We start from the raw sequence: 288358 nt of genomic DNA, 5'->3' as shown, positions 1-288358 counted from the left end.
TTCTAAAATTGACTTGCTTTAACTTCACTCTTTCAATGGAAAGAACTTGGTCATAAAATAACTAGGAAGATCCCTCAAAAATAATTCTTTTGCGCCTTTAAAGTGCGTATGACACCTAAAAGCATGTTTACTTCGTATTTGGTGTTTAATGCTCCTGAATGAAATGGACCGCATGGATGTGTGTGGAAGCGATCGTTTTAGACATTCAATTTTTTAATCTCGCGCCATGAAAATGAGTGACTTCCAGCTTTAGTCTCGGGTTTAGGAGACGAATGTGAATGTGACGTTACCCGGGTCAGCATCTCACAATACAGCATTGCTTTATAGCATGTAGATGGACTGCGGAAATTTGCGTTTATTTTTCGCATCACGCCAGCCAAACGGCTGCAGAAAACTGTTGCTTCACCAGGGAGAGGCGTGTGAGCCTTTCTGGGTTGCAAAAGGTTCCCGTTCACTGCGCATATTGGTCAAAACAAGCCCTACTACTGTGGGACCATTGCACTTACGAGAAAATACTGGGATCATGGCACACGTTTTAATACGGAGGTGGCTTGCATTTTGTGGCTCATTGTTCAGAATCCCACTCGGCCGACAACTGGCGGCTTGTTTGCACATAGCCCTCGATACTCGGCTTATTGCCCTCTTCGTGTGCATAGTGTTCTGTCAAATATTCAACCCCATCAGAAATTTCAACATTGTGTTAAAAATGGCCGCGAATACAGCGATTACAAAGTTAACACTACAAACTTTTTTTTAAATAAAGGACTATTTATGATATAGAAAATTGAGAGTGAGATGAATTAATGGATGTTCTGACTCCATGGTCACCAACACGGTAATAACAGAAGATTCCTAATTCCACTCTATGCTGCCAGAGAGGTAGATAAACAACCAAATTCTTGCCAAGTAGGCCATTGTGTCCCGCCAAAAAATATTTCTCCCAATGCAACAAAAAGGGGAAAATGGCATTTTACCAGCTCACCTTATGCACCCTTCCTATGAATGGATTCTGTCACCTGACAAAGGCAGATAAGACAGGAACTGCCATACAAAGCCATTCACTACAGACGACAGACAGAAAGAGAAGAAAATAACACACAATGTAAAGGGGAGGAGGGGAAAGAGGAAGGTAAGGGGGTGTATCAATTCTCTGAAGAAAAATTGTCAAACGGAGAATGATGGCATGAATAAGACTGTCCCAGATAACACAGGAAGAATAAAGGCAAGACAAAAGACGTGAGAGAAAAAGGAGATGACATTTCAAGCTGCATGGGGACGAAGGGAGGAAGACGAGAAATGTGCACAACGTACAGAAGGCGACATAAAGCACCAAAAGCCAAAGAGGCAGGAAGAACCAAAGGGCATATGCATGTCTGTTGCTACAAAGTAGGGGGCACAGAGTGAGACAGACAGTGTGATGGTTAATCCCGTTTGTATTACTGTTGATAGCAGCCAGAGGTGGGTAGATTAGCGAAAAATTGTACTCAAGTAGAGCAGCGTTACTTCAAAATAATATTACTCAAGTAAGTGTAAAAGTAGCCATCCAGGAAATATAACATTATAACAACAGTTCAGATAAATAAATTTGTGCTGAGAGAAAAAAAACACTATAGTTTAGGAAAAAAAACAAATCAAACAAAAATAAGCAGTTACTCAAAATGTTACTCATTACTTGAGTATTTTTTGGATGACTGCTTTTACTCTTACTTGAGCAATATTATTTTGAAGTAACGCGACTCTTGCTTGAGTAAAACTTTCGGCTACTCTACCCACTTGTGAGTAAATGCAACGGAGTACATGTAATACGTTACTACCCACCTCTGATAGCAGCAAATGTGCAGACAACATGCAATACAGACAACCGAACTGTTCAAAACCAACTGCCAAGTTACCACCAATTAATAATTATCTCTCTTGAGTGGACCTACACAACATCCTGGAGGTGTGCCAAGTTCCCCCACGCATCACGCAGGCACTGTAATTAAACCCTACTTCGTGGTTTTTCACAGTTCGTAGGGGGTTCTGGTCCCCATTATCCACGAAAAGGGAGGGATCACTCTATTACTAAAAAGACAAGAAAAACCAAGATAACTCAACTAAGAGAACTCACTTTATCACATTGGAAGGCAAACTTCAATTTAATTTATTTATTTGTTACAGTACAGCTATTTATGTAAAACAGCCTTGTTTTGTCCTGCATAACTGACTTGAAAAAAAATGATGATTTTTTTTTTTTTTTTTCTCTCTCGCTTCATTTCAACCACTGTACTAATAACTAGAGGTGGGAATCTTGGGGCACCTAACGATTCGATTACGATTCAGAGGCTTCAATTCGATTATAAATCGATTGTCGCCCCCCCCTTTTTTTTTTTTTATGTTTCGTACATTACTTCCAAAATTGTTCAAAAATCCTCTCAGGCTAAACCAAATTACTATTTCAGTGTCAAGTTAACATTTCAAAACAGTAAATAAAATACTCCCCGTTCTGTATCAGCATGCAATCATCAGCAATTATTCCATAATTTCCGTTCTGTCTACTTTCGACAAGTGAAAGTTTTAAAACTGTTTCATTTAAAGATAGATTCAAGTCAAATTTTGCCGATTGAGGACTATTTTAGATAAAAAGTTAATTAGGTTCGCTACAACAGAGCCTTCCAGAGAAGTCTAGTGCTTTAAGATGGCAGCTGTTTACTCACGCCGGCAAGTCTGTCATTTCGCATCTAGTTCTATATATATGTGATATCTACCGTAGCATTATGTGGCCGTATGTTTGTAGCAATTAACAACTGGGCGTTGTTTGTAGCGGTTGTTGGCCGCAGTCAGGTATTATTGTTTTTTTATCTAGCGGCATGAGTTAAACATGATATTTACTCTCGGTCCTTTCATCATTGCGTCCCGAAGACCGCACTGTGTTTTATTTCCGCTTTACCTGGTATAATTAAATAATCGGAATTTGGATGTTTGTGAATCGTTCTTAAATCTTCCACGGCCGAATCGCGAATAATCTAAGCTTCTGCTAATAACACTTTCATATAGCCGTAAAGTTGGGATACCTTTGTTTAAATTGACGCGGGGGACATTTGGGTGTGCTTTTTTTCCCTCCTGAATGCATTTCCACAGTATCAGCAGATCCTTAAAATAAGGTGACTTGGACTCATGCAAAAATATGTGATCATGACATCCCTAATACAGTTGTAACTCGACAGACGAATGCAACAACATACGATTTATTAGACATACAATGTAAAATTTTACTCATCATCTGTCTCGATATAGGACAAAATGCCCGAGAAACGGAGATTTACGACAGCGTTGCAATTTCTTTGGTTTCCCGCATGACGGCAGCACATCTGATTTTTTGTGAGAAAAATCATCATGGGTCTTTATTAAGAAGGTTATTGCAGGTGGTAGGAGTGGTGAAAAAAGGAAGAAGGTGACGCTTACCATTTAAATGAAGAAAAAAAATCATAGAAAAATATTAGCGTGATGCTCATGAGTGGCTGGACAATATGGCTCACAACATGGTCCGCTGTCTCCTCCGACCTCCCTTTGCCATTTTCTATAAATGAAGATGACAATAAAAACAAAAATCATTTTTGTTTCCTATTTATCTTTCATGGATATGTTTTGTTACTACAGTATGTAATTGTATATTTTAATGAATGGTTTTTAAGCACTGCAAATTTAATTATTCTTATATGAGATTTATATAAAAGAAAACGTTGATTTTTACATGTATAAATATTAACATTTTTTAATAAAATACTGTATTTATCTTTCTTTTTTTAAATCGAAAAAAATCCGGGATGGACTGAAAGCGCAAAATTTGAACTGTGAAGTAGTGAGGGATCACTGAATGACCATTTTGACATACAAACCAGCTCCTGGAACGAATTAAATTCGTATCTCGAGGTACCACTGTAATTAGGTTCACAAATGCATGCGAAAATGCTGCTTTTACTGTTATTGAATGAGGGTTAACTTGTTACTGTCATGTTGGCAGGGAATTTTAATCACTGTGCGACATTTAGCGCAGGAGAAGTCGGTCAATTAACGAGTACGTGAAAAGAGATGTAACTAAGTTCTTACTCTCTTTACAGTATAAGCACACATAATCACACTCCGCTATTTGATTCCCACGTGTATTCATTAGCATTTTCCCTATATGAAATCCAAAGTGTCTTTGATTCCTTCCTTCTGGTTCTCAATGGAATTCTCTCTTGCCTCTGAGCATACAGTGAAGTATGCAGACAAGTATACTGACAAAACACACACATATAGATGAAAGCTGGAGGTTCTGCAGTGGCAGTCAAGTTGCAGTAAATTGTTGTGCTACTTTCAATGCATGTACATACGCATAATAAAAAGATGTTATAAAGATGTTATAAAATAGGGGTTTCAACCAATCAATCAAAACAGGCCAATCAGGGTCCAATTTTGTAGGGAGGTTACATATCATTTTTACATGCAGACTCTTATTTTTTAAATTCATGCATGTATTATGGCAAAAACATTTGAAAGCTTGTGACAAATGTGTATAGCTGAAAGTGGAACAAAATATTTTACAAGTTCTTATTGGATTTTGTTTGCAACTCCTGTAAAAGCAACACAATTAAGCATTGTTTGGGAATTAATTACAGGTGAAAATTTGGGGGGGAATGCATCCAAATAACAATTATAATCTAAATATTTCCTTACTGCAAAGATTATCACGCTTACACTGTGCTATCTTAGCATTAGCTTACTGCCACTGCTCCTGAAAATGTTTCCCTTCCGGTGTTCACTTCTGCTACCATTTTTAACATGTGTTACAATGTTTTGAGGTATAAAACATATACATGTTTGTTTCTTTTGGCAATATCCTCGTACATCTGGAATACTTTTGCTGCTTTGTAAATCTTTAAAAAACAATCTTTTTCACCTGATTCTGATCCTCAGAGAATGTTGTGATCGGGCCTCATTTCCGATCTCGTGATTGGACTGGGAACATACCTACTTTAGACAGTTTGAAATTTTAATGTCATGGTTGCTCAAATGCTGTAGCTAATTAAGTCATCTAAAAAAGGGTGTATGTTTGCATAGGGACGGTACTAGGGACAAAACACTACCAACTTTTTAGGAGGCCCAAATTGTCCCCACCAACTTTTAAGCAATCTTATTTGCATTATATAATGACTTCATTTATATACTGTAGGTCATTTACATTGTCTTTCCAAATGTTCTATGGATTGAATTTATCCTATTAGGCAAGGCAAGGCAAGGCAAGGCAAATTTATTTATATAGCACAATTCAACACAAGGCAATTCAAAGTGCTTTACATCACATGAAGATCATAAAAATCACATTTAAATCAATACAACGTAAAAACCAAGACAATCACAATTGGAAATAAAATTATACATAAAAATCGCATTTAATAACAAATAGAATAAAAATAAATAAATAAATAAAAATAAAACAAAAACTACTACTAATAATAATAATTGAAATCAGCAATGGAGATATGCACAAGAGGAATAGAAAGCAAGTAGATTGAAATATGTAGACAGTTATGGATATGCAGTGCTAAACAAAAGCGTTTTTAGCCCTGATTTAAAAGAGCTAACAGTTTGAGCATACCTCAGACGTTCAGGTAACTTGTTCCAGAGGTGAGGAGCATAATAACTAAATGCTGCCTCACCCTGCTTGGTTGTTGTTCTTGGAACATGCAGAAGACCGGTTCCAGACGACCTTAGGGGTCTAGATGTCTCATAGGAATCTAACAAATCAAGCATGTATTTTGGTCCAAGGCCACTAAGTGTTTTGTAGACGAGCAGTAGTATTTTATCGTTTATCCTTTGTCTCACTGGAAGCCAGTGTAGCGATTTCAAAACCGGTGCAATGTGGTCCAGCTTCCTTGTATTTGTGAGGACTCCGGCTGCAGCATTCTGTACTAGCTGCAGCTTCCTGACTGATTTATTATCAAGACCCGTAAATATATTGTTGCAATAGTCCAATCTGCTGAAAATGAATGCATGCATAAGTTTTTCCATGTCTTGTTGAGTCAGAAGCCCCTTAATTCTAGTTATATTTTTTAGGTGGTAATAAGCAGATTCAGTGACGGACTTTAGATGGCTATCAAATTTTAGGTCTGAGTCTATAATTACGCCAAGGTTTTTGACTTGATTTGTAGCTGTAAGTGACATTGAGCTAAGTTGCCTGCTTATTTTTGACCTTTCCTTTTTTGGCCCAAAAATGATCACCTCTGTCTTCTCCACATTTAACTGGAGAAAATTCTGGCACATCCATTCATTGATTTGATGAATGCATTTACTCAGGGACACTAAGGGACTATAATCATGTGGGGACACAGAAATGTACAGTTGTGTGTCATCTGCATAGGCGTGATAGGAGATGTCATACTGTTCCATTATCTGAGCTAAGGGAAGCATATAGATGTTAAATAAGAGTGGTCCAAGAATTAACCCTTGAGGGACTCCACACGTGAATTTGGTTCGTTCTGACTGATGGTTTCCGATTGACACAAAGAAATCCCTATCATGTAAATACTGTAGGATGTGAACCACTGAAGTATAGTGTCAGTAAGCCCTACCCATTGTTCCCGTCTGCTGAGTAGTATGTTGTGATCAACTGTGTCGAATGCGGCGCTGAGATCCAATAGTAACAGAACAGATGATTTGCCTGCATCGGTATTCCAATTATTAAGTGAATTATTCTCATTATGTTCTGCAGACTTACGTTTACCCCTTTTTCTTGCTGAATGTGCTTGGCCACCCCTCCACCCCCCACCCCGAACGCACGTTTGATTGGCTGATGACTAGACCCCCCCCATTACTCCCCCTTCCAACACAAACACACACACACACAACCTCGACATAAATACATGCCGCCTCCTCCGCCCCCTTCGAAGAGGAGGGATATTAGAAGTCATTTTTGGCCATGAGCAGCAGCACCCACTGTAAGTAAGGTAAGAAGATGACAGTATTGTGGAGGGTGACAAACACGCCACTGATTTTGCTACTGACAGTCCGACCTGCATCAGAGTTAGCATAGCATTAAACTGTGTGAACTTGTTAACCTGTGAAACTCGAGTACACTGCAAAAATACACCTCCTTAAAAGCAGTTAAATCCCCTTGTTTTCAGTGTAAATCTACTAGAAATAAGTGAAATTATCTGCCAGTGCTTCAAGTAAATTTTACTCACATGTCTTGAAGTAAGAAAAATTTTCAGTGTGTTTTCTACTGTTATAGTTAATTGAACTGACTGCAGAAATGGAGTGAACTCTGCTGGAAACAATAGAACCAGCAAAATGTGAGCAAGATGCTGCTTAGTGAGATAGGTCCCAGGACAGTCTGTGTTTCGCAGGAAAGTGTTGACAGTGACAGAAACACATGCTGCTTCTTGAACTTGCAAACAGTCTGGTTTAGGAGGAAAGAAGGCTAGAGAATGTTGTGACTTTACACTTTTGAAACCAAATACCTAGTAGGGCAGCAAAAAGTGTACATGCAGCTTATGCTGTTATAGCGTCTTTACTAATGTTGAGACCAAACCTACAGTTGTGGTCAAAAGTTTACATACACTTGTGAAGAACATAATGTCATGGCTCTCTTGAGTTTCCAGTTATTTCTACAACTCTGATTTTTCTCCGATAGAGTGATTGGAACAGATACTTCTTTGTCACAAAAAACATTCATGAAGTTTGGTTCTTTTATGACTTTATTATGGGTTAACAGAAAAAGTGATCAAATCTGCTGGGTCAAAAATATAGATACATGGATCTGAAAAAGCGAATCATTGACTTGAACAAGTCAGGAAAGTCACTTGGAGCCATTTCAAAGCAGCTGCAGGTCCCAAGAGCAACAGTGCAAACAATTGTTTGTAAGTATAAAGTGCATGGCACTGTTTTGTCACTGCCACGATCAGGAAGAAAACGCAAGCTATCACCTGCTGCTGAGAGAAAATTGGTCAGGAGGGTGAAGATTCAACCGAGAATCACCAAAAAGCAGATCTGCAAAGAATTAGAAGCTGCTGGAACACAGGTGTCAGTGTCCACAGTCAAGCGTGTTTTGCATCTCCATGGACTGAGAGGCTGCCGTGCAAGAAGGAATCCCTTGCTCCAAAAGCGGCACCTTAAGGCTCGACTGAAGTTTGCTGCTGATCACATGGACAAAGATAAGACCTTCTGGAGGAAAGTTCTGTGGTCAGACGAAACAAAAATCGAGCTGTTTGGCCACAATGCCCAGCAATATGTTTGGAGGAGAAAAGGTGAGGCCTTTAACCCCAAGTACACCATGCCTACCGTCAAGCACGGTGGTGGTAGTATTATGCTGTGGGGCTGTTTGCTGCCAATGGAACTGGTACTTTACAGAGAGTAAATGGGATCATGAAGAAGGAGGATTACCTTCAAATTCTTCAAGATAACCTAACGTCATCAGCCCGAAGATTGGGTCTTGGGTGCAGTTGGGTGTTCCAACAGGACAATGACCCCAAACACACATCAAAAGTGGTAATGGAATGGCTAAATCAGGCTAGAATTAATGTTTTCGAATGGCCTTCCCAAAGTACTGACTTGAACTTGTGGACAATGCTGAAGAAACAAGTCCATGTCAGAAAGCCATCAAATTTAACTGAACTGCACCAATTCTGTCCAGAGGAGTGGTCAAAGATTCAACCAGAAGCTTGCCAGAAGCTTGTGGATGGCTACCAAAAGCGCCTAATTGAAGTGAAAATGGCCAAAGAACATGTTACCAAATATTAGCGCTGCTGTATGTATATTTTTGACCCAGCAGATTTGATCACTTTTTTTCTGTTCACCCATTATAAAGTCATAAAAGAACCAAACTTCATGAATGTTTTTTGTGACAAACAAGTATCTGTTCCAATCACTCTATCAGAGAAAAATCAGAGTTGTAGAAATAACTGGAAACTCAAGAGAGCCATGACATTATGTCCTTCACAAGTGTATGTAAACTTTTGACCACAACTTTATGCCCTTGCATCATAAACTGTTTCTGGCATAGCAAGCATGGGCGGACGTACTATTAGCTACACATTGCCAAATACGTGGAGCCCCCAAACGTCTCGTAACAACTGATGAATTATGTTTTCTGTTCTGTTTAATGATATAACAGTAGTCTTAATTCAAATCTTTTGAAACATCGAATGCATTCTCTTTGTATCCCATTGACAGCTATGGACATCCAATCCATTTGAAGTGGGAGGGTTAGCATTCTCCCAGTTTAAAAGGATTGTACATATACTAGTGATAAACTCAGTTTAAAGAGTTCAGTTCAGTTCACTCAGTGGGTGGCAGTAGCACTCTCATTTTCAGAGTGTGCGCAGTATTATTGCATTAAACAAGAGCACACAGCAAAGAGCAGAATATATGAATTCTCCCAAAAGCTAAGTCGAGGAAATATGACAAAGCGTACGTAGCGTTTAGCTTCACTTTTAATACAGTAGGAGATGAGGAAAGACCAGTATGTTTACTATGTCCAAAAATGTTGGCAGCGGACAGCATGAAGCGAAATGAATGAAGACGTCACTTACATTAAACCCAAATCGCATTGATAAGCCGCTTGAATTTTTTTCTGCAAAAACGTGCCGCATATTGCCAACAATCATCCCGTTTTGCTAGTGCTATATCAGTAAACTAGCAAGCACTGTTAGCATCTTACAAGGTGGCATACCAAGTTGCTCAGTGCAAAGAAAAACACTTACCATAGCAGAGGAGCGGATACTGCCTGCAGCATTAGACATGGTCACGGTCATGCTGAACGATATACAAGTGCTGCAAAAATATAAACTGTCCCTCTGTCCAATGATACTCGTTTTTGTTTTGTCAATTTTTGTTTAGCACATTGTGCTCTGAGTTAAAGCTGGTAATCAACTTGAATTTATTATCATTTATTGATTTTAATAAATTTTATTTTTCAGCATCAAAGAGTCAAAAAATGTGGCTTGAGTGTTTTATTTATTTATTTTTTATTCAGGCAAATTGAAGTGTTTTAAGTCTTCTAGGTTACAAACAAAAACAATGTTAATAAAGTTATACTTTACTGTAGGTTGATCTATATATTTTATTTACTGTTAACATAGACAAACAAATGTATTAGGTGGAAATTACAAATCTTGCTTCAGAGTATTGAAGATGATATAAAGCTAGAGAGAGAGAGAGAGAGAGAGAGAGAGAGAGAGAGAGAGAGAGAGAGAGAGAGAGAGAAAACATCTTCGTAAAAGGAAGACAACACCTGATCAATAGGGCTACTTGAAATGGAACTGATCAGCAGTAGAGAGCTGGACAGCAGACAGGACATAAAGCTGATAGATGGGTACAGCCAAGACACACCGCCCAAAATTAATTAAACCTACGGAAATCCATGATTATTTGACAAGTCTATAATTAGTGTGTATATGTGTGTGCACTTTTAAATGAACTCTTTGGAAGCAAAGCCAGTAAGTTATCTCGTAAATCAGTCAGTCTGCAGGTATCAGGCTGCTCTTTCTGTACTGTTGGGCGGTCACCCGAAATGACCTCCAAATCCAGCACCATCAATCAGCTGAAAGGGTTTTCACATTACACACCACTTTGTTCGCTTTTAGCTGACGATGCATGCCTACATCATTTTTTCACATTCTTATTTGTTGACTACTCATAGTTTATTTTCGAGTCCAGAGACGGGATTATTGGATTAAATAATTGGTTCCTGTAATGAAAAAGTTCAGCAATTAACTTTGAATTTCTACTCATTTTAGGGCTATCACTATCAAATGTTATCAGAACCGATTATTTTATCAGTTTTTCAGTAGATTATTTTTGTAATTCATTCTGCATCTGCACTATACCTTTCGGTGATTTGTTTTAGAAAACAGGTTGGAACGGGAACGTTATGGTGAAGATAAATATATTTTTTTAAACAGCATACTTTATTGATGTTGATAAATAAAAATAAAAATCATAGTATATAAATATATATATATTTATTTATTTATTTATTTATTTATTTTAGGGCTGTCAAAATTATCGCGTTAACGGGCGTTAATTCTTTTTTTAAATTAATCACGTTAAAATATTTGACGCAATTAACGCACTAGGCCCGCTCAGACAGATTTAAATGTCAGTACAGTGAAAGGCCAACTTGTTAATTGTGTTTTATGGAGTTTTTCCGCCCTCTGTTGGCGCTTGGGTGTGACTTGCATATGTTATATGGCGTAATGTCGCCCTCTGCTGGCGATTCAGTGCAGCAGATTATTTGGGTTTTGGCGCGCTTTTCTGACGTGATTATATGTCGCCGCGAAGTTACACTAATAGACAGTGCTCTTCAGACCAGCTAACGTCCGCATCCAGTATTCAGTGGCAGTTCTCATAGCCCCATCACACTGTTTGTGTCTAATACATGCATCGCTTGTGAGTTATATTCCTCCTTTGTTTATATTCATGAGCATTAGATAGTTATTGATGATGTGTATTTGAATTTGTTCACATATATGGTGAAATGCAGTTACATTGTTAGATGCTTGTGAGCTAATTGGCTAGTACTACTGCTCAAATGGACACGTGTGTGTACATTTTATGTTATTTTGTGATTTATGCAAGTTATTGACACATTGCCTTGTTATTTTCAGTTTTACAAAAATACAACAAACGTGCTCCTGTCAAAAAGAGATGACTTCAGTAAAGCCCATGCAACTTTGCCACACAGTCTGATTTCTTTTTGGAACTTATGTTCGCTATCTGTCAATTTGTGTACTCACACACATTGAGGACAGAATAGGGCTACTAGTTTATTTTTTGATTGAAAATTTTACAAATTTTATTAAAACGAAAACATTAAGAGGCGTTTTAATATAACATTTCTATCACTTGTACTAATATTCATCTTTTAAGAACTACAAGTCTTTCTATCCATGGATCACTTTAACAGAATGTTCATAATGTTAATGCCATCTTGTTGATTTATTGTTATAATAAAAAAAATACGGTCCTTATGTACCGTATGTTGAATGTATATATATCCATCTTGTCTTATCTTTCCATTCCAACAATAATTTACAGAAAAATATGGCATATTTTATAGATGGTTTGAATTGCGATTAATTGCGATTAATTAATTTTTAAGCTGTAATTAACTCGATTAAAAATTTTAATCGTTTGACAGCCCTAATTTATATATATATATATATATATATATATATATATATATATATATATATATATATATATATATATATATATATATATATATATGTAACCGGGTGAACTGCGTAATGTTAACTAGTGGGAGTTGCCTGCGCCCAAAATGTTGCGCTGCCGCTTTAAGAATTGCGCGGTCACGTAGGAGTTGGCAGCGCGGGGTTTGGAGTTAATGCGGAAGTGGAACAAGGAAAGAAAGCGCGAATACACGCAGTTGAGAGGAGCGGTGCTGGAAGACAGTTGTCAATCAGTACACTGAGAAGCCTCGCGTTGAAACAAAATACAGTGTAATACAGGTAAACCAGTGAACTGTTAAGTGTTAGAAACGATCTGTTGTTATGGATGTTTTATTTTGATGATGTTTGCGCAGTGATGGTGTTCGACATGCGCCCAAGGATGACCGCGCTACGCAATAATTGAAACGGCGGTGCAGCGTAAGTGGTGTTCAATGCATAACCATGAAAAACTGTATTTCTACCCATAAAGGGAAATTAAACAATATTATTTTGTTCCACGCTGTTTAGAGGGGAGAGTTTGTTGCTTGTCGTGTGCGTACGGGCGAGCGCGGCACATTAGAAGTGTGGTAGGTGAATCGTTCAAGTGATGTGCACTATTTTTGTTAGCTTTGGGGATCTCTAGTGGAGTGGTGAGTGACTAAAGAAGTATTTGTTTTTTGTTCAGCCAGCCACTGTTGTTGTCTATTTATTTTGTGTTGAATCAATCTCACAATTTGTCCTATTAATGCTGTACAAATTTATTTTAACTTGATGTGCAGTCGGGAATAAAGCCCACATAAAAAATAAAATTACTTGTGTTGGTCCAATCAATTCACCCGGCCACATATATATGTATATTAGTGCTGTCAAATGATTAAAAAAAATAATCTAGTTAATCATATGTCAACTGTGTGATTAATCATGATTAATCACATTTCCCTCGGGATGAATAAAGTTGCTCTTCAGGAAAAAAAAATCTAGGAAAATACTATAATTGACTTTTTAAAATTTTTTAAGATGAAGTGTATGATGTGTGAATGAATTAATACTTAACCAAATAGAGCTATAAAATTTTATTTGACTCAGCTTGTATAAAATAAAATAAATTGTCTGTATTATACAGCCATGTAGCGATAGCAGTAGTCAACCTACTTGTTGTCTTTTTGTTGACAAGTCCGAGTCCGCACTCTTCCAGCGTAGCTTGATGACTGCGGCTTGTACCCGCGGTGTTAGCGTCATTGTTAACACAAGTGAAGATATGCTTTGCCCGAAGGTGGTACTTTAGGCTTGGTTGTGCTTCGATGGAAGGACAGTTCATCACAGCAGTATGTGCACACAACTGGTTTTATCCAGATTTCCATTAGGCAGCTTTTTAAAACGGAATTTGCCATGAACAAGTCCTGGGTCATCATCCTCACTCATCGTGGCTGGCTGCATTTTTTTCCTGCATTGCCGCATGGAAAATGTAAACATCAGCGTGTGGGACTACGGGAGGCAGTTGTGGCCAAACTTAGTGTGAGTTGTAAATTGCATTATTTTTTTTTAATGCGTTAATATTTCCAGATTAATCATGGTCGTTAACGCGTTATTGTTGACAGGCCTAATATATATATACACATATATATATATATATATATATATACACATATATATATTGTGACACCACACGAGGTAGGCCTGGCCAGAAATTAGCTCGGGATGCCAAGGTTTCCAACAAACAGCTTCTTTATTCAACAAAAGGCGGGTTTTTTTCCCCCAAAAGAATATGGCCGGAATGCGGCACAATAAAACAACAAACACTTGAACTTCTACAAAAAAGTCAACTTAGGTCTGTTCTCATCAAAATACTTTCTTCCAAGTTTGTCTGTCAATCTCCTTCCGCCTCTTCTGCTCGTCTCACATATGGTCCTCCAGGCCAGCTGCAATTAAGTGGCTTAAGCAGCCACACCTGGAGGCGTTGTGCGGCATGCTAAATTAATGAATTGTGTAAATTAATAAATTGTCAAGTGTCATCAATGGCACTCAAACATGAGTTTTGAAGCTAGTCTGTCAGGGTCCGCAAATGCTGCAACAAGCTGGATTTCGAAGCAGACAACACAATGCAAGGGATGCGTTCAAGGGTTTATTAAATACAAACAAAAATCACACCTGTCAAGTTGTACGGTTTCGGCGTAATTTGTACTAGTGAGCAATGATTTTTTAAATGTGTACACCGTACATTCAAAATCTTTACGTTTTTCGTGCATCATGGTTTTTTTTCTCAGTTCGGATTCTGTCACCGTTTTGGCAACGAGACAATATGCTTTATGATGCGTTACTACGTTGGTTGAATGAAGCGAGAAAAGTCAGACACAGAGAGAAGAATGTTTGTTGTGACGCTGTAGCAAACGCGATGCTAGGCTAGGTGGCTCCAACATTTCCTGACTGTAGCCGACAGCCTACAATCTATGCCTAGATATCACATGCTTATAGAAATACATGCAAAATGACAGACAGCGGCGTTAATAAACAGCCGCCATTTTGAAGCAGTAGATTTCTCAGAAAGGCTCTGGTGTAGTGAAACTTCCTAGCGAACTCCCAGAGGAAAAGAAAATCTGAAGAGATCTCCAAAATATCTCATTTATTTCTCCTAGACAACTGTGAGATCTGTGTGACGCCAAACTGAGACTAAGGTTTATTTCTCCTGTGTCTCAGTTTTTTCTCCGGAGCAATAAAATGCACTAAATCTCAATTTAGTCTCCTTTTAAGTTTCAGAAGAGATCTCAACGAGCTCTCATATAATTCTCAGAGTTTCTCAACTTTTGTGTCTATTTGTGATCTCAGGCAGAGAAATCAGAGAGATCTCTCGATGAACTCAGTCTACTCTTATCACAGCTTCCGTTCATGCATCACATACTGTACTCAGACAGAGCAAATGAAGAGCTCTCCACAAGCACTCGTTGAATTCTCAGGCAATGCAAATTTATTTGTATAGCATAATTCAACACAAAGCAATTCAAAGTGCTTTACATCACATGAATAACCACGATCGGAGATAAAATGATTTTAAAAAATTAAAAACATTAGTTCAAAAGAAAGTTATAACAAAGACAATGAAAAGTCACTGATAAGAAAAACTGTTGAATATTCTATTAGCAGCCTCTAAGAAATCTATTTCTAGGAAATGGCTTAAAAAAAATCAACTGTTGAGGAATGGATAGATATTGTACATGAAATTTACACCATGGAGAAGCTGTCATTTTAACTTAAATTAGAGATTGATACATTTTATTTGATATGGTCCAAATGGACAAACGTGAAACCAATTAGAATGGATTTCAATTGATGCTCAACAGAGAAAGTACCTCCTTACTTTTTGGGGTGGTAAGAAAACAATATCAGATGGGCTCCCAAATGTTTTAAGTTGCTGTATGTTGTTTATATATCTTTTTTGTTGTTGTTTCCCTTAAAAAAGTAATGTATCGAGAAATGGACTATTGTCATTCACTGTTGTAAGTACAATGTACAGTATATTATTGGTGAGAATCTAAATGAAATTAAAAAAGAAAAAAAAGAATTTAAACAGGCAATAAAATTATACTTAAAATGAATAAAAAGCAAATTGCTTGAAGGTTAAAATATATAGACCGTTATGGATATGCTGTGATAAACAAAAGCGTTTTTAGTCCTGATTTAAAAGGAGCTAACAGTTTGAGCACACTTCAGACCTTCAGGTAACTTGTTTCAGAGGTGAGGAGCATAATACTAAATGCTACTTCACCCTGCTTGGTTCTTGTTCTTGGAACATACAACAGATCGGTTCCAGATGACCTTAGGGGTCTCTATTCTTTTGGTCCAAGGCCATGAAAGTGTTTTATAGACGAGCAGTATCAATTTCTAGCCTATCCTTTGACTCAATTTCTAGCCTATCCTTTGACTCACTGGAAGCCAGTGTAATGATTTCCAAAACTGGTGTAATGTTGTCCAGTTTCCTTGTACTGTATTTGTAAGGACACTGGCAGCAGCATTCTGTACTAGCTGCAGCGTCCTGACTGATTAAAAAAAAATAAAAAAATCAAGACCTGTAAATATACTGCTGCAATAGTCAAATCTTCTGAAAATGAACCGCACAATCAAACTTATCTGTATCCTCTATAGAGGAGCAATATTCATGCTGCACTGGTGTCAGAAATTGAGCTGCAGGGTCAATGAAGTTGGGGATGACGGGATAAAAAGGCATAGATAGTTCATAAATATGATTTTACGTATAGAAGTGCACAAAATATGGTATGCAATTTATTCAGAATGAAAAGGGTTATAGTAATTGAATAATTATAAAGTATATTATATATGAAGAGATAGTTATTATATATAAAGAGAAATTGATTAACATATAGTTAGAAAAAAATGAATAATCATAATGAAAACGATCACGGTGGTACATTTACAAACCGGTAGGTACAAAATGCACAAAGGAAAACTCTTACTGACGTGTAATAATGTTACCCTTCTAAAATTGTTATTATGATGGTATTATAAAGTCATTCAATTTCATAAAAACGAAATAATATGATATTGAATTAATGAAGATGTAAACATTTCAGTTAGCTTAAATTAAAATGAAAACAAGGCTTTAAAAACTCCAAGAACTGAAAATGTACATTAATAAAGCCAAATAAACTCAACTTATAAAGATTATTTTTATTTTTTATCCTTATTAGCCTAATGTAGTCATGCGTATATAAAGAACATTTTTGTAAATTCATTCTTACTTAAAATGCAGCTGAAACCACTCAGCGTTGACCGGTCTACACCGGCGCTGCAGCGCTGTTTTCTTCGTGCACTGTCAAACTGTATGTGGCGCGAAACACTGTGAACTTTCAACCCTGAAGATAATGCAGACCTAACGTCTACATTGGAAGAAAGCGCCATCAGTCACAAATGCTGCTTCGTCATTGGTTAACTCATAGGGGGGAGGCTGACCTAGCGACGTCAAGTCGTACTTAACTTATGAAGTTGGTGTCAGGAGGAATGGAGGAAGAAACAGTTTCAGGACAAAAAAGAGGGTAAGTAACATCTTTGTCGAATGGAATTTGGGTATAATTTATATGGCTTGTGTTTATGCTAGTTCTGATAGTTTTTTTTTTGGGGGGGGGGGGGGGGGGGACTGGTCGGCAATAAGTGGCAAAAATAGTGAAGCTAGCTAGCTAGCTTGGGAGGCCATGAATTTACTGAAGTAAACATATTCATGTAAAAATATTAACTTTGGAATTATTTCTACAAAAAGTGGCCCTAGACAGTCTTGGAGTTACATAATTTGTGTACAATTGGAACATATTCTCATTGCAGTGAGACTCATTTTCTCTAGCTTCATGCAACGAGTTTACATTGGGGTGACCAAAGGTGGGTGGAGTAGGCAAAAATGTCACTCATGTAAGAGTAGCATTACTTCAAAATGATATCTTTTTTTTTTTTTTTAACAATGGTATTTTTTTCCTGAGCGCTACATTATCTGTATGAACTGTTGTTTTAATGATACTGTAAAATAACCCATTGCATAACCACATTAAACCAAAGGGAAAAAAAAAAAAAGAATTCCAATGAGAAAAAAAATCTATAAATGAGGCATTATTCGTCCAAAGAGCATGAGTGCCCTCTGGTGGAGAAAATAGTTCCTAGTTTTAATAGTGAAGAGTTCCTTCATAATTACTCATTTGAAATTAAAAGGATCATATCTCCGGTTTTTCATGGTCAATTATCTGCTCAATGCCCCCCTCCCGCTCTCCCTCAATCCCTCAACCCCTGTGCTTGCTGGTTTGTTTTCTCTGAGCTCTATGTTTGACACACACGTTACAGTTGTGCCATGAAGCCAGACAGCTAGCGGAAGTACACCGATCGGCTGAATTGGACGGGAGAAGGATGACTTCTTTGGAAACAGCCAAGGGAGATTATTTTTGTCAAAATAAATGTTGCATGTTAAAAAACTGGGAAGCCTATCTGAATTTGTGTCTCTGGATATGGAAATTATTTTGTTGTATAACGGAATATTCTATCCATACAGAGAAGGCATACTTTAAAACTGTAGTTATAAGGCATCTTTGAGTATATTCTGCATATCATTTAAGTACCCCGAGGCAGAGCAGCATGTCCTATTTTTTGGGAAATCAAAATATGGTCACCCTATTAACATTATAAACTTGAGACATAGGGAATTGAGAAGGTGCATCTTTTCACGATATATTAGCAATAAAAAGTTTTTTTTTTTTTTTAGGAGCAGTGTACAGGAAAGAAGAGCCCAACAACTTGTCCAAGAAAAGTGCAATTCTTACAGAAATCTTAACATCATGGATTTTTACTTTAATGTCTCTTTGTTTTACGATGATTGGTATGGGGGATTTTAAATAATATTTTTCAGTCCTTCGGTGGTCTAATATGGTTAAATGAACACAATCTGTATATCTAAAGATATTAAGAAGTTGCTGTACTAAATTATGAGATGTGATGACAGTGTAAAACCAAATAAGACATTGAACCACTTTTTAAAATTATTACAATGTATTATATTTCACAGATTGAATGGCCCAGCAGGAAATTATAAAAAGAGATGCCCACAAGAATGCGATACCCACCGAAGAAGAGGAGCTTTTATGACCCAGACCCTGAGTCACCCAGAGATGACCAAGGTGGTAATTGAGTAATTATCTTACTACACGGCTTATCTAATTTTTAAAGTGATTGTTATTTTTAACTTGCATTGGACACTATAATAACCATTTTGTTTATTAGTGTCTGATCACCGGGATTATCAATATTGGCAGTTTAGGGCACAAATATTGATTTACAGGATTTTTTTTAAAGAAATGTCTAGAAAAGGGAGTGTAACATCACTTGAAACTATATTTTGGTGACAGAATTTTGCAACTCCATTCGTACAATTATATCTACATTGGGGAGGTGCTGATTGATTGATTTAAAGATGTTCTTTTAAAATCAAAATTAACTCATTGAGGATAAGCGACTCAGAGAAAAAAAAAAAAAAATCCATTATAGGCATCAATTTGCAAAAAGCTTTTTAATTGTTGCGACCTGCAGAAACTATTACTACTTGATTGCAATTTTAGACTTTATTCTTTAAAATGTTTTGACAATTTTCTGAACTGTTTTAGCTGCCCATTATTTGAAATGAGAAAAAGTAAAAAATACAATGAAATGCATTTGATATATATATTTGATTTGCAAATGAATTTTTCAACCGGCCTCGAAAATTTTTCCGTTCGCATGTGAACGCTGATTTTTCGCCCAAAAAAAAAAAAAAAAAAAAAAAAGTCATCATTGGGGCATCAAAAATTCTGGGATGATGAGTGGCATAAAAGTTGTATAAAGAATTTTGGGGGGGAAAATTACGGTTCCTCGGAAATTTGCCAAAAACTTTCCATTCATTTTTAATGGGATGCCACGTCCTAATTTCTAATTCACTTGTAATGTAATTTACATCGCATTGATGCCGTTGACGGCCATGTATGTCGAATCTATTGATTCCAATGTACCTGGATTCCACTGACGGCCATGGGCGTTCAAATTTCCCATTCATTTCCATTGTCATTCACATTGCATTGACACACAAGTACACAATTGCCGATGAGGGCTTTGTACGTCCATGCCATTGACAGCCATGTATGTAGATTCTATTGACGTCAATGTACTTGGACTTCATTGACGCATATGTGAGTCGAAGCCATTGATGGTCATGGACGTCCAAATTTCCCATTCATTTCCAACCCCGAAATGTCCCCAAACCAATCTGGGCAGGGCTGAGATCTGTATTTCCACACAGCAAAGCCCCATAGTAATTTCTCCAGAAATTACAGTTTCTAGTTCAATTTGTAATTTGTGCTTTCTTTTATACTGGCAGCTTACACCATGCGCTGCAGTACGCTGGATGATTGGACACCGATCGAAAAAAGCCTTGATCAACAAATGTCGCATGAGGGGTACAACATAAATTCTAGATGTACTTAAAGACATTTGTTGCAGTGTTCAAAGCCCTAATACTGCTGGGCTTAGAGACTTAATTTTTGTTTGCTGTCTAAAAACTGTGTTGAACTTTGTTGTTAATATTATGGCTGTTGATGTTATTATAGCTATTGGAAATGTAAATTGTTTGCACTTTGTTTTTTGTTGGTGTTAATTAAAAAATGTTTGCCCGCCTGTCTGCCTTGCCTCCATTTGCCTGCGTTTGGGTCCGCACCACTTGCCCGCCCACATTCTATGACAAAAATTCTCAGCAGTACTCAATTTTCAAGTACAATGACTGTTGGATTTCACTAAAGCCATTTGTTCTAGAATGATAAAGCCTGATGCCTTTGGGTGTATCTTCTGTATCCCTCTGTCCTGCAGTGACGAGAGAGTAGTGTCCACCATTGTTTCTTTGGTCCATCAAGATGTTATGAAGTGGATGATCTGTGTTTAGAATGGTGAATCCAGTCAGGTGGGAGGAGAGGGTCACATGATTTAAGTGTCTCGTGTGTGCGTGCGCGCAGACGGGCGCGCATGAGAGGGAGAGTGAGCGAGAGACTCGTATATTTCTCCGTAGTAGCTCCAATAATGCTCATTTTCTTTTTCAAAGGAGAAAAAGGAGCCATTAAAAACACTGAATTGAGATTAGCAAGGTATCTCCCTTAAGTCTCAAGTATGATTCCCTCTAATTTATTGTCTCACCTATTTCTCCTAGTGAATTTTAGGAGAAACATCTGAGAAACATTTTAGACAAAATAGAAACTGCAATGAGGCTAAGATGAGAATCTCAAATTTATCTCCCGAGCTATAGAAGAGCAAGCTTTGAGCAGTAAAATTTTCCTCTGGGCTTAAGTAACTTTTTATCTTAAATACTCCTAAATCGGCAAAATCTTGACTTTAATCTATCTTCAAATGATAAAACAGTTTTCAAACTAAATGTCGAAAGCAGACAGAAGGGAACTAATGCAAAAACGGTAGCAATTTCAACAACTAACAGTTGATTCACAACATTAAACGATTTCCAAACATAGCAAAGGATACTACGTTTTGTTTTTTTTTTTTATGAAAAAAAAACATGACACAAACAACAAACATGACATAACACCAGTTACTTTGCAGAGTAACTAATTACTGTTGCATTCAGGTAACTGAGTTACTAACTCAATTACTTTTGGGGAGAAGTAATTTGTAACTGTAATTTTTAAAAGTAAGATTAACAACACTGGTCATAAAGATGAAGTCTGCAGAATGAACAGTGATGAAAGCGGAGATTTTATTCTGCCAATTTGTTGCCGAACACAATTTGCCAGCAACTATTGCTGATCACTTCTCAGAATTTGCAAAAGAAATGTTCCCTGACTCAAAGATTGCATCGGTAAGTTAATTTTATTAATTGACCTTTTTAATTTATATTTGGACACACTAATGAACTACCTTCAAGTCAAACCGAATTGCGAGCTGAAGTGCCATGAAGTGCAGCCATCAAGACATGATAGAAATTGCCAAAAGTGTTACATACAATTATAACAAAAGTTACTGTTAAATTTTAGTAATCATGATGTAGCTGAAGATATTGTTCTTTAATTGCACCAGGTTATATGTTACAATATTACTAATAAATTCATATTGTTTGAAAAATTGAGTTTTATTTTTGTTTCATATTGCACTATATACGACGTTGTAAGAATAGTCATTAATTTCTAAGGGCATATGTCACTATTAGTTAGATTGCCAATGGCCTCTGGTTGACAGCTATGCAAAAATACACACAATTGCGGAAAAGAGGGAATAACCAGTGGTGGAATGTAACGAAGTAAAAGTACTTCTTTACTGTAAATAAGTACATTTTTGTGTATCTGTACTTTATTTGAGTGTAAATGTGAAGTGGTACTTTTTACTTTTAATTCACTATATTTTACAGCACGTATCTGTACTTTTACTCCACTACTTTTCAAATTGTCGCCTGCATTAGATGTTACTTTTGTTTTTTGTTATTTTTTTCGTTGTGAATTGATAGTTTCGTTCTCATGCATCCAGTGCAATCGATGAGCCCCATGCAACTATACCGTAATTGAGCCCTAAAGGCAGCAAAATGAGTACAAGCAAGATTAGGTAGGTAAACAAGATATTGACCCAGCGCGAGCAGCGCGCCTTCAGATGGGTGGGTGCTGCACACTCTTGTACAGTAGGTCGGGGTATGCACTAGAGAAGACCATGAATTATTTCAGGAAATCCTGCGGGTCATCGTACCAGGATAATAATCAACGGGATCCAGCAGGAGTGGCCACACCTAAATAAATGATGATTTTTCACCTTTGTTAATAAACCTAGAGACCCAAAAATGTCCATTTTTGTAGTTTTATTTTCGTGGTCCAACACTGTCTCGACATGTGTTGGCACATAAAAAAGAACTACCAGTAGGTGGATGGCAAGATAGTGTAAAGTGCTTTGAGCACCTTGAAAGGTGGAAAAGCGCTATATAAGTGTAACACCATTTACCATTTACCATTCCAATATCCCAAGTTTCCAATGCTTCGATTCCAGCTACTATATTTGTACGGACTCAACATGGCGAACGGTGGAGGTGAAAACACGAAGAGAGAACTACACATGAAACGTGGAACACTGCAGGAGGAAGGTTCAAATTATAAGAAAACTTCCAAGTGAAAGGCGACGGTGAGTTGGGAACGAGTGATCTCAATTTAATTTTAAACTGCATTAAATGAAGTATTCAAATAAACAAAAACAATCCACTGACTTTCCGAATGACCAACTTAAAGGGGGTTTTAAAAGAAAAAAAACGGGAGTGGGAGTAATTTTGACTGGGAGCGGGACGGGATCGGGAGTCATTCTATAGGAGTGGGACGGGATGGGATTTACTTTTTGACTTAACCCCGGGATCGGGATGGAATAGGAGTTTTTCTCTGGGAAGGGGAAGGAACGGGAGTGAAAATCCATTCCCGTTTCACGCTCTAGTGTGCACCTGATAGTTGCTTGTAATCTGCCATTAAACTAAATTTTGAGTGTGTTAAGCTTTTGTTTACAATGAAATCAGTTTAATTGCTTGTTTTTTTTTCCATTCTGCACAGGTTAAATTAAAATTGAGCAGTCAATGAATTTTCTGGTTCTTTCTTTTCATATTGGCTCAGGTTTCATATATCATATTTTTTCATCGGGAGAAAGTAATTATAGTAACTGAATTCTAAAGCAAGTACTTTGTACTTTTACTTAAGTTTTTTTTTCTTTGATACTTGTACTTTCCTTAAGTACTTTTTTTGCCCCTGTATCCAAACTTCTACTTAATTCTTTTTTTAAATTGAGTACTTCATCCAACGCTGGGAATAATAAAATGGGTCCGCGACAGTAGATCGAAGAGGATCAATAATACTAACCTAAGCGGTAAGCAGAGAGCCAATAAGACAACAAAATAAACACACTCAAATACCTGCACAAGGTAGAGGATTTCAAAACAAGGGGGGAAAACGAACAAGCTAGCAAATGCACGAGAGTACAGAGTGCAAAATGGCGACCAGTAAGTCAATATCTCGGCACCCTTCTCTTGGATCGCCTGTGTTTAAATACTAATGTTGATGAGATGGAATTGGATGCAGATGTGACGTGAGGAATGCTCGCACATCCGGCTCTGTAACAAAATACACTCTGACCAGCAGCAGACTGTGACATAGTCCTCCCAATTTAAATGAACTGGACATCCATCAATGTCAATGGCAGGCAATTCGTTAAAAAGACTCATTTTATTTCAAGAATGTTGCATTAATATAGTCCCCACCCCTTCAATACAGATTATATTTCTATAAATGACCATATCTGAAGTTCTATCATATCACTTCCTCACTATAGGATCTCACAGCTGCAGGATCTGCAAATGTTCCAGTCAATTAGCTCCATTTATCTGCTTTCATAGTGCTGATTGCAACCGCTTGGCTTGACTAATTATTCTTACTTATGGTAAATGCAATCATTCTAATGAAGCTACACTGAAGATGATCTTAAATAAACTTTAGGAGCCAATAAATATACAATATAATAATATTGCTAGTGTGGTTGCTGGTAGTTTTTACATCGTTTGCACTCTGTCACTCCGATGAGCAAATATTTCTTTTACTATTTTTGCACCATGCTGTCTGACAGCATACTACTATAGGCCTATACAAATATGTTCATGGAATAACTACATCACACTTTAAAGTGAAAGGCCATGAGGGATCTTCTTCATGTTCTCCCTATCAATTTTCCTACTTGGCTGAATCACATATTTCATCTTAGTTAAAAATCCAACCCAAATTTCCCATAAGGAAATCTAAAAAGTTACTTATGACTCCCTAACTTCACTTAAGAAAAAATTTCAATAATGATATCTTTTACACACAGTTTTAAATGTATTCCATTTATGCTCTTGTATTTGCGAGATTATTAAAAGAGTTTTGAACTGTTCACTCATCGTGCATTCATGCTTTTCAATCCGGCGCATTTCACATCGTCTACATCTGGCACCTGCAGAAAGTAATTATTGCACTCATCTTTTCGTCAGTTGGCTGGCCTCTCCCTATGTCAGAGGCTTACAGTATGTGCCTTTCTAATTCATATGATACAAATACAAGCCAGATTTCTTTGTGAATGCTGAATGAGATGCGATAATTCACTCACAATTTATATACATAATTGTGCTCTATGAACAAAAGACTGACTATGTCGTGACAAAATTAGGTAAACCTTCACAATCTAATGAGACAGAATCTGTCAATTAAATCATAGCAGCATGAAAAAGAAAATACTTATCACATAGAAAAACGATAAGTGGTGCTAATTAAACGTTTCTTGGAGATATCAGCAAGAATTACACATGGCACATACAGAATAATTTGGATAAATTGCTGCAAGTGACAAACATTTTAATCTTCCTGCTGATTAAGATTATCCTTTGCATTTTTAGGCGTCATCACGTCACATCCCATCCAAGCAATAGTGATGTGGACGGCAGCCGAAAGCTACTTCAAGGACAATCCAGTTTGTTGAAGCATCAACAAGGTCTCACTTTTACCCAGGGGTGAAAGTGGGCCAGAACGGTCAGGAACGCAGTTCCGGTATAACATTAAGGGCCAGAACGCAGTTCCGGTATAAGACACAGGGCCGGAACGCTGTTCTGGTACATGGTGCTTTGATTCTGAAAATATGACGGCAACTGTCGAAACGCTATGTAAAGGGAAAAAAATTGCTAAGCTGCCACACATGCATTTCATCTCCAAGAAGAAAACAATCTACCAACATCAGATTTACATACACAAGTATTAACAGCAAGCATAATAAAGTGCTTGTGTAGCGTAATCCGTTCCCACCGATATTTATTTTTTATTTTATTCCACGGACGGCATGGAGGAACTAGATGCTGCAGCTATCCGAGTCTGACGATGATGAGTCACGTCAATGTAGGAATGCACGCAGCAGTTCTCCCCCGGCCGCTCAAAATGTGCCGTTTTTTCGGGCCGTTTGGCATTTGGCTTTGACTTTTATTACAGTGGCAGACGAGGAAATACCACTCTGTTTACTGTGTCTAAAAATGTGTGTAGCCGACAGCTGAATTTACTGGTGGCCTGTGAGCCGCATTTGTCTAGCCAGTTCACTCACACGGACACTAAACTCATATTTGTTGATCATTTCCTTCTTAATTTCAATGGGAACATCACATTTTTCCTTTTTTCACCACCTGCACTAACCTTCTTGGACCCATGTTGATATCTATCACAAGAAAATCTGCCGTGCGTCAGTCTTGCAGGAAAACAATGAACTTGCGACGCTGTCATAAATTGTGGTATTTCAAGCATCTCGTCATAAGTCAAGACAAATGATGAGTGAAATTTTACGTCGGATAGTACGCAAACATCTTCCAAAATGCTCTACGACCCGCGAACCTCGAGAAGTTGTTTGAACGGTGGAGATTCTGAAACCCCTTGGGAGAGTGTATTTCCAGAGGCAGAGAGCATTTTGTGGCAAACTCTGAACCCGTCCTATAGCAGAGGTGCCGGCGTCGTCCTAGCATTCTGTTCGATGATCATCACGGTCGATGAAAACTTGATAACTGCACTTTTGCCGAGCAAAGTCGCTCCTAGCCGGATTAAATGGCGACTGGCAGAGGAGGTGTGAAAGTTGCGGAAAATGTGAAAAAAAGAGGAATTGGTCGTGCCATAAAATTATTGTTGTAAAAACAGCACACGCACATGTACGCATTTAAATACTACTTTATTTGTATACTGCTTGCTTATTTAAACTCTAAATTACTCACACACAGGCTCAAATGCACTGCACTTGATGTCACACAGGTAATCAATGGAAAGCACCTTCAGAACGAGCATGTTGCAGCGATGAAGCTAATGTATTTTCCTTTATTTAATAATTGATATGTTTCTTTGATACCTCAAAATACTTCTAAACCGCGGATATGTTGGCTATGAGCCAGTAGTGTTGCTTCTCGCCGTGTTTTGATTGCGTCATCACAAGAGGACTACGGTTCTTCACACGGTAGTAAACTTTCGTTCTTTTAACCAAAAACTGACAATCCAATTTTGTGTTTTTCGGTGCAAAATTTTCAGTCATATCTCAAGTTTAAACCCTCCACATCTTTCAGACAAGATTTCCTAATCTTCATCTGCAGTTGTATCACGCTAAATTTTGTTTGGCAAAATATATACAACTTGCAGTGTTAAAGGAACATTAGCATGATGTTACACATGTGCACTGTTGCACATAACACATTGTCACGTGTTGCATCGCTTAGAGAAATAAATATTGTCAGGCTTTTGTGGCAAATTTTGAGGATTTTATGCTACCAGAGCCATTATTTTTTTTCAGCCTGATAGCTTCACGTGCAGTATCAGGAAGCAAAAGATACCGGGGGTCCCGGTGCCAGGAGTGGTGATGGGGCGGCGTAGGGTCGGTCGCCAGCGGTCTTACACTCACAAGGGATTCACACGATTACGGGGTTCTAGATCACAGAGCTGATTTGTGTACACTCTACCCCTTTCAATCACTTAGCTCATGGGTGTCCAAACCTGTCCGCAAGGGCCGCTGTGGGTCCTGATTTTTGTGCCTACCAATCGAGCACAGACAGTCTAACCAATGAAGTTTGTGCTAAAACTAGCAGCACCTGAGTGTAATCAACTGATTACACTTGTGAGACACCAGATTGGTGAAAAGATGTCATCTTGTTTTGTAGGAACGAAATCCAGCACCCACTGCGGCCCTATGTGGAATAGGTAGGACACCACTGACTTAGCTTATAGACTCCCCCACCCCCTTCTTTCCATGGTAAACAGGCCCCCCACATGGTGTCAACCGGAAATATATTGAGCTGACGATAGCACCAACATATTAATAGGTAGTGTAGGCGTTCAATGTATTTCTTGTTGTTGTGTTTCTTTTCTTTCTTCTCTTGTGTTTCTTCTGTTCCACCCATAACCCCTTCCTATTCGCTGCTTTGTCATAATAAATGAGGTATGTTGTATGATCACAATGGGAGTATGTCATACTCTCAATGTGAAAGATTAAAACTGTTCAGACCAACCGGACACTTAGACTTAGACCATTCTCCATGTCAAACAGCTGAACAGGACAGGTTTAAAAAAGACAATTAAAAAAAGGAAGCAAAAGGTATCAGATACATATATCGGATTTTTACCTGCATTTGAAAGAGGTCCAGGTTAGATGCAAAATGATAAAAAATGGCTTGTTCATACAGCATAAAAATATTACATATTTCACATGTGGGCATAGAAATCGGAATCGACCTGCAGTATGAATGTAGCCTGATACTAGCTTCTAATTCCTAAATATTTTAACCTCCAGCAAATAATTTTCCAGGAGGCCCATGTTATTGTATTTGTTTTAATACACCAACCGAGACATGAAATTAAAAATGCTATTATTTACATACTCACCTTAATTTATAAAAAGATAAATAATAAAAAACAAAAAACAAATTTTAGTCGTTGTACATACAGATTTATGCCATACAAATTACATTCGTTGTAGCAGTACTGATTAGTATTTCTCTTACATATTAACTGGGAAAATGATTATTTTTAAAAGTGCCTATTTTTCAATAATTATTAGAATATGTAAATCAACCATTCGTATTAGTGGTTGGCGCAACACTTGAATTGCATTTTGATTTCTTTGAAGGTATGAAGGCGTTACATCAAAGCATTTTACAAGTAAACGCTGACTTCACCTTTTTAACATACAGTGGCAACAGACTGCAGTACACGGCTAATTCACGCCTGGACTGTTATCCCATTGTTGAATTAGACTTCTCTATGTAAATTGCATAGCGTGCAAAACAAGATGTTAATTTATTCACTACCATTGACAGGGATAGACATAATTTCCATTTAAATTGGAATAGCTGGCATGGAGTGATCATTTTTCACTGCCATTGACGGAGATAGACGTCCAAATTTAGTTTGACGGGGGGCTGGCAGCGATCGGTGGCAGCCTATGAGTTTGTGCTGTTGCATGAATAGTTTACTGTTCGACTGGTTACTCTAAAATCTGTAAGAAGATTGTTTTTTTGTACTCCATTTCCAGGGATGTATTTAAAGGTTTGTGCATTTCTGTGATGTATTTCCAGAAGAATTCATATTCAAAGCAATCCATAATATTCCATGCATGCTGGGTAACTTTAAACCCAAAGATAGCGCCATCCAGTGGGGAAAGTGAGATAAAACGAAACTGAATGGTTCTGCTGCTGTGGAGGAATTTAAAGCTCCCAGGCTTGTTCTAATTTTAGTGTATCAGAGTCTGAATCAAAACAGCCTCAGTACCGGCAGGGCTGAAGCTCCCTCTAAGCAGTGCCTAGGAGCATCGTTAAAACCATGACATGCAACCCTCTTTTGTCACAGTAGGCCATTTGTGCACAGTAATCAGCACTCATGTAATTGTGATGTTGTTTTATCCAGTTAAGATACTACATGATGCGACAGTTTCTTACGCAATTTGCTGCAACCTCACCTCAATGTTTCCTTTTCACTTCTATGGACCTCAACCTGCTTTACTCGGTGCTTACAGGCCAGTAGGTAGTACAACAATGCAATAATGACAGTACACACTAAGGAGGGTTAACATTGCAGACGGAATTCACAAGGTATCTATAGGAGGATTTTTTTGTTGTTGTCACATCATGGGAGCATGTGGCAAAAACCGTTGTATTTTACATTGAGTTTGATTGCTTTTCACATTTAGAGGAGGGTTTACCGAAATGGATGGTTGACTCTTACCTTGTGATCAATTGTTCCTGGCCTGATTGAAAAGTTGTGAAATCCTACTGAAAAAGACAGTAACAGACAAAAGAAATAGAAGATCTTCCACGTTCAAATAAATTCAAAATGCAGATCATTGTTCAAAATACCCATGCAGCCAAAATAACGTCACACCAAAGTGCCGTAATTCATTTCATTCTGCAGAACTATTTTTTTAGATGCATGATGGGATCACAATAGAGGTGAGTGCTTCGGCCACTCAATCCATCAACTCCACTGACTAATTAAACCCCCGCTAACTCTAACATTAGGCATTATGTCAAAATTCTTGACATCCCCTTTAAATTCATTCATAAGAATGTCAATGTTTTTTTTTTTATTTCTATGTCTAAATGTGGTTCAGTTGTAAGTTATAGTCTTCTTCTTCTTCAAAGTATAGTAATAACAACAGTTCAAATCGATAACTTTGTACTGAGAAAAAAATGGCATTGTTTATAATCAAAAAGTCAAATATTGTAAGCACTAACTCACAATGTTACTCATTGAGTATTCTTTTCACCAAATACTTTTTTTACTTGTACTTGAGTACATTTTTTTGGATGACTACTTCTACTTGAGTAATATTTTGAGGTAACACAACTCTTACTTTAGTAAAATTTTTGGCTACTCTTCCCACCTCTGGTGATCGGTGGTCTGAAACTACATCTTGAAAAGTACCGTATTGGCCCTGATTATAAGACGACCCCCTCTTTTTCGAGACTCAAGTTTTAAAAAATACTTTTTGAACACCAAATACATTTTTATACAGAAAATAATTACAGAACATCTGAAACAAATGATTATAACAATATATTTGAGAGAAAAAGCATGTTTTTGCCTCATTCAAATCTTAATATCTGAACATTTAAATATGTAAACTAAAGTGCAATCACATTCGTAAATGAATGGCTTCTGGTTTTTGAAATGTAAATAAAACAATCTATTGTGATAAAACAACTAAATTGCAATAACTGCATTAACCATCAAAGGGAAGTCTAATTGTAACTGTAGTCATGAAAAAAATCTGAATAAGGAAAAACATTGCAATTAAATAATGCAAACTGGTTAAACTTGATAGTAGCTGAGATCTGTCATGACAGAACATCGCTTCAATGATATCTGGCGCCATCTAGTGTCGTGAATGGGTATAATGTCTAGACCCCGAATATAAGACGACCGCCACTTTTTCAGTCTTATTTCAATGCAAAAAACACCATCTTATATTCGGGCCAATACGGTACATCTTTCGCAGCATCGACACATATTTTCGTAGAATCCGCTATACCAATGACATCGTTTTAGAGCCATATCAAGACTGATGCAACACTAATTAAATAAGTAGCATGGGTTTCCACGGCTACAACACATAGATCCTCTCTTGCAAACACACACACAAACACACGCAAATACGTACAGGCAGGCAGATGCACACATGCACCCTCACCAGCAGCGTCCAGATGGGCCGAGCCAAGGGCGTTCTAGCAAATAAGAGTGAATGCCGAGTGATGCGGCAGAAGGTCTCGAGGACAGTTCACATTTCTCTCTGTATTTATGCATCTATGTATTTAATATGCAAGGTCATGGCTTTGGCTTGACAGAGATAAGGAGCTCACAGCAGATGTTGGCATAAGTGATTCCAAATGGGTGACCCGGCCAGGTGGTTGGCTGTCCCCAGCAGATTATCGGACATACTTAGACAGGAGCTAGATTCAATGAAGAATTAGTAGGCAAAATAAAATCAAACACGACTTTGACTTTGTCTCTTCAAATTTGGAATGGTACAGTCTCACATTGCAGCTCATCGAATACTCTGTAACGATCATTTAAGCACTAATCTAGCTCTGTGTTAGGGCAAACATCTCACAATTGACTTGCATTTGAAAACAACAAAGTGTGACCGGGAAAAGAAAACAACTATTACATGAATTCGTCCCAAATGCTCTCATCAAAAGAAACATTGCAGAAGGATTTTTGCCTTTGTGACTTGGAAGCACAACGAATGATGACAAATGGTAGAGGTGGGAAAGTCTGGGTTGAGAAGGCAAAAGAGAGAAATGATGTGAAGAAGCCTGGGAAGCGCGGCAACAGTGCAGTCAAGCAAAAGGTCTCTGGGTAATTTGGAGCAAATCAAGCAGGAGTGAAGAGAGGGATCCAAATATGAGAGAGACAAAAAGACAAGGACATAGTGAAGGTAAGCATGCTCGAGGAAATGAACACATAACCTAGTGAAGCCAGGTAAGAGACCATTTGGGAAGAATATGGGACGAGAAAGAACAGAAAAAGTGGGATAAGGTCAAACGGTGAAAGGGCAGAGGCAGAGTTAAAGGGTGCAGAGATGAATATCTCGTTTTGCTAAAAGAGGCTGCTGCAACCATTTGACTCATTTCAAGTGACACTCACACTGGATATGTCTGAGCAAGCATGACTGGACAAGAATAATCATCAGTCTAAATGACCACATTTCAACACGACAACGAGTTTCATGATATGAACTGACAACAAAACAATACGTGGATTTATGTTTTCAGCAATTCTTTTTTGCATTTGGATGGCAAAACTTTGTAGTGAGTAAGACGCATTTTGTTTCCGCGAGCTGCATAGTGCATATTAATGAATATTCAAAGTGCCGGGGTAACCTTAACGGTACATGAAACCCTTAATTATGCATATCAAACACTAATTGAAGCATTAGGTTCCAATGATACAGTTCAGTGCAAAGATACTGTTGTAGGAGCTAATGAAAAAGGAATAATCCAGAGCATTGCGTGTTGATAACAGAAGTTGGATAAGATTTTTGAAGGCTTTAACCTTCGAGCTGCATATTAAATTGACGATAACTTTGTGGTAAAGCCGAACCGTCAAAGTAAAATACCCCAAAAAGTTTCAGAATATGCCTCAGAAATCAACTATTTTCTGATATGAAGTCACACAAGATAATATTGTAATGATGAAATAATGATTACGGTATTAATCAAAATAGCATCACTACTACTAGCAAATTTGTGCTCTATTTCACATATTAAAAAAATCTTATAGAATGAAGATTTTATTATTTTTGGTCACCCAGTTGTGGATGTTTTAAGCCTCGAGTGAAATTACACTATCCAATGGAATCGTGTGACATTTATGTCTGAAGGGCTGTAGAGGCTCAATTCATAAGGACTTGGCATTGGAACCAGAAGGTCAGAGACGCTGTTCGCTATAGCAAACCCTCTATTGTATAATGCATTATTGTATAGTTTGGTAGTCTGTTTGGTTGCTTGAGGGATGACAGATGACTTAAGAACCGTTAAGACTCTAAGCAAGTGACTGAACATGCTTGGTTGGTTTTAGTGTACAAGAAAATCAGATTTTGCTACCAAGTGTTTTATTCTTTTCCTTAAAGGACAACAGTGGTACCTCTACTTACGAATGTTTCCACATAGGGAATTTTCAGGTTATGACATGCTTCAATGGGGAAAATATTGCCTTTTGTTAGAAAAGAAATTTCAGGATACAAAAGGCAAAAATACAGAATGGGCTAATACTCGCAGTTCCAGAGTTTACTGAACATACAGTGCCTTGCAAAAGTATTCGGCCCCCTTGAACCTTGCAACCTTTCGCCACATTTCAGGCTTCAAACATAAAGATATAAAGTTTTAATTTTTTGTCAAGAATCAACAACAAGTGGGACACAATCGTGAAGTGGAACAAAATTTATTGGATAATTTAAACTTTTTTAACAAATAAAAAACTGAAAAGTGAGGCGTGCAATATTATTCGGCCCCCTTGCGTTAATACTTTGTAGCGCCACCTTTTGCTCCAATTACAGCTGCAAGTCGCTTGGGGTATGTTTCTATCAGTTTTGCACATCGAGAGACTGACATTCTTGCCCATTCTTCCTTGCAAAACAGCTCGAGCTCAGTGAGGTTGGATGGAGAGTGTTTGTGAACAGCAGTCTTCAGCTCTTTCCATAGATTCTCGATTGGATTCAGGTCTGGACTTTGACTTGGCCATTCTAACACCTGGATACGTTTATTTTTGAACCATTCCATTGTAGATTTGGCTTTATGTTTTGGATCATTGTCCTGTTGGAAGATAAATCTCCATCCCAGTCTCAGGTCTTGTGCAGATACCAACAGGTTTTCTTCCAGAATGTTCCTGTATTTGGCTGCATCCATCTTCCCGTCAATTTTAACCATCTTCCCTGTCCCTGCTGAAGAAAAGCAGGCCCAACCATGATGCTGCCACCACCATGTTTGACAGTAGGGATGGTGTGTTCAGGGTGATGAGCTGTGTTGCTTTTACGCCAAACATATCGTTTTGCATTGTGGCCAAAAAGTTCAATTTTGGTTTCATCTGACCAGAGCACCTTCTTCCACATGTTTGGTGTGTCTCCCAGGTGGCTTGTGGCAAACTTTAAACGAGACTTTTTATGGATATCTTTGAGAAATGGCTTTCTTCTTGCCACTCTTCCATAAAGGCCAGATTTGTGCAGTGTACTGATTGTTGTCCTTTGGACAGACTCTCCCACCTCAGCTGTAGATCTCTGCAGTTCATCCAGAGTGATCATGGGCCTCTTGGCTGCATCTCTGATCAGTTTTCTCCTTGTTTGAGAAGAAAGTTTGGAAGGACGGCCGGGTCTTGGTAGATTTGCAGTGGTCTGACGCTCCTTCCATTTCATTATGATGGCTTGCACAGTGCTCCTTGAGATGTTTAAAGCTTGGGAAATCTTTTTGTATCCAAATCCAGCTTTAAACTTCTCCACAACAGTATCTCGGACCTGTCTGGTGTGTTCCTTGGTTTTCATAATGCTCTCTGCACTTTAAACAGAACCCTGAAACTATCACAGAGCAGGTGCATTTATACGGAGACTTGATTACACACAGGTGGATTCTATTTATCATCATCGGTCATTTAGGACAACATTGGATCATTCAGAGATCCTCACTGAACTTCTGGAGTGAGTTTGCTGCACTGAAAGTAAAGGGGCCGAATAATATTGCACGCCCCACTTTTCAGTTTTTTATTTGTTAAAAAAGTTTAAATTATCCAATAAATGTTGTTCCACTTCACGATTGTGTCCCACTTGTTGTTGATTCTTGACAAAAAAATTAAATTTCATATCTTTATGTTTGAAGCCTGAAATGTGGTGAAAGGTTGCAAGATTCAAGGGGGCCGAATACTTTTGCAAGGCACTGTAACATACTTATAGCTTCTCTGCCATTGGCTTTTGCTTAGCATCTTCCTGGCATCCAATTAGCTGAGAGGGACCTCTACTGGATGTGTGTATTCCAGTGTCCTCTTCGTTCGGTCCTCGGGTCATGAGGTGTTCCGACAGCTTTAGATCAGTGTTATTAACTCTTAGATGCACAAGTGGTTCAAAAAATAACCTGGTGAGGCTGTTTTCTTCGTCATGAAAAGTTTTTGTCATTTTATATTACAGGTATTCCTCAAAAAAAAAAAAATTATGTAATGCTATTCACATTTTAACTTACCTTTGTGGACCACACGGACTCGGTAGATTAGAAGTGTCACCCCTCAGGAAGATTATTTTATATGGCAAGAGCTGATATGTCGAAATATTTCATATTTCATAATTAGCTAACACTACATTACTACCAAAGCATTTGTTATTGCAATCATTTTCTGGGAGAAATTGAGCGGTATCTGTCAGATTTGCAGGGGTGCAAATACTTTTGGCCAGCACTGTATGTAGTGCATTTGTGTGTATTAATGTATACAGCTGCATACTGATCTACTGAAAACATTACTCTTATATTTCCTGCTGAAATGGTCCTACAGACGCTGGACGATGGAGAGGCAGTAACAGGGTTTGTGAGTTTGAAATTTCTGATGATGAGGACCCAGACTATTGTCTAAGTGGCAGTGGTCTATCTGGAAATCCAATTGAACTGGATCAATCTGACTCACAAGATTCCACTTATGCGTCCTATTAAGAAGTGTAAATCATAGCCAACAGAATGAGTTCGTAGGGCTCTTACTGGAGCAAGTTACCTCCCACCCAGGGCACAACACAGACCCACAATATCCTCAGAAGTCAGTCAGGGCCTGCACGAGGGCTTAGACAACGGCATAGGTTTGCATAGAGATGGTAGGGACATAACAATACCAACTTTTCAAGATGTTCAAATTTTCCCCACCAACTTTTAAGCAAACTTATTTGCATTATTTAATGACTTCAGATAAAGTGGGGCAAATAAGTATTTAGTCAACCACTAATTGTGCAAGTTCTCCCACTTGAAAATATTAGAGAGACCTGTAATTGTCAACATGGGTAAACCTCAACCATGACAGACAGAATGTGAAAAAAAAAAAAAAAAATCACATTGTTTGATTTTTAAAGAATTTATTTGCAAATCAAGATGTGGAAAATAAGTATTTGGTCAATACCAAAAGTTCATCTCAATACTTTGTTATGTACCCTTTGTTGGCAATAATGGAGGCCAAACGTTTTCTGTAGCTTCACAAGCTTTTCACACACTGTTGCTGGTATTTTGGCCCATTCCTCCATGCAGATCTTCTCTAGAGCAGTGATGTTTTGGGGCTGTCATTGGGCAACACGGACTTTCAACTCCCTCCACAGATTTTCTATGGGGTTGAGATCTGAAGACTGGCTAGGCCACTCCAGGACCTTGAAATGCTTTTTACGAAGCCACTCTTTGTTACCCTGGTTGTGTGTTTGGGATCATTGTCATGCTGAAAGACCCAGCCACGTCTCATCTTCAATGCCCTTGCTGATGGAAGGAGATTTTCACTCAAAATCTCTCGATACATGGCCCCATTCATTCTTTTCTTTACACAGATCAATCGTCCCGGTCCCTTTGCAGATAAACAGCCCCAAAGCATGATGTTTCCACCTACATGCTTTACAGTGGGTATGTTGTTCTTTGGATGCAATTCAGTATTCTTTCTCCTCCAAACACGAGAACCTGTGTTTCTACCAAAAAGTTCTGTTTTGGTTTCATCTGACCATAACACATTCTCCCAGTCCTCTTCTGGATCATCCAAATGCTCTCTGGCAAACCGCAGACGGGCCTGGACGTGTACTGGCTTCAGCAGGGGGACACGTCTGGCAGTGCAGGATTTGAGTCCCTGGCGGCGCATTGTGTTACTGATAGTAGCCTTTGTTACTGTGGTCCCAGCTCTCTGTAGGTCATTCTCTAGGTCCCCCCATGTGGTTCTGGGATTTTTGCTCACTGTGCTTGTTATCATTTTAACGCCACGGGGTGAGATCTTGCATGGAGCCCCAGATCGAGGGAGATTATCAGTGGTCTTGTATGTCTTCCATTTTCTGATAATTGCTCCCAAAGTTGATTTCTTTACACCAAGTGTTTTACCTATTGCAGATTCAGTCTTCCCAGCCTGGTGTAGGTCTACAAGTTTGTCTCTGGTGTCCTTCAACAGCTCTTTGGTCTTGGCCATAGAGGAGTTTGGAGTGTGACTGACTGAGGTTCTGGACAGGTGTCTTTTATACTGATAATGAGTTAAAACAGGTGCCATTAATACAGGTAACGAGTGGCGCCTCGTTAGACCTCGTTAAAAGAAGTTAGACCTCTTTGACAGCCAGAAATTTTGCTTGTTTGTAGGTGACCAAATACTTATTTTTCACTCTAATTTGGAAATAAATTCTTTAAAAATCAAACAATGTGATTTTCTGTTGTTGTTTTTTTGACATTCTGTCACTCATGGTTGAGGTTTACCCATGTTGACAAATACAGGCCTCTCTAATCTTTTCAAGTAGGAGAACTTGCACAATTGGTGGTTGACTAAATACTTATTTGCCCCACTGTATATAGGTCATTTAGAGTGTCTTCCCATGTGTTTTAAGGATAGAATTGACCCTACCATTATTAAGTGAATTACTTTCATTATGTTCAGACTTACATTGACCCCTGGCCTTTTCATCTGCTGAATGTGCCAGTCATTTTATTTATTTATTTATTTATTTTAATACAACGGACGTTTGATTGGCTGATGACTTGACCCCCTTCCCTCCCACACACACGCAACCTCAGCCCCGACACAAATATAACATGCCACCTCCTCAGCCCCCTTCAATTGTATTGATAAGCATATGCTCCTCCCGTTTGCCTTTGTCTGTCTTCGTTTTTTTTCTTTCTTCGAGCAAATCATATCACATTTTGTCTCTGTCAATGATACCGATGATGATGAAAAATAAACATTTCTTTCATTGAAAGACGAGGAATATTAGTTTTTTTCCCGTCAGCAGCAGCCACTGTAAGTAATGTAAAAAGACACCAATGTTGTGGACGTCGGGAACACATCACTAATTTTGCTCTTAAAAATCTTAAGATAAATGTTTATTTTTGTTATACCTGGATAAATAAGAGATTATTAACAGGTTTGCATGTATTGTGTCTGTTAATATAAATTGTGTTCGAATATTGCAATTTAAAATTGCCAATAAAATCCAGACATTTATTCTGGAAGTTTTCAAAATGTTTCTTTAGTACGTTTTGAAAACAAAGGTTTGTATCAAACGGTGTATCACCTGAACCAATACATATGTACTGCAAACACACCTTCTTAAAAGTAATTAAATTCCCTTGTTTTCAGTGTAGATCTACTAGAAATAAGTGAAAATATCTGCCAGTGCTTCAAGAAAATTTTACTCAGATTTCTTGAAACTAGTCTTTAACACTCAAAACAAGATGGAGAAAATTATTTGACTAGACTTAAGAAAAATGATGAGACTAAGACGTTAAAAATTTGCAGTGTGAAATTTAGAATAATACCGATTTATTTTGCATTGATTATTTAACCTATCAATTAAAAATTCATATTCGTCAGAAATGTAGCTCTGACCCCCGTTCACCCAATCTGTTTGGTTTTATTAATGTCCTGTGCCCAGCAAAAAGTGTACATGCAGGCTATGCTATTATATTGTCCCTACCAATATTGAGACCAAACCTACGCCTGTGGCTTAGCACCACTGGTTTACCAAAAAGATTCATGGGATCTCTTCATCACTGATGATATACAAAAGGGGATGAAGTCTCTAAATTTCAAAAATGTTAAAAAGTGAAAAATAAGGATATTTTAAACATGAAATCATTCTTGTGTGGTTCAAATTTTAATACTTAATATTATACAAGTGTTTATTTTATTTTTATTATTATTTTTTTATTTATTTATTTATAAAGCAAAATGGCATAAAAACACATTGATTCTAGTATGGGTCATTTTTGACCCACTTATTGAACAGTGTAGGTGCAGTCACTTGTGCATCTAATGGTTAACTTTTATTCTTTGATTTCTATATTATGCACAACTCTCATTTTATGCTTATTGTGCAATAGTCTAATTGTAACGTGTATTTGGTACATGCTTTGATGCATCTGTATAGTTAATAAAAGATTTCTGTCTGAATTTTGGGGGACTTGGAACAGATTAGGGCAATTACATGGAAAACACGTCTCTACTTATGGAATTTTCAGTTTACGAAAATATATTAATTTATTTATTAAGTAAAGGTACCACAGTATTATTTTTTAATTTCATACTGAAGAACATTTCATAGACTTTTTTTTTTTTTTCCTAGCGAAGGAGTCGGATCAGTAATTGCACCATTACTTTTACCAGAGTCATATATCCTGTAACACTGAAATGAGAGTGTTTTATAATACATCATGTTGACCCATTCAACTGCACTGAGCTGATTCAGCAGCTCACCAACAGACATACAAGTTCCTATTGGTTTGTGTGAATGTATTTTTTAAACGTACGCATTCGCCATCAGGAGTGGAACAGATCTTAAACCAGTTAACAACGCGTACTGTCCATCCGTTTGCATAACATGGGGAAGCCTTTGCCTACAATAAAATAAGATTTATAGAGCCATTACAGTGCCTTCAGTAAACTCCCAAACCAGAGAGAAACACCCTCTCTCTGTGGTTGCTTTAAGAACTGCAGGAATATTTTCACATTTTATTGGAACGTCTCTATTGCACAGCATGTTTAAGCAACATTTACAGAAGCTAGTAAACTCTTAATTTCATTCATAAACTTTATATTTGTTAGCACTATAAACTGCAATTTACTACAGTATTTTAATTTATTTTGTATGGTAATCTTTTGGTTAGTGGTAGGTTTGTATCCATGCTCTTGTAGCTGTTAAGTATATAAATCTACATACAATGTTCCTAATTCCTACCCAATTAAATGTTACAGTGGTTCTCAGAAAATTACTTTATCTTGTCAGATAAGCAGTCTTCCCCATGTTTGAACCTTTCTTAAAGGCCCAGGACCCTTTTGCACAGGTTTTGAATTACACAAATGTAAACTATGTACAGAACAAGATTTTCACAGTATGCTTAATCTTAATTCTGAGTTTGTGGGTTTAATAAACAGTAAATCTTAATCAGAAAAGTTTTGTCAGGCAACTGCTTGAGATATTAAGCCATAACACACAAATGGACATAACGTTTGTTGATTTCATCTTTTATGTTATATCAATGATATTTATATCTGAATTCTTCATAGATATGGACGTGAAACAGTCTCGATTCTTGTTAGAAGCAAAAACAACAACAATAACAACAAAAAACGGCAGTTATCATTTATTTTATGTAAATATGTCAAATGTGCAACTAGTCTTTAAGCCACTGTCTGTATGTGGTACAGCTTTCGTACTTTTTCAACCTAAATACGGCGTTGGACGGCTGCATGTGTTTGAGAATAACTGCGACCGACTACGACCGACTGAAGCAGAGTGTGGGATGGCCCCCTACTTGAAGGCGTGGCGCCGTGTCTGGGGAATTGTCCCATCAATATTATTATGAAGTCTATGGCTCTGCTATACAATTTGAAGAGCCGCACACAATTGACACGTTGCATTGAAAGTTTATACTTGCAGACGTAGTACAAAATGGCAGCAATTAAATTAAGACCCTCAATTTCTGCCATTATTGAAGTAGTCCTACATAATCAGTGATAAGGGGATTTGCTAAGGGTTCAGTTTGAATCATTAGAAGTCATTTTTTTATTCCATTATAGTGGTATATGGATTGCTCATTCACGAAGTTAACGGTTTGGTTGCTTTAAGATTTTAACATTTTAAAGGATTAATGAAAGGATTAATTAAAAAAAAAAAAAAACACACACACACCAGTGTTTTAATGTCCAATCTGTAAATTACGTAATAACCTTAACTCATTCACTGCCATTGACAGTGACAGCTGATATGACTTCAATAGGAGGTGATCTCGAAAAGCTCCAAAATCTACAGGAAGAGACCCAGAAATACCCTAAAGTCATCAGCAAATGACCCAAAATGAACAGGAAGTGAACCCGGATTTGTTAGAACCCACTGCAGGCCTGTATGCCTTTTCCTTTTTTTTTTCCCTCCCAGTCATCAACACTAATTCCACACACCTGTCCTGCACACCTGGTCATTACCTCAGCCTCCCTACATAAACACCCACAGCCCTCTAAGCCATTGCGAGTTTGTTAGCCCTCACTGCAACTTACGAGCGTTTCTAGTTACCTTGTCTTGCCGGATTTTTGATACACTTTTTGACCTTGTGGATTTTTTGCCTATAGCCTGCTCCTCGTCTGTGCCTCTGCCTTTGATACACATTGGCTATGTTCATACTACAGGTCTTAATGCACGAATCCGAATTTTTTCGTGTTTTTCCGACTCAAGTGAGGCATTAACTTGACGGTCTGAACGTGACAAGTCGCATAGAACGGGACCATTTCAAATCCGATCTGGGTCACTTTCGTATGTGGTCTAAATCCGATCTGGGCCACATTTTTCCAGACTGTCGCGGCGGTCTGTACTGTCCAGTCCCGCAAATCGGATTTAATGCAGCAATTACGTCATCAAATAGCGAGAGAGTCGTTACCGTAGCGATGCACCTGTGCGTTATTAGCGCCTAGCTTGCAGTGAACACGGCTTTTGAGGAAGGGCTGAGCTTGACGTGAGTCATAAAAAATAAAAATGGGTTGAGGATAAGCCTGAGAATGCTCAGTTTTCTCTCTGTTCCAAGTGAGCAATATTTCAACATTGCCTCCACGGCCGAGAGTCGGGACAAACTGCCCGTATGTGTGTGTGACGTGCACGGACAGTGCGTGCATGCTATCGATCCATATAAACTTTGAATATTTGCCTAAACGGGGATTATTTATGTCTGTTATTTGTGTCCACCTTTTGAAAAGCAAAATATGATATCCCTGGAATGACGGATGACATCTGTCATTTGTTTTGATGCTTCTGCGCATGCGGGTCTTCTTGCTTAGCGGGTGTCGGACTGCGAATTAGTGCGCATGCGTAATACTTGAACGGTCTCAATGGATAAAGGCAGTCTGAACGGGCACGCCAAAAAAACGGATATGAGAAAAAATCGGATTCGTGCATTAAGACCTGTAGTATGAATGTAGCCTTTTTGACCTTGTGGATTTTTGCCTCTAGCCTGCTCCTCGTCTGTGCCTCTGCCTTTTCTCTGTGACCTGAACCCTGCTACAGGACCGGATCTAGACGCATCCTGCCTGGGCCTTCGCCTTGCTCGTTCCCCCCTGCTCGAACAGCCTTCCGTGCCTCTCCAAGGGCCAAGACTTCTTCCTCTCAGAACCATTGTCAATAAATCTGCTCTGAGCTCTGCATTATTGGGTCCGTTTGTTCTCTGAGCCTTGTCAGAACAAACTCGCCATAGCATGGACCCAGCAGGCTCTTCCCTGTATGAGCAGGCCGTCAACAACCAGGGCCAGCGTTTAGACGAGTATGAGCAGCTCCTGTCGCTTCTGACCCAGAGCGTGTCACAGCTTTCCCACATGGCTACTTCAATTCACAACCGACCCGCTGCTGAAGGGGAAACGCCAGTGTGGCCTCAGCCAAATATCCCACCACCCACGAAATACTCAGGTGACCCGACAACATGCAGAATGTTTTTTAACCAGCTAAGGCTTATTTTTGTGGCACAGCCCGTCGTTTTTCCCAGGAAACAGCCAAGATTGCCTTTCTGGCCAATCTCCTGGAGGGGGCACCGTTGGGCTACTTCAACGCCCTAATGGAACAGAATTCCCCCCTTCTGGCCTCGTATGATCATGTTGCAGCCGAGCTGAAAAAAATCTACGACCACCCACTACGCGAGCAGGAAGCCGGCGCTCTCCTCCTTCAGATGAGGCAAGGTGGCGAATCCATCAGAGAGTACGTCAGCCGGTTTCGCTCCTTGGCAGTGGAATCCGGCTGGGAAAGCAAGGCCCTCATTTCATCATTTAAGACTGGGCTTAACCCAGAGATCGGCAGGGAGATAGCGCTCAGGTGCCGTTTTTCGACGCTGGACGAGGTCATTGGCACAGCCATAGAAGTGTCGGACCAATACAACCAGTGGAGGCCCCATTCCATCGGCCGATCCGTTGGGCTCTCGGCCCCCCGAGGTATCACCGAAGCTGCCTCTCCCACCCAGGGAGAACCGATGCAAATCGGCAGAGCTAAGTTGTCTGCAGAGGAGCGCAGTCGCCGTGTTTCGGGAGGACGCTGTCTTTACTGTGGGGAGCCCGGGCATTTTCCTGTCAAATGCCCCAACAAGAGGCAAGATTACGCACAAAAACATAAAGTGTCTGTCAGTCGAACCATCTCTCTCGGCATAACCTCTCGGGTCCAACCCACTGTGGTCTTAAGTTCACCTGTCTTCTCTCTCCAGCAGAAAGCACTGATCGACTCAGGGTCAGACACTAATCTGTTGAACATGGACCTGGCTAATCGACATGGATTGCAGCTCATCAAAATGCCCTCTCCTTTGGAAGCTGTAGCCCTGGATGGAAGTCCACTATGGCGGGTAACACACCGCACACCCATTATCCAGATGGAATTCCCTGGTCGTCATACTGAGAGTATCGGTTTTCATGTTTACCCCTCACCCCACGAACCACTCGTTCTCGGATTGCCATGGCTAAAAAGGCACAACCCCCACATCGACTGGGACACCGGGAGGGTGGTCTCCTGGAGTCCGTCATGTGACTCAAATTGTATAACGCACGACTTTGCGAAGACTCAAAGGACCCAGATTGCATGCACCACGTTAGTCTCACCGAAAGACGAACAAGTGGAGTTTCCAGCCCTTGATAAGGTTCCAGTCTGCTACCATGACCTCAAACAGGTGATCAACAAATCCAAAGCCACTAGCCTGCCTCTTCATCGCCCACACGATTGCGCCATAAACCTACACCCGGGCTCAATACCCCCAAGGGGTCGTCTGTACTCTATCAGGCCCGGAAACCCAAGCCATGACAAACTACGTAAATGAATCATTGGCATCAGGACTCATAAGGAGGTCCTCCTCTCCAGCAGGCGCAGGATTTTTCTTTGTCGAGAAGAAGGACAAGTCTCTCCGCCCATGCATTGATTATAGGGGGCTTAACGAAATAACCGTCCGGGATCGGTACCCGCTTCCGTTAATGTCCTCTGCCTTTGAGATGCTCCAGGGTGCACGGGTCTTCACGAAACTTGACTTGCGCAATGCATACCACCTTATCCGCATAAGGGAGGGGGATGAGTGGAAAACCGCATTTAATACTCCCATAGGCCATTTCGAATATCTGGTCATGCCTTTCGGCTTGACGAATGCCCTGGCTGTCTTCCAAGCATTGGTCAACGACGTTTTGAGGGAATTCCTGAACGTGTTTGTTTTTGTCTATTTGGATGACATTCTAATTTATTCGCCCGACCTGGAGACCCACCACATAAGTCATGTCCGCTCAGTCCTAGAAAAGTTACTTCAAAACAGCCTGGTCGTCAAAGCTGAGAAATGTGTTTTTTACCAACCATCTGTTCAGTTCCTAGGTTTTGTCATCGCTGAAGGAGAGATACGCATGGACCCAGAAAAGGTTCGAGCCGTCAAAGAATGGCCCAGGCCCAGTTCGCGAAAAGAGGTACAGCGCTTTTTGGGGTTCGCGAACTTCTACAGAAAATTCATAAGGGGATACAGTTCGGTGGCGTCATCGCTGCACTCCTTGACCTCTCTCAAGTGTCGTTTTCAGTGGGATCCTAAGGCCGAGGCGGCCTTCTGCAGGCTCAAGCACCTTTTCACCTCCGCTCTGATCCTCCGCTTCCCTGATCCGACACTTCAGTTCATAGTCGAGGTTGACGCTTCTGACTCGGGAGTAGGTGCAGTCTTATCCCAACGATCTCCCCTCACCGGTAAGGTGCACCCATGTGCCTTCCTGTCAAAGAAACTCACATCCGCAGAAAGAAACTATGACGTTGGAAACCGTGAAATCTTGGCCATTAAAGTAGCCCTAGAGGAATGGAGACATTGGCTGGAGGGAGCGGAACAGCAGTTTGTGGTGTGGACCGACCACCGGAATTTGGAGCATCTCAGAACCGCTAAGAGGCTCAACGCCCGACAAGCCAGGTGGTCCTTGTTTTTCACCCGCTTTGATTTTGCCTTGTCATACAGACCCGGCACCAAGAACGCCAAACCGGACGCCCTGTCCCGGGTGTTTCCCTCAGAGGGATGTGCGGAGAACTCAGAACCCATCCTTCCGAAATCATGCCTGGCGGGGGGCTTCCAGTGGGAGATCATCAAGAAGGTCCAGGATGCCACCCAGGGATTGACCAGCCCACCTGGTACCCCTGCGGGGTTGCTGTTTGTGCCGCAAGGCCTCCGAGGGGAGGTCATTCACTGGATCCACACTTCCCGCTTTTCAGGCCATCCGGGGAGTAGACGCACCCTTGCACTCCTGGCCCAGAAATGTTGGTGGCCGCGCATGAGGAGTGATGTCAGAGATTAAGTGGCAGCTTGTGTGGTTTGCTCCACCAACAAGACGCCTAGGAGGCCACCTGCAGGCGAGCTGCTTCCCTTGACGGTTCCAACGCGACCCTGGTCGCACATCTCTTTAGACTTCGTCACCGGACTTCCATCCTCACAGGCAAAGACCACTGTATTGACGGTGGTGGACAGGTTCTCGAAGATGGTCCGGTTCATCACCTTCCCAAAACTGCCCACCGCTAAAGAAACGGCCAGCGCTCTGCTCACCGAGGTGTTTAAAGTCCACGGCTTTCCGTCAGATATAGTGTCCGATAGAGGGCCACAATTCGTGGCTCGTTTTTGGAAGGCGTTCTGTGGACTCATCGGTGCGACTGTCAGCCTATCGTCAGGGTACCATCCTCAGAGCAATGGGCAAGCGGAGAGGATGAACCAAGAGCTGGAAACAACTCTGCGCTGCTTGTGTTCCAAACAACCCACCACATGGGCGCAAAACATCATGTGGGTCAAGGTCGCCCACAACTGTCTGCCATGCTCTTCCTCTATTTTCCCCGTTTCATGTTGTGTTTGGGTATCCAGCCCCTCTATTCCCACAGACGGACACGCCCACCCAAGTACCCTCTGCTTTGTTGTGGATCCGCCGCAAGAAGAGGGTGTGGAACCAAGCCAGAGCCAGTCTCGTCAGAAGCGCTGCCCGTATGAAGAAGTTGGCAGATCGCCATCGGTCAAGCAACCCGACATACAAGGTGGGTCAAAAGGTGTGGCTGTCTACAAAACATCTCCCTCTCAGGGTCGGGAGCCGCAAACTGGCTCCCCGGTTCGTTGGCCCCTTCCCGGTCTCCAAGGTCGTCAACCCAGTGGCCGTACGGTTGCGACTTCCCAGGACCATGAGGGTCCATCCGACCTTCCATGTTGGACAACTCAAGCCGGTCAGTGTGAGCCCACTGGTTCCCCCCACGCCGCCTCCTCCACCTCCTCGATTGATTGACGGCGGTCCGGCCTATACGGTGAGGAGACTCCTGAAATCCAGACCACGGGGTCGCGGGTTCCAGTACCTCGTGGACTGGGAGGGCTATGGCCCAGAGGAACGTTCGTGGGTCCCGTCCTCTCACATCCTGGACCCGGACCTCATTCGGGACTTCCATCGGCTCCACCCCGATGTGCCTGGTCCGTCCGGAGTCCATCCCTAGGGGGGGGTTCTGTTAGAACCCACTGCAGGCCTGTATGCCTTTTCCTTTTTTTTTCCCTCCCAGTCATCAACACTAATTCCACACACCTGTCCTGCACACCTGGTCATTACCTCAGCCTCCCTACATAAACACCCACAGCCCTCTAAGCCATTGCGAGTTTGTTAGCCCTCACTGCAACTTACGAGCGTTTCTAGTTACCTTGTCTTGCCGGATTTTTGATACACTTTTTGACCTTGTGGATTTTTGCCTATAGCCTGCTCCTCGTCTGTGCCTCTGCCTTTGATACACTTTTTGACCTTGTGGATTTTTGCCTCTAGCCTGCTCGTCTGTGCCTCTGCCTTTTCTTTGTGACCTGAACCCTGCTACAGGACCGGATCTAGACGCATCCTGCCTGGGCCTTCGCCTTGCTCGTTCCCCCCTGCTCGAACAGCCTTCCGTGCCTCTCCAAGGGCCAAGACTTCTTCCTCTCAGTACCATTGTCAATAAATCTGCTCTGAGCTCTGCATTATTGGGTCCGTTTGTTCTCTGAGCCATGTCAGGATTACCCCATAAAGTGCAGGAAGTGACCCAAAACTAATTATTTGCCCATGTCTGACAACAATAGAGACACAGTTTATTTAAACTGAGAGGACTGGCTGTGAATGCTAATCTTTCGGCGCCATTGATAACGCTAGACCAGGGGTCAGGAACCTTTTTGGCTGAGAGAGCATTGAACACCACATATTTTTAAATGTAATTCTGTGAAAGCCATACAATATGTTTAAAACTAAAAATTCAGGTAATGTGTCCATTTTATGTAATTTTGACATTTTTTAGAGTACAATAACTCTCTGAATTCTTTTTAATAACATTGTTATGCTGTTGATAATGAGGACTATTTCTTACCATTAATGCGACTTCTGGTGCTGCATTGTTTTGCTGATGGCTTTGTAGTCTGGTTGATACGTGGTGGGGTTAAGCTTCATGCAGGCATTGAGAAACTTAGAATGCGTCTCTTTTCATGTTGACAAAGAAGCGCCACAAATCCTGTTTCTCCCCACCACGCACGGCGCACCATCAATGCACACCGAAACAAGTTTATCAATCGGTAGATTTTTTTCTTTATCCAACTCAGTGAAGGACTTCAATAAATCCTCCCCTCTTGTTGTCCCTTTCATAGTCAAAACCTTGCAATCACACTGAACTGGGATAAATTGTTTACGTCTGTTGACTCATTCAAAGCAAGAGAGAAAACGGTGCCGCATTTATGTCCTCATGTCATGCTGAAAAGTACGATATTCCTAGTCTTTTTCTTGTTGTCATCTTCTCAAAAGTTTCTAAAATTAGATGACAACACGGAAAACGAAATTGAAAACGAGGGAAGTTTACTTCCTGATCTCACACACACATCGGCCGTTATTTTCGACAGCAAAACACAGCGGCCTCATTCGAACAGCGTCTCCGCCTCATCTGCGTAGCCTATGCGATTGATAGATAGACACAACGACATGTATGTTTGCCACTTTCCCACAAAAATTACTGCGAACCGGCTTTCTGGTCGCCGGTGACCGCCGCTGTTTCGCGCAAAGGAGTATAATGAAACTTTTGAAAAACTTAAAAAATAATTAAAGATTTATCTGGGAGCCATATGCAGCCGTCAAAAGAGCCAGATCTGGCTCGCGAGCCATAGGTTCCCGACCCCTGCGCTAGACTATGACACAGTCAAAATGGATTGGACGTCTAGCATCATGAATAGCAGCCTACGAGTTACGCGAAAATACCCAGAAATTAACAGGAAGTGACAATAAAGCTACAGAAACTGACCCATCGGATGGAAACCAAAGCTTCCCTACACAATTTCTCTAGAAATCGCACCTTCTGGTTGCTTACTGATTTATTTTAATCGCATTTCTTAAATAATTAACTAGAAGTGGCTTGTAAGTACAGTGATCCCTCGTCTGTTGCGGTTTTGCCACCCCCCACCCCCCACCCCGCCGCAAAAATCCAAAATCTGTGAAATAGAGGCAGAGCTTAATTACATAATTTTTTGGGTGTGTGCTCAATCTGGTACTCCTAAGAGTCCCAAGCAATGCCCGATATGGCTTACCAACCCTGAGAAAATCCAGAGGTGGCCAAAATGACCCAAATGCTCTTGAATGAGGCAATTCGTTGTCCGACAAACCAAAAAAACCTTTGTATGGAAATGCACCTACTACAAATACATTGTGTTGGTATGCGGCCCAAACGGAAGGGAACACACCTCGCTTGAACTATTCATGTGATAGTTCGCGTCAGTTCAAGTCAAGCTACATTTATTCATTTACATGTATTTATGGAGTTTACTTTGTTTAAAAAAAAAAAAAAAAAAAAAAAAAAAAAACAGTTTTTAACTCACTCCTACACTACACACAAAAACACAAAGAAATGGCCCAAATATATACACTGTTTTGAAATATAGTGTTTTAGAACTGCAATTTGAGTGTAAAGCAGGAATTGTGTCTATAGTTTAGAAGGACTGAATCAGGGGCACGGAGCATGAATTGTGGTCATTGTGTCTGAAATTAGTCCAAGAGAAATGTGTGAAAACTTTGAGGAAAAAACAGTAACAGGCTGAGTTTGTGTCGTGATAAGGGGGAGATATTAGGAGAATATTAGGAGTATTTGTCTTGGGAAAGGAGGAGTCGGCCTCTGCTGGATTTTCTAGTGTTAAGCACTGCAAATGTAATAATTATGATATAAATTAGATATATGGGAAATTTATTTTATGTTTATCTTAACATTTTAAAATAAATACTGTATTTCCTTTTTTTAATTTGAAAACAATCAGCAATGAACTGAGGGCGCAATGTTTGAAGCGCGATATAGCGAGGGATCACTGTACCGGTGTACCCTAATATTAACAACGAAGTGACCCAAAATTAACTCAATGTCTACCATCGAAAACAGTAGACATCAAGTTAATTTAAACAGACTCACTGTGTATAGTGGTTTTTCAGTGCCATTGGCTGCGCTAGACATCCAATCCATTTTGACTTGTTGGGGACGAAAGAATATTGGTTCAGTAAAAATTAATCGAACGTCTATTCCAGTCAAAGGCAGCCAATAAATTAAATGTCATCTGGGGCACATCTAATCAAATTCTGCCCCCCCCCCCCAAAAAAAAACACCAGAGACCAGAGTTTTAGTCAATGGCTTTATGCATAGGTCAAGTAACAAAAACAACCACACAAACAATAGTAACAATATGCATTAAGATGGGAGAAATAGCCAACGATAAATACCCCGTGTTTTAAAGGATAAAAAGATGCTTACAATGTCAACGCGCAAAAATTTGCTCGGTAATACATTTCAGTGGTCAGGCTAACTTGTCAGTTACTTGGGTAGCACAAGGAAGTTTCACATTGTAATAATTGGAAAGGATTTGAGGGGAAAACATAATGGCTGCAAAACGTTCATGAAAGTAAAGCAAGTTTCTTTTTCTTACAGAGAGATAACGCTGTTTGAATCAGTCTTGTTTTCTTGCGCTTTCATCCTTCAATTTGCCTACACAATGCCATTTAACCTGATAATTCAACTCATCTGTTCTCTCCAAATTCAGTCTCCTCCCAGATTATGTAGTGGCATCAGAGGTGGCTGGTTACTAGGATTATAAACAGAGTATTTGTGTTTTCAGATGGTTTCTACAAATGAGAAGCCTGACTCAAGGGAGCCTTACTTTGGCCATGTACAAGATACATGGCAAGTTGGTCTGGTCTTCTTCGAACCAAATTTTGCACATAAAGTCATGGATGAAAATTTTGGCACCCCTGGATTTTTTCCAGAAAATACACAATTTCTCCCAGAAAATAATGCAATTACAAATGTTGACTTTCCAAGTTTCTTGTACATGGCCAAAGACAGACTGGTTTGTCAGGTTAATAAATGAGTACTAAGAAACCCTCACTCAACATTTTCCCTAACAACCTTTACACTCACCTGGTTTGTGCATGTAAGAACAAAAGTTATTGGTATCAGGCATGTCAAGTTCTTCAGCAAAGCAGAGGGAAATGAAGGCACAGATTGGGGGTACCACACTCGCACGCACGCACGCACAAACAAACACCCACTCAAACACTCCGGAGTGTATAAAGAAGGGGTTTTGATGACGCATATGAGAGATTTCAAATGAAATACTACATCATAAAAGGTTGTTTAGCTTCATGGTAAATCTCCAAAAATGTAGTGGCTACAGAATCAAACATTTGCTTACATTGTTAACAACACTATAATAAACGGAATGAAAGCATACAGTGGCAAATGCTGGCTTGACTGTACAAAAGGATCTGTGATGGAAATTTATCTAAAGAAATACTGTACAAAAAAAGCGGTCGACATTAAAATACTTTAGATTTAAATTAAAACCTGGATTCCTAAAACAATATATTAAAGATATATTAAAGATGTCTCTAAAATAAATGTGTTCCAGTGAAGTCAGCGGCAGGAGTCTAACAACTATGAAACTATAGCTTCAAAATGTGGTACTTACTAGAGCTTAGTAGTTTGGTGCACCAATGTGTTCCTGCATGAGAATCAATAGCTTAAAAGTCATTAATAATAGTTGCAAACTATATAAAGATCAGAAAAATTGTGCACAGCTATACAGCCTATAAAGATCCATATAGGTATTGTAAATAAGAGGTTTTCCCGAACCGGTGTGACAAAATATACATTTCATTTTCACACTACAAACTGAGTTTTCTGCTCGAGTTTGCAGACTGACAGGCAGCATATGTATCGGGTGACCCAGACAAACATTTTCACAATCCAATAAAACCAAGAGTGATGGAAGAAAAAATATTTTATTTATAGTCATTGAAACCTTGACTCATGCCATTTATAAAACAATGATGGAATTTTATTTTTTAAATGACTTCTTTACTTTGCGTCCTCATGTATGGTGCTACCATTTGGTCACGTGTGCCAATATGCAAAAATTCCCATTTTCTTTCAACAATGGTCAACAACAGATTTCAAGAATGCATTCATTCAGGAGGACGCCATCTAAAGGTAAGGACCGGTACCATTCCGTGGCGCATCTGCTACCAGGCCGCACAGAAACAATAATTTATTAACGATTGCATTCTGGCCTGTGCCTCTTGACACACCAATCTGTCTGCCTACTTTATTGGCTAGTCCGAGATACGTGGACGTCGCCCTTTAGTGGTGGCCGCCATAACTGGGGTGTTTACACACCTCAGTGGCAGCCCAGCTACGGTCAATGTAAACACTAAAAACACTAACATTAGCTGCCTGCTGCTGGCTGTGCGCTGCGGACAGCACACATCAACAATGGCAGGCGGGGTACTTCCGGTCGTTTCGCTCGGATTAGTCAATAGATATAATAATAAAAATGGATAGGATGTCGTCATAGAAATCAATTGGAGCTAATATATTTTTATATCAATATGCACCTGTCCTCGATAATGACGTATGACGTAGGCGCATCCGATTTGTTCCCGGAAATAATAAGCCTACACGTTAACGATGACATAAAAACAGATGTCTTTGTGCAGCCTTTTTCGGGGTAAAGTCCACCTGACAAGACAGAAGAAGAGCCTACGCCAAGTCCACTCTGCATAATATGAGGCCAAAAGTTAGCAAACAAGACAACAAAGCTTTCAAAGTTGCTTTGGCACATGGAGACAAAGCATCCTGGAATAATGGCTAAGCCTTTGGAATATTAAGGGGGGAAAAAAAGCGCGAGCATGAAGAACAGAACAGAAACAATTAGTGAGGGAGACCACATCAACAAAAGCGAATGCACTGAAAGCATCATACTTCGTGGCAAACCGTAATGCTAAAGCCAAGTAACCTTTCACGATTGGAGAAGAACTTATTGTGCCTTTGACCAATGATATTTGACGTCAGGTTTCAGGAGCGGCCAGCAATAAAAAAAGGTTGATTCAGCGTCTGGTGAGTTACAATTTCCCTGCACTTAACATTCGTTTTTAGCCCTGTCCTGTTATTCTATACAGTGCCTTGCAAAAGTATTCGGCCCCCTTGAATCTTGCAACCTTTCGCCACATTTCAGGCTTCAAACATAAAGATATGAAATTTAATTTTTTTGTCAAGTATCAACAACAAGTGGGACACAATCGTGAAGTGGAACAACATTTATTGGATAATTGAAACTTTTTTAACAAATAAAAAACTGAAAAGTGGGGCGTGCAATATTATTCGGCCCCTTTACTATCAGTGCAGCAAACTCACTCCAGAAGTTCAGTGAGGATCTCTGAATGATCCAATGTTGTCCTAAATGACCGATGATGATAAATAGAATCCACTATGTGTGTAATCAAGTCTCCGTATAAATGCACCTGCTCTGTGATAGTCTGAGGGTTCTGTTTAAAGTGCAGAGAGCATTATGAAAACCAAGGAACACAGCAGGCAGGTCCGAGATACTGTTGTGGAGAAGTTTAAAGCCGGATTTGGATACAAAAAGATTTCCCAAGCTTTAAACATCTGAAGGAGCACTGTGCAAGCCATCATATTGAAATGGAAGGAGCATCAGACCACTGCAAATCTACCAAGACCCGGCCGTCCTTCCAAACTTTCTTCTCAAACAAGGAGAGAATTGATCAGAGATGCAGCCAAGAGGCCCATGATCACTCTGGATGAACTGCAGAGATCTACAGCTGAGGTGGGAGAGTCTGTCCATAGGACAACAATCAGTCGTACACTGCACAAATCTGGCCTTTATGGAAGAGTGGCAAGAAGAAAGCCATTTCTCAAAGATATCCATAAAAAGTCTCGTTTAAAGTTTGCCACAAGCCACCTGGGAGACACACCAAACATGTGGAAGAAGGTGCTCTGGTCAGATGAAACCAAAATTGAACTTTTTGGCCACAATGCAAAACGATATGTTTGGCGTAAAAGCAACACAGCTCATCACCCTGAACACACCCTCCCCACTGTCAAACATGGTGGTGGCAGCATCATGGTTTGGGCCTGCTTTTCTTCAGCAGGGACAGGGAAGATGGTTAAAATTGACGGGAAGATGGATGCAGCCGAATACAGGAACATTCTGGAAGAAAACCTGTTGGTATCTGCACACGACCTGAGACTGGGACGGAGATTTATCTTCCAACAGGACAATGATCCAAAACATAAAGCCAAATCTACAATGGAATGGTTAAAAAAATAAACGTATCCAGGTGTTAGAATGGTCAAGTCAAAGTCCAGACCTGAATCCAATCGAGAATCTGTGGAAAGAGCTGAAGACTGCTGTTCACAAACACTCTTCATCCAACCTCACTGAGCTCGAGCTGTTTTGCAAGGAAGAATGGGCAAGAATGTCAGTCTCTCGATGTGCAAAACTGATAGAAACATACCCCAAGCGACTTGCAGCTGTAATTGGAGCAAAAGGTGGCGCTGCAAAGTATTAACACAAGGGGGCCGAATAATATTGCACGCCCCACTTTTCAGTTTTTTATTTGTTAAAAAAGTTTAAATTATCCAATAAATTTTGTTCCACTTCACGATTGTGTCCCACTTGTTGTTGATTCTTGACAAAAAATTTAAATTTTATATCTTTATGTTTGAAGCCTGAAATGTGGCGAAAGGTTGCAAGGTTCAAGGGGGTCGAATACTTTTGCAGGGCACTGTATCTACTCTATTTTTCTGCCGCACATTGCCGGTCCGTAGTACAAAAAAGATTGGGGACCACGGATCTAAAGGACGTAGTTTTGAATTAAAATTCCATAATTGTTTCTTAAATGGCATATTTTTAGGTTACAGTTACTACGAATAACATTTTTCTTCCATTACATTTTCCGGGGATCATCCTCTATGAGATGATTTTGCTGTTTTGTACAGTGTGCAACATGTTTTGACAGAAAAACTTGTGGCTGCTTCACTTGGACATCTAGGAAGCTCTAGGGGCCAAACAGTTCCTGGCCAAGAAGAATGTTACTCTCCTGGCCAAACTTAGATTCCAGGGGGATAACTTAGTAAGTAAATACTGTAGTTCATAGTTTGATTTTGAAATGCATCTTTTTGTGGCACTGGTCCTACCTATTCTGACAAACTTCCTATTAGGGAAACCTCTGAGTTTAGAGGGGTATGGCACGAGATCTTAATTCTAAAATGTAGTGATTTACTTAGTGAAGGGAGTGAAAGAAGTGAAAAAAAAGAACCTATCAAAATGTAAGTTGCTGACTCTTTGCTTTTTGACTACAGTGGAAGTGAATGAGTTGATCCTTCAGTTTAGATGTTTCTCCCTCCGTTGATGACATTGCCTCCAGGAGGGGCGATATGGATGGAGTCCAGAATGGGCCGCAATATCTGGCCAAATGGTCTGGTGATAAAAAGCAGATCGTATTGGTTCCCTCAACGGAATCCTTGCACAATTAATGAATAATGTCTTCAGTTGTTAGTTTTGAAGAGCCTCGTTACATAATGAACTTCATTCACATGCCATGTTTATGAAAGACCCGTTTCTTGAAACAAAAAACACACTGCAGTTAAATAAAGGTTTATACGACTTATGGTGAAAGAAACCTACAGTGTTTCAAAACTTCTTGACAACGTATCATTGCCTAAAACCACCAATAATTTTAGACTACAGTTACAAGGCATAAATGCTTCAATCATTACAGAAGTCAAGCCTTTTGTGTGCTTTCACAAACAAATTACTTACCTGACAAATCAGATGAAGGCTATCAAAAGATTTTTTTTTTTTTGTAATAGACAAGTTTCCGAGGTACCGGTACTTCTGCTTTACTTCCTTATGTCTGCCTACCACTTCCCTTTCCGATTTTTTTACCATCGACTTCAATGGCGCTGGAGTTGCATCACTCACTAAAAACCCTGAAAACCACGATTTGGAAATACCGCATCCTTCTGCCATCTCGACATAGGAAGACAACATCAATAAGTGGTCGAGGGTGACCACAAGTAAAATATTATATTATTTTATTGACTCTACGGCAGTCGATGGAAATGCCATCAGGAAGCTCCGAGGCATTCCAGTACTAGTTGCACACCCAAAAAGTTGGAAATGTCCTCATTCCCGAACACAGGAATTTTGTCCTCATGAAGGCGGATTTAGAACCAAGCCAATGCCTCAATGCTCCTTACCACAAACCATGGGTGCTCGTAATACCGGAGGGAAGGAGACGTCCAAGCTGCAGGCTGTCCTACGGGTCACGGCCGTTCGTGTCTGATGCTGTCATATGGAAGGCATGTGCTCCAAAAATACGAAACATAAAATCTGCCGCATGAAACGACTTGTTGCCTGTGCTATTGATATTACGAATATCATTGTAATTATGAAGTTTAATCATTTTACTACAACTACGGCCAGCCTGTTGCTAATCTGCACATGTTTGATGGCATCGGATAAATCCAAGTGTTACAAGTTTTTGTTCGTTTCTTTACAGCTGGAAAACGCTGTTAGGCAAGGGAAGACAACTTTACTTGCACGTTGATGGACATATATCGAGACTACGTGCGTTCTACTTTAATGACAGACGGCTTGACTCCCGTGGGCAGCCGGGAGGCAGAGGCTGGGACAGACGGTGGTTCGCCGACCTCGCCTGGATCCAACTACGAACTTTTTAACTGCAGCATCTTTAAGATATGCTATTGGAGCAGGAATTCTCAAGGACAGCGAGAGAAAGCCCGTCTGAATGCCACCGAGTGTCTTGTAATGTCGGGTGAAAGTTTGGCGCCCTTGAGCTCTGCTGTCTGATAACTCATTCCTCGTATGCTTAACCTTCGTTAATATTTTTGTAAACATTTTATAAATTGTGATTTATTGAACTGTTTTGCACATGCACCAATCGTTTTCAATAAAACAAGAAATGGAAACATGCTGTCAAAATGTTTGTTATTGCGATCATTATCTGCAATAAAAAAGAATGACATACTATTTTTATTATATGTACGTACCTTGCAGTATTTCCTTGTAACAACAAAATCTTTGCCAGCCCTTCTGCATTCGGCAAATGGAATATAATGTGTAATTTCATCTCATATTGGTCACTCAAGTGGCCGGCGTATCAATCTATACCTCACGTCAACACAGGCTGACCACTGAATCCATTTATGGAGATTCTGTGAGTTCCTCTGCTTTAATTTTGCAGTTTTAACTTTGATAAAACACTGCTTATTTCAACCGTAATTCATGTAGTTTTTTCTGAACCGGAAGTTTGAGGCAGACATTGTCCAAGATGGCGCCGCCTGTATTTCGCTCAGGGAACTTGTCTATAGACTCCCTAATAGGCTAAATCTCTCTTGGAAAATATTTTTGAATGAATTGAGACTTTACCAGGTTAAATGAATGATGACAAATATTAATAAAATTAATATCAGAGTAAGGCGAGTGGGAGGGTGAGGTTAAACTCACGTGGCAAGGACTTCGGACGGGAGGTCAGTGATGTAGGAAGGGATAGGCACACCAGTTAGGAACTGAGCAACCTCGTTGGTGAATGTGTTGCAATTGTGCTCAAACAGCCGATACGTGTCACCTCTGAAAGACATGATGGAATAGTGTTCTAGATGCCAAACAAAAGTTATTTTAATAAGAAATCACTATATACTGTTTTCTCAAAGGTTAAAAAGCTAAATAAGCTATTTAGATTTTGTGTGAAAATACATATAACTGATTGAAGAGGTTTACAGGACACCTGTAAGTGCTTTCTCCCAGGGATGAGAGATATTCCATGAAGATTTCCTCTGACACTTCAGTCTCACCGAGTTCCACAACTGTGTCTGGAGGTCCCAGCATTGTCCCACCCTGGAAAACAAAGAATAGTGTAGAATTTACCAACTTTACCAGAAACAATCTGATCGCTTATAGAATTCTGCAAATCTCAATGATAGAGAGAATTACCTAGTCATTATGTGGAGAAATTGAATGGAATAAAAGATATTTATTCAGGAATCACACACAACAACAAAAAATAGTACAGGGCAAAAAAAAAAAAAAAAAAAGAAAAAAACATTAAGAAGGCACAAGTTATCAGTGTAAATATGTCTAATACTTGTGATTAGTGGTTTTCAATTTTAAGAATGCTATATATTAAGTTAGCATAATTAATATTGAATTAATTAAAATTTATATTGAAACGAATTGTGTTGTCTCTGAGGATTAAATGCATTGCTATTTTCAATTGACTGGTATGCATTACTCTTGTAAGGTTGGCAGTGGGAGCTAGCTGGCTAACTATTGAGGGATATTATGAGGGCAATTGGTGGTACTCCTATTAGCAGTGGTGGATGAAGTACTCACTTTTAATTAGTTAAGTAAAAGTACAGATACACATGTAAAAATTACTTAAGTACAAGCATCTAAGAAAAAAAACACTCAAGTAAAAGTACAAAGTACTTGCTTTAAAATTTACAAGTAAAAAGTATTTTTGCCCGATCCAAAATGTAACATACGTATATGGCGGAAAACACAGACAAGACTGAAAAAGCAGTTTCTGCTCTTGCACTCCTCTTTAAAAGAAACTGCTGTATTTCAAGCCAAAACAACTGTTGCGTTTAATAGAACTATATGTCTATATGCTGCCATAGCAGATTCATGGTGCATGAAGCCCCTGAACTATTTTTAATTTGTCCGTTTTACCCTGAAAACCCCCGTTTACAGACGTCGCGCAACCGCTTTTGTTTCAACCCAGCCATAAAACGAAGGTAATTAATTATATTTGTTATTCAAAATGTCTGTCGTTTTTAGCTTAGAATCATTCATTGATGTCTCATATTTCGTTTAAAAAAAAAAAACGGCTTTAAAAAATTATTCACTCACATATTTTAAACTTCTAAACAAATTATGTCACAATGAAAAAAATGGCGTCTGTAAAAAAGTCACGGATATCGACCTCATAACTGTCGCATAATTGTATTTTTATTTTTACTGTCGCATTTTCTCCGATATGTTTGATGATAAATAATCGATCCAAAAAAAGAAAAATAGAAAAAAAAACGTTTAGAAAGGTAAATATATGAAAAAGAACATCTCGACCACTCCTTGATGTCTGCGATTTCTGCATCGCGGCCCTTGTTATATGACCATGTTTCACACATAAAATCCCAAAAAAATCCAGCTTTGGCCATTCACAGCTGTGTCTTGACACTCACTGATACATGCGACATGGAGTTTTTGGATCAAAACAAGATAAGTACGCGATAATATCTCGTTAAAGTCATGGCGTCTGTAATTCTGCTCTCGCGTGTTCTCGCCTCCAGATAGGGTTTTGCTGTTTAAATTTTTTTTTTTTTTTTTTTAAATGCCCTCCTGTTCAAAAATGTTCTTCCCCCAGAAAATTGAGATTTCAAACTTTCAAATGATGTATCACATATGCATATCGGACAATTTTGAAATTTGGCCAAATTGGGGATCTCAAAGCGGAACTTCAAGTCACCTGAGTGTTTTCCGCCATATACATAATTACATATATACATACATACATAGATCTGAGTCAATGTTCAAAGAAAGAACCAGAAAATTCAGTTTTATCTAAAACTGTGCAGAATGGAAAAAACAGCAAAATTGACTGCACAGTAGACAGAAGCTTAAGAAGCTCCAAAACTCCAAAACGTAGTTTAATGGCGGATTGCAAGCAACTATCATGTGCATACAGATACCTTCTGTAAAAGAGTGTGGTGGTTTTTATAGGTTCATTATCTTGTTCACCTGCCAATCTTGCTTGTACTTGTGTCGCTGCCTCTAGTGCTCAGTTATGGTATAGTTGCACGGGGCTTATCGATTGCGCCGGAGGCATGAAAACAAAACTATCAATTCACAATAAGAAAAAAGACAACTAGAGCTGAAACGAATACTCGAGAAACTCGAGTAACTCGAGTTTAAAAACTGATCCGAGTAATTTTATTCACCTCGAGTAATCGTTTATTTTGACAGCTCTAAGCATCACGTTTTGCTCGGACTACTTTTAATGCGGGACAACGCGCTGATGTCACGTGCGTAGAGGAAGAAGCACAAAAAAAAGAAAAAACTTACTGCAACCGACAGCCGCTACAAACGACGCCGACGTTGCTACATACTAGCCCGCACGATGCTACGTTGGTAGGTAGCGTCTGATGAGTCTCATAGAGATCACATGTATGTTAAACTAGATGCGACTTGACAGACTCGGCCGCCTCTGGGCAGCGTTAGTAAATAGCCGCCATCTTAAAGCAGTAGAGCGCTAAGCGCTAATAAAGAGCGCTAAGCGCTAATAAATAAAGATTAACGTTACTGTCACTAATTCAAGTAACGTTAGCCCTGCGGAGGGATAGGTTTCTATTAATTATGAACACTGTCGATGCGTGGCTAACGTGTCTTACAGACAGGCTATAACATAACATGGCGTTGTGGAGTAATGACGGTGTAAAATAAAAACTCAATATTGCTAACTATCAATTTTAGCTCAGTAGTCATTGCTGGATAAAACACCAAGTAGCACTTGTCCCTAATGTGCTCCAATACAGCGTGTATCATACATTTATTTTGAACACTACAAAAACTCAAAATCCTATCAGGACTTACAGTTTAGACTAACTTAAAACTTAACTAGAACTTAAAAATGGCTTGACACAAATAGAAATTCAATTGAAACACGTGGGAAAAAAATCTACTTTTTAGTGATGTGTGTTATCAAGCGTAACGGCATTTTTACGTATATATATATCTATCTATATATATTTTTTTATTTTATTTTTTTAAATAAGATCTAAAGGTTTTTGAGTGAAAGCAGTGATCTTTTTTTTTATTATTATTCTAGTTACATCTGAGATGCAATTGTTGGCTGTTTTCAACAATATACCGGTACATAAAAAATAAAGACATTGATTGACTGAAAATGGTTCAAGATTAGATGAAATGTCTTGTTTTCTCATGTATATTCATAATTGCTCTTCACCTAAAAATATATTTGTTTTATCCAATTACTCGATTAATCGATAGAATTTTCAGTCGATTACTCGATTACTAAAATATTCGATAGCTGCAGCCCTAAAGACAACAAACAAAAGTATTGTGTAACGCAGGTGCCTATTTTAAAAGTAGTAGAGTAAAGAGTACAGATATCTGCTGTAAAATGTAGTGAAGTAAAAAGTACCACTTCATATTTGAAGTCAGGAACAGAAACACAAAAATGTACTTAACTACAGTCACAAAGTACTTATACTTCGTTACATTCCACCAGTGACCATTAGTGTAGCAAGTCAGTGCAAATTGGGTGCCATCTGCTGGTCGAAATTGTGCATTGCAAGAACAACAGATCTACTTATGGTGATAATGAAAATTGAGGAAAATGTTAAAATAAAGTTTTATAACATTCTCGCAATATTTATCGCCATATCGCATAGCAATGTTGCATAAAATAAAAATAAAAACATCTAAAGCATTGCCTGTGGAAAAAAATGAGCTAATATTGTACAGAGTAAAATATACTTACAGGTGAACAACTGGAGATTCCTTCTCCTCCAAAAAAGAACTCATCTCCATACGCAACTATTGCTGTGTGCCTTAATAGAAGAAAAACATGCACTACGGTTATTAACTCACAGGCTGCATTGACAATAATTGATGTCAAATTCATATAAACTGAGGACTAGAGTGATTGCTCATCATTTATTGACGGCGCCAGACGTCCCATTAATTTTGACTGGGTGGGCTATCAACGATCATTATATCGACCACAATGACTCAATTTAAAAAATGAGTTAAATAATCATCTAGAATGGACTGGAAAAAATATGTATGGTTTTTGGAATTTCGTAATACAGTACCGCAAGAGGCAGGTTTTTACATCATGTGATAGGGAAAGTTGCTATCAGCTCAGGAGCCAAGCACTGCACTAGCTGACAAGCAAACTTGTAATGACTAAGCGTTTTAAGTAAGATGGAAAGAAGTTAGTTCCATACCATATACCGTCCAGTTGCTTTCCTGTTAAAAACAAAGAACAATGAGTTTGAAACTTACACGGAAACAAAAACAATCTGTCAGAAAATATCCAGAGCAAACATTAGTAGCATTTGTGCTTTTAAACCATACGGAATTTCGCTAACGACGTCGCAACGTGCATCATGGTTAACACATCATTTCCACGCGTCATTTGACGTTGATATCTATTTATGACAAATTAACGATTTTTATTAGGAGGAAAAAAACGATAGTGTGATGCTAGGGAGGCCTGAGGCGACATTTAATATGGTTGTTTGTACTCACCCAGCATGATAGGACTGAGGTTGCGCGCCATTCCCCTCGATAAATCGTAAATATATAACTGTACATTATATCTTGTAGAATTATTGTCCATAGTGGAACCTCCAATAATGTTTTCGGCGGTCACTGTTTATGATAGAAATCAATCGAGTCACTCACAACCGACTGGGTGGGAGGGCCTTTAAATATGACGTCATTCGTTAAAACAAAAACTTCCGATGTTGCTGTCTTCAAAATAAAATACTTTTCTTATAAATGCCCGAAACACAACAAGGGAACTGCAAATATATTTTGAAAGGAAATATACACATCCTTTGTTTGTATTCCATGCAAAATGACTTGACAATTTTAAGTAAAAATCGATACTTTTCAACGCAAAGTGTCTGCAGCGAATCATTTGCTATTAATATCTCCTATTTAAACATATGCTATAAGAATTTTTAACACTGAGTGTAAATTATTTTATTGTCTTTTGACTAAATTTTGGCTTGAAGTCTTACACGATAGTTCAACGTGATTAATGACCACTAAGCGACGCTGTCTGCGTATCGTATTAGGGCAATACAGTATTTTGAATTGAATGGGGGCGGTAATGGGCAAATGAGGCTGAATTTCCGTCTTATTAAAAGAAGAAGGAGACGCGTAGCCCAAACAGTTGTTGTACCAAAATAGCCTGGCGACGGCTGAACACACTGAGCAGCTGACATCACCGAGCAAAAATGGCTGCCACCGGAGTGCTTCCCTTTATAAGGGGGGTAGACCTCAGTGGGAACGACTTTAAAGTAAGAATTTTCAATTAAATTCGCCTGTTTATTTTATGGATCTAACTGTTTGTAGAATTATTGAATACGATCTAGGTGGCGTGAACGCCACATGAATTGAATACCTAAACACTAGCTTAGCTCCACGCTCTTAGCTGGGCGTTAGCCAGTTTTGAGATATTTGACATGACAGTACAGTCAAACTGGTCTGGAAACATCGTGGCCCAAATATGAGCAAAATTTGATTGCTATCTCACTAACCACGCGTTTGTTTAAAGTTGTTATTACAGTGGATTATTCGATTGAATTCGTTTCAAAGTTCAATAACTCATTCGCTAACAAATAAGCATAAACTAATCAAGATAACCAAGAACAATTCTATTCATGATTTGACTGCAGGAATTATAGACCATGTCTTCAAAGTTTGGCTGTGCTGACAGCTGCGTTGAGTCGTGAAATTTACGCGTCTATTATTCATTATGTGTATAACTACTTTTAATTATTTTCTGTGCTAGCTGGAATAACATTATTACGTTCCATGACAATGCACATCCATATTTTGACATTTATCTATCTGTGCACATTAGTGTTGTGACCATTTATCGATTTGATATATATAAATGTCGCAATATTGCTTTAAAAAGAGTTGCTGTTTATTAAAGGAACCAAAAAGTTGCTTCCCACTTTAAAAAAAACCACGAGAATAGTGTATGTTAAAGTGCATGTGACACGAAAAAGCATGTTTATTTCATAATACACGCGGTATTTTATGCCCCTGAATGATATGGGCCGCTTGGATGTGTGTGGAAGCGATCGCTATTTTTATTTAGTTTTTTTAATCCCGCGCCATGAAAATGAGTGACTTCTGGCTTCGGTCTTGCATTGAGGAGGAGGGCGCTGTGACGTGTACGGTAGAAGACGTCCTCTTCACGCTACAGTGTACTGTTGTGTATGAGGACGAAGGATTCAGCTGATATTGCGGATTAATACATTTATTTTTTGCATCACGCCAGCCAAACGGCTGCAGAAAAATCATTCTGTATGAGGGAGAGGCGTATGCGCCTTTTTGGAGTTTCAAAAGGTTCCCATTCACCGTGGATATTTACTGTGGGACCATTGGACTTACGAGGAAGTGAGTAAACATCTTGTTTTGTATTATGTCAAATACGAATACAGCGATTACAAAGTAAACACTACAAACTTCCTTTAAATGAAGGACTACTTACGTTTGATCATTGATAGGCATGTAAAAAGCTCTCCTAATGCTCATTAGCAGCAGCATGTTAGCTGCACAACAACTCCAGCCACCCTCCTCCGGGGAACGAACTGTAAATTGCTCTCCACCAGGCGGTTTGCCGAGCCGCAAAGACAATCGACAACCGGGTCGTCATGTCAAATAATCCAAGATAGTTATGTGTGATTTTCCGCTTCGAAGACTTTGAAACATCACTCGGTTCGGGTTAGCATGTCGGCTAGCTGTCACGCCTTCTGGTTTGTTTACATTCTCCGAAGCCGGGGAAGGGAAATGACATATGTCCGATTTAGGTGTCATAAAATATCGTTCGGGAGGTGCGACAGTAAAGGTGAAGTCGACAGTTTTGACCATTATGGAGTAATCTTGCCATGTCGTCCTGAATAAATGCATTTTTATTATTTCATATTCCATTCAGCACAAGACTGTTATTTGTCATGACCATGCCATTTATTTAGCAATTGGGGAAAATACTTGGATAAAAAGAATATCCTGTAAAAGTATTGAAGTAAAGAGACAGAAACAATGACATTTTGCCGCTCTCTTCGTCGCGTTTTCCTCTGGTCCTTCTCAAGCCATTTATATAGCTATTGAAGAAAAATACTTGGATAACAAAAAATATCCTGTAAAAATATTGGAGTAGAGAGACTGAAACAATGACATTTTGCGGCTTTCTTCGTCGCGTTTTCCTCGTTCTGAATAATTCCCCCTCAGTGGGCTGAATAGTAAAACCGATGAACCCAGTCTACCGCTGACGTCATCCACCTGTTGGGGACGCTAAAGCCCTATAATGGTAGGCGTGGCTAACCGGCAGATTAAAAGACTAATTTCTCGTTATCTGTGCTTTGCTAAATTGTTGTATATAGTCGAATCGTCTCAAAATATGATTCTAATTCACATAATAATGCCATTTAAGACTTTTTTTCTCATGTCGTATGCTCTTTAACTGTCAGTGATGGCGATAGACATCCTTTTCATGTTGACTGGGACGTCTAGCGCCGTCAGTGGCACTCAAACATATGCGTTCAAAGGCAGTTCTCCCAGTTTAAATGAATTGGACGTCTGTCGTTGTCAATGGCAGGTAATAGCTTAAGAAAGATTCATTTTTTTAAACAAATTAGGCTCGAGCGTATGACATGGCACTCGCGAGGTTTCCGCCGCTATCGCCATTTTGGAAGCGGGAAACATAAACAGCGAGGCATTTCAACACAGGTCGCTCTTTAAAAATGGTTGGAAATTATTGTAAAGAATTGCAACAACCGATCGAATAGAAAGGAGAATGTACAGCTCGACGGAACACCATTGAGTTTCTTCCGGATCCCTACAAGAAAAAAGGCGAGGTAAAGGTCATATCTGAACTTACCAAACGTCGAAGAATGGCATGGGTGGCCTCGATCAGAAGGAAGGGCATAACGTTTGATTCTCCAGTTACACACAGAGTTTGTTCTATGCACTTCCACTCCGGTAAGTTAATTTCGTTTGTTTACGCAAATTTCGGTAACTTTATGCCCTAAGTCGGCCTGTTGTTAGCTATAGCTACAGCTAAACAACTAGCATGCATACATGTGCATTGTCTTCATAAGACATAATTCCTGTCGTTGCTAAATGAAAAAGCTGTAATATTTTGACGTGAGAGAGTGGCAAAGAATTTGTACACAGGCTACATTTTCTGCAACAAAAAATTTGTACATCCGTGGTCACAGACTAATGTAAACACACATTGCCTACCTTTGCTAGAAAGATGGTGTTGCCGTTTGCCATGGTCATAATGTGCAGATCCTGCACCCATCCGCAGCAAAACTGTTCGTAGCTTTGTAGCGATTTGTAGTTCCGGAATTGGTGATGAGTGTAGTAACTTACACCAAACACTAAATACAGCATGATGTCCATTTCGCGTAGTGGTGGAAGCTTGTCGACATCTTTATTCCATTTGTGTTCGGCTTGCTCGTAAGGGTCAACATTGTTCACATCCTTAAAATTGCTCACATATCTGTCCTTTGCCGTGGTAAGAAGTTTGTCTCTGTATCGAACTGGCAAGTTTTCCTTACTTTTTTCCATCTTTGGCACTCGTAGTTGAATTGTATTTGCCGTTAAGTTTAAATGTCCCGTGATGCAGACGTGCTTCCGAAATGGCTGCGTTGTCGCAAATCTCGCATGATCCCGTGCTGCTGTGACGTAAACGCTCGAGCCTAATATGTTTTAATAATATTGTTTTATAACATTTATTTACAGAAATGTTGCACTGAAATATTCTCTTAAGTCTGTGAGGAAGACAACAATTTTGATTATCCTCGGCAGTGCAAAAAATTGGTGCTTAATCGAATAACTCGATTAATTTGATAAAAAAAAAAAAAAAGAATCAAATTAAATTTTGCTACTTTGAGTATTTGTTTAATTAAAGTGGCGTTGTAATGGTTTGTTTTGAAAGTGTTTGCATTTTAATTGATTTGGGTGGATACACTGTTCTCTAGTGGCGACAGTGATTATGACATAACTCATTTCGCATGGCTGAATCCAGCTGCTCCCTGTTAAGACCAACATAAGAACAATTTTTGAGCTTTTTTTTTTTTTTTAATGCATTCACAATTTAGTTTAGAGGTATATTTAACGGTTTTTGTGGGAATATACAGTATGATTGAACCATTTGTTAAGAGCATTGGCGGAAAAAGTTAGCATTTTATAGCATTTAAGCTAGCGGACTTTAACTATGTAAGTCAGCCAGTTAAGCCTGTCGCAATATGCAATAATTCCATTTATCGCACAGTAAATAAAAATGAAGGCGATAATTTTTCCGCTGCGATTTATCGCCTCGCGTGCACCTGCGTGCGCGCGTGCGGCTGACGTGCTGTTAAAAGTTCGGCTTCCTTGTAACCAACTACGCAAAATGCATTTTAGTTCTGTTTTTAGTTTAGTGCAGTTTAAGTTTAGTGCAGGTGGAGAAAAAAAAAGAAAAGTTGACGCTTACCATTGAAATGAAGACGTTAATGATAGCAAAATATAAGTGTGCATCCATGAACTGGGTCGTAGAATGCCGATCACGGCCGGCGGTCCCCCTCCGTTCGCCAGTCTTTATAAGTTAAGGTGACAGTTCTTATTGCAGTAACATCGCATAAGAAATCGCCAGCTTCGTCAGGTTTCAAATCATTTATTCCATCAACTCGCCGAGTGTCCACTGCTGTTGACGCCAGGATCGAAACAGAAAGTAAAATAGCGCTCTCCTGCTCACCGTCAGCCCCGCGGTGCGTTCAGGTACACTAAAAAAAGTCTGCCACATTACGCGGTGCGTTCAGGTACACTAAAAAAAAGTCCGCCTTATTAGAAGCCGATTCGTTACATAATTACAGGTACTGTACTGTATTATTGTTATTATTGCTATTATTATATTATTGTTATTCTGATTTTTATTCATATTTTATTTATTTTGCTCTTTGTAATTGCTATTTTCAATAGTAACAGCAGTATTTATTTAGGATGTAGTGTGGGTTTTTGGGCTGTGGAACGAATTATTGGAATTATAATGTATTCTCAAGGGAAAATCCTGCTTGACATATGACCATTTCGACTTACAAACAAGCTCCTGGAACGAATTAACTCCGTATGTAGAGGTACCACTGTATTACACATGAAACGCCATAGCAGAAGCTATGAGGGGAAACGTTTTCATTTGCCTAGATGCTTAAATTATTAAGTGGAATTTTATTTTTCTTAAAAAACACATTTTATTTCTTCTGTGTTTCTGTGCTGTATTGATATTGTTGTCTTTTCCTAAAAAGTATTTTGGAATTTAAGAGTAAACATTTATTGCGTTTAAATGGGTGTACATGATCTATTAATATATACTGTATTCTCACAGTGTTATTGTATTATTTTTTTTTTTTTTTAAATTGGGAAGGTGCAATAATATCGCATATCGCAATAATTTATGAAATAAATTATCGCACACTAAAATTTGTTATCACGACAGGCCTATAGCCAGTTGTTCTTTTGTTGTACTTTGATGCACATTTATTTTATTTTTTTATCCCATTTGAGGCTCAGCTTAGGAGTTTTAATTTTTTACGTTTTGTATTCCATTCCTTGATTATTTGAACTAACTAGTTCATCAATTAATCGACTACTAAGATAATTGATAACTGCAGCCCTTCAAAAAAATGGTTTATTTCTCTATTTAGAAAATAGCTTATCTCTTTGACAGTTGTATCGTATTGATTGTCTTTCTCGTGTATGATTACTTGTTTTATCACCATATTGTGAGGTTATTGTTATCATGAGCATACAGTGCCTTGCAAAAGTATTCGGCCCCCTTGAACCTTGCAACCTTTCGCCACATTTCAGGCTTCAAACATAAAGATATAAAATTTTAATTTTTTGTCAAGAATCAACAACAAGTGGGACACAATCGTGAAGTGGAACAAAATTTATTGGATAATTTAAACTTTTTTAACAAATAAAAAACTGAAAAGTGGGGCGTGCAATATTATTCGGCCCCCTTGCGTTAATACTTTGTAGCGCCACCTTTTGCTCCAATTACAGCTGCAAGTCGCTTGGGGTATGTTTCTATCAGTTTTGCACATCGAGAGACTGACATTCTTGCCCATTCTTCCTTGCAAAACAGCTCGAGCTCAGTGAGGTTGGATGGAGAGTGTTTGTGAACAGCAGTCTTCAGCTCTTTCCACAGATTCTCGATTGGATTCAGGTCTGGACTTTGACTTGGCCATTCTAACACCTGGATATGTTTATTTTTGAACCATTCCATTGTAGATTTGGCGTTATGTTTTGGATCATTGTCCTGTTGGAAGATACATCTCCATCCCAGTCTCAGGTCTTGTGCAGATACCAACAGGTTTTCTTCCAGAATGTTCCTGTATTTGGCTGCATCCATCTTTCCGTCAATTTTAACCATCTTCCCTGTCCCTGCTGAAGAAAAGCAGGCCCAAACCATGATGCTGCCACCACCATGTTTGACAGTGGGGATGGTGTGTTCAGGGTGATGAGCTGTGTTGCTTTTACGCCAAACATATCGTTTTGCATTGTGGCCAAAAAGTTCAATTTTGGTTTCATCTGACCAGAGCACCTTCTTCCACATGTTTGGTGTGTCTCCCAGGTGGCTTGTGGCAAACTTTAAACGAGACTTTTTATGGATATCTTTGAGAAATGGCTTTCTTCTTGCCACTCTTCCATAAAGGCCAGATTTGTGCAGTGTACGACTGATTTTTGTCCTATGGACAGACTCTCCCACCTCAGCTGTAGATCTCTGCAGTTCATCCAGAGTGATCATGGGCCTCTTGGCTGCATCTCTGATCAGTTTTCTCCTTGTTTGAGAAGAAAGTTTGGAAGGACGGCCGGGTCTTGGTAGATTTGCAGTGGACTGATGCTCCTTCCATTTCAATATGATGGCTTGCACAGTGCTCCTTGAGATGTTTAAAGCTTGGGAAATCTTTTTGTATCCAAATCCGGCTTTAAACTTCTCCACAACAGTATCTCGGACCTGCCTGGTGTGTTCCTTGGTTTTCATAATGCTCTCTGCACTTTAAACAGAACCCTGAGACTATCACAGAGCAGGTGCATTTATACGGAGACTTGATTACACACAGGTGGATTCTATTTATCATCATTGGTCATTTAGGACAACATTGGATCATTCAGAGATCCTCACTGAACTTCTGGAGTGAGTTTGCTGCACTGAAAGTAAAGGGGCCGAATAATATTGCACGCCCCACTTTTCAGTTTTTTATTTGTTAAAAAAGTTTAAGTTATCCAATAAATGTTGTTCCACTTCACGATTGTGTCCCACTTGTTGTTGATTCTTGACAAAAAAATTAAATTTCATATCTTTATGTTTGAAGCCTGAAATGTGGCGAAAGGTTGCAAGATTCAAGGGGGCCGAATACTTTTGCAAGGCACTGTAATTGTTTCATATCGGGAGGTACCGAGCGGTTCCCGTTCCTTGTGCACATAGCTGACTTGGGACCGTACATGACCAGTAATGACACTAATTTTATACTCATTACTCTTCAAACATTCCATTTTAGCTAAAGAACTTGCATTTTTACATCTAATTTCAGAAGCATGGAAACTAGAATATTACCATTTCAATTCTGTTTAATACTGCATACATTATTCTGTGTCATAGTGTAACAAATATGGTAAGTACAAGATACGTTGTTCATTGTTTTTTTAACATCAGATTAAGACTGTCATTACACATTTATTTATTGAATTTAGACCAAGTTTACTTATTCTTTGTTTGTTTGTTTTTAACATCAGGTTAAGACTGCTATTATACTGTTATTTATTGAATTTAGACCAAGTTTACTTTTTTACTTTGTCAGGTGGACAACCATCTTATTATTGTTTTCAAATGTTTCGTGCATATTTATTCATCGACTCTATGTACCTTTCAGGGAGGATATTTCCCCGAGCATGTCAAATGCATGAGCAGTCTACGATGGCTCAAATTGAACAAGACAGGACTATGTTACCTCCCAGAGGAGCTGTCCTCTCTACAGAAACTGGTAAGAACAATCAACATTGCTGTTTACCTTGCAGTGTATCTGACAATGTGTTTATTCCCTGTTGAAAACTGCAAAAAAGAGGTTGTGAAAGTTTTTCATCTGAAGTAAAAATGATTTGTACCGTACAGTATATCAAAATAATTATGGGCTATATTCCATGTACTTACTAAATCAGTGATTTCCATCCTTATACATTCAACTATAATGTGTCATGTCTTATTGCCTTACAGCGTTGCTCCTAACACACTTATTTGGAAATAACTCTGGGTAAACAGGAAAAGATTGCATCACAACTTTTTTGTGGAAGCTTAATTGAGTAACACCTCTTTAACATCTCTTTAAATGCTCTTTATATTTTAACAGGATTAGTGTGGCCTAGGCATGTCCCGGTATGAGATTTTGACGGTACGATAACCTTGAGGAAAATACCGCGGTTTGACGGTATCACGGTATTGCAAATATAGCTCCAAAATGTATTTTGAGATGTATGGGTTAAAAAAAAAAAACTTTTTTCAGGGATTTTTTTTTTTTTTTAAACATATTTGCAAATTGGAACATGAATATAATGTTAAAATAAACAAAAAATAACAAATATTTTAAATATAATCAATAGAACCCACAGCAACAACTCAGGTTGCACAAGATTAGAGCAAGAACAAAAATAATTGCTATAAAAAAGTAAAAACACTTCTGAATAATTGCTATAAAAAAGTAAAAACACTTCTGAATAAAATTGAAATATATCTACTGTACAACTTTTTTTTTTGAGGGGGCAAACAGCTCAAGTGAAGTTTTGCCATTTTCAGCCACTGTGTCAACTCTAGTCTACAAACTCTACATGTCATGCCTTTGCTAGAAAACCCAGCAGAGGCCGACTTGGCCTTTCCCAAGACAAACACTCCTAATATTCCCTCGCAATGGCCGATTTGGCCTCTCCTCCGAGACCCATGTGATAGTTTGTGTCAGTTCAAGTCAAGCTACATTTATTTAATTACATTTATTTATGAAGTTTGACACTTTGTAAACATATTTTAATTCACTTCTCCTATACTCCACACATGACGACAGAAAGAATGGCCCAATAACGACAGAAAGAATGGCCCAAATGTGTACATTGTTTTGAAGAAGGAAAAAAAGAAGCGTTTTAGAACTGCAATTTGAGTGTAAAGCAGGAATTGTGTCTATAGTGTAGACGGACTGAATCAGGGGCATGGAGTATGGATTGTGGTCATTGTGTCTGAAAATGTATGTTTAGTGGTTGCATTTCCATATGAACGGCTGTTGTCTGTCCGACAACTTGCCAATTCAAAAGCACTTGGGTCATTTTTGCCACCTCTGGGTTTTCCGGAGGAGAGGGCATATTGGCCATTGTTTGGGACTAGTAGGAGTACCAGAATTCTCTGGGACTTCTAGTGTTAGTTAAAATGTAAATATTGTTGTGTAAAGGTTTTATCTAAAAAAAACATTGGGAGTGAGACCTCCCCTTGTCCAGCGATCGTGCATATGGGCTTAGAGCAAGATCATCCGTTGCAATTAGCGATCTTTGATGTTATCCCTTTTCCTTCATTCAAGCTTGTTTCTCAGTGGCCGTGAGATTTATAACCTCGACGAAGTTGCTCTCGCAGCCAAGACTAAGCTAACATTCGTCTTTGTAAGTTTTTAGTTAGTTTGTATTTTGAATTTGAAAGCAAAATGTGCGAACTTTTTCATGGTGTTCATGGATATGACTTCCTCACATTCTACTGTGTTTCTGTTAATGAAGCTACTCACACATGTAAACATACTATTGTACAACGTTTTAAATGTATTCGTTTTGTTTATTTCAGTTACCATGATTTGAGACGTCCATAAATTCAAGAAAAGTACGCCTTGTGTTTTGAGTGTTTCTTTTTTGGTTCGCCGGCTGTATAGCAGAATAGCGTCACTGACACACACAGCAACAACCGGAGAGGGAGGGGTGAGCGCTGCTGCTCCAAGACGCTTCTAGCTGCATTTCTGGGAAATGTATAATAGCAAATACCGTACTCCGGTATGACGGAAAATTTTAGTGGTTTTGAAACCGTGATGTTTTCATACCAAGGTAAATCTTGAAACCAATAACCAGCACATGCCTAGTGCGGCCAAAGCATTTTGTGTGATTTTTATAACTTCTAGGTAAATTAGATTAGTTGGATTTCCCATTGAGAAGACCCTGAGTTGAGTAGCTAAATAAAAAAAAAAGATATATTCAATGCAGTGTTGTTGTGTTTTAAATCTTTTTTTTTTTTTTTTTAAATAATATTATAATATTATTTAATAATATTATAATTGTGTATTATAATTGTGTTATTGCCTTTGTGTTTTTATTGCTTCTTTCCACAGGAACATCTTTCTGTGAGCCACAATAGTTTGACCACTTTACATGGAGAGCTCTCCAGTTTGCCCAACCTCAGGGTAAGTAACATGTAAGCCTGTCGCAATATGCAATAATTCCATTTATCGCGCGATATATAAAAATGGAGGCGATAACTTTTCCGCTGCGATTTATCGCCTCGCGTGCACGTGTGTGTGCGCGTGCGGCAGACGTGCTGTTAATAGTTCGTTACCAACTGCGCAAAATGCATCTTCGTTCCAGGTCCGCCAAAAACTAGCGCCAGAGCCAATTGTTCCCATTATATCCTATTGTTCAACGTATACCGGCCGCGTCAGTGCTCCGGAGTGACTGTGGACCATCTATGGCGCGCCGGTGTTCGGCCATTCCTTACTACGCGGCGAAACGTTCTACACAATGCTCAGGGCGCTTGCGCATGCATTCACACGCATGCGCACATCTGTTAGAGGCGGCGATTACTCACTATTTTTGTTTTTATTTAGTTATTTAGAACCTTTTCACAGCCTCAAAGATACTTTTTGCATGTATTACCCTCTCATACTTTTAACCATTGTGTTTTTTTGTGTTAGCTTTGAAGCAGTTGACCACATTAGTCACGTAGCGTGTTTAAACCGTCCTTATTTGATATAACTACATTTAAGTATTTTCTGCAGGCATTTTTTTAGTACCTTATTCCTGTATGCATCTAAACAAAACAAGTTTAGAGCGCACGGTAGTACTTTAGGTCTCAAATTCGACTAATGTAGGACGTTTCGCCGATGTAGAATATTTTGGCAGAACACCGGTGTTGTTGACGTGCGGGCGCTCCCGTCAGGAGTGACATTTCACGCGGGGCGGCTATTTTTCGGCACAACGCTGGATATTTACAATTAAGTCCGCCAAAACATTGTTACCGACTTGGCTGCTACGAATAACCTCACTTTGACAAAGAACAGCTGAATGAAATTACCGGTAAGAGCGCTGTGCTTCAAACTCGTCCTGTATATGAAAGCCCTCATATGCTGGTGGTGTGTAGTAATGAGCAGACGTGACTTTCGCGGCGCTTGCTAACTTTTTTAATGCGCGCACACACTAGATATCATGAAATGGCAAACTAGATGTGCTACTTCCCATGCCATTGGCTACGTGAGCCCAGAGTGATTATGGGACATGTAGTCCATATACTACATCGATGAATTCTAAACTGTCATTTGTCACATGAGATTAAGAAGGCCAAATCAATCCATACCAGTGCCTATAGATAATGTTGCAAGTATTGTTAATTCAGTACGTGACACAAATGGATTCGGACCATAAATACGATGTCTTGCTCATGTAGTAAACCTAGCTACTAAGAGAGCTGTAGCAATCAACGGTGTGCCCTGCCTCACTTTACAAACAGTAAAGATTGTTCTCAGCACTATTATGCAATTTTTTTTCATATCAGTAAGAAGTAAGCACATAAATATTATGCACTAAAATGCATGTTTATATGATGGCAATTTAATTTTTGCTCGTTAGCAAAAAAAAAAAAAAAAAAATACAATTGTTTTTTGTTTTTTTACAGAGCATTAAATGTATTGAATCGGATCGAAAATCATGTCCCTCGTATCAAAATTCGTACCGAACCATGACTTAACTGTATCATTGCATCCCTATGGAACACCATTGCAGAAGCTATGACGGGAAAATTTTTTCTAAATGCTGAAGTTGTTAAGTGCATTTTTTTTTTTTTAAAACACATTTTATTTATTCTGTGTTTCTGTGCGGTATAAATATTGTTGTTTTTTACTTAAGAGGTATGGTCTATTGTTTTTAGTTGTGATTTCTTAAAAAGTAGATTTGAATTTAAGAGTAAATATCGCGTTTAAATGGGTGTACTTCATCTATTAATATATACTGTATTCGCACTGTGTTATTGTAAATTGGTTTAAAAAATTGGGAGGGGGGCGCAATAATATCGCATATCGCAATAATTTATGAGAATAATTATCGCACACTAAAATTTGTTATCGCGACAGGCCTAGTAACATGTAGGAGTAGGAACCTCTGGGTACCTCATGATACGATACGATTTGCAATACAAGGATCACCCTAACGGTTAACTCACGATATAGCGATATACCGTTACAATTATCGATACATCGTTCAGGAAATAATTAAATATAATTGAAGTATCACTTGTAGATGTCCAATCATTAGCTGCAATCCCTCCCACTTCAAACCGATTGGACGTCTATAGCAGTCAATGGCAACCAATGAGTTGAATTTTGGAGCATTCATTTGCTGTTAATTTTCAGTCACTTCCTGTTGATTTTGAGGCACTTATGGGTCATGTCTTGTGATTTCTCCAAAATAAATAGGCAGTGACTCACACTCGACATGAAGTGACTTGTAAATACCCCAATAATCAGAAAGACTGGCTGTGAATGCTCTGGTTTCGAATAAACAAATGCTCACTCGTCAACGGCAGCCATTGAGTTAACAGAGGCAATATTCTAGTGGAAGATTTTGGAAGCAACTTGTTGGTTCCCTTTTTTTTTTTTTTAAACCGGGACAGCTTTTTAAAAACTGTTGTCGATTCTTGGCAGGAGCATATAGATAACCTTTTGGGATAAATAGTATCACGATATATCATCATTTTGATATTTTGTCACACCCCTAGTAAAATGTACACAATATGCTCTGAGATCAAAACAAATCAAAAGCAGGAAACTAAAACCACTTTTATCATTGTAATATGTTTAATAGTTGTCTTGTTAAACTGTTTTTTTTTGTTGTTGTGCGGGTTTTCTTTTTTCTTTTCCACAGGTGATAAGTAGTATTTTCCCTTTCATACATTTTATGGAACTGTGTTAATCATTGTAGAATATGATTTCTAATCAAAACTAGTAAAAACAAGTAGAAGAAAAAGTTAACAGCAGTGGATTAAAATACTTGTAGTGCACCAATTAACTCGTAAAGTGTATTTCCCAGTAATGTTCTACAGATGCAGTGATAAAAGCCATGAAGCAGAATTACTGCTTTTCCTTTCCACATAGTCTGTTCACATAATGACCGAATTCAGCTGACTGGGCTCTGTACATACCGTTCATCTTTTATTAAGAGTTTTAACCTTTTACCAAGAGATGTACAACTTTTCCATTAGCAGTTTCTCGCACGTCATTAGACTCTTCCTGCCATCCCTGGAATTTCTATTTCACACAAAAACACATTGAGCCAAAGAATGCAAAATATACCTGTACTCAATGAGATAGTTTTATGAGATTTTACAATATCCGTCACCTCATTCATGATGTGGTTTGATCTCTGTTGTGCCGTTAATAGGGTTGGAAAGACCTTTATTCGTCAATTTGACGTACTAAAGTGTTTTTCTTTGTACAGGCTGTCGTTGCCCGTGGCAACAGCTTAAAAAACTCAGGAGTCCCAGATGACATCTTTCAGCTTGATGACCTCTCTGTGCTGGTACACAATTTTCTATGTTTGAGTTGGGCCACACTGCGTAGCCAAATGTGACTGATTTTGACAATCGTGAACAGATTAGTCTGCACCTGGGATTGACCTTTGCACATAATGCAATAATATTTTAAGGCTCCAAATACAGTATTCTGCTGTCTTTTTTCAAACTATTAATTCTATGACTAATACATTTCCATTACTCATAGGACTTAAGTTACAATCAGCTGACTGAGGTCCCCAGGGACCTGGAAAACAGCCGGAATATGCTGGTGCTCAACTTGAGTCACAATGGCATCGACACAATCCCCAACCAGCTGTTCATTAACCTGACAGACCTGCTGTATCTGGACCTGAGTGACAACAAGCTGGACAGCCTGCCACCCCAGATGAGACGCCTCGTTCATTTGCAGACTCTCATCCTTAACAACAACCCGCTAATGCATGCACAGTTGCGGTAAAAATGCTCAAATTCTCTAGTTTAGGGTTTGTTTGTTTATTTATTTGTTTGTTTGTTTTTTTACGAAAGAACAGAGTAAAGGCCCAAGTACACCAGATGCATGATCGTTGCGGTTCCGGTCCGGTTCAGTGTTGACTGCGTGCCATGCAGTACGTCAAAAACAGGCAAATCATACCGGCTGCGCTCGGCTGCGGCCCGCCAACTCCGTCCCCTCGTAAGCTCTCGCGTGATCGCGCGATAATGTGCCATTTAAAACAACGACAAACACTCTGTACTTATCAGAGAAGCAGAGAGAGAGCACATTTTTTCTTTGCATATTGATATTTTAGTTATGTCTGTCTCTTAATTCCAGATTGACTCCATCATGTTGAGATCAGGGCTCCGTGTGTGGGGAGAAGGGGGGCGGGGCCCTATTATGCCCCTTGGTTGTGTCGGTGGGTTTATATTTTTGTGCACATTTTAAAATTATGGCACATAACATCTCATAGAGCTGTTATAAACAACTGTTAAATAATCTGTAATATTTATATAATGGATAGCGAATTCTACACTACACGAACTAAAAAACAGCGTACTTGGAATTGGTGTCTCAACACTGCAGATTCCTGTGCCCAGCACAAACTGTTGTTTTTTCTATGAAGAGTCAAGTGAAATGTAGGAAAGAAAGAGAAACGTCTTGAATAGACCACCAGGTCGAAACTTGTGGGTGTCTCTTTTTTCTCTTTCATACTTTTCCCCCTCGACTCTGTATACAAACCGAGATTGTGTGTGCGCCGGGCACGAGAATTTCTGCAGTGGAACCACTTCCAGATACGCTGTTTTTTTTTTTTTTTTTTTTTTTTTTTGTCGCTCAACGTTGTCAGCACGCCGTGTGTTTGATATCATTGCCAGAAAAACACACATAATAGGACACCTTGCAGCTTCGCTTTTTCATGCTGTCCTTATAATAACGATCTGCTGCATCGTATATCACTTTGTGACTTTCCACCTCAATGATGAAGCGCTCATCATCCATCTTCGCTCGTGTTTAAACCATGATTAGGCACCTGGGCTTTTGACGTCAGGCCCAGCTCTGCCCCGCCCATTTTGTCGGATGCGTGTCCGGCAAAAATAGAAAATAGCCTATACCATCCGGCGGGCATGCGGCACGCCGGAGGTGGTTCGCAGTCAATCCGGAGCACTGACGCGGCCGGTATACGTTGAACAATAGGATATAATGGGAACGGATTGGCTCTGGCGCTATTTTTTACCGGAGTCAGACCGGAACCGCAACGATCACGCATGTGGTGTACTTGGGCCCTAACCGCAGGGTCTTAAATCCAATAATTTGAATTTAAGGCCTTAAAATGTCTAAAAAAATTTCCCCAAACCTCATAAAAGGTCTTAAATACAATTTTAAAAGGTCTTAAAAATCTATTGATTTTACTTTAAAGGTTTATAATACTGTGGTGAGACCAGCTATGTTGTTTGGCCATGAGACAGCGCCACTGAGGAAAACACAGGAGGCAAAGCTGGAGGTGGCAGAGATGAGGATGCTGAGGTTCTCTTTGGGGGTGACAAGAATGGATACGATCAGGAATGAGCATATCAGAGGGACAGCACATGTTAGAGCAGGGGTGCCCAAGTGCGGTCCTCGAGAGCCCCTATCCAGCTTGTTTTCCATGTCTGCCCTCTCCAACACACCTGAATCAAATAATCAGGATCGTTATCAGGCTCCTACAGTGCTTGCTGATGAGCTGATCATTCGATTCAGGTATGTTAAAGGAGGGAGAAAAGGAAAACAAGCTGGATATGGGCTCTCGAGGACCAGACTTGGGCATCAGAGAGGCCTGACTGAGATGGCTTGGACATGTCCAGAGGAGGGATGTGAGAGTGAGTATATTGGCAAAAGGATACTCAATTACCATATGCCAGGAGGTCTAGAGCAGTGTTTTTAAACCGTTTCTGAGTCACGGCACGTTTTTACATTGGAAAAAATCCCACAGCCGATAACCTGGCAGGAATGAAAGAAAGTCACACTTGAAGCTTTTATTACCTTTCAGTCTCTCTCTGTTTTTATTTTTTGTAGGAGTTAGGCTTAAAAAAACTCAGAATTATCAGACAGGCGAACTTTAGCTATGTCTTTAACCGCATCAGGGCCGAGCATCTCGCTGACAGTGGCTTTGCAGGCAGGTAGTATCTCTGCCACAGTGTGGGACTTTTTGGATTTAGCAACAAGGTAAATGGCTTTTAGGACTTTCTCATTTACCTTTCTCAAAAAAGTGGCCTGTTTCTGTGTGTTTTCACAAAGGCAACAAGATAGTACATCGACATGTTTTTAAGCGACTGGTTTTTCGTTTGGAGCTGTTTGATAGCTGCTCGTGTTGTGTTCAAGAACTGCTCGGATTTCTAGCCATCAGTCACCTTGCTGTCCTCAACAATGTGTTAGAATAAAAAACGGGAAGGATTGACGGTCAGCACGTGTGGATAAAATGGAAAGGACACTTTCAAGTAAATTGACACTTGAAGAGTCTTATGAAATGATGTACAGTACAGGAGATGTGCTGGGGTCCACATTGTCGCGGACAGCAAAGTGGCTGATTGCTAGAAATCCGAGCAGTTCTTTAACACGACACGAGCAATACCTCGCTCATCTGCACATGACCGAAACCCTATACCGACTCCTTCCTTCTTTTCTACTGCATCTCCTCCCGACGACGTAAAAAAAGGAAGAAAAAAAAAAGGCGATATTGAATAATTTCTCGCGATATTAGATAATTCAATAAAAAACTCACGGCACACTTGACGATCTCTGACGGCACATTAGGGTGCCGTGGCACACCGGTTGAAAAACACTGGTCTAGAGGATGACCAAAGAGGAGGTTATGGATCATGGATGTAGTTACAGAGGACATGAAGGCAGTTGGTAGGGAACAGAGTTAGATGGCGTCAACTGATTCACTGTGGCGACACGTGAAGGGAAAATCCGAAAGGAAAGGAAAATAATAAATTTGTCTTAGTTAGCATAGTCATAGCAGAGGAAACTTTACAGAACTGATTTACAGTAGTTACATAAATGATTAAGTGCAAATTTAACAATTTGTTGCTTGAGAACGTACAGTTCAGCACATGGTTGAAACCGGTGGAGGGAATCCTGTATGAAGCACAATGCAAGAAAATTTGTGCAAGAAAGTTTCAAAACTTGGAAAATTGTGTATTAATGCATTGGAATCCCATTGCAAATCTGAAAAACACAAGGCGGTCATTAATTGCCAGCAGTAATCACCATTCACATGTTTAGAAGTTCTAGTGTTTTTGGTTAGGTGAAGCATTTTGTATCACAGTGTGATAGAGCTGGGAATAAATTCATTTACAGTACTTTGCAATCATTCCAGGCCTCCAATTTCCCTTCAAACCTTTTTGTACGTCTTTTGCTGGTATTCCCCGAAATGGGTCTTAAATTTTAATTATTATGGTCTTAAAAAGTCATAAATTTTGCTTGGTGAACCCTGCAGAGACCCAGATTATGAGTAGCAGATCCTGAAACGTGTTTACAAAAGAGACCCTTTTGACACTTTCAAATCATAAAGATTATTGTCAGTCTTTGGCTTTGCGTGGATGTTTTATGTTTTTGCCTTTTCTCATTCATTTTGTGTGAGCAGACAGCTGCCAGCCATGGTGGCATTACAAACTCTTCACCTGAGGAACACCCAGAGAACACAGAGCAATATGCCAACAAGCCTGGAGGGTCTGACGAATTTAGCAGGTGACACACCTTCGCCCAAGTGTAGTTTTTATTTTCTAAATCAATGACCAGTTGTTTCCGATTCTGAAATCTGGCTTTCCCCATAGATGTCGACCTGTCTTGTAATGACCTGACTCGGGTGCCAGAGTGCCTCTATTCACTGGGCAGTTTGAAGCGACTCAACTTGAGTAGTAATCAGATATCCGAACTGTCGCTCTGCATCGACCAGTGGACCCAACTCGAAACACTGAACCTGAGCCGCAACATGCTCAACTCATTGCCTGTAAGGATTGTTTGGTTGTTTATGCATCTAACATTATCATTAAAAATGTTTTTCCCCATCTAGTCCGCCATTTGTAAGCTGTCCAAATTGAAAAAGCTGTACATGAACTCCAACAAACTGGACTTTGACGGAGTTCCCCCTGGTATGGGCAAATTAAGCAATCTTACAGAGTTCATGGCAGCAAACAACAACCTAGAACTGATCCCTGAGGGACTTTGTAGGTGGGTTTAAGAGGTTATATTATTGGTTGCACTACACTCATGTCTGTATTATATATTCACATATGTGAATTTTTGTTTTACTGGGTAGATGTGGCATGCTGAAGAAGCTCGTGCTGAACAAAAACCGCCTTGTGACACTTCCGGAGGCCATCCATTTCCTCACGGACTTAGAGGTACAAGAAAGCCCACTAGAAGGGAATTGTATGTGCATTTGCTTGGTATTAAATTTAAAGACCCCATTTTATGTTTTTTCACCCTAATAAACATAAATATATGCCACGTTCGACCATTGTTGTTAATAACGGCATTATTTTTTTCAGTAGTGAGTAATCTAGTTAATTACTTTTCTATAGCGTACCGCACAAATGCTATTTTTAGACCGTGACGTCGCCATCGTAACTCGTAAGTGGGACATTATACACACACCATCGCATACAATCCATTACATTTCTACGTGTTTTCCCTGGTAATCTTTCAAAAATAAACATGCCGATCAAACACTGCTAATATGGAACTTGTAGAAACGACATTACGACATATTAAGGATGTTTTCTTCATACGTTTCCCAAAACCAAAAACATTCACCGAGTAGTATTTGCGATCGCTACACAAAAATATGGTAAATGGTATTATACTTGTATAGCGCTTTTCCACCTTTCAAAGCGCTCAAAACGCTTTACACTACATTGCCATCCACCTACTGGTGACGCAGCACCAGGAGTAATGTGGGGTTCAGTATCTTGCTCAAGGATACTTAGGCGAGTTCAGATCAGGGCAGAGAATCGAACCCACAACCTCTGGGTTGGCAATGTAAATTGCCCCCAAGAACGGGAAGAGACGTAAGACAACCAGAGGATTTAATATATAAGAAAGGCAGGGCATATGGGGGTAAAGGATAGATTGTTGAAATAGGAGAATGTCATTGTCAGTGGTGTAAGAAAAAAGGTGTCGATAAAAAAGCTAAGGCTAAGCTTAGGTTGGCTCGGCTCTTTTCCCGTCTTTTTCAGCCCTCGACACTGAAGCCATCTCTTTAACTGAACATTCGTATGTTCTTCCACATCTTTACCAGTGAATTTGGCACCAGGGACATCGTTTTCGGACAGAATTGGTAGGTTTAGCTCAGTAAACATCTCGTTCGTACACTATTCCCATTCATTTACTATTGGGGACAATTTGGAGGTCAACCTGCCTAGCCGCAATTGCTAACATCATGAATATTAATAAGCAAAAGTGACATGTTGCTTGCAGTATGCGATTGAGAAGAGCAAGGGGGAGGAGGGAAGGGGGTCGTGACGCCATTGCAAACGCGATGATGATTGGCTCAAAGCATTAGCATGGTATTCACGTTAGCATTAGCATTTAGCGTGGCGAGCGTCGAACCTATGGGCACCTTTTTTTTTTTTTTTTTCCTTATTTTTAAACATACAGTTCGTGGCGTCCAGGTGAGTACAATTAATTGAGAAAAATGTTCTGTTTTCACACTGATTGTGCATTATCATCACCAAGTTGCTGTTGTCTTTGTAGATGCTGCAATATAATAATAATTTGTTTTTGTTTTTTTAATTACCAAAAATAGTCACTTGCCCTAAACCTTTCTTGAATGAAGTATCTATGAACCGTGTGTGGTATTTTTTAATCAGAGCAAAGACAAGAAAGGCAGGAGATTGAGGTTCAGCTGCATATTGAGAAATATATCGATATATATACTGTGTTAGGGGTGTGATGATACATACAAGTCAGCGGGTTCAGTACAACAGGAAAAACAAAAAGGCTTTTTTTCTCGCAGCATTTGAAAGGTAAAGTTTGTATACTGTTACACTCTTGTATAGGTGAAATTTAAAAAAAAAAATTTTTTTTTAATCAGTTCAATTCAATCAGTTTATATAAACATCTTTGATGTGAAAGATGTTCCAGAATGTATAATGTAATAACATGTAGAACACGAAAAGTAATGTAATTTACTGAGTAACGAATTACTCTTACAATAAGACTCAATTACTTTTTGGGAGGAGTAATTTGTAACTGTAACTAATTACTTTTTTAATGTAAGATTAACAACTTTGCTGTCGACTCTGGTTTCATACTTCCGTAACTTCAATGAGCACGGCTGTTGCCGGGGACAGTATGATGAGCCGGCGTTTACGCTAAGCCATGCGCCTGGCTAAAGTCATCGAGCGTTGGTTTCAGTAGCGTTTCTCCGAAAAGTCTTACTTACCTTACTTACCTGATTGGTCCTAATGGCGTACTGCAAGCAACATGTCACTTCCGCTCATTAATATTCATGACGTTAGCTACTGTTGCTAAGGGAGGACACGCAATCCGTTTGTACCCGATAGGAAATGAATGGAAGTTGTGTAGGAAGGAGGTGTTTACAAAGCTAAACCTACCAATTCTCTCCGAAAATGATGTCTCTGGTGCCAAATTCACTTGCAAAGATGTGGAAGTACATAAAAATGTTCAGTTAAAGAGTTGGCTTGAGTGTCGAGGGCTGAAAAAGACGAAAAAAAACGAGCTGACCTTAGCATAGCCTTAGCTTTTTTTATCGACACCTTTTTCTTACGCGACTGACAATGACACTCCTATTTCAACAAGCTATCCTTTACCACCAGCCCTGTCTTTCCTATATATTATATCCTCTGGTTGCCCTATGTCTCTGACCGTTCCTGGGGGTAATTTATATTTTGTGTAGCGATCGCACATGCTACTCAGTAACAGCCAACAAACACTTTTAATTTTTTCATTGATAACAAATCTTAATTCTATAATTTATTCACACTTACCCCTTACTAAAGTTTTTTTTTTTTTTTTTTTTTTTACAGAAAAGGCAACAGTGGCAGTCAGATACCATTTTAATTCTTTTCAGGTCATACATTGTCAGACAGAAGCAGCACGGCACAACGTCACGCTAAAAAAAAGTTAAAAATATCACAATGGCTTACCTTTTTGTCCTCTGAAAGACCATGCCAACCCAACAAAATGTTTACTGCATATGAAATGTGAATGGATTCACCGAGCTGGTGTTAAAAGTCCACGCAAGTTGACTCATTCTTCACATTTTTTCCTCCCGAGTTTTAGATTTCGGGGAACGTATGAAGAAAACATCCTTCATATGTCGTAATGTCTGGAGTCGTTTCTACAAGTTCCAAAAAAGCAATGTGTGACCGATAGAGGTGTGCAAAATTTCCAATTCTTAGATTATTCGCGATTCGCCCGTGGAAGATTCGAGAACGATTCACAAACATCCAAATTCCGATTATTGAAATATGCCAAGTAAAGCAGAAGTACGACACACTCAGCGCGCTGCACGGTCCTCGGTACGCAATTAGGGACGGAGCGAGAGTAGCTAAACATCATACTTCTCATTACCCGGCCCCTCGGGTAGCGCCAATGCTCAACTCACGGCTCTAGCTCAACTCATGCCACGAGATAAAAAAAAAAAAAAACAACAACAACATACCTGACTGCTGCCGAAAAGCTGCTACAAGCCACATTATGTTACGGTAGATATCATTTATATAGGACTAGATGCATTATAGCTTCAGTATCGTTACCAGCACATCTACAAAAAACTAGATGCGGGCGTTTAGTAAGGGCCGCCATCTTAAAGCAGTACACTTCCCTGCAAGGCTGTTGTTGCGAACCTTCCAAGCGAACCTAATTAACTTTTTATCTAAAATACTCCTAAATCGGTAAAATATTGACTTGAATCTATCTTTAAAATAGTTTTAAAACTTTCACATGTTGAAAGTAGACAAAAGAGAAATTATGGAATAACAGAAGCAATTTTAACAACTTTAACGGTTGATTCACAACATTAAATTAATTGAAAGTAGTTTAAAGCTGCTGATATAGAATGGGGACTGGAGTTTTTTATTTACTGTTATTTTTGTATATTTGTTTACTGCTATATGTTAACTTGATACTGAAATAGTAGTTTGGTTTAGCCTGAGAGGATTTTTGAACAATTTTGGAACTAATGTACAAAACAAATTAAAAAAAAAAAAAAAAAAAAAAGGAGTGGGGTGCATCAATAATCGTTTTATAATCGAATCGGAGCTTCTGAATCGTAATCGTAATCGAATCGTTAGGTGCCCAAAGATTCCCAGCTCTAGTGACCGGCATGTTCGTTTTTGAAAGATTACCGGAGAAAAGTAGCAGAATTACCATTGTTTCTATGTGAGGGCGGGTCTATAATGTCCCACTTCTGCTTTACTTCCGCTTTACGATGTGACGTCACGGTCTAAAAATAATCGGCGTGCGGTATGCCATTGTCCAACTCATTTGTCGCAACACTCTTGTCCTGCTTTTAATCTGCGTTTGTTAATTTTAATCCATCTCTTGTACAATTTTCTAGAGTATTTTGAAAGGCGCTTGAAATTAAATGCATTGTTATTATAACAATGTCAATCATTCAAGTAGCATCAGAAAATAAGCTGCTTGACAAAAAGCGCTGTCAACACAGTCCTTCCTTCAGGTTTGGGGACTATATTCAAATGCATATAGCCACTTTAGATAATGAAAAAACATTTTACCTCGGTTTAAAAAAAAAAAAAAAAAGTAATATGTGGCCATTAATTATTACATTGGATGTCACACCACTGCAAATTGTTTAAATTTCATGAACAACGTTTATATATTCACCATCTTTCTAGGTGCTGGACGTACGCGAGAACCCAAACCTGGTGATGCCTCCAAAACCAGTTGACAGAGGAGCAGAGTGGTACAATATCGACTTCTCCTTGCAAAACCAGTTGCGACTGGCTGGAGCTTCGCCTGCCACTGTTGCAGCAGCAGGAGAAGGTGCGTGCATGCATAACTGTGCTTTATTTATTCAGTGGTGCTGTTGAGTGGCCGTCCTAGTCACGACTTGGTCTTGACAACTCCAAATTACCAAACATATCTAATTACCTGACAACTCACAAGTGTTTCTGTTGACATTTACTGTATGTGTGTTAGGGGCTAGCCCTAGAGATCCCCTGGCAAGAAAGATGAGACTCAGGAGGAGGAAGGATTGTTCCCAGGACGATCAGGCCAAGCAGGTGTTGAAGGGCATGAGTGATGTCGCACAAGAAAAGAAGAACCTGGAGGTGAGGGAGTCATTCATTCTTTTGCCCATCCCAGTCAAAATGGATTGGACGTCTAGCGCTGTCAATGACTGAAAGACGAGCATTCACAGCCAATCCACACAGTGTATATGAATTGGACATCTATCCTTGTCAGTGGCAGGCAATGAGTTAAATACCTTAGTATGACTTAAAAATAAATTGTGAATTCATGTTAGTTTTTCATTTTATTAATTTATAAAGTTATGTATTATTTAAAAAAATATAAAAGTACAATAAATTATAAAATAGAAAAATAATAATAAAATAATTATAATTCAGAGTTGGCGTCCCACATTTTGGGTCATGTTAGCCACACTTGTATGACAAATGTTAATATTGTGGCCTACGTGACAACAGGTGGACGCAAAGTCTTTGAGTTTTTTTTTTTTTTTTAATTACCAAAAATAGTCACTTGCCCTATCAAACGCTGACATGAAATGAAAAGTGCCTTTTAGACAAGTAAGGAAAGATTGATGATCTTTGACCTTTTGATTCAGGAAAATGGAGATTTGAAATACGCAGATCTAAAGGTTCGACGTTGGGATCAGAGCTTAGAGAAACCTCAATTAGACTACTCTGAGTTCTTTATGGATGACGCGGGGCAGGTAATGTTCTCTTTTAAACGAGCCATTTATTGCTCTTTCCCTTTATGTCACAAATGCACAGTAAGCATGTCCTTGCCTCACTCCAGGTTCCGGGTGTGAGCGTGTGGCAGATAGAAAACTTTGTTCCCATGCCAGTGGACGAAACATTTCATGGGAAATTTTACGAGGCAGATTGCTACATCGTCCTCAAGGTGACTGCATCATTTACAGTGCTGGCCAAAAGTACTGGCACCCCTACAGTTCTGTAAAATAATGCTTAATCTCTCCCAGAAAATGATTACAATTACAAATGCTTTGTTAGTAATATCTTCATTTATTTTGCTTGCAATGAAAAAACACAAAAGAGAATGAAAAAAATAAAATCATAATCATTTTACAAAAAAACTCCAAAAATGGGCCAGACAAAAGTATTGGCACCCTCAGCCTAATACTTGGTAGAACAACCTTTAGACAAAATAACTGCAAACAACCGCTTCCGGTATCCATCAGTGAGTTTCTTACAATGCTCTGCTGGAATTTTAGACCCTTCTTCCTTGGCCAACTGCGCCATTTCTCTGAGATTTGAAGGGTGCCTTCTTTAAACTGTCATTGCTGGCCACTTTACAAGTCTCCAGCGTTTTCTCTCAAACCATTTTCTAGTGCTTTTTGAAGTGTGTTTTGGGTCATTGTCCTGCTGGAAGACCCATGACCTCTGAGGGAGACCCAGCTTTCTCACACTGGGCCCTACATTATGCTGCAAAATTTGTTGGTTGTTTTCAGACTTCATAATGGCATGCACACGGTCAAGCAGTCCAGTGCCAGAAGTAGCAAAACAACCCCAAAACATCAGGGAACCTCTGCCATGTTGGACTGTGGGGACCGTGTTCTTTTCTTTGAAGGCCTTGTTTTTTTCCTGTAAACTCTGTTGATGCCTTTTCCCAAAAAGCTCTACTTTAGTCTCATCTGACCAGAGAACATTCTTCCAAAACATTTTTGGCTTTCTCAGGTAAGTTTTGGCAAACTCCAGCCTGTGTTTTTTTATGTCTCTTGAACAGAAGTGGGCTCTTCCTGGGTACCCGACCATAGAATCCCGTTTTATTCAGACGCCGATGGATAGTACAGGTCGACACTGTTGTACCCTTGGACTGCAGGACAGCTTGAACTTGTTTGGATGTTAGTCGAGGTTCTTTATCCACCGTCCGCACAATCTTTCGTTGAAATCTCTCGTCAATTTTTCTTCTCCGTCCACATCCAGGGATGTTAGCCACAGTGCCATAGGCTTTACACTTATCGTTGACGCGCACGGTAGACACAGGAACATTTAGATCTTTGGAGATGGACTTGTAGCCTTGAGATTGCCCATGGTTCCTCACAATTTTGCTTCTCAAATCCTCAGACAGTTCTTTTGTCTTCAGTCTTTTCTCCATGCTCAATGTGACACACACAAGGACACAGGATAGAAGTTGAGTCAACTTTAATCCATTTTAACTGGCTGCAAGTGTGATTTTGTTATTGCTACCACCTTTTATGTGCCACAGGTGCTGTTAATTACACAAATTAGAGAAGCATCAAATGATTTTTTTTAAGGGTGCCAATTACTGCTGCAACGATTAATCGATTAACTCGAGTAATCGATTAAGAAAAAAGCTTCGAATCAAATTTTGCTGCCTCGAGTATACATTTAATCAGAGTGGCATTGTAGTATGTTTTGAAAGGGCTTGCATTTAGTTTTATTGATTTAGGTGGATACACTGCCCTCTATTGGCAACAGTGAATATGAAATAACTCATTTAATATAGCTGAATTCAGCTGCTCCCCGTTAAGACCAGTTTTTGTTTGAGCTAATGTTTTTTAAAGCATTCGTAATTTAGTTTCTAGGTGTATTTAGCCGGTTTATGTGGAAATATGTGTTTGAACGATTTAAGAGCATTTTTTTGAAGAAGTTAGCATTTTATAGCATTTAAGGTAGCGGACTTTTGTTACGTAAGTTAGCCAATTCTTTTGTTGTACTTTGATCCTCATTTATTTATTTATTTTTTATGCCGTTTGACGCTAAACTCAGGTATTTTAATTCATTTTTAAATGACAGTACAATTCTGAATGTTTTGAAGAAACAGAGAATTGTATTTTGTATTCTCATTTAATGCCCTTTTGAAAGTACAATCGTAGCAAGTCTATGTTCCAACGCATTAAATGTTCGGATGATCCGATTACTCGATTATTCGAACTAACTAGTTGATAGATTAATCGACTGCTAAATTAATCGATAGCTGCAGCCCCTTTTGTCGGCCCATTTTTGGAGTTTTGTGTAAAATGACAATGATTTAATTTTTTTTCATTCTCTATTGTGTTTTTTCATTGCAAGCAAAATAAATAAGATATTACTAACAAAGCATTTGTATTCGCAATCCTTTTCTGGGAGAAATTGAGCATTATCTGACAGAATTGCAGGGGTGCCAATACTTTTGGCCAGCGCTGTATATCTGGCAGTACATAGTAGTAAGTCAGTATGTGCTTGAGCCACGTTTTGAAGTACTCTCTTGACTGTAGACATTTTTGGATGACAATGGAGCGCTGAACTGGCAGATATACTACTGGATTGGCCAGGAAGCCACGCTCGACAAGAAAGCCGGCTCTGCCATCCATGCTGTCAACCTCAGAAATTTCCTCGGAGCCGAGTGCAGGACAATAAGGGAAGAGATGGGAGACGAGAGCGAGGAGTTTAGTGAAGTATGTCAAATCGCCATTTTCATGCATGATGATCTTTCACTTGCAGCTGTAATTAAGTTATTTCCCCACCTTCAGGTGTTTAACAATGAGATATCATACATTGAGGGAGGCACTGCCAGTGGATTCTACACTGTGGAGGACACGCACTATTCTGTTAGGTAGTCTACATTTTAATTGTCCAGCTATTTTCAGTGATCATTGTGCGGTGGTCCTAAAACCCAAAATGTTTCCTTCATCAGGCTATACAGGGTTTATGGCAAGAAAAACATCCGACTAGAGTCTGTACCGGTGAAGTCTTGCTCACTTGATCCACGGTGATTCACCATTTTTTCCCTCTCTTACTCATTTGCACTCGACTAACAAATTACATACTTGTCCATTTCTGTGATTCTGTTGTATTACTAGTTAATAAGCGTACTGATTTTTTTCTTCTTTATGTTCGGCAGCTTTGTGTTCCTATTGGACATCGGACTGGAAATCTTTATCTGGAGGGGAGCCAACGCTACACTGAGTAGCACCACAAAGGCCAGGTTAGGGGATAATGATGGTATTACTTATTCATGAGTGACAATTTATTCAGGCAACCATTTTGCCTCACATCTATTCTTCAAGTCCAGGAGTTAATTGCGAGTTCAAATCAGTCTTGAAGATTGATTCAATCCTCAGTCGTTGGCTCAGTGTTTACTCCTTTCAGGTTATTTGCAGAGAAGATCAATAAGAATGAACGCAAGGGGAAGGCAGAGATCACAACTTTGCGGCAGAATCAGGAGCCTCCAAATTTCTGGGAGTTACTAGGAGGACAACCTGAAGAGATCATGAAACACGTTCCAGATGACTTCTCACCCATTAGACCCAAACTCTACAAGGTAAACCAAACATTTGGATTGGTGTTGCAAATAAAGCCTCTTGTTTAAATTACTGACAAGCAAGTGTATTGCTCATGTGTTGTCACGTAGGTGGGTTTGGGTCTTGGCTATCTCGAGCTTCCTCAGATTAACTACAAGCTGTCTGTGGAGCACAAAGACCACAAGATTAAACTGGACACGTTGCCAGAGCTCAGACTGGTATGTCATTCCATTGTAGATTTGCAAGATAGGGTTTACGACTAATCCCAAATGATGTGCACAAAGTCAAAAAGTATTTTTCTGAAGTCTGAGTGAACGCCCATTTTCCACGTGGCCTACTTCCATCCACCCAACACTCATCATCTCCGACATTCACCGCCTCCCTTAGCTGCAGTCGCTGCTGGACACCAAGTGCGTGTACATCCTGGATTGTTGGTCTGACGTGTTCATCTGGATTGGGAGGAAATCTCCCCGACTCGTCCGGGCCGCCGCCTTAAAACTGGGTCAGGAGATCTGCTCCATGCTGCACCGACCAAAACACGCATGCGTCACCCGGAACTTAGAAGGCACCGAATGCCAGGTAACGCGTTCGAATATTGTGACGACTGACCTTTTAACTCATTGGCTGCCACTGACAGCGCTAGACGTCCAATCCTTTCATTTGCCGCTCTCAGTCACGGCGGCACTTTCTTATTAAAGTTAACGATGGCTTTGTTCTGGCCAAAGAAGCAGACTTCACACGGGCAGCAATCTGTCAATCATAGTTCAACTTGTTAAAATGTTTCTGGAAGGAAGCGCTGACTGGAATGAATGTGTGTGTGTGGGGGGGGGAGACATTCGAGACATATAAAAAAAACACCAAAAGTGATTATGAGGAGTTTGTCATTTCTACATGTGGCTCCAAGGGGCAGTTTTATATGGCGACTCTGTGACACGAAGACGATGACTGAGTAGCGGACTCGCCTCGCGTGCATACGGTGCCTGCGAAGACGGAAGGCGAAGACAAAAAAATTCTGAATCCTGCCTCCAAAGTGGAAGAATCCAATTGCGGGCGGTTGAGGGGGGCTTCCTCGGCATGCATATCAAAGGCTCCTGCGGCGCGAGACCGCGCCGTAACGTCAGCACTCGTACACGTATGACGGAATGTCGGCTTTAATTTACTGTTTTAAGAATATGCGCTACTTCACGGTTTTTCACTTATCGCGGCTATTAACCACGAAAAACGATGGAATACTGTTCACTGTGGTCATGATGAGTCATCCAAAGTCTTTCCATACAGCTATTCAAGTCATCTAGTAAAAATTTCTTTAAAAAAAAAATGTATGTATTTTTTAATATTGCAATATAATATCGCAATATGTCGCAAACCCCCAAAAAAATCGCAGCAATAGTTCTTTCCAATATCGTTCAGGCCTAATATATATACACTCACCGGCCACTTTATTACGTACACCTGTCAGACTGCTCTTGACACTTAATTTCTAATCAGCCAATCACATGGCGGGAACTCAGTGCATTTAGGCATGTAGACATGGTGTAAGACAATCTCCTGCAGTTCAAACCGAGCATCAGTCTCTGGAAGAAAGGTGATTTGAGTGACTTTGAACGTGGCATGGTTGTTGGTGCCAGAAGGGCTGGTCTGAGTATTTCAGAAACTGCTGATCTACTGGAATATTCATGCACAACAATCTCTAGGGTTTACAGAGAATGGTCCGAAAAAGAAAAAAATATCCAGTGAGCGGCAGTTCTGCGGGCGGAAATGCCTTGTTGATGCCAGAGGTCAGAGGAGAATTGCCAGACTGGTTTGAGCTGATAGAAAGGCAACAGTGACTCAAATAACCACCCGTTACAACCAAGGTAGGCAGAAGAGCATCTCTGAACGCACAGTACGTCGAACTTTGAGGCAGATGGGCTACAGCAGCAGAAGACCACGCCGGGTGCCAGCCACTCCTTTCAGCTAAGAACAGGAAACTGAGGCTACAGTTTGCACAAGCTCATTGAAATTGGACAGTAGAAGATTGGAAAAACGTTGCCTGGTCTGATGAGTCTCGATTTCTGCTGCAACGTTCGGATGGTAGTGTTAGAATTTGGCGTCAACAACATGAAAGCATGGATCCATCCTGCCTTGTATCAACGGTTCAGGCTGGTGGTGGTGGTGGTGTAATGGTGTGGGGAATATTTTCTTGGCACTCTTTGGGCCCCTTGGTACCAATTGAGCATCGTTGGAACGCCACAGCCTACCTGAGTATTGTTGCTGACCATGACCATCCCTTTATGACCACAATGTACCCAACTTCTGATGGCTACTTTCAGCAGCATAATGCGCCATGTCATAAAGCTGGAATCATCTCAGACTGGTTTCTTGAAGATGACAATGAGTTCACTGTACTCAAATGGCCTCCACAGTCACCAGATCTCAATCCAATAGAGCATCTTTGGGATGTGGTGGAACGGGAGATTTGCATCATGGATGTGCAGCTGACAAATCTCTGCACCAACTGTGTGATGCCATCATGTCTATATGGACCAAACTCTGTGAGGAATGCTTCCAGCACCTTGTTGAATCTGTGCCACGAAGAATTGAGGCAGTTCTGAAGGCAAAAGGGGGTCCAACCCGTTACTCGCATGATGTACCTAATAAAGTGGCCGGTGAGTGTATGCATCATCATCAAAACGATATAAAACTTTCTATGGACTTTTACACTGTCATTGTCGTCGTATAGACTGATTCATGCAATGCACATTTTGGCCAGCAGATGGCACCCAATTTGCGCAGACTTGCAATATTGATAAAGGGACTGTGGCTTGCAGGACTGGCATTTCTGGGAAATGAGGGCATCCCTGGTAGCATGGTCTCTGTAGCTAACCCTATTCATCATCAGGGGTGTTCCTAGCCTACATGGTGCCCTGGGCAACAAGATGCTTTGAAACCCTAAAAAAAAAAAAAACCTGCAAAAAAAAAAACCGACAACTGTTTACCTACAAGATACAGCATATTAAGTATATTAAGCACTGGGCATGTGCCGGTATGAGATTTTGATGGTATGATAACGGTTTCACGGTATTGCAATTACAGCTCTAAAATGTGTTACTTTGAGATCTGGGTTTTAAAAAAAAAAAAAAATTCCATTGAACAGGACTTTTATTTCTCAAAAAATTAGCAAATTGGAACATAAGTATAATGTTATTTATTTTATAAATATATATATATATATATACACTGTATATCCAGCAGAGGTTGCGCTAGACTTTTTTGTTGTCTGTCATTTTGACTGACAGTGTCATAAAAATCCGGTCATAATCTATTTTTACCCGTCACTTACATTTTTAAAATGATAGTAATGACATATTCAATAGTATTTAGTTTTCATTCATTTTTAATTAATATTCTGTCCGGACAAGCTTAACAAGAGGCAAACAGACAGCGGAGTGCACCAATCAGCGTCGGGCAGACGTGCCGTTAGCAAAGCGACGAGGGCAGGACGAGGGACTTGCGCGCGGAAGTAAACATACGAGGAGAACGGAGTTTATTCAACATGGCTAGCGCGAGACAGACTGTTGTCAATGACTCGTGTCGATGTGTTTTAGCTCACTTAAAACTGAATTTACCGCGGATTGAAACATATTCTCGGCTCTCCCGATCGCCATCTGTGTTGTTATAGAGACGACTTTCGGCGCGCAAGAGTGACGTTGCTCGTGAAGAATGCGTCACGCAAATAAACAAATCTGATTTGTCGATTGATTTTGTACCTACTCGAGAGGTTGTGTCCCAGACTTTTCTCTGTATTTGAAAAATACAGGGAGAACAGTCTGGCCGTGCCAGGCAAACACTCAGTTGCCTTGACATTTTTCCGAGTAAGGCCAACGACGTCATGCATCAAGAGAGACAATAGCTAATTAATATGCTCGCTCGCCACCCTGTGGTCTGGGGTGTGAATTGCAACCTGTCAAAATGACAGATGGACTTCAGTTTTTTCCGTCAGCGTTTTAAAAAACCGGTCAATGATGGAAAATATTTGGTTAACGCGATCCCTGATATACAGTATATATATATCATGTTTACACAATACACTCTCTTTCTAAACACAGTGTTGCCAGAGAGAAAAAACATTGTAAAACGTTAGCATTGCTACATTGCTACATTGCTATGCTAATGGAAAAATGCACTAACCACGTTAACCTGCAATAAAACATGCGGTTAAAAAATGACAGTTCAAACATGTAAATGAGCTTGTTTACAGTATTTGCAAACGATGCAAACAAAAGAAAAAATATTACTGACACCACCTGCATAAAGAAAATAGAAGACTAGTGCTCTTTTTCTTTTTAACCTCTAGTCACAAATATTAGTAGATACTCTAATATCTTTACATTTGAGCAAAAATATGTCTACTACTATTCTGCTTCTGTTGACACTGGATAGTTTTAGGTTGCCGCACCACTACATTTGACATTTGTGGCAGGTCAGTTAAATGTCAATTCAAAAATTGAGTACGGGAAATTGATCAATGATGAGATTTTTTTCCATATCGCACTCCTTGTTAGCGGCAGGCAATGTGTTAAAATGCTTTTTTCTTTTTTTCTCTTATCCGTCAGGTGTTCAAGTCAAAGTTCAAGAACTGGGATGACGTGCTGAAGGTGGACTACACCAGAGCTGCGGAGACAGTGCAGCAGACCGATAACCTCCAGGGCAAGGTCAGCGATAACACACGACAAGGCACATTTATCTTAATATAGACGTTTGTTTTGGTTGACGAGGTGTTGGTCTGTCCTGTCAGGTGAAGAAAGACACGGAACAGAAAGACCAAATGAAAGCCGACCTCACGGCGCTCTTCCTTCCAAGGCAGCCGGCCATGCCTCTCACTGAGGTGTGTCACGCACGCGGCAAGTTTTTATCTACAAACAGGCAGCCTCGACTGAGCCAAGTGTCCTTGCTGTGTGCAGGCAGAGCAGCTGATGGAGGAGTGGAACGAGGACTTGGATGGAATGGAAGGTTTCGTACTGGAGGGCAAAAAGTTTGCACGTCTTCCCGAGGAGGAGTTTGGTCACTTTTACACTCAAGATTGCTACGTTTTCCTCTGCAGGTTTGTGTTTTCACCTAGCACATACGAGGTGTAATTAGTCGTGTATAACCATCTGCCAACACTGTGCTTTGTCAGATATTGGGTGCCCGTGGAATACGAGGACGACGACGAGGAAAAGAAAGAGGGTGAAGACAAGGGAAAAGAGGATGAGGAGGACAAGCAGCCGGAAGAAGACTTCCAGTGCGTTGTGTACTTCTGGCAAGGCCGACAAGCCTCCAACATGGGTTGGCTCACCTTCACCTTCTCCCTGCAGAAGAAGTTTGAAAGCCTCTTCCCAGGAAAATTAAAGGTAGCGTAACATATGCGCACTCCAGAAGAAAGATGGCGATCAATGATATGCTTCTTGTCATCCTTCAGGTGGTGCGTATGACCCAGCAACAGGAGAACCTCAAGTTCTTATCTCATTTCAAGAGGAAGTTTATCATCCACAAAGGGAAGAGGAAACAGAAGATCGACTCTGCTCAGCCTTCTCTTTACCACATCCGCACCAACGGGAGTGCGCTTTGCACCAGGTAGCCATCACTTTAGAACGAATACAGGAAAAAACTTGAGTTCCAACCTCAACGTGTGCGGGTCTCTTCCTCAGAACCATTCAGATCGGAACGGACTCGAGCAATCTCAACTCTGAGTTCTGCTTCATTCTCAAAGTGGGTTTCGTCTCATCTATACATGTGTGCGATACAGCGCGCAAACGATAACCGAGCATCCTCGTTTGCAGGTGCCTTTTGAGAGCACGGACAACCAGGGCATCGTTTACACTTGGGTCGGTCGAGCCGCCGACCCGGACGAGGCCAAGCTGGCCGAGGACATCATGAACAGCATGTTTGATGACACTTACAGCAAGCAGGTAGCTCAACGGCAATGTTGCGGAAGTACGCTGGCAAACACCGCAGTGATGTTTAACCGAAAATCAATCTACAGGCTGGCTTTTTGTAACCTTAAAACACGAGCACTTGCATGACTCTGTGGTTGATGTTTAACTCAATGGCTGACATTGACGCCGCTAGATGTCCGATCCATTTTGACTAGGCTGACAGCAATCTCCCCTCATTTTTGAGGTCCATGAGAAATGCAAGTGCATGTGAATCGGTGTTGTTTTCATCAACAATTTTTGACAATGACTGTTAAAAACATGTGTTGGGAGAATAAAACATAACAAGATGGATGCCAGTTTTTGTCTGACGAGACTAAAACGAGATGAAAATTGGCCACAGTTTCCCCCATAAGTTCACATAATATGTGATATTTTCTTATCGAGTGTGTCGTTAACACGCATCATAGCAGCGTTTGGTCGTGTCACTCATGTGACAACCTGCGTCATCCCCTGCCCCACACACGCGCTCGGTGATTTGAGCGTGTGTCCACTCAAGGCTCCTTTTGTGTCGGGTGCTGCTTGGTATGTTTTCTTCATAGACTTCATAATGTAATAGACGGGGCGCGGGGCCGATAAATAGGGGGCTTGCGTTGTTGGCGAGGCCGTCAAAGCTGACCGAGTGGAATCACAGACAAAGAGTTTTTTTTCGTTGAAAATTCTTGTGAATAAATGCTTAAATCCCTGAATTCTTTATAGATAGGGATGTAAAACGGTCTTGATTCTTCGTTAAAAGCAAAGAAAAAAACATGCAGGTAGCATTTATTTTACATAAATATGTCGAACGTGCGGCTTGTCTTTGAGTTCACTATGGCGCCGCCTTACCACAACAAAGAGCTTTTTACGTTGAAATTCTTGTGAATAAATGCTTAAATCCCTGAATTCTTTATAGATAGGGATATAAAACAGTCTTGATTCTTCGTTAAAAGCAAAGAAAAAAACATGCAGGTAGCATTTATTTTACTCAAATATGTCGAATGTCCGGCTCATCTTTAAGTTCACTACGGCGCCACCTTACCACAACAAAGAGCTTCTTATGTTGAAATTCTCGTAAATAAATGCTTGAATCCCTGAATTCTTTATAGATATGGATGTAAAACCGTCTCGATTCTTGGTTAAAAGCAAACAAACAAACAAAAAAATGTCCATGGAGCGTTTATTTTGTACGTAAATATGTCGAATGTGCGGCTCGTCTTTAAGTTCACTGTGGCGCCACTTTACCACAACAAAGAGCTTTTTACGTTGAAATGCTCGTGAATAAATGCTTAAATCCCTGAATTCTTTATAGATATGGATGTAAAACCGTCTTGATTCTTGGTTAAAAGCAAAAGAAACCGTGCAGGTAGCATTTATTTTACGTAAATATTGTGATACGTGATATGATGCCAATTCCTTAGCAGGTAATTTCTCAATTGTTTTCACAACGTTTGAAAATGCATGCATTGTACAAAAAATATGATAATTACCTTGAATCCTCGAACAAATCACTCCTGAGACAATCCTTCCTGTTTGTATGTTGTACAGCTTTCATACTTTTTGAACCGAAATCCACCGCTAGTTCGCTGCGTGCGTGTTTGTGAATAGTTCCTCTTGATGTGGGCGGCCCCCTACTTGAAGGAGTTGCGCAGTGCATGGCCGAGCTGACTGTCAATAATAATGATGATGTCTATGTTTGTTTGTTTTTTTTTAAATCTTGGCTAGATATGCCATATTGCTTGAGCCTTTAAAGGTCTTTGCTAAGTGATCATCACACACTAAATGTAACTTGTAGTGTTAGCATAGCGTTAGCATTTTGCATGGTGAGTGTCGTCTTAAACTCCTGGAAAACGTTTCACATACATACGCCACATCCAGGTGAGTTTAATTAATTGAAAATAATGAACTGTTTTCCTGCTAAGTGTGTATTATCATCACGAAAATGGTGATGTCCTTGTGCACTCTACAATTATGTTACATTGTCAGTGTTCATTCGAAATTGTTGGAAACCTTTTATTTACTCTGACGAAAACATTGAGTAATTGTCGACTGAAACTAGACGAACACTAACACATTTTGAAAGGACTACAAGTAAAAGGGCTGCCAAAAACAACACTGGTGTGAATATCCTGAAATGCATCAGAAACAAGTGGTGGATGAAGTTCTCTATTTTTTTTATTAAAAGTACAGATACAGGAGCAAAAAATTGCTCAAGCAAAAGTACAAGTGTCTAAGAAAAAATGGACTCAAGTAAAAATACTTGCTTTAAAATTTATTTACAAGTCAAGAGTAAAAGAATTTTCTCCCGATGAAAAAAATTAATATACGTATACCTATACCGATACATACATACATACATACATACAAAGATCTGAGTCAGTGGTCAAATAAAGTATTCAATTTATTGACTGCTAAATTTTATTTAAAACTGTGCAGAATGGAAAATACAAGCAATAAAATTGAACTGTAAACAGAAGCTTAAACTCAAAAAACTCAAATTTAGCTTAATGGCGGATTGCAAGCAACTATCAGGTGCATGCCGCCACCTACTATACAAGAGTGTGAAGCACCCATCTGAAGGCGCGCTCCTCTCACTGTAGTTTTTTATTGGTGAATATCTGCCTAACCTTGCTTTGCTAACACAGGCGACAATTTAAAAATATTGGAGTAAATAGTACTGAAGGAGATGATACCGTTTCTCGTAGGCACCGTCTGTTTGCATTATTCTAACCCACTTAATATAATCAATCAAGGAATAGTATATTTTCTCATATTTACCGATCGACTGTTTGTATTACTCTAACACACCCAATATAAAATAAATAGCACTTATACCATAATTTAAGAAAAACAAGCAGAATACAGGGCATAAGGGATACATGACGCCTTCTTATCACGGAAGCCCAACGTGTGCATCATGCAACTGACTCTCAATCAGTTCTCTCGAACAGTCCAGAACAAATGGCGAGACACCCTGTCCCAATACAAGGAAAACCAACGCCGATATCCAACTGATTACACGACTGACAAGACTCTAATAGCCCTTTTGACGCTGAGGTGGCAAAATCCACAACATTCGTTGCACTGACAACAGTAACTCCCGAATCCTCCTGTCCAATCCACAAACAGACAATAATCTTAAAAAAACGCCTAAACACACCCTTCTTCCTGCCCACGGCCCGCCCAGCGAGAGCCTTCAAAAGATAATGTTTAACCAGTCATGGTTATTTTTTTCTCGGGAACCTTTTGTTGACGTGTGATAGGGTGACCTTGCCTCCCCGCCTGAGTGTTTCTGTTTCGCCTTGCCGTTTTGATCGCTGTCGACCTGAATAAATTGTCAATTTGTTTTCGGTGAGCCTTCTTTAAACCGTTCAAAATGGAGTCAGTAGAAAGGGTCAAGACTAAGGTGAACGTGTGGGGTTTGGCCTTCTGGCCGGATTGTCGGCCCAGGTCCGGCGAGTTGACTGGCGCGATTCCAGCAGTCTGGCTAGAAGGTCAGATTCCTTCAGCACACATACGTGCTGTAAAATGTAGTGAAGTAAAAGTAAAAAGTACCACTTCATATTTGTACTCAAGCAAAGTACAGATCCACGAAAATGTAAATAAGTACAATGACGAAGTACTTTTATTTCGTTACATTCCACCACTTCGAGAAACACACTCAACACGCGAGAGTTTAGAACCCTGTCACTCAATGCCAGCCATCCCAGTTCAAATGGAATTTATGTCTATCACTGTCAATGGCAGTGAATGAATTGAAAATAAAAATGGAATAAAGCAAAAGACTCCTTATTTTCCTTCCTAGGTCATCAACGAGGGCGAGGAACCGGAAAACTTCTTCTGGGTCGGCATCGGTGCTCAGAAGGAATACGACGAGGATGCGGATTACATGAAATACGCCCGTCTCTTCAGGCAAGAACATTTCAGTCAGGTCATGCCTTTTCGCAACTAGTTTTTCTGAGACCACAAATATTCATTCTTCAGGTGTTCCAACGAGAAAGGGTATTTCTCGGTGTCGGAAAAGTGCTCCGACTTCTGCCAGGATGACTTGGCCGACGACGACATAATGTTACTGGATAACGGAAAAGAGGTGGGAATCGGTTAAACGTCATGGTTACAGGATTTGGTCTGACCCTGCTAAATGTCACCTCTAGGTATACATGTGGGTCGGTACTCAGACGAGCCAGGTGGAGATAAAACTGAGTCTCAAAGCTTGTCAGGTCAGTAAGAAAGTTAACTTTTGTCCTTATACCGGTGGATTTTTTTTTTTTCATCCACTTGCGGTCCTTTGCAGGTGTACATCCAGCACATGCGCTCCAAAGAAACTCAGCAACCCAGAAAGCTGCGTCTGGTGCGCAAGGGAAATGAGCCGCACTGTTTCACGCGTTGCTTCCACGCTTGGGGGGCTTTCAAAACTCCCCCAGCGTAGAGTCTCACTCGCATCCAGCTGCCTCTGTTGTAAGGTGTCCCACATGGAAGTGAATCTGTGCCACCAGAGTTTTCATTAAAAAATATTCAGATGCAAAAAAATTTGCGAAAACTCACTTGCAGCATCCAGGTAACCAGGGAGAAGCAATCAATCCATATCTCATTTTTATACAACCATTACAACATGCTAAGACATCATACACACTGTCACATGACCAGTGGAGAGAATGTAACATAGCTTGATAGCCTGGACGTCCAATGAAATGAGACGGGGATTGGTTACGTCTCCATGTTACTTGGGTATTGCAAGTGAATTTTTTTAACTACTGAATTTTGATACAGTAAAAAAAATCAAGTGAACTTTTTTTTCCGAGTCAAAAGTCTTTGAAATTTTAATTCTGGCGCTGCTGATTTACTTCCATTGTCCCAAACCGTTTCAGCTCATCAAAACTGAGTTCCAAACTCACCCACCCGAAACTCATATGTCTAGCACACCCTATTAGGGACATTTAGGTAATAACAAAGTTAACAAAAAGCCATTTGCCACAAAATTGTGCCTGCTTACATTTGGCCTTGGAAGCTTTTTGAATTTGGGGAAACCTGCTGAGAATGTTTGGATGAGACGCTCATGCTGTACATGCTTAGTGCCATTTTGCACAGCTCATCTGAAGCACATTATTTTTTCATTGATGATTTTAAACAGACTGTCCTCGCTCTTCTGTGGAATGTTTAATCTTTTTACATACTTGATATCACATATCGTACACTGATCAACGGTGATGCCCCTCTGGTTGCGTCGATTAGCCAGCATGCCACGCACCGCACGAGTCATCAATCCTTTTGAGTGAGCCGACTTGCGATCGTTTACAACCTCGTCTCATCACTCGGACTGAAGTTGCTTTCGTGGCACTTTGCAAGCAAATTGCCACTGTGTAAGATTTTACGGGTTTAAAATCTTCATGTCAGATACTTTAATGGGAGATCATATCTTATCACATCTCTATTTTTTGTTTTTCTCTCAACTATTGACATCACATGGTTTTGTCTCTCCTTGGGGATAACTTGTGCGAGTCCCAAGCGCGCAAAAATGTGCACATGCTCTTGATGCCACCTGCAGATGCTTTATTTATGTATTTTATATTATTAAGAATAAAATCTCACCACAAATCTCTATTCTCGTCACTTTATTACAAGGGATGTCCCGATTTGTTTTGGGTTTTTTTAACCTGTCCTGTTCAGCTGTTTGACACGAAGAATGGAAGTCTAAGTGCTGGATAATCTGAACAGTTTTAATGTTTCACATTGAGAGTTTGACATACATACATACTCCCTTTGTGATCATTCAACATACCTCATTTATTATGACAAAACAGCGAACAGGAAGGGGTTATGGGGGAACAAAAGACAAGAAACACAAGAGAAGAAACACAACAAAAAATACATTGAACGCTTAACTACACTAACTACCAATATGTTGGTGCTATCGTCAGCTAAATGTATTTCCGGTTGACACCATGTAGGGGGCCTGTTGACCAGAGAAAGAGGAGGGAGTCTATAAGCCAAGTGATAGAAAGAAGTGTACACAAATCATCTCTGTGATCTAGAACCCAATAATCGTGTGAATCCCTTGTGAGTATAAGCCCGTTGGCGACCGACCCTACACCACCCCATCGCCAATCCCGGCACCGGGACCCCCTGCCCGAGCGCGCCCAATAACATCCAGCCGCACGCGAGCCCCGCCGGGCACGCAGCAGCCACGCAGACGAGCGAGACGCCGCGCGGGCGCCGACACAGGGCCACGGCCCCCAGCCAGCCCGGGGAGGGGTTGGGGCAGCGCAGCCCATCCCTCCTCCCGCAGCCCAGCAAAGGAGCCCTCATCCCCCCCCCGGAATCCAGGGTGGCCCCCTGGGCCACCCTCACGCCCATCTACCGGCCCTCAGGGATGGCAAGAGGGGACGCACCACTAACCCCACGCCCGTCCCCAAACCCGTCCGCCCACCCAGGCCACGAGCCGCCGCCACAGTCCCCCAGCCAACACGGCACGCCACAGGGCCCCCAGCGGCCCACCAAGCCCAAGGCAGGGCAGGGTCTCCCACCGTACCAGGCAACATCCAGACGATACTCCGCCGCCCAGCCAGCGATCCGCGGCGGAGCACAGGGCGGATACCCAGTTAGAGAAGAGAGGGGAAGGTGGGGGCAGGAGAATGCCGAGGAGCCGCTGTTGGGCGACGCGAGACCGGAGCCCCGACTTCCCCCCACTCCCACGGCCGGCAACCCAGGCAGAGAGGAGGCCACGCCTCGGGAGCCATGCCATAGTAAAACGTGTGGGACCCACCTACCACCCTATTACTGTGGCTGCCAGGTTCCCGGCTGGCAGCCATAACCCAGCACCGTGATGAAATTTCTGAGGGGAGGGTAGTGCTATGTATGTATTAAAATAGGAGATCTTGGTTTGGGGCAGTGGGACCGCAGCATGGAAATTCAGCCCAGCTGCCCATCCCACCGCCCTTTGCCAGAGCTCTCCTGTGGAGTATGATGCGTGTGGTGCGTTAAAAAAAAGGTGCAGGGATGGTAGGGCCTCCCGTGAGGCACCCCCCCCAGGTCCCAACCATCCCACAACCTTGGTGTGTGATGCATTAAAAACTGGGGAGCCAGGCCAGGACTGTATGGCCCCGTCCCAACTCCCCCCGGAGAAATGAATGAGTATGTAAGTGCTAGGGTGAAAGATATTTACAGTGCTGAAGTGAGGAGTGCATGAGTTAAGAGGCAGGCTCCCGCGGGCGTGGCCCCGTCCACCGGGGCAAGGAGGAACACATGGTATGACACCCGGTGGCATCTCCCCAGTATCCGGTATGAGGAGACGCGGCTCTGGCCAGGCCGTCCTGGGAGGGAACTATGGCCGGCCGGGGAAGGGCCGTGGCCCCCGACCAGCGCCCGCGCGACCAGCGCCCGCGCGACCAGCGCCCGCGCGACCAGCGCCCGCGCGACCAGCGCCCGCGCGACCAGCGCCCGCGCGACCAGCGCCCGCGCGACCAGCGCCCGCGCGACCAGCGCCCGCGCGACCAGCGCCCGCGCGACCAGCGCCCGCGCGACCAGCGCCCGCGCGACCAGCGCCCGCGCGACCAGCGCCCGCGCGACCAGCGCCCGCGCGACCAGCGCCCGCGCGACCAGCGCCCGCGCGACCAGCGCCCGCGCGACCAGCGCCCGCGCGACCAGCGCCCGCGCGACCAGCGCCCGCGCGACCAGCGCCCGCGCGACCAGCGCCCGCGCGACCAGCGCCCGCGCGACCAGCGCCCGCGCGACCAGCGCCCGCGCGACCAGCGCCCGCGCGACCAGCGCCCGCGCGACCAGCGCCCGCGCGAGCTGAAAACCCCGGGACCAGGACCGGCACAGGGCAGGACGCCAACAAACTCCACCTGTGAAGCTGACAGAAGGAGAGGTTTAGATGTATGCCAAGGACCAGTAAAGTGTATTATTTAAGCATAGTTCCTTAATTGTTCTGAATCTGGTAATTAATATATAGGGTGTCCCAGAAAAATTGCATACGTTCCGCAGCAGCTGGCAACCAAATTGTCTATGGGTTTCTTTGTAGATTAAACCCATGGATTGACTAATCTTTGGAGGAAGAAAATTATTAATCACATGCTGCTGGGAGTGTATAAAGCGGTTCAGGTTTAAGCATGTCCAGTTTTCAGCTGCAGAAGGATGCATACAACTTCCCTGGACACCCCGCATACATCCATTTATGTATACATTTCTATTATTTTTGTGGCATTCCTTCGCAGGTGAGAGAGAGAATCCTTATTCTATGTTCATCATTCTTGCGACCGTTTCCCACTGTTGTTTGTATTTGTCCATTTTATTTGTCTGTTTGGCAGATATTTTCTCTAATGTTATATATTCAATGATTAGATTTAGCCATTGGTTAATGCTAATGTTTTGTTTGTTTTTCCAATTCAACAATATTGTTTTTTTGGCTATCGTTAGACTTGCTAGTAGTGGACAGGTTTGATGGATAGAGATATTCAGATCGCCAAGCAGACAAAGAGTTGGAGACAATGGAATCCTGCAGTTCAATAGGAAAGAAAGTTTCTTGGTTACCTGTGACCAGAAATCTTGTATTGGTTTACATTGCCAAAGAGCATAAGTATCTTCGTCGCAGCTTGTACAATTATCGGATTGGGAGAACCCCATTTTGTGCATTTTAGATTGAGTAAAATGCCATCTGTGCAGTATTTTGAACTGTACAAGTTGAAGGTTCTTGTTCCTTGTCAAATGAACATCGGATGTCCCAATTTGAACACGGCATTTTTCAGAGTATCGAGTCCTTAACCCTAAAAGACCCTGCAACATGAAGCAATTATCAGAGAATCCCAAAATTTGAAAAATAAGGTCCTAATGAAACCTTTTTTTTCAAATTTGTAAAAAGAAATGTCAAAATGAATGTGTAATAAGGCACGTCCGCCTCACAGTTCTGAGATCAAGGGTTCAATCCCGGGCTTCGGCCTTCCTGTGTGGAGTTTGCATGTTCTCCCCGTGCCTGCGTGGGTTTCCTCCGGGAACTCGTTTCCTCCCACATCCCAAAAACATGCATGGTAGGCTGATTGAACACTCTAAATTGTCCATAGGTATGAGTGTGTGCGTGAATGTTTGTATGTCTCCATGTGCCCTGCGATTGGCTGGCAACCAGTTCAGGGTGTCCCCTGCCTACTGCCCGTAGTTAGCTGGGATAGGCTCCAGCACCTCCGTGACCCTCGTGAGGAAAAGTGGCATGGAAAATGAATGAATGTGTAATAAGCACTCTAATATCTATAAGCCTTGCTAAATCCTGGTTTTTTTCTTTTCTCGTGGAACCTGCAGATGCATGTGTTGATTTGCATCCATATTTTTTTTTTTCAAAAAGATGTCAGAATTCTGAATTACTCTCAAAATCATGAAATTTTAGGTGTATCAAATGTGATACATTTGGCAATAAGGGGTTAACCCCTTCTGACCTAAGCATGCTGCTGAAAGACGTGACGCATTTGTGTCTCTAAACCAATAAATACACTGGAATTAGTTGCTATTGCCACTTCTGGGAAAAGACTGGATGAACCTTTATCCATCAAAATGAAATCATGAGGTTTGACACGCCCTCTTTGCTGTTTTTGACTTTAAAAATGGCTGACCAAACGCAACTTCAAAAAGGATAACAAAGTGCTCATTTCTTACTAAAAATAAACGACAACCAATAAAAGCATTAAAATATCCCCGACCAAAAAATTGCACTTTGTTCTGGTGTTTGAGTAAAAATCAGCACAGATTTAGAAAAATGGAGGTCTGAAGGGCTTAATTGAATATATTTGTTCATGCCCATGCAGCCTCTCACCAGTGCAGCTGGCCTTTGGTACTAAAAAGTTAATGATGATTGACAGGTTTGTTGCTTTGATCTAGTGAGACGGCGCGGTACTTACACGATCAAAAGCACAAATGTGTTAATCTTTGTTGTAAAGAGGCTGTTCTCGGCAGCGTGAGTGAATTTGAACGGACTCGATAAAGCATTTTTAAAGACAAGCATTTTTCTACATTTTTTGAAAAATTCACATTATGAAGGCTGTACGCATTTGAGGGAGGCAGTACCCCCATGGTCGAAAACTGTCATAGCATGTAATTGACTTTCCTATAAATGAATTTAAAGGGGAAGTTCAGAATTTTTTACATTAGGCTTAATCTTCAATTTAGCGGAGTTTAATTAGAGTTGATTTCAACAAATTCCATGCTGTTTGTTGGCTATTTGTTAGTTTCAGGGCTCCGGAGTGGCTAAGCTTGCGGGAGTCAATGGTGCCTGCTTAGCCATAGACTTCACTGTCAGTTGACGGGAAACAGGGCCATTCTGTAGGGGGCCTATTTTCACAAACTTAAAATATTTTCAAAACTATCCATCTGGCCCATGTCGTTAGATTGAAGTGTTACATAAAACGCGTAAAAGCCAATTTTTTGTTGTTGTATGGACACAGAAATGTCTAAATTACTATTTTTTTTTGCCCCAAGAAAAAATGGGTAGTTGGCCGAAAATTACGCTATTTTGTATGGACACAAAATCCAACATGGCGGCCATCACAAAACAAATTGCTTTTAAAGTTGAAAATTCTTGTAAATAAATGCGTAAATCCCAGAATTTCTATATATATATATATATATATATATATATATATATGAATGTAAAACAGCCTAGGGTCTTGGTTAAAATTAGAAAACGGGCAGTTATTTTACGTAAATATTTCAAGCTTAAATTATGCTAATTTTTTCCATTTTTTCCCCACATTTCAAATCGCATGTATGTTGCTAATAATTACCTTGAATCCTCAAACAAATCATTTTCGAGACACTCCTGCCTGCTGTATGCACTAAAACTTTCGTCCTGAATCCGGCTTTAGAACGCGGAGTGTTTGACTTTGTCCTGGAAGCTTTCACTGCGATACTCTGCCTGGCCCGGCCCCGTACGGGAATCAGTGGCGCAATGTCTATAGGAGCTGTCTCTTCAACTGATAGTGAAGTCTATGGCATAGAATACCAATAAAAAAACAACATATGCCTGTATGAGAATTACAGATAACCCATGCAATCAATAGTTATGTTTTCACGATAAAGTTATTCAAAGTTACCATTGCATGTCAATAATTGTAATATGAACTGGAACATTTGTAATCCAGCAGCTCTGCAGGGAACAGGCTTTCTTGGCAAGCAGGGCGGAGTAATATATGGTTTTTTCCACCACTGATTTTATGTCAAAACGAAAGGGACTCCCCAGCAGACTGAGCACGAGTGGCCGAAGCATTCCTCCCTATTGTCGCATTATTCAGCTAAAAACAAAAATTGTGCTGCATAATGAAATGAATTACAGCAGTTTGGTATGACAATTTTTTAGGCGCATGGGTATTTCGAACAATGATTAGCATTTTGAATTTATTTGGCTCTTAGATCCGTTAATATTTTGTATTTGCATGCAAAGATTGTACCATTGACTCATGGCAGCGAATAGGCATGTGCCGGTATGATATTCTGATGGTATGACAACCTTAAGCCAAAAATATCACGGTTTCACGGTATTGCAATTACAGCTGTAAAATATTTTACTTTGAGATATCTGGATTTAAAAAAAAAAAAAAAAAAAAACTTTTCCATTGAACAGGATTTTTCAAAAAAAATAGCAAACTGGAACGTAAAATTTAAAAAATAATAATTTAAAGGCTAAAGCACGAGTGACACAACCAGCAGAATCTGCTACGATGCAGGCTAACTATGCATAAAATGTCAGACATTGTGAATGTGTGACAAACTATTGCGCTTTGTCTCGTCAAACAAAAACTGGCATGAGTCTCGTTATGTTTTAGTCTTCCAAAACACGTTCATAGCTCGTTATTGTCTCATCGTCATGAAATATTTTCATTGTCGTCATCATTGACGAAAACAATGCTGGTTGATAATATCTTTTATAACTCTGTACTTGCCATTTATGGTGCTAGACGTCCAATTCGTTTTGACTGGAAGGGGCTAGAGCTGTTAATGGCACTCAAAGCCAATTCTCCCAGTTTTAATGAATTGGGCATCTAAAAATATTCTAATTAAAATAGAGTCCTTCAGGTAACTCTTGTAGCTGGTGGGAAACGTTCATGACAGTGTTCACTAACCTTTGATTTTGTATAAATGCGAAATCATATTGGAGGTATTGCCTCCTCGGCATCCACCCTCCGCAAACATGCTTTACATGTCTGTTGGCCCTCTTCTAAGTCGCGGCCATCTGTAACTTTTCTGGAGCCGAAGTATTCCCATACCAGCGATTTCATTTTCTTCGATGGGTGAAATAGTTCAGGATTAGAGTTGGGAATCTTCGGGCACCTAATGATTCAATTACGATTCAGAGGCTCCGATCAGGTTATAAATCGATTATTGATGCACCACAACCCCCCCTCGCTTTTATTTTTTTTACACTAGTTCCAAAATTGTTCAAAAATCCTCTCAGACTAAACAAACTACTATTTCAGTATCAAGTTAACGTTAAAAAGAGTAAATAAAATACTCAAGTCCCCATTCTGTATCGGCAGCACTAAACTACATTCAATTTAATGTTTTGAATCAACGGTTAAAGTTGTTAAAATTGCTCCCGTTATTGCATTAGTTCCCTTCTGTCTACTTTCGACGTGAAAGTTTTAAATCTGTTTTATCATTTAAAGATAGATTCAAGTCAAGATTTTGCTGATTTGGGGTTGTTGTTTTTTCCTTAGATAAAAAGTAATTAGGTTCGCTACAACAGCCTTCTAGAAAAGTCTACCGCTTTAAGATGGCGCCTGTTTACTAGTGCGGAAAAGTCTGTCATCTCGTTCTTGCTATATAATCTAACACGGCCGTCGTCTGTCATTTCACATGTACGTAGTTCTAGATATATGTGATATCTACCATAGCCGAATTTTGCCGTATGTTCGTAGCAACTAGCCGGTTTGTAGCGGCTGACAGCCGCAGTCAGGTATTATTGTTTTTGTTTTGTTTTTTTATCTAGCGGCATGAGTTGAAGATGATATTTATTCTCGGTCAGTTCCTCATTGAGTCTTGAAGACCGCGCTGTGTTTTATTTCCGCTTTACCTGGTATAATTCAATAATCAGAATTTGGATGTTTGTGAATCGTTCTCGAATCTTCCACGGCCGAATTGGGAATAATCTAAGATCGGAAATTTCGCACACCTCTATTCAGGAGTTTCACCTCCTCCAGCCATCGTGTAGCACAGCTGACTCACTGACAATGTGCAAAATCCGGTGGGGAGGGTTGAGCCTTACAGCTGCAAACTAGGGATTTTTCCATGCATTTTTGGGACATAAAAAATAGCTAATATCTTAGGGACGGTATGATGGAAATTTTTTACAGATTTGAAACCTTTACGTTTTCATACCACGGTATACTTTGAAAACGGTAATCGGCACATGTCATGTGAATGAACGTTTGTTCATTCTCTGCCAGCCCTCTCATTTGGCATCCAAATGTTAAAGTCCCCTTGTAAATAAATCCATAAAACAAAGCCGCTTAGAGTACACAATTTTATTAACATTCACAATTCATCAGCTGAAATGCTAATGCTACATACTATTAAAATACCAATCACAAAACAATGGCAAAAGAAATTATCTGTGGAATTAAAAAAAAAAAAAAAAACTGCCAGCTCAAGCACGGAGGGGTTAAAGATTCATGTCAGTCAAAAAATATATATATTCAAAACTAAAAATACAATTTTAAAAAAGGGATTTCTACTTGTTGAACTAGATAAGTTAGTTGTGAGGTCCCTTTTTAAGCTTGTCAGTCTTGTGATTAAAAGATGGAAGATTTTTAGATTTATTTTTTTTTAGGCTCAAACATGTGACACATGTCATATGTTAACCTACATTAAGACACTGTATACATAGATTTGTTTTTACACAGTAAAAGTTCAAGAAAAACAAAAAATACTGGTGATTCAAGCTCTGCTGCCAGCATACATTACCCACAATTCACCAAAACGCAAGCCGAACGGGTGCATTTTTTACACTCGCACACTTTACCTTATGTCACTTTCTGAGGCTGTACCATAAAACATCTGCAGAAGTACTAGAAGCTAAAAAGTGAATCAAAATGACATTTTGAAGCTATAAAAAAAATCATAACCATGTCAGTGTACAGTGGCATTTGTTTCAACGCGTCTTAAATGGACTCCAAAAATCTCAAAACAACCGCAGCACCACCGTCAAACTTCGTGAACCATCAAAGAAACATCGAGCGTCCGTCTTCACGTGAACAAAAACCTTCTTGAACCAGGACATAAACTTCTTTTTAAGGCTTTCTTCCATTACTCTGTACCATATTGTTGTAGCGTCGCTTCCACCAAAGTAAATCTACTCGCACGTCACGCCAAAGCTCTCTGGAATGAAACATAACAGTGGGCAGTTGGTCCTACGTTTAGTGGTGAGAAGATGAGTGGGTTTAGTCCTCCCACGCAGTTTTCAGACTCAGAGGACCCAGAATTGTGGCCCGAGCGAGTGGGAGGGCTTCAGATGGTGTGATGAGATGTTTGTGGTCCAGCACTGAAATCAAGTCCATCCAGAGACCACCTGAACCCCTCCCTGCAAAATGGTAAAATAATCCTATCAGTGTCGCCTGAATCTTTCATTCTTTCATTGGCGGTTGTTTAGCTCATTGACATTAAACCTGTTTAATTGATGAGGATGCCAGCGTTGCGTCCTTCCTCTTCTTGAATGTTCTTCAAGTTGTTCTCCTCCTCATCCACGGTACTGTGAGGGAAACCACCAAACTTTTGGAGAGACGTTCAAGAAAGACGAGTGTTGTTTATTGACTTACGTGAGGAAGTCTCTGACGTCTTCCACAGTGAGTTCCCCAGTGGATTCCAGAGTGACGTCAGCACAGCTGAGAGGAGAGTCCAGGGGCGTGTCGGAGAGGGGGGAGGATAGGGAGCTGGGGGGCTCCTCCATTCGTCCTGCAGGGGAACAAGTCAGGACATGGCCACCATTGCATAGTACTCCAATTAAGCTAAACACACTGGAGTGAACTCACGTAGATGGTGGTAAACGTTTATGACAGTGTTTACTATAGGTGTGTGAAATTTCCGATTCTTAGATTATTCGCGATTCGGCCGCTGAAGTAGAGCAGGGCGGTAAACCGAAAATTTACCGTTACCGAAATTCTTCACGATGACCGACGTAATTTTGACCATGTCGGTAAATTCGGTAATTTAATTAAACAAGAAAATATAGTCTTTTCATCCCGCTTTGACTGTGTTGTTCGGCTATGTTCATTCCCCTTTAAGAAAGCAGACTGCTTACGTATGGAGTCACGTGGTTTTCAGGAAGCCAAACAAACAGAAGCCCGGTAGGCTAACGCTAGCGGCTAACGCTACAAGTAAACGGGATGGAGTCGGGCTTAAGTTAGCTTCTCCAAACTTTCACTAGACATTAAGTAAAATCTTGGCGGGTTCCAGACGGGCTTTCACCCGCTGTCCTCACTGGTTCTCACGATTTCAGGAGAGGATGCTTTCAGTGCTTTCTTCTGTTAGCTAAGCCACAGGCTAACGCTATCGGCTAACGGTACAAATGAACGTGATGGAGTCGGATAGCGGCTCCAACCTTGTCGAAACAGCTGAAATTAATGAGTGGACTGGGCACGGACTTCATGTAGCAATCATTATGTCGTGTTATTTGGCATCTCTGATTTCTCTGAAAGCTTTCATGATGGTAAAGCACTCAGCATAAAGTATAATCCAACAGTTAAGCCTATATATGATATTAAAGTTTAATGGCCACAGCTATTTTTCTGTATGTGTTTGCTTTATTCTGCCATCATAAAATCTTAAATGTTTCATTGGAATCAGAGCAATACAGCTTTAATCTGGTTGTGTCTGTGTGGGGGGTGCATGTATTAAAAATGTTCTGGAAAAAAAATTCCTGAAACCTTGACGTAAACACTTGTGTTGAATAATTATGTCACAGCAGCCATTACCAATAAGTTGTCTGAAGTGTACTGTTAAAGCTGCAAGTCATTTGTGTTAGAATGACATGTTTGCTCAGTCGTCATATTGATTTTTATAATGTTGTACATTTTTCAAGTCATACAAGCTGTTATAAATGTTCACACTAGAATTCTTATTGTTTACAAGATTTTTTTTAATACTTAATGTTTAGACTGCATGTGCAATTGTTAAATTGGAAGCTGGTAAATAAATTTAACGAGAAACGGTTAATTTGTATTCCATGCATTGATTCAAATTTTCAAATTATATAACAGTCCGCTTGGGCGAATTTGTCGTAATTTATCGTTATCGAGGTAAATCTGCTCAATTTATCGTAATACGTACTTAAGGCCATATCGCCCAGCCCTACGCTGAAGGTTCGAGAACAATTCACAAACATCCATATTCCGATTTTTTAAAATATGCCAAGTAAAGCGGGACTAAACCACAGCGCTGTCTTCAGGACAAAATGAGGAACGGATCGAGAGTAAACATCCACAACCATGTCGCTAGATAGAATAATTGATTTATAATCGAATCGTAGCCTCTGAATCATGCTCAAATTGTTGGGTGCCCCAAGATTCCCTTCTCTAGCGTTTACTTAAATTTAAAATGACAGATGATGGTCACGTAAATGTGAAATCATGTTGGAGGTGTTGCTTCCCCTGGCAACCACCCTCCGCAAGCATGTCTTGCACGTCAGCTGTCCTTCCTCCTCTAAGCCACAGCTGTCTGTTTCTTTTCGGTCAGCTGTCCTTCCTCCTCTAAGCCGCAGCTGTCCGTTTCTTTTCGGTCAGCTGTCCTTCCTCCTCTAGGACGCGGCAGTCAGTTTCTTTTCGGTAGCCGAAGTACTCCCATACTAGCGACTTTTTACTTTGTAAACCTTGAAACCGGTAACCGGCACATGCCTAGTTAAAAGTATTACTCTTCATTTTACTACTTTAATACTGTGTTGCTTTGTTTATTGTGGACAAGCTCCCAAAAGTACAAACAATTAGGGGTGGCAACTAGAGGAGTTCCAAAAAAAATCGATTATTACATGCATCGCGATTCGACACGTGACGATTCAATTACGATTCATAAAGGTTCAAAAACGATTATTTTCCTTCGTAACCTTACGGCAGCCACTCGTAGCAGACCGAAATTCAAGACACGTCTGACGCCCGGGCACCGTTAACGGGTGCACGCCCGTTATGATAGCTGCTGCTGATTACTGAGAGAGAGATTTACTCCTTTTTAAAAGACTGGAAAATAAATGTATGTATGAGACAGGCAGGAATAGAAGCGCGGCCCTGCGCAAGTTGTTTTTTAGAGCAAGAGGGGAAGAGAGATAGTTCGTTGCCCCTTTTCTTTCAGATGTGCAGCAGTAGTTTTAAGGCATTTCAATCAAAAAATGTCCTGAGTGTGTTGCTAAGACCCGTGTGCATCTGTAAGAAGTGAGTACACGAACGCTCCTGTACTGTTTAGCCTTTATTGTTGTTGTTTTTGAGATGTTAATAGTTAGCGCCGAGCACTAAGCTAATCAGCTAACGTGTATTTAATATGCAGAATGTGTAATGTTTAAGTACAGCGGTAACACTACAAACATGTAAAATCGTACAGAAATCAGTAAAAACAAAGTATATTGGTTAAAAGAAGTCTTATTTCTAAAGACCCTTTGTTTCCAGAAAATGTAGAATTCATTCCACCTGTGTACATTTTATTGTATTGTTGAGAGAAATAAGTACTCCCTTTCAAATTGTTAATGTTTTTGCACTTTCTTGTAAAAAAAAAAAAAAAAAAAAAAAATTGTTATGACAATTGTTTGGCTACTGTAGTAATTAGTAATGTACGATGCATCGATAATCACGATAACCGTGATTATCGTCGATGCCGTGATCATCGTTCAGTAATCGAATCGTAGCGCCCTGAATCGTAATTGAATCGAATCGTGGGGTGCCTATGATGGCACACCCCTAGTGGCAACTTCTAAGTACCTCTTGATACAATACAAGGCTCGCAATATTGATTACTCCCCAATATGGCGATACAATAATTATCGATACATGGGTCAGAAAAAAAAATCTATGATAAAACTATTGAAGATAAAAAACAAACCAACTCATTGCAGCCTGCCATTGACAATGATAGATATCCAATTCATTAAAACTGGGAGAATTGGCTTTGAATGCTCATGTTTGAGTGCCATTAACAGCTCTAGCACTTTCCAGTCAAAACGAATTGGATGTCTAGCACCATAAATGGCAGGCACGGAGTTATAAACGATGTTGGTATCAATCAGCGTTGTTTTCGTCAATGATGACTACAATGACAATATTTCATGATAACGAGACGATAACGAGCTAAAAACGTGTTTTTGGAGACTAAAACATAACGAGACGTGTGCCAGTTTTCGTTTGACGAGACGGAAATGCGCACTAGTTTCCGTCACACGTTCACAATGTCTGACATTTTATGCATAGCCTGCATCGTAGCAGTGTCTGCTGGTTGTGTCACTCGTGACGTGCTATTGCTTTAGCCTTTAAAAAGTCTGTGCTGAGAGATCATCACACACTAAATGTAACTCGTAGCGTTAGCGTAGCATTCACATTCTCGTTAGCAACAGGCTAATGCTAACGGGGAGCGTCCTCTTAAACCCTCGGACAACTTTTATTAACATACTAGTACAGTTCATAGTGTCCAGATGGGTATAATTAATTGAAAATAATGTACAGGTAGTCCCCGGTGTACGGCGTACCCGACTTTCGATTTCAACAGGTTTTTTTTTTTTTTTTTAAATAATATTTATTTTTGTTTGGTGATGATGCATGCTTTTATTTTGGCACAGGAAGCAGAGAGCAGCTAGTACTTCCACACGCGAGTAAGAGCGCATATACACACACACACACACGAAGAAGAGCGCACTTTCACACAGGGGGAACAGCGAATGCAGACACACGAGAAAGTCAAGCAACCGAGTGAGAAAGAGGGGAAAGAAGCCCTGCGCGCACATTTGTTGCTTGTGAAGCATCAACTGAGGCAAAACCTGTATATAACACCTTTTGTACTTTTTATTTGTGCGTTTTCAGTTGTGGTCGAATACTTGGGCCGAATTTATGTAATTGTTTTTGATGATGTGCGGACGTTAACTGAGACGTGCTAGTTGTTTGTGTGCATGGTTATTGCTGTATCAGCAGCTAGTTATAAATGCAAACTTGAATAGCTGTTATTAAAGATGAAACTGATTTCATTTTTATTTTAGTTTCATCCTGCAAGTGTGGATGTCATGAGCTGCTGATTAAAGTCAGCAAACCACGCGGACGTCAGACATAAGCTCGCTGTCTAGCAAGGACTTAACGCCAACGTCTTGGCAAGGCCGGTAAAACGACGTCTAATACATGTTTTTGGATAGTTATTTTGCGATTTATTACCAAGTTGGCGTTGTTCTTGTTGACACTTCAATATGTGCTCATCTGTCAATGTTCGAAAATTGGAAACACATTAATTGGAAACCTTAATATAATTATTTATTTTTGGAGTAAAACATTTTTAATTTTACAGACAAACATTTTTTTTGTAAACGTTGACTAAAACTATACGAAGACAAATTTTGAGATGACTAAAATATGACTAAGACTAATAATAACTTTTATTGTCCAAAAGACTAAGACGGAAATTAAAAGTCTTGCCAAAAACAAGACTGGTATCAACCTATTGGTTCCTTATTAAAGAGTGAAACTATAGAGGTGGCGGCATATCGCAACGTATCATCATGTGGACCCTAAACCCTAACCACGGATAGAATTTTGTCCAAAACCAACAAACATGATGATATTGGTCTCCACAAGCGTAAGTTCCTAGCAGAAGGGGAAGGGGCCGAGCAGGAGAGACAATTGGGGCGTGCTGAATGGTCACCATGGAGATCAGAGGGGACCCCTGCTTGGATGGGGCTTAAGAGGTCCACCGCAGTAAAGAGTGGGGAAACAAAACAAGGCAGAGAAGTGGAAGTGTGAGTGTGTCATACCTTCGGCTTGTCCCGTCTGGTTCTTGTGTGTTCCATTGGCTTGTGGCAGCACCGTCGTGCCATCGCTGAAGAAACATGAACACACTTTAATTTAGAATTAAAGAAATGGCAGTCTGGGTGTTTCTGTTAACTCAGAAGCCATTGCTAGACTGCGAAAGGCACGATTTGGCATGAAGACTCCTTCCGATTATAGTGCGTGAATGTCTTTTAATGGGAAGTTAATCTACTAATGATTATAGCACAACCTGTGGTACGAGTGAAGACTGCCAAGGTCATCGAAGACAAACACCAACAAGTCATTGTTTCAATTTATTTTTCTTGGTGGTTGTTTTTTTTTTTTTCATATTATTTGGTGGTTGTTTTTTTTCATATTATTTGAGAAGATGAATGTAGCAACATCTGATATCTAGAAATTGCACCCAAGGATGGACTAGACTAGATTCAACAATTCCCTTCCTGATAGCTTTGCTAATATACAAATACTATGGCTGCAACTCATGGTTATTTTTATAATCGATTATTTGGGCAATTAATTACACAATGAGATAAATGTCACTGTTTTTTCAATTACCTTAACAATTTAACTCGAAGTTGTTTTAGGCATGTGTAGGTAATGAAAACAAAATGGATGACTATTTCCTTCAAAAATAATATTTTACTACAGCTTCCTGACTTACTTGTAGTCTACAACTGTACTGTTTTAAGTACATAAAAGTTTTTAATAAAGGTTCTGAGTATATCAGGAAGAAAAATCCTGTTCCTTCAAATTAAAAAAAAAAAGGGCTGCTGGTTGACTTTTTTTCTTGTGGGCAAAGCGCTGATATAACTTGTGTCAATGACTCATTTATTTTCTTAAAACAAATTAAACAACAAAATCGAATAAAGACGAGGTAGATTGTAATGAATCAGTGTGCTTTGTCAAACAGTTGTTCATAAATACAATCCAAATCCAATTCCTAAGTACACTCTCTTGTATGACAATTCAGTTTTATTGGGAGTTTGTGTTAAAAGGAGACTAAGTGGTTATATGAACGGGTTTATGTGTGTGGTTTCTTTATAAAAATAAAAGACAACTTTACCATCCAACAATAACTCAAGTGCTAATATGCTACTCCAAAACAGAATACAAACGGGACACTTAAGACTAGGGATGGGAATTGATAGGATTTTTACGATTCCGATTCCATTATCGATATTGCTTAACGATTCGATTCTTTATCGATTCTCTTATCGATTCTAATTTGGGGAAAAAGAAGAACAAACGTTTTGATTGGCATCGAGTTTGTTTGATCAGAAGACACAACCGTACAAACTCACAACGAGTTTAAAAGAAGCCCAAAGCCTCAATGTTAACTGTGGCAATAAGTGGCAAATACACAAGAATGTCTAACATTTTACTGAAACATTTATCTAATAGAAATTAAAAATATTGGTATATATTGGCAGATAGGTTGTTGTTCTGCCTTTGGCAATACATGTTAAAGCAGGGGTCCCCAAACTTTTTCCTGTGAGGGCCACATAACTTTTCCCTTCTCTGATGAAGGGCCGGGGTCAGTTTGTAACAGAAAAAGTGTGACGATTGCAGAAGTGTATAAATGTAAAAAATTATTGTTTTTTCAGAAAGCCACAATCGAATAACCCTTTCTGGATTCTTTATAATAATAATAATAATAATTAATAATAAAAACACTATTAATTAAATAGATAATAACCAAATAACCCTCTCTGAATTCTTCAAGGAAAAGGCCAGGAAATAAATAACACGATTGAGAAAAAAAAAAAAATTCAAAATGGCCGGACCAAATGTGGAAGCGGGCCGTATTTGGCCGTATCTTATCGATTCTAATTTGGGGAAAAAGAAGAACAAACGTTTTGATTGGCATCGAGTTTGTTTGATCAGAAGACACAACCGTACAAACTCACAACGAGTTTAAAAGAAGCCCAAAGCCTCAATGTTAACTGTGGCAATAAGTGGCAAATACACAAGAATGTCTAACATTTTACTGAAACATTTATCTAATAGAAATTAAAAATATTGGTATATATTGGCAGATAGGTTGTTGTTCTGCCTTTGGCAATACATGTTAAAGCAGGGGTCCCCAAACTTTTTCCTGTGAGGGCCACATAACTTTTCCCTTCTCTGATGAAGGGCCGGGGTCAGTTTGTAACAGAAAAAGTGTGACGATTGCAGAAGTGTATAAATGTAAAAAATTATTGTTTTTTCAGAAAGCCACAATCGAATAACCCTTTCTGGATTCTTTATAATAATAATAATAATAATTAATAATAAAAACACTATTAATTAAATAGATAATAACCAAATAACCCTCTCTGAATTCTTCAAGGAAAAGGCCAGGAAATAAATAACACGATTGAGAAAAAAAAAAAAATTCAAAATGGCCGGACCAAATGTGGAAGCGGGCCGTATTTGGGCCGCGGGCCGCAGTTTGGGGACGTTGATGCAAACCTGTTTGTTATTGGGGACGAAATTGATTTGCTTCATTTCTATTCTTAGTTTCACTCTTCAAGTGATGGTTGAATAAAGTCAGCAAATTATACCAACGTCTTCTGCATCGTCATTTGGGAGTTTAGCTAGCTGTATAGCCAGGACTGAGCCTTAGCCTCTCTGTGAGGACAGCGCAGTCGTATTCCCTCCCGATGCAGTTATCTCCACCTTGCAATGACTGCAAGTCGCTTTGTTGTTTTTTCCTCGTGAAGTGAAGACACACTTTCGAGCGTTTGAACCTACGTGCTGTCATTGTTATGTTTATGGCTGCAATGCTCGTGCTTACCCGTCGTAACCTTTCATTTTCACACTCTTTCCTGGTGAAGTATAGTCAAACTTTGGAGCGAGTGGTTCTTGGCGCCATGCTAGTTTGATGTGTCTGGACAACAACACACGTCACGACACAATACGCGTCTTTAGGAATCGTTAAAGGGATCGTTAAGGCTTTTTCATTGTGATGTCGAGGCCTCGAAACACTCGGAACCGGTTCCGAATTGGAATCGGATTTCGATTCCCATCCCTACTTAAGACACTGATTAACACAACAGCTAACTAGTTTGGCGCTCTGTGCTAAGTAGTAACATCTCATCAACAAACAATACAATTGGCTTCATTTACTCACCTCTGACGGAGAAACTCGCATAAATATTATTGATTCAGCAACTAAACCTGAGTGTAGCAGTGAACTCTCTCTCCTGCTCTAATCACTGGCACGCACGCACCCTCACATTACACACAAACAAGCACCCAAACGGAATTTCTCATAGCTGCCGGGAAAAATCGATAAACAAATTCGTTGCCAAGCCCTTAATTCCACATTCATAGTTTTGATACCTTCAGTGAGAATCTACAAATGTAAATAGTCATGAAAATAAAGAGAAACCACAAATGAGAAGGTGTGTCCACACGTTTGGCCAGTACTTTACTGCTGCTGATGATGGACAAGAAAAGCAATGGTGCACCCTTAAATACACCCAAAGGTGTGTCTCAATTTAACCAAATTTTAACTTTAACTGGAATGTTTTCTCTTGAGCTACAAGCAGCTTCTCAAGACAATACAATACTGGGTTTTCTCAAATTGTTCAACTCATTGGCTGCCATTGACGGCGATGGTTTTCCAATCCGTTTGAAGTTGGCGGGCTGCCACCCTCCCAGTTTAGATGGATTAGACGCCCACTAGCGATAAATTTAGTGAGCTAGGTACCTGGCCAGAGTGGACTGTGAGAGTCGCTCCAGTGCAACAGAGCAAACAGGTTCAGTGAAGACCTTTGCAGACAAGGAGAAACGCTCATATTCTGAGGGAGAGATCAGGTAGAAACCTGCACACAAACAATAATTAGCCACACTTGGAATGTTGACAGCTGGTGTCTAATATTTTAATGATACATGACAAACTGTCATTCGCTCCTCACCCTGCCCATTTCTGGTAAAGACACATGATGCTATGCCACTGATGTCCTCTTTACGGATGCAGTCATAGCGCACCTAAAATGATAAACATGGGACAAAATTACATGACTGTAGGTTAGAGGTGACAAAGGTTATGATGAAAATCTTGTCAAACTACCTGTGGTCTGAGGCCAGGTATATTAAAAAGGTGCATGTCTCCCATGTTGGTGAGACACACCAGCGTGTGCTCACTGTAGTCTTCCTGAGCCGTGGAGTTGAAGACCACTAGGGCAACTTTCCTTACTCGGCAGCCCTCGTGAGCTGTTAACTTAAATTTCGTCTTAGCGCTCACCTTAGGAAGCGAGAACACCTAACGAGAGAGAGAAATTACATGTTGAAGTCCATGATTGCAAATTTTGAGAAACATACCACAATGTTTATCAAGGAAAGGCAAAATTCACAAAATGTTCCAACTACTCTGTGTTTTATAAGTAGTATTGCACCAGTACCGATACTAGTATCAGATACATCATTAAAATAGAGACATTGGTATCTAGGGTTGCCACCTGTCCCTTAAAATAAGGAACAATCCGAAATTGGGAATTTAATGCTGCTTTCCGTATTGAACTTATATGGAATATAAATGAATAGATACATTTCTATGCATTTTAGGAGTTTTGGGGATGTCTCTTTTTTTCTCTCTGCCTGTACAGCTTTGGGCGAGGGGGGGGGGGGGCATCCCATATTTCTTATTTCTGAAAGGTGGCAACCCTATCGGTATCGGCCTGTAGTCAGAAATACTGCGTTTTTGCTGCGCAATATGTACTCTTTGAGATTGTTTCCAACCACAGGTCACCCTTCCCAAGATGGCTACCAGTTACAAACACTTCTATAAAAGCAGCAGTGCCCGTCGCCCTTCCCAAATGGCCACCAATGACAAATGCTGCCGAAGAAACAGCAGAAGCAAAAGAAAAATTGTTGTTTTAGCCTAGGGAGAGTTTTTATTCTAGCAAGTGTTGTTGAATTTAGCAGTCGCATTTTGAATGCATATATGTATATATGTAATACTTTAAATGGTGAAAAAATGTCAAATGGTTATATCAGCCAGGATTTGAAGTTTTATGAAAACTGACATGAGATTCTAAAAATGTTAGCTTGTTAGAAGGAGGGAAAACTGGCAGAAGTAGGCTAGCGAACCTGCATCCACTGTTAGCATAGTTGATTGGCATATGAGCAATTCTGGCAAAAAAAAAAAATCCATATTCATAATGTAAAAGTACGCAAATCCAACACCAATTTCTTATGTTGTAAAAAAAAAAAATGTTTTCTTTGTAGTTGGACAATTAAAGTTTCTCTTTAAACCTCAAGGAGCACAGGACCTACGCTAATGTGGTATAATGGCATTGTGGACTTAATACAAAATCAGGCTTGATACCAAACTGAAAACGCATTTATTAAAAAAGAAAATTGGGGGACTAGGTTTTAGAGCTGTCACCTATACCATATAGGCAGAAAGGCTGTTAAGCTGTGTCTGACCAAGCCATGATAACAATTAATTTTCATTTAAGTGAGTATGCAGTAATTTAGTACTAAAAGGGGCAAAAAATTGTATACGTTTTGAAAAAGCGTGGTGTCAATACAGTATCGGCCGATGGCACAGAAGCTGAATCGGTATTGGGAAATACTGCCATGGTCGTGGACCAAATTAAACATCAAGTGAGGCAACACTAAATTGTATTTAGTTACCTTGAGTTGTTCTTCAGAGGCGATGAGCACAGAATGAGGATTGGACATATCAGGAGCAATGGAGAGGTCCTGTGAAGCTTCATAAGGCTCTGGTAGAGGTTTAGCACGTCCGTCCAACACACAGATGGACACCACAGGAGCCCTGTGCATCAACTGGATCTCTTTGCCCAACACTGCCTCCACACAAGCGGCGCTTTCACCCGCGACCCCCCGCTCAGAGCCGCGCCCCGAGCCCACACCGGGTACCTCAAGAGCGTAAGCGTACACGCTGCCCGAGTTAGTGCCGGCCCACAGCGTGGGTCCGTGGTGTGTACCTGGACAAAAAAAGTACCATTTTAGCTAGAATACTTGTTTTTAAAAGATGCTACAAGAGTGTAGGTTCTAAGTGTGAGCTGTGACCAGTAAGAGTGCTTGCATACGTTTGTACTGTGTTTATGCCATTTACTTTTATCCTGGGGTTCAATAAACAATTAATTTAAAAAACATTGGTGGCTGTAGTTCTCATTTCTCACATGCGAGGGCATTACTGTAAATCATTTATCGATATGGTGTCGTATCCCAATAGGTTATCAATATGCACCTGCCAAGAATTGACGGATCTTTCTAAAAAGATGTCAATGTCCAATAAAGTATCCGACGGCTTGCTACCAAATTTTCCACGAGAATAGAATGTTAGCTCATAAGCTGCCATAGACATCAAATTCCTTTTGACTGGGAAGGGCGAATGAAAGCCCAGTCAAAATGAGTTTTTGTCTAGCGCTAACAATGACACTAAAACATGATCATTTAAAGTTCTAAGTCTTAAAGGCTTCCCAGTTTCAATGAATGGAACAGCTATCAATGTCAGACAATGAGTTGTAAAAAAAAAAAAATAATAATAAAGATGCTCATTTGTTGCAATAATATAGTGTTGCTGTATTTGTTTACCACAGGAGTGTCTATACTAGGGCTGCAGCTATCGATTATTTTAGTAGTCGATTAATCGATGAACTAGTTAGTTCAAAAAAATCGAGTAATTGGATAGGGAAAAAAATACCTGACCTGAGCCTCAAACAGTATAAAAAAATAAACAGGATATAGTATGTACAACAAAAGAACAATTGGCTATCTTACATAGCAAAAGTCCGCTAGCTTAAATGCTATAAAATGCCCATTTTTTTTTTTTTTTAAACAATACTCTCAACAAATTGTTCAAACACATATTCCCACAAAAAACGGCTAAATATACCTGTAAACTAAATTACAAATGCATTACAAAAACATCTCAAAGAAAAACTTATGTTGGTCTTTACAGGAAGCAGCTGGATTCAGCGATGGGAAATGAGGCAGACTTGAGGGCAGTGTGTCCACCAAAATCAATAACACTAAAGGCAAACACTATAAAAACAAACCATTACAATGCCACTGTAATTAAACGAATACTCGAAGTAGCAAAATTTAATTCGAAAATGTTTTTCTAATCAAATACTCAAGTTAATAATAATCGTTTCAGCACTAGTCTAAACTATTCCACATAGGGCTGCAGTGGGTGCTGGACATTTTCATTTCATTGGTTAAACTGTGCTCAAATGTTAGAAACAAAAACCAGGACCCACAGTGGCCCTTGCAGACCGGTTTGGACCTGCCTTGAACTCCACACTCACCGCTGTTCCAGCGATAGAGTCTGGCGACCGTTCCGTGGATCAGATTCCTAGGGCGGAGTAAGCCACAGCAAACAGACAGCAGAGTGGACCAATCAGCGACGGGCAGACATGACGTTGGTAAAGCGACAAGAAACTCTAGCGCGAAGAAGCACATCTTCTTTTAAAAGAAATGCTTCCAGTGCTGTCAGTTGCTGGGGTTTTAGCGACTTGATGTGTTTTTGATGACGTTGCTCGTTAAGAACACGTCACACAAATAAACGAATCTAATTGCACAGTTACTTTCTTTCGGACTCCAGAGGCCAATAAGGAGCAGGGAGAACAGTCTGGCCGTGCCAGGAAAGGTTTGGAGTTTGGACCCCCCTGTTTTACAACCATGTTGCAATTATATCGTGTTCTATTTTTTACAGAAATATTGCACTAAAATATTCTGTCTTTGAGGAAGACAACAGTTTTTGACTGATTTTCCGAAACATTATTGTTCTCTATTTACCGGCTTGATATGTATCTTAGAATATCGTAGATTTCCTGACGCATACATTGATAATTATTGAATCGACAAATTGTGATTATCATTATCATGAGCCTTGTATCGCAAATTATATCGTAAAGTAGTAAGAGATTTCCAAGTCAAATGAAAACGATGTTAAAAAAAACAAAAACAAAACAAAGTGAGCCCGCACTATTTTCTGAAGAGAGCTTGCTATGAATAGAAATTGCCACCTCAACTCAACTCACAATGTTTTTCAGAGAAAAACAGAATAGGTTAAAAAGGAAAACAGTACAATACTGCCCATATGCAGGCAGTTCTCTATAGCAGAGATTTTCATAACAGAAATGTAGGTGCGTTTTATTGGAAAAAGAAACAAACAATATAGCGGGGTGGCGTTCGGTGAACTGTGATGCTATCTAAGGCTAGGTTCAGACCGCAGGTCTTAATGCACAAATCAATTTTTTTCGTTTTTCTGACACGAGTGAGGCATTAACTTGACTGTCTGAACGGGAAGAAGACGCATAGAACTGGACCATTTAAAATACGATCTAGGTCACTTTCATATGTGGTTAAAATCCGATCTGGGCCACATTTTTCTAGAATGTGGAGGTCTGAACTGTCAAGTTTCCCAAATTGGAATTTATGCAGCAATTACATCAGCAATGAGAGAGAGAGGCAGCGATGGAGCTGTGCATTAGCGTTAGCCACTAGCTTGAACTCTGTTTTAGGCAGGAGGCGGGCTTGACCACAGTCATAAGAAAAAAAAAAGAAAAAAAAAAAAAGAACAAGCCTGAGAATGCTTGGTTTTCTTTCTGTACGCCAAATGAGCAATATTTCATTATTGCTTACACAGTCGGGGGCAAACTGACTGTATGTGTGTGCGTTATGCATTCACAGTGTGTGCATGCGCTCTATCAATCCATATAAACTTTGAATGTAAGACTAAACAGATTATTTAGGTCCTCTTTTTGGAAATCAAAATATGATCACCCTAGAATGACGTAGAGTCAGCATGTGTAGCCATTTATTTTGATGCTTCTGCGCATGCGGGTCAGTTTACTCAGCACATATTGAATTGCCAGTGAGTGCGCTTGTGTACTTGAACGGGCACTGTAATACTTGAACGGGCACGCCAAAAAAACAGATGATGAAAAATCGGAATTGTGCATTATGACCTGCTGTATGAACCTAGCCTGATAGTATTGACTAGCGAGTTAACGCACCATCACGTAGAAAGGTGTCTGCAAAGCACAAACATCGAACAACTCCCGACAACGAATCGTCTGCTGATCGAGGTTCAATCCTTCGTTGGATCGGCGCCATTTCCTCATGCTCAGCAAGGGCAGCGTTGGCCTCTTGGACCTTTCCAGAATATAAATCACAAAATATTTAAAACAATTTAGGTGATGAATAGTCTCTTCTTTTGAAGTTTGAACAGGACGTACCTTGCTGGCAGGTGTGGTGATGGTGCGCTTCTTTCCAGAGACTCGACTCTTGCGGATTCGCCTGAAACTCTGCCGTAAGGACTTTTTCAAAGACTTGACTCTTGAGAGGGGGCCCTCCATAGCCAGGGAGTCATTGGGATGTAAGGTACATCTAGAGGATAGACATTGGATCAGGATTTGGAACAATATAGCCAAAATGTACGAGCGGTCGTAATACCTGGCCAAGACCGCATTTCTTCTGTGGTAGTCAAAGAGGCCAAAGCCATGACTGGTCCCAAAGGCGATGAGATTCCACTCGGCATGCAGCGCGACAGATGTGACAGAAGCTGGCGGCATGCATTGCACCAGCACCTGAGGCTGAAAGCCGGGAGGGAAAGGGGCAGGTTTGAGGCGCGGTTCCAGTCGATCGTGGCCCTTCCACGTGAAGCCCTCTCTGTCCTGGAGCAGATCGACGACTGAGACGTCCACCGTGTGGTCTGAGCTGTCGTCGCTCAGACTGAGAACGATCACCTGAGGGAAGCGGGAAAACGCACAGACACACTCAGTAATACCACAAAAGTCTGCTGGAAACAAAGCTAGTTGCACAATAAAAGATGAAATACTGATCGAGTTAAATTGCTCTCTGGCAACAAAACAGAGCAGTGAAGATGTCTGGTCAAAACCCAAGGATAGAAAAAAGTTGTGTAAAGCAAGGGCTATCGAATAGAACTATTACACGCAGACTGGCGATCCCTCATTTTATTTCTTGTATTTTAAAACTACGAACGTAATTTATGCTATGATATCTAGATTATCTGTTAAAATGAATTGATTAAAACCACAGCGGAGCAATTCATATGTTAGAACAGAAAGGCGACTTGACATGATCAAGTATCAGTGGAATTGAATTAGGCCATTTAGAGATGTAAATGTCCACGCATGACTTACATTTAGCAATGCACATAAATTGCTAACGTGTTATTTAATGGTCCATTACTTTACCTGCCCAGCTGTGCCTGCCACCAACAACTTGTTGCTGTACTTGCATAGGCTGATCTTCTGAATGCCCAGACGGGGATCATCACTGTACGGGTCAAAACACCCCACCTTGACACACACATACACACTATATTAGAGAAAATGTTGCAATGAAGTGTTGTTGGCAGCCCTTTTAATTTTTGTCTTCTGGACGAAAATACTTATTAGTCATATTTTAGACATTTCAAAATATGTTCGTCTTAGTTAGTCGACAGTTACTCAAAATGTTTTTGTCTGCAAAATTCAAACGTTTTAGTCCAAAAATAAAGGTTTCCAACAATTTTGAATGGACATAGAAGAGCACATTTGTAGCATCTATTCGGACAACGCCAACTTTGTGACGAAAATATACAGTCAGCAGGAAAAGCAGTACGTAATCTTTAATTAAACCCACCTTGAAGCTACGAATAGTATATATAAAAAAAACTTGTCCAAGCATTTAAGAGGATGTTCGCCAGGCTAAAGTTGATGCTAATACTAAGCTAACGCAACGAATTACATTTAGTGTGTGATGATCACTCAGCACAGGCCTTTAAAGGCAAAACCAATATTGCATATTCTCTCTTCCCAAGGTAACAAATACATACATACAAATATGTTTCCGAACAAGCAAGATTGAGTGCAGCCTAGCTTGAAACACATTCTAAACTCGGGTGAGGAGAGTGACGGAGAGGCGCAGCACATCTCACGAGTGACGCTACCCAAACACTGCTACAATGCAAGCTGACGTACTCCATGTACAATATGAAAATGTTGACATTGAGAACATATGATGGAAACGATGTCGCATATTCCTTGTCGTCTTCTCAGAAAAACTCAAAAACTGGCATTTGTCTCATTATGTTCTAGTCTCGCAAGACACGTTTTTAGCTGGTCATAATCTTAATTTGTTCGTCGACGAAATATTTTCGTTATTGTCATTGTTGAGAAAAACAACACTGTTGCAAAGCAATACAATTACTGAAACATACAGATGAATTTGCGCAGGTGTGACCCGATATAGCAGCCAAGAAAGAGGTCAGAAAACAGAACCGACACGGCAGCAATGTACCTACAATTATAGTTGGTAAATAGGGATGTTGCAGATACGATCATAAGATTGAAAATCGGGCCCGATTGTATCATTTTAAAAAGGACTGGAATTGGTTGAAAAGAATTTTTTAAAAATGTTTTTATTTATATTTTTTAAGAGCAACAAAATAACCCACAGATATAGGGTTATTGCATAAAATTACAGTATATATATAGTATAATATACATTTTATACTCTACTAGTAACAGTATGGCCCGGCATTGCTCGGGTTTGTGTAACATGAACGCAATACAACAGAATAGTAGATAAAACATACAGTGGGGAGAACAAGTATTTGATACACTGCCGATTTTGCTGGTTTTCCCACTTGCAAGCCATGTAGCGGTCTGTAATTTGTATCATAAGTTCTCTTCAACTGAGAGGGATGGAATCTAATACAAAAATCCAGAAAATCACATTGTATCATTTTTAAATAATAAATTTGTATTTAACTGCATGAAATAAGTATTTGATACATTACCAACTAGTAAATATTTCGGCTCTTAGTTCTTTTTTGAGAACCCTTCCTGTTCTCCACTCATTACCGGAAGTAACTGCACCTGTTTGAACTTGTTACCTGTATAGAAGACACCTGTTCACATGCTCAAACAGACAAACTCCAACCTCTCCACAATGGCCAAGACCAAAGAGCTGTGTAAGGACATCAGGGATAAAATAATAGACCTGCACAAGGCTGGGATGGGCTACAGTAAAATAAGCAAGCAGCTTGGTGAGAAGGTAACAACTGTTGGAGCGATTATTAGAAAATGGAAGAAGTTCAAGTTGACGGTCAATCTGTCTCGTTCTGGGGCTCCATGCAAGATCTCACCTCGTGGGGCATCACTGATCATGAGGAAGGTGAGGGATCAGCCCAGAACTACACGGCAGGACCTGGTCAATGACCTTAAGAGAGCTGGAACCACAGTCTCGAACCATCGGAAACAAATTACGCAGTCATGGATTAAAATCCTATACAGCGCACGCAAGGTCCCGCTGCTGAAGCCAGTGCATGTCCAGACACATCTGAAGTTTGCCACTGACCATCTGGATGATCCAGAGGAGCAATGGGAGAAGGTCATGTGGTCGGATGAGACCAAAATGGAACTTTTTGGTCTAAATTCGGCTCGTCGTGTTTGGAGGAAACAGGATGAGTACAACCCCAAGAACACCATCCCAACCATGAAACATGGAGGAGGAAACATTTTTTGGGGCTGCTTCTCTGCCAAGGGTAAAGGACGACTGCACCGTATTGAGGGGAGGATGGATGGGGCTATGTATCGCCAGATCTTGGCTGACAACCTCCTTCCTTTAGTGAGAGCCCTGAAGATGGGTCGTGGCTGGGTCTTCCAGCATGACAACGACCCAAAGCACACAGCTAAGGCAACTAAAGAGTGGCTCCGTAAGAAGCATCTTAAGGTCCTGGAGTGGCCTAGCCAGTCACCAGATCTGAACCCGATAGAAAATCTATGGAGGGAGCTGAAAGTCCGTGTTGCCCGGCAGCAGCCCCGAAACCTGAAGGCTCTGGAGAAGATCTGCATGTAGGAGCGGGCCAAAATCCCTGCTGCAGTTTGTGCAAACCTTGTCAAGGACTACAGGAAATGTTTGGTATCTGTAATAGCAAACAAAGGTTTCTGTACCAAATATTAAGTTCGATTTTTGACTTATTTCGACTTATTTCATGCAATTAAATGCAAATGTATTATTTAAAAATCATACACCGTGATTTTGTTTTTTTGTATTAGATTCCGTCCCTCACAGTTGAAGAGAACTTATGATACAAATTACAGACCTCTACATGCTTTGCAAGTGGGAAAACCAGCAAAATCGGCAGTGTATCAAATACTTGTTCTCCCCACTGTACTTTCCTTTGAGATGCAGCTGTAATGTGGTAATAGTAAAAGGAAACCATAAAATGTTTAATGCGCAATCACTTTTCCATCACTGTGTACAGTATGAATATCCAACCGAAATGAATCCCTTAGTAATAATATTGCAGAAAATTGTACATTTTCTTGAAATCCAGCATCTTCTTCTGGAGTACTCAAAGCGATAACGTATCATCACAGCGCACCTTAATTTGTACATTAAACCGTAAAGTTTGAACGCCAACTGCGGCATTGCAATCGTAAGAGACTCGTCTTTTGCCCATAAAACGGTGCTGTCGCTTCAGAATTAGGGATTTTCTATGCTAATAGAATAGAATAAAAGTTTCGAATTAATTTTTCGCAATAAATGGAGGCCTAAGGAGATCAAACCCATCTAAGAACACTCGCAAACACTTATAGTACAAATGTGTACATTTTCAAGAAAATCGTTTGAGCCGTTTCGGAGTCCATAGAGAACGTACTCACACACAAAGTTCCATTTATACAGCTAATCCCCTGGTTTCGCTCGCTGTCTAGCTAGGACCTAGCTCCAACGTCTTGGAGAGGATAGTACAATTACGTATAATACATGTTTTTGGATAGTTATCTTGAGATTTATTGGAATTTAGGGGTAGTTAAAGGGTTAATTCTGATTTATGCGAAAATTCGGGTTACGTCGCCAGCGTAGGAACGGAACTCATTCGTAATCCGGGGACTACCTGTATATACATTTAAATATTTATAATTACACCACTGAAGCAACGAAGAGAAAATGTCCAGCAACAGCGGGAAAAATCACAGCCAAAATAGCTCAATACATAACTTTCGGTGACCAACCTCATTTTTTATGTTTGTTGATTTATGTTTAACTGAATGTGTAATTTGTTTGCAGCCTTATTTTGTGCTCTATGCTGCACAACTGATGTTTTTATCGCTTCATTTAAAGAATTGTTGCACAACTCTTTTATATGGCTAGCATGTTGACATCTACAGCAACTTACTTTTTATTCAGTACATGCACAACAATATTCTCCCCTCATACATACATTACTCAGGAAAATCTGTCTCTCATATACACATACTGAATTCCCAAAGAATCTCCTGGAAGTTGGTCACAGAAAACAGTGGGGCCTGGTTTTCATTACTGACAAGCGGGGGAAAAAAAGAAAAAGACTCATCCCATAAGAGGGCCCCATTCCTGAACATGCTGCGCAGTTACCACGGCAGATAAGCATGTGTTTGCACACAGGCAAGTGCGTGGGAAGTGAAAGGAATATGAAAACACACTAAACAGGTGTTTTTCGTGAAGACTACGGGTGTTACGATACCAAAATTTTCAACTCTATATCAATACGCCAAAAAAAATGCACCCTCACACCAATTAGCCTATCACTAGTAGATGCCAAATCCATAGATGTGCAATGGGAGCTAATGAGTTCACAAGGAAAATGCAAAAATATCCTCCATTACTATCAAGAAAAATTCAATTTACCCCATAAAAAAAAATTCTGGTGACCTGAATCGTGCAAAAACTAAGGATTGATATTTGTGCAATCAAATATTGTATCTAATACAACCTTTCAGTATCGACTCGCGGATACTTTAGACAACGCTACTGAAGACACACAGACTATCAAATGCACTGAAGATAGGCTGTAAACTGGGTCTTAAAAAGTCCTTATTCATTTTAACTAAAATCAACACAAACATTGCTTCTATCATCAATTCCCATCAACGCAAGTCTGTGCACATCCCTTCTGTTGCTGCGAAGTCACATTTGCAACCAATACAGTCTGTATGTCTTCTAATAACGGGGAAAATGTGGCGAGTCTGACTGAAAGCCAAACACATGAAACCAATCTGATGAGAAATTAGGCCATTGAGTGAGTGCATGCACGTGACCCACAGTGTTTTGATTCTCACATTGCTCCCAGTTGTGAGAAAAGAAATTAAATCTCGCTTATTCTCCCACTCTCATTTGTTCTGTTCTCACCTTCCTGAATGGAGGCCATTCTTCCTCCTGCAGCATGTCAGGATCGTCACTAGGGTCCTGAGGCTCATCGCAGGGGTCGCAGTCCGTGTGGAAGACATTGGCTGTGCTCAGTTTGTACAGTGGTGTAAGAGCGATCCCGGACGCGTCCCAGAAACGCACAGTTCCATCTTCATGTCTGTGAAATGCAAATTGTGTCAACAAATCTTGTAATAAGTGACACTTCAATGTAGTGCCGCAACGATTAAATGATTAACTCGAGTAATTCAATTAGGAAAAAAAGCTTTCAATCAAATTTTGCTGCTTCAAGGATTCATTTAATTGGAGTGGCGTTTTAATGGTTTGTTTTCAAAGTGTTTACATATAGTTTTTTGATTTGGGTGGATACACTGTCCTCTAGTTGCAACAGTGAATATGATACAACTCGTCTAACAGCTGAATCCAACTGCTCCTTGTTAAGGTCAACATAAGGTTATAAGTTTTTGTTTTTGCTAATATGTTTGTTTATAAATTCGTAATTGAGTTTAAAGTATAGTATATTTAGAATTTTGTGGGAATATGTGTTTGAACAATTTGTCAAAAGCATTGTTAAAAAAAAAAAAAAAGAAAAAGTTAGCATTTCATAGCATTTAAGCTAGCGGACTTTTGCTATGCAAGTTAGCCAGTTCTTGTTATATTTAGATCCTCATTTATTTATACTGTTTAAGGCTAAGCTCACGTATTTTCATTCTTTTTAAAATGCATTTATTGTTGTGAAATTATTCTTGTGAAATTAAAGTGCAATACCGCATCTTTTGAAGAAACACTCGAGAATTTTATTTTGTATTCGCATTTAATGCTCTTTTGAAAGTGCAATCTTAGCATGCCATTGTTTTACATCTCCTAAAATTTATTCTGCAACACATTTAATGTTCCTAATCAGATTCCTCAATTATTCAAATTAACTAGTTGATAATCGATTATTAAATAATCGATAGCTGCAGCCCTACTTCAATGTGCACGTGTCTCTAATGGGACACCTTTGAAGATGGTTACACTAAGAGTATGTCTTTTCTGATACCTTTGTCTTATTTTAAGAGTTGTTGGAATTGTGGGATCTCTCAAAATCCGATGTTTTACCTATTTAGCTCTGAGCCAATACTGCTTCTGCCAAACATGAGTCCTTGGGTTACCTCGTTTGAAACCCTAACTCAGCTTTCCACATTAGGGTTTCAAACCTAACTCTGGTTTGATTTTATGGTTTGGTTTGAAACCCTACTTTGAAATCCTAACTTTGAATGAAACACTACTATGGATCCCTAACTTTGCTTTTAAACCCTAAGTCGAAACCCTAACTAGAGCTTGAAACACATTGTGTGCACATTAAAACGTTGCCATGGCAATGCAAGAAAGATTTAGCTTGCAAATATTTTGGAATAAATATCAGGCTCAAGTGTGAAACTGAAAAAAAAGGTATCATAACTGAGTACATGATTCCAAAATCACCATACATGTCCGTGCATGTGTGTGCAGGTACCCTGTCAAAAGCAGCTCTTGTTGTTTCGGTGGAGGAGCCAGGTTTTTCCCTCCACATATGGGCCAGCTCTTCAAATACAAACAATTCATTTTAATTCAAAGTTTGAAATATAATCACAGAAACAACCAACTCATTAGCTGCCATAGTCATCCAATCGCGTGGCTCTTTTTTTTTTTATCTTTCTGCTGTGAATTTACATGATTTAATCACACATGATGTCCATCCATTTAAACTAGCAAGTTTCGTTCATTCGCTGCCACCCTCACAGTTCAAATGGATTAGACGTGTATCGCTGTCAATGGCAGCCAATGAGTTAATGTCACATATAAAACTGTATTGTGAGCACTGATCAAAGTATACAGGCTCCGTCTGACAGACCACATGAACGAGCTTGTGCAGACAGCAGACAAATCTTTAATCGGCTTTGCTCCTTAGTGTGTATCTGATTTGGCTTTGTACAGAAAATAGACCGATTCATGAGCGCCAAATGTGAGCGCATTCGTGCAAATCTGCCACTGATGAAACACCTGATCAAAGCTGCAAAGTCATTGCAAAGCTTTTAACTGACAATGTTCTCCTGTTCACTAACAGTGTAACTGGCTAAACATCACTACAAAAACTTTATCACTATAATTACTAGGAGTGTCCCCAATCTGATCATGTCATTGGAAATCAGGCCCAATCACGTCATTTACATCGGGTTTTCAAAATATGTTTATTTAACTTGGTTTTTAAGTATTAAAGTCATTGGCTTCCATTGACGGTGCTAGACGTCCAATCCAGTCAAAATTAATTGGACGTCATCTAGCGATGTCTGGCAGCCAGTGACCTAACACTATTCTAATGAAAGATTTTGCGAGCAACCCTGGTATTGAACACATCTTCTGGAAATGTAATACCTACTGCAATTTTCCATTAAATGACCAGACCCCGCCGCAATAAGTGAAAAACCGCGAAGTCGCGCCCCCGTGTTCAATGTATTTATTCAGATTTAGTATTGGAAAGAGATACATATGACTTTTTTTCCACTTTTTCCCCCCCCAAAGTATAAAAAAAAAAAAAAAAGTTTTGTGTATATATATTTTTTAATGAATGGTTTTTAAGCACTTCGTAATAATTATGATAGGTTTTAAACATGTTACTGTCCCACCGAATTATTTTTAGACAAGTAAAAAAGTGCTTGGCTTTATTAAATGCTTCATTGAGTGAGTCCCCTCAAATCCCCTCAAGCTGCTCACTTACACACTGAGTTGCCACAGTAACTGTTTAACAAGTTAAATGATGATTGATGCATGCGGCGCTTTGAAGTTGGTGTCTGGCAAGATCAAACCCAAACATCTGTCAATCATTGTTAACTTTAATAAGCAAATCCAGTGCACTGCCTGACCATCAAAGAGCAGGGACAGGGAGGGAGAGTGAGACTACGCGGTCGGTTCGGGACAGCTCATCTGTGGGATTTTTTTTGTTTGTTTGTTTTTTTAATTGAAAAAAATCTGCGATGACTGATTGAAAAAAATCTGCGATGACTGAGGGCACGAAGTAGCAAGGGATAACTGTTCATATAATACTGTTCATATAATACAATAAATACATTTTAAGACTTACGGGCCCCGCAGGAACCCTGCCAATCCATTTTGCCAGGGAGGCCTGGCAGCTATTGTTCAATTTACTGTATATCAAGATATATTGATAAGACGTCAGTGTGCGAGCGTACACATTACAAAGCTTAACAAGATTAATTTTATAGTACAAGTAATTGAGTAGCTTCGTGTTAAATTTTCATTGATTAAGATACGTATTATCATATGTGCATTTGGGAGTTCCTGTTATAGAACATTGTTCTTCACACCAATTTACGGACTTAATAAAAACTGCTCCATTACAACACAATAGCAATTATACGGGTAAAGATCAATAAAGTGAAACATTCAACTTTTTTTTTTTTTTTTTGCTATTCCATTCAAGATTCCAAAATGGAAAATACAGTTTGGACACAACACACAGAGCACAACAATGCATACAATTGAAAAAACATTATGACTTTCTCACCCTGGGTGCGTGTTCACTGCCCTGTTGCGCTTTTCCAGCATTGACCAACCTTTCCCACAGTTTGGGAGGGACGCTGGTGATGTGGCAAGAGCACGTAATGGCTGAGGAATGGAGAGGAGCCAAGTAGGGAGTTGGCATCGTCGGCCAACCAGGAGTCTGGAGATCAATCACAACCAACTCCTCCTCTAATAGGACCACCAGTGCAGATGGGTCATCAAATTCTAGAGGGAAAAGACCCTTTTAAATCATCGTAGACTTACGCCAACAATGAGCAAACAGAACGCTCCCGAAAAAAAAAAAGAAAAAAAAACTTTTAATGTCTGATCAGTGGTAGTGCCCTCACCTTTCTCTGTTTGAACATTGTGGACTGTAAAGAAGTCAATGACCCGGGAAGTAAAATCCAAGGTGACGTGGGCTTTGTCCTGCTGAATGGTGAGGCAGTGGCGGTCGCCATAGCTGGCTCTAGGCATCCCTCCACTGTACAACAGCACTGGGGATCTATATAGGCAACCAAAGGTGAACATTGCAATAAACCTGTCATGCACATGAGTTCAAATGTAAATATATATACTTAAAAAAATACTAAATACAATTTAAAAATAAAAAGGAAAACCACTTTGCACCACATTAATTAAATACTCACCCTGTCGCTGTTGTCCTCCAGAGGATTTTATTAATAGCTTTGCAGGGAAAAGGACCTGCAACAATAACCACACAAAAGAAAAAAGTTCCTTGAGACATTACGTATATTAGAGATTTTTTTTTTTTACTTTATTCATTTACCATTTTTATTGCTCCAACTCTGTCATTCTTTCCTATACAGTGTTAATTTTTTTATTTCTCCTATTGTATACTCTACCATTTTCTGACTTTTAGAAGCAATCAAAGAAAATAGAATAAACATTTCTTTTGAAATAGATTAAAACTAAATAATGTTCCAAAATTTTCAAAATGAACAGTTTAAAAAAAAAAAAAAAAAAAAAAAAAAAAAAAAGCAAGAATTAGCCAGAAGGCTAGTTTTCATCTGTATTCTCCTCACAACATGTAAAAGAAAACCAGTAAAATAGATCTAAAAGAGAAAAACATGGTCAGACACTTAAAATGCACTAATGAAAGAATATTATATGTGTAAACTGTTAAAGGAGCCCAAAGTACACAGTACCTAAACAATATAATGCAAGACACTAGGGCTGCAGCTATCGAATATTTTAGTAGTCGAATAATCGATGGACTAGTTAGTTCGAATAATCGAGTAATCGGATAAGGAACATGAACATTGAAAATACCCGAGCTGAGCCTCAAACTGTAAAAAAAAATTTTTTTAAATGAGGATCTATGTCAGAGGTTGCGCTAGACTTTTTCGTTGTCTGTCATTTTGACTGACAGGGTCATAAAAATCCGGTCATAATCTATTTTTACCCGTCACTTAAATTTTTAAAATGATAATAATGACATATTCAATAGTATTTAGTTTTCATTAATTTTTAATTAATATTCTGTCCGAACAAGCTTAACAGAGAATCCACACCGTGCCATCACACATCAAGCAGATGAATATGTAATTTTTTCTCCGCAGTGTCAAAAACGGCTGACTGTGGCCCCAGTAGGTAGGCTACATATGGAACAATGAAATTGACAGTTTACTTGCTGTGGCCTGAACGAAGTCTTACACCTTCCTCCTGGTGCGCATGGACTTGAATTGCGTGCCCGCTTGTGCATAATCAAATATCTCAAGAAGAAACTTTTTTGAAGAAACTTCGGAAACTCAGTTGCCTTGACATTTTTCCGAGTAAGGCCAACGACGTCATGCATCAAGAGAGACAATAGCTAATTAATATGCTCACTCACCACCCTGTGGTTTAGGGTGTGAATTGCAACCCGTCAAATGACAGATGGACTTCAGTTTTTTCCGTCACCGTTTTAAAAAACCGGTCAACGACGGAAAATATTCGGTTAACGCGACTCCTGATTTTTGTACAACAAAAGAACAATTGGCTAACTTACACAGAATACGTCCGCTAGCTTAAATGCTAAAGATTTTTTTTTTTTTTTTTTTTACAAATCTCTTAAATGGTTCAGACATATTCCTACAAAAAAGGCTAAATATGCCTATAAACTAAATTAAGAATGTATTAAAAAAACATTAGCTCAAACAAAAACTTAGCTTACATTGGTCTTAACAGGGAGCAGCTGGATTCAGCCATGTGAAAAGAGGCAGACCAGAGGGCAGTGTATTCACCCTCCTCAATAAAACTAGATGCAAACACTTTCAAAACAAACCATCACAATGCCACTTTAATTAAACGAATACTTGAAGCAACAAAATTTAATTCGAATATTTTTTTTCTAATCGAATACTCGAGTTAATCGATTAATCGTTGCAGCACTACAAGACACATAATTAAATCTGTGCTATATTTTAAGATAAACTAAAATAAAATTCGATATCACATAACATATCACATCATATCATTTGATTTTTTTTTCTCTTTTCTTTTTTGTATCTATACTGAAATTTTGTCAATGGCACTAAAGCAGTTCATATAAAAAAAAAAAAAAAAACTTTTTTTTTTTTTTAATTCATATTCATTTTCTTGAGTATCGATTTCATGTGAAATTTTTTTGTATTGTAACAGCAGTATTACTCATCAGTCAAACACGAGACACAGATGTCACGTGAATACGTGAAACAAGCCCCAGCCAGAACCACTTTGCTGGATTCTTCCTAATACAGTCAAACACTTACGCTGACGATGCACTTTACACATGCCTCAAATATATTCCAGCTGGAAAACACAGATACATGTAGGCATTTCTCACCATATGGGATAGTAGCGGACACCGGCTGCTGACTGTTGCCATTGCCGTTGGCAACAGCCCACACGGAGTAACCGCCATCGCTATGGGAACTGACGAACAAATTTCCCGAGCATTCCCACACCAGGCTCTCCAGCTGCTGTAGAGGGTTCACAGAACATGTATGAAATGGTATACAAATCAAATACAGTATAGAACTGCAGAGTTTGCTCTGGTACCTGCTTGCCAAGGAAGAGCTGGTCTATTTGACGCTTGCTCACATCCCACAGGACCACCAGGCCCCGGCTGTAGCCAATTAGAATCTTTCCTGCTTGTCGAGGATGCTCCTGAAGAGATTCCACAGGCCCTAACGATTTCCCACATCTGTAGTCTTCTGGAAGGCTGAAAACATTGAATGTCTTGTTAATAACAACTGTTATCTATAAAAGTTCATGTTCAGGTCATAAAAACTAAATATTTGCATTTCAAAACAAATAGACTGACAATTAATATTTATCCTACGATGAATGATCTCATGACGCATTATAACAGGATACATTTGGGCCAAATCTCCAAATTTGGTCCAGTTCACCTTTGACCGGTATAAAGTATGGAAATGGCTAGCGACTTTTAGTGTAAAGGGAACGCTTCTATGACGTGTACCACGCATGCAATACATACAATTCTTTCAACATCAGAGGTAAAATTTGACTTGTCAATTGTCTCGACATATGACAACATGCTCGAAATATGATTAATGACAGCGTCACAATTTCATTGTTTTCCCCGCAAGACAGACGCAAAGCGGATTTTCTTGTGAGAAATCAACATGGGTCCCAAGAAGATTAGTGCAGGCGGTGAAAAATAAGAAAAAGGTGACACTTGCTAGAAGTCTGCAAAATTTCCGATTCTTAGATTATTTGCGATTCGGCCGTGGAAGATTTTAGAACGATTCTCAAACATCCAAATTCAGATTATTGAAAAATCCCAAGTAAAGTGGAATAAAAACACAGCGCGGTATTCGGGACGCAATGAGAAACGGACTGGGAGTAAACATCATGCTCAACTCATGCCGCTAGATAAAAAAACCAACAGGCCTTGACTGCGCTTGACTGCGGCTGACAGCCACTACAAACTACCTTGTGCAACACAACCTGGCTACCGTCCGCCGTAGCCGACGCCAACAACAACAGAACATGAAAAGAAAAAGTAAAAACTTCCCACTCTATCACACCTCTTTCTCCTTCTTTCGTCTATCACACAGTGTGTTCAGGAAAAGCATGCAAAACACAACTGCCACATTGGAACCCGATTCGTTACATTATTAATATTATTCTGATTTGTGTTTATATTTGTTTTCTTATGTGTAATTGCTATTTGTAATTGTTATTTAATATATAAATATTTATTAAGGATTTAGCGTAGGTTTTTGGGCTGTGGAACGAATTAATAAAATTATAATGTATTCTTATGGGAAAATCCTGTTCGACATACGAACATTTCGACTTACAAACCGGGTCCTGGAAAGAATTAAATTCGTATGTAGAGGTACCACTGCAGTTCCTACGAAAGGACTCTGCTATTACGCTTCGCTAGCAATGTTTGAGGATTTTATGTTACCCGGGCAAATTTTTAGCCTGATAGCTTCACGCCATTGTTCGTTCGTGTCTGTTTTGTCAAACAGTAGTGATGTATTCAACTTGACGTATAATTCAGATGTGTACAGATGAGCATCAATAGTGCAGAGGCATTGGATACATATCAGATTTACAGCGTAAATGGCGTAATTATTGATTCAGACCTAAAATTTGATTGCCATCTAAAGTCCGTCACTAAATCCGCTTATTACCACCTAAAAAATATAACCAGAATTAAGGGGCTTCTGACTCAACAAGACATGGAAAAACTTATGCATGCATTCATTTTCAGCAGATTGGACTATTGCAACGGTATATTTACAGGTCTTGATAAAAAAATAACAGTCAGGAAGCTGCAGCTAGTACAGAATGCTTCAGCCAGAGTCCTCACAGATACAAGGAAGCTGGACCACATTACACCGGTTTTGAAATCGCTACACTGGCTTCCAGTGAGTCAAAGGATAGACTATAAAATACTACTGCTCGTCTACAAAACACTTAATGGCCTTGGACCAAAATACATGCTTGACTTGTTAGATTCCTATGAGACATCTAGACCCCTAAGGTCGTCTGGAACCGGTCTTCTGCATGTTCCAAGAACAAGAACAAAGCAGGGTGAGGCAGCATTTAGTTATTATGCTCCTCACCTCTGGAACAAATTACCTGAACGTCTGAAGTATGCTCAAACTGTTAGCTCTTTTAAATCAGGGCTAAAAACACTTTTGTTTAGCACTGCATATCCATAACTGACTATATATTTCAATCTACCTGCTTTCTATTCCTCTTGTGCTTATCTCCATTGCTGATTTCAATTATTATTATTAGTAGTAGTAGTTTTTGTTTTATTTTTATTTCTGTTGTATTTCTATTTATTTATTTATATTCTATTTGTGATTAAATGCGATCTTTTGTCTTGGTTTTTACGTTGTATTGATTTAAATGAGATTTTTATGATCTTCATGTGATGTAAAGCACTTTGAATTGCCTTGTGTTGAATTGTGCTATATAAATAAATTTGCCTTGCCTTACAGTATATCCACATACTGTACAGTATCGTGAGCCAAATATCATAATTGCCAAACTCACATTAACATTTTTGGAAAAATGAAAACAAAAAAGATTTTTGCAAACACATTTTTATGACAAACATAGAGGTTTTTTTTTTTTTTAACAGTTCTGATTGGCTTAGGAGAAAAGTAGTAAGGCAGGATGATGCAGCAGGGTTAGGAAAGTAATATTATGCATAAATCTGTTTGGCAAAAATATGATTTAAGCAGTTATGTTGTTAGGCTAACGATATGAAAGACTCATGCTGGATGTAAACTAGATCTCTCGACTTTAGAATTGTTAGCGAGATGTGCTAACCAGCATCGGAACAATGTGGTTCCATTTTCTACTGATGAAAACAAACGGCACACTTTTCGCACACAAGAATAAATGAATAAGAGTAAGATGGAATGCATATTGCTGTTGCATAAAGAGTCCAACAACACTCGTGAGGTCAGTAATAAGCAAGAGCTGAACTGCTAGACTTGACCAACAAGACATTCCTCTGAGGCAGAGTAGGAATGTTCAACAGGACACACCCTCGAGATGTTGGAGGATTCCCTCAGCATAGGACAGGGAAGAGACTGGGAGGAAACAGTGGTTGGATAGTGGAGGAGTTCAGCAGACTTAAATGAAAACAATTTGGGAAGAGCCAAGAAAACATTTCTCTCAGCTCTTTGCTGGGCACAGTCAGTGCAAAGAGAAACGAAAACCTTTTTTCATCTCCCTCCATCCGCCTCTCGCAAGCGCACGCATCCAGTCGCTTTGGCAAAATGTTCAATGAGGAAGATCCTCTCCGGAAGCATAGACGCAGAAACTTCCCTAACACAGATTCCATTGTCTTAATAAGTATTTTTAGGGAATCTAGCATCCTGCTATGTGTTTGCTTGTACGCGTGCATGTTGTATATTCAGCTGAAACACTTCCCCAACCGGAACATTACGTGTTGGCAGCTGGTACAAAGCCCCACTGTGTAAAACCTCCCATCCTTTGGTTTACTCCCCCGCACACGCAGACACAAGAGTACCCACCCCCCCAAACACGCGCACGCACACGCACACACACACATTATATATATATATATAAATATATATATATATAAAGACTCACATCCTTATCAGGGTCCTCATTAGGCCTCTGTCCTGCCTACTTCCTTCTACAGGGCAGCTTAATGAGGGGTTTGCAGGACCAGTCAGACAGATAACACAGCATAGAAATACTAGTACTGCGACACATCTTCAGTGCAGAAACAAAAGCTAACCCAATAAATATAACTGTTGCTACCTCACTTGCAAGGAAAAAAAACAATACTTTAGTCTACCTCAATAGATAGTTTACATAAGTGTATAAAGCCCCAAGTCCATTTTAACGCCTACCACATTTTCAGGGTTGAGCAGCATATTTCTAAAAAAAAAACTGAACACGGCAAGCATTACAACATTTAAGCTTATGCGTCCTTTCATCATATTTCTAAATATCGAAACTGAGTGGTGCTCTGACAACATAGGAGAAATTCAAAGAAGTGCAGTGTTGATTGAAATGTGATCGAACACGTGTGAAGGCGAATGTCAGACGAAATTGCTGTAGGAACATATCTAATAAGATCCAAAGCTACAAAACACTGAAATTAAAAAAATATATCATTTTCTCACAACTTGCGATTCGTCTACACAACAGCAACCATTATTAGTAAGAGTTGTTAAGCAGGTTCAAAGTATTCACTGACTTCTAATGTGTCTTATTGACTTTGACACACGAATAAATCAAATACCGTATTGGCCCGAATATAAGACAGCCCTGATTATAAGACGACCCCCTCTTTTTCAAGACTTAAGTTTGAAAAAAAGACTTTTTGAACACCAAATTAATTTTTGTACAGAAAATAATTACAGCACATCTGAAACAAATAATTATAACAATATATTTGAGAGAAAAAGCATGTTATTTTGCCTCATTCAAATCTTAATATGTGAACATTTAAATATGTAAACTAAAGTGCAATCACATTCGTAAATGTATGGTTTGTTTACATTTCAAAAACCAGAAGCCAATCTATTGTGATAAAACAACAAAATTGCAATAACTGCATTAACTATCAAAGTGAAGTCTAACTATAACTGTAGTCTTGAAACAAATCTGAATACGGAAAAACATTGCAATGAAATAATGCAAACTGGTTAAACTTGAGAGTAGCTGAGATCTTTTGTGACAGAACATCGCTTCAATGATATCTGGCGTCATCTAGCGTCGCGAATGGTATAATGTCTAGACCGCGAATATAAGACGACCCCCTCTTTTTCAATCTTATTTCAATGCAAAAAACACCGTCTTATATTCGGGCCAATACGGTATATTGCTTAAACAAAGAACAAACACTTAACGAATTGATTCAAGTCAGTCATGCAGCATTTAATAGGGACATTCTTGCACATACCAATACCACAGACCATTCCTTCCATTTTAAAGGACACCTTTTCCGCTAGTTGAATTGGATTTAAAAATGTATAATTTCTGCTATCAGTGGCAACGTTTACATGGACATTTTTATTCAGATTAAAAGCCTGATCAGAATAAAAGTGCCTCATCTACACACCCTATTCGTTATATTCTGACTAGATCAAGCCCATTCGAATCAGGATCATTCTAGGATATTCTACAAACAACTAATAAACAGATAAGCAAGCTTTTGCTGTGAATTGGAATGAGTTTTTCACTTGTAGACGTCCAATTCATTTGAACGTCTATGGCTGTCAATGACAGTCAATGCCAGGCAATGGGGTAATTTTGGGTCATTTAAGGCCATTTACCTGTTGATTTTCAGTTACTTCCTGTTGATTTTGAGGTATTTTATGAGTCACTTCCTGTTTATTTTGAGTTACGGAACAGAAGGTGACCTGGGAATCACCCAAATGAATAGGCAGTGACTCAAACGCAACAGAAAATGACCTGTAAATGAACAGCAAGTGACCTGTAAATGCCCCGAAAATCAGACAGAAAGACTGCGAATGCTCTGGTTTCGAATGAACGAACGTTCCCAGTCTAAATGGATTGGGCGTCGAGCACTGTCAATGGCAGCCTTAGAAACACTGTTATGGTAGAAGAATTTGAGAGCAACTTGTTGGTTCCTTTTTTTTTTTTTTTTTTCCTTAAAAAAACACTGACACCTTTTTAAAACGATATCTCGATTCTTGGAAGGAGCATATCAGTAACCTTTTGGGACACCAGATATCATTGAAGCGACGTTCTGTTATGACAGATCTCAGCTACTCTCCCCATTCACGACGCTAGATGGTGCCAGATATCATTGAAACGATGTTCTCTCATGACAGAGCTCAGCTACAAGTTTAACCAGTTTGCATTCTTTTACTGCAATGTTTTTCCTTTTTCAGATTTGTTTCAAGACTCCAGTTACAGTTTGACTTCACTTTGATGGTTAATGCAGTTATTGCAATTTTGTTGTTTTATCACAATAGATTGTTTTATTTATATTTCAAAAACCAGAAGCCATTCATTTATGAATGTGATTGCACTTTAGTTTACATATTTAAATGTTCAGATATTAAGATTTGAATGAGGCAAAATAACATGCTTTTTTCTCAAATGTATTGTTATAATCATTTTTTTAGATGTACTGTAATTATTTTCTGTATAAAAATTAATTTGGTGTTCAAAAAGTCTTTTTTTCAAACTTGAGTCTTGAAAAAGAGGGAGTCGTCTTATATTCGGGCCAATACGGTACGTTCTTATTCGTGCATACATGTGGTCTTACTCGCGTGCCTTGAGTATTACCTGCTCTACGCTTCCTGCGTAAAAGCATACATCACAAAACAAAGTACAAAGCTGTCCTCATACAGTCTCCCTCGGTTCATGATCGCATGCAGAAGAACAGTACACATGACTTTGTGCCTTTAATCAGCAAATACAGAAGTGCAGTCTGGTGGATACACTGCAGCTCCATTAGGAAGTGTTAACCTGACGTAACAGCGCAAACGGGAAAAATACGAAAAGTAAGGCTAACGTTTAAAGTACAAATGGATGGAGCAATGTTTTGTTGACACGAAAGTCGCTATGCCTTCTACTATTTCCGGTATGTTTGGTCAATCTGCACAAGGCAATATCATTTGTTCCGACAGAAAGTGCTATGTATGAATACGCAATTCCCAACCGTATCAATAATGTTAGTATCCATGAAAACAGCGCATCCGATCATAATTTTAAGTAAATAAATTTTGTCAATGGAAATATTTTACAGTGGGGCAAATAAGTATTTAGTCAACCACCAATTGTGCCAGTTTCTCCAACTCAAAAAGATTAGAGAGGCCTGTAATTGTCAACATGGGTAAACCTCAACCATGAGAGACAGAATGTGGGAAGAAAAAAAAAAACACAGAAAATCACATTGTTTGATTTTTAAATAATTTATTTCAAAATTAGAGTGTAAAATAAGTATTTAGTCACCTACAAACAAGCAAGATTTCTGGCTGTCAAAGAGTTCCAACTTCTAACGAGGTCTAACGAGGCGCCACTCGTTACCTGTATTAATTGCACCTGTTTTAACTCATTATCGGTATAAAAGACACCTGTCCACAACCTCAGTCAGTCACACTCCAAACTCCACTATGGCCAAGACCAAAGAGCTGTCGAAGGACACCAGAGACAAAATTGTAGACCTGCACCAGGCTGGGAGGACTGAATCTGCAATAGGTAAACCGCTTGGTGTAAAGAAATCAACTGTGAGAGCAATTATCAGAAAAAAATCTCCCTCGATCTGGGGCTCCATGCAAGATCTCACCCCGTGGTGTCAAAATGATAACAAGAACGGTGGGCAAAAATCCCAGAACCACATGGGGGGACCTAGTGAATGACCTACAGAGAGCTGGGACCACAGTAACAAAGGCTACTATCAGTAACATAATGCGCCGCCAGGGACTCAAATCCTGCACTGCCAGACGTGTCCCCCTGCTGAAACCAGTACACGTCCAGGCCCGTCTGCGGTTCGCTAGAGAGCATTTGGATGATCCAGAAATGGGAGAATGTGTTATGGTCAGATGAAACCAAAATAGAACTTTTTGGTAGAAACACAGGTTCTCATGTTTGGAGGAGAAAGAATACTGAATTGCAACCGAAGAACACCATACCCACTGTGAAGCATTGGGGTGGAAACATCATGATTTTGGGCCTGTTTTTCTGCAAAGGACGACTGATCTGTGTAAAGCAGGGGTCCCCAAACTACAGCCCGCGGGCCGGATATGGCCCGCCTCCACATTTGGTCCGGCCCCCTGAACAATACCAGAGAGCATTTTGAATTTTTAATTATATATTTTTTCTCAGTAGTGTTATTTATTTTCTGCCCTTTTTCTGTGAAGAACTCAGAGAGGGTTATTTGGTTATCGTCTATTTAATTAATAGTGTTATTATTTTTTTCGTATTATTACAGTATATTATATTATTATTTTTAGTTTATTTACTTTTGTTCCGTGACGAATCCAGAAAGGGTTATTTGATTGTGGCTTTCTGAAAAACAATATTTTTTTTCATTTAGGCACTCCAGCAATCGTCACACTTTTTCTGTTACAAACTGACCCCGGCCCCTCATCAGAGAAGGGAAAAGTTATGTGGCCCTCATAGGAAAAAGTTTGGGGACCCTGGTATAAAGGAAAGAATGAATGGGGCCATGTATCGAGAGATTTTTGAGTAAAAATCTCCTTCCATCAGCAAGGGCATTGAAGATAAGACGTGGCTGGGTCTTTCAGCATGACAATGATCCCAAACACACAGCCAGGGCATCAAAGGAGTGGCTTCGTAAGAAGCATTTCAAGGTCCTGGAGTGGCCTAGCCAGTCACCAGATCTTAACCCCATAGAAAATCTGTGGAGGGAGTTGAAAGTCCATGTTGCCCAACGACAGCCCCAAAACATCACTGCTTTAGAGGAGATCTGCAGGGAGGAATGGGCCAAAATACCAGCAACAGTGTGTGAAAAGCTTGTGAAGAGTTACAGAAAACGTTTGGCCTCCGTTATTGCCAACAAAGGGTACATAACAAAGTATTGAGATGAGCTTTTGGTATTGACCAAATACTTATTTTCCACCATGATTTGCCAATAAATTCTTTAAAAATCAAACAATGTGATTTTTTTGGGTTTTCCACATTCTGTCTCTCATGGTTGAGGTTTACACATGTTGACAATTACAGGCCTCGCTAATATTTTCAAGTGGGAGAACTTGCACAATTAGTGGTTGACTAAATACTTATTTGCCCCACTGTATATATTGCATTAAGTTATATAATATAATATTTGCAAGTCTCACCTCTGTGTGACCCGATCCTGGAGCAATGTTTGGCTGTCTTTAAGTGATAGACTGGGCAAATCCAGGAAGTATATACCCCCTCCCTCTGTTCCAATGCAGAGCAGGTCACTTGACCTCAGGAGGAGGAGGACAGTCACTCGTGTGGTACTGGGGATAAAAAGTAGAGACCAGAAGTGTGAGTGTTGAATGAAAAAGTACTCCAGTCTTCAGAAAGCATTTCGAGTCGTACAAATAACTTCAACGTGCTTGTTATTGGTACAAAACATTGACACAATCCTTTTCACATGTCACAAATGATCAGAGGTGGGTAGTAACGCGTCACATGCACTTCGTTACATTTACTTGAGAAACGTGTACTTGTAAGAGTAGTTTTACTTAGCCATACTTTTAACTTTTACTTGAGTAGATTTGTGAAGAAAAAAAACGCTACTTTTACTCCGCTACTTTGGGCTACACAAGAGCCATTACATCTTTCCTCTTTATCTACATATTACATTTATTTATTTATTTATTTTTTGCCAGCGATGCCAAGAGTAGTGCTATTAATTTCACCAATGGGACGTCGCAACAATAATCACGACTCCATTACATCAATCAGACGCAAGCTTGCGGTTCTATGATTGTGCCAGCCTGTTTAATCACGTGGCGTCCTTAACGCACCGTAAAAAATAAAGCACAGTGGTACCTCTACATACGAAGCTAATTCGTTCCAGGACCTTGTGTGTAGGTCGTATGTCGAGCAGGATTTTTCCTTAAGAATACATTATAATTCCATTGATTCGTTCCACAGCCCAAAAACCTACACTAAATCCTTAATAAATACTGCTATTACAAATAGCAACTACACAGAGAAAAATAAATGAATTATGAATAAAAATCGGAATAATAATAAGAATAATAATACTTGTAATAATGTAACGAATCGGGTTTTAATATGGCGGATGTGTTTGCGTTGTGTACCTTGAACGCACACCGCGTGGCTGACGTGCCAGAGTGATAGAGGACTTTTTTGCATTCACTTTTCATGTTGAGCTGCTGCAGACAGTAGGCATATTGTGTAGCACATGTTCTAAAATAAAAGATTAAAATCCTGACAACGCTGGCAATTTTTTGGGGGGCGATGTTACAACGATGACATTTGTCACCTTAACTTCTTCAACTTATAAAAACTGGCAAACAGAGGTCGGACCAGGACCGTGCAGATCTACGGCCACATTGTCAAGCAGTTCATGGACGAGCACACCGCACTCATATTTTTCTATCATTTCCATCTTCATTTAAATTGTAAACCTCACATTTTCTCACATTTTTTTTCACCACCTGCTTTAACATTCTCGGAAACCATGTTGATTTCTCTCAAGAAAATCCGTCGTGCGTCCGTCTAGCGGGAAAACAATTAAATTGCGACGCTGTCATAAATCATTGTATTTCGAGCATTTCTTCGGTGTAGAAACAAGATGTCGAAAAGTGTCAAAGCGATCGTATGTCGAGGACCTCGACATACGATCGCATACATACATACTCGCATACATACATACCCGAGGTACCACTGCATTTGACATAGCGCGCTGCCCTCAACATGACTCGAAAGCTTCTTTAAACCTCTCACCCAGTTTTTATTTGGCACCGATTAACCAAGGAAAACCGGCGATATGATCTTTTTAATTTCATAATAGTAACTATGAATTAACTATTCACTATTCAAACTCGGAACTATTCTGTCCACTAGAGGGCACTCATGCTCTTTGGACGAATAATGCTTCATTTCTGTCTTTTTTTTTTTCCTCTCACCGGAATTCAATGATTTAATTTTTTTTCTTTTTTAATTTCGCTTAATGCAGTTATGTAATGGGTTATTGTACAGTACCGTATTTTTCGGACTATAAGTCACAGTTTTTTTTTTTTTCCTCCATAGTTTGGCTGGGGGTGAGACTTCTACTCTGGAGCGACTTATGTGTGAAATTATTAACACATTATTATATAATTTCGCATGTTGTTTTGGTGTAACACTGATGGTTTGGCAAACTTGTTAGCATGTTCTTTACGCTATAGTTATCTGAATAACTCTTAATAGCTATGTTACGTTAAAATGCTGGCCAGGTTCGCATTTCGTTGTTCATAAATCATGTAACATTATCATACTGTACACTTATTCAGCATGTTGTTCTCTATTGTATTTGCATTTTAAATTGCATTTCAAGATGACATACCTGTTCTATGTGTTGGATTTTATCAAGTAATTTTCCCCCAAAAATGTGACTTATACTCCAGTGCGACTTATACCGTATTAGCCCAAATATAAGACAGCCCTAATTATAAGACGACCCCCTCTTTTTCAAGACTCAAGTTTGAAAAAAGACTTTTTGAACACCAAATTAATTTTCATACAGAAAATAATTGCAGTACATCCTAAACAAATGATTATAACAATATATTTGAGAGAAAAAGCATGTTATTTTGCCTCATTCAAATCTTAATGTCTGAACATTTAAATCTGTAAACTAAAGTGCAATCACATTCGTAAATGAATGGCTTCTGGTTTTTGAAATGTGAATAAACCAATCTATTGTGAGAAAATAACAAAATTGCAACTGCATTAACCATCAAAGTGAAGTCTAACTGTAACTGTAGTCTTGAAACAAATCTGAATGAGGAAAAACACTGCAATAAAATGAGTAGCTGAGATCTATCATGACAGAACATCGCTTCAATGATATCTGGCGCCATCCAGCGTCGTGAATGGGTATACTGTCTAGACCGCAAATATAAGATGACCCCCTCTTTTTCAGGCTTATTTCAAAGCAAAAAACACCATCTTATATTCGGGCCAATACGGTCAGAGGTTGCGCTAGACATTTTCGTTGTCTGTCATTTTGACTGACAGGGTCATAAAAATCCGGTCATAGTCCATTTTTACCCGTCAAGTAAATTTTTAAAATGATAATGATGACATATTCAATAGTATTTAGTTTTCATTCATTTTTAATTAATATTGTAACGCTTGCTTGGCGGCGAAAAATTAGACACGGAAGTCGTGGTATTTTTCTCCCTTTTTACTCTGCTTACCGCCAACAACTCCGCCCCCAAAGAAAAGGAGGCAACGATATAGACCCCAATCACCAACGTCACACAATGATCTTAATTGTGGTTGTCAGCCCAAAATCTTCTAAATATATATTAAATGCATCTTACCAGATATAAAAAGACTACTACATAGTCTGTGGTGATCGTTTGGTGCCCAGATTTCTTGTCGAATTACAGCAGTCCATCTCGTTCTCATCTTCGCGTCTCTCAGAATACCGTAGAACTTCAAGTCTCTCCGTCTATCTTCTCTGTTACAGCAACCAACCGCCACACACGCCTTCACCATTTTGATTATTAATATTAACGAGCAGAAAAACACGCCGTAATAGGAGGCATGTACGTAGCGGTAATGTATAAACATGACGGTCTGACACACAATATGGCGGCTCCGGTCAGGGGGGCGGAGTTGTGACGTCATGTGATTGGGGTCTATACACAGGCGGCAATCTTGTCCATCAATTGGATGACGCGCTGGCACACCGGGTGCACCAATAAGAACCTCGCGTTGATGTGTCAATCACGGTGCCGCCGCCAGACCCCGGTTACGCTACAATATTTTGACAGAATAGCCAACGACGTCATGCATTAAGAGAGACAATAGCTAATTAATATGCTAACTCGCCACCCTGTGGTCTGGGGTGTGAATTGCAACCTGTCAAAATGACTGACGGACTTCAGTTTTTTCCGTCACCGTTTTAAAAAACCGGTCAATGACGGAAAATTTCCGGTTAACGTGACCCCTGAATACGGTATATGTTTTTTTTCCTCTTTGTCGGGCATTTTATGGCTGGTGCAACTTATACTCAGGTGTGATTTTATAGTCCGAAAAATACGCTATCATTAAAACAACAGTTCATTTAGATAAGTTTGGGCTGGGAGAAAAAAAAATACCATTGTTCAAAAAAAAAAAAAAAAAAAAAAAAAAAGCAGTTACTCAAAATGTTACTCATTACTTGAGTATTCTTTTGACTGGATATTTTTTTACTTGTACTTGAGTACATTTTTAGGATGACTACTTTTACTTTCACTTGATTATTTTGAAGTAACACTACTCTTACTTAAGTAAAATATTTAGCCACTTTACCCACCTCTGCAAACGATTCTATCTGAAAATGGTAAAAATAAAGGTGCTCATCTCTACCTGCAGCTCTCAATGCCCGGTCTTCCTGGAAGGTTGTAGCTGCCTACTTCCTGTAGCATGACTACACCCTCTCTCTTAACCCCTCCTACCTGCCTGGGGGCTGTGGCAGTCAGCTCCCACAAGTGAATGGTATTGTCATCCAGAAGTGACAATAGGCGGCCCTGTAAAAGGCGTAACAGAACAAATTAGAACAGCCTTATAAATATTAATAGAGAAGACATGAAAAAGACTGGACTTGGGCTTACATGTCCTGGCACAAAGTAGATTTGTGTGACAGCAATGGTGTCCTTGTGTAGCCCTGTAAACTCCACACCAGGCGCCCCATAACTGGGCATATTGTTAAGAAAACACCCAAAATAATTGACAAGAATATATGCCAATTAATACAAATGATCTGTTCATTATCATTGGATTTGACTGGGAGGGCCCCACTATGTAGACAGTTAAGGGTAATTGCGCGTTGTAAAGCCAATGAAACATACCAGTTAAATGTAATAGTAGAGAGATCACTGGCGCGCCAAAGAAAGCTCATAGCAATTTCCAACACCAGCTGACGCAAATGTCTAAAATAATACCACTGTGTGTATGTAATCAAGAGCAATTTTCTTCTGAGGAAGAAAAAAAAAAAACAATTATACCGTGTAAACAACATTGTTAAATGCCAGCGTGAATCTGCAGCAATCTACGAAAAGCTTCACATAAACATTTAAGCATTGATGCAGATTTCTCAGATGTCTGCAAGCTTGCAGATTGGGAAAAACGAAAAATGTGAGGCTTTGTGGTATCCCGACGTTGACATTACATAAACATTGAGGTTTTGTAATGCTGCCAGAACTAGCTTGCGTGAGTGTTCCAGTAATTACATATTATTATAATATATATTATACATTTTGGGATTTTTAAAAACACTTTGGATCTTATTAAGCTTCCTGCCCGCATCTAATATTATTTACACAAGTTAGGTGTTCCAGGTCTCTATAGGTGGTTAATTGGGGGAAGGGAGCCATCAATCCATTTTGCAACATTGGCTTAGTCACGCGCTTGAAGGACCTCAGATCTCATTATGTGATTTTTCGGAACATTACCCAGTTCTATTTGTCATGTCTGGTTTACAGCCAGTGTGTTGTGGCGAACACATCATAAGGATATAGCAAAAATGGTAAAACGCAACATATCTTGTGACACAGCACCTTTTTAAGCACAGCGTACTATTTGAAGAAAAAAGGTACTTGATTAATTTTTGAACATGCACTACATTGTTTTTAAATGATGCTCATAACAGTACATTCCTAAAATGAAAATGATACTACAACAGGATCCAACAGGGCAGGTGATGTCACAAATCCAATTTCCTGAGGTCGTGTTCTTCATTTTTTACGTAGCCTACATCAATACTGAATTTCTTCATTTCCACTTACACTGGAGCCCTAACATTGTGTTACGCAAGCATTCCCGAGTGCTGTCATTTCCTATCACCTGCTTTCAGTCACAGTAGTAACCCAAGTCTCAAATACTGGTAGCTGAAGGCAGAGGGGGACACACGAGTGCAGTTTAACCAGTAGAGGTAACACACATGGTAAAAGAATGGAACTTTAAAAATCATAAAGGCAAGGCAATATCATTGTGGCGCTGTGATCATGATAAAATCCAATGGTTGCCAACATGGTGCTCATAGCCAAAGGTAGCCTCAAAGGACAATATTAGCGGCCCGGAGACCTTTTCTAAAAACAGTTAACAGGTCTCTTTTTTTAAGGAAGGTTGTACAAAGTGGAAATGGTCATTTGAGAATTTAAAAATACTTATAAAAAGAATGTGTTATTTCCCATCTTGCTGAATATTTGTTAGAATTCACATAGACTTCATAACCTATTGACATGACACTTCGTCATTCTTTGCGTCACGCCTTACCATAGGGGGCCGAGCTTCATTTTAGTAATAGTCAGCCGAAGCGGCACACGCTCATGTCCAAGCCCATTTTAAGCTTGGATTTTTTTTAAGAACTACAAAAGCTTTACCGCATACAAACAGCAAGGACTGTCTCAGGAGTGATTTGTTCGAGGATTCAAGGTAAATATTATATTTTTCACACCATGCATGCATTTTGAAACGTTGCGAAAAAAGAAAAAAAAAAAATCAATCTAAGAATGGGAACCGCTACGGCGTTGGCATCATTTTTTGACATATATAGGTAAAATAGATGCGTAACTGCCCGTTTTGCTCTTTTAACAAAGAATCGAGACAGTTTTAGGTCCATATCTATAAAGAATTCAATGATTGAAGCATTTATTCACAAGAATTTTAACATAAAAAGCTCTTTCCTGTGGACTTGTGGTAAGGCGGGTGAACTTAAATACGAGCCGCACATTCGCCATATTTACGAAAAAACATGCTACCTGCACGATTTCCTTTGCTTTTAACCAAGAATCGAGACTGTTTTATGTCCATATCTAAAAACAATTCAGGGATTTAAGCATTTATTAACAAGAATTTCTATGTAAAAACCTAATTGTTTTGCTACGGCGGCCATGTTGGATTTTGTATCTCTAGATTTTAGACATTTCTGCGTCCATATTAAAAAACAATCAGCTTTTACGCGTTTTATTTTATGTAATATTTGAAGGTTATGAAGTCTATGGAATTCATTAACATCAGTGTTGTTTTTGTTAATGATGACGATAGCAAAAATATTTTGTCAACGAACAATTTTTTCATGACGATGACAAGCTAAAAATGAGTCTTGTGACACTAAAAAATAACTAGAAGGACGCCAGTTTTCGCCTGTCGAGATGAGAACGAGATGAAAATTCACCATAGTTTCCGTCATAAGTTCACAATGTGTGACATTTTTTATCGTATGTGTAGTTAGCCAGAATCATACCGTACTCTTGTGACGTGCTGTGCCACCCCCAGCCCCAGGGTTAGTGAGTAAGCATGTGTCCACTACAGGCTCCTTTTGTGAAACATGTGTCAGGTGCTGCTTGGTAAGTTTTGTTTTCTTATCTTGGCTACATATGCCACATTGCTTTAGCCTTTAAAGGTCTGTGCTGGATGATCATTATAAATATAACTTGTAGCGTTAGCATAGCATTTAAGTTAGCATTAACATTTAGCGTGGTGTCTTTAAACTCTTGTAAAACTTTTTACATACAGTTCAGGGTATCCAGTGAATTAATTGAAAAAAATGTACAGTTTTCCTGCTGAGTGTGCATTATTCATCATCATGTCCTTGTACACTACAATTACATGTCTGTCAATGTTCATTCGAAATTGTTGGAAATTTTATTTATTCATGGATTTAAAATTTACAGATGAAAACAGAGTAATTATCGACTAAAACTAGACAAAGACAAACATTTTGAAATTCCTAAAATATGATTAAAACTAATAAATATTTTTCCAAAAGACAGATGAAAATTAAAACGGCTGCCAAAGACAACACAATCTCCACAAAAATTAGGAGCACAAATTATTAATAATATCAACGATAATTTGTGCAAATTGTTATTTAAAATGTGTGGCGACTGTCTGTCCTGGTTGGCAGCACATCTAAAAAGAAGCAGGGCATTGGTGTCAAATGAATGTCAAAGAGCACAAGTGTATAAGGCACTGGTTGAATAAGGAGGTACACCCAGTGGAGGTCTGACGACAACAAGTGGTTCACATATCATACTTCCCAGATGCTTCCTGGCATTAGTGATGTCATAGCGAGAACGTCATTTACCCTAAGTGCATTAGTGCGTTTCAGTCAACGACTCTTCCCAAAAATGAAATACAAGGGAAATACAAGGTGTAACATACATGTACTGTATAAATGAGATTTAGATTTTTTAAAGTGAATTCATGGATTGGACCAACAAGGGTTCATATAAGTATTTGTAGTTTAAGTCGTTTAGTATCAGGAAAATTGATCTTCTGGAACTATAAATTCATGCAGCCAAGTCTTTACTTCATCTTTCCCTACGAACAACACGAGAGAGTTAAGATATTGTGGGTCAATATAATGTTTAAAACTTGCAGCAAATTTATGCTTAATCTGAGAAAACAATTTGCAGAGAACTTTCTAATGAAAAAAAGCTATCATAAATCAGTAGGTTTTGCCAAGAACTTCAGAGCTTCAAACAGAGACGAACACAAGCACAAAGCAAACAAACTCCAAAATATTTGACAAATTGCAAACATCAGCAAGACAGAATCCTCAGTGGAAGAAAACAACTGGGAAACAATGGCAAAATTGCAAAGAAGGGCAATTAAATGTTGAAAAGGACAGGAGTCAAAAGTAGGAGATGTCTCCCATGCATCTTATTCATCATGGCTAACCTGTTGAAAGACACAATGTGTCCATTGATAGGGCTCTTTGCTAACCCCGAAATGTTGACAATGGCAGTCTACAGTAACTCACAATCATTGAAAATCTCTCCCTCTCTCTAACATAAGTACACATACATGCACACACTTGGCCAGTGATGCAGAAAGAGTGTTAGCAAGGATAAAGCGATTTCACGGTCTGAATACAGACCAACAGAAGGCATTGTCCTCCGCGCGCACACACACAACAGGCAATACACACACACACACACACACACGATATGGATGTCAGGAAGGAAGGATGACGCAGGATTTTTGTATAAAGATGACCACATATCCATAGACAAACTGCTGTCAAAAAGAGTTCAAATCTGTTAGAATTCAGAGTTGAACTGAAAGCATTAAAGTTTTCTCACTGCAACCAAAACTTTTTAAGACGTCTGCTGAATGAAAAACGAAAACGAAAAACAAGCCAAACAACTCCACCCACCCACTAGAGACACAATTCACATCTAATTTGCATCCTTTGCCTCAAATGGGATTTGTTGTGTCCCACTTTTCAACAGTGAAACTGATGTGCTTGCCTGATATTAAGAAACAAAGCCCCAAAAGTTGGGCAGTACTTTACAATACAGGGCTCCAGGCTAAGTTTTTTTTTAACTTAAAATTTTAGGGGTGCAAACAGAAGATTCAGGGGCACACACTGTAAATCGACATGCAACGTTTTCACTGTTTAACCGATACTTTCTTAATAAATGCATATTTATCCATTTATCTACTTATCTAAATTTTATTCTCTAACCAGTGTATAACTTAGAAATTAGGTTAGCATGGGAATTTTGTTCTATTTCTGTCACCTGGCACTACAACCAATCAGCAACCGATCTATTGATCAACAAATCACCTGCGTGGACAGTGGCCACCCTGGAAATTGACATACACACGACAGAATTTGTCGAAATGGAGGCGCGAATCATTTTAGCAGTATGCAAACAGCACATACAGTGCTGCTCGAAAGTTTGTGAACCCCACAGCGATGGTCAGATTTTTTGTAAAAAAAACTAAAATAACCTTATTAAATGTTAAGTTAGACCCAAATCCACAATACTGACATTCCAAATAATGGACTGAAACAAAAGAAATAGTTATATTGTCATTCTTTATTTAACAAAAGTGGTTGATTTAAGAAAAACTCAGATATCATGTGTGCAAAAGTATGTGAACCCCTTCAGTTAATAGGATATTGCGCCTCCTTTTGCAGAGATTACCTCAACCAAACGGTTTCTGTAGTGACTAATCAGCCTCTCACATCTACTTTGGGGGATTTTTGCCCATTCTTCCTTGCAGAACGCAGTCAGTTAAGAGAGGTTTGATGGGCGTCTGGCATGAACTGCTCGCTTCAGGTCCCGCCACAGCATTTCAATGGGATTTAGGTCAGAACTTTGACTGGGCCAGTCCAGAACACGAATCTTCTTCTTTTTCAGCCATTCCTTGGTTGTATTGCTGGAATGCTTTGGATCATTATCATGTTGCATGATCCACCTTCTGCCAAGCTTTAACTTCAAAACAGATGGCGTCAGGTTATGTTCTAGGATTTGACATTTTCCTCAGAATTCATGATTCCCTGGACTATGTGGAGTTGTTCAGGTCCTGAGGATGAAAAGCAAGCCCAGATCTTGACATTCCCACCTCCATGCTTCACTGTTGGGAGAAGGTTCTTTTGGTGGTATGCAGTGTTGACTTTTCGCCAGACATGGCGGTTTTGGTTGTGACCAAACAGTTCAATTTTGCACTTACATCAGTTGATGAAAACTCTTTTTAATTTAGTCTCGACAACACAACTGTTAAAAAAACAAAAAAAAAACAACTACTGAATTGATTGATTAGGAAATCAGGTTGAAATAATAGAAAATTCCAAAATGTTGAGGGGGTTCACAAACTTTTGAGCAGCACTGTACGTACTTTATTATACCTCTTGGGACATAAATTAAAAAGCAGCAGTACAGAAAGTTTTTGGCGCTCAGAAAATACATTTAAAATGCCCTCCAATTTCATAGCTAACCAGACACTAGCGATGATGCACAGGCAGAGGGCGGTGCGTGCCGCTGTCACTTGCCGCTGCAGTCGCATCGCGTGCCGTGTGTTGCCTTTCAGCTCAACAGCGATGACTTCGCCATCGCCTCCCGTGTGTCGAACCCATGACCCGCTCCACACATCGCCCAACACCAACTTCTTTTTCATCTGTTGTATTTTCCCTTGGCAAACCAGCTCCATACTAGGGTTGTCCCGATCAGATATTGGATTTACTGCCGATATGGGCAAAAAAGAAAAAAAAAAAGTGCATCGGTAACGGATTGGCCGACACAGAAAAATTACGATCCAGACTCCCGATCCAGTTTTTGAAAGTCCAGTCCAGGCACTGATTTACAAAATCCATTCCAGTTTTAGCTTTGGGTTCCCTAAAATCCGGTCCACATTTTACGGCAAACCTTCAGCACACTAACATTACAGTCTCCCAATTTACCTCCATGGCATCTCCTACATTATGACTGCAATGTAAATTTAAAGTTTATCGGTAAAAATGTTTGCTGTCACCTGAGCATCTTGAAATGCTTGTCTTTGTCAAAAAAAAAATCTCCCCATCATGCTGGGACTGCATCCAGGGCAAACGGCTGAAGGAGTGTGTAGAATAGATGGAGCAAAAAATGTAGAGAAGATTGGGGAGTAGAAGCCATTTTTGCTTTAAAATAGTATTATTTGTAGAGGCATGCGAAATTTCAAATTCTTATATTATTCGCGATTTGGCCGTGGAAGATTCGAGAACGATTCACAAACATCTAAATTCCGAATATTGAATATACCAGGTAAAGCAACGAAAACAGTCAGCGCGGTCTTCAGGACGCAATGAGGAACGGACCGAGAGCAAATATCATGTTCAACTCATGCCGCTAGATAAAAAAAAAAAAAAAAAACCTCACTGCGGCCGACAGCTGGTTCAAACAACGCCCAGTTGCTACAAACATACGGCCACATACGGCTATAGTACATATCACATATTTGCAGAACTAGATGCTAAATGACAGACAACGGCGGTGTTAGAACATATAAAAAGGAACTAGATGCGAAACGACAGGCTTGCTGTATAGTAGTTGCCTCATTGTAAACAGACGCCATCCTAAAGCAGTAGACTTCTCTCGAAGGCTCTGTTGTAGCGAACCTAATTAACTTTTTATCTGAAATACTCCTAAATCAGCAAAATCTTGACTTGAATCTATCTTTAAATAATAGAACAGTTTTAAGACTTTGACATGTTGTCAGTAGACAGAAGGGAAATTATGGAATAACGGGAGCAATTTTATCAACTTTACAGTTGATTCACATCATTAAATTAATTGAATGTAGTTTAAAGCTGCTGATACAGAATGGGGACTTGAGTATTTTATTTAATGTTTTTAACTGTTAACTTGATTCTTAAATATTAGTTTGGTTTAGCCTAATAGGATTTTTAAACTATTTTGGAACTAATGTACAAAACACTCAAGGGGGGGTGGAGTTGGGTCACATCAATAATCGATTTATAATCGAATCGAGCCTCTGAATCGTAATCGAATCGTTTGGTACCCAAAGATTCCCACCTTTAATTATTTGCGCTGATTTTTTTAAAGCCTTGGTGCAGTTGTTCAAGAGCAGAGAACTGATGCTAAGTTAACAGTTTATTTTCCACTGAGGTTGTTCGTGTGTTTTGCTTTAAGACAGTTTACAATATTATTTGCACGTTTTACTGACTGAATATGCCATTTCTGTTTGTTATTTATAATGTTTTGTGTTTATCACTGAATAAACAGGTCAGTTTCTTGTTATCAACCATTGTGTGTTATTCAAACTTACCTAATTCAGCTGGCTAGTTGTTATAAAGAGCACTAAAACCCTTTTCAACATGAGTCTGACAACTAAGTAAAGAGGCTAAATAACTTTAAACTTTAATACATGCTCAGATAGGACGTTATCGGTATCGGCCATTATTGGTATCAGATCGGAAGATGCAAAACAATATCTGTATCGGATCGGAAGTGCAAAAACCTGGATCAGGACATCCCTAATACATTACCGCCAACTAGGGTTGTTCCAATCATGTTTTTTTGCTCCCGATCGTTTTAGTTCGAGTATCTGCCGATCCTGATATTTCCCGATCAGATTGCTTTTTTTTGCTCCCGATTCAATTCCAATCATTCCCGATAATTTTTCCCGATCATATACATTTTGGCAATACATTGAGAAAAAAATGAATAAAACTCGGACTAATATATACATTCAACATACAGTACATAAGTACTGTATTTGTGTATTATGACAATAAATCCTCAAGATGGCATTTACATTATTAACATTCTTTCTGTGAGAGGGATCTACGGATAGAAAGACTTGTGACTTTGTATATTGTGACTAAATATTGCCATCTAGTGTATTTGTTGAGCTTTCAGTAAATGATACTGAAGGCCATGCCCAATGCATGATGGGAAGTGGAACCATGACAAGTGAAACCACAACTGTGCGTAGTGCTACCAATTCATATATCTTCTCTGCTATGGGATATAACTTAAGGTGTTAAGAAAAACATCATTTGCTACCTTGCTTCCCCACATTGCTATCCATGATATTTCTAATCGTAGGGAGAGGGATTGTAAAGCTTTAGCCAATTAAAATAAGGCTCCAAAGGCTGCCAAAATTCACTGTGCTCATTGTATGCTGCCTTTTAGCTCTCTATATAGGCAAAACGGCACCATTACAGATGGAGCGCGATAATGCGTGGGTGGGTCGTGCAGCGCATGCATTAGTTGCGTTAAATATTTTAACGTAATACATTTTTTTAAAAATTAATTACCGCCGTTATTGGGATAAATTTGATAACCCTACCTTAAGCCTGAACTAAAGACTCTGGATAAGTGTAACATATTATGTCTGTAACGTTAAATACAATTAGAAAACGAGTTACTTAAAAAATATATTCATATTAAAAAAAGATTCCGATACTTTGAAAATGACGTGATCGGACCCAATCGATCGGCATTGCCAACTAGTGGATTTAACCATTAAGGAGTTGGTCAGCAACAACAACAAAAAACGCTGCAATGTTACTGGTCGCGAATGAGCGAGTAGATGAAAAAAATACTCATATTGGCTCTAATCTTAGTCTCAAAATGCTAGCCTAGAACTCCAGACTCACCGCTACTCCAGCTATAGAGTCTGGCGACTGTTCCGCAGATTAAATTCCCAGGGCGGACCAAGCTACAGCAGACAGACAGCGGAAAGGACCAATCAGCGACAGGCGGACGTGACGTTGGCAAAGCGACAAGAAACTCTAGCTCCAGGACGTAAACATACGAGGAGAGCGGAGAACGGAGAAGTTTATTCAACATGGGTAGCGCGAGAGACTGTTGGTTTTAGCGACCCAATGTGTTTTTGGTCATTTAAAACTGAATTTACTGTGGATAGGAATATATTCTCGGCTCTCCCGTTCGCCATCTGTGTTGTTGTGGAGACTACTTCCAACGCGCAAGAGTGACGTTGCTCGTTAAGAACACGTCACCCAAATAAACAAATCTGATTGCACAGACGATTTCGTTCGGGATCGAGAGGTCAATAAAGAGCTGGGACCCAGATCCTATAGCTGGAACAGTGGTGAGTCTGGAGTTTCAGGCTATCAAAATGCGGCCATTTAGTCGCTGTCTGCAGCCCTGCTGTTTTTCCACATACTTTTAAAACTCATCCCATCGTCCCAACGACTAGATCACACTACTTGACATCCTGTTGTGCATGCCTTTGCCCACAATTTTGGTTTGTTATCAAGTTAGTCTCAAACAATATTAATAAGTATTGAATATACTGCAACTTTCCATGAGCTGGAGGAACCCTGTCAATATTTTCATTTCCACTCATTTTTACTATTACTGATAAATGTAATCCTTTTGCTACTTATTTGCGCATTGCCGCCAGCAATTAGGCTTAGGTGTGGAGTAGAGGTATGTCACCCATAAAAAAATTCAAGAAAAATAATGTTTTTCTTAAAAACATTTAATCTGCAAAAATCCTACTAGCACAGGTTCAAGTAGATCAAAACTCTACTTGTGTTTTGTCAAATTTTAGGGGTCAAATAGCCCTATTTAGGAGCAGTCTGGAGACCTGCAATAAAGCATCTTTTAGTTATGGTGTTTCCACATGCAATGCTACAATATGTTTTTATTCGCAAATATCTTTTTCTCTGGCTTTCCCCACTAAACAGTATGTTTAAAATGTGTCAAACCCCAGCATTGCTATCAATTTCACAAGAAAAACATGGAATTCGATAAGATCATTTTAACTCAGGCAAATTTGATAAGATCATATATTGCTTATTCAGTATGGGATTAAATCCCGAAAATACCGAGATTATCCAGTTCCAAAATTCTGTAGGAAACAAGTATTAGATCCATGGTCGTTCCCCTAAAAATCTATCATTTTAGCAATTTAGCTGTTTAACATGTCTGAGGAATTGTATTGAATTATTTTCGCTGTCAGTGCCCCAACGCAAAGCAACATTCTGTGTGTAGGTGTGTAAATATTAGCTCATCCTCAGGATGTTAGTCACTCATACTGGAAGTGCACGGTCACCAAATTTTCATGTCTTTTAACACATACAAAAAAGACACGGTACAGACAAAGTCAACACTCCTTACACAGAACCTGAAGCATTTGGGTAAGTCAAACAAAGTCGCCTGATGTGCCGAGATGCAGATTTTTAAAGTCCTCTGGTCAGAGCACTTTATCCCAGGCAACTGCACTGGTTGTCTTGGAAACCGATTCAAAAGCTCTCTTTATTAAGACAAGACTGAGCAACAAAGCTTTTACTCACACCATCTACGCACGCGCACACACACACTAGGAGGGTTAACCCAGGGCACACATTCCACGACAGGAGACGGGAGTCCTCGACATTGCCCTGTAGCCCCCACATATTATCTCTTTCTCCCACTGCCTTTCGACATATATACACACACACGGAGGGGGGAAAAAAAAAAAGTCAATTTGCAGTGTCACACTCCGAGCCCCAGAATGTGGCTGAAGCAGAAACTTTGTGCTGTAATACGACTCTGCCTTTGTAAACACACGACTGAAGAGTAATACTTTCATAGTGCGCATGGGAACAAGAGGAGAGAAATGGCAAGTTTACAATAGCATAAATTCTGTAATGTTTCACTTAGCACACAAGCCAGCTACTGCCAAAATTTTGACAGATAAACAGCATTTTTCCCAGGTAGGTGCTCCACACATCTGGCAATACTGTATAGAGCTAATGTATACTGTAGACCAAGTATGCCAGCACGGGCCTCCAGGTCAAACCCATGTCAAAGAGTCAGATTATTGGGGAATGTACACACATGTCCCATACAAAATAAATGAAGCAGTTTTTGAACAAAATACAGGTGTAATGTAGATAGTTACGTTGAGGGGTTTGTGATCCACCCAAAAGGTCACAAAGTATTTGGTTGTTTTCCTACTGTGGCGGTGAGTGCTTTTTGCCCTATTTTCCATTTGACATGGTAGATTAAGTGTGTGGTATTACCTCAAGTCACTGAAAAATATGTGCTGTAGACTGCAGATTTAAGACTTAACATGTATTCCTGAAATGTTGCCCTCTAACCATTTAAACTTTGAGTGGAAGCCTCTGGGTACCACAAGATACGATACGATTTGCAATGTAAGGCTCACAATAATGATCTCACCATATGGCAAGATAACAATTATTAATACATGGGTCAGGAAATAACTAATATTTTATTGAAAAGTACTGTATTAGCCCGAATATAAGACTGTGTTTTTTGCATTGGAGTCGTCTTATATTTGGGGTTTAGACATTGTTCCCATTGACGACGCTAGATGGCGCCAGATATCATTGAAGCGAATGCTGAACTTGAGGAGTAATGTTCTGTCATGACAAATCTCAGCTACTCTCAAGTTTAACCAGTTTGCATTATTTTATTGCATTGTTTTTCCTTATTCAGATTTGTTTCAAGACTACAGTTACAGTTAGAACTCACTTTGATGGTTAATGCAGTTATTGCAATTTTGTTGTTTTATCACAATCGAGTGGTTTATTTACATTTCAAAAACCAGAAGCCATTCATTTACGAATATTTGATTGCACTTTAGTTTACATATTTAAATGTTCAGATATTAAGATTTGAATGAGGCAAAATAACATGCTTTTTCTCTCTAATATACTGTTATAATCATTTCAGATGTACTGTAATTACTTTCTGTATAAAAATTAATTTGGTGTTCAAAAAGTCTTTTTTCAAACTCGAGTCTTGAAAAATAGGGGGTCGTGTTATATTCGGACCAATACGGTAATAAACAGAAAAACAAGCTCTTTTCACCCATCTGCCATGAACTGAGTTGAGTTTATCTCTAGTAGACGTCCAACTTATAATGAACTGGGAATGTTCATTCGCTGCCATCCTCTCATTTCAAACGGATTGAAGGCTTCAAAGGCTGCCAAAATTCACTCTACTCAGATTATGCTTCCTTTTAGCTCTATATACATAGGTAAAACGGCGCCATTACAGACTGAACGCGACAATGCGTGAGTGGGTCGTGCAGCGCATATGTTAACTGCGTTAAACATTTTAACGCGATAAATTTTTTAAAAAATTAACGGGATAAATTTGATGACCCTACCATAAGCCTAAACTAAAGACTCTGGATGAGTGGAACATATTATGTGTGTAACGTTAAATACAATTAGAAAACGATTTAATTAAAAAATATACAGTATATATATTAAAAAGAAGGCATGTCCAATATTTTTTTGCCGATTCCGATACTTTGAAAATGACGTGATCGGACCCGATCGATCGGCATCACGATATACTGTATCACCATTTCGATATCTTGTTCACACCCCTAATTTAAACCACCCCAAATCATTTTAAATCTCGATTGATTGAAGGTCTATCAACATCCTGAAAACTACGTCATATTACACTGCCAAAAATGATTTATGACTATAGGTACAAATTACCAGAATAAGTGCAGTTCAAGACTGCTGAAGACCCATTGTGACCCATCTATAGTGCTCATATCCATTCAACATTTGCCCATTGTTTTGACTTTAATATAATTGGATTAAGTACAAATACTATAATAAAAATGTCATGGGGTTTGCAGGTGGGACCTGGTAGCTACTGACCTGCTTTACAGCTCTTAGGGGTGCAGTCTAATGCATCAAAATGACTCATTTTGAAGTTGTCCAGATTCCCTGTGGGTGCACATTTCCGCAGCTTTGCATGCTTTGCAGTCTGCGCTGACTTTCCAAAAATTCCAGCTACAGCTGGGACTCTTACAGAATGACAAAGACTTGTCTGGGTTTTGCTGTATCAGTCATTTTGGAAGAGTGTCAAGTTATTTTCCTCTCATTTGTCACTCTCATGTATCTTTTCTCCGTGCAACAATATATTTGCATCACTCTATTCCACTATTTCTCATTCAATCACTCTCTCCCTCCAAATGCCTGGTACCACCAGCTCGATTCACTCACTCCCCCTTCTCTCAGACTCCTTTAAAAGCTACATTTCTAAGAGCTGATTCTCCTGTCTAATGCACACATATACAAACACAACTTCCCACACAGTGATAAATGAGTGCATTATGGCCAAAAAAACAGTTGCTATGCACAGACATTGGCATGTTGATGAACCCTGTTATTTGCTCCCTATTGCACACTCGCAATAAGACAAACACGCAAGACCACTGATAAACATGGGAGGAAATTATACAACACAAACACTACGTTAGACCTGTCCCTCTTTTAAAGTGGATCGTATTCTAAAATTCCTAAACTTGAAAACACAAGAGCAAAAAGGAACATGATATATAGAAAATAGTAGGCTTAACTGGCTACCAATTAACCACAAAACCACCACAGTATTGGTGCCAGTTTTCACCACCACACAAAGATCAACACAGCTCTTATGTCACAAGGAAGGAATTTGGTAGGGTGCTAGAAACCCCTTCGCCGCAACCAAAGCTTCATATTTATGGGATTCTCAAATTCCCTGAGTGAAATTCCATATGAGGTGATTATGTTGTGTTTGTTTCCCTTTGTAGTCCAATATTAATAATTCTAGCCACCTGTTTCATCAGCACACAAGGAAAACTGGACCATATTACGCCAGTCTTGAAATTACTACAATGCCTTCTTGTGAATCAAAGGGTAGATTAAAAAAATCTTACTGCAGGGCTGCAAAACACAGAACACCCTTGGACTTAACTACTAATTAATTTTCTTGATGCATACAAAACCACCAACGCCCTTAAGTCATCTGGAACTGGTTTGTTGTGCATTCTAAGAACAAAGCAGGTTAAGGCAGCATTCAGCTATTATGCTCCTCACCAGTGGAACAGTCCAACAAAATACCTGGGATCTGAGGTGTACTATAACTATCAGGTCCTTTAAATCAGGGCTAAAAACACCATTGTTTACTACAGTGTACTACTTCTAACTTCACTCATTGGTTCCCATTGACAGTGATAGACAACAAATCATGCAACTTTTTTTCCATCCTTCTGTGAATTTAAATTTGTTTATCACTTGTATACATCTATTCCATTTGAACTGGAACGGTGACAAATCATTTATTCGCTGCCGACCCTACCACTTCAAATGAAGTGGACGTAATTGGAAACCAAATAGTTAAAAACTTATATGCTCCTATAAGGTCAAGTTTATCTACAAAGCCCTTAATCATCAAAAGCATCCCAAAGGGCTTCACAAAATTGACCTTAAAATATCATATGAATTCATATTTTAAACAGTGTGGCACGGATACTGATACCAGTATCTGTTAAGGGAGTTAAAAAAAATATATATATATATATATATATATATATATTATTATATGCATCGCGATTTGACACATGACGATTTGATCACGATTCATAAAGGTTCAAAAAACGATGATAGTACTCTCAATTTACAGTACCATAACTTTATGACAGCCGCTCGTAGCGGAACGAAATTCAAGACACGTCTGCCGCCCGGACACCTTTAACAGACGCATGCACAACGTTATGATGGATGATGCCGGTTACTGAGCGAGAGATTTACCCCTTTTCAAAAGACTGGAAATAAATTTGTGTATGAGACAGGCAGGAAGCGACCCGGCGGTCGCGCTTCTGTGTGCAATTTTTTTGGAGCGAGAGGGGAAGAGAGATAGTTCGTTGCTCCTCGTCTTTCAGATGTCCAGCAGTACTTTCAATTCATGTCAATTGAAAAATGTCCTGAGTGTGTTGCTAAGACCCGTGTGCGTCTATAAGAGGTGAGTACATGAACCCTCTTGTACTGTTTAGCCTTTATTGTTGTTGTTTTTGAGATGTTAACAGTTAAGCTAAGGGGCGCTAAGCTAATTAGCTAATTCTCTAACATGTATTTCATATGCAGAGCGTGTAAAACGATGATTAAGTACTGTGGTAACACTACAAACATGTGACATGTGAAAACAAAGTATATTGGTTAAAAGAAGTCTTATTTCTAAAGACACTTTGTTTCCAGAATATGTGGAATTCATTCCACCTTTGTAAATGTTATTGTATTGTTGAGAGAAATAAGTACTGCCTTTCAAATGTTAATGTATTTGCACTTTCTTGTGGAAAAATAAAAAAAGCAGCTTAAGGCCAGGGGTTGTTTTGTATGGGCATGTTTCCATCGTTCCTGTTGAATCATTGGGATATTTTAAATAAATAATGGACATAAATTTGTTTGGCTACTTTATTAATCATTAATGTACAATGCATCGATAATCGTGATAACAGTGATCATCGTCAATAATCAAATCGGAGCACCGTGAATCGTAATCAAATCGAATCGTGGGGTGCCTAAGATGGCACACCCCTAGTATCTGTACCAACAAAATGACGTCAACGTATCGGGAAGTAAGCCTGAATGATATATCGTTTAAACATCGCCATCGCGATGTGCACATGCGCGATAGTCCCATCGCAAGGACGTGCGATAGTTTTTTTTTTTTTTTTTCCCGGATCCACAAACCTTTGATCTGCTTTATTCGCTCGCACAGCCTCTCTCATCCCCTTTCCCAGCTCTCGGTAACTGCGGCACTTGCTACTTCGCGGTTTTTCACTTATCGCGACGGGTTCTGGTCCCTATTAACCGCGAAAAACGATGGAATACTGTACACTGTGGTCATGATGAGTCATCCAGTCTTTCCAAAGAGCTATTCAAGTCATCTAGTAAAAATGTCTTTTAAAAAAAATATATATATTTTTTTTTAATATCTCAATATAATATATATATATATATATATATATATATTTTTTTTTTTTTAATATCTCAATATAATATCGCAATATATCGCAACCCCCCCAAAAAAATCACAGCAATAGTTTTTTCCAATATCGTTCAGGCCTATCGGGAAGTACTCAGAATTAATGTGCCAATGCTGCACAATACGTACACCCATGGTCAAAAGTTTTGAGAGACTGCACTATTCAGTCGAGGGCTGCAGCTATCGATTATTTTAGTAGTCGATTAATCGATGAACTATTTAGTTCAAATAATCGAGTAATCGGATAAGCGACATAAAAAAATTAAAATACCCGAGCTGAGCTTCAAACGGTATGAAAAAAATAAATAAATAAATAAGGATCTTTGTACAACAAAAGAACAATTGGCTAACTTACGTAGCAAAAGTCCGCTAGATTAAATGCTATAAAATGCTAACTTTTTTTTTTTTTTTTTTTTAACAGTCCTCTTAACAAATGGTTCAGACACATATTCCCACAAAAAACGGCTAAATATACCTATAAACTAAAATACGAATGTATTAAAAACATCTTTAGCGCAAACAGAAACTTAGCTTAGGCTGGTCTTAACAGGGAGCAGCTGGATTTAGCCATGTGAAATGAGGCAGACTAGAGGGCAGTGTATCCACCCAAATCAATAAAGCTAAATGCAAACACTTTCAAAACAAACCGTTACAACGCCACTTTAATTAAACGAATACTCGAAGCAGCAAAATTTAATTCGAATATTTTTTTCTAATCGAATACTCGAGTTAATCGATTAATCGTTGCAGCACTAATTTAGTCGGATGAGAAAGTTGACCAAGGATCTACTCTTCTAGACGTAGTTTATAACAATTCGTCGCCCTACCTAAGTTAGGCGCCAGCTACGCATACTGCCTTTAAAAAATAAAATAAAGTGCATTTTTCACCCTTCCCAACATATTAATAGATGCCCAAATGGGACGTTTAGTGCTATCAATAGCAGCCAATGAGTTAAAAAAAAAATAATAATAATTGTTGTTGTTCTGACAAAGATGCGCCATCCCACTACCAGTTGATCTTCAATCCATCTAAAGTGGGAGGGTGGCAGCAAATGAACGTGAGTGAGAGTGAGAGTGAGAGTGAGAGTGAGAGAGAGAGTGAGAGAGAGAGAGAGATTTTAAACATGGTATCTGTTCAGTATTGTCACCAGTCGATACTACACAGCCGAGTGTCGGGAATGGTATTGGGCGTCAAAAAATGGTATCTTTGCGACACTAAAAATTATCCTTACAAAAACAAATGTTCATCGAAACATTGTGTCTTCATGTCACTTTGATAATCTCTCATGACAAGAACATGCAGAAACATGAAAATGATGCATAAAATACAAACAAGGCAAGACTGATTATAGTTTTAACAAACACATTTGACAGCTTCTCATTGGACTTTATAGCCATTCCTACCTCCCACAGGAACAGGTTGTATGCAACAACTCAACATTGAGAAAGGATACACTTTAAGGGCGCCTGCCTTTGTGCCGATAGCCATGAGTTGCAGCTCGGGGTCGTAGGCCAATGCGCTGGGCTGATGTGGGAATCCATGCTCCACCGTCTATCAAAGTGACAAGCCGAGAGAAGACAATGAATAGACAGATTTACGGCCATCTTTCCACAAATGGTGGGCAAACAACACATTGGACAACAGAGGTAGATGACCAACAAGAAGCTGTTTTCCTACATTGCAACCAGGCCACACACAATACAGTTAATGCATTTCACTTTAGGCAAGAAATTGTGTCTGCCACAGATTTGGAGAGTCTGAACCATAAGACACACCCTCTTGTGTCTGTGAGTATTTACACAGGTCAGACTAAGGCGTCTAAAAGGGAGGACACCCTCAATAAAGTTGGTGGAGAATTCACAAAATTGGCGGCGTTTCTTTACGAGCGATGCGTTGCAAACATTGTTTAATTAAATCCATACAAATGTAAAGTGAGTTCTCTTGGCCTCAGACTCAGCAGCTGGGAAAGTTTTTAGCTGTACAAAAAAAATAAAATATTTTGACAAGGGGCGGGAACCTCTACGTAGCTTACGAAACGATACGATTTGCGATATAAGGCTCACGATAACGGTCTGCGATACAACAAATTATCGATAGATGGGTCAGGAAATCATTCTATAATATACTGATTTACGGATCACTTCCTGTTGATTTTCAGTTACTGACCAGGAAGTAACCGGAGAGTAACTCTAAATCAACATGAAGTGACCTGAAAATGCCCTAAAATGAACATGAAGTGACCAATAAATGTCCCCAAAACCAGTAAGACTAGCATAGACTGCTCCGTTTCAGTGCCAATGATGGTGCTAGACTTCCAATCTTTGACCCTCCCAGTCAAAGGTCACAGTTGAAATAGACGACATCCACTTAATTCTATTGAAGATATGTAATGCTGAGGCAATTTGACAACTTTAGTTTGAAAAAGAAACATGCACTGTTTATCAAGTAGATGGAGCTCTTGCAGTGTGTCAAACGCCTCGAAACAGTGATTCAATTTAGGGCAATTGTCTCAAAAGTGGTTCATTGTTCCGGAAAGCCTCGGTTTTTCCATCCCTACCCAATAGGGACACCTTTTTAAAACCATATATCGACCCTGGGTAGGAGCATTACGATAACATTTTGGAATACAAAGTATCGCAATACATCACCATTTTGATATATTGTCCCACATCTAATTTTGACTAGACCTGTCCCGACTAGTTGTCGTAAATGCGTCGACGAGCACAACATCCCGTCGACGGTTAATGAAGGGTTAAAAAAATATATGCGTGGAAAGTTGAGAATGTCCGACGCTTGGTATGCAAGCGGGGAGAGCGGCACAAACCCAAAAAAGCGCACCAAAGTGGCCAAAACATTGACTTATTTCAACGAAACAAAAAAAGGGTACACTGTTGTGTCCTGTTTCTTCAATGCCAAGCTTGCATACCAGGCATGGGCTGTGAATGAACACCTAAAGCCCCGTCACCCAGTTGTAATTTTGGAAGACGACAGGAGACAACAACCTGACGGATCGTAAGTCCAACTAACTAACTAACTAACGATATGTTTTATATTAGTTGCTAAGCACGGTAAATAAAAATGAGGGCGGTAATTTCCACGGCTGCGTTTTAGCGCCAAGTGCGTGCATACGAGTTTGCATACATTTGTGCGTGTGTGTTGATGGCATATGAGACTCCAGTTCCTTTCATAGCTGTATATTGGTCATCAACACGCCATTGAATTAAAGTTCAGCCATAAAAAAGTAAGGAAACACATCCATACTAAACACTGTAAATGTTAGCATTGCAAAATTTGCAACATTGAGACTAATTGAGAAAAAAGACAACCTACTATAGCCTGCTATAAAACATTGGCAGTCTTCTCCAAAACTCAAACTTGCGGTTAAAAGGTTACACTTCAAACATGAAAAATCACTGGTTAACAGCATTTGCAAACGAAAAAAAAGAAAAAAAAAAAAATCTATTACTGACACCACATGCAATGACGAAAAGTGCTTTTTTTTGCGGAGCGTAAAGCTTATGGTTAGCGGTTTAGCGAACGTACTTCCGGTAAAAAAAATAAAAGCACGTCATATAATTTCTGGAGTTAATTCCACATACTTCAGAATTCAGATTCTACACAAAGAATAGCTTTAAAATGACACGCTTTATGAAAAATCTGATTGGCAATGAATAATTATTCTAATTTCTATAATGTAGTATACTATAAAATAATGCTAGATTTTTTTCTTTTTTAAGAATTGTTTTGAATCATGTTGGAAAGGTGAAGTCAGTGTTCTTAAAGTTTACATTCCATTCTTTTGCACTAGTAATGCAATCAGCATTTGACCTCATTGTTTAATCGTGATTTATTGTTATTTACGTATTTATTTGTACTTTAATAAAGAATTTAAGTGTTCCAATTTTTTTTGTGAAATAAAAAGCATCAACAAAAATTTCATTGCTAAATACTTTTTTTTTTTTTTTTTTTAAATTAGTTAATCGAATAATTGTAAAAATAATCGGCTGATTAATCGGAAAAAAATTAGTCATTTGGGATAGCCCTAATTTTGACGGAAAAGTTTTACATTGTGGGCTTTTTCTAGGGGCGTCCCCAATCCAATCACGTGACCCGAAATGATTGGCTGCCATTGACGGCTATAGACATCCAGTCAATTTTGACGGGGAGGGTAGACAAGTGATCATTCGATCGGCAATAAAACATGATCAGTCAATGCCAGCCTTCCCAGTTGAAATTGAGTTGATGTCTTTAACTGTCGATGGTAATGAATAAGGGCTACAAGCAACAAAATTACACCGGGGCGTTAAGGATGTTGCAACAAATAATTAATATTTACACTACTGAAACATGTTCAGTGACAGTAAAGAGAGTCAAAAAAGTCCCAATCAAGACCGCTCACATTGGTTGATTATTAGAGGTCGACCGATATATGTACGTTTTCCCAACATCGGCCATCGACCGATTAACAAAAGAATTAGCCGATAAAAGGATTTTGATCAGGCATCTGTGTGGGCAACTGTGGCCAGTGATGACCAATGGTAAGACCCTGGAACGACCCTGCAGCAGCTTGAAGGCAGGCTGCTACAGGAAGCTTCAGGCTTGCCTGTTTTGTATATATTTTTATTTATATTCCATGAGAGAATATGCAATGTTGCTTTAGCCTTTTAAGGCGTTTAATGAGTGATCTTTACTCACCTAAGTATTAACTTTAGCATGGCAAGCATCCTCTTAAACTCTCTCACTCTGACTTGTTTCCATCTTTTCTTGACATCCCAGTGGGTTTAATTATTTAAAAATAATGTACTGTTCTTGTGAGTGTGTATAATCATAAAACTAAGCGTTGTGTTCATTTGTTTGGTAGCACTAGACTGAATAAATTGTTTGTCTCAGGTTATCATTGTAAATTTGAAGCTGTTGAAGCATTTTCTTTTGTTAAATTGCCTTTCAAAATCTACGTGCTTTAAAAAAAAAAAAAAAAAAAGTATATTGGCTTTGGATATCAGCAATGGCCGGATTTTTTTTTTTAGATATCCGTGTCGACAATTAATTATTATTGATTAATTATGCAAAATACTAGCCTTATTTTGTGCGACACAACTGAGCGCCACCCCCCGCGCCACCCCAAAAAAAAAAATGTGTGAATTATTTTTTTTGCTTTGTTGATAACACTGCTGTACTAATAACAATTTTACATGCCTATAATGGTGGGATAGCTTTGTACGAATTGGGGGGAAAACAAGAGACATTTGGATGTGCCATCTTTTCCTTCTTAATACATTAACAAGATATTGGATCGGGACCAACAGATCCTTAAAATCAGGTGACTCTGATTCACTCACATGCAAAAATATGTGATCGGGACATCCCTAGTGTTTTCAGTGACCAAGCGTTTGGGGAGCACTTATTTGATTTTAGGAGGGAAGTAAAACATGAACCTTGACGTGTTAAAGGTTTCTGTGCTCTGCAAACACATGCGCGCAGTAATAGTCCTGTTGAGAGACCACCTCTGTGTAAGTTGTGGCAGCTGGTGTCCGTCCTTAAAAAGCTCGATGAGATTGTTTGTTGTCACAGCATAACAAACACTTCATGGCCCAGGAAGATAGTGAACACCTTAACAATTTAAAACTTCGAATGATTCAAGAGTTTGTTCATATGCTTGGGATTTATTTGTTTTGATGTATTTTATTTAACTATGGATGGACATCACTCATCTGCTAACAGGTCGCACTTACGCGAGTCAGAGCCTGTTTGTCATGCTCGGTCACCATCTCACTGTACAAGATCAGGTGCTTGAAAGCCCAACACTTTTACACTACCTACATTCGTTGCTATCATTTTAAAGCACTTGAATTTGAAGAGAAAACAGGCAGAACTGGACTCTGCGCATGGGGTAATTGAGAAGCACTGATCTAAAGTAAAATCAAGTACTATAAAGTAGGTGCATTTCTGATTAAAATCAGTCAGGGGTCGACAATATAAACGCCTCGGTGGCCCAGACGTACTTATAAAACCGTCAGGGGCACTAGAAGGCTCCCACCACTAGCCCGGCGGGGCCAGTAAAAATAATGCGTCGATGTAAAAAAATAAATATTTTTGGGTGACGTTACGCTATATCCCGATCAAAGACAATGTTTACAGTCTATGCAGCAGCTGTTGCTCTCCGTGAGGCGTAAACACACCTCACTCGCTCCCACATGAACGCGCACAACCTGATTAATGCTGCCGATTAATTGTCAGTATCTCAGTACCCACCTATATTACGAGACATGTTTCTGAAACCCCCAGCACCTGGCCAAGCACCGGGGAAAAAAAGACCACTCAAGAAAGATAAAGTCACCGGAGGAGTTGAGGAAAAGCGAAGTCGAATATGAAACGGCATAGAAAGTTTCAGCCGAGTGGCTAGATCGCTGGAATTGACTCTGTTACGATGAAACAGAAAACGAGGTTTACTGTGAGGTGTGCAGATCAATGCCCACATATGCAGAGAAGTAAGTTCGAGAAAAGTTAACCAGTATGAAACCTTTAGGATCAACATAATGTGATAATTCATCCGATGTGTTCTAAATGTGATAATATTGTATAGTATCAGGAATTTCTGGCGTAAAACAGGGTTCACTAAATCCGGACCTCGGTGCCACTTTTCCTGTCATGTTTTCCATGTCTCCCTCCTCCAACACACCTGAATCAAAATACACGACAGGAAAAGTGGCACCGAGGTCCGGATTTAGTGAACCCTGGTATAAAGAAATCAACTGTGGGAGCAATTATTAGAAAATGGAAGACATACAAGACCACTGATAATCTCCCTCGATCTGGGGCTCCATGCAAGATTCCCCCCCGTGGCGTCAAAATGCTAAGAACGGTGAGCAAAAATCCCAGAACCACACGGGGGGACCTAGTGAATGACCTACAGAGAGCTGGGACCACAGTAACAAAGGCTACTATCAGTAACACAATGCGCCGCCAGGGACTCAAATCCTGCACTGCCAGGCGTGTCCTCCCTGCTGAAGCCAGTACACGTCCAGGCCCGTCTGCGGTTCGCTAGAGAGCATTTGGATGATCCAGAAGAGGACTGGGAGAATGTGTTATGGTCAGATGAAACCAAAATAGAACTTTTTGGTAGAAACACAGGTTCTCGTGTTTGGAGGAGAAAGAATACTGAATTGCATCCGAAGAACACCATACCTACTGTGAAGCATGGGGGTGGAAACATCATGCTTTGGGGCCGTTTTTCTGCAAAGGGACCAGGACGACTGATCTGTGTAAAGGAAAGAATGAATGGTGCCATGTATCAAGAGATTTTGAGTGAAAATCTTCCATCAGCAGGGGCATTGAAGATGAGACGTGGCTGGGTCTTTCAGCATGACAATGATCCCAAACACACGGCCAGGGCAACAAAGGAGTGCCTTCGTAAGAAGCATTTCAAGGTCCTGGAGTGGCCTAGCCAGTCTCCAGATCTCAACCCCATAGAAAATCTGTGGAGGGAGTTGAAAGCCCGTGTTGCCCAACGACAGCCCCAAAACATCACTGCTCTTGAGGAGACCTGCATGGAGGAATGGGCCAAAATACCAGCAACAGTGGGTGAAAAGCTTGTGAAGTTACAGAAAACATTTGGCCTCCGTTATTGCCAACAAAGGGTACATAACAAAGTATTGAGATGAACTTTTGGTATTGACCAAATACAGTACTTATTTTCCACCATGATTTGCAAATAAATTCTTTAAAAATCAGACAATGTGATTTTCTGGGAGGGTTTTCCACATTCCGTCTCTCATGGTTGAGGTTTACCCATGTTGACAATTACAGGCCTCTCTAATATTTTCAAGTGGGAGAACTTGCACAATTAGTGGTTGACTAAATACTTATTTGCCCCACTGTATGGACTGACTGAAAAATATAGTACGGTAGTCATGATTTGTGTTAAAATGTAAAATTAACTGCAAGAGGTACTTTTTATCCTCTGCCTAACTTGCCATTTCTGAGAAATCTGTCAAGTATCAAAAGGTATTGTTAATGTTTTACACTACATTAATGTTCAACTTTTCTCTTAACACTTGTATGCCAGTTAAACCTGAAATGAAACTGCACAATGTCTTTTACAACATGATTATTTTTCGTTTAAGAGAGAAGTCACATTAAAATAGAATGGTTAAACACTGCATTAAACAGTTGGGGCTGATAAAGATTTAATGATGGCAACAAAAGTTGCTTCCATTCCACGCATTTGGAAGTCCCCAAAAAATTAATCAGCATCCTGAAATAAAAAAATAATATGACCGAGGAGGTTTAAAATTGACTAAACCATGAAATTAAAAATCTTAAAGTGCACTGTAACGTAACAGCAAATGACTAAACGACTATTTCACTACAGAATTGAGGTTTATTTTGTCAGATTGTTTGTAAATTGTGTATTTTCACTTCAATGAATCTGGGCAGTCACACCATGTGCAGACTGACAGGAGACCAACTCAGGTTCAAGGCCTTCACAAAGCTAAGGCAGTTTGTTTATGCACACAAGGGTACCTGCAAGTGCAACTGATACGTACGACAATCAATACAATTCAGACTGCTGCAACGTTCTTTTGTGTCCTATCACAATGGCAAAGAATAAGTCTTACAGTGGAGTGGCGAGATTGTTCAACTGTACTCTATATGATAGCAATATAAGGCAGTGTTTGGAATCTCAAGCGAGGAATATGCCCAGCAGAGACAACATATTGTGTACAACTTGATTAGACATGTGCTGATTACTGGTTAAAGGTACCGTGGTATGGAAACTTCAAGGTTTCAAAACCACATAAATTTTCCATCATGCCGTCCCTACAGTATTAGCCATTTTATATGTCCCAAAAATGCAGGGAGAAATCCCTCACTTACAGATGCAAGGCTCAACCCTCCCAGCCGTGCTAGACGATGGCTGGAGGAGGTGAAACTCCTAAATTTTTTCCCCTTTAAAGAAAACGAAATCGCTGGTATGGGAATACTTCGGCTACAGGAAAATTACAGACGGCTGCGGTTTAGAAGAGGAAGGCATGTAAAACATGTTTGCTGAGGGTGGCTGCTGAGGAGGCAATACCTCTCATATGATTTCGCATTTCTACAAAAACAAAGGTAAGTAAACACTGTTATGAACGTTTCCCACCAGCTATGAGAGCTAACTCCAGCGTGTTTAGTGTGTCTAGCGTGGCAAAAAGTTTTTTTTTTTTTCTCTCTGGCAACTGTCTGTGTTGAGAAAAAGAGCTTGTGTATAATGTGAACTAGGGCTGCAGCTATCGATTATTTTAGTAGTCAATTAATCGATGAACTAGTTTGTCGAATAATCGAGTAATCGGATAAGGATCATGAAAAATTAAAATACCTGAGCTGAGCCTCAAACGTTATAAAAAAATAAATAAGGATCTATGTACAACAAAAGAACAATTGACTAACTTACATAGCAAAAATACCCTAGCTTAAATGCTATAAAATGCCAACTGTTTTTTTTCTTTTACAATGCTCTTAACAAATGGTTCAGACACATATTCCCACAAAAAAACGGCTAAATATACTCAAACTAAATTATGAATGCATTAGAAAAAAACATTAGCTCACACAAAAACTTAGCATAGGTTGGTTTTAACATGGAGCAGCTGGATTCAGCCATGTGAAATGAGGCAGACTAGAGGGCAGTGTATTCACTCAAATCAATAAAACTGAATGCAAACACTTCCAAAATAAACCATTACAATGCCACAATAACTAAACGAATACTTGAAGCAGCAAATTTAATTTGAATGTTTTTATTCTAATCGAATACTCGAGTTAATAGATTAATCGTTGCAGCACTAATGTAAACATGATACGAGTCATACACATGTGCTTTTTATGGAAAATAATTTAATTATTTTTGTTCCAATCTCAATAATGTTGAGCTGTGGCTGTCGGTTTAGGCTCACCTAAAGGACTGCATTTATTTTAATTTTATTTAGAATATATTTTTAGAATATATTTTATTTTCAATTTATTTAAACATTGTACTTGTGTTCCAATTTGTTAATGTTTTGAAAAATAAAAGTTTTGTTGTTTTTTTTTTTAACCCAGATATCTCAAAGTGACATATTTTAGAGGTGTAATTGTAATACCGCTACCGTGAAACCGAGATATTTTGACTTAAGGTTATCATACAGTCAGGCTATTATATTGGCACATACCTAAACTTCATTAATGCTGCCATTTTGTAGTATAGTAGATTCCTTCCTTTACACTAGCTATGCAGCACATTCATCAATATGAATTTTGGTGATGAATACTGGATTCTCCCAGGGAACACATTCAAAACCGATAAATATTATAGTAAATGTTTGCCAGTTTCAATTCCGTGGGGGAAAAAAAGTGAATCTGGACTTAATAGCGCCTTTAAGTGAATCTGAAGATGTTTCAACACTGTAAAACCAACATTTAAGAATAGAGGAAGACACAGAAGAACTTTTAAATTGAGGCAAACACTTTGGAATAATAATAATATGGCGGCATAAAATTTGACGGCACTCGTATCGTCCCGATACCAAAATTTTCAACTCTATATTGATAGTCAAAAAAATACTTAATAGCATGTTTGAAACTACATGCATTAAAAAAAAAAAAAAAAAAAAAAAAAAAACTCAAATGAATTGCATTTTTTAGGTGACCTTTTTCTGGTGACTTGTGGTAATGAAAAAACAAATATAAATAAATAAAACTAATGTCGCCGTTTAGAACAATATTTAGGGGTAATACTGCGCAACACACTCAAATGTCAACTGGATTAAAAAAAGATAAATTTAACACAACAGCACCTTTTGTGTCTCTGTGTAGGAACTACATGACAACAAACTTAGATGGGCCAAGTATCGATACTTTTTGCAAGCAAATATCGTATACGGATACATTTGAGAATAGATACTTTGATATGTTTTTATTGTTATGACAATCCTAGATAGCACATGCATCATTATTGGCATGAGACGCTTATGCAGAATGAATGCTTTTCAATTGATGTTGGAGAAGCTTCTTTTGTATTTTTCTCAGCTAAATAACATGTCAGTATAGAATGACAGTGGTACCTCTACTTACCAACGTCTCTACATACAGAACTTTCAGGTTAAAACACGCCTCAACGGGAAAATATTGTTGAATACACTCAACGTAACATACTTACAGTATAGCTGCTCTGCCATTGGCTATTGCCTAGCATCCCTGGCATCTGATTGGCTAAGAAGGACCTCATCTGTATGTATATGTTTGTATCGCAGTTTCCTCTTCATTCGCCCCTCGTGTTCCGACAGCTTTTGATGAGTGCATTAACTTTTTTTTTTTTTACATTATGCATAACTAGTTTTATGTTTACTGTGCAATAATATGAGATTCTGATAGTATGATAACCTTAAGCAAAAATATCACAGTTTCGCAGTATTGCAATTACAGCTCAAAATGTGTTACTTTGAGATATATGGGTTAAGATTTTTTTATTTTATTTTTTTTTCCATTGAACAGGATTTTTATTTATTATACTCTTGTGGGAAACATTCCTGACAGTGTTTACTATGCTTTAATTTTGTATTAATACGAAATCATATTGGAGGTATTGCCTCCTTGGCAGCCACCCTCCGCAAACATGTTTTACATGTGAGTTGGCCCTCCTCAAAGCCACAGCCGTCTGCAACTTTTCTCGACGCGAAGTATTCCCATACCAGCGATTTTGCTTTCTTCAATGGGGGAAATAGTTCAGGAGTTTCACCTCCCCCAGCCATCATGTAGCACAGCTGACTCACTGACACTGAGCAACAACTGATGGGGGAGGGTTTAGCCTTGCAGCTGCAAGCGAGGGATTTCTCTCTGCATTTTTGAGAGATTAGAAATAACTAAAGCCAGAAGGGACGGCATGACTGAAAATTTGTGCGGTTTTGAAAATGTGACGTTTTCATACCGCGGTATACAGTGGTACCTCAACATACAAAGTTAATTCATTTCAGGACCTTGTTTGTAAGTCGAAATGGTCGAATATCGAGCAGGATTTCCCCATAAGAATACATTATAATTACATTAATTTGTTCCACAGCCCAAAAACCTGCACTAAAGTCTTAATAAATGCAAATTACAAAGACCCAAAAATAAATAAATTATGAATAAAAATTTGGCGTCAACAGCAGCGGACACGAGGCGTGTTGTGTTGCACAAGTTGATGGAATAAATTATTAGAAACCTGACCACGCTGACTATTTCTTTGGGGATGTTACCACAATAAGAATTGTCACCTTAACTTATAAAGACTGGCGATCAGAGGAGGACCGCCTGCCGAGATCGACATTCTACACCCGATTGTCGACCCAGTTCATGCATGCACACACCATGCTTATATTTTGCTATCACTTAAATCTTCATTCCAATGGTAAGCGTCACCTTTTTTTTCTCCACCTGCACTAAGCTTTTTGGATCGAGTGGTGATTTCTCTCACAAGAAAATCAGCCGTGCGTCAGTCTTCCAGCAAAACAAAGAAACTGCGGCACTGTCAAAAATTGTTGTATTTCGAGCATGTCGTCGGATGTAGAAACAAATGGTGAGTCAAATTTTATGCCGGATGTCGAAAAGATCGGGTGTCGAAGCGATTTTATGTCGAGGTAACACTGTACTTTAAAACCGGTAATCAGCACATGTCGACATGTTTTCATGCAATTTTTATGCATTAAGAAAGATTTATATTTGAATTTTGGGGGTCTTGGAACAGATTAGGGCATTTACATCTACATACAGAATTTTCAAGTTATGAAACTACTTCAAGAAACAATTTCGTAAATAGAGGTACCACTGTTTTAGCAATTGGGAGAGTACATTCTTGAGAAGTGTGTGAATGAGATGACACAATGAACTGAAACTAAACATTTTTGCAAGCACATCTTAATATTTGAATCCCGTAAACTAATGTGTTTTGGACACTGAAGAAAACAAACAGAACGTTTACGCACTCAAACGACTGTGCCTCATGGAAGAGATTCAACAGTTTAATCTAGTATAGCTAATCTGCAACGATGACTATTATCCTAATCGTAGCTACTGGTGGCAATCTTCAAATCAATTCAATGTTGTTGTTGTTAATGTGGGGCGCGGGCCTTTGGCCAATTAACACACCGACCAAACAAGTGAAACCAAGCACTCAAGTTATCAACAAAGCGTCCCCGCTTGCTCTACAGCACAATCGTGGTGGATCCTTTTCGTTTTTGAGACCTCGTAAACCAGGAAAATCGTCGAATACGCGAGGATTGCACAAGGAGATGCCGACTTGCTCCATTCTACCGATACTTGGAGAACATTAGCGGTAGTTTTGAGAGGCGGCGTCTTGTCCCGTCACTTTACCTTGTTGAAGGCGAAGAGCTCCTGTTTTATCTTCTCCCTCTGCGGGTCGGTGCCCTGCCGACGAAATCTAAACTTCATCATTTTGAAGCTGGGATGGAGGGCGCAAATAAGGAGAGCGAATTTGGAGCAAGTATCACCCGGGCCGGGCGGCGTAGTCGGACGCAGCTAAACTAGCGTACTAGCTTGCCGGCTAGCCCGTGCGGGGTGAGCGCGAGGCTTACGAGGCTGCGACGCTACTGCGGGCAGCGATTCTTCTCTTTTTCACTCAGTCTGGCTCGACTCAGCTCGGGGATGGTTTTGACCACCGCTCCCCCTTCTCTCGGTTCACACGGACCCCATTGTTGGCAGCCAATGAGAGCGAAGAAATCTGCGGGCAATTACTCAGAGACGCCCACACGGCCAATAAGCACAACGTGAGGGTGTTGGGTTTGTGGCACAGAACGCACCGCGTAAACTCCACTTCCCGTCGAAATCCATAGAAAGGCGGAAAAACGGCATGTCGTTAGTTATAAATGAAGCGAAACATCTCAACAGTCAGTGAATAAAGAATTTGATCACCTTCTTGATTTTGAAATGCTTGCATATTCATCACGCTAACCATCGCAACAATTTTAACCCTTTTAATGGACAGCTATTCAAAAGTTTATGGGTAAGTGACTATATTTGCTTATTATTATTATTTTTAATTACAAATTAGAAATTATTATTGCTATTTTTATTTTTACATTTCTAAATTAATGCACTATTGATAAAAGCTGAATTAATGAAATTAAAATACACCGGCAAATTAAACCAAAGACATACAAACAAACGACATACAAATACATAAATACACATTAAAAGAATAAACATTTGCTCATCATAGTTGTCATCAGGTGGGTAGAGTAGCCAAAAATGTTCCTCAAGTACGAGTAGTGTAACTTCTAAATAATATTACAAAAGTAAAATTAAAAATAGTCATCCAAAAATTTACTCAAGTACAAGTAAAAACATGTTCAGTAAAAAAAAAAAAAAAAAAAACTCAAGTAATGAGTAACATTGTGAGTAGCTGTTTACAATACCAGATTTTAAAAAATACAGTAAAATACATACGATCGCTTTGACACACGATCTTTTCAACATCCGACGTAAAATTTGACTCGTCATTTGTTTCTACATCCGACGACATGCTTGAAATACAACGATTCATGACAGCGCAGCAGTTTCTTTGTTTTCCCGCAAAACGAACGCACGGCATATTTTCTTGTGAGAGAAATCAACTGGGTTCCAACAATGTTAGTGCAGGTGGTGGGAAAAAAAGGAAAAAGGTGATGCTTACCATTGACATGAATATGGATATGATAGAAGAATATGAGCGTAGGGTTCGCATCCATGATATGGTGCAACAATACAGCCATAGACTGTCTATCTCAGCGGTCCTCCTCTGTTCGCTTGTCTTTATAAGTTAATGCGGCAATTATTATTGTGGTAACATCGCCAAAGAAATCGCCAGCTTCGTCAGGTTTCTAATCATTTATTCCATCAACTTGTGCAACACAACACGCCTAGTGGCCCCCGCAGCAAGTAAACAAAATGAAAGTTAAAAAGGCTCACCCCGTCAAGTCAGCTACGCGATGTGTTCAGGTACACCACGCAGACACATTCCCCACATTAGAACCTGGTTTGTTACACTATTACAGGTATTATTATTACTATTATTGTATTGTTATTCCTATTTTAATTCATAATTTGTTTTGCTCTTTTGTAATTGATATTTGCAATAGTACCATCAGTATTTATTAAGAATTTAGTGTAGGTTTTCTGGCTGTGGAACGAATTAATGGAATTATAATGTTTTCTTATGGGAAAATCCTGCTCAACATCGGACTTCGACTTACGATTTCGACTTACAAACGAGGTCCTGGAACGAATTAACTTCATATGTAAAGTAGTGGTACCACTGTATGGTATTTTTCTCAGCACAACTTCATACATATGAACTGTTATTATTAGCTATACTTTACTATAAGCTATTCTATGACCATAATAGGCTGAAAAGAGTACAGTGATCACCCTGTTCTTCGTGCTTCAGACTTCGCGCCCTCAGTCCATCCCGGATTTTTTTTAATAAAAAAAAAATAAAAAAAATACAGATGTCCAGAGCCGATCACGTACTCCCACTTTCTCCCTCCATCCTTCTCCCTGCTCTTTATTCGTGAGGCCGTGCACTGGAGTTGCTTTTTAAAGTTAACGATGTTGACATATGTTTGTGTTTGATCTTTCCAGAGTCACAAACTTCAAACGCGCCGCATGTGTCAATCATCGTTGAACTTGTTAAACACTTGATGTGGCAACTCATTGTAAGTGAGCAGCTGTAGCGGATTTGAAAAAATTCACTCAATGAAGCATTTAATAAAGCCAAGCATTTTTCTCTACTACTTTATTCTTGTTTAAAAATAATTCGGTGGGACAGTAACATGTTTAGAAACTTTAAATGTTATAATCAATAATGATAATAATTTACATTATTATATTCATTAAAATATACTTACATATTTTATTTGAATTATACTTTGCGAAATAAGGGGGGAAATGACTTATGTGTATCTCTTTTCATTGCTAAATCTGAATAAATATATTGAACACACACACAAAAAAACTGTTCCTTGGGCAGGGGGGGCCGCTACTTCGCGGTTTTTCACTTATCGCAGCGGGTTCTGGTCCCCATTAACCGCGAAAAACGAAGAATCACTGTACGCAAAAATCATTGAATTCAGACTAGAACAATTCTATGAAATATCACCGGTCCTAAGGGTATGAGTGCCCTCAAGTGGAGAAAAAAATAATTCCTACCATTAAATGAAAACTGTCATATTTCCGGTGTTCCGTCGTCTATCAGTGCCAAATACAAACTGGGCGAGAGGATAAAAGGGCTAGCGACTTGGCAAACGTGTATGTGGTCATGTGACTGTATTTTTATCCCTGATTGGTGATTGAATGGTGTCATGTGATTATTGTTGCGACGCCTCATCGATGAAACTGATACAGCCACTGTTGGCATCTCTGGCAAAAATTATGTCAATATACAGAATAAAGAGGAAAAATGTAACGACTAATGTAGCCCAAAGTAGCGGGGTAAAAGTAGCATTTCTTCTTCAAAAAAATCTACTCAAGTAAAAAGTATTGTATGGTAGAACTACTCTAGGAAGTACAATTTTCTCAAAAAGTTACTCAAGTAAATGCAACGGAGTAAATGTAACGCGTTACTACCCACCTCTGGTTGTTATTCTACAAACTTTAATGATTTCAGATGCATTTCTTATATACAACAACATTTTAAACCACATATTACACAAAATATTGAAATCAGTTCTGAAATATTGCCAAAATATGCATTTTAAAACGTGAAATCCATCTGGTCTCCACCTTGAATTCATGGCCGGCAGTAAAAATGATTCAGTGTCTGTAGCATCCTTGATTTTTTTCCCCCAGTATAAAAGCAAAAGTTATATTAAAGTACACTTGGAATGCACATCATGTTCATTTCTGCAAGGACAAACAGGAAACATCGGTTGGCAGCTACCACAGTACAACTCCTTACTCACTGTAAGAGCATATTATACAGTAGCCATTCAAATTCAGTATAGCAGTAATCAAGGCCAGCAAAACCATTCTGTTCTTCAGAAAGGAGCCATACTCACTCATATTCAATCTCATTTCCTAAGAATCACCCATGTGACAACATGAATTCAGCAAAGGAGGACTTGACACCGACTTCCACTTTTGTCTCAAATTGCATGACCGCAAACATTTGACTCATTGTAGTGATTTTGAGGGCAGTGCTCTTCTTTCATAGTATATGCACATACAGTATAAAAGATATTTTACAGGGTCCAGAGATAAAATATTGACATTTTTTAAGAATATATATTTTAATAATTTTTGAAACTAGGTTTCATGGATGTGACTGAATGATATAAAACATTGAACAAGACTTTTTTTAAACATGGAATAGTGTTACATATTTCAATACCATGTTATGAAGTTGAGAACAAATATCCAAATACAAAAACAGAGGTAGATGCAGTATTTTCAAGGGACATGAGGGAAAAAATATGGGTGCTTCAGTTTTGGATGTTTATGGTATTTTCGGTATTTTATGTATTTCAATCTTAACATGACATAATCAGTGGCATCACACCTTTTTTTCCTAGACATTTTGGCTTTTCATCAAAAGAAAAAATGCATTGCATCATGCGAGCCAGCCCCTATGTAATTTTTTTATGCTACAGCATGGTGATTTCGCTTGGTGGCAAAGTGAGTCTCTTTTCTCTGGCAGAAAGCATGTTCTCCATGTGCATGGCAACCACTCTACACAGCTCCAGGCCCTGAAAAACACATCATGCAAAGAAAGTTAGTGGTAAAATAAAAAACTAAATAAATAAAACAATCCTAAAGAATGACATGCAAACAATCATCCACTTAGCGAACACCTGCTCGAGCTGAAGCTGTGTTAAGCGTTGGTTGAGCAAGTCTCCAATCATTATTTCAACGTATGGGTAACTTGAGCCTGATGTTGGTCTCTGGGTGCGAGTTGATTGGACCTCTTTTAAAGGGAAACGCACCATGGCCTCCTATCCACATGAATAAACAAAAGCATAATGTGCACAAATACATCAAAATGTACAGTAGAAACCTAAAAAATGTGAAATGGTGTCAACAGAACTACCGTAATTTTTAACTATAAAGTGTACCCACAGTTTTTTTTTTTCCCTTTCTTTTTTACAGGTAAATATATACTAGTAAACTAGTATAATGCTCTGGACCAGAGGTGGCTAGAGTAGCCAAAATTTTTACTTAAGTAAAAGTAGCGTTCCTCCAAAAACAATATTACAAAAGTAAAAGTCATCTAAAAAGAAATATTTAAGTAAAATTTAAAAAGTATTTGGTGAAAAGAATACTGACATAATGAGTAAAATTACGAGTAGCTGCTTACAATGTCTGCGATTTTTTAAACAATGGTGTACTTTTTTTCTCAGCATATCATCTATATGAACTGTTATTATTATTGTGCTGTACTATAACTTATTACATTACCAGAAGTCCAGCTCCCAAGAAAATACACAAAAATCATCGAATTCTGAGTAGAAAAATCTACACAAACGAAACATCAGTCATCCACAGCACATTAGTGCCCTTTTGAGGAGAAAATATATTGCCTACCATGAAATTAAAATGATCATATCTTGTTTTTGGGGTTTATCGGTGCCAAATCAAACCTGGGAAAGAGGTTGAAATCCACGCTTTCAAGTAATGTTGGCTCTTTGTCAAATACTTTAATTTTTACGGCACGTTAAAGACACCACGCTTGTTCTTTTGAGCGTGGACGTCCGCAATGGGCCTCTCCGTAATGTCATTGCTCTCCTTCTCTTTTATCTGACTTTTATCAAGCTGACGTCTGAGGTCATGGATTATCTTCCAATTTGCATGTATATTTTTTCAATGAACAGCGCTTCTTCTTCGGAAGCCTTCAGCCTCTCTCAAAGAGAAATGACCTCCATCCACAGCTGAAATAGGTTAATATCATGCAGTCTCTTTCCTTGTAGATGGTCTAGGACAGCCACTTGAACATTGATTTTGCCGTTTATTTCCTTTTGCTGACAAGACAGAAGAAGAGTTCTGTTTGCATCCAGGTCTTCAGTGATATTGCAGAGTAGATTATCAATGCAGCAACCCTAGTAATTATTTTCATGAGTCATGATGGTTACATCTCAAAAGTTTGATTTGAATGCTCAGTACAGTTGTGGTCAAAAGTTTACATACACTTGTGAAGAACATAATGTCATGGCTCTCTTGAGTTTCCAGTTATTTCTACAACTCTGATTTTTCTCCGATAGAGTGATTGGAACAGATACTTTTTTGTCACAAAAAACATTCATGAAGTTTGGTTCTTTTATGACTTTATTATGGGTTAACAGAAAAAGTGATCAAATCTGTTGGGTCAAAAATATACATACATGGATCTGAAAAAGCGAATCATTGACTTGAACAAGTCAGGAAAATCACTTGGAGCCATTTCAAAGCAGCTGCAGGTCCCAAGAGCAACAGTGCAAACAATTGTTTGTAAGTATAAAGTGCATGGCACTGTTTTGTCACTGCCATGATCAGGAAGAAAACGCAAGCTATCACCTGCTGCTGAGAGAAAATTGGTCAGGAGGGTGAAGATTCAACCGAGAATCACCAAAAAGCAGATCTGCCAAGAATTAGAAGCTGCTGGAACACAGGTGTCAGTGTCCACAGTCAAGCGTGTTTTGCATCTCCATGGACTGAGAGGCTGCCGTGAAAGAAGGAAGCCCTCGCTCCAAAAGTGGCACCTTAAGGCTCGACTGAAGTTTGCTGCTGATCAAATGGACAAAGATAAGACCTTCTGGAGGAAAGTTCTGTGGTCAGACGAAACAAAAATCGAGCTGTTTGGCCACAAGGCCCAGCAATATGTTTGGAGGAGAAAATGTGAGGCCTTTAACCCCAAGTACACCATGCCTACCGTCAAGCACGGTGGTGGTAGTATTATGCAGTGGGGCTGTATTGCTGCCAATGGAACTGGTGCTTTACAGAAAGTAAATGGGATAATGAAGAAGGAGGATTACCTTCAAATTCTTCAAGATAACCTAACGTCATCAGCCCGAAGATTGGGTCTTGGGCGCTGTTGGGTGTTCCAACAGGACAATGACCCCAAACACACATCAAAAGTGGTAATGGAATGGCTAAATCAGGCTAGAATTAAGGTTTTCGAGTGGCCTTCCCAAAGTCCTGACTTAAACCCCATTGAGAACGTGTGGACAATGCTGAAGAAACAAGTCCATGTCAGAAAGCCATCAAATTTAACTGAACTGCACCAATTCTGTCAAGAGGAGTGGTCAAAGATTCAACCAGAAGCTTGCCAGAAGCTTGTGGATGGCTACCAAAAGCGCCTAAATGAAGTGAAAATAGCCAAGGGACATGTTACCAAATATTAGCGCTGCTGTATGTATATTTTTGACCCAGCAGATTTGATCACTTTTTTCTGTTCATCCATAATAAAGTCATAAAAGAACCAAACTTCATGAATATTTTTTGTGACAAAGAAGTATCTGTTCCAATCACTCTATCAGAGAAAAATCAGAGTTGTAGAAATAACTGGAAACTCAAGAGAGCCATGACATTATGTTCTTCACAAGTGTACAGTGTTGGGAAAGTTCATTTTCTACATGAACTAGTTCAAATTGCAGTTCACAAATTTTAAAATGAACTGTTCAGTTCATAGTTCATAATTCAAAATTTTGAACTAAAGTTCATGGTTCCAAAAAATGAACTTTTGTAGTTCAGTTCTTTTTGTTCGCCAAAAATTGTTGCAAACTATTATTTACTGTATTTATATCCAAAGCTTATAGAAAATAATCACAGTTCATTTCCTACCTGAATATCTGACCACCGATGCTGAAGAGTCTCCCACAATATACTGCAGAACTAGATTGTCTAGCTGCGGCTGGGAGAGACAGAAAACGGGGCCGCTCTGGTATGCTGTTAGCGGTATTTGGGTGGCAGAGGTACTGCTCTGGCCAACCGTTGCCGTCTCTTTATTTAATCGCACATGCTCGCAGTCGCACATACCTAGCAAGGCTTGTCACATGCTTTATTTCGATGTGCCGTTTAAGGTTGGCTAAAGACGTTACCGACGTACGGACGGTCTTCTTATATTTTTGCCATCCGGGTCGGTACTGACTTTTTCGTAAAACTCTTTTAAATTCTGGTACTGTGTAGAAAGTTGCTCTGAGCGGGCCGGGTTTCGAGAGCTGCCAGCTTCTGTGTCCATGCTGCTCTTGTTATGATGATGTATTTGCTTAAACAATACGGCCGTGACAGGCAGCTTGGGTTGCCATGTTGGATAATGTTCCGCTATTAAGGTAAAAAATTTTATTGTGTGTTTTTAGCCTATGGCTTTATATGCAGTTTTGTCGGTAAGGCTCTAAATGTGATGAACTCATGAACGAAGTTATGAGCACCGCTCACAACCGCTAGAATGAGCGCGTTCACAGTAACGTTCATGACACAGAAATATGATGCGTTCAATTCACGTTCGCCCAAAATATGAACGTGTTCATGAACGATCGTTCATTGAACGCGTTCATGCACAACACTGCAAGTGTATGTAAACTTTTGACCACAACTGTATGTCTTCTTCCAAGCAAAAGTTTTATTTTTTTTGTCTATAATTAAAGTAGAATGACATCCCCAAAGCTCAGACCCGGCAGCATGGGCGGGCATTAGGGGCCGGGCCCGCCCTGAGAGACTGCTGTGCCCGCCTTAGTTCTATTAGACTGTACTGTGTAATTTATTATTTTTTGTAATCTTCCACAAACACACACACACACACACGGAGAGGACGAACCCTCTATTCATCCTATCTTGATTTATCGTCATTCAATTCAACCAATCTGAGCAGCGAATGAAGGCAATATCTAGCCAATCACAGATAAGGGGGGGCGGGCCGAGTAGCTGTGCTCATGTTTCTCAGTGCATATGTTATGTTTACGCTGAAATACTTTAGTTGAATAAATGCACACAGAAATGCACCATTGTTTTTCGCATACCTGTCAAGTTGTACGGTTCGGCGTAATTTGTACAAGTGAGCACTGATTTTTAATTGTGTACGCCCTACGTTCAAAATCTACGTTTTTCATGGATTAAGTTTTTTTTTTCTCCGTTCGGATTTCGTCACTGTTTCAGCAACGGGACAGTGTGCGTTTCTACGTTGGTTGAATGACGCGAGAAAAGTCAGAGACACTGAGAGAGAAGAGTGTTGTGACGCTGTAGCAAATGCGATGCTAGGCTAGGTGGCTCCAATATTTCCTGAATGTAGCCGACAGCCGATAGATATCAAATGCTTATAGAACTACATGCGAAATGACAGACGGCGGCGTTAATAAACAGCCGCCATTTTGAAGCAGTAGACTTCTCAGAAAGGCTCTGTTGTAGTGAACCTTCCTAGCGAACTAAAGAAACTTTTTATCTAAAATACTCCTAAATCGGCAAAATCTTGACTTGGATCTATCTTTAAATGATGAAACAGTTTTAAAACTTTAACATGTCAAAAGTAGACAGAAGGGAACTAATGCAAAAACGGTAGCAATTTTAACAACTTTAACAGTTGATTATTGTATGAATATTAAACGATTTCCAAACATAGGAAAGGTTACTATTTTTATTTTATTTTTTTTTTTTTTATGGGTAAAAAAAAACATGAAAGGTAACACCAGTTACTTTGCCAAGTAACTAATTACTCTTACCTTCAGGTAACCTCGTTACTAACTCAATTACTTTTTGGGAGAAGTAATTTGTAACTACTTACTTTTTAAAAGTAAGATTAACAACACTGTTCATAAAGATAAAGTCTGCAGAATGAAAAGAGACAAAAGCGGAGATTTCATTCTGCCAATTTGTTGCCGAACACAATTTGCCTGCAAGTATTGCCTATCACTTCTCAGAATTAACAAAAGAATTGTTCCCTGCCTCAAAGATTGCATCGGTAAGTTAATTTTATCAATGGACCTTTTTAATTCATAATTGGACACACTAACGAACTACCTTCAAGTCAAACTGAATTGCGAGCTGAAGTGCCATGAAGTGCAGCCATCAAGACATGATAGAAATTGCCGAAGTGCTACATACAATTATAACAAAAGTCACTGTTAAATTTTAGTAATCATGATGTAGCTGAAGATATTGATTGTTCTTTGATTGCACCAGGTTATATGTTACAATATTACCAATAAATTCATATTATTTTAAAAATTGAGTTTTATTTTTGTTTCATATTGCACACTATATACAACGTTGTAAAATTAGTCACCAATCTGTAAGGGCATACTTCACTATTTGTAAGATTGCCAACAGCCTCGGGTTTACATGTATGTTTTCGTTTCTCTTATAGATTTTACAATGAACTACCACTTGTGACTTCAGTGACTGAAAATATTACAGTGCACTGATGTAGTAATGTACGGGTAATAACAGGCTAAATTTACTTTGAAGAAGTGTGCCCCCCCCCCCCCGAATTTCTTTCTGCCAAAGTCAGTGATGTCGTTCATATTATTAATTACACGAATCGGCTGATCTGCATTGTATTTGTTTATTTAGGCATGTGACTGGAATGGGAAGCACTTCTTGTCCATGAATGACAATATATAAGGATATTTTGAACTTGTTTTTTTCATAAAATTCACAATATTACCACTTTTGAGGCATTGGAATTCAAAACCACAAATGGGAATTGAATGCTGCTCTGACTGACACTTGCCACGTTTACATGGAGCCAAATATTCCAATTACAATCGGAATATTCGTTCAAACCGAATAAATGTGTTCCATATAAACACCTCATTCGAAATGAACAGGCCCAAACCGGATGGAATTTCATTCCGATTCACAGGGGTGGAATATTCCTTTTCCCAAACCGATTAGAAGTAAAATTATATCATGTAAACAGGGAAGCGGAATGGTGTCTGGTTGCGTTCTTTCTGCGCATGCTCCGTAGTGACGTCACTTGGTGACGTAAGTAACGTCACTTGCAACATGGCTTCCAAGCACACGCACAGCGCACCCACACAACTTTTTAAATGAACGGCGTATCATTCTGAAGTTTTGTTTCCACTCGAAAAGTTAAAACAGCAGCTGATCCGACGATCGATCTCCATGTTTTGCAACGTGACGCTTTGTTTTGATTAATCTGCGCATGTCAGACGGCAGTTGTCAAACGTCCTTTCGGAATAAAGGCAGTCACATGTAAACGCTGGATCGGAATAGATGAAGTGACATGTAAACAGCTGATGTGAAATTTCCATTCGGAATGATTTGAATCGGTATGAATAAAAGTCAGCATGTAAACGTGGCTACTGTTTTCACAAAGATTTCATTTGGTCAACTCAAAACAGCACAGCAATCCAATAGAGGGAGCCAAATGCTTTGTTTTTATGCATTGTAACTACCTTAAGAGTTGAGCGAAGTTATGAATTATGCTGAAAAATACTGGAATTATATTAATTCAAAAGAAATCTTGATCAACGCTTTTCATCAGGTTTTACTGTTTAAGTGTGTTGTGCCTGAGCATCTCTTACGTGAGTGTCTTTGTTTAGGAAGTGAAGTCCATTAAGATTCACTGCCAAGATGCAGGGAGCCTTGATGGAGGCCGAGCTGGAACTTTGGATGTAGAAGAAGGAAGAACCGAACATGGGGAAGGGACTGACCAGACCTGAGGGCGTGACATAAAGTTTCACTTACTACAAATCTACACAACTATAAAGCTGCTGTGATCTGATGTCTTACCAAGGAACTGTGCACGGGCCTGGTGGGGGGTTAAAGGCTGGACCTGCTGCATATGTTGAGTTACCATACTGAGCCACTGCTGTGGATTCTGTTTGCTGTAGAACTGTGATGGGACATACTCCTGCACCTCACGTCTGAACATGCACGACACAAACACGCACACCCAAAAACTAGTAAATCATATACAATAGTAATTTAATGTCCACACTGCCTTTATAGCCTGTCAAGTCGCCACTCAGGTTGTTGTTGTTCTTGTGGACACTAACAATGAAGTCCTATTCCTCTGTAATTCGTGAATCGACCGTCTTGAAACTTGGTAACTATTTAGCACAGGCCAATATCTATTGATTGTCGGAGCCCGAATTTTGATTTTTTTGTTTCAGAGCTAATTGATTAGTTGTGGTATTATTAGCCAGTAGAAGGCAGCCAGCTGTAGAGTAGGAATTTTCCAGTACAGTGGTTCCTTGAAATACGATTGCATTGACATACGATCCTTTCGACATCCGATATAAAATTTAACTCCTCGTTTGTCTCGACATATGAGGACATGCTCAAAATACGACGATTTATGACAGGGTCACAACCAAATTGTTTTCCCGCAAGACGGATGCATGGCGGATTTTCTTTTGAGGGAAATCAACATGGGTCCCAAAAAGGTTGGTGCAGGCGGTGTAAAAAGAAAAAAGGTGACACTTAACAGTGAAATTAAGATGGAAATGATAAACAAATATGAACGTGGTGAGTGATCTGGCTCGACAATATGGTCGGTCTCCTCCGACCTTCGTTCGCCAGTCTTTATAAGTTAAGGTGACAGTAAAAATTCTTTTTTATTTCCGATTTGTTATTATTATTCTGATTATTGTAACATCACCATGGAAGTCGCCAGCTTTATTAGGTTTTTAATCATTTATTTCAGACACTTGTGAAATACAACACAGCTACTGTTCACCGTAGCCGACGCCAACATGAAAAGAAAGTAAAATTTCCTACTCTTCCGCACTTCTCTCTCGTCAGTCACACGGTGCGTTCAGGAACAGCATACAAAACGCATTAGAACCCAATTCGTTACATTTTTTTAAGCTATACTATTATTATTCCAATTTTTATTTATAATTTATTTGTTTTGCTATTAATTATTGATATTTGTAATTGTACCAGCAAGATTTAGCGTAGGTTTTTGGGCTGTGGAACAAATTAATCGGATTAAAATGTATTCTGATGGGAAAATCCCACTACGACCACTATCACTAATCCCTACTACAATACGACCATTTTGACTTACAAACCAGGTCCTGGGACAAATTAAATTTGTATGTAGAGGTACCACTGTATAGGGAAGTACAGACTTATTGTTTATGACTCATGCTCTCTCAATTTAAGGGCAGATCGAGACACAAAACTACTAAATAAAACACAGTAGACCCAGAATACGCTGCCAATTTATGACTGTATATAGCAGTGTTGTTTTCGTCAGCGATGCCGATAACAAAAGTATTTCGTCAACGAACAATTTTTTCATGACAATGACATGCTGAAAACGTATCTTGGGAGACTAAAACATAAGATGGATGGCAGTTGTCATCTGACGACACGAGAACAAGATGAAAATTTGCCATAGTTTCAGTCATAAATTCACAATTGTGATATTTTTCTTATTTTATGTGTAGTCAAAACGCATTTAGCAGTGTTTGGTCGTGTCACTCATGTGACGCGCTGTGCCCCCCACCATGTTGTGAAACATATGTGTCATGTTAAGTTTTGCTTTCTTGGCCAGATATGCCATGTTGCTTTAGCCTTTAAAGGTCTGTGCTGAGTGATCATCACACACTAAACTAATTTGTAGCATTAGCATAGTGTTCACGTTAGCATTAGCATTTAGCGCGGTGACTCGGTGTCTTCTTAAACTCATGGAAAACAATTTATATATAGTTCATGCAAATAATGTGCTGTTTTCCTGCTGAGTGTGTGCTATCATCATGAAAATGCTGCTTGTCATTGTAGACACTACAGTTATGTGGTCGTCTGTCATGTTCATTCGAAAATGTTGGAAACCTTTTGTTTATTTATTTATTCATGGACTAAAACTTTTTAAGTTTATAGACGAAAACATTTTGAGAATTGTCGACTAAAACTAGACAAAATTAGTCAGCGTTTTCGTAGACTAAAACTAGACGAAGACGAACACATTTTGAAATGACTAAAATATGACTAAAACTACTAGGTATTTTCATCCAAAAGACTAAGACGAAAATTAAAATGGCTGCCAAAAACAACGCTAGTATAGAGAAAGAAAATAACATGTTGGCGCATCCCTTCCAGTTTCTCAGCACCGACATCGACTACAGTACGCGGACGTCTTATGAGCACTGATTTCCAGGGAGAGTCACTACAGTGGACCAGTGTTTGTTAGGTAACAAATGAATATATTGACTGAATAATTACATGGCGGGCAGATTGACAGCATCTTTGGCACGGTGCTGTAGAGCAGCTAATCTGGCAAGCTGTTGCAGATGTTGTTCACTGGCCTTACTTAATGAGACCACACTCAGCAAGGCCTTCAGGTAATCGGGCAATACCTAGCACAGACACAGGAAGATATTTTATTAGTCACCACATTTTATTATCCCATTTAAGGAGATATATACAATTGCAATTTAAGAAACACAAGGCATGTACACCATAACAACAATGCACCGATGACATATGGAAGTTGTCAAAAAACAATAATCCAACAAAAAGTTCAATAATCTGTTTACCTGGTTATAATGCATGGTAACATATAGTTCATTATCAAGTTTCAAAGCAAGGCTCCATATGACTCTCCGGAACCAAAGACTGTAGTTGGCATCCACTAGTTCCGCTTCTGTAGCAACATCTAAAATGTATTCCCTCTTGATTAGGGGACGCACATTCTGACCTACAAAAAATAATCATCATCATCATAAACTTTGCATTTATTTATGTCGGATAGAAAAATTAACTAATATTGGATATTCCCTGTCCTGAAATTTACCAAAATTTGGGTAATAATGGGAACAACGTGTGCTAAAATCTCCAATTAAAATTTATAATGTGAATCTTCACGAGTTTATCACTAATAGACGCCCAATCCATTTGAGGTGGAACGGTGGCAGCAAATGAACATTCGTTTATTCGCCGACAGCCCTCCTAATTCAAATGGATTGGACGTCTCTCGCCGTCAATGACACCCAATGAGTTAATCGTAGATGGCTAGCAACATGCACCATCCATGTGGACATACATTTTTCATTTTCCTATCAGAAATGCTGTACCTAGTTATTAGTTCATTTAAGGAAGTTACACAGTAACCACAGTAATCCTTGTTACCTCTGTGTGTGACCAAAAAAATGGCATATTCATCCAGAGCTTCCACTCTGTGCAGGTCCATTTCAGAACATAGCTCCTCGATGGCATCCAAAGCAACCTGACACAAATGATCACATTCAAAATATGCTGGGCACCCCCGCGACCCTCGTTAGGATAAACAGTGCAGAAGATAGATGAATAGTCTAGACACATACTGCATTTGTGTGAAACCTTTAACAGCATTTAATTATCAGTGAATACACAAATTGAGTGTGCACTTACAGAACATGTCTTGATTTTCAAGTGTCTTTCAAGCCCACCTGGCAGCAGAAACAGCTGTCTTTTGGAACTCCGCCCTGCCTGTGCACGCACAATCCATCAGAAAGCTGTGTTAAACAAACACGCTCAATGTAGGGTGCAACGGGTCTTGACTAGTGTTGTTGTACTGATACAGAACTAAGTGACATCATCAGTATCAGGACATATGTAGTAAGAAATAAACTTGCCGATGCTGTGCAATACAGTGATCCCTCATTTTTCACGGTTAATGGGGACCACATCCCGCCGCGATAAGTCAAAAATCACGAAGTAGCACCCACACGCCCCTCCCCGCGTGTTCAATGTATTTAATCAGATTTATTATTGGAAAGAGATACATAAGACATGTTTTTTTTCGCATTTTTTCCTCAAAGTCTAATTTTTAAAAAATTATGTATACATATTTTAATAAATTGTTTTTAAGCACTTCAAATGTAATAATTTACAGTAATAAATTTTAAACATGTTACTGTCCCACCGAATTATTTTTAAACATGAAAAGATGTAGACCCCCAATCCATTTTAAAAAAGTTGCAAAATGCTTGTCTTTATTAAATGTTTCATTGAGTGAGTCCACTCAAGCTCTCTCAATGCTCACTTACACACAATGAGTTACAGCAACTGTTTAACAAGTTAAATGATGATGACGCTTGCGGCGCTTTGAAGTCTCGGCTTACCAGCGCCTCTGGCAAGATCAAAGCTTAACTGTCTGTCAATCATTAGCCATGTTTACATGCTGACTTTTATTCATACCGATTCAAATCATTCCGAATGGAAATTTCAGATCAGCTGTTTACATGTCACTTCATCTATTCCGATCCAGCGTTTACATGTGACTGCCTTTATTCCGAAAGGACGTTTGACAACTGCCGTCTGACATGCGCAGATTAATCAAAACAAAGCGTCACGTTGCAAAACATGGAGATCGATCGTCGGAGTGCTGCTGTTTTAACTTTAACCCACTTGTTGTGTTTGTGGGGTCGTATCCGCTTCTGCTGTTTTGCTGTTTTGCCTTGTAGTAGCCGGTTTTCCACCGGTTTCTAATCTGGTCAACGCTCCGGTCTATTCCGGCTTCGTGTAACCTCTCGTGAACTTTTTTAAATAGTTCACTGTTCCTCGTTTATTCCTGTCTAAGCGAGCAATTATATTCAATTCTTTTAAAGTTTGAATTAAATACAATCTTTCCGCCGGACTCCAATTAGGTGCGCTGTGCTTGGAAGCCATGTTGCAAGTGACGTTACTTACGTCACAAAGTGACGTCACCACGTCAGTACGGAGCATGTGCAGAAAGAACGCAACCAGACACCATTCCGCTTCCCTGTTTACATGATATAATTTTACTTCTAATCGGTTTGGGAAAAGGAATATTCCACCCCTGTGAATCGGAATTAAATTTCATTCGGTTTGGGCCTGTTCATTCCGAATGAGGTGTTTATATGGAACACATTTATTCGGTTTGAACAAATATTCCGATTGTAATTGGAATATTTGGCTCCATGTAAACGTGGCAATTGTAAACTTTAATAAGCAACTTCAGTACACTGCCTGACCATCAAAGAGCAGAGGGAGGGAGGAAAGAAAAGAGAGTGAGACTACTCGATCGGGTCGGTCAGCTCATCTGTATTTATATTTTAATTGAAAAAAAAAATCCGCGATGGACTGGGTGCACGAAGTTTGACGCGCGAAGTAGCGAGGGATCACTGTATGTACTTTTTCAAGATTTGAGCTCCAATCGCTGGTCGCCCTACCCAAGATGGCCGCCAGCTATGCTACATAAAAAAGAAGGAGCAATTGTCACCCCTCTAAAGATTACATAGCTGTTAAATCATATGGCGTTCAATCATACTTCAGCTGTGAATTTCAATGAGTTTATCACTAGTAGACGTCCAATCCATTTGAAGCAAGAGGATGGTGGCGAATAAACATTCGTTCATTCGCTGATAGCCCTCCCCCTTCAAATGGATACGATGCTTAGCACAGTAAATGGCGGCTAGAGGTGGAACACATTACATTAGCTCCGTTACATTTTCTTGAGTCACTTTTTGTGATAAATTTACTTCTTGGAGTAGTTTTACAATGCAATACTTTGTACTTTAGCTTGAGTAGATACTGTATGTGAAGAAGAAACACTACTCTTACTACGCTACTGTGGGCTACACTAGAGTCACATTTTTCCGCTTTAGTCTACATAATGACTTTATTTTTGCCAGAGATGCCGACAGAGGTTGTGTCATTTTCACCAATGAGACGTTTCAACAAAAACCACATGCTCCAGGATACAAATCAAAGGTAACAGTGTTTTTTTTCTCCACTAGAGGGCGCTCATGCTCTTTGGAGGGGTGATGGTTTTTTTTTTGTTTGTTTCTGTTTTTTTTTTCCCCACAAGAAAATTATATATAATTTCAATCAAGGGGCAGGGAAAGGTATCAAAACAATTCCAAAAGTGGTTCAAAATATTATAAATGTGTTCCCAAAAAACTAATGGTTGACGTTATCTAAATAGGGCACAAGATAAAACGGTTACTATGCTTTTAGAATTAAAGGACAGGTAATGTTTCAAGTGTTGTTCTGGTCTGAATTTGATTTTTGTGTCACTTTTTTGGCCTAATATGTTCATGTAAATAGGTTATAGTCAGGGGTGCACATAATTTTTTTGCCCAGGTTCTCAGAGGAGGACCTGGAGATGTGACTTGGTCCTCATTGAGCTTGAGAGCCAACCCGCCTGATGCGATAAATTTATGACAAGCTTTACTTAGAGCCAATTAACTTTAATTAATTATATTAACAATTAATGCTTGATTAACATCAACTGGCACAACAAAATTGCCATTACTTTGAAATGTAAAGAAATAAAAAGCACCAATTCAAAATAAAGGGCATTATGCGGCTCCCACATTAACTCCAAGCCTTTTTAAAAATGGGATGTCCTCCTCATAAGACCTTATTGAACGTGCATGTTTAGCTTTGTAAAATGCGAGCAAAAACACGTTTGTCAGTGCATGTCGCTGTTCATTACCTTTATTCCGCCACTTGTCCATAGGGCGAGCGGGGTCCTGTTTGACATCGATAGTTTGCTTAATTGCCACATGCTCTCTGTTTTTTTCGTGCTTTTCAAAGTTTGGATGGCTGAAATTCTTTGACCCTACATAAAATGCGCTGCTCTTATCGGCGACATTGGGATTCTCACAGCACATTTTGTACCGCATTTCCGTGCGAGCATCATTTGCTTCTAGCCATGGTACCTCCTACTTTTCAGCAAAAGTCCTTTTTTTAGGTAGCTCCGGTGACGTCTCTGTCGTCTGTCTGTCTTTTGACGGGGGTGGGGGAACACGGAAGTAATTACTCAGTGTGGCCTGCCTCTTTGACATTTTGAGAAGTTATTTTCTCGTGTCCGCCGCAAATACGGTGGTCAGCCATCGGTACGCAAAAGCGTATGGAAGTCGTTGAGGGCCAGCGCGTTTCTCTACGTCCGGTACGCATGCGCGCATGCGGACCACTTATGTGCACCCCTGGTTATAGTACAGTATTATAGCAGTTCTTATAGAGGACGTTGTGCTGAGAAAAAAAATACCATTATTAAAAAAAAAAACAAAAAAACCTGACGTTCTAAGCAGTTACTCACAATGTTACTCATTACTTGAGTATTCTTTTCAACAAATACTTTTTTAAAATTGTACTTGAGTAAATTTTTGGATGTCTACTTTTACTTTTACTTGAGTAATATTATTTGGAAGTAATGCCACTCTTACTTGAGTAAAAGTTTTGGCTACTCTACCCACCTCTGATGGCGGCCAATGAGGTTAAAAAAAACAAAAAACATTTGTTGTTCCTCTCGCCAAGATACACCTTCCCATCAATTGCGGTAGTTTATTACTAGTAGATGTCTAATCCATTTAAGCGGGAGGGTGGCAGTGAATGAACTGCCATACCTCCCACTTCAAATTGATTGGGCGTCTAGCACCATCATTGGTAGCAAGTAATGTAAAAAATTAAATTCTTGTCTGGCCAAGCTATACCCTCCCACCAATTACTTTATCACTAGTAGATGTGCAGTCCATTTGAAGCAGGAGGGTGACAACAATGAAAGTTCATTCATCCGTCGACAGCCCTCAACCAACTTCAAATGGATTGGACGTCTACCAACGTTAATGGCAGACAATGAGTTAACAAGAAAAATGCAAAAATATTACTTTACATTCATGTGAGTATGCTGTAATTAAAAAAAAAAAAAAAAAATGTTTGTTTTGCGGGGTAGAGCAGGGCGGTAAACCGAAAATTTACCGTCACCGAAATTCATAACGATGACCGACGTAATTTTGACCATGTCGGTAAATTCGGTAAATTAATAAAACAAGAAAATATAGTCTTTTCATCCCGCTTTGATTCTGTGTTGTTCGTCTATGTACATTCCCCTTTAAGAAAGCAGTGAATGTGCTTACGTAGGGAGTCACGTGATCATCAGGAAGCCAATCAAACAAAAGCCCGGTAAGCTAACGCTAGCAGCTAACGCTACAAGCAAAACGTGATGGAGTGTGGCTTAATGGAGGTTCACCAAACTTTCAACCGACATTTAGTAGACTCTTGGTGGCATCCAGACGGGCTTTCACCCGCTGTCCTCCTTTGTTCTCACGATTTCCGGAGATGGTGCTTTCAGTGCTTTCTACTGGTAGCCAGGCTAACGCTAGCTAGCGGCTAACGCTACAAATGAACGTTATGGAGTCGGATAGCGGCTCTAACCTTGTCGAAACGGCTGAACTTAATGAGTGGATTGGGCACGGACTGCATCTAGCAATTACTATGTGGCGTTATTTTATATCTGTCTGTGTGTGATTCCTCTGATAGCTTTTGTGATGGTAAAGCATTCAGCATAAAGTACAATCCAACAGCAAAACTTATAATGACCGAGAAATGGCCCCAGCTATTTTTATTGTGCGTGCATTTATTAAAAAATGCACTGGGGGGAAAAAACCCTTAAACCATAAAGTAAACACTTGTATTTAATAATTATGTCACATCAGCCATTAACAATAAGTTGTCTTTTTGAAGTGTACTGTTCAAGCTGCAAGTCATTTGTGTTACTTGTTTGCATGCATGTTTGCACAGGCATATTGATTTTGACAATGTACATTGTTCAAGTCATACACGCTGTTATAAATGTTCATACTTGAATTCTTATTGCTTACAATACATTTTATAAACTTAATGTTTAGACTGCATGTACAATTGTTAAATTCAGTATATCAAATTGAATGCTGGTAAATAAATCAACAAGAAATAGTTAATCTGTATTTCATGCATTGATTCAGATTTTCAAATTATATAACAGTCCGCTTGGGCGAATTTATCGTCATTTATCGTTATCGAGATAAATCTGCTCAATTTATCGTGATACATGTTTAACCCTTGAGAGTCGAAGGACGCGCCGGCGCGTCCTCAGCGCACGTCGTCTTTGAAGCGCCCTCACGTTTTAATTACGTCACCCACATGCCGTTGGTTGGTCTCGTTTTAAAGTGCGGAAGTTGCGGTTTACTCTCGTTATTATTTGAAGTCAATCGACCAACTAAAACGTGAGATATTGTCATTTAAGTTTGATAGTTTTATTGTCCTCTCAAAAAAACATTAAAACGCTGCATGGATCATTTGTTTATGTCTATATTTCCATCATTTCTTGTCCTTTTTCAAAACGGAAGCTCCATGAAAAAAACACAAATCAAACGAACCCTTTCGAAGTCACAGTGGAAGCACAAAATGCGTTTTTTAAATAAATATAACTGCCGTGCGAGGTTCCACCGAACGAGAGGGAGGAGTGTTCTGAAGCAGCGAGGTGGTGAGCGACGGCCGTGTGGCTCGAGCAGCGACTTTGTGTGACTTTGAGAATGAACGGAAAACTAAATTTAGCGCAGGCAATTGTGCTTTTTGATCAACTTGAGGAAGAGGATGGTCCAAATTCGTCATCATCGTCTTCTTTGGAAGAGTCCTCGAGTGAAGATAGTGACGGATTTGAACACGTGGGTGACGCCATCGACGAGCAGAGGTAAGCAAACTCACTTTTTTTTTTTTTTTGATGCTGAAAAAGTTTCTTTTGAAAGTTTCTTTTGATATTGCAAGACAAAGTTAATTTTGATACAATAAAAGTGTGTGTTTGTGTATATAATAATAAAATGTGCATACCAGATCAAAGTCGTACGTGCACTGTGTGTATCCAAGGCAGGAATTTATAATTGTGATGATCTTCTTTCTATATGAAGATTAGGGATGTAGCACATATTCAGCTATGGTATTCTTTCTATTGTCATACATATAGATTTCCATTATTATTTATTGCTGTATATATTTTTATTTTATACTTTATTATTTTCATAAATACTGACTTTTTTTCATGTACATTTATAGTGACAATGAAAGTAAAGTGAAATGAAAATGGAAGGGTGGAAAGAGGACCGACACCCCATGGAAGTGTGGGCTGTGTGATGTCGCCCTGTGTCGAATTCCAGGACGAAACTGCTTTTCGGAGTGGCATGCCTGAAAAAAATTTAACTTGTTTATTGTAAATATTTTTGAAAATACTTTTTTTCCCAATGTTGTATATATATTTTTCCCCCACAATCAGTCTTCTCAATTTGTCTATATAAATGTGTGTTCAAGAAGCTTGATTGTGTGTACATAGTTTTCATCAGGTGATGGGCCGCAATACCTAAACTCATAAAGAGATGGCCTCTAAACACTTTTTGTGTTAGATGGTATATATTTTTTCACTGTTCGGTCTGCTGTATATAACCTGTTTTGACTAGAGCATGTATAAAGGCAAAAAACGCCTATGGCTATACCTGTTGTTTATGGTGAATTGTCAAATATAAGACTATTTATTCTAAATTTTTTTGGTTGAATGTTCATCCTAACATGTTGAATAAATATTACAAAGTTTCAAAACGGTTCGTTACGCATGTTTGGTTGTCAATTGGACATCAATATTAAAAAATTTGACAAAACGATTTTGGAATTTTTGGTCTTTTTGGGCCCAAAATGATGATTTATAATTGGTCAGTGAATGAAACAACAGTTTGGACATGAAGTTCAAGGTGTCACAAAAAAAGGGACCAAACCAGGCCATCGTAAACAATTCTTTCTTTGAAATATAAAGGCAACTTCAAAGGCATGCAAAATCAGACAAAATAGGCCCAGACCTTAAAGGGTTAAGGCCATATCGCCCAGCCCTATGCGGGAGCCAAAAAATGGTATCAGTTCAACACTAGTCTTAGACACTAACCATCATTGCTTTCAATTCCATGGTGTTGGGATACTGTAAACGTCCTCCATACTGAAATGTCTTCCTCAGGTTATGCTCACATGCCTTGGCAATACCTGTCAACAAATAACACTCGGAATCACTAGCTGGATGGATAGGTGGTTGGTGACGAATTAATAGTTAGAATAGGCCCTGAATACTGCATATATGAGTGTTGAGAAGCTGCATGATGGCTGGAAGGATACATAATTTTTGATAAATGAGTGAACAGATAGATGGGGTGATGAATTGTCAAGTGTTCTACCTTGGTACTGCAGTCCAATGCTAACACAGGCGTCATGTAGAAAGCTGAGGAGAAATGGCTTCATCACAAGTGAGCAGCGATGGAAAGCAGTCAGGATATACAACAGCCTCCATCCCCTCTGGCAACTGTCTCTACACATTGAAACACAAGCAGATGCTCGGTAAAACATGAACCCCACATTTCCTGTGAGTGTGTGCAGTGGTGTGCTTGTCACAAGTCTTACGGTTTGGAGCTGTCGTTGGCAGTGACTTGCTTCATCACCTGGCAATAGGCTTCATCTTTCATCAAGCCGTGATCAGCACTTAACTAAAGTCACCACATATGCATATAATAATCCAAGAAAATGACAGAAAATCAGGCATTATTTGCATTGACTATTGTACCTTCAATATGGTGGTTACAAGGTCCTGTTCTGTTAGACCTTTCAGTGGCAGGTCTCCCATGAACTTCATTAGAGCTGTCCATAAATATTGTAATTATTGCATTCAATGGTTATTGATCAACATTTGCTAATGTATACTGTGTGTCTCCTCTCACCTGAAGAGATGTCAGAGGCCACTTTATTCATCCCACTGTCTGAGAAGTCAATCAGAGACTCTTGGAGGGGAGACTGGAAACATAAACAGGCAGGGGAGAGGAAATGCCTGTTAATTAAATTGCTGCTTAAAATGGAACAATGATAAATGAACAGTACCTTGGAGAATTTGATCATATCAGATGGATCCCTGCCCTCTCTCCCCTTTTTGACTTTTGGATCACTGGACAAAAATACAAGCAAAAAAGTGGCCCTGTTTGAATAAATTGCCGTCTTGAGTTTGATTGTAAGGAGTTATGATGCGTCTTACTTCCTGTTTCTCTGTGCTTCTCTGAAGTACATCTTAGCAAACTCACACATGTGGTACTGGTTGCCATAGAGGGACATATCATGAAATTCCTCATCGGGGCTCTCCACATAAGTGTCTTTTACTACCTGACACAATTAATTGCATTGTGTTATTTTGCATTCTTATAGTAGGTAAACATCATTGGAATGGTCAGCTTTGATTGTGCTGTACTATAAATCACGTATAACCGTTTAAGACATTCATACTTCTGTTGAGCGGTCAAGTTCTTGGGCGGCGACCGCTGAGCCCAATGCTACGGCAACAGCAGCTGAGGCAGCGACGCGTCCCTGTCTGTCACGAGGCTCCGCCCTCTCAGTTGGAAGAAGCAGGAAGTCTGGAGCGGCCACAGGTCGAACATGTTCGATAGGAAAAACTCCCGACATACCGTAGTCTGCCCCGAACCGCCAGCCTGCACACACAAATGCACACGATAAATCAAATTTAATCACAGTTGCGGTCAAATATGCCTCAATTTTAATTCGTTGAATTAAATTGTATGAATTTTAGGGCTGTCAAATTTATCGCGTTAACGGGCGGTAATTATTTTTTTTAAATTAAGCACGTTAAAATATTTGATGCAATTAACGCATGCACAGAATGACTCGTTCATGCGTTGCCTCAAACAGTTTACAATGACGCCATTTTAGCACATTGAGAGCGAATAGGCTGAGAAATGCGAGTGGACATAAGCGTTTATTGGACAGCGCCATTAATTGGCCTAAGCTTTGGCAGCCACTACTAACAGTCATGGTTGCCCAACTTCCCATCATGCATTTGGGCGGAGCAAGAGACGATCTTTTTAATAACACCCTTAATTGAACACAACGCAGAACATATTGTATACCATTTGCAGCCACTACTGACAATGATGGTTGCCCAACTTCCCATCAGGCATTTGGGCAGAGCGGGAGACGTTCTTTTTCTTAACACTCATTATTGAACACAATGCAGAACATATACTATTTGCAGCCACCACTGACAGTCATGGTTGCCCAACTTCCCATCATGCATTTGGGCAGAATAGTTAAGTCGCTACAGTATCATTTAGTGAAAGCACATAAAAAATAATATTCCTATCTTTCAAAAAATAATGTTCACAAAAAGAAAAGCGCTCAATGCAAAGAGAACTGGCATTCCCAATCAAAATAGCAATACAAAATACACATAAAACTTAGACTTTGCCTTGGCTAGATCTCTAATTAATTTAAAACTCGCCATTGACACCTTGTGGTGTATTTCAATCACTTCCTTACGTATTTAAAGACACTGTGGAAGAACGGCACGGAGCCCGATGTGACTTTTTGAATGTTAATAATGTTAATGCCATCTTGTGGATTTATTGTTATAATAAACAAATACAGTACTTATGTAAAGTATGTTGAATGTTTATGTCCGTCTTGTGTCTTATCTTTCCAGTCCAACAATAATTTACAGAAAAATATTGCGTATTTTAGAAATGGTTTGAATTGCGATTAATTACAATTAATTATTTTTTTAAGCTGTGATTAACTCGATTAAAAATTTTAATCGTTTGACAGCCCGAGAATTTATTTCCCAGCCTTCTGTTCTCTTCATTTTGTCCACACTGATTTTTCTGATTTTCAGTCAGAGCAAAATTGGTTACAGCCAGTTTAGACATCAATTGTCATCAGTACCGATTTGCAAAAAATTATCCTGAAAGTTACACATCACAAGTTACACAGTTTTTGTCAATGTCTACATTAATGTGACGAAATTTTAGTTGATGGTGACTAGTCGCTTATGATCACGTTGATATTTTTTCAGTGCTGTGGAAGACTTCTCAGTAATCACTATTTTTTATTTTTTTATTCTTTTTGACAAAGGAGTGCACAGAGCTTTGACATGTCTTCTACATCTGCATGTCATGAAGTTAAAACTGATTCCTAACCCACCAAAATCAGATGTGTCTCTCTTGATTTCTTCCAGTAGCATCACCTTTTTCTTCACAATGCAGCCATAACGTTTGCCTAAGCAAACACAAATGGATTATAGAAATGACATAATGCCCCGGCACAATGTATTGTATACCCGGTACATGTGCTGTTTGTGAATTATGGAGAGACAATTCAAGTGTGGGTCTTACCCGTCTCCAGGCCATCCATGTGTTGTAGTCTAATGATGTCTCCTTTGTGGAAGCTCAACAGTGTCCTGTCCTCATTGATGTAGTTCCTCACTGCCACCATATACTCTGAATCCTGGCAGGATATTGACATTTTATGTACTACCCTGTATTGTTATACTAGTACAGTGGTAACCATTGATGTTAATCTTACTTTAAAAAAGTAATTAATTACAATTACAAATTACTTCTCCCCAAAAGTAATTGCATTAGTAACTCAGTTACCTGAATGTAAGAGTAATTAGTTACTTGGCAAAGTAATTGCGATAACTAGATAGTAACCTTTTATATGTTTAGAAGATATTTAATGTTGTGAATCAACCGTTAAAATTGTTAAAATTGCTCCCGTTATTACATTAGTTCCCTTCTGTCTACTTTCCACATGTGAAAGTTTTAAAACTGTTTCATCATTTAAAGATATTCAAGTCAAGATTTTGCCGATATAGGAGTACTTTAGATTAAAAAGTTACCTAGGTTCGCTCGGAAGGTTCTCCACAACTGATTTAAGATGGCAGCTGTTTACTAACGTTGGCGAGTCTATCATTTTGCATCTAGTTCTCTATACATGTGCTAACGCCGCCGTGTCTGTCATTTCGCATCTAATTCTATATATATGTGATATCTACCGTAGCATCATATGGGCATAATTTGTAGGCTATCTGCTACAGTCAGGTATTATTGGAGCCACCTGGCATTGCGTTTGCAACGGCGTCACAACTCCTTTCCCTCCTCCCCATTCCCGCTCTGCTTTTTCGTCTCCGTGAGTCCGTGTCTCTCAGACTTTTCTCGCGTCATTTAACCAACGTAGTAACGCATAGTAACGTACACCCGTACATCCTCAGTAACGGTAACGGCGTTGGCAAGATGAGAAAAGCGATTAATTAGTTTACTCACATTTGAAAAATATAACGCTGTTAGTAACGCCGTTATACTCTAACGTCGTTATTAACAACACTGCTGGTACCCCTACTTACAAATATCTATAAATACAGAATTTTCAGCTTAAGACACGCTTCAACGGGAAATATTGCCTCTTGTTACAAAAAAAATTTCAGGATAAAAAAGGCAAAAATACAGTGGCTGGTACTCGCAGCTCCAAGAGTTTACTAAACGTAGCATACTTATAGCTGGTCTGCCATTGGCTATTGCCTATCATTCCTCGCAACCAATTAGCCAAGAGGGACCTCTACTGAATGTGTATGTGTGTATCTCAGCATCCTCTACATTCACCCCTTGTGTTTCGACAGCTTTATATGAGTGTATTAACTTTTATTCTTTATTCGTGGTTTTTTACATTATGCACAACTCAGATTTTATGTTTGTTGTGCAATAATCCCAGTATGTGTTACATGCTTTGATGCATTTCCATGCATTATAAAAAAAAAAATTGGTCTGAATTTGGGGGGCTTGGAACGGATTTGGGCCTTCACATGGAAAATGTGCCCCAAGTTACAGAGTTTTCTCAAGTTACGATACTACTTCCAGAGCCAATTAATTTCGTAAGTAGAGGTACCACTGAACATTGTTCTAGATGAGAAGGATCAAAGACCTGCCATAACGATACAATACAAGGCTCACGCTAACGATTATGTCACGATGTAGTGAAGGACAGGCTGTGATTGCTTTTAGTCCCATTGACGGTGCTAGACGTCCAATCAATTTTGACTGCGAGGAGCGAATGAACATTCGTTCAGAATGTATTGAACGTCTCGTCAGGAGTGAATGTGGCTAAAATTTTTGCCGGAACTCATTGACATAAACACACAAAACAAAACAGGTTTTACACATGCATTACACTTGCCATAACAAGGCATACACAGGAAGCCTATTTTCGTTCAAAATTTTTTCGTTGACGTGTAAAATAACAGTTAACATAAACTTCTCCTAATATTATTTTCCCTCATATCTAAATGCAAAACCTAAATTTGAACTACTTTAGAACATAACTTAAGAACATAGGATGTACATTAAAAAAATTAAAGATAATGTAAACATTGTCTTATTTTATTGATTTTATTATTTTAAATAGTAAAGATATAAGTAAAATACATGAACAAAAATAAGTACAAATGACATATCATTCACATTGAACTGCTTTAAAAATGTATGTATTCATATAAATGTATTAGTATTAAAAAAGAAAACGCAAACATTGACTTTTTAAAAATTATAATAAATAAGTAGCCTAACATAAATGAACAAAAATAAGTCATAATGTGCACATCAACATAGAAGATGTTCTAAACGTCCCTATAAGAGCAAATAAAATAAGCCTCCATAACTCTCTTTTCTCTTAGTGATCTGATCAACTTTCCGTTGCATTGTCCTTTTTTATCGCGTTAATTCAGCAAGTTTGTTTGTTCTTTTTGTTTCAGAAAATGTGCAATTTCAACTAATCAGAGCTAACTATCCATGGTAATCACATTTCAGTCTGTCAGCCTATTGATCGGACAACTGCGTCAAGGGTGGTTTGCTTGCGTGCATGTACACCTCAACGCGACTCGTCAGACTCAGACAAACTGCTGCAAGCTAAGGACAGCTCCGCTGAATAAATAAACGAATAAATACATTACAGTGGAAATGGATTACATTACACAAGCACTTTATTAGGCTTGCTATTAACAATGGTGTGTGTAAGTCTGACGTTAGTAGATTGTTTTCATCATGGAAATGCGTGTGTGGCAGCCAGGCAGGTTTGTTAACATGGGGTTTTGACAGATGTCATCATATTTTCAGGACCAAAGCACCGTTCCAGCACGTTTCGGCTACAAATCTTTTACTAAAACGGTGGCCCACTTTCACCCCTGTATCTAGTGCGGTCAATGAAAATTAACATACACACTTTTTATAGTGGAAATTTCGGTTGCAACCTATTGGTTCCTGTATCAAACAGTGACACGATTTTAAAACGATATATAAATTCTTATTGAGAGCATATCAATATCACATTTGGATACAAATTATCTCGCTATATCACCATATCGATTAATTATCACACCCCTAGTCATAACTAGCGAAAATCTGCAGCAATTAAAAGGTACCACAAGATGGCGGGACAGCATTTTTTTCCAAGTAGACCAGAAAACTGCCCGGCTAAAAGAAGCTTCTCCACTCAATTCAACATAGTTCATTCGAGTTGAGTTGGGTCCAATATTTTAGATAAAGTTTGGTCCAAACAAAAAAACAGCAAAGTAAATTTTTCACCAACTAAAAGGGGATTCTTTCTCCCTCCAAGTATGTGGTGTTAGTCAAATTAGACAATCCTGAACCTCTAATACGATGTAATTTTGTCACAACTGGGAGCAGAAGTGTCTTGCGTACACACGTATTCAAAAAAAAAAAAAAAAAAGCTCTCTGACCTTCTTAATCTCAGTGAGGAAGTAGTCAATCATGCTTTTGACCTGCTGGGCCCTAGCCGAAAACAGGATCAGCTTCTCATTGACCAGATTGAACTCCAACATGTTTTTGGACGGAACAGACACGAACAGGATGTCCGAGTAGCTGCTCAGGAAGTCACAAACAGACAGAGGATGTAGTTAACTTTAAAATGAAATATTTTGAAGATTTATGTTTACACTCTGTGGACAAAATATTGAGGGTTGACACATCGATTAACCAATTAATTGATGAATTGGGGTAAGAATTTACTGGATTGTGTTCCTCTTTCCCAAGACGTTCTGTATATTTGCATACTCCAAACTATGTGCAACCAATTAAGGCTATTTTACTAATCTCAGATGAGTAACTGTTTCAGGTACAGTGGTCACTGCAGTGGAAAACTATTCAAAATTTATCATTAGCTCCACTCATTCACCGCTAGCCTAGGTCATATAGTATGTGTTGTTGTAGTTCATAAAAGAGGGAAATTCATAAGGAAAACACCAATAGATGGCAATAGATGTCCAATCTATTTTAACTGGGAGGATCTGGAAGCGATCATTTGATCAATTGGCTGTTCATTTGATCGCTTCCAGATCCTCCAAGGTAAAATAGATTGGACGTCTATTGTCGTCAAAGGCAGCCAGCGGATTAAGCTATGAGCAGTCACAAAACAAAATAAATACTTAAAATTCCCAGAACAAAATACACACAGGCCATACTCATTAGATTTTTTTCCCTTCAATTTATTACCTTATTGTTTTAATTTATGATTGGATGTTTTATTGTTTTAGTAATTTTATTTCATTTAAAATTATTCATATATTATATACTGTATATGTAAATATTAGTTATGTCTTATACTGGTATATATTGTGGGAAAACACCCAGGTGACTTGAAGTCCTGCTCTGAGATCCCCAATTTGGACAAATTTAAAGGTAATCTGATATGCATGTGTGATACATCATTGGAAAGCTTAAGATCTCAATTTTCTGGGGGAAGAAAAAATTTGAACAGGAGGGCATTTAAAAAAAAAAAAACATTTTTTTATCTCGAGGTGAGAGCATGAGAGAGCATAATAAAAGACACCAGGATTTTAACGAGATATCATCGTGTACTCACCTTGTTTCAATCCAAAAACTCCGTGTAGCATTTCTCACCGAGTGTCAAGATCCAGTTATGAATGGCCCCAGCTGGACTTTTAGCTGATTTTATGGGTGAAATACGGTAATATAACAAGGGTCGCAATGCAGAAACCGCAGATATCAAGGAGTGGTCGAGATTTTCTTTTCAAATATTTACCCTTTTAAACGTTTTTTTTTTTCTCCCTTCAATTTTTTTTAATGCTAAATATTAGACATCAATTAATGATTTTAAGCTAAAAATTACATTTTGAATAATGAATATAATTACTTACCTTCTTCTTATGGCTGGGTTGAAACAAAAGCGGTTGCACGGTGTCTGTATATGGGGGTCTCCAGGGTAAAACGGACAAAATAAAAAAAGTTTGGGGGCTTAATGCGCCATGAATCTGCTATGGCAGCATATAGACATATTGTTCTATCAAACACAACATGGCGCATTAAGCCCCCGAACTATATTTAGTTTGTCCGTTTTACCCTGAAAACCCCCGTTTACAGACGTTGCGCAACCGCTTTTGTTTCAACCCAGCCATAAAACGAAGGTAATCAATTATATTTATTATGTAAAATGTCCGTCGTTTTTAGCTTGGAATCATGAATTGATGTCTCATATTTCGTTAAAAAAAAAAAAAAAAAAAAAAAAAACGACTTTGAAAAATTACTCACATATTTCAAACTTTTAAACAAATTATCTCACAATGAAAAAAATGGCGTCTGTAAAAAATTACATTTTATGATATTTACCTCATAACTATCGCTTAAATGTATTTATTTTTGGTACTGTCGCATTTTTTCCGATATGTTAGATGATAAATAATCGATCCAAACAAAGAAAAATTGAAAAAAAAACTTTTAAAAGGGTAAATATATGAAAAAGAAAATCTTGACCACTCCTTGATGTCTGCGCTTTCTGTATCGCGACCCTTCTTATACTACCATGTTTCACCCATAAAATTCCCAAAAAATCCAGCTGTGGCAATTCACAGCTGTGTCTTGACACTCACGGATACATGCAACATGGAGTTATTGGATCGAAACAAGGTACAGTGGGGAGAACAAGTATTTGATACACTCACAATGGGAAAACCCATTGGCAGTGTATCAAATACTTGTTCTCCCCACTGTAAGTAAGCGATAATATCTCGTTAAAGTCATGGCGTCTGTAAAAAATTCAGATATTTACCTCATAACTATCGCTTAAATGTATTTATTTTTGGTACTGTCGCATTTTTTCCGATATGTTAGATGATAAATAATCGATCCAAACAAAGAACAATTGAAAAAAAAAAACTTTTAAAAGGGTAAATATATGAAAAAGAAAATCTCGACCACTCCTTGATGTCTGTGATTTCTGTATCACGACCCTTGTTATATTACCATGTTTCACCCATAAAATTCCCCAAAAATCCAGTTATTGGATCAAAACAAGGTAAGTACGCGACAATATTTCGTTAAAGTCATGGCGTCTGTAATTCTGCTCTCGCGTGCTCTCACCTCCAGATTGGGTTTTGCTGTTTAAAAAACTTTTTTTTTTTTTTTTTCAAAAAATGCCCACCTGTTCAAAATTTTTCTTCCCCCAGAAAAATGAGATTTTAAGCTTTCCAATGATGTATCACACATGCATATCAGACAATTTTGAAAGTTGGCCAAATTGGGGGTCTAAGAGCGGAACTTCAAGTCACCTGAGTGTTTTCCGCCATAGATGGATGGATGGATGGATGGATGGATGGATGGATGGATGGATGGATGGATGGATACAGTATTTTAAAATTTCTTATGATTTTTTTCCATTTGAATTTTCTTACTATTTTATGTATTACTATTTTATTTAAATAATTGCTTTTTTTGTCTTAAAAAAAATTGACCCCTCATTTAATTGTTTAAATTTATTTTAAATTATTTACATATGTTTTTTGTCTCCATCACAAAATACATGCGGGCAACTAATACTACAATTGGATGTCAAATGGTGGCTGCAAAATACTATCTCGGGGGCTTAACATTTGAGATCCTTGTCTTATACGTATGTAATAAAAAAATAAATTAAAAAAAAGAAAAACAAAAATCATACTTTGTGCATAAAAGGGTTAAGATGCACCTGTAAGGTCTCAGTACTCTGAAGTAGTCTGGAGCAGTGGAGCTGCTCCTCACCAGTTTAAGCAGTTTAATGCCTTGATGTGACACAGACAACACCTGCACTCCCGTACCCACACTGCCCTGCAACACACAACATCATCATGAACAGACACCGGAGCTATGTATGTTACAAGTAAATAAACCCTAATGAAATACTTTTGAATGGAATAATGCTTAAGTAATCTAATATTCAAAGCAAGAATGGTCGGAATGCCAGAAGCTCACAGAGGCTGGGAAAAGGCGAGAAAAGTAGATCTCCCATGAGTCTCTTGCCATGGCAACCACCTTCTTCTTAATACTCTCATTGTGAGTTCCTGCAATTTGATCCACCTGGTTTTCCACTTCAAGAAATACACACAGTAGGATTGACATCATAAAACTTCCCCATGACTCCGCACAGGAAAAGCAATAAAGAAATTTGTGGATACAAAAACAATAGGTTGTCCTAAATGTTAAAAGTGCTCGAAGTCTTATCCGAATGACATACCGAAGTAAGTTTTCATCTTTTGTCTCTCTTCTTGAGTGATTCGAATGCAGGCCTCAGAAAATGTGTCATGTACCACCTGTAAGTCAGAAAAAATAAGCAAGATATGAAAATGAAACATCCTACTTTTAAATGTTATTTTTTGAGCCATGAAATATACAATGAGGAAAATAGGTATTTGAACACCCTGCGATTTTGCAAGTTCTCCCACTTAGGAATGATGGGCATGTTTGAAATTTTCATGGTAGGTGACTGTCCACTGTGAGAGACAATCTAAAAAAAAATTCAGAAATCACAGTGTATGATTTTTTAACAATTAACGTATATGTAATATAATGCTGCAAATAAGTATTTGAACACCTGTCTATAGACCCTACCCACGTGACGTCACAACTCCGCTCTCCTGACTGGTGCCGCCCACTTGTCCGTCAACACATCGTGTTGACCTGTTACGGCTACGTACATTCCTCCTATTTACGGCGTGTTTTTCTGCTCGTTAACATTAATAATCAAAATGGTGAAGGCGTGTGTGGCGGTCGGTTGCAATAACAGAGAAGATAGACGGAGAGACTTGAAGTTCTACCGGATTCCGAGAGACACGGAGAGGAGAGAGCGAGATGGGCTGCTGCAATTCGACGAGAAAACTGGGCTCCAAACGATTACCACAGATTATGTAGTAGTCATTTTATATCTGGTAAGATGCATTTAATATATATTTAGAGGGTTTTGGGCTGACAACCACAATTAAGATCATTGCTAGGCTAATCGCCGACAACATACACATATGTATGTAGTGAGAGTGCTATCGCTAAACCATATAAACATTAAAAGCCCTAGCTCCATTGACAAATGACATGAAATACATTAGACTTGACAGTGGATGTTAGCAAGAACAAAAGATTTTGAATTGAAAATTTCGTAACTCACCTTCCGAGCACAAGATTCCTGCCGAATTTTCGTGTACGAGGACCTGTTTCACCCAACCAGCAACGTAGCATTTATAAGCCTCCAAGCTCTTAAAGTTTTTCAAACTTTTGTGAGAATAGGCTGATTTTGTGTGGACAAGATAGTTGTAAATATCAGGGTCAGGCAGAGACGGCGAAGGCAGCCGGTCAAAAATAATCGATTTAGGCATCAAATATGGATCTGGCGACTGTATAGAACGAAGCTTTTCCACATAACGCCTTTTATGCAACACATCCAGTGAGTTTACGGCATCAGAAAGCACCGGGTCTTCCATGAAATGCATTTTAAATTCCTCGATCAATTGAAACCAATGCTAATACAGACACAAAATGACGGACAAGTGGGCGGAACCATACAGCGAGCACGTGGTTTTATGACGTCGGTGGGTAGGGTCTATTAGCTAAAGTTGTGAGCCGAAAATAAGCTGTTAGTTGCCTTTAAAAAGTCCAACGAATAAGTGGAGGTGGACTTTTTGAGTCTGACTTTCCTACCTGTTTGAGGCAATTAGCTGCATATATACACCTGTCCACTCCATACAATGAGGAAGACTCCAATTCCTAATGTGGTGAAAACCAAAGAGCTGTCCAAAGACACCAGACAGAATTGTAGATCTCTAAAAGGCTGGACAGGGTTACAGGGCAATTGCCAAGCAGCTTGGTTGGAGCAATTATTAGAAAATGGAAGAAGCTAAACATGACTGACAATCTCCCTCAGACTGGGGCTCCATGCAAGATCTACCCCGTAGGGTCTCAATGATCCTAAGAATGGTGGGAAATCAGCCAAGAACTACCAAGGAGGAGCTGGTCAATGACATGAAAGGAGTTAGGACCACCATTTCCAAGGTTACTGTTGGTAATACACTAAGACGTAATGGTTTGAAATCATGCATTGCATGGAAGGTTCCCCCTGCTTGAATCAGCACATGTCCAGGCCCGTTTTAAGTTTGCCAATGACCATTTGAATGATCCAGAGGAGTAATGGGAGAAAGTCGTGTGGTCATATGAGATCAAAATGGATCATAAATTTTGTCCTAATTCCACTCAAAGTGTTTGGAGGAAGAAGAATGATGAGTACAATCCCAAGAACACCATCCCTACTGTGAAGCATGGGGGTGATAGCATTAGGCTTTAGGGGTGTTTTTCTGCATATGGGACTAGATGACTGCACTGTATTAAGGAGAAGATGACTGGGGCCCTGTATTGTGAGATTTTGGGGAACAACCTCCTTCCCTCAGTCAGAGCATTGAAAATGGATTGTGACTGGGTCTTCCAACATGACAATGGCCCGAAGCAGACCGCAAGAATAACCAAGGAGTGGCTTCGTAAAAAAGCACATCAAGGTTCTGGAGGGGCCAAGCAAGTCTCCAGACCTAAACACAATAGAAAATCTTTGGAGGAAGCTCAAACTCCATATTTCTCAATGGCAGCCCAGAAACCTGATTGATCTAGAGAAGTTCTGTGTGGAACAGTGGTGCAAAATCCCTGCTGCAGTCTGTGCAAACCTGGTGAAAAATTACAGGAAACATTTGACCTCTGTAATTGTAATAAAAAGGTTACTGTACCAAATATTAAAATTGATTTTCTCAGGTGTTCAAATATTTATTTGCAGCAATATATCACAAATAAATTGTTTTAAAAAATCATACACTGTGATTTTTGGAATTTTTTAAGATTATCTCCCACAGTGGACAAGCACCTACCATGAAAATTTCAAACCCACCCTTCATTTCTTGTAAAAATGCAGGGTGTTCAAATACTTGTTTTCCTCGCTGTAATATTGATTGAATGACAGTATTTCATCTAATTACTATAATGAATATCAACCTGTCTGAAAGTCATGTCCAACATCAGCGGATCATTTAGGTTTTCTTTAGGATAAAACACCTGGAAAGTAAATTTTAAATAAAAATGTTAAAAAATTATTGTATAAAAGCATATTGTTGCTAGCGTTAGCAAATGCACCTCCTTCCTCAGGTAAAGTTTCCAAGGGACATTAGTGTAGGTATAATATTCATCACTGGTCCTGCTGTGTAGTTGCGTCTGGATGACCTCATTTTCGATTGGCAACTCTCTGCGCACTGGGCACACAAATCAGTCATAAACAACTATGAAATTCATTGGTGATTTACAGAATATAACATGTATTGTATGTAGACTATATTGCAAAATAGAGAAGCACAAATTACTTAAAAACAACTGATCTTGTAATAATTACTGCCATTGCCCGGCTTGAATATAAGCCGCACCCGCCAAATTTTACAAGAAAACTGTTTTGATTCACAATCACATACTGTATGACAGTCATGATTTTTTTTTTTTTTTACATAAAAAGCTCACCTGGCGGAGGAGTAGGACCTATGTTGGAATGAGTTGGTTCACCCGAATTGGTTATTTTTGTATCTATGCTCTGCTCTTTGTGACGGAAAGATTTCTTCTGGATCTGACACAAAAAAAGGTCAGTGAATGTACTTTAATATAGTGTGAATATAGTGATTGTGTGCATGTGTAATGTACTGGTTGAGGTGGATTAGCCATTTGGTCTTTCAGGATCTCCATGGCCTCTTCATGGGGGTCTGGCTTCTTTCGAAATATCTTTCCCTCATCTTTGCTGAACACATTTAGCCAGATAACATGGTGATAATTTGAGTAATTTCATTCATGTGAACTGGATATACAGTGGGGCAATAAGTATTTAGTCAACAACTAATTGTGCAAGTTCTCCCACTTGAAAATATTAAAAAGGCCTGTAATTATCAACATGGGTAAACCTCAACCATGAGAGACAGAATGTGGAAAAAAAAACAGAAAATCACATTGTTTGATTTTTAAATAATTTATTTGCAAATCATGATGGAAAATAAGTATTTGGTCAATACCAAAAGTTCATCTCAATACTTTTTTATGTATCCTTTGTTGGCAATAACGGAGGCCAAACGTTTTCTGAAACTCTTTACAAGCTTTTCACACACTGTTGCTGGTATTTTGGCCCATTCATCCATGCAGATCTCCTCTAGAGCAGTGATGTTTTGGGGCTGTCGTTGGGCAACACGGACTTTCAACTCCCTCCACAGATTTTCTATGGGGTTGAGATCTGGAGACCGGCTGGGCCACTCCAGGACCTTGAAATGCTTCTTACGAAGCCATTCCTTTGTTGCCCTGGCTGTGTGTATGGGATCATTGTCATGCTGAAAGACCCAGCCACGTCTCATATTCAATGCCCTTGCTGATGGAAGGAGATTTTCACTCAAAATCTCTCGATACATGGCCCCATTCATTCTTTCTTTTACACAGATCAGTCGTCCTGGTCCCTTTGCAGAAAAACAGCCCCAAAGCACGATATTTCCACCCCCATGGTTCACAGTGGGTATGGTGTTCTTCGCATGCAATTCAGTATTCTTTCTCCTCCAAACACGAGAACCTGTGTTTCTACCAAAAAGTTCTATTTTGGTTTCATCTGACCATAACACATTCTCCCAGTCCTCTTCTGGATCATTCAAATGCTCTTTAGCGAACCGCAGACGGGCCTGGACGTGTACTTTCTTCAGCAGGGGGACACGTCTGACATTGCAGGATTTGAGTCCCTGGCGGCGCATTGTGTTACTGAAAGTAGCCTTTGTTACTGTGGTCGCAGCTCTCTGTAGGTCATTCACTAGGTTCCTCCGTGTGGTTCTGGATTTTTGCTTACCGTTCTTGTTATCATTTTGACAGCACGGGGTGAGACCTTGCATGGCGCCCCAGATCGAGGGAGATTATCAGTCTTCCATTTTCTAATAATCGCTCCCACAGCTGATTTCTTTACACCAAGCGTTTTACCTATTGCAGATTCAGTCTTCCCAGCCTGGTGCAGGTCTACAATTTTGTCTCTGGTGTCCCTTAACAGCTCTTTGGTCTTGGCCATAGTGGAGTTTGGAGTGTGACTGACTGAGATTGTGGACAGGTGTCTTTTATACCGATAATGAGTTAAAACAGGTGTCATTAACGAGTGGAGCCTCGTTAGACCTCGTTATAAGAAGTTAGACCTCTTTGACAGCCAGAAATGTTGCTTGTTTATAGGTGACCAAATACTTATTTTCCACTCTAATTGGGAAATAAATTCTTTAAAAATCAAACAATGTAATTTTCTGTTTTTTTTCCCACATTCTATCTCTCATGATTGAGGTTTACCCATGTTGACAATTACAGGCCTCTCTAATCTTTTCAAGTAGGAGAACTTGCACAATTGGTGGTTGACTAAATAATTATTTGCCACACTGTATCAATGTCGGCATGTACGTTACCGTCTGATTGAAGGTCCGGTGGGACTCATGCCAGGAGGCTGGTGCTGTTTAATGATGTCTTTGATATCATGGCTAGGCTCCATGCGCTCGGTGTTACTCACACTGGCACGGACCACGTCTTCAGGAGAGTGGTCGCTTGTTGGACCTGAAATTCAATTATTGAAAAGAAAGAATTAAATTGGTTTGTTTGTTTACATCTGAAATTTTCTGAATGTTTTTTTTATTATGAAACTGACTAATAAACAAATTAAAACTGCTGTACTGTTAAACTGCATCGTGAAGGAAATCAATGCAGTGCTTCTCAATTATTTCTCTCAATTAGAATTATTATATGCACACCTCTGCATAACATTGTTTCCTTGTTAACATTAAAGAAAAAAAATATAGATCAACTTGCAATAAAGCAATACTTTACTAACATTGTTATTGTTTGTAACAGAACAGACTTAAAGCGCATCAATTTGCCTGAATAACAATGATTAAAAAAAAAAAAAAAAACACTGAAGGCACATTTTTTGACTATTTGATACTGAAAAATAAAATTTAATAAAATCAATAAATGATAATAAATTTAAATTGATTAGCGACATTAAGTCAGAGCGCAATATGCCAAACAAAAATGAGTGTCATTGGACAGAGAAACAGTTTTTATTTTTACAGCACTTGTATCGTCCAGCATGACCGAAACCATGTCTAATGCTGCAGGCAGTATCAGCTCCTCTACTATGGTATGTTTTTTGGGATTTTTATGCATTGAGCAACTTGGTATGCCACATTGTATGATGCTAACAGTGCTCGTTAGTTTAATGATGTATCACTCACAAAGTAGGATGATTGTTGGCAGTATTCGGCACGTTTTAGCTGAAAAAGTTTTTTAAGCTGCTTATCAATGTGATTGGAGTCTAACATCTAAGTGACGTCTTCATAGATTTCGCTTCATGCTGTCCGCTTCCACCATTTTTGGACACAGTAAACGTCTTTCCTCATCTCCGTCTGTATTTAAAAGCCAGACGCTACTGTACGTGCATTTTGCAAATTTAGGTTTCGGGAGACTTCATATATAGTGCTCTTGTAATGCCTTGAGTTGAGGTTTGTTTAGTTTGTGCCCTAGTGTTTCTGGTCATTGTGATAACCCATTGATTTCACCTGTTGTGGCTTGCTCCTTGTGTGTTGACCAATCCGCTTTATCTTGTGTCACCCACCTGTGCCTCATTATCTCGTTACCCCATGTGTGTATTTAAGTTCCTCATGTGCTGTCTGTTCTTGTTGCGTCATTGTCGATTCCTTGTCTATTCTTACGTCCAATCCTTCATGTGTCCGTATTCCCAAGTAATTTTTTATATCTTTTGTTTGATCCCTTGATCTTTTGTTTGAACTTTGTATTTTGGTTATCTATTATTAAAGTATTTTTAAGTTCCCCGACACTAATGATAGTAAGATGAAGCCTCGTGAGGCATTGAACCATCTGAGCCAATTGGTTCGTGAAAAGGGTTACCGTAATTTCTCGAATATAACGCACAATTTTTTCCCCCCAAATCAACTTGTAAAATAATGGGTGCGCATTTTACACGGGTACATGGATGGAGACAGAAATATATATATTATATATACATCTAAAGACAGATTTTTTTTTTATTGACACGGCCATGTTGTGTTGAAGAAAACGTATGCCGCGATCCGTTGCCAACCATTACGGTACATGACGTCACCATTTTGTTTCGGTAAAACTTGTTTCGGTAATACCACAGTGATTGGTCGAATGATTTCGTCTGTGTTAAATTCTGCTTTTTTCACTCTTCATAAAGCACAGAATTTAGTTTCTTGAACTCATTTGAGTCAACGTTTATTGCAACTCGGCAACTCGGACCATAACAAACGTAACACAACACAGAGTTCCTGTGTCCGTCAACTATATCTGTCCCTCGGGAAACTCAAACCCAAATAACAATAATTCCTCTTGTTACAGTCCACAGCGATGCGCTTTTTCCGTTTTCCGACTTCAGTCCCCACTTTTATTGTACCGTATCAATCCATGGAAGAAACATTTATTCATCATGATGAAACGAGCAAGTTATACAGCAGCCTTTAAAAGAAAAGTCACATCTGTTTTGTTTTCTCCTACATTCTGGTAAGTTGGAGAAGTTGTCAAATCATATTATTACCGTAAATATTGTCAGTTTATGGTAATGTTTTGAACTACCAATGTGCTATGCTTGTGCTGTGTTTCACCAGTCAGTAAAATGACATTTCTATATCTGTACACGAGCTCTGTTTTCTTGTATTCTTCTATTTATTGGTGCTAAAATTAGGGTGTGCGTTATAAACGGGTACAATAATTTCCCCTAGATTTTACAAGTAAATTTGGGGTGCGCATTATACACGGGTGCACCTTATATTCGGGAAATTATGGTAATTTCTCGAAGCTTCATGTAAGACCGGTACCACCTACTTGTTAAGTGTATGATCACTGTCAGTTGTCTCAACCACGTGTGATTCATCCATTTTTTTTGTGTGTGTCTGTGTCTGTTAGGGAGGAATTAATTTAGAAAGTATTGCTGACCAAATCCTCTATGTACATAGATTATCCCAGATGTACTTACAGTTGTCCTTCACTTATCACTGTTAATAGGGACTGTAACCGACTGCGTAAAGTGAAAAAAAGTTAAGTATTGTAACGCCCCCACCCCATTTGTAACGTAGATTTTTGTGTGTGTCTATATAATATCAGTAAATGTATATAAAACCATATAAATGCATATGTTATCATTAGAACATTAAGGAATAGTTTGAAATGTAAATACAATATTAATAATATGAATAACATACATAAAATAAAGTATGAATAATACAGAATGTACATTCTTTCATATGATACGTGTGTTGAGGTCTGTGTAAGTGTATATTAATACATAGATGAAAATAAAGTGTTCATAAATATGTCTATAGAACTTTTTTTTTCTTATAAAACAATATTTTTAACAAAATTTAAAATTCTGCCATGCACTGACTGTGCGAAAGTTGAGCAGCAAAGTAGTGAGGGAACACTGTAAAAAAACGCATGGAGTGTGTGCGTGTGAAAATTATTATTATAATGAAAATTATTCCCCAATGGCATTATCATAATATGGCAAGTCGTGCAATGCTTTTTCTGATATTGGCATGAGGGTAATCAGGGAGAGGACAGTAAAAGTGCTAGTGTAACTTGACCATTGACGTACTTGGTGGGGGTGCATCAGGGTGAAGGTAAAGTCCTCTTTTTGCTGGCTCCATCCCATCAGCAATTGTATTAATCCTTCTCTCCTCACTCCTAAACCTTTCACTATCCAAACTCTCGCCTGATCGCAACTTTCCTTCAAACGCACACATTTTGAATCCAGCCCGAGGTGGTCGTGTACTGTAGCGAGCTGTCAAACCGCACGGCAAAATCTAAAGCAATCCCTGAAGCAATCACGTGGTATGTTATGTTATCGTTTTTGGAACCTCCCCTAAATGAAACGAGCCTCAGTACGCGCTTCGCGGAAACCTTCATTACTCGACACACGCTTCGAAGACCTCGTTACATCACTACCCGACACCCTGCCTTGTCTTTTGTGTTCCCTGCATTTGAGTCCACCTTGCCCCCACGTCCTGACAGCTCTTTGCTGTGTGCTCTTGTTTAATGCAAAAATACTACACACACTCTGAAAATGAGAGTGCAACTGCCACCTACTGAGTGGGTGTGAAATTACACCTTATTCTAGTACGGCAAAAATGGTATATTCCGTGAGGTCACATGTGGCCCCTCCAGCAACGCTTTGCGCGCCCCACTATTTGAAAAGTACTGATATAGAGGCTTCAGGTCAATTGTGTCGATGTCCTTTACTGGCTGAGCCAAGTCTAGACTTCTGAATTTGATTGATCATCTCTGAAAAGATCTTAAAAAGTGTGCAAAGCATGTCAGAGACATACTCATTTTGTGCCGAGGGGTGGACCTGGAAGGTGAAACCTCTCGCTCTCTAGTCTGCAGAGATTAAAAAGTAAGTTGGTTGGCATTTGTTAGTAATGCATGCTTGCAGGACAGCAAAGTAATATATGGGTTTGTGCCTACTTACTGGACTGGGTGTGCGAGAGTGTTGCGGTGAATGCATGTAATAATGTAGTGGTGGCGACTGAGATGGAGGGAAGGAGGACATCATCTGCTGCTGGAGTGCAATGGCCTGCATGGTCATTTGCTGGGCCTGTAAAAAACGCAGTGGAATTCTGAAGTTACTGGAGATGGTCTGATGAAGATTTGATGAGAAAGATGGTGCGAATTGCAGAAGGCAGTACATTGTATAGACAACCATGTACGTATGTTCATTTCAATTATATTTACTGTACCAGAATGATGGCTTGCTGGTTGATAATAGCTTGCTGTTGTTGAGTCAGTACTGTCTGTTCTGTACCTGAAAAACATCCAAATTCAATACTTCCCGTAAATAGGCAATAAACTGAGCAAAAAACTGCTTTGAAAACACAGCAAGCATTAGATCTAATCGCAGAGGGGTTTTACATCACTCTCTATATAAATACTTCTAACGAAACTTTCTTCAACATGCCCTAAGGCCACACATGCTGAAGAACACTCCATTATTGGAGCTGACGCACCTGTCAAAACAGGCAAGCCTGGAATTACAGGCACGGGCGGAAGTGGGGGCAAGCCCAAACCTAGAACACTGGTGCCATGTGATGCTACATCAATCGCACTCACTGGACCGGGGTCCACAGAGGAAGCCTTGGAAGGGGCTTCAGATGGGGCATGAGTGGATGACTGACTGGGCGTTACATGTGTGGCAGTGGACGAAGTCGCTTGATGAGATGGGTTTGTGGGACGACTGTACTGGTGGTATTGTTGTGGCTGCTGTTGTCGCTGCTGTTGGTGGTGGTGTTCATGATGATGGTGGTGAGAAGGAATGGGCATAGCAGGGATAGGTGGCATCATTCCTCCTGCTACTGGGAGGACTGGTACAGCTTGAGGAGCAGCAAGGAACATATATGTATTACAGAATGTCTTAAATTGAATGTAACTGGTGTGGTCATTTTGGAAAGGAAAATACATATTTTATGGCAACAGTGACAAAGCAGCAAAAATAGTTCTTTTTCCAACAGACTTATTTAACACATTCTAAATTAAAGTGTTACAAATAAAGCGCATGACTCATACTTTGTATACAGTACAAAAACAATGATGACCAATAGTGTTGCACCTATACCATTTTTGTCTCCTGATACTGATACCAACACTGTACCGATACTATGATTTAAAAAAAAAAAAAAAAATCTTTATTTATTTCTTTTAATATTAAAATTATTGCATAGTCACTTGAATGTAAAGTAACTGTCAGCATTGCCTGGGCAGGCACTGCTTAACTCATTGGTTGTCATTGACAGATATAGACGTCCAATCCACTTGAAGGGATTGGATGTCTACTAGTGATAAACTCATATAAATTCAGAGCAGAAGGATGATATGACGCCACACGATTGGATGTCTATTATCATCCTGGGAAGGGCAAAATGTGCTGCTTTCTTCATGGTGGTGTGCGTTGCTAGCAGCCATCTTTGGTAGGGCGACCGGTGGTTGGAAACTACACTACATATTGTACATACGAAGAGTACATTTTGTACTTTATTTCTGAGTACTCTCCGATACTGATGCTTTCATTTTAGTGCTGCATCAGTACCGATACCGATACTTGTATCTAGCGATATCGGTGCAATTTTATGATATACTGTACGTTACCTTCGCATTGTCCATAACAGTAATAGAATGGGAAACTGACAATAATCACGTGGTAGGGAAAAAAAAGGAAATACAGTAGTTTTAGAAAACTATATGGCAGAAATGAAACACACACAGTCACTCACACAGAGAGTGGCTGCAACAAAATGATTTAGCCCAAGAAAGAATGAGAGTGAAGGAGATCAGGTAAGCCATGTGTGCTTACACTGAATAGTTGTAATGCATTAACCATGAGGCGACTCAGTGCCCATTACAACCGTTAAACCTAATGGAGCGTACAGTTGGATCCTTTTCAGACTGACTACTGGGCTATATTCTAATTCACTTCAATCCCGAGGTTCCACATGAAAATTTGCTGCTTACATGTACATGTACATATATGTACGTTTTGTACATATTGTAGAATTTTGTAAATTTTGTAGCATTCTGTACTGTACAGATCATGTACTTACGTAGCATTGTAAAGTTGAACTCAAAAAGCCAAATTTTGGAGAAATTGCATGGGGAAGCTTTGCTCAAATCCTATTTATTTAGGGGCATTTCACTTACATGTTATCTCATTGGCAGCCACTGACGGCACTAGACGTCCTATCCATTTTGACTAGGAGTTGGGGAATGTGCCCTATCAGTCAAAATAGATTGGACGTCTAGCGGCGTCAATGGCACTAAATGATGAGTGTTCACAGTGCTCCCACTTACAATGAATTGGTTGTCAATGGTAGGAGATTATTTGATTTTGGTTTACTTCCTTGTTAATTCTAGGGTACTGAGGAGTCACTTCTTGTACATTTTGAAAGACTTGAAAGACCTGTTGATTTTGGGTCTTTTTCTGGCAATTTTAGGGCATTTCAGGGTCACTTCTGGTTAAATTTTTTCCTTTTTTTATGTCCACCACTGTAGATTTTTTGCAGGTCTGGATATCAAAATCAATAGGAGTGGATGGAAAGTTTTTTTGTGGGAGTTGAATGCGCCATTAGAAATACATATATGGGGCCTTTGAAATATGTAGGGGGAGTTTTTGTCAAATATTGGAGCAACCGCCCATTTTTTTCCCCAAATACTGGCTGATAACTTTATTGAAAATTGATTTTGTGAAATTTATAATTACTTATATGAATTAAAATATGAATTGGAGGAAAACTGTAGGAAAAGTAGCATTTTCAAAATTAGAAACTTTATGCCTTTTTTGCATATATGGGGCTTTTTTTGGCACAGCAAAATCAAATTCAAACCTGCATCTTGTGAATGTTTGGAACATTTTGAATTCAGAATGAAAAAAGGGTTGTAAAATTAAGTAAAGAGAAGATATATATGTCCAGAATTTAAAAAAAAAAAAATCATAAATCATTGGTTTGCCAGTTACAGTAGCAATACACTGAAAAAAACACCACTGTAAGTATTGGTAATTTTTCCAAACTTTTACCTCCAGGGTGTATTCCTGGTGGATACGACCTACTTGGGATAGGATTACTCTCCCGGTCTCCTTGTCCTCCCCCTGAAATGCCAACACCTCGGCCTCCCTTAATTCTTGCTGCCAAATTTCCAGGCTTTTCCATGTCCTGACAAATAATGGACAGGCAAAGAAAAGGAGAAGTTACACGTCATCAAACATTAACACACATATGTGGACCCCAGGTCTTTATTTTTTTTTTTAAGTGTAAAGCTTTAAGTTTTATAATAATAAACAATAATCACTTGATCTATATAGGTTTAAAAATAAATATTGAACAAAAGTAACATAAAAACAAAAGTGCAAAACCTCTGTCCAAATTTCCTCTTCCCTGATTTGTGCTGTGCCGCCAATACAATGTAATAATTTCACACAAAAAACATCTCTTTCTCATGAAACAATCCATTGAATAACTGATTGATGGATTCCCTCTTTGGAAAAAAACAACAGCAATAAAAATGTAATTATTTTTTTATACCTCTGCAATAAAAAAAAAAAAAAAAAAAAAAACTAATTTGTATTGTAACTGCACTGCATATTTACCACCATCCAGATTTTTAGGGACAACAGGAAAATACAATGACATTATACTTCTTAAATGTATACTCATCAAACCCTTGATTTAAAGTGAGCATAACATTTTTTCATGCAGAATTCTCAATAAAACCTTAGTGCACTAAATGAGAATAATGACCATGCCGCTGTCTGTCAGCACCGGGTCAAAAAGGCTGTCCAGGTAGCGGTCCATTCCTCTCTGGGTCTGACCATCACTGAATGCATCAGAGTCAACTGCAAATAAAGCAGAAAAACAGAAAGCTTCATCCCACTGTGATAAACTCACTTAGGCACACCTTTACGACCACTACTGCATCGAACATGCAAACTCCACACATAAAGGGTGAAGCCCTGAACCTCAGAATTCAAAACTTTGCTTTAAAAACACCTTATTGACATAGTCAATCAAAAAGCAATAATGTTCTGACTGGTGTTCAGGGGTGAAAGTGGGCCGGAATGGTCCTGAACGCGGTTCTGATACGAAATTCGGGGGGCGGAACGGTGTCTTGATCGCGAAAATACGACGCATACTGTCAAAACCCCATCTAAAAAAAAAACCTGTTCGGCTGTCACACACGCATCTCCAAGAAGAACAATCTACTTACGTAAGATTTACATACACAAGTGTTGAGAACAAGCCTAATAAAGTGCTTGTAAAGCCTAATCCATTTCCACCGATATTTAGTCATTTATTCCACATAGTTCTTCCCAGGGTCTCTGTCTCAGTATCTGAGTCTGACAAATCGCATCGATGTGCACAAACGTGCAGCGAACTACCTTGGACTCAATTGGCTGACATGTGATCAGCATGGATAGTTAGCTCTGACTGGTTCAAATGCACATTTTTTGGAACGACAAATAGAGAGGGAAAAAAAACAACTTTTTGAATTAATGCGATAATAATGGGCAATGCAACGGAAAACTGATCAGATCCTAAAGAAAAAGGAAAGAGTTGAAGAGCTTTATTTTATTTTATTTTTAATTGCTCTGATTGGGAGGTTTAGAACATCTTCCTTGTTAAAGTGCACTCCTAACTTATTTTTGTTCATTTATGTTAGGCTACTTAGTTATTTCCTAAAATTAAAAAAAAATTAAAAAGTCAATGTTTGGATTATCTTCAAAATATATTCCATTCCACTGCGCATAATTATAAGTCATTGTATTATTTTTGTTAATGTATGTTACTTATATCATTATTATCCCCCCAAAAAACCCTCAATGTTTACATTATCGTCAATTTTAATGTACATCCTATGTTCTTAGTTAAAATTGAGGGTTTGCATTCAGATCTGAGGAAATGAGGGAAAATAAAAATTAGACTGTTGTAGATGGAATTTTGCTAATCAATGAAAAAATAATTTTTGAATGAAAATCAGTTTCTCATTTATGCCTTGTTTCAGTGTAATGGAGTAGTCTAATGCATGTGTAAAACCTGTTGTGTTTTATTGTGTGTTAAATGTATAACTGTGCCAAAAGCAGTTTTTGCATTTCGGTGGTTTTAGGATGTTTGGAAAATTAAAAAAAATAAAAGAAAGAAAATCTGGCTCCCCACCGACGATTATGTCAGGGAGTTCCTGCAAGAAATTCTAGCCACTTTCACCCCTGCTAGTGTTGCACTGATACTAGTATCAATATTGGTACCAAAATTATGTCATAATTACCAGCGACTGCTAAGAAAAAATGCACTGATCCTGAGCAATATGTATCCTTCGCGATTTAGTTTGCAAACACTGCCTGACCTACCCAAGATAGCCGCCAGCTACACACGCCTCTGTTTAAATATAATAAAATAAAAAGAAAAGGAGCGCTTGTCGCCTTTCTCAGAACGATGATAGATGTCCAATCGTGTAGCATCCAATCATCCTCTGCTGTGAATTTCAATTAGTTCATCACTAGTAGCATCTAGAGCCGTCAATGGCAGCTAATGTGCTAAGCCATGTCTGACCAAGCCATGATGACTTCACATTCAAGCGAGTATGCAGTATAGTATTAAAATTAGGGATTTACCGAAAGAAAAATTCTTCACTGAAACTGAAAAACAAATATTGGAAACACCTGGCCGAAAAAAGAAAGGCTGAAACATTCGTTGTTTAATTCTTTTTTTTTTTTTTTTTTTTAAATCACTTTCCGTTTGATGCCCTTTGGCTTGCATTGGTTCAACATCCCTGGAGGCTCGAGAAATTTAGTTTGAAAGGTGCCGATTCTGAAACCCCATGAGAAGGTGCGTTCCCAGCAGCTGTGAGCGCTGGCGTCGTCAGAGCATTCTGTTCGGTGGACGTAGATACACACATCACTGCCGATGAAACCTTGATAAATGCGCTTTCTTTGGGACACTCGAAAAATGGGTCTCACGCCTTCAAAAGCTAGGCTAAATGAGATCTCGATGTACGTTTGTGTGAAACTGTAGTTCAAAACAACAACAAAAAACTATTCCGTTCTCGCCGAAACTAGTAAAGCTCTTTACAAATATGTTATTATCTCTTCTACTTCTTAAAAAAGACTACATTTTTTCTTGTGCAACAAGATGAATCAATCGAGAGCCAGCTAGGCGAAATACTTCAAAACCGCGGACATGTTGACTGTTAGCCAGTAGTAGCCAGCGTGTTGCTTCTCGCCATGTTTTGATTACGTCATCACAAGAGGACTAAGGTTCTTCACATTTTACGGTGGTAAACTTTCGGGTTTTGTAACCGAAGACCCAAAATGTGCAATTTTAGCTATTTTCGGCCAAATGTTTTTGGTGCCAAAGTTTTGGTCACATCTCCAATTAAAAGGGAATTTAAAAAAAAAAAAAAAATTTAATCTGATGTCGGTATAGTAACGGCATCGGCCGATAGCAAAAATAGTACCGGTGCAACACTAGTTTTGACACCCCACAGTTTTGCAATTCTATTGTAAATATTCCTTTGTGAAATTAATACTTAATAAATAAAATTCTTCATCAGTTCGTTAAATCATCAAACCACATCCTTTCCACCTTGGTGAAAGTCTGCGCTCTCCAGAATAGGGGTGTGACAAAATATTGAAATGGTGATATATCGTGATATTTTGTATCCCAAAAGGTTATCGATATGCTCCTGTCAAGAATGGAGATAGTTTTAAAAAGGTGACAATATTTAAAAAACAAACAAAAACAAAAAAAGGAACCATCAAGTTGCTACCAAAATCTTCCACCATATTAGTGTCTCAGTTAACTCTAAGGCTGCCATTGACGGTGCTCAACGCCCAATCCATTTAGACTGGGAAACGTTCGTTCATTCAAAACCAGAGCATTTACAGTCATTCGGTCCATTTTCGGGGCATTTACAGGTCACTTGCTGTTCATTTTAGGGCATTTACAGGTCATTTCCTATTGAGTTTGAGTCACTGCCTATTAGGGTTGGGCATCGTTTGAAATTGAACGATTCCGGTTCCAAATCCGATTCCACGTTTCGATTCCGGTTCGGAACGATTACCGATTCCAATTCTTTTACCAGGCAAGGTCAAGATAAAAAAATGAAGGGTCCAAAAAATTGCACAGTTTATATTAAAATCTTAACTTTTCGACGTTTTTTTTTTTTTTTTAATTATCTTCTCACAGGGCTAATTATAACGTGTATATAAATATCAGTCCTTAAACTAGAGCAATTTTTTTCCCACTCGGCATTCAGGGCATCAAAACAAGGAATCGAAATTTAAAAATTTGAACGATTCCGGGAGCATCGGAGTGTTAGAACCGGTTCCCATCGATGCTCGATGCCCAACCCTACTGCCTATTCATTTGGGTGATTCCCAGGTCACTTCCTGTTCTGTAACTCAAAATAAACAGGTCACGTTCTGTTCTGTAACTCAAAATAAACAGAAAGTGACCCATAAAATACCCCCAAATCAACAGGAAGTGACTGAAAATCAACAGGTACTGTAAATCACGTTAAATGGCCCAAAATTATCTCATTGCCTGACATTGGCTGCCACTGACGGCCATAAACTTTCAATCCATTTGAAGTGGGAGGGATGCATTCGTTCATTCGCTGCCACCCTCTCAGTTCAAATGGATTGGATGTTTACTAGTTATAAACTCATTCTAATTCACAGCAGAAGCTTCTTTTTCTGTTTATTAGTTGTTTGCCTTGTGTTGAATTGTGCTATATAAATAAATTTGCCTTGCCTTGCCTTGTAGAATACCTTAGAATGATTTCCTGACCAATGTTCAATAATCTTTGTATCGCCATATCATCAGATCATCGTTATCGTGAGCTTTGTATCGCAAATCGTATCGTATCGTGAGGTACCAAGAGGTTCCCACTCCTACTCCAGAACGTCTTTAACTTTATCTGATGATTTTGATGCTTTAGATTGAACTATGAAATAGCATATTATTATGTGGTCAATCTCAAAATGTCAAAAGCGTAAAAGCAAGCATAAAAAGAAATACATGCATAATTGGAATCAAAGCATTCAAATTGCCCTATTTGACTTCACAATTTATGCGTCACCTCTGAGAAAGTCACTGAAAGCTAAAGATTAAAGCAAACATATTAGGTCTGAAAGGAACCAAAATAATCAAAGTCCAATAAAACATGAATCAATCAATGTGTGTGTGTGTGTGTGTGTGCACCATGACTATGGTAACCGTCAGAGTCAGACAGGCTGTAGGCTGGTCTGCAGCTAGGGCTCATAGGCAGGGAAGGAGGAGGTTCGTCATCTGAATCGAATCCGCTTCCTAATAATGTTCTAGAAGGGAACAAAAGACATTTGTGTGTAGGGAAAAAAGTTAAAAGAGTTTATAGACAGTGGTGGAATGTAATTAAGTAAAACTACTTCGTTACAGTACTTAAGTACATTTTTGTGTATCTGTACTAGTGCTGCAACGACTAATCGATTAATTCGAGTATTCGATTAGAAAAAAAGATTCGAATTAAATTTTGCTGCTTCGAGTACCCGTATTCATTTAATTTAAGTGGCGTTGTAATGGTTTATTTTGATTTGCATTCAGTTTTATTGGTTTGCGTGGATACACTGCCCTCCAGTGTGCCTCATTTTACATGGCCGAATCCAGTTGCTCCATGTTAAGACCAACATACTGTAAGCCAAGTTTTTGTTTGAGCTCATGTTTTTTTTTAATGCATTCGTAATTTAGTTTATTGGTATATTTAGCCGTTTTTTTGTGGGAATATGTGTCTGAACCATTTGTTAAGAGCATTGTTAAAAAAAAAACAAAAAAACAGTAGTGTTTTATACCTTTTAAGCTAGCGGACTTTTGCTATGTGAGTTAGCTATTGTTCTTTTGTTGTACATCGATCCCTATTTATTTATATATTTATTTATTTTATACCGTTTGAAGCTCAGCTAAGGTATTTCAATTTTTCATGTTCCTTATCCGATTACCCGATTATTCGAACAAACTAGTTCGTCGATTAATCGACCATTAAAACAATCGATAGCTGCAGCCCTAATCTGTACTTTACCTGAGTACAAATATGAAGTGGTACTTTTTACGTCATTTTACATATCTATACTTCTAACTCCACTACTTTACAGATTGTCGCCTGCATTACACGTTACTTTGGTTTGTTTGTTTTTTCATTGTGAATTTATAGTTTGGTTTTCATGCTTCTGGCCCAATCCATAAGCCCCATGCAACTTGTGGCGTCCCAGTGCCAACAGGGCTCGCCAAAGGGGTCAGCACCATGGATGGCGACACCCCTGGGCGGCCACCACCACACCTGCCGGTAAATGCCTCATCAGGTAAAATCTGATGAGGCAATTGCAATCAAGGCACTTTCCCATAAAACGGAGAGGAGTCACAGGAACTAGGGGGTGTGAGAGACTGTTGAGGCATTCCACGGCGTGGCCTTGATCTCCTAAGACGGAAGGTTTGAATAGTTTCGCTTGTCAATTGTTTCCTTTTTTATTTTATTTTGTTGAATAAGTCGGCCACATCTGCCCATTGTGGTTGCAACCACCATATGCCTGTCCTCCTTCGAACCCTGCTATTTTACAAACTATTGAGCACCAAAGGCAGCAACATGAGTACAAGCAAGATTAGGCAGGTGAATAAGATAATGACCAATAAAAACCAACAGTGACAGCAGCGCGGTTTCAGATGGGTGCTGCACACTCTTATACACTAGGTGGCGGTACGCACCTGAAACAGTGGTACCTCTACATGCGAAGCTAATTCGTTCCAGGACCTCATCTGTAAGTCGAAATGGTCGTATGTCAAGCAGGGTTTTCCCATAAGAATACATTGTAATTCCATTAATCAATTCCACTGCCCGAAACCTACACTTAATCCTTAACTCATTTGCTCCCCAAAACGTATAAATACGTTCTATTTTTGATTATTTCAGTGTCCCAAAGACATATTTGTACGTCTTTTACGTTATTGTTTTTACAAGAGATAAGAGATCTCTGGGTTCTGTTTCAATTTAGCTCCCAAATCACAAAGCTGATAATCCATTTTAAAGCAATAAAACTAGCGTAGCGCATTTGGTAAGACCTGCAACCCGATTCAACGGCAACGAACGGCCGGGCCGGGGGGCCGGCGGAAGACGACCGACTGGAAAACAACCTAGAGGACACCCGGGATGCCAGGCGCTGGATGACCGAGCTGAACGACCGGGACCACCAGTGCAGCGGACGATGCCGTTGAGTCCGTGCTGCTCGCCGAGCAGACCCTGCACAGACTCAAAAAAATCCATCTTTATGAGACAGGCGGCGATGAGGGAAAATTTTACCCGGCTGTCGTGGCGACAACAGCGTCATCTCTCAGTTAGTTATGTGTAAATAAATTGTTACTTTGCTATCAAAAGCTGTATTTGTGTTGTTTATGTTATTTTGTAAAAGGAAAACATTCAGATATTTGGGATGTAACTAAAGCAAAAAATAGCTGTGTCGAATTTAAAGTTATGTTTGAAATGTATGCTTTCACAAAAAATTCAATTTCTCTGTTTTTTCATCAGAAATTGGAAAAGTGCTCAAACTAAGCTATTTTGTAATGCTGATTTCTACAGAATGGAAAAAGATATGAACTTACTTTTTTTTCCTGCTGAAAGAAGAGAGTCTAATCTTTCTTTTTTTCTAACCTTAACCCATGTTTATATAGCAATAGAACAGAATTTTCTGTGGGCCTTGCAAAATTAGTCAAAATCCAGTAAAACAGCCGGGAGCGAAGGGGGTTGCACCGGTGAAAATGGCTGGGATTGAATGAGTTAATAAATACTGCTGGTACTATTGCAAATGGCAATTACACAGAGCAAAACACATAAATTGTGAATAAAAATTGGAATAATAATATAATAGTAATAATAATAATAATACCACCTGTATTAATGTAACGAATCGGGTTCTAATGTGGCAGAGGTATTTTTGCATGGTGTACCTGAATGCACCGCGTGGTTGACGTGCCAGAGTGAGTGAGGACCTTTTACTTTCACTTTACATGGTCAGCTGCCGGGGACTGTAGGTGTATTGTGTTGCACAAGTTGATGGAATAAATGACTAGAAACATAACGAAAATGGCGATTTCTTTGGCAATGTTACCACAATAATAATTGTCACCTTAACTTATAACGACTGGCGAATGGAGGCCGGAGGAGGACCGTCGAGAGTAGACATTCTACGGCCATATTGTCGAGCCAGTTCACGATGCGCACACGACGCTCATATTTTTCTATTACTGTATTTTTCGGACTCTTAGTCACACCTGAGTATAAGCCGCACCAGCCATAAAATGCCTAACGAAGAGGAAAAAAATCATATATAAGTGGGGGGAAATTCACTTGATAAAATCCAACACATAGAACAGATATGTCATCTTATAAGGCAATTTAAATAAAAAATACAATAGAGAACAACATGCTGAATAAGTGTTCAGTGATAATGTTAAATGATGCATGAACAATGAAATGCGAACGTGACCGGTATGTTAACGTAACATAGCTATTAAGAATTATTCAGATAACTATAGCATAAAAAACAAACTAACAAGTTTACCAAACCATCAGTGTCACTCCAAAACACCAAAATAACATTTGAAATGATATAATAACGTGTTAATAATTTCACACATAAGTCGCTCCAGAGTATTAGTCACAACCCCAGCCAAACTATGAAAAAAATTGTGACTTATAGTCCGAAAAATAGGGTATTTCCAACTTCATTTCAATAGTAAGCATCACATTTTTCCTTTTTTTCATCACCTGCACTAAGAATATCGGAACCCATGTTAATTGTTCTTCCGTGCATCCATCTTGTGGGGAAAAAAAAAACTGCGCCACTGTCATACATCGTCGTATTTTGAGCATGCCGTCGGATGTAGAAACAAATGGAGAGTCAAATTTTACGTTAAATGTCGAAATGATCGTGTGTCCAAATGATCGGATGTCGAGGTACCACTGTAGTTGCCTTCAATCTGCCAGTTTGTTTGGAGTTTTTTGTTTTTCAGCTTATTAAGCTTCGGTTTACAGTGCAGTCACTTTGATTGCTTTTTTTAAGTATGCACAGTTAAAAAAAAAAAGAGCATAGTAATGAATTTTCTGGTTCTTCGAATATTAGTTCGGATCTCCGTATCACATTTTTGCATCGGGAGAAAATACTTTTACTTGAAAAGTAAATTTTAAAGCAAGTACTTTAGTACTTGAGTACATTTTTTTCTTAGATAGTTTTATATACAGTAAGTCATTTTTGCCCCTGTATCTGTACTTTTACTTAAGTTAAAAAAAGTGAGTACTTCATCCACCAATGTCCATAGATGTTAACAGGGCCGGAGTGGGACACATTTTCGGCCCTGGAATTTCATGCCTCAGACCGGCCCACTCATTTAAAATTATGTCATTATGCATAGACGTGTTAAGTTCAGTGTTCTCTAAAGCCGTGTACTATAATTCTGTGTATTCCAATTCAGTGCAGGTAATGGTTGTTTAACAAGGTGGCTTTATTTTAACAAGTGCAACACAACATATTTTGAACAAATTTAAAAATGGATTTAAAAAAAAACTATATTAAATGATACATTTGGAAAATAAATTAGGCCTGTCAAACGATTAAAATTTTTGATCGAGTTAATTACAGCTTGAAAATTAATCGTAATTAATCGCAATTCAAACCATCTATAAAATATGCCATAGTTTTCTGTAAATTATTGTTGGTATGGAAAGATAAGACACAAGATGGATATATACATTCAACATAAGGTACATAAGGACTGTATTTGTTTATTATAACAATAAATCAACAAGATGGCATTAACAGTATTAACATTCTGTTAAAGCGATCCATGGATAGAAAGACTTGTAGTTCTTAAAAGATAAATGTTAGTACAAGTTATAGAAATTTTATATTAAAACCCCTCTTAATGTTTTCGTTTTAATAAAATTTGTAAAATTTTCAATCAAAAAATAAACTAGTAGCCCGCCATTGTTGATGTCAATAATTACTTACACAATGCTCATGGGTGCTGAAGCCTATAAAATCAGTCGCACCCAAGCGCCAGCGGAGGGCGGCAAAACTCCATAAAACACAATTAACAAGTGGGCATGTCATTGTACTGTCATTTAAATCTGTCTGAGCAGGGCATGTGCGTTAATTGCGTCAAATATTTTAACGTGATTCATTTAAAAAATTAATTACCGCCCGTTAACGCGTTAATTTTGACAGCCCTAAAATAAATGAATAAATAAGACCTTTTCTGCAACATCAAATATTAACAAAATGAGTGCTTACAGATAAAACAAACATAGCAACATAACAATATGAAAAATAAAGAATACGTATTGCACATTGTAACAACTTCTAATGATACTATTATCCATTTTCCATTTCCACTTTAAAAACGCCACGTAATTGAATATATTCATTCTAATGTTCACTCGCTGAACGACATGGCAATCCTACCTTCCAGCTCTGCACCTGTGGTGTGTTCATTATGGCTAATGCTTGCTGCTACATATCCCTTGTGAGGTGCTACAAGAAGCCAAAGTTTCCACAATTACATATTGTCGTATCACACGGTGCAACTTGCACCGTGCAAGTTGCATTTTATTCGCCATCCGGCCTTACCACTTTCGTTGTAATCCTCTGTAGTTTGAGGCCGCAAGGTCGTTGCATGAAAAAAATTAGCTATTTTCGCGCATTTTGCCGATTCTTTCACGAGTGCTTTTCTCTTTTTAATTCTTAATTTTCAGCGCCACCCTTGCTCTTTTTATCCATCCGAGCACCGAGATAGCAGCTAATTTGGCTCAATACAGACTACAATTAGGGGGCGGAGCTGCATGCTGTATTTTTCGTCTGCACACGTGAGGATGAGTCTGGGAAAAAAAATAATAGTTTTTTTTTTTTTTTTTTTTTTTTTTTTTTTTTAAGACGGCCCACGGGGACAGCGGTAACAGAATGTAAGTTATACTCAGTGGCACTGTCATAAATAAATACCAAACAAAAAATGATAACAGTGTAATTTTTTTTTTTTTTTTTTTAATAAAACCCGGACCGGCCCATCTGGCCAGCCGGCCCTTCTGGAATCGTCCAGAAGCTCCCGATTAGTCACTCCGGGCCTGGATGTTAATACTGTGTTAAGTCATGTATGAAGTGCTCCGTGTGTACATACAGGCTGGTGTTGGCTTTGACTCTAGTGGGGCTGTCAGTACTGATGATGAAATAGCTCTTCTGCTTTGGGAAGTCATTTGGAAGCTCCAGGTCGGCAATCAAGTCCATCACGTAGTCGTGACCTGCCAACTCCACCCATTGGCCGTGCTCCTTCATCAGGACAGAACTCCCTTTCCACCACTCTGACACGCCCCTGCAAGACCCCCACAATCCACTTTTTTTTTTCTTTTTTTTTTTTTTTAATGATGTTGAGATTTTGCATGTTAACGATTCAACTTCAACTTAATTTACAAATTCATTAACATTGTTTATTATTTTAATTGTGCATTAAGATTACTGCCACAAAAGAAAACATTGCATGGTAATTTACAAGTTTCATTTTTGTTCAAATGGTCAAATTTGAATGAGCACCTGTGGCGCAGGATGTCTGCCGCTATATCCTCGCCGCTCGTCCAGGAGTGAACTGGACACAGGAATGACGCTCCTACATAGACGGATGAATGAATCATTTAACCCATTTGTGGTCAACACATGACCATCATCGTAATTCATCCAGATGATTTAGTTTTACCATCAAAACAATGCACATGTAACGCCATGTTAGCTTTTTTCCTGTTGGCCGTCCACTCGAGCAGTGACAGCGGATAAGTCCGTGATGTCTCAGAAGCGGGGCCTGAGCTCTGCTGCATCTTCTGATTGGCTTGCATGAGTCTATGTTGGAGAAGTGCTTGGCAGCCAACAGCAGCGTGGTCAGAAACAAACCTGAAGATAGTAAATTGAATACAAAAAATTGACACTTCACCATTTATGTCATATGCATGTTGGGGATCACCGTTGAGATACTTTGAAAACATTCCCAAATTCCAGTCAACTTTTTTGGTGTGCTGCACAGGCCACAAATTTTCTCACAGTTTCAATTTTCACAAAAACTTTCACGTCTTTCGATTTCACAGCTAACGTTTACAGTAGCAGCAAAAATGCGGGTTTTCCTATAAAAAATATATATTTTTTAAATGTCTTTTTTTTTTATTCACATAATTTACATAAAAAAAAAAAATGTTTTTCAATCCGCACAAAAGTTTTATAGTTTTACCCAAAACGTACGGTTCCACCAAAATTCTACAAAAACATCCCCATTTGACAAATGAATTAAAATGAGAAAAAAATGACCTGATGTTAGCGCTGAAATGATTAATCGAATAACTCGAGTATTTTGAGTCGGAAAAAAGCTTCAAATCAAATTTTGCTGCTTCAAGGATTCGCTTCATTGTAATGGTTTGTTTTGAAAGTGTTTGGATTTAGTTTTATTGATTTGGGTAAATACACTGCCCTCTTGTGGCAACAGTTAATATGACATCAAATGATAACTCATTTAACATGTCTGAATCCAGCTGCTCCCTGTTAAGACCAACATATGGTCAGTTTTTTTTTTTTGGAGCTAATGCTTTTTTTATGCATTAGTAATTTAGTTTATAGGTATATTTAGCAGGTTTTTTTTTTGTAAGAATATGTGTTTGAACGATTTGTTAATGCAACACGAGGCAACTTTTCAATTTTGGTTGATTTTAGCGACGCAGGTGGACAAAAGCGGTAGTTTGTTGCTTTAAGGAAGACTGTGTTTCCAATGAGGCAGTGTCGTAAAATTCTGCTCTATCGGTCACCTGCTGATGGATTTAACCAGAGGTCCCCAACTGCTGGGTCATGGACCGGTACCGGTCCGTAGCGCATTTGCTACCGGGCCACACAGAAATAATAATTTATTAACGACTGAATTCTGGCCGAATTAACTTTGGCCTGTGCCCATTAACACACCAATATCCCTGTCTACTCCAGATATAAAATGTCGTCATAGAAATCCATTGATTGGACTGCTAGCATTACATCTTGTTTTGTATATCTATGTGCGCTTGTCCTTGATAATAACGTATAACGTAGGACAGGCGAATCACATTTGTTCCTGGAAATAATTAGCCCCCACACTAGAACGACTGAAAAAGAGACGTCTTTGGACAGATTTTTTTATGGGGAAAAGGGCACCTGACAAGCCAGAAGATGAGCCTACAACCTCGAAGAAACTAAAATCTACGCTACTTCCCAATCACTAAAGACCGACAAACTGCAAAGGAGTGGATTTGTGACCCGTTTGTGAATAAACCGAGTGATTCGAGCATGTCTGTGCAACAGGAGGATCAGCTTGTAGAGATCACAAATGACGGCGACCTTAAACGTACTGTACATTTGAGACAACAACTCTACGGAGGTTCTGGATTAGAGTCAGTCCGGAATATCCTGACATCGCTACGAGAGCACTGAAAACCGTGCTACAATTTCCAACATCGCATCTTTGTGAAGCGGGCTTCTCTCACTTGCCCATCACACCTAGATTGGACCATCTCTTCTCAACGAAACAAGCTCAGGCCTCCCACTGATTAAGCGGGTGAGTTATATTTTCCCTGCACTTAACATGACGGGGCTTAAAACAAATGTTATTTTATATTTGCTGTATTTTTCTGCCGCACATTGCCGGTGTTCTGACAAATTTTGCATGCGTGTAACGTTAAAAATGGCCGCAAATGCAGTGATTCCAAAGTAAACACTGCAAACTTTCTTTAAAGAAAGGAATATTAACTACGTTTGCTCATGGACGGAGATGTAGAAAAGTTCTCCTCAGACACATCCTGCCATATTAGCTGCACACAACAACTGCACGCCGCTCTCTTACTTAATAACTTCACCGTGTCGTTAAGCATTAATTTACGCCATTATTGTGTTGCACATGTATGTTTATGATGTAACTAGTTTTTTTTTAGCACCGTTGGATAACATTGAGAGTCCAACTGAATATAAAAGAGGGCTTTTCACCGCCACAAAAGCTTTGGGAGCTTTTTATAAGGGTGCAAAATTTGACAGAACACTGGTCCATGAAAAAAAGACACAAATCACACCGGTCCGTGGTGCAAAAAAGGTTGGGGACCCCTTTCTGTTTCCAGCGGCTGGGAGAAGGATGAAGTGTAATGATATAATGAATCCAGTTGTGGCTAAACAATAGCATTTGACGATGTATGTTTCAATCGTAATCGATAAGCAATCAATCAAAATCAATCAATCAAAAGTAATCGATAGCTGCAGCCCTCTAAATTCAACAGGAAATAAGCCCGGAATACCCCAAAATGTGTAGGAAGTGACCAAAAATCAACGGGGAGTGAGTGAGCTGTAAGTGATTTTAAATTAACGAAAAGCCCACTACTGACAATGATAGACATCCAATACATTTAAACTGGGAAGAATGGCTGTGAGAGCAAAGCCTCCCATGCAATTGCTTGAGAAATGTCCTTTTCTCGTACAAATAGTATTCTTACTTGAGTAGATATTTGTCCATCTGTGGCGAGGGAGCAAAGCTGCAGACACACGCAAGCAATAGCAACCAGCCTCTCTCTGCATTGTCAGCGTTAACGTTTCGCCACACCTGGTTGACCACCTGAGCCAAGATCTCATCTCGTAAACCTGGAGACGAGAGACCTCTTTGAATGATGTAATTGCCAAAGATGTTCTCTTGCGCGCCGTTCAAATGAGGATCCCCCATGAATCTTAACACCTGCAGAAGGATACATAATAAAGAAACATTTAAATCAGCAGATATATTTTGTCACACTTGATTGACACACAGGGGAAAGGTCCACCTACCATGTTGAAAAGCTCCAAAGCTTCTCCTTTGAGATCCTCTTCTATGCATGTTAGAGGTGCCTCCAGGGGTGTCATCAACATTCCAAACATTGGCTCCTACAACAAATATACAATGACTGCTGCTGTTAAAACCCATTAATTTTCGTGTCAAACTGCCTCCACTGCATATGAAAACACAGATATTGTGAATGTTGTAGCTAATTTTGTGCAAATTTCGTACATAAGGATAGCACATTGTTTCCTCAAGTCATTTACGAAAAGGAACGCACTGACAGATTTGACACAGATTGAAGATAATTTACAACATTAGGACATAATCTTACTCTGAAGTGGCTGAGCACGTAACGATTGAAAGGGTAGTTGTTGATGTCCAAAGGCAGAGTGAGTTGACTAGAAGAGGACTCTTGGATATGAGGAGCCTGAAGCAGAGCCAAGCAATCTGAGTGCAACTCTCTCCTGCCTGACAGAGAGAAACAAAGAGACAGGATTAGTAGTCAGTCACGAAGCACTGATATGTTAGATCAGGGGTGTTCAAACTATGACCACAGACCAATTGTGGCCTGTGGCCAAGTTCTTTTGGGCCAGCCGCAAATTATGAAAATATCATTGAACATGGCAGGCACAGGAAGCTTGAGTTCAGCCTACTTTCTATTGCATTTCTCAGCTTTAACGCTAGATAGAGCTAGTCACTAAAACAGTACTTCTCCATTAGCTCAGGGGTCAAAACCTCAGATGTTGAAATCAATGTAGAGAACTTGAATTTCTATTTTTAAAAAAATAATTAGGTGAGATTAACTGAGCTAATCTTGGTTGTGTCTAAACAAGACATGGGAATTTTTTTTTTAGTAGATTGGTTTATTGCAATGGTTTATTTAGAGGTCTTGATAAAAACTCGAAACTAGAAACTGGACCATATTACATCGGTTATGAAATTGTTACACTGGCTTCCAGTGAGTCAAACAATAGACTGTAAATTACTATTGCTTGTCTACAAAACACTTAATGGCCTTGACCAAAATACATGCATTATTTATTTGTTTGACCCCTATGAAGCATCTAAACACCTAAGGTGGTCTGGAAGTGGTCTGCTGTATGTTGCAAGGACAAGAACCAATCAGGGTGAAGCAGCATTTAGTTACTGTGCTCTATAAGGAACAAGCTACCTGAAGGTCTGAGGTGTGCTCAAACTGTTCACTCCTTTAAATCAGGGCTAAAATGCTATTGTTTATCACAGCATATTCATAACTGTCTATATATTTCAAATTTCATGTTGTTTTTTTAATTCATTTTTGTGTTTATAATTTCCATTTCCGATTTCAATCGTTTTAACTCTCTTGATGATTTAATGTGATTTTTATGTATCATTTTATTTCCTGTTACAATGGTCTTTGTTTGTTTTTTTTTCTTTTTTATTGGAATGTGATTTTTACGAATCATTTTGTCTCTGTTTGTGGATCTTTATGTGATGTAAATCACTTTGAATTGCCTTGTGTTGAATTGTGCTCTACAAATAAATTTGCTCAGACTTGCCTTGCGATTTTCATGACTTTTTTTGCTGTCGCTTGACATTTTCTCTTAGTTCTGAAAAGTAGATTTTCAGTAGTATAATTGTGTATATAAAACTCATTAACTGCCATTGACAGTGATAGAAAAAGTCCATTTTAACTGTGAAGACTGATATTGAGTGATTACCTTTCACTACCACTAACGGCAATAGAAATCCAATCCAATTTGACTTGGGGGCTGGCAGCAATCCCTCGCAGTCAAAATGGATTGGACATCTATTGTCATCAACGGCAGCCAATGAGGTAATATTTAAAAATAAATACAAATATATGCATTTTTAAAATCCAATCATTATCACCCAGATCCCGATCCTCTGAAAATGACGTGATTGGGACTGATTTCCGGTCACGTTATGAGAGCGTCGTGTTTAACAAATGAAAGTGTAAGGATTTCAATTTGACCCGTGCATCCTTCGATTTTTCTGAAATCGGAGCAAAAAGTTTGGACACCCCTGTGTTAGATTGTCATTTTTACAGACAACATACGAACCTCCTGCTGCTTGCAGTAGATTCCCGAGCTCAGCAGGGATCACCAAATGTGTAACATTTACCACCTCTCTTTTCATCAGCTCCTATGACAAGAGTTAATTTTAATCTATAGTGGAATAAAGCATTGTAGTTTGCGTCGCATTTGAGTTTCAAATTACCATTTCTCTTTTTTTCCTCTCCTCCTCAGCTTTCCTCTGGACCATCACCTTCATCTTCAGATAAAACAATCATAAACATGTCAAATTGAAGAGATGAAGATGCAACAGAGCTTGGATGTAAGATATTTTTTTTCTTTATTGCTATTACACGTAGTGAGTCTGCACTGTGGTACCTTTACATATCGTTTCCGGCTGATATAAAAGTTGACAAGGGATCGGAACCGAACCAAGCTGTCCTTCATCTTCACATAGTGCCTTCTGTAAGTTAGAAAAGATGTAGCCGCACCAGCAAATTCATCAGTTTAATACTGTCAACATTACTGTCCATCCAGTTTTGTATATTTACATTGGTATGAAAAACTATCTGAACCTTTTGGAATTTCTCCCATTTCTGCATAAAATCCACATCAAATGTGAAGTGATCTTTGTCAAAATCACACAGATGAAAAAACTGTCTGCTTTAACTAAAACAACCCAAACATTTATAGGTTTTCATATTTTAATGAGGATAGTATACCAATAATGACAGAAGGGGGAAACAATAAGTAAGTGAGCTATCACATTTCATATTTTATGCCCCCCCCCCATCCCCCTTTGGCGGCAGTACCTTCAATCAGACACTTCCTGTAGCTGCAGATCAGTCGGCACATCAATCAGGACTAATCTTGGCCCACTCTTCTCTACAAAACTGCTGTAGTTCAGTCAGATTCCTAGGATGTCTGGCATGAATCGCTGTCTTTAGGTCATGCCACAGCATCTCAATGGGGTTCAAGTCAGGATTTTGACTTGGCCACTCTAGAACGTGTATTTTGTTATTCTGAAACCATTCTGAAGTCGATTTACTTCTGTGTTTTGGATCATTATCTTGTTGCAGCATCCATCCTCTTTTTAGCTTCAACTGTCTGACAGACAGCCTCAGGTTTTCCCTGCAAACATCCTGATAAACTTTTGAATTCATTTTTCCATGAATGATTCCAAGTTGGCCAGGCCCTGAGGTAGCAAATAGCTCCAAATCATGATGCTCCCTCCACCATGCTTCACGGTGGGGATGAGGTGTTGATGTTTGTGAGCTGTTCCATTTTTCCTCAACACATGATGTTGTGTGTTACCCCCAAACAGTTCAACTTTGGTTTTATCAGTCCACAAAATGTTTTAAAAACTTTTGTGGAGTGTCCAAGTGCCTTTTTGCAAACATTAAATGAGACACATTGTTTGGTTTTTAGACAGCAGTGGCTTCCTGCGTGGAGTCCTCCCATGAACACCATTTTTGGCCATAGTTTTACATATAGTTGATGTGTGAACAGAGATATTGGACTTTGCCAGTGATTTTCTGTAAGTCTTTAGCAGACACTCTAGGGTTCTTTTTTCGCTCTCTGAGTATTCTGCACTGAACTCTTGGCGTTATCTTTGGTGGACGGCCACTCCTTGGGAGAAAAGCAACAGTGCCAAACTCTTTCTATTTGTAGACAACTTCTCTGACTGTGAATTGATGAACATCCAGACTTTTAGAGATGGTTTTTGTATCCTTTCCCAGCTTTATAGAAATCAACAATCCTTGATCGCAGGTCTTCAAACGGGTCTTTTGACCAAGCCATGATGCAAATCAGACAATGCTTCTCATCAAGACAATACTTACCAGGTGTGTGTTTTATAGTGGGCAGGGCAGCTTTTAACCACTCATCGGTGATTGGGCACACACCTGACTTAAATTTTTTGGTAAAAATTGGCTTCAACTGCTCTTTAAGTTTCCTTAGGCAGAGGGTCCTAACCCTATACATTTTTGGGTGGTTTTACCTAAAGCAGACACTGTATTTTCATCAGTGTGATTTTGAGAAAGATCAGATCACATTTGATGGTGATTTTATGCAGACATGTGAGAAATTCCAAAAGGTTCAGATACATTTTCATACTCTGTATTCTCCTGAGGGTTATCAGTGAGCTGTGGCCTTTTAAAGCTTACTTTGGACGAGAGGAGGATTGCCAGCCAATTGTTGTGTATATTTAAATAACCATCTACACTCAGTTTTAACCCTTTCAATGACAGCGGTTAAAACATTGGATAGCTATTCGAAGGTTGACACTTAAGAATTTTAACCCTTTATAGGGCAAGTGACTATTTTTGGTCATTTAAAATAAAAAAAACTTAAATATTAGCAGTGATATGATTATTTTTCAAATTATTAACCATTATTGTATTTTTAATATTATCTTTATCTAATTATGACAAAGTTTATAAATTAATACAATGTTAATTAAATCAAAATTAATTAAAATGAACTAAAACAGAAATACATTTTGGTTATAGCCCCCAATAACATTCTAAAGTACATGTTTTTTCAAAGTATTGAACTCTGTGTCATGTCATGTCATTTCCTGTTTTATTTTGAAGGCTTCACCCTCTTCATCGTCGCGTACTTGCCCTTCCTTTTGCCACCTAATGACCTATTGTTTCCACCTGTTCCCCATTACCTTGTGTGTGTCTGTAATGCCCTCGTTTCCCCTGTCTAGTGCAGAAGTGTCTTTCCTACAAGGTCAGTCACGTCAGCCTCTCGCCATAGCCTGTCATAGTTATACTGAATATTATCCTCCATTTGGAGCGCTTTGTGTTTTTGCCTTTCCTCCCTTTTGGAGTGCATTTTTTGTTTGAACATTGATTGTGGTTGCCCTGACTTATTCCGCCATTGGAGAGCTTTTGGTTTGTACTTTTTTCTCATCCCCGCATGTCAGCAGAAGAACCTCTGTTTTTAAAATAAAGTTTTTGCCTAAACCTCCGCAACTGAGTCCGCCTCATCACCACAGCCTGACACTCTGACAGCTAGCGTCAACCAATGAGATAAACGAGTGCTTTGCAAGAGTAAAAAAAAAAAATAATGGAGGAATCTAGGGTGCGTGGCTCAGTGATGGAGTAGTTGTGTCCCAACCCAGACGTCTTGGGTTTGATACCCCATCCTGATGAACTTGTCTAAGTATTCTTGAACAAGATACTGAACCCTATTTTGCTCCTGTTGCTGCGTCACCAGTTGGTAGATAAGAATATTGTGTGAAGCTTTGAGGGCCTTAAAGTTGGAAAGGCGCCATACAAGCGTAACGCCATATACCAGTTTAACATTCTATAATCCATGCACTATACTTCCACACCAGGCCTGACCTGAACCAAGATACAAACCAGCACTGCACAACAGTTACACTGTTTCAAAATTACACATTATTACTTCAGCAAAAATTTTGGTAGTAGTGGTGAGACTACATCTGTGATGTACTGTTATAATTCTCACATCCCACAAATTATTTGAGCAGATGTCCCTGAGATAACCTGATGATTATGATTGTGTTACAACACATGCAAGCAGGTGTGAACTCATTGCCTGCTACTGACGGCAATGGAAGTCCAATCCATTTGAATTGGGAGGGCAAGCAACGAATGCTAGTGATAAGCTTAATGGCACTGAAAGAATTAATGTGAATATTTTATTATAATGCCAGTTTTAAGGCCCACCTGGTAAGAAAGCCTCTGCAATGCGCCTGCAGCTTGATGATCATATTGCGGAGGTCCACATAGCGTTTTCTGACAAAATACATGCGAGTATAACGCTGCAGGGTGAGTGCAGCGAACTGACGACAGCGCTCCCGTTTACACTCTAACAGCTGGTAGACAGCCTCCTTCACAAACAACTGCAAAAAACACAACAAACTTACCAAGTGATGGATATTATAAGTGACATCTTTAAAAATCAAACACATCCTTTTGACCAGACAGACGAGCAAACCTTTGTGACCCCGACATGGTGGTCTCCTGGTTTAAGAGGATATAGTTTACTGAGCAGCAGAACACAGTTGTCTCCATTGGCTAACGGCAGCTGTTGCATTCCCACGAGAGACTTATATCTATGACAGACGAACACATACAATGCATTAAAGACCCCATATTATGATTTTCACCTTATTTAACATGAATATATGGCATAATCGAAGGAGAACCCTTCAGAAGCCCTCCAAAAAACAGGAAAATTGTCCAGTAATTTTGTTGTTTGGCACTTTTTCCAAAAACTGAGGTCAAAACGAGCAGTGTAAGCATAAGCGGATTTTAAGGGGGGGCCAGGGGCAAGGCAAGGCAAGGCAAATTTATTTATATAGCACAATTCAACACAAGGCAATTCAAAGTGCTTTACATCACATGAAGACCATAAAAATCACATTTAAATCAACACAACGTAAAAACCAAGACAAAAGATTGCATTTAATCACAGATTAAAAATAAATAAATAAAAATAAAACAAAAATAAAAATAAAGCAAAAACTACTACTACTAATAATCATTGAAATCAGCAATAGAGATAAGCACAAGAGGAACAGAAGGCAGGTAGATTGAAATATATAGACAGTTATGGATATGCAGTGCTAAACAAAAGCGTTTTTAGCCCTGATTTAAAGGAGCTAACAGTTTGAGCATACTTCAGACATTCGGGTAACTTGTTCCAGAGGTGAGGAGCATAATAACTAAATGCTGCCTCACCCTGCTTGGTTCTTGTTCTTGGAACATGCAGAAGACCCGTTCCAGACGACCTTAGGGGTCTAGATGTCTCATAGGAATCTAACAAATCAAGCATGTATTTTGGTCCATGGCCATTAAGTGTTTTATAGACGAGCAGTAGTATTTTATAGTCTATCCTTTGACTCACTGGAAGCCAGTGTAGTGATTTCAAAACCGGTGTAATGTGGTCCAGCTTCCTTGTATTTGTGAGGACTCCGACTGCAGCATTCTGTACTAGCTGCAGCTTCCTGACTGATTTTTTATCAAGACCTGTAAATATACCGTTGCAGTAGTCCAATCTGCTGAAAATGAATGCATGCATAAGTTTTTCCATGTCTTGTTGAGTCAGAAGCCCCTTAATTCTGGTTATATTTTTTAGGTGGTAATAAGCAGATTTAGTGACGGACTTTAGATGGCTATCAAATTTTAGGTCTGAGTCAATAATTACGCCAAGGTTTCTGTCTTGATTTGTAGCTGTAAGTGACATTGTGCTAAGTTGGCTGCTTATTTTTGACCTTTCCTTTTTTGGCCCAAAAATGATCACATCTGTCTTCTCCACATTTAACTGGAGAAAATTCTGGCACATCCAATCATTGATTTGATGAATGCATTTACTCAGGGATACTAAGTGACTATAATCATGTGGGGACACAGAAATGTACAGTTGTGTGTCATCTGCATAGGCGTGATAGGAGATGTCATACTGTTCAATTATCTGAGCTAACGGAAGCATATAGATGTTAAATAAGAGTGGTCCAAGAATTGACCCTTGAGGGACTCCACACATGAACTTGGTTCGTTCTGACTGATCGTTTCCAACTGACACAAAGAAATCCCTATCATGTAAATAGGATGTGAACCACTGAAGAATAGTGTCAGTAAGCCCTACCCACTGTTCCAATCTGCTGAGTAGTATGTTGTGATCAACCGGGACTAAGTTCCCCCCCCCTGGTGGCCGAAAAGTGTCATTGCGTGTAACTGAGTTTCCTATATATATAAAAGTTGGAAAGCAATAAAACTGCATGAAAAATGAATGAAATTAACAAAAAATATATTTTAATAATGGGTCAAAATTATTTTTTGAATAGATCATGTGACTAGCACCTTAGACCGTCATTTGCTTTGCATATAATTTTCAACAACAACAAAAAATAGGGGAGGGCAATTTTATTTTTCAAATGATTTTTTTCTTTGATTGAAAATATTTTTTTTTTTGTTTGAAGCAACTTTTTGGGGATTGAATGATTCAGTCACAAATGTCCTGCCCATAATATGGCCCAAACACAAAAAGGATTATTTCAAACAAATAAAACTTTTTCAATGAAAAATTAAGTGTTCAAATCCAAATTTTTCAATCTCAAATATTTTTTCGCATTCAAAAACTTTTTTGATTATTGAAATTTGTCTTTTTTTTTTGATTGATGTGCTTTTTCTTTTTGAAAATATATTTTTTAAGAAACTTATTTTTTTGATAGAATACTAGACAAAAATGTCCTAGCCAAAATGTGGCCCAAACACAAACCAACATTACTTCAATCAAAAAAGTTGCTTCAATCAAAAAAAAAAAACTTGACTTCATCATAAAAAAAAAAATAATAATAATAATAATAATAATAATAAAAAATAAACAATCAAAGAAAAATAGCTTTCATATGCATGTTTTTGAGTTTTTTTGAGTTTCAAATTTATTTTTGCATTCAAACAAATTTTTTGGTTGAAGTGACTTTTTTTGGGTTGAAAACATATCTTTTGATTGAAAAACTTTTTTTTTTTTTTGGATTGAATAATAAGGACACAAATTTACTTCCATATGGCTCTGCCCAGGGGGATACAATTTTTGACAGGGGTAACTACATTGGCATGACACCGGCGGGCGTAAAAGTAAAGAAAAGCATTGCCTAAGCAGCCTGATTTAGAATTCCCCTCAAAATGATGGGAAGCAAAAAAACGCTCATTGTCAACTTATTATTAAAAATATTTCTTGTAAGTTAATTTTATTGTTGACACTGCGTTTTGGGGTCATCAACATATTGTGCCCCCCCCCCGCCCCAAAAGTCAAACTCCGCCTATGAGTGTAAGACTTCCGTAACTTTTCTACATCACAAAGACTGAGCTCCCACCTCCACCCACGCAGAAACATCTTAGACTTTCACCTTCTGATTGGTTGTATCTTCTCGTTTTGTGCAGCGTTTTTCGTTAACAATGACGATAACGAAAATATTTGGTCAACGAACAATTTTTTTTCATGACGATGACGTCACGATGACCCACTGAAAACGTGTCTTGGGAGACTAAAACATAACAAGATCAATGCCAGTTGTCATGTGTTGACACGAGAACAAGATAAAAAACTGCCATAGTTTCCATCATAAATTCACAATGCGACATATTTTCTTATTGTATATGTAGTTAGCACACATTTAGCAGTGTTTGGACGTGTCACTAATGTGACGTGCTGCGCCTCCCCCCCACCCCACACAGGCTTACTCACCGGCCGGTAGGTATGTCTGTGCCATTCCTTTTTGTGAAGCACATATGTCAGGTGGTGTTTGGTAAGTTTTGTTTTCGTATCTTTGCTCTCCAATGTTGCTTTAGCCTTTAAAGCTGTGGCCATTCACAGCTGTGTCTTTACACTCAGTGATACATGCTACATGGAGTTTTTGGATCGAAACAAGGTAAGTACGCGATAATATCTCGTTAAAGTCACGGCATCTGTAATTCTGCTCTCTCTTGCGCTCACCCCCAGATAGGGGTTTGTTATTTAAAAAACATTTTTTTTGAAAAAATGGCCTTCCTGTTCAAAAATTTTCTTCCCCCAGAATATTGAGATTTTAAGCTTTCCAATGATGTATCACACATGCATATCGGACAATTATGAAAGTTGACTAAATTGGGGGTCTCAGAGCTTAACTTCAAGTCACCTGAGTGTTTTCTGCCATATTTATTTTTTTGTGGTTAACAGCCGACTCAGGATTCAGTCAATTTTTCACCTGAGCAGGAAGACAGAGAACGGCATCCTGACAGGATATCCTTCTTTGCGGATCCTGATGGTCTCCATGATGCCAGAGTGTCTGAGCTGACCTTTCACAAGGTTGTCTTCAAACACACCTGCATACTAAATGCACACATACACGGCACCATGTGATTACTGACACATTTGTGACATTGTCAAGGCTCTCTTTCCAAACTCTACCTTCATGCTATTTGGTTTAATGCAGCGAACAAAAAATGGATTGCACCTGAAATAGAACAAAAGTAACATAAATTTGAAATCTTGAAGCTTGTTCAATGTAGCGATCAGGGTATTTTACCTCTCCATCTTATCCACCAGTTCTAGCAACGACTGCTGGAACTTACTGCTGACAGTGGATGCTTGGTATTTCCTGGTAACCGTGCTGCTCTTGCTTACATGACCTCCTCTCTGCTGCCCCAGTACCTCTGCATGAGCCAGGAAGAGGTTTGAAACAATCTAAAAGATAGGAAGTTTGAGTTTAGGGTGAAATCGGTCACAGACAGTTGGGAATATGGCTCGCATTACGATACTCTCAGCTCACCTTATTCCTGCTCTGAATGAAAAGATCCAGGACATCTTGACGGACCTGGTCATAGTTTTTATCAAGGAATTTGTAAACCTGTCACATTAAAATAAGAAGGGAAAAAAACATCACCTGTAAACACTGAGTAGTTCAATGACTGTTTTTTTGTTTCTTTAACACAACCACGCCAAAATTGAGTGGTGAGCATAAAGCCATACAGCACAAACTAGAAGATGTAATTTCTACAGGGATAAAATAGAATAGCCTTTAGTGCCATTGCACTAGTGAGAGTACAATGAGATTTAAAGCTTCGCCATAATGTGTAAAACAAGCAAAAGTACAATAGGCCTGATATAAAAACATAGGTTACAGCAGGGCTATCGTTTTTGAGATGTTGAGATATTTGGAAAGAAAAATTTGAGTCTTTTTTTGTCAAACCAAACCAAACAATCCCTAAAAGAAAAAAAAAAATTGAAGAACCCCACCCCCAGTACCCATGGCACATATCTCCAAACCATATACCGTAGTATTCTTATCGTTCCCCTTTAAGGGTGAGAAGAGCACCGATCAGAAACAAATACAGTGGGGCAAATAAGTGTTTAGTCGTCAACCACCAATTGTGCAAGTTCTCCTACTTAAAAAGATTACAGAGGGTATGGGTGGGTAAACCTCAACCATGAGAGACAGAATGTGGAAAAAAACAGAGAATCAAATTGTTTGATTTTTAAAGAATTTATTTCCAAATTACAGTGGAAAATAAGTATTTGGTCACCTACAAACAAGCAAGATTTCTGGCTGTCAAAGAGGTCTAACTTCTTCTAATGAGGCTCCACTCGTTACCTGTATTAATGGCACCTGTTTTAACTCATTATCGGTATAAAAGACACCTGCCCACAATCTCAGTCAGTCACACTCCAAACTCCACTATGGCCAAGACCAAAGAGCTGTCAAAGGACACCAGAGACAAAATCGTAGACCTGCACCAGGCTGGGAAGACTGAATCTGCAGTAGGTAAAATGCTTGGTGTACAGAAATCAACTGTGGGAGCAATTATTAGAAAATGGAAGACATACAAGACCACTGATAATCTCTCTCCATCTGGCGCTCCATGCAAGATCTCACCCCGTGGCGTCAAAATGATAACAAGAACGGTGAACAAAAATCCCAGAACCACACGGGGGGGCCTAGTGAATAACCTACAGAGAGCTGGGACCACAATAACAAAGGCTACTATCAATAAGACAATGCGCCGCCAGGGACACAAATCTTGCACTGCCAGACGTGTCCCCCTGCTGAAGCCAGTACACGTCCAGGCCCGTCTGCGGTTCGCTAGAGATCATTTGGATGATCCAGAAGAGGACTGGGAGAATGTGGTATGGTCAGATGAAACCAGAACTTTTTGGTAGAAACACAGGTTCTTGTGTTTGGAGGAGAAAGAATACTGAATTGCATCCAAAGAACACCATACCCACTGTGAAGCACAGGGGTGGAAACATCATGCTTTGGAGCTGTTTTTCTGCAAAGGGACCACCAGTACGACCGATCTGTGTATCTATCTATAAATAAATATATGTATATATACTGTATACATATATATACTAGGGCTGTCAAACGATTAAAATACTTAATCACAGCTTAAAAATTAATTAATCGTCATTAATAAAAAATGCCATATTTTTCAGTAAATTATTGTTGGAATGGAAAGATAAGACGGGTTTATACATTCAACATACTGTACTGTATTTGTTTATTATAACAATAAATCAACAAGATGGCATTAACATTATTAACATTCTTTCTGTTAAAGGGATCCATGGATAGAAAGACTTGTAGTTCTTAAAAGATAAATGTTAGTACAAGGTATAGTAATTTTATATTAAAACTAGGGTTGTTCCAATCATGTTTTTTTGCTCCCGATCCGATCCCGATCGTTTTAGTTTGAGTATCTGCCGATCCCGAGATTTCCCGATCCGATTGCTTTTTTTTGCTCCCGATTCAATTCCAATCATTCCCGATAATTTTTCCCGATCATATACATTTTGGCAATGCATTAAGAAAAAAATGAATAAAACTCGGACGAATATATACATTCAACATACAGTACATAAGTACAGTATTTGTTTATTATGACAATAAATCCCCAAGATGGCATTTACATTATTAACATTCTTTCTGTGAGAGGGATCCACTGATAGAAAGACTTTTAATTCTTAAAGGATAAATGTGACTTTGTATATTGTGACTAAATATTGCCATCTAGTGTATTTGTTGAGCTTTCAGTAAATAATACTGTAGCCATTTAATTGTTCTGCCCAAATGCATGATGGGAAGTGCAACCATGACTGTGCGTAGTGGCACCAGCTGATATATCTTCTCTGCGTTGGGAAATAACATAGGGTGTTAAGAAAAAGATCAATCACTACCTTTCTGCCCCACATTGCTTCTCACGATATTTCTAATTGTTGAGAGAGGGATTTTAAGGCTTTAGCCAATTAAAAAAAGGTTTCAAAGACTGCCAAAATTCACTCTACTCATTTTACGCTGCCTTTTAGCTCTATATATAGATAAAACGGCGCCATTATAGATTGAACGCGACAATGCGTGAGTGGGTCGTGCAGCGCATGTGTTAATTGCGTGAAATATTTTAAACCGATTAATTAAAAAAAAAAAAAATTACCGCCGTTAACGCGATAAATTTGATAGCCCTACTTTAAGCCAAAACTAAAGACTCTGGATGAGTGTAAGTGTGGGACATCTTTGATTAAAACCCCTCTTAATGTTTTCGTTTTAATAAAATTTGTAAAATTTTCAATCAAAAAATAAACTAATAGCTCACCATTGTTGACCTCGTCGAGCGGGATGTCACATGGGCTCCTTGCCTTTCTTCCACAGTGTCTTTAACTACGTAAGGTAGTGATTGAAATACACCACAAGGTGTCAATGGCGAGTTTTAAATTAATTAGAGATCTAGCCAAGGCAAAGTATGAGTAAGTTTTATGTGTATTTTGCATAGCTATTTTGATTGGGAATACGAGTTCTCTTTGGATTGAGCTCTTTTCTTTTTTTGTGAACATTATTTTTTTGAGAGATAGGAATATTATTTTTGTTGTGCTTTCACTAAATGATACTGTAGCGACTTAACCGTTCTGCCCAAATGCATGGGAAGTTGGGGAACCATGACTGTCAGTGGTGGCTGCAAATGGTATATCTTCTGCGTTGTGTTCAATAAAGCGTGTTAAGAAAAAGATCATTTCCTGTCATACTTCCACACGTTGCTCGCCACAATAGGTATGATTGTTGTGAAAGAGTTGCCAAAGCTTATGCCAATAAAAGGCGCGGTCCAATGAACACCTATGTCCACTTGCATATCACTGCCTTCTAGCTCTCAATGTGCAACGACGGCGTCATTGTAACCTGTTTGAGGCAATGCATGATCGGGTCATTCCGTGCATGTGTTAAATGCGTCAAATATTTTAATGTGATTAGTTTAAAAAAATTAATTACCGCCCGTTAACGCGATAAAATTGACAGCACTAATATATATACACACACCTTAAGGCTGTCACAAATGACTAACTTTCTCCCGATTAGTCAGCAAACTATTTTTACGATTAGTCCACTAATCTAATACATTTTTTTTTTCTTTTTTTTTTTTTTACTAATTAAGCAATTAAATTTTTGTTGACGCTTATTAAATCACAGAAACATTTTGGAACACTTACTTCATTAAAGTACAAATAAACACGTAAATAACAATAATAAATCACAAATAAACAATGAGGTCAAATGCGGATAGCATTAACTAGTGCAAAAGAATGGAATGTAAACAGATTCAGAACACTGACTGCGCCTTTCTAACATGATTCAAAATATCCAGCATTAATATTATAGTATACTACTATATATAATAGTATTATGATAATTATAGTACATATTCATTGCCAATCAGATTTTTCATACAGGGTGTCATTTTAAAGCTATTCATAGTGTAGAATCTGAATTCTGAAAGTATGTGGGATTAACTCCAGATATCGTTATTTATATAACGAACATGACATGTTTATATTTTGAGATTTGTTCACCGGAAGTACGTTCGCTAAACCACTAATCAAAAGCACTTTTCGTCATTGTACGTGTTTTTTTTTTTTCATTTGCAAATGCTGTTAACCAGTGATTTTTCATGTTTGAAGTGTCACCTTTTAACCACAAGTTTACGTTTTGGAGAATACTTCCAATGTTGTATAGCAGGCTAAAGTCAGTTGTCTTTTTTCCCGTATTAGCCTCAATGTAGCAATGCAAACGTTTACAGTGTTTAATATAGATGTGTTTCCTTATTTTGTATGTATGAACTTTAATGCTACGGCATGTTGATGGCCAATAAACATCTGTGAAAGGAACTGGAGTCTCATATGCCATCAACACGCAGGCACAAATATATGCACGCACGCGGTGATAAAAGCAAGCCGTGAAAATTACCGCTCTCATTTTTATTTACCATCCGATAAATGGACTCATTGCATATCGCAACAGGCATAGCAACTTCAATAAAACATGTCGTTAGTTAGTTAGATTGACCTACAAACTGCCAGCTTTTGGTCTCGTCTTCCAAAATTACAACTGGGTGACGGCGCTTTAGGTGTTCATTCACGGCCGACGTGCAGCCAAGCTTGGCATTGAAGAAACAGGACACAACAGTGTACCCTCCTTTGTTTCGTTGAAAAAAGTCAACGTTTTGGCCACTCTGGTACGCTGTTTTGGCTTTGTGCCGCTTTCCCCCACTTGCATCGCGAGCATCCAACGTTCGCAACCTTCCATGCATACATTTTTTAACCCTTCATTAACCGTCTGGTAACTGGATGTTAACGATGGAACACAAAAGTGTCTTTATATGTCAATGCGGCGAAACAAACTAGGAAATACCACTTAGAATCTGGGAACAAAATATGTGTTACATGGTATTATCTTAGTAAAGACAAAGTTTTGATTATACTTATGTCTTACAAGATGATATACAGTAGGTACACATAATGAAACGTGTGTTATTGTGTGTCAAAAACCAGATTCTCATTAATGTACCTGATAGGTAACACATCCAGCGAAGTGCTTGATGGTGAACTCAGGGTGGGGCATCTTTGGCTTCATGTACAATGAGTTGTTGCCGTGATGATAATGACACTTTTGGAGAAACGTATGATCTGTCGCCTATAAACACAACAGAAGATTGACTTGTCTTGAAAATCTAAGCACAAGTGTTTCCATCTGTCACCTGTGGGAAGCAGCTCTGGTCATCCAGTATTCTCAGTACGCCGTGAGGCTTAGCAGCAATGAGGTCGATACAGCCCTGGTTGTCGTTAAATGGAATGTCCTGCCAAGGAATTTGCTCCCTGCTGTACTCCTCCTATATGGGAATCAATTAATTGTTCTGTGCAAAATACCTTTCATTTTGGGATTCATACTTTTCATCTAACCAATTATTTTTTCCCAGTGTGCAAGAGATTTACCTGTTCTTCTCTAAAAATGATCTTATTAAAGAAGAACTGCAAGTACTCGTTGGCGTAATTAATGCACAGCTGCTCAAAGCTGTTATATACCAGGTCCTGTTATCACACACACACAAACACACACACATGAAAAGGACAAAAACAGTAGCTTGGCATTCACAATGAATGTCTATTGTGTACTGTAAACAAAAGGCCATACAAGAAGACAATGCTACTTAACCTCAAATCCATAAATGTCCAAGATGGAAATGGAGAGAGTGTGTTGGCGAGGATACACCTGAGTGTTGACCCTCTCTGTTAACCAATGAAAGAGCAGCGAGTACAAGATCTTGGCAACAGCATCTCTAGAGAAGCAAATGAAGTAGTCAGGGAGGTATGACTATAAAAGTGATGTTGGACAACATAAGACAGAAGACAGGTCTTCTTTTTGTGCCTACATGAAGTTTGTTGGAAACAAAATATCTCATTACTGTTGTTATTGGCTATTTATGTTTATGCGATTGGCTACTATAACAGTGGAAGCAAAGCGTGATGGGTGTATTAGTATGTATCACCTGGCATCTACAGCACTTTCTACAGTCAGCGGAGTGTAAATCTTGTCTCTCATTGTCTCCTGTGAAGAGAAAAGAGGTTGATTGGTTATGCAAATACATTTAGTGAACAAGGTACATAGTGTATACACATTATGATGAAGAGGAATGATCAGTTTAAGTTATATCTACACCAGTCATTGCAATATCCACCATTAGCCTTGAGAGTACAATACTGCGTCAAAAGCAAAAACTAGCCAAAATTTCGAAGTTAAAGAGCCTATGACAGCAAAAAGCATGTTTATTTCATATTTCACGCGGTGTTATATGCTCCTGAAGGAAATAGACCGCTTGGATGTGTGTGGAAGCGATTGTTTTATTTATTCAATTTTTTTTAATCCCGCGCCATGAAAACGAGTGACTTCCGGCTGCAGTCTCAGGTTGAGGACGAATGCGAATGTGACGTCACCCGGGTCGGCATCTCACAATACAGAATTGCTTTATAGCATGCAGATAGACTGGGGATTCAGCTGATTTTGCGGATTAATTCATTTATTTTTTGCATCACGCCAGCCAAATGTGCTGCAGGGTTTTGTTGCTGCACCAGGGAGAGGGTGTGAGCCTTTTTGGGTTTCAAAAAGTTTCCGTTCACCCCGAGATTGGCCAAAACAAGTCCGACAATTGTGGGACCATTAGACTTACGAGGAAGTGAGCAAACATCGTGTTTTGTACTATGTCAAATACTGGGATCATGGCACATGTTTTAATATGGGGGTGGCTTGCATTTTGTGGCTGACAATGCTTCTTGTCCACTGAGAATGCCACTCGGACGACGACCGGCGGCTTGTCGCACCCCCCTCCTCGGTCCTCTTCAGGTGCCCACCGCGAGAGCGCTATAATCGCCTTATGCTCATGTGGTTCTCCATATCGTCCAGCCCCCTCTGCCCTCTTTGTGTGCCCGGCAATAGACCACTATTCTCGGGTTGGGCTCTGGCAGGTACGCGCTCCTCCGATGTTGGTTGGTCGGTTTGTCTGGCGGTCATTCTCCAGCTGCTTCCCTGGCAAACGAGCTCTCCGGCCGCAGTAATTTCCGATCGGTGAAGACAGTTGACAACCCCACCACTGCTTTATATGATCCGGGGTAGTTTCTGTGATTTTTCACTTCGAAAGGCAAGAATAAGACTTGGAAACGCCGCTTAGTTCGGGTTAGCATGTTGGCTAGCTGTCACGCCTTCTGATTTGTTTACACTCTCCGAAGCCGGGGCAGGGAAATGACAAAAGCCAGACTAACTCCGGTGGCATAAAATATCGTTCGGGAGGTGCAAGAAGTCTACAGTTTCGACTATTATGGAATAATTTTGCCATGTTGCTAAAAAGCATGTTGGAAATCATGAACATTTGTTTTCTTGCTCTTCTCTGTGTTCTTCATTTTCACTTTTTGTATTTTTGCGTTCTGACAATTTCGTTTGCATTTCCACATTATAGTTGGAGTGATCATTTCCAAAACTGTTATTGCTGAAGGGACTTTGAATGCATCTAAACTGTTTAAAAAAAAAAAAAAAAAAAAAAAAAAAAAAAAACTTTACCTTAGCATTAATTTTTGCACGTTTTTTTTTAAAAAAGTATATACTATATATATAATATGGCTATAACTTGAAGCTGACTTGAAGTTCCCCCAATTTGGCCAAATTCTTTTTTAAAAATTGGCCGATATGGACATCTGATGCATCATTGGAAAGCTTAAAATCTCTATTTTCTGGGGAGGAAAATTTTTTAACAGGAGGGCATTTAAAAAAAAAATATTTTTTTTTCAAACAACGAAACCCTAACTGGAGGTGAGAGCATGAAAGAGCATAATTTATTTATTTATTTATTTTTCCCTTCAGGCATGACAAATCCGAACAAACATACAGCATTCATATGTGTTTACAATTAATTCAACCCGAAAAGAAAAGAGCAGACGGGAGAAGCCGAAGCTTATTGAAACCCGCCCCCAGTATACCATATAGGACGCAGAAAATATCGAATAACTGTTTTTGACACTCAAATTTCGTAGTGATTACAAGTTTTTTTTTTTTTTTTTTAAATCATCCTCTCGGATTGTTCATTTTCCCAATAGTCCATTGTCGATAATTAAGGATGCCATGATTTTAATGAGATTTTATCGCGCATGATTTTAACGAGATTTTATCGCGCACTTACCCCTTTTCGATTCAAAAACTCCATGTAGCATGTATCACCAAGTGTCAAGACACAGCTTTGAATGGCCATAGCCGGGTTTTGGGGGGATTTTATGGGTGAAACATGGTAATATAACAAGGGTCGCGATGCAGAAATCGCAGAACTCAAGGAGTGGTCGAGATTTTCTTTTTCATATATTTTCCCTTTTAAACGTTTTCTTTTTTTTTTTCTTTCTTTGGATCGATTATTTATCATCTAAAATATCGGGGGAAATGCGAAAGTACCAAAAAAATAAACTATAATTGAGCGATAGTTATGAGTCAGATACCGTGACCGATTTACAGACACCATTTTTTTCATTGTGACGTAATTTGTTTAAAAGTTTAAAACATGCAAATGAATTTAGTGAATTTACAACATCTGATCTGTAGTCACATTATCAGCCAGTAGTAGTTAACATGCAACAGTGCTGTGGTACACAGTGATTCAGTTACAAGAGACAAACAAGGTTGGTGCATTAATGAATAAATAAGATGTAGACTTGTTTGACTGAAATAAATAAATGTTAAGGAATGTGTTATGGGCTAATGAAGACAAGGATTTATAGTAAGAGAAATATGTAAAGTGACCGTGACTGCTTTTCAAGTTTTATCAAAAGGGTATTGTGAGATACAGTATATAGATGATGTCATGTCAATAGAATACTTTTTTTCCCAGCATTATTAGATTAGACAGAGGCCATTTTCAATACACTGACAATGCCAATACAAAATACATCTATTCAAATTAAATACTTACCATGACTTTGTAAGTGATGGCTTTCTGTAGGGCTTCTGGAGAAATCTGCAACAGCTCTGCTACCACTCTGATCTCCTGAGCGCTCACCACTGTTGCCACCTCCTGGCCGTCAGTCTGAAATACAGAAGAGTGCAACGATTCTGTTTGTGCGAGCCTTCAGTATCAGGAACACTGGATGATTGAGTGGGACTGCTTTTTTAAGCAGTCACTTTTCACAGGGCCTGAAATTGGTTTTCAGTCTTATGACAGTCTGAGTTTTACACAACTACAAAAAAACAAAACAAACAAACAAACAAAAAAAACTATTGTTAAAATCAAGGGGTGTAGGGTTTGTTCTCAACAATGGTACTGTAGAGAAATATGTAACAGCATAACCTGCATGTGCACTTTTTGCTGTGGACGGGACACTAATAAGACCAAACAGATTGGGTGAACGGGGGTCAGGGCTACATTTCTCACGAATATGACCCTAATTAATTGATAGGCTAAGTGATCAATGCAAAACAAATCTGTACTGATCTACACTAACGTTCACATGTATCGGTTCAGGTGATACACCGTTTCATTCAAACCTTTATTTTCAAAAACTACTCGAGAAACATTTTGAAAAATTCCAGAATAGATGTCTGCATTTTATTAGCAAATTTAAATTGCAATATTTGAACATAATTTAAATTATATTAACATACACAATAAATACAAACTTGTTAATAATCGCTGAACTATCCGGGAATGCAAGAAATAAACATTTGTCTTAAGACCACTCAACATTCTCATAGTCCGTCTAAATAAATAAATTAAATATAACTGAAAAAACTTCGTAGGGTATAACAAAAATAGATAAAAATGTAATCTTCTTTCAGGTAAAACACTGCTGCTTTTGTCCACAAGCACAGCCAAACTCAACAAAATATGAAAACTTTTTATCTCGATGATGATTAATGTATGTTTGATTTTTTTTTTTTTTTTTTTTTTTTTTTGCATAGGCTGCAAATAAAAACAAATTTTCAATAGAAGACGTAGAAAATAAATAAATACATTGTAAATAAATGCAAATTATCAGCCAATCAAACCATAAGCGGATTTTAAGGGGGGCCAGGCCCCCCCTGGTGACTGCATTCAAAAACGTTTTTTATAATTGAAATTTTTCATTGAAGTGATTTTTCTTTCTGAAAATGTACAGTATTTTTTAAGCAACTTATTTTTTGATGATTAATAAACATAAATCAACATTACTTCAATCAAAAAAGTTGCTTCAATCAAAAAAAACTTGACTCCAATCAAAAAAAAAATTAAATCAAAGAAAAATAGCTTTCACTTGCATTTTTTTTTAGTTTTGAGTTTATTTTTGCATTCAAACAGATTTTTTTTTTTGATTGAAGCGACTTTTTTTAAAATTGAAAATATACAGTATATTTTGATTGAAGCAGCTTTTTTTTTTAATTGAAGCAACATTTTTTTTTTTTTGATTGAATAATAAAGACACAATTTTACCTCCATATGGCTCCGCCTGAGGGATACAATTTTTGACTGGGGTAACTACATTGGCACGACACTGGCGTGCGTACCATATTTAATGGTTGACTATCTTGGCGAAAAGTATTACCTAAACAGCCTGATTTAAAATTCCCCTCAAGAATAATGGGAAACAAAAAAAAACACGCTCATTGTCAACTTATTATTATTGATATTGTTGTAAGTTAATTTTATTGCTGACACTGCGTTTCGGGGTCATCAACATGTTGTGCCCCCCTGCCCCAAAAGTCATACTCCGCCTATGAATCAAACGTGCGTTTGAGGGGGAAAAAATGGACCGGCACATTCAGAAAGTAAAAAGGGGTAAATATAAATAATAAATAAGTCTGAACATAATGAAAATAATTCACTTATAATGGTACGGTCCATTCTATTCTTACAACATATGGGAAGACAATCTCAGTGACCTATATAACTGAACTCATAAAATGCAAACGAGGTTGCTTAAAAGTTGGTGGGGACAATTTGAGCATCCTGAAAATTTGGTAGTGTTATGTCACTACCGTCCCTATGCAAACCTACGCCCTTGGTTAAAAGAAAATACCTCTGGTAGTGTTAAATGAAAAAAAAATTGATGTGGAATGGTTTTCACAACAACTCTTGTAATGAATCTCATTAGAAAGTGGTGGAAGTGTCTCAAGTGATTTGGCCAGTGAGTATTTTTTCTGTTGTATTTCAAATCATAAATAAGGTTTCAACCGGTCAAGTTGTATGAAAATGTCTACTGAAACTTGACCTGATATTTCTCAAAATAGACGTTTCCCAGGTGCAGTATGGAAGACAAAACTCTAAAAATGGCCGACTGGTCATCAGCAGTAAATTGGAGGATCTCCATGGCACCAAGTAGACGCTGGAAATCCTCAATATCATCCTTTCCTTTAATTCCACAATCCCCTCCCTAGGTTGGGGTTGAGAGCATATAATGACATAAAGATATATTTTATGTGAATTGGGAAGATCTCCAGAAGTTGCAGCAAAGATTGATCTACCTGGTTGAGGTAATAGTAGGTCTCAGCCTCTTGTAGATAGAAAGTCTGCTTTTGCTGAGAGGAAAGACCAGCCAGCATCTCATAGAAAATATGATAGTTCCTCTCATCTTTGGCCTGTAGAGGAAACAATTTCTTTAAAAACAATTTCAAGAAGCCACCTTATTCCGCATCTGCCTACATCACCTGAAAGACGATGCGAGACTTTTCCAGAAGATACTGAGACGTTATGGCACCACTGATCACACCACTAAATAGAAGAAGTGGGGAAAATAAAATAAAAGTGGAGTGGCAGGGTGCTGAAACCAAAGATATTTTCATTAGTGCTATACTCACTCCTCCATAAAGACCTCCATGTGTTTCCCAAAGCGACTAGAGTTATCATTCCGCACAGTTTTGGCATTTCCAAACGACTCCAGCAGAGGAGAAGCCTCAAGTATCTAGCAGCCATTTAAACACATCATTTTTACATGTCACCGCTGGATTATAGAGATGTTAAGATTCAGTCTTGTATCATCATTGTTCAACCCTTTCAGGGACAGTGGTCACTACAGTGCACAGCAATTCAAAAGATGACACATACAGTGCTGGCCAAACGTATTGGCACCCCTGCAATTCTGTCAGATAATGCTCAATTTCTCCCAGAAAATGAGTGCAATTGCAAATGCTTTGGTAGTAATATCTTCATTTATTTTGCTTGCAATGAAAAAACACAAAAGAGAATCACACACACAAAAAATCATGATCATTTTACACAAAACTCGAAAAATGGGCCAGACAATAGTGTTGGCACCCTTTGAAAAATCATGTGATGCTTCTCTAATCTGTGTAATTAACAGCAGCTGTTTATCTGTGGCACATAACAGATAGTGGCAATAACTAAATCACACTTGCAGCCAGTTAAAATGGATTAAAGTTGACTCAACTGCTGTCCTGTGTCCTTGTGTTTACCACATTGCGCATGGAGAAAAGAAAAAAGACCAAAGAACTGCCTAAGGACTTAAGAAGCAAAATTGTGAAGAAGCATGGGCACTCTCAAGGGTATAAGTCCATATCCTAAGACCTGAATGTCCCTGTGTCTACCGTGCGCAGTGTCATCAATAGGTGTAAAGCCCATGGTGCTGTGGCTAACCTTCTTAGATGTGGACGGAAAAGAAAAATTGACGAGAGATTTCAACGAAAGATTGTGCGGATGGTGGATAAAGAACCTCGAATAACATCCAAACAAGTTCAAGCTGCCCTGCAGTCCGAGGGTACAACAGTGTCAACCTGTACTATACGTCAGTGTCTGAATGAAAAGGGACTCAATGGTAGGATACCCAGGAAGACCCCACTTCTGACCCAGAGACATAAAAAAAAGCCAGGGTGGAGTTTGGCAAAACTTACCTGAGAAAGCCATAAACGTTTTGGAAGAATTTTCTCTGGTCAGATGACACAAAAATAGAGCTTTTTGGGAAAAGGCATTGACATAGAGTTTACAGGGAAAAAAAACGAGGCCTTCAAAGAAAAGAACACGGTCCCCACGGTCAAACATAGCGGAGGTTCCCTGATGTTTTGAGGTTGCTTTGCTTCCTCTGGCACAGGACTGCTTGACCGTGTGCATGGCATTATGAAGTCTGAAGACTACCAACAAATTTTGCAGCTTAATGTTGGGCCCAGTGTGAGAAGGCTGGGTCTCCCCCAGAAGTTGTGGGTCTTCCAGCAGGACAGTGACCCAAAACACACTTAAAATAGCACTAGAAAATGTTTTGAGAGAAAGCACTGGAGACTTCTAAAGTGGCCAGAAATGAGTCCAGACCTGAATCCCATAGAACACCTGTGGAGAGATCTGAAAATGGTAGTTTGGAGCAGGCACCCTTCAAACCCTTCAAATCTCAGAGACCTGGAGTAGTTGTCCAAAGAAGAATGATCTCAAATTGCAGCAGAGAATTGTAAGAAACTGATTGATGGATAATGGAAGTGGTTGTTTATAGTTATTCTGTCAAGAGGTTGTGCTGCCAAGTATTAGGCTGAGGGTGCCAATACTTTTGTCCGGCCTATTTTTGGAGTTGTGTAAAATGATAATTTTTGTTTTTTTTCTTTTTCTTCCTCTTTTGTGTTTTTCATCGCAAGCAAAATAAATGAAGATATTACTATCCGTCACGTGACGACTCTGTCAATGCATGTCACACCGCACTAAAACACAGCAACTGCAGCTAATGGTAATGGCAAATGAGAAGGTGGGTTTGATAATACAAGCAAAGCATGCTGGGAATACTACCTCAATCTGTGCCCAGGTTGAAAAAAAAAAACACACACACACAAGAACATTAGTTGTTAGCCAAGTTGTGATGGCACAGTAGGTTGCATTCATACCTGTTGAGCAACATTACATGTGTGATGTAAAGCTACAAGGTAGCGAAGGACAAGTTTGGTAGCCTCTGTTTTCCCAGAGCCGCTCTCCCCACTGAAAAAAAAAGTACAAATTAACACTTTTAGGGACAGTGGTCAATGCAGTGCGTGGCTTTTCAAAAGCTGATACTTAAGACCTTAAACCCTTTACAGGACAGGTGACTATTTTTGGTTGTTTAAAAAAAAAATATTGGCAATTATACAGTCACAAAATAATGGAAGTGATTCATACAACTTGTGAATTGTTTCCAAAGGATTTTTAAGCCATTCTTCAGTTGGGATACCCTCTAACGAGACGATGCCGGTGGAAATCGACATCTTAATTGAATATCTAAAACTGACCATAAATACTCAATAATGTTGAGGTCTGGGGATTGTGCCGGCCATATGAGATGCTCAACTACATGACAATGTTTCTCATGCCATTGTTTAACAATCATGTTCGATGATTATGACGCCAAAATGTTAGGTGTTTCCATTATTTTGTCCAACCTATACATACATATATATATATATATATATATATATATATATATATATATATATATATATATATATATATATATATATATAATTATCAATAAATGTATTAATGACTACTATTTTAATAAAACCTAAATTAATAAAATTATAATGAATTAAAACAGGGGTATAATACACACTGGTTATGGCTAAGTCACTCGAAAGTCTTTTTTTTTTTTTTAAATAGCATTTACCTCATCTCATTGCATGCCATATATGGTGATAGACTTCCAATCAATGTAAACTGGGAGGACTTGCAGTGAATGTTCATGTTTCAGTGCCAATAAGGGCGCTAGACTCGGGTGACCAAAAGTCCTCTTTTTGCCTGTACATGTCCACTTTTTGCATCCTGTCCAATGCGTCCGGCGGGGTTTTAAAAATTAATGAAAATGTCCAATTTTCATTATTTTTTACCGGACCAGTTAGCGCGTGTATGAATTGACAGAATACTACGGTACTGTGCTGCCTGTGACGTGTTCCCAGAGAGCCAGTGTGTCTGGTGTGCTCAGTAACAAAGAAAACACGTTCTTTTCGACAGAAGAGATTACTGTATTTAGAATTATTTCAGATTATTTATTTGTATAGTAAGAATTGAAAACACAGTTATTATTTTGTTCAAGGATGATTACTGTATGTAATACAGAAGAGGCCTTTTTTTTTTTTTTTTTTTTTTTTTTTGGGTTAAATCATTATTTCATTCATCGTGCTATTATTTTAGGAATAATTCATCCTGTTGAGTAACCTCTGAGAATTTTGAATTTGTCTCTTTGGTAATAGCTGTTATTTTGTTATAAAACTGAATTTTCTATCCAGTAAGTATTTTAAAGTGATAAGGCACCTACCAGTGAACTTCGAGTAAAATTTAAGTATCTCGAGGCCGGGCCGAGTGTACTCTTTTTTGGAAATCAAAATATGGTCAACCTACACTGGACGTCCAATCTATTTTGACTGGGAGGTGCAAATGAACTTTCATTCGCCCTGTATGGTCAAAATGGATTGGACATGTAGCACCGTCAATAGCTGCCAATGAGTTAAATGAGTTCCCTGTTAGGGTTAAAAATTAGGGCTGTCAAACGATCAAAATTTTTAATCGAGTTAATCACAACTTAAAAATTAATAAATCGTAATTAATCGCAATTCAAACCATTTATAAAATATGCCATATTTTTCTGTAAATTATTGTTGGAATGGAAAGATAAGACACAAGACGGATATATACATTCAACATACTGTACATAAGTACTGTATTTGTTTATTATAACAATAAATCAACAAGATGGCATTAACATTAGCATTCTGTTAAAACAATCCATGGATAGAAAGACTTTTAGTTCTTAAAAATCAACAAGATGGCATTAACATTAGCATTCTGTTAAAGCAATCCATGGATAGAAAGACTTTAGTTCTCAAAAGATAAATGTTAGTACAAGTTATAGAAATTTTATATTAAAACCCCTCTTAATGTTTTCGTTTTAATAAAATTTGTAAAATTTTCAATCAAAAAATAAACTAGTAGCTCGCCATTGTTGATGTCAATAATTACACAATTCTCATGGTGCTGAAACCCATAAAATCACTCGCACCAAAGCGCCAGCAGAGAGAGACAAAAAACACAAGTAACAAGTGGCCATGACACTGTGCTGTCATTTTAATCTGTTTGAGCGGGGCATGTGCGTTAATTGCGTCAAATATTTTAACGTGATTAATTTAAAATATTAATTACCACCCGTTAACGCAATAATTTTGACAGCCCTATTAAAAATAATAATATATCATGCATGAAAGGGTCAATAATAGAAAAATAGATCACAGATATGGTCTGAAGTAGCTCTGCATTTTGAAAATGTAAATGTTTTTGTTTGTTTTTTCTTTAGGAGATGGGGAAATAATCAAATAAGGCACAACCCCAAATGCTAGTCACTACTATAGATAAACATACAGTATTTAATTGCACCACTATAGTCTGTGTTATGCACATCCAATCAATGAATATGACGGGTCATTCAAAAATTCAGTAAGTGACTTACTTACCTGATAATAATGACTTGATTTTGTTTGGCATCCATCATTTTGGAATAAGCAGCATTTGCTATCGCAAACAAATGTCTGAGGAGCAAAGAGCTATTACTTGATGATGAAATAACTCATATTTCACTGACTGGTTCTTAAACTCTTGTGAATCATTTAAGACTGCTGTATAACTTACGGAGGGTTCTCGCCCAGGGCGTGACCCTTGTACTGCAGCACCATGTCCGTTCCGTAGATGTTGTACATCTTATAAGGATTCACAGAAACCAGAATACTACCAATATAGGTCTGACATGTATAGAAAAAAAAGAACAAACATCATATAAGTTAGGGATCTCTGAATACGGCGTACTATTCCAAAATATACGACTGGGAAACTTACATAAATAAGATTCCGTTCAAACCTCGTTTTCAGATTATGGAGAACAGCATCAGCGTGCATCTCCCTAGTAGGAAGCAACAAAACGATGAGGGTATTTCAAATAATATTTTTTCTAAAACAAGCCCTTTTTATTGTACTTTTTTCTTGGTTTTCTGCTCAATTTGAGTGTCTTGTCTATGGATTGTGTAGTTAAATGAAATTTAATTTCTCTATAGGAAAGTATTACTCAAGCTGTGTCATGTCTTCCACGCCATCTTCCTCCCGTTGTTCTCGATGAGCTAATGTGGACAGACTTCTGATTGAGTACATCTAAAATACCAATCACAAAGACAGAAAACGAGTAAGTCGGGTCATATTTTGTTCGTAAAGATGTTAAACACACATATTAATATTTAAAGTATGTGAGCTGTCAAGAACATTTACCTCGTCAAACCATGGGCCCTGAGGTTCCCCTTCCCTGCTGAGATTACACACCCCTGGTTTAAGCGCCTTGTTTTTCTTAGCGATCGCGTGGTAGTGGTCTACTAGCTTCTCATCTCCATACATGGACCACTCATTGAGCTTTTGAACTGTCTCTTGATGTAAGACATTCTCTGCACTCCATAAATCCATATTTTGTTGCAGGCCCTGAACTTCTACTTTGGTATCATGAGCCCAGTGTTTTTCAGGAACAGTATTCTGGACATGGGGTGACACAACAGCACATGTAGAGGGAAGGCGATAGGAGGCCCCCTGAATGACTGGGTTCTGGATTGCACCAGTGAGCTCTAATGAGCAGGCCTGTGGGGAGTGAGGGGTGCCTAGTTGAGGCATGATACTCCTATCAGATTGATTGAAATTTGCCTTACGAATGTTAGGGCTTTTTGACAAAGCACTAGACAGGTCGACTGTTTTAGACGTAGAGGTAGATTGCTGTTGAACAGTCAAAGTATTAGGTGGTAAACGATAGGTGGGACGACTGATGTTCGGGTTACGAAGAGCACTGGAAACATTAAAAGAAGGAGCTTCAGTGGGAAAGGTTCCCCCCAGTAGTGATGGTTTTGAGAGACTGTAAGAGGCACCACAGGTGCTGGAGTTCAGCAAGGTGCCAGAGAGTACAGGCCTAGTTAGTGTTGATTTTAAAGCTTGAATTTCATCTGACGATCCTTCTTGAAGCTGAGACTGATCTTTTTTCCTTGTAGTAGTACTACTACTCTCAGGGCTCTGCATCACTTCCCTTGGCTGAATTTTTATTGAACTGTTTGACAGTCCTTGAGAGGTATTTCGGACATTTGCATTTACAGGTGCAGAAGAGGGCAAAGGAGAGGAAGTTGTAACAGTTTCAGATGATGGCTGGTTTCTTAAAACTGAGGTACCTTCGGGCAGTTTGTAAGTAGGTTTAATAACTTTAGGATTACGTAGCGCGGAGGAAAGCATAGGTGATGCGGAGATGGTTGAAGATTTGGGCTCTGAACTGGTTCCTAGCGTGCTACTGGGTAAGTGATACATGCCTTGCTGCAAATGAGGATTACGTAAGGCAGTAGACAAGCTAGGGGATGGAATAGACTGTCCAGAAGAGGTTTCAGCAGGCTTATCTTTGTTCACAAAAGTGCCATCAGGTAATTGATAGGAACCCTGATTAAAAGTTGGGCTCTGCGGTGCATTGGCGGGAAGAGGGGAGGAGTGATTTGCGCCACCAAGTCCATCAATTCCATCAACAATGGTAAATTGAGTTTCAACAGGGTTTTGGGGCAAGTTAAATGTATCAACAGGGAATTTAAACACGGATCCTTGGATTTGTGAGGTCTGGAGTCCAGAGAGAAGGGAAGAATTACCTCTGACAGTCTGCTGAGAAGGAGGGGTATGAGCCATGGGAGAGGGATGTTTCTGAAGAGGTGAAGTCAAAGATTTTACCTGGGAATTATGCAAAGCAGAAGATAAATTTGGTGGGAATGAGGTCGATTTGGGTGTGTGTGGGAGAAAACCTTTTTCCAGTTTGGCATTGGGCTGTAGGGGTGACATATAGGAGGTACTGGGCATTTGAGAGTCATGCATCAAAGATTCTGATTGAACCAAATGGGTATTGTCACTCACCTCCTGCACATTCTGGGCTTCACCCACTATCTCTCCACCAGATGAGTAAGGGTAAAATTCCTGCTGTGTTTGAGGTGTGTAGGTGGTGGCAGATAGTGACGAGGGAAGTTGATTGGGAAATGGGTTGTGTATACTGTTAATGTTTTGAGATGAATTTGTTGGAAATGAGGATGTGCTGGACACAATAGCGGGGTAGTCAAACTGGTTTACACCATGAGAGTGGGAGGCAGTAACTGGTGATGGTATCGGATAAGGTACTCGAGGTGGAAAAGCTCTTGGCCCAAAATTCTGGGGACTCATAGTTGTGTGAGGCAGGGTGGAGTGTGGATACAATCCATGATTGTTATGATAAGCTGAATGAAAGGTTAGGGAAGCTGGGTCCTGAAACGGTTGGGGTGATTGCAGTCCATTATGGAGCCCATTCACTAACGCTTGAGGAGAAAAAGAACCACTCTGTTTCAATGAAGGCTGCCGGGACACCAGAGGCCTTAAAGGAGGAGGTGCTCTGGATGATTGTCTGCATGAAGGAGAGGACTGATTTCTAGGCATACGAACTAGTGGCTGTCCCCTACCAATAGGTCTTTGGAAGACCGCTCGTGGTTTTGAGTCCCTTCGCTGAGAGCCTTTCCTTGTTAATGTAGGGACTTCAACCACACCTTTCATCTGTCCAGACGGAGTGCCCCGGCCACTGCGGACAGAGGACCTGAATGGAGCTACATGCTGAGTAACAGGGGGTCCACGTCTACCTCGTGCTCTTGGGTAGGAGTTAGGTGAAGAGGGTTTTACAGACCCCATTCCATGACTTTGACTTCCTGGTACATCTCTAAGCTTTCGAGTAGAGGAGCGGCTGTAGAGGGGCTGACTTGTGTTATGTGACTGAGAAGGAGAGGGAGGAGGGTAACTGGAGGTAGGCTGAATATTTTGCTGAGGAGATTGAGTACGTTCAGATAGAGGAGGTGCCTCTCTTGGTGAAGGTGATAGAGGAGGAGATGGTAGTCTTCTCACTTGGGATCTTCCTTGCCTACTTTGCGCTCTGGAAGGTGAAGCATTTGGATGGGGTTTTTGTCTGATAGAAAGTGTTGAACTAGGGGGCTGAGCTTCTCTCTGTCTTATAGACCCTCTTGGCGATGTTATAGGTCTTGGATGTGGGGATCGGGGTTGAGCCCTCTGAAGCCCAATGCTGTCCCTCACAGGAATTACAGGTGGCTGTGGTGTAAATGACACTCCATTTCCGTTGAACTGTGGAGAATCATGAAGGTTCAGCACTCTCTTTGGAGAAGTTGGCCTTTGGCTCATTACTGGGGATTGGTATGTAAAGTCTCTTCTGTGTAAGTGAGTGGGAGAGTGGTTGAGTTGGATTTGTGGTTGAAAAGCCATATGATCTGGTGACATTCTTGGCCTCTCTAGTGGAGAAGGGTTGAGTCGGTGCATTGGTTGATTGGAGGCCAGAGTGGGATATGGTGGGCCATATGCCAATGAAATATTCTCTATTTGTCCATGTTGGGCTGCTAGTGGCATTGAATCCATCTGAAATATTGGTGTGTCTTGAAGGTGTGGGGTTGTTTTCACCTGGGTTGGAAACTGTGGCAGAGAAAATTCTGACAAGTGATGAGAGGAAGTTACCAGAGGAGGGAGTGTAGGATGAGTTTGCTCAGCAGTTGCAGAATACGGTATGATGGGGGCTTGTTGATGGCTACTAACAGTTCGGAAGTGGGGCTTTGCTGGGATGTAAGTGGGGAGGGTACGCTCATTATGATTTCTCAGGTCAAAACCAGGGTATGGAGATGAAAACATTGGAGTTGGAGTGGCTTGTGGTGGTGGCAGGGTTTCAACCTCCAGTCTTTCTTTTCCAAATAGTCTAACTTGAGGCCTGGGGACTCTGAAATGCTCAAGACTAGTATAAGACAAAGGGTTTTGTTCCTGTCTATAAAGATGTTCTGTTTCCATTGTAGCCAGCCCAGCATCAACATAGTATGGTGGCTGGTAAGGGATATTAACTCCAGCAACATCTAAATATCCCTGCATTGCCTCTTGATATACAGGTAAACCTGGGAGAGCAGGAGAACTACCACTCACCATACCATACTGCTCTGAAATACCATAGTCATAATTGGCATAATTCAAGTAAGAATCTGAAAATATCTCAGGCTCATATGGATTGTAGATAGTCTCCACGGCATTGCCAGAGTAGCCAGAGGGTTCTTGCACAAGAGCATAAAGCTTTCCATCGTCACCATGGTAGTACTCAACCTCTTCATTACCATTATCTTCATGTTCATCATACGAGTAAGTGCAGTAATCTACATCATTCTCATCATAAAACTCATCATCTGGATAAAAGTATCCTTCATCATCATAATAACCATATTCATTTTCCCACTCATCGTCATCATAGTACTCAAAGTTCTCTGGGTGCCCATTGTGGTAATCCTCCTCAGATTCATATTCATCTTCCTCATAATCAGAGGCATGGTTGTCGTAATGTGATGATCTACCCGATGTGTCTCTGTTTGCAAATGAAAGTCGTTTTCGTCCTTGACGCTTAGCCCATGCACCCAGTCGACCTCGACCCTGAGAACTTGGCAACCCCCCTATCAACCAGTTGGTTGCAGCGGCTATCCTCGCTAACATCCATCCTTTTGTCTTAAACCTTAATCCTACTTTCTTTTTTCCAAACATGCCTTTGAACTTTGCTCCCAATCCTTTTGCCTCAGTAGCCATATTCCCTGTCCCCCCTAAACTGGATAGGTTTATTGTCTTTTTGGAAGGAGAAGTGGAATTGCCTGGACCGTTGTCTTTTGAAACAACTAATTTGGAATCTGACGGACCGGGCTTTTCTTCATCAGAGTTGCCTTTAGACCCAAGTCCTTTCAAAAGTTTGAAACCCGACAGGCCTGAGCTTTGCTCCTCAGAGTTACATTTAGGTGCAATTTCATTCAAAAGTTTGGTGTTGCTAAGAAGAGGTTTAGCAGAAGCAGGTGGCTTCTCCGTTTTCTTGGAAAGAGGTATGAAAAGGGTGGATGTGCTCTTAAGGCTCCTCTTTGGTTTGGGTTTCTCTGGCTGCTTTTGTTTGGTAGGGAAGCTAAATGGAGAGGTCTTTCCTGTGAGACCACTGATAACTTTAGAGGCCCCTCTAAGGTGACTCTTAGCATCATTTGTCTTCTGCAACTTTTCTGCAACAAGGTTTTTCTTCTGTCCCTCCGCAGTTAGACCCATCATTACTTTGGAGGCGCCCTTGATTTGGACATCACTCATATTTTTCAGGTTGATGGCATCCATCCCTTTCTTCACTTGAGGCTTTCCATTGTCTGGCTCATCATCCTCATCATCTACTGAAGGTGAATCACTTGGGGTATGGTGAGCACCTTTTACAGCTGTCACTTTAATGGCATTTTTAACAACTGCTTTACCTTTATCTATGTCAATTGGACCTCTCACTTTAGCAACCACTTCTTCTTCACTCTCATCACTGTCTTCTTCCTCACTCCTCAACTTCTCCTCCTCTTCTTCAGATTCCTCCTCTGACTCACTGACAGGTTTTTTTCCCTTTCCTTTTTTTCCACCGTCCTTTTCCTTTCCTTTTGCTTGCTCCTCCACTTTCTTTGCACCTTTCTTCTCATCCTTTCCTGCCTTTTTCGTGTCCTTTACTCCCTTCTTTGTCTCTTGCGCCTTGCCTTTCTTGGCAACTGATTTTGCATCTGCTTTCTTGGATGGCATGATGTCAGCTAGTACAGCCAAGTAGCCGCACTGTGATCAAACTGATTGGCGCCAAAACAGACTCCTCTCATCGTTTCTCGTTTTCCTTGATTAGACAATGTTTCACTGCAGCATCACAACACACTGCAATTTATTCTCGAAGTGAATCAATGCTAAGACAAAAAAAATACTGTCCTTCAGTCTGAAATAGAAAAATGTACTTTTCTTATCCATGAGTGCTTCCTCAAATGTTGTCAAGCCTTAGCAAAACTTTTTAAAGTAATCAGAGGGATTCCTCTGCTTATATAATGATATTGGTTCCTCATTAAATATCAAAGTAATATTAGGAAACAATCCTACTTCTGCCGTTATACAAATTTCTTGCCTTTGGTTCCCTGAATCCTCGAAAATGCAGCCTCAAGAAGAAAACACAAGTTTCTGGTCCTTGTAAGAGATGTAAGTAAATTTGCTTGGTCACGCAGAGAATAAAAGGCACTGCAACTGGGTTAGTGTAGTCCTTTGTGAAACTCCCATTGTCATTGCTTCCGATGAGTCCTGCAGTTAATCCTCATCTTGACTGCTACGCGATCTTAATCAGGTGTTCCCTCAGCAAAGAGAACTGATGTCAAGTCTTGGTTTGCATCTCTGCCTTCGTGGATGCGTTCCTTTTTAGCCGAGCATCTTTGGGTGTTTGCAAACCCGCTGTACACGTTTTGTGACTTCCTGCTGCTTCTTGGAACTGTCTGGTTACAGCGACTTCATCCTAATTTGATGTCATCATTTGCTCACTCTGATAGTATCACTGTATGAGTGTGCCGTGTGTCCCCTGTTGCAGAGGGCACCTTAATGTACCAACTATACTGTCTCAGGGTAACCGTATCTGCGGACTCGCTTGTGTATGAATAATGCAGGCCGGCTGAGCTGTTGCTAAACTGTGTCTGAGAGTCGAAGCCACACAGTGTCAAAACACAAACACCTGCATTCCCACTGGTGGACATTGAGTAGAAACACCTTGTTGCTCAGTATTCTTTACATGAACGTTCACTCTCATTCGTGTTGCACACTAGGCATGGGGGCTTCAAATTGTTTACGACTAGTTTATTATGCACTCCAGCCAACGTAATGCTCTACAACCATTTTTTCATCATTTGATCAAATAAAAATGACACAACTCTCCGAATAAGAGCTCTCCCTTATTTAAATGCTGTGCACACGTCGTTTTAATTTTTTGTTTACATATCGACTTATCCGAAAGCAAATGCCTTTTCTAGTCATGCTTGACCCAAAATGTTTCTTTCTAACTACAAGGTTTTATGGAAAACTGCATGATGTTAATTCACTGATGATGGGTTGATATTCAAGGAGGTCATCTCAGTGGCAGGTATGAATGTTTGATGACTGCCACTGTGTTCTATCGACACAGCGCAGATAAAACATTAATCGCAGGCCACTCTAAATATATCACAAAGCATCACCTCCCCCCGCGGCACACTCCCTGACTGACATACTATATACGCGGGCAAGTGTCAGGGGTTAACAGCCTTATAACACAGAGCAGATGGAGGGTAGATAGTTAATGAATAAAAGGAAAGCTAATTTCTGGATGGATGACAGTCAAATTACGTATTAATTCATCTTGTGAAATGCTGATTTCTCCCTCAAAGGACGCCAGAAATAATAATAAAGGGAAAATGGATTTACAATACAGTTTTAGCAGCAGTAGAAGTAGTAGAGGTCAGAAATACTGTGAGTTATCATACCAGAGACTGGCAAATATTAAGAAAAATATGAATCCCAAGAGATGCATAGAACTTTCTTATGGAACTGTATAAAGACAAATAGGGTATTTTGTCAATTGAAATACGTAATTGGGGCCAACAAATTAACATGATTTCTGCCTAACAGTCTGGGCTAGACCTACAGTAAGATAGGATCTTGAATTTGGATCCCAAAGAGCAGTGACCATGAAAGCGCAGGCATGCACACACGCACATGCGTATACACGGTAAAGGTCACAAGCCACCCAGGTAAAGTAAAGACCTTTTCAAAGACATCTAGTTGATTACAGCTGTTAGATCATTTGCGTAGGTTTACCTGACATTCGCAAGTTGATGAAGACAATGAACAGCAGGTAAGTTTGATTAAAAACTTGCCTTAAAAAGACTACGACTTAAGATACAAACATTTGAAAAATAAACGAAATTACATGATAATAATAATAACATTGTGCTTAGACTTCACTATCAGTTGACGGGAAACAGGCCGCGGGGCCACTCCATAGCGGGCCTGTTTTCAAAAACTTAAATTTCAAATATTTTCAAAACCAAAGCCGCTAGCGACCTAAAACCAAAACAGGCACCTCCATTAGGCATATACACACAACTTATTTAGGTTGAATTCTGATGTCACTATTGCCTCAGCACTAGCCTGGTACACCAGACTCACTGCTGTTCCAGCTATAGAGTATGGCGACCAATGAGCGGGTCAAATTTCCAAGGCGGAGCTAGCCACAGCAAACAGACAGCGGAGTGGACCAATCAGCGACGGGCAGACGTGACGTTGGTAAAGCGACAGCTTGCGCGGCGCGAGGGGCTAACGGAGAAATTTATTTAACATGGCTAGCGCGAGACAGCTTGTTGTAAATGACTTGTGTCTATGTGTTTTTGTTAATTTAAAACTGATTTTACCGTGGATTGGAACATATTCTCTGCTTTCCTGTTCGTCATCTGTGTTGTCGTAGAGACGACTTCCGCCGCGGAAGAGTGACGTTGCTCGTTAAAAACACGTCACGCAAATAAACGAATCTGATTGGACGGTTGATTTTGTTCTTGCTTGAGAGGCCGTTAATGGGCTGGGTCCCAGACTATTCTCACAGTGTTTGAGAAATACAGGGAGAACAGTCTGGCCGTGCCAGGCAACCTCAGCACGTCTTGCCAGCTATCTGGCCCTTGTCATTGTTAGATTTAAATGTTACTTAAACTTAACACGTAAATGCCGAATTGTTTTTGTATGGACACAGAAATGTCTAAATTAGTAGTTGCAGTTGGCCAAAAATTACCTGATTATTTGATTTTGTGTATGGATACAAAATCCAACATGGCCGCCATCACAAAACAAAGAGCCTTCAAAGTTGAAAATTCTTCTAAATAAATGAGAAATGTAACTTCTAAAGACATTAACTTAAAACAGTCTAGATTCTTGGTTAAAAGCAAAAAAAGGGCAGTTATCATTCATTTTACATAAATAATTCAAGCTAAAGTTACGCTAATTTTTTCCATTCATTTCATTTTTTTCACACCGTTTCGAAGTGCATGCATGGTGCTATTTCATATAATAATTACCTTCAATCCTCCACCAAATCACTCTTGAGACACTCCTGCCTGGTATCAATAATACTATTAATGTGCTGTTTACACTAACAGTCTCCATTTTGAAAAAAAAATAAATAAAAACTATCAAGACGAAATAAACCAGCAAAATATATCAACTGAATCCATTGTTTACCACATGGGGGTTATTAAAAAAACCCACAGTATTTTAAATCAGTATACAACAAAAGTAAGAACTTTTGTGGGGATGGCGTGGCTCAGTGGTGGAGTAGTTGTCCCCCAACCCAGAGGTTGTGGGTTCGATTCTCCACCCTGATGAACTCGCCTAAGTATCCTTGAGTAAGATACTGAACCCTGCATTGCTCCTGGTGCTGTGTCACCAGTAGGTAGATGGCAATGTAGTGTAAAGCGCTTTGAGTACCTTGAGAGGTAGAAAAGCGCTATACAAGTATAACACCATTCCTGCCTGCTTGTCTGCACTAAAACCTTCGTGCTGTTTCCACCTAAATCCGGCATTATAACGCAGCATGTTACACCATGGTGAGGTTTGTCATGTCATGGTTGTTTCCTGCTTTATTTCGTAAGTCTTTCCCTCCTTTTTTCAGAGCACTTGCCCTTCCTCATGTCTTCCCTAATCACCAATTGGTTCCATCTGTTCCCCTGACCTTCTGTATGTATCCAGTATATAGTCAGTCTCCCCTTTGCTTTGTGCCAAAGTGTCCTTGTCCGCTGATGCGTCACCAGACCTTGCTATTGTCCACAAAGTCACAATGTTAATCAGGTCCAGAAGAATTTTGTAAGGCTTTTGAGTTTGTTATTTTGCTTTATTTTGATGGTGTTTTGTCCTCCATGGTGGAGTGGATTTTTATTCCCTGACGGAGGGTTTGTACAATAAAGACACTTTTTAACCAGTAACTTTGCATCTGAGTCCTGCCTCAAGTCAAATCCTGACAGAAAGCTGCTATTACGCTCTGCCTGGCACGGCCCCCTATGAGAAGCCGTAGCGCAATGTCTGTAGGAACTTTCTCGTCAACTGATACTGAAGTGTATGCATTGCATTTAATCTGACTGATGTGTATCTAAGAAATGTTTAGAATATTTCTCTAGTTCATTAACTCTTTGCAAACACCCAAAAGTGTAAAAGTCGAATGAAACTGAAAACTATCGATTTATATTTAATTGTTTTTGGTTATTATTTATTTGCCAGAATACTCCTTCATAGGCAAAATTCAATTGTTAACACACACATTTTGTTGGTCAGATGCATACATATTCTAATTGCTAAATAGTTTAATTTAAAATAGTGAGGAACAAACACACACACGCACAAAAGCAAACCTTCATTAATAATTACTAAAAACAACAGCCTGAGTCATCAATTCGACCATAAAAAATATGTCATGAAACAAATGAGTCAATTTCTGTACAATTACAAGCAGTACAAGGAAAACTGGTAGTTTGCTTTGAGAGCGGATAACTTCATTGTGCATAAGATGAATAGACAACATAAATGATGAAGTGAGAAAAGAAGGGCAAGGATCTTCACAGACAAAGCAGGGGAGTTGCAGATGAGAGGATCGCACTCGGGTTTCTAGTGAGCCTTTAAACTCCATTCAAGTGTTAACCTTCACTGCCAGTGTATTCCTCTGACGGACAATGACGGACACCAGCTCCTGTTATGTTAGTAAGACCTGAATTCTACTGGTATACAGTATAGTAATTGCGAGACGGGCCTCCAAAATTCAACACAAAATCTTTAACGATTTGACTCTCTTCCTCTTACGATTTTGTTCTCAATCGCACATTCTCACCACCACCTAGAGGGAACTGAACAAATCTTGCCAGGATGTAACTCAGGCGTATCAACTAGTGAAAAGAGGGCACGTCTGGAAATGAGGCCATCATTAGGCTTGAGCGTTTACGACACAGCAGCACGGGATCATGCGAGATTTGCGACAACGCAGCCATTTCGGAAGCACGTCTGCATCACGGGACATTTAAACTTAACGGCAAATACAATTCAACTACGAGTGCCAAAGATGGAAAAAAGTAAGGAAAACTTGCCAGTTCGATACAGAGACAAACTTGTTATCACGGCGAAGGACAGATGTGTGAGCAATTTTAAGGATGTGAACAATGTTGACCCTTACGAGCAGGCCGAACACAAATGGAACAAAGATGTCGACAAGCTTCCACCACTACGCGAAATGGACATCATGCTGTATTTAGTGTTTGGTGTAAGTTACTACACTCATCAGCAGTTCCGAAACTACAAATCGCTACGAACAGTTTTGCTGCGGATGGGTGCAGGATCTGCACATTATGACCATAGTAAACGGCAACACCATCTTTCTAGCAAAGGTAGGCAATGTGTGTTTACATTAGTCTGTGACCACGGATGTACAAATTTTTTGTTGCAGAAAATGTAGCCTGTGTACAAATTCTTTGCCACTCTCTCACGTCAAAATATTACAGCTTTTTCATTTAGCAACGACAGGAATTATGTCTCATGAAGACAATGCACATGTATGCATGCTAGTTGTTTAGCTGTAGCTATAGCTAACAACAGGCCGACTTAGGGCACAAAGTTACCGAAATTTGCGTAAACAAACGAAATTAACTTACCGGAGAGGAAGTGCATAGAGCAAACTCTGTGTGTAACTGGAGAATCAAACGTTATGCCCTTCCTTCTGATCGAAGCCACCCATGCCATTCTTCGACGTTTGGTAAGTTCAGATATGACCTTTCCCTCGCCTTTTCTCCATGTAGGGATCCGGAAGAAACTCAATGGTGTTCCGTCGAGCTGGACATTCTCCTTTCTATTCGATCAGTTGTTGCAATTCTTTACCGCACAATAATTTCCAACCATTTTTAAAGAGCGACCTGTGTTGAAATGCCTCACTGTTTATGTTTCCCGCTTCCAAAATGGCGATAGCGGCGGAAACCTCGCGAGTGCCACATCATACGCTCGAGCCTAATTGGGAGTGCGTCACTGGCACATGGTGTATAGCTAACGTTAATCGCAACCCTAACCTAACCACTCTCTGCACTTCTCATTTTGTATAAATCTTTATTTGAACCACACTTACAATACTGTAATGTCATATGGTGCAACACATATCCAACTTATTTAAAAAAGCTTGTAATACTACAGAAAAAAATTATACGTGCCCTAACATGGTCTGAGTTTAGTGCTCCAACTAAAATAATTTTTCACCGCCACCACCTCCTGAGGCTTAAAGACCACAACTATTACCAAAATGCTTGTGTAATGTATCAGATTATCTATAGACTAAACTATAAATTAGGTGAACTCGTCCCAGTCGGTACTCCTCAACACACATATACTACCAGAAGAAAACATCAAATCACAGGGAAAAAACTAAGGCTAAAGTGTACAAGCTTTAGCATTGTGTGCAAAGGACCACAGATTTGGAATGAACTGGATGAAACACTTAAAATGTCACACTCCACCTTTAAGAAAAAACTCAAAACTCATCTCCTAGCAATGTAAATATAATATGCTGATTCTCTGAATAACACTACTGGTGTCTCCTATCAAATCCAATGTAACCAAAATTTTGAAATTGTCCACAGTTAATTGTGTGTGTGCGTGCGTGTGTGTATATGTGTGTTGTCTAATTGGTCCCCTGCTAAAAGCTTTGAATAGCTTCTTTGGAGTGTCCTATTCGCCTATCTTAACATGTGAACTGCTAGCGTATGATCATGTACTGTATTTGATGATGTGCGAATAAACTGAAACTGAAACTGAACCTCACCACCCCACCGAGTCATCTAGCAGAAGCTAACTAGATGGCCAATGATTTTTAAGCACAAGAACTTGGAAATTGGAAAGTGCAAATCTGAGAGATATTTATGAATACATGTAACAATAGGATTGTGACAAAATATCGAAATGGTGATATATCGTTATACTTTGTATCCCAAAAGGTTATCGATATGCTCTTGCCAAGAATCGAGATATCGTTTTATAAGGTGTCAATGTTTAAAAAAAAAAAAAAAAAGAAAAGGTTATCGATATGCTCTTGCCAAGAATCGAGATATCGTTTTATAAGGTGTCAATGTTTAAAATAAATAAATAAATAAATAAAAAAGGAACCAACAGGTTGCAAACAAAAACCTCCATCATAATAGTGTGTCAGTTAACTCTAGGGCTTCCATTGACGGTGCTCGTCACCCAATCCATTTGGACTGGGAGGGGCGAATGAACATTCGTTCATTCAAAACCAGAGCATATACAGTCTGATTTTTTGGGCATTAACAGGTCCCTTCCTGTTGAGTTTGAGTCATTGCCTATTCATTTGGGAGATTCCCAGGTCACTTCCTGCTCTGTAACCCAAAATCAACGGGAAGTGACCCATAAAATGCCCCAAAATCAACAGGAAGTGACCCATAAACTGTCCCCCAGTGAGCAGGAAGTGATGAAAATCAAAAATGTAATGACCTGAAATGCCCCAAAATTACCTCGTTGCCAGGCATTGGGTGCCACTGACGGTTATAGACGTTCAATCCGTTTGAAGTGGGAGGGTGGCAGCGAATGAACGAATGGATTGGACATCTACTAGTGATAAACTCATTCGAATTCACAGCAGAAGCTTCTTTTTCATGTTTGTTAATTGCTTTGTAGAATACCCTAGAATGATTTCCTGACCAATGTATCGATAATCGTTGTATCGCCATATGGTGAGATCATCGTTATCGTGAGCTTTGTATCGCAAATTTTATCGTATCGTGAGGTACCAAGAGGTTCCCACCCCTATGTAACAACGTAATGAATGTACGCTATCAGTCGAATGCTGTTGTGATATGTTTTAGGAGCATTGTTAACGCTTTGTTGTGACAAATGGAAAGACACCGCACATTTCGAGGCCCATCCCCCGGACAAGTGCATAATGCTAGTTGTAACCATAACCTCAACCATGCACTCATCAATGAGGCATCTAACGGATGCTAGCGGAAGCTAGCTTGTTCGCCAATGATTTTAGAGCACAAGAATTTATCGGATAATGTGAAAGTGCAAATCTGGGAGATGTTTGGAAACATGTTTATGTAACAACCTATCATTGGTGCTTTATTATGATGTGTTTTAGGAGCATCGTTAGCACTTTGTTGTGATGTATCGCCAGACACGCCTGCGTTTCCGTTGGCGTGTTTTGCAAGCCGCAGACAGACACAATAGAACGAATTACACACAAAAAAATTTAACGATCTAGCTCCCATTAGCTTTTATAAAGTGAAATTTATTTGCTGATATTTTCAATTCTGTTCTTCACCAGTATTCAAAGTATTATACTTTCCTAAGGATCATATTATTTTGTTTTAGACTTTTAAAAAATGATAATAATAAGAAATTACTAACACATTTTTTTGCCTACATGTTGAATAATGGTTTTACAGTTTTTCTCAATTGCTTTGGTACATTTCTCAGATTAGAAGTGAAATTCTCAAAACTACTTGTTTAACCCTCACAATATGACACACAAGTAGCAAAACAACATTGACTAACTGCAAAAGCCAGTTTTTCTATCGCTCAAAATTAAATTTCTGTGTTAATGAACATGTCAGTGCTGTCAGAATGACAAGTCCTTGTTTCATTGTGTACAGACAAGACAATCAAATGGCTTAGTCATGCTCTCAATTTAACAGTTACACTGGTGGAAGGTTCTGATGCCGAAGATGGTGTACATAAGTTTTGATGAAAATTGCAAGTTACACCTTTGTGTGTGGGAGGTTGATTGTAAGAGACTGGACAGGATTCAGTTGACACTTTCACTTTTTTTTCCTTTTTTTTTTTTTTTTTTTTACAATTTCTTGAAAATCCATGTCACTGTGATACAGAAAGCAAAAGAAAGCACTGAGTATCACAAAGAAAAAAAACAAAAACAAAATTAGAAACGTGAACATGAGACAATCGGCACAACTAAACTTGAGTGCTACATATCGGGATTTTTTCCCCCCATCCTTTATACACATCTTGACATTCCTCCCTGTTGGGCCATAAATTTTCATCCACACAACGGATGTCCTCTCTTGCTATAAAGCGCGGGAAGAATCTTCTTGAATGCCTTATCCAGACTGTGCAGGTATCTGCTGTGATGTCACTGCATGCTGCATTATGGTGGGACGAACTCCATTACCATTCTGTTGTGGGTTGCAAACCATTCCCCGATTATGTTGAAGTGGCGGAAATCCACATTGTCCCAAACTATCACAAATTTTGGCAGGTTAAAATGAGTTAGGTAAAATAAGTAACGAAAATGCTTAGAAATAAGCACACACATGTTGACATATTCTGACAATGTTCTTGCTTTTTGCATGTAAAGAGTTGCAATGAAGTAATGACTAAATGTTGTTGGTGGTGAGACTTTACAATAGAGACCCATGATCATCCATTTTGACCACAATGACAGATGCAACTGATAATGTAGGAAACAGCAGAGAATCGTACAAAATCATTTGCATGGAGGCACAAAAACATCTACAACTTGCTCAAAGGAATGAAAAACTGTTTTTTGATGTGCACTAGTTATGCGATGCTGTCAGGATTGAACAAGTAATTTTGAGAATAACAAGTCTGATCTCAGAAACGTACCAAAGCAGTTGAGAAAAACTGTAATACTGTAACACTGAAAGAAATGAAGAAATACCTGAATGAAAAAGCATAGCGTACATTGAGTTGAACAATAATTAAACTTGGTCATTTTTAAAAAGTAAGATATTTAATCGATTGATTTACAGTGAGTTTCTACTCATTCTGGTTCGAAGCAAAACAACGCTTACGTCCAGTATAACATTAAATGAAATTTATCACTAGTAGACGTCCAATCCATTTGAAGTAGGAAGGTGGCGCTGCCAACCCTCCCACTTCAAGTGGACTGAACATCTAGAACTTTCAATGGCAACCGGTAAGTTAATATTTCAAACAACAATCTTTCAATTCTTTTGTCATTTCCAGCCAGAACAGCAAATTCACCAAGGTTAAATACAATTTTGGTCTTATCATTAAGTCACGAAAAGCCATTCACATTACAATACAATCCTTTTTTATGTCAGTTGTAGATATATATTTCCATTTATTCACATCACCTGAATAAATGGAAATATATATATATCTACATAGTGTATGCAGAAAACTGATAAATTAGAAGAACAAAACCAAATCTACCACCTTCCCTCAACCCATACATCCATTTATCATCCTTGCATGCAATACTGTTAAATGTAAAGGTAAATTTAGAACAAAAACTAAATAAAAGCATTCTTGACTTACCTTCTCCTGATGTTGAGCCACAATCACTGGTCAATGTGGACCAATTCCCATTGAAGCATTTGCTGTATCCACTCGCTGTCTGTCTGTTCTTCTGTCTGCCTGGACCCCAGAGATCTTCTGTGGTACATCTGCTCACATTTTATTGCTTACTAAACACATGCACACAAACACACAACATTTACCCACGGATTACTTTTGAGTATTCAGAAGAATAGTGTCATACAACTTCCACGATACATTTAATACATTAGTGGTGCAATATTACATTTCTTTGTAAACAAATCTCACTTATACACGTGTGTACCTGGAGTAAACAAATGGACAAACCTATTGTGTGTCGATCAGTGGGATAACACTCACACGCACACCAAGCTATCAACATCCCACACTGGTTGCCAACGTCAAAGCCTGAAGTGACCCCCCCGACAACAGATTGTAAGGCGCTTGCGCTTATCAGTGCACCACACATACACCTACTACCAAAAGACATATCTGTCACACACACACACCACAATGAAATCGGCATGTAACGTATTGTGCCACACAGAGAGGAAAAACAATAGACGCACTCAGAAAACAACGGCTGGATTATTTTATCATAAATTGGTAATACAATGTAAGCATCATACTTATTGGGCACGCAGTGCAAACATTCATAACAGGGTTGTGACAATATATATTAATATGGTGATATGTCGTCATACTTTTTATCCCAGTTGGTTATTGATATGTACCCGCCAAGAAAAAAATGTACTACTTTAAAAAGGTGTTTGGTACTGAAATTTTTCATTGCTAAAGTGATTATGAGAAGACACTCATTTGTTAACAAAAATATTGTAGTTATGTAGTGTTGCTGTATTTATTTACAGAAATGTTGCACTGTACTATTCTATTTTTTTGACAGACTGTCCACGAAGGTGCAAAAAAGAAAAAAAGTGTTTATTTTCCCATTTAAATTAGCTTGCTTTTATCTTGAAGTCTTTCACTGCCATTGACAGACCTGATTTTGTCAGTTATACCTATACCTATACCTATGTAAAGTACCTATACAAGAAACTGATTTTAATTCAAAATTGTGTTTTTTCAATGATGTGCACAATAACCGTTCACAAAACACCAGTAACTCCACTCCACTCGTCTGCGTGACTATTACATGTTAGATGGGACTCACGCATGACTAGGTGAAATTAGACACACTCAAGTAGGAAACCTCGGTGTCGGGATTAGCGATGAGACAGCATAGAATAGGATGTCAACATATTCGCTGGCAAGGGATTCACACATATACTGGGTTCTACATGGCTGATTTAGGTACACTACATCGCTTCCAATCACTTATCTCTCAGACCCCCCCCCCCTTCTTGGTTATCAGGGCCCCACATGGTGTCAACCGGAAATACAACTAGCTAACGATAGCTCCAACATATTCATAGTTAGTTAGAGTAGGCGTTTAATGTGTTTCTTGTTGTTGTTTGTGCTTTTTCTCTCTCTCGCTCCCTCTTTTCTTTTGTTTCCCCATAACCCCTTCCTGTTCGCTGCTTTCCCCAATAAACCCCTAAAAACAAAAAAACACCAATAATGCCCACTTCCATCTCCCAATTTTTATTTTCCCTCAATTGCTCACATCTAAATGCAAAACCTCAATTTTAACTGCATAAGAACATAGGATGTACAGCACTGTACCAGTGAGGTGGTTCCATCCCAAAATGATTAGATAACCATCCTGGCCACCCCACCGAAATTTTCCTCGCTCCGCCACTGTCAGTTCATTAAAATTGAAGATGATGTAAGCATTGACTGATATATAATTAGAAAATAATAATAATAATATACATTAACAAAAATATTTACAAATGACTTACTGGTATATTATGCACAGTGAAATGGGATATATTTGAAAATAACGCAAACATTGACTAAATAAATAAGTAGCGTAACATAGGTAAATGAACAAAAATAAGTCCAAAATGCACATTAACTATATTGCCAAATGTATAACATTTAAGACAAGCATTTCTGGACCTCAATGCAGTAAAAAAATTTGCTTAAAATCTTATTGTGTTCAATCTCACTTTAGTTGTATTTGTTTTACCATAAGAACTGCATCTAATGTATCATTTATGATACAAATTAGAGAACATATACACAAAATTACAAATACATTTATTTAGAAATGTTTAACATTTTTTATTATATTATGTTTATGGGACACATAAAGCTTTTATATTAAAATTTTCTTTTCATTACTTCTGGGTTCAGGCATTATAACATGGAATATGTTCTGACTCTTCCCATCACAGCAAATAATATAAGCCTCTTTCCTTTCTCTTAGACCATTGATCAATTTCCCGATGCAGCACCCTTTTTTTATTGCATTAATTCAACAAGCTTCTTTTTTCAGGCATGAAAATGGGTCAGGAGTTAAAAAGGTGACAATGGTGTGGACGACGTTCCGGTACACTGAACAACTAGGGCTGTCTCAAACGACTAAATTTCTCCCGATTAGTCAGCCAACTATTTTTACGATTAGTCGACTAATAAAGTATTTTTTTTTTCACTTTTTTTTTTCTAATTTAGCAATGAAATTTTTGATGATGCTAATTAGTTCATAAAAACATTTTGGAACACTTAAATTATTTCTTAAAGTACAAATAAACACGTAAATGACAACAATAAATCACAAATAAACAATGAGGTCAAATGCTGATGGCATTAACTAGTGCAAAAAGATGGAACAGATTCAGAACATTGACTTCGCCTTTCCAACATGACTCAAAACAATTCTTAAAAAACATATCTAGCATTGATATTATAGTATACTATTATATTTTATTAAAATCATTGGAATCAGATTGTTCATAAAGGGTGTCATTTTAAAGTGCCTGTGACACGAAAAAGCATGTTTATTTCATAATACACGCGGTATTTTATGCCCCTGAATGATATGGACCGCTTGGATGTGTGTGGAAGCGATCGCTATATTTATTTAGTTTTTTGAATCCCGCGCCATGAAAATGAGTGACTTCCGGCTTCGGCCTTGCATTGAGGAGGAGGGCGCTGTGACGTGTACGGTAGAAGACGTCCTCTTCACGCTACAGTGTACTGTTGTGTATGAGGACGAAGGATTCAGCTGATTTTGCGGATTAATACGTTTATTTTTCGCATCACGGCAGCCAAACGGCTGCAGAAAAATCATTCTGTATGAGGGAAAGGCGTATGCGCCTTTTTGGAGTTTCAAAAGGTTCCCATTCACCGTGGATATTTACTGTGGGACCATTGGACTTACGAGGAAGTGAGTAAACATCTTGTTTTGTATTATGTCAAATACGAATACAGCGATTACAAAGTAGACACTACAAACTTCCTTTAAATGAAGGACTACTTACGTTTGATCATTGATAGGCATGTAAAAAGCTCTCCTAATGCTCATTAGCAGCAGCACGTTAGCTGCACAACAACTCCAGCCACCCTCCTCCGGGGAACGAACTGTAAATTGCTCTCCGCCGGGCGGTTTGCCGATCCACGAACACAATCGACAACCGGGTCGTCATGTAAAATAATCCAGGATAGTTATGTGTGATTTTCCGCTTCGAAAACTTTGAAACATCACTCGGTTCGGGTTAGCAGGTCGGCTAGCTGTCACGGCTTCTGGTTTGTTTACATTCTCCGAAGCCGGGGAAGGGAAATGACATATGTCCGATTTAGGTGTCATAAAATATTGTTCGGGAGGTGCGACAGTAAAGGTGAAGTCGACAGTTTTGACCATTATGGAGTAATTTTGCCATGTCGTCCTGAATAAATGCATTTTTATTATTTCATATTCCATTCAGCACAAGACTGTTATTTGTCATGACCATGCCATTTATTTAGCAATTGGGGAAAATACTTGGATAAAAAGAATATCCTGTAAAAATATTGAAGTAAAGAGACAGAAACAATGACATTTTGCCGCTCTCTTCGTCGCGTTTTCCTCGTTGTGAATAGTTCCCCCTCGACGGGCTGACTGGTCCTTCTCAAGCCATTTATATAGCTATTGGGGAAAAATACTTGGATAAAAAGAATATCCTGTAAAAATATTGGAGTAGAGAGACTGAAACAATGTAATTTTGCGGCTCTCTTCGTCGCGTTTTCCTCGTTCTGAATAATTCCCCCTCAGTGGGCTGAATAGTAAAACCGATGAGCCCAGTCTACCGCTGACGTCATCCACCTGTTGGGGACGCTAAAGCCCTATAATGGTAGGCGTGGCTAACCGGCAGATTAAAAAACTAATTTCTCGTCATCTGTG

The 288358-nt window shown here is 39.2% G+C and overlaps 4 protein-coding genes and 1 long non-coding RNA gene across 5 annotated transcripts; 2 read left to right on the top strand and 3 right to left on the bottom strand.

The window, feature by feature from the left end:
• Positions 1–12260: 12260 nt before the first annotated feature.
• On the top strand, positions 12261–12851 carry LOC130904387 (uncharacterized). Its single transcript, XR_009060839.1, has 3 exons — positions 12261–12491; positions 12566–12629; positions 12720–12851. It is a non-coding gene; the product is annotated as an uncharacterized LOC130904387 (long non-coding RNA).
• A 41121-nt stretch (positions 12852–53972) lies between these two features.
• On the bottom strand, positions 53973–61794 carry desi1a (desumoylating isopeptidase 1a). Its single transcript, XM_057816965.1, has 6 exons — positions 61612–61794; positions 61308–61329; positions 60839–60908; positions 57065–57174; positions 56785–56907; positions 53973–54732 (listed from the first exon to the last, which is right to left on the bottom strand). The coding sequence occupies exons 1-6, from the start codon at positions 61700–61702 to the stop codon at positions 54642–54644; spliced, it is 507 nt and encodes a 168-aa protein (XP_057672948.1). The 5' UTR covers positions 61703–61794; the 3' UTR covers positions 53973–54641.
• A 240-nt stretch (positions 61795–62034) lies between these two features.
• On the top strand, positions 62035–101447 carry flii (FLII actin remodeling protein). Its single transcript, XM_057817355.1, has 31 exons — positions 62035–62390; positions 70026–70136; positions 72498–72569; positions 75871–75951; positions 76152–76399; positions 80044–80147; positions 80234–80409; positions 80473–80630; positions 80719–80803; positions 85283–85430; positions 85587–85717; positions 86233–86340; positions 86427–86531; positions 88870–89049; positions 89125–89207; positions 89289–89363; positions 89496–89579; positions 89744–89915; positions 90006–90113; positions 90283–90474; positions 94491–94589; positions 94673–94762; positions 94839–94978; positions 95054–95267; positions 95336–95490; positions 95565–95625; positions 95697–95825; positions 99631–99737; positions 99810–99915; positions 99980–100045; positions 100120–101447. The coding sequence occupies exons 1-31, from the start codon at positions 62328–62330 to the stop codon at positions 100252–100254; spliced, it is 3786 nt and encodes a 1261-aa protein (XP_057673338.1). The 5' UTR covers positions 62035–62327; the 3' UTR covers positions 100255–101447.
• An 8167-nt stretch (positions 101448–109614) lies between these two features.
• On the bottom strand, positions 109615–180975 carry llgl1 (LLGL scribble cell polarity complex component 1). The gene is made up of 24 exons (XM_057860826.1): positions 180575–180975; positions 168660–168757; positions 150769–150850; positions 150524–150684; positions 146299–146445; positions 137546–137708; positions 137331–137466; positions 135154–135208; positions 134854–135008; positions 134511–134731; positions 132462–132529; positions 130949–131123; positions 125983–126087; positions 125219–125511; positions 125002–125152; positions 124780–124918; positions 121424–121737; positions 119856–120047; positions 119701–119773; positions 119493–119607; positions 115783–115847; positions 110615–110750; positions 110465–110547; positions 109615–110379 (listed from the first exon to the last, which is right to left on the bottom strand). The coding sequence occupies exons 1-23, from the start codon at positions 180653–180655 to the stop codon at positions 110469–110471; spliced, it is 3204 nt and encodes a 1067-aa protein (XP_057716809.1). The 5' UTR covers positions 180656–180975; the 3' UTR covers positions 109615–110379; positions 110465–110468.
• A 2854-nt stretch (positions 180976–183829) lies between these two features.
• myo15aa (myosin XVAa) lies at positions 183830–272587 on the bottom strand. Its single transcript, XM_057860825.1, has 65 exons — positions 268108–272587; positions 267911–267993; positions 267685–267748; positions 267481–267590; positions 267306–267380; positions 264717–264807; positions 262698–262801; positions 262548–262611; positions 262365–262478; positions 262112–262273; positions 259840–259953; positions 256885–256943; positions 256551–256674; positions 256331–256426; positions 256096–256227; positions 255906–256031; positions 250848–250925; positions 250605–250762; positions 250487–250532; positions 250284–250408; positions 246530–246647; positions 246259–246434; positions 242936–243020; positions 242763–242816; positions 242606–242687; positions 240874–241010; positions 240551–240646; positions 240226–240461; positions 237438–237628; positions 237278–237350; positions 236868–237059; positions 230880–230995; positions 226422–226516; positions 225701–225836; positions 223143–223505; positions 222876–222940; positions 222608–222733; positions 222465–222516; positions 218517–218661; positions 216754–216847; positions 216577–216679; positions 216202–216317; positions 216064–216123; positions 213278–213353; positions 213016–213131; positions 212753–212871; positions 209493–209634; positions 206098–206209; positions 205907–205981; positions 204200–204402; positions 203955–204079; positions 203804–203867; positions 203647–203719; positions 203493–203566; positions 203333–203415; positions 203110–203240; positions 202827–202921; positions 195524–195601; positions 195263–195359; positions 194671–194831; positions 194357–194490; positions 191915–192048; positions 191707–191840; positions 185047–185187; positions 183830–184941 (listed from the first exon to the last, which is right to left on the bottom strand). The coding sequence occupies exons 1-65, from the start codon at positions 272476–272478 to the stop codon at positions 184840–184842; spliced, it is 11676 nt and encodes a 3891-aa protein (XP_057716808.1). The 5' UTR covers positions 272479–272587; the 3' UTR covers positions 183830–184839.
• Between the last annotated feature and the right edge of the window lie 15771 nt (positions 272588–288358).

Source organism: Corythoichthys intestinalis, chromosome 16 (genome assembly GCF_030265065.1).
Source record: "Corythoichthys intestinalis isolate RoL2023-P3 chromosome 16, ASM3026506v1, whole genome shotgun sequence".
NCBI classification, from domain to species: Eukaryota; Metazoa; Chordata; class Actinopteri; order Syngnathiformes; family Syngnathidae; genus Corythoichthys; species Corythoichthys intestinalis.
Note: the sequence above shows the minus strand (reverse complement) of the source record. Positions and strands in the feature narration are given on the sequence as shown.

Bases quoted from the DNA above. Each gene is read 5' to 3' on its own strand.
- desi1a (XM_057816965.1), bottom strand. From the start codon at position 61,702: ATGGACAATAATTCTACAAGATATAATGTACAGTTATATATTTACGAT. The intron at 57,175-60,838 runs GTAAGTATATTT...TTTGTTTTCCAG, and splicing joins GAATCTCCAGTTGTTCACCT to GGTGGGACAATGCTGGGACC. The intron at 54,733-56,784 runs GTGAGTTTAACC...TTTTATCACCAG, and splicing joins CCGTCCGAAGTCCTTGCCAC to ACCATTTGGCCAGATATTGC.
- flii (XM_057817355.1), top strand. From the start codon at position 62,328: ATGGCTGCCACCGGAGTGCTTCCCTTTATAAGGGGGGTAGACCTCAGT. The intron at 76,400-80,043 runs GTAAAAATGCTC...TTGTGTGAGCAG, and splicing joins CTAATGCATGCACAGTTGCG to ACAGCTGCCAGCCATGGTGG. The intron at 89,580-89,743 runs GTTAGGGGATAA...TACTCCTTTCAG, and splicing joins AGTAGCACCACAAAGGCCAG to GTTATTTGCAGAGAAGATCA.
- llgl1 (XM_057860826.1), bottom strand. From the start codon at position 180,655: ATGATGAAGTTTAGATTTCGTCGGCAGGGCACCGACCCGCAGAGGGAG. The intron at 134,732-134,853 runs GTGAGGGCACTA...TTTTCCCTCTAG, and splicing joins CAATGTTCAAACAGAGAAAG to AATTTGATGACCCATCTGCA. The intron at 132,530-134,510 runs GTGAGAAAGTCA...TTGTATTTGAAG, and splicing joins GCAGTGAACACGCACCCAGG to AGCTGGCCCATATGTGGAGG.
- myo15aa (XM_057860825.1), bottom strand. From the start codon at position 272,478: ATGGCTACTGAGGCAAAAGGATTGGGAGCAAAGTTCAAAGGCATGTTT. The intron at 267,994-268,107 runs GTAAATGTTCTT...TTGGTATTTTAG, and splicing joins AGGGCCCATGGTTTGACGAG to ATGTACTCAATCAGAAGTCT. The intron at 192,049-194,356 runs GTAATTATTCAG...GTGCATGTTCAG, and splicing joins GCTGTCAATCTGCCCGCCAT to ACGTGAGGTGCAGGAGTATG.